General features: G+C 39.6%; 5 protein-coding genes across 16 annotated transcripts; 2 read left to right on the top strand and 3 right to left on the bottom strand.

Annotated features, from left to right (window-relative positions):
• Positions 1-28,986: 28,986 nt before the first annotated feature.
• METTL18 (methyltransferase like 18) lies at positions 28,987-31,331 on the bottom strand. 3 transcript variants are annotated; one of them, XM_033092344.1, is made up of 2 exons: positions 31,206-31,331; positions 28,987-30,348 (listed from the first exon to the last, which is right to left on the bottom strand). In XM_033092344.1, exon 2 carries the CDS (start codon positions 30,137-30,139, stop codon positions 29,021-29,023), a length of 1,119 nt encoding a protein of 372 aa, XP_032948235.1. In that variant the 5' UTR covers positions 30,140-30,348; positions 31,206-31,331; the 3' UTR covers positions 28,987-29,020. The 3 variants fall into 3 exon arrangements, with proteins under 3 accessions (XP_032948235.1, XP_032948236.1, XP_032948234.1); XM_033092345.1 differs by having other exon boundaries at positions 31,169-31,296; XM_033092343.1 differs by having other exon boundaries at positions 31,127-31,265.
• Positions 31,330-67,665, top strand: FIRRM (FIGNL1 interacting regulator of recombination and mitosis). Of its 6 annotated transcripts, none has more exons than XR_004421525.1 (25): positions 31,330-31,569; positions 34,786-34,825; positions 35,941-36,029; positions 37,521-37,625; positions 38,117-38,257; positions 39,126-39,291; positions 40,994-41,078; positions 42,651-42,789; positions 47,413-47,493; positions 49,686-49,750; positions 50,846-50,994; positions 51,268-51,397; positions 52,434-52,620; positions 53,456-53,538; positions 53,870-53,921; positions 55,244-55,333; positions 57,810-57,995; positions 60,111-60,233; positions 60,887-60,982; positions 62,572-62,685; positions 64,135-64,239; positions 64,852-64,932; positions 65,573-65,692; positions 66,592-66,683; positions 66,869-67,004. XR_004421525.1 is itself a non-coding variant. In XM_033092334.1 (25 exons), exons 1-24 carry the CDS (start codon positions 31,354-31,356, stop codon positions 67,055-67,057), a joined length of 2,832 nt encoding a protein of 943 aa, XP_032948225.1. In that variant the 5' UTR covers positions 31,330-31,353; the 3' UTR covers positions 67,058-67,095; positions 67,529-67,665. The 6 variants fall into 6 exon arrangements, 4 of the variants coding, with proteins under 4 accessions (XP_032948225.1, XP_032948227.1, XP_032948226.1 ...); XR_004421526.1 differs by having other exon boundaries at positions 66,341-66,683; positions 66,869-66,926; XM_033092334.1 differs by lacking the exon at positions 66,592-66,683 and adding an exon at positions 67,529-67,665 and having other exon boundaries at positions 66,869-67,095.
• SCYL3 (SCY1 like pseudokinase 3) lies at positions 67,203-93,522 on the bottom strand. 4 transcript variants are annotated; one of them, XM_033092340.1, is made up of 13 exons: positions 93,364-93,522; positions 87,879-88,090; positions 86,957-87,142; positions 84,931-85,044; positions 83,163-83,219; positions 82,180-82,282; positions 80,951-81,062; positions 78,750-78,827; positions 76,717-76,856; positions 75,813-75,997; positions 71,352-71,523; positions 68,332-68,999; positions 67,203-67,860 (listed from the first exon to the last, which is right to left on the bottom strand). In XM_033092340.1, exons 2-13 carry the CDS (start codon positions 88,041-88,043, stop codon positions 67,801-67,803), a joined length of 2,040 nt encoding a protein of 679 aa, XP_032948231.1. In that variant the 5' UTR covers positions 88,044-88,090; positions 93,364-93,522; the 3' UTR covers positions 67,203-67,800. The 4 variants fall into 4 exon arrangements, with proteins under 4 accessions (XP_032948231.1, XP_032948232.1, XP_032948233.1 ...); XM_033092341.1 differs by having other exon boundaries at positions 93,379-93,516; XM_033092342.1 differs by lacking the exon at positions 93,364-93,522 and adding an exon at positions 93,075-93,349 and having other exon boundaries at positions 87,011-87,142.
• A 3,361-nt stretch (positions 93,523-96,883) lies between these two features.
• On the bottom strand, positions 96,884-214,916 carry KIFAP3 (kinesin associated protein 3). 2 transcript variants are annotated; one of them, XM_033092771.1, is made up of 21 exons: positions 214,661-214,916; positions 207,386-207,517; positions 202,974-203,128; positions 200,375-200,430; positions 199,658-199,799; positions 194,056-194,155; positions 192,859-192,983; positions 191,623-191,721; positions 189,144-189,322; positions 181,959-182,121; positions 163,513-163,613; positions 156,718-156,826; positions 155,655-155,767; positions 155,104-155,269; positions 154,409-154,534; positions 150,391-150,489; positions 147,569-147,654; positions 134,710-134,899; positions 126,569-126,668; positions 101,514-101,581; positions 96,884-97,335 (listed from the first exon to the last, which is right to left on the bottom strand). In XM_033092771.1, exons 1-20 carry the CDS (start codon positions 214,690-214,692, stop codon positions 101,536-101,538), a joined length of 2,319 nt encoding a protein of 772 aa, XP_032948662.1. In that variant the 5' UTR covers positions 214,693-214,916; the 3' UTR covers positions 96,884-97,335; positions 101,514-101,535. The 2 variants fall into 2 exon arrangements, with proteins under 2 accessions (XP_032948662.1, XP_032948661.1); XM_033092770.1 differs by lacking the exon at positions 101,514-101,581.
• A 28,162-nt stretch (positions 214,917-243,078) lies between these two features.
• On the top strand, positions 243,079-259,847 carry NTMT2 (N-terminal Xaa-Pro-Lys N-methyltransferase 2). The gene is made up of 4 exons (XM_033093226.1): positions 243,079-243,302; positions 254,335-254,510; positions 257,863-258,112; positions 258,852-259,847. The coding sequence occupies exons 1-4, from the start codon at positions 243,149-243,151 to the stop codon at positions 259,121-259,123; spliced, it is 852 nt and encodes a 283-aa protein (XP_032949117.1). The 5' UTR covers positions 243,079-243,148; the 3' UTR covers positions 259,124-259,847.
• The last annotated feature ends 28,511 nt before the right edge of the window (positions 259,848-288,358 follow it).

Genomic DNA, 288,358 nt, shown 5'->3' on the forward strand with positions numbered 1-288,358 from the left:
GGGAAACACTGGAGTACCCTCAGCCAGGGGTGAGAGAGCTGGGGGATGTGTCCAGCAACTGCCGTCAATCATTGGTGGAGGGATGAGCTCGAGGGCGTGGTTAATTCCCAAGTGGATTCCTGAGCCCAGAGAAGGCCCTCCACAGAGGGTCTGGAGCTTGCAGTTGGAAATGATGTGATCCGACTTAGGTTTTAAAATGAGGATCTGTATACTGTGTTGGGACAAGACATGTGTGTTAGTGTTCTGTTGTTACCACAACAAATTCCTACAAATTTGATGCCTGAAAACAACCCAAGTTGATTATTTCATAGTTTCTGCCGGTCAGAATTACAGATGGGCTCAGTTGGTTTCCCTGCTCTGGGTTTCACACGGCCAGGTTCAAGGTTTCAGCCTGTTGGGCTCTTCTTAGGAAATTCTGAAACAAATCCATTTCCAAGGTCATTCATATTGTTGGCAGAATCCAGTTCCCTGTGGTTGCAGGATGGTGGTCCCTGTTTGCTTGCTGGCTGTCGTCCAGGAGTCATTCTCATCTTCGAAGGAGACCTGTATTCCCTGCCTTGTCGCCCCCCTCCTCTTCCAAACCAGCAATGGCAGGTCGAGTCCCTCTCTCCAGCTTCCCCTTCTGCCTCCTCCCTCTTCTGCCTCCCGTTTCTGCCATATCTCTCCTCCTGACTCTGCTGTCTGCTTTTCTATCAAGGGCTCATGTAATTCCCTTGGGCTCACCCAGATAATCCAGGATAATCTCCCTATCTTAAAGTCACTTCATTAGTAACCTTAATTCCATCTGCAAAATCCCTTCCCAGCAGTACCTAGATTAGTGCTTGATGGGATAACCAAAAGACAGCAATTGGGGTGGGAGTGGTGGGGGAAGACATGGCTAGCGTCCTACCGACTGCAGTAGGGACGTAGTCGCAGAGATGCCATCCAGTATCTGGGTGGATGGAGGGCTAGCCTAAATCAGCACTGGTGTGCGAAGGCCAATTTTGTGCTGATGTGCTTTCTGATGTGGTGCTTAGTATATCACCGCTGCTTAGAAGTGCGACTAATTCCCTGAGTCCAGGGATGGTCCAGACCTTTAGGTGGGAATTAAATACACAAAGTAAAGCAGGACTGTAGTCCCACCCCTACCCTTGGCACTCATCTTTCCCAAATAACCCAACTCCATCCGTGTTTGTGTCACACTTAGTCCTTCACTCTGTGAACGGAGATCACACACGGACACTTCATTTTGTCAGTCCTACTATTTGAGTAATAATTATGATTATTAATCTAGCAGCTACCGTTAATTGGTCACTTCACACCAGAGTCAATGCAAAGAACGTGAAATATACCAAGTCGTTCGAGCATCGTAACCTCATTAGGAATTAAGCATCACTATGCCCATTTGAGAGATGAGGACTCCGAGGCGTAGAGAGTTTAAATAACTTGCCTGTTCACACCCTAGGTAAAGTGAGAAGTAGAGCAGAAAGTACTCTGAAGTCTGGTTTGGTCATCTGAGATCATGAAAAATAGCTGACCCCTACCAATGTGTACAAAAATATAAAATGTAAATAAAAGTCACACATTTTCCTTTTTAAAGTACTTTTAAGAAAAAAGAGCAGGGCCTTGGAAATTTTGGTTCTTTTTTCCTCCGCCTGTTTCAAATTCTCACTGTGGTTTTGCCTGGGTGATGGAGAATGCATGTTATCTCCAGGTGGCACTGCCAAGGTGGGTTTGCTGGCGGGATTCTACTCCAAAGTGACCATGTTTACATTCTGAGACAGGAAATGTCTGGTGAATAGGTCATGGTGGCCTTTATTTTGTTTATTTTATTTATATTGTTTATTTTATTTTATTTTTCCTTTTTTCTGTCTACAAAGTTGCTCTTGATGTTTTTGCCTGGGTGTTGTATGTGTGAAACAATGTTGTCCAACAGGAAATTAGAAATTTATTTTGCGGAGTTGTTCTAAAAACGAAAGCTCTGGAAGGGCTGATTCACCACCTGGAGCCATTTTCCTATACTGATCTTTGCTATAATCCAGGTTTACTTACTGTCCATTAGTGGCTGGTGTCCAAATTTTTACTGAACAATGGGTGTAATTTGGGAATTATTATGAAGCCTTCTCATAGAGTAAGTGTCATATTTGTAGTTGTTCGCCAGCCATTGTCCTCAGCCTGGATTTTAGTAAATGACCACAGATATTTGTTGAAGGAATAAATGAATGAAGCCACTTGAAACATGTAAAACTTTTGCTCCTGGGTCCTAATCAAGGATTTTGGACGAGTTGGGATCCTAAGAGGAAAGTGTGCCCTCTGTTCTCTCACTGATGTTTCACAATATAAAGACAGAAAAACATCTGGGGAAGGCCGCCAGCCTCGGTAGCTCCTAAAACCAAACTAAGTGCCAACTTTGCAAAGCTGAGGGGTGGATGATCCTCAATCACATTCCCCCCTCCCCGTGCGGAGGGCCCAGGGTGCAGTCAGATCACAGGAAAGCTGGGAGGACTCCTTCAGGGCCACTATTCCACACTGAACATAATGAGACTCAAATATTATACGCGTAGCTGAAAAGTTTTTATCTTTAAAGGCAGCACAAGGTTTTCCTCAATAAGGAATCACTCCAACTTAACAGCATTTGCAAAGCCTCCTTAAAATAATGTTCAAATTCTACCAGAATATATTGAACCTCCCCAACTAATTCTAGAACCTTCATACCAACACTAGACGACGCTAGCACAAATGTAGGAAATTAATCTCTTTTATGATGAGGACGTGTAGAAAGAGGAGTCGTGGCCTGGAACCCCAAACTGAGCTGGCCACCCTAGCACTGTGTCTCTTCATGTTTACGTGCACATGAACGAGGGCCCAGGACGAGGGCACGAGAACTCTGACATTGAACAAGGAGCATCCAGAAAGGGGGCTGGAAAGAAGACGTGAGGGTGACTTTCACAATGGAGGCTTCCTTGGCCTTTGGTCCTGATCGGTTCCTTTTATTGTTGAACAATGTTGATTTTTGGAGGGAAGACAAGTCCAAAAACCCACAGGTCTTTCTCTGGGGAACGTTACAGGAATACAGAGGGCAATTTCGTGAAGCCAGAGGGGCCTCAAGCTCTGCTTCTAGTAGATAGGAAGAGAGGAAGAGATGAACAATACCTTTTTCAGAAGCTCCGCCTTTATCGCTTGATCTCACACCGAGATGCCTCCGGTCAGTCTAGCTGAGGGTGATTGGGAATGTCTTTATCTACAGTTCTAACAAGTGGACCGCTTCCCTTAATCAACAGAGCTCGTCTGACTCAGGGAAGTGAAACACTTTCTCCAATTTGAGCCGCCTGTAGTCCCCAGTAATAAAACACTGGGGAGAAATAAGGCGTTTGTCTGGTGTGGACAGACGTGAGTCACTTTCCCTCTTGAGATATTCAGAAAACTGAAGCAAAAGTAAATTCTTTTGGGTGTTTTCTTTGTCTAACGGACAATTGACTGAGGTATTCACTTTGCTGAATTACTGGGAAACTGCATGGAATAGAAGAAAAACCTAAATTTGTAGTTATGCAAATCAGCAAAAGAAAAAAATTCTGGGTGCTGTCACAAACTGGTGGTGTGACCTTGAGCAAGGTATTAAATCTCTCCGAACGTCAGGTTCAACATCTGTAAAATAGTATGGTATCTGTAAAATGGGAATTCTTCCTACATCATAATGCTGTGCTTTTTTTCAAAGTAAAAATAGATGAGGTAATATGAGTAAAGCACTTGGCATATATAGTCACTCAATAAATAGTACCACATAAAATACTATTTGAAATGCTGATTTTAGACTTAGCTATTCAGAGACGATCACCCAAAAAGCTGGCTATGCTAAATGGCAACTGAGCATTTGCCTGGCCTTTAGAACAGGAATAAATAATTGTTTTTTATTGTTTATTGAGCGATGCCTCAATCCTGAGAATCGAAAAAAGAACCTGTCACCCTGACCAGGTGGGATGTGAAATGGTACCACCCTTACAGAAAGGAATTTGGAAATAATAACAAAGCCACATGTGTATTTATTCTTTGACCACATAATGCCACTTCTAGGAATTTGGGATAAAGATACACTTCAACAATATTAAAATATATATGCATGAGGTTATTTATTATGGTATAGTTTGAATAGCAAAATACTATGAACAATCTAAATGGACAAAACAGGAAACTTATTGAGTAAAGTATGGAACACCCATACAATGAAGTCCTGTTCCGTTATGTTGTTAATTTAAAAAAAAAATCAAGGTGCCAAGGCGTCTAGTACACGACCTTTAGCATAAGAAAAGGGAAACGAGATAAAAATATATGTGTCTTCTGCTTATTTTACAATAATAAGCATACGATGGATAAATCAGAAACTAATGAAATTGATTATCTCCTGGTGTTAGTGGGAAGAGGGTGGAAGAAAATGAATCTTCTTTGAGCATGTATCTACATATGGTTTTGACATTTGAACCATATTCATGTGTGCATATTCAAAGATACAAGTAAGCTAACATGAGTGGCAAAAAAGAACTCCTAAAATTGAATGCAAACATAAAATTATTGAACCTAACAGTATTGATAACATAAGCTCAAAGAAGGAAAAAAAGACCCAATCCAAATACCAGTGGAACAAAGTATCCCCTGAACTGTACATGTTCAGGGGATATATTCTATGGACAAAAAGAATTGCAAAATGTCTTGAACTGTAGTTTGTAGGATTTTATTAGTAATCACCTTGATGCAAAAATCCTGAAACTATTTTTTGTATATTATAGGATTGAGTAAATGAACATATTGATATTACTGGGAACTAAGATTATCACTGTGGGAGAGAGAAATATAAATATGAATTCGACAAATGAGAGAAAGACCCTGTGGTAAGGGTATCCATACACACACACACCGGGGGTGTCAAAAATGTATACACATCTTAAGAGATGTTATTTATGTATAACTTTGAGAAGTTGAATTGAATTATGGTAGCAATGTGTAGTAAGACGTTCACTCAAAAGATGGCATTAATGAAATGAATGCTGGTGTCACCATGCGAGAGGCAGAACAAAGAAAACGGCGGCAGCATGGTTGTCGTTCCAGGAGCGCAAGACCATTTGGAAGTGGTGTTTGAAGTTCAAGAACATTGTGGAAGTACAACGACAATGGAGCATGAGTATGCAACAGAACCTCCAACACGCCTAACAATTTGCACACATTCGTGGTAAGTTTGAGACGCATGGTGCTGTGTGTGATGTGCACAAGGGAAGATCCGGGAGGCCTCGCACAGCAACAAGTCCTGCTGCTTCTGCTGTGGTGTTGGAACAGTCTACACACTCACCACAGAAGTCTACCAAACAGTGTTTGCCGTAATCAGAAGTATCTGGACGCTGATGGTAACCACTTTGAGTACCTCTTGTAAGTGCAGAAGTCAAACGTGACTTGTATTCATATTTTGTTATCGGTATATATTGAGTACTACAATTTTAATAGTTTTTTTTCTTTCTTACCATGTTTATACATTTTTTGGCACTTTCTGGTATATATGTATTAATATATCCCCTAGTTCTGTCCACCGACTGGGCCTAGATTCAGTGATATCCTAGCAGAACTTAGCACACCTATTGCCCAGAACTTGATTTCTAAATACCATTCTCCACGAAAAGGAACAAAGTCTTGTGGAGGAAACGACTGGCTCCAGGTCTGGGGCAGGTGAAGTAGAAGGTGAGCCTGGAATGTCTTGCTGTACCAGAAATAGGTAAGTGCTCAAAAACTTATGGGAACTTCTCAAAAGGACACACAAGACAGCTTGAAGTAATTCCCACTGGCCAAATTTGGGACAAATTTGAAAGAATATTGAGAATGATGGATTATAACACTTTGAATAAAAAAGAATCCATGAGCCCATGGAGGACGAAGGAAAGGGAAGCTCTTGTTTACAGAATATCAAATAATAAATAAAAAAGAAATGACAGAACGGGAGTAAAAATTGTTTCACAAATGGAGATTGTGAAATAAGCAATTCAGGTCAGCATTATTAGTGGATGTATTACCATGGGCTGAAGATGCTGGGGAACAGCACATTCATATAGTCTGAAGGTATCACCCGCCAGATGACAACTTATTAACTGCAAATGGGAAAAGGTGCCATTGTAATGGAGCGGTTGGACAGATGACACCTTCATCTAGTGATCAAACTTAACACCACCCAAAATGGGTTAAATGGAAACACGTCTCCTAATATGGTTCACCAGGAAGGACGTACCATCATCAGTGTAATATTCTTTTGTGTTGAGTAGACCACCCAAGGAAGAGGCCAGCTTTTTACTTACTTTCCAGGGTTCTTGGTTTTAATCCATTTTGAGGACCTTAGGTTTTATTTTCTTGTCAGCTCGGTAATTCATTTAAGAAGATGGTTTTTATATTCTACTTATTATCTTGGTTGTTTTAAATTGGAGGGTCTTTCAAGATTTCTAACTCGTTGTATTGCCAGAAATGGAAACCAGCCTGGTTTCTTTTGAAAATGTCTAACTCTACACTTACTGGTGTGTGTCAGTTAGATTCATACGCCCTTTCATCTGATACTGCGGTACCACGTGGCACAGGTTTAAAAAAATGTTTATACCCTTTTATTCAATAGTATGACTCTTGAGAATTTATTCTAAGGAAATAATTTAATAGTAACAAAGCACTCTTAGCAGAAAACATAACCATTTAATTTGGGCAACCAAAATACTGGAAACAACCTAAATGCCCATTAGGGAAATCATTTACTTAGAAACCACTGAATTGTTGATTGAGAGCATTGTGGCAACAAGGAAGATGGTTCTGATAGTAAATTTTAAAAGCTGAATATAAAATTTGTGTACACACCAATTGCAACTTCTAAAAAAATATGTGCGCATAAGGATAAGATGACACACAAAAGATTGTTGTGTTAGATTGGTGGTATTATGATTGATTTTGCTGTCTTTATTTTTTTTCTTTAGCGTACTGATGCATCATTTTAATTTTAAAAGGCACAAGAATTTTCCACATGTTTTTGCCGCTTTAAGGGGAACAGAGACGTGCTTGATTTTTCGGCTCTTACTGGAGTTTTGGCATTTCCTCATGTGTACAGTGGGGATACTAAATGTAGCTTCAACGAGATAATGTTAAAGAAGCTAGCCCCATAACTGCACATGGAAGAAAGTTAATAAGAAGGTATCGACTTGTTTTTCATACCCACATATGGTGGAGGAAGGGGTGGGGAGGGATCAATGTCCCCCTGCCCCAGAGGTCCGGTGTGGAGGTGGCAGCCACCAACCTCTGGGAGAGAAGATCTGGGAAGGATGGTGGTTCCAGAGCAGAAAGAGAGGTGAGAATTCAGGAGTAGCTACCTCCGGAAGAAACAGCTGTTTGCTAACTCCTTCCCATCTAAGGTTTCCCTTTTCACTGTGCTGTGCTCACCTCTACATGAATGACGGCCGAGGAAAGAGGGCCAAGTTTGCACTCAGCTCTTCACCATGCTGTTTAATCTGCCTTCCGTCTTTCTTGTCAATTCAAGCCAGAATGTAGATCTGAGTTCAAGTCCCTCTTCTGCCACTTATAGTGTGACCCTGGGCAAGACACTCTCTGAACCTCAGTTTCTTCATCTGTAAAATGGGAATATGAATCTATACCTCACTTGCTTCTCCATTGTTCTGTAAGGCCTCTAACCTAGAATAGGCAAGTTGCTGTTATCATTATGTTCATAAAATTATTCCAAGATATGATAGTAGAACTGTTTCACTCCACTGGCATGTTCCAGGTTCAGAGAGTAGGGAATTAAAAGGCTTTATCCTCAAAATGACTTCCATCCTATCTTTTCATCCCCATCTTCCACTGCCAAGCCCTCAGGAAGTGACAAACTTTACATGGTTAATGATAAATCTTGTTTAGTGTTCAACACCCACATGTTCAAACCATATAGTAGAAAACTGGTTATATTTGTGTGGTCTACCTATAAATTGGGGAGATATTGTTGAGAAGAAGAGGACTACACATTTTTCAGCAAATATCGCATGTTTTATAGAACGTCTCAGAGAGTAGACAGTTCCCAGGGGTTTATGACTTCTAACGGGCTGACATGTGAATGAATGGGGACGTCAAAATGGAGCTCCTGCAAGTTTGGGTGAGGACAGCGAGATGGTCCACACGAAGAGACAAGAGGTTGTGAAATATCAATGGTTATAACAGTAGTTACAATGTGTTCTGGAAGAAATTTTGTCAATAGCTATCAGAATTTTTACCCATTGACCCAACCATTCCATTTGTTTCTTCAGGAATATCCAAATAGACATACATACCGTGTTTCCCTGAAAATAAGACCTAGCTAGACAATCAGCTCTAAAGCGTCTTTTGGAGCAAAAATTAATGTAAGACCTGGAATTACATTATATTATATCATATTACATTACATTACATTATATTATACCTGGTATTATTATATTATATCATATTATTATTATATTGTATACATTATATTATATTATACCCAGTCTTATAGTAAAATAAGAATGGGTCTTATATTAATTTTTTTCTCCAACAGACACATTAGAGCTGATTGTCTGGCTAGATCTTATTTTCGGGGAAACACTGTACATGTAAAAAGTTGTTCGTTGCAGTACTGTTCATAAGAAGAAAAAGTACTGTTCATACAGAAAAACCTCAACTGTGGTATGTATAGGTCATCAAAATACTACACCACCCCTAAAAATGTTAATCTAGACCTACATTTTTGGTGAACTTGGCGTAGGTCTTGAGCAACTGACTTCTTAACATTACACCACAGGATTAGACTTTCCCACAGAGTCACTGACGTCACATGGCCAACACAAGCCTTGTCCTGCAGGGGCAGCTGCATTATACCACACATCACAGAGCAGGACACGAGTTCTCTGTGGGCAGGCAGGTACCAAGGAGAAAGGGGGGTGCTGAGGCACTATGGGGCCGATCCCTCTCCTGATCTCTCCCAGGTAAAGGGGTGGACGGTGGCTGAGGAGGTCGCGCCAGTGAACCTCGCATCATAATATCACTAACACAATAGCCTTCTGCCTCCATCTCTAGTGTAGCATTCCTTTCATGCTCTTTCAAGAAGACTATCAATTTCATCTGTTTTCTACAGCAATTCGCAGTGTCTGGGACAAGAAAAAGGCCCAATAAAAGCTCGGTCAATGAACTGTGCTTGTTCTGGACCTTTTTCGTTGACTCTGTTCTGTCATCTGCAACCTTCTGTTAAGACCATCCAGGTGAATTTTTAATTTTTAAATACTATATGTTTCAGTTCCAGGATTTCCACATGACTTTTATAGTTTCCATTTCTCTGCTGAGACTTCCTATTTGTTCATTAATTATGACCATATTTTCTTCTACGTTACCGAGCATAATTATGATAGCTGCTCTAAAATCTTTGTCTCAGATTCTAACACCTGAGTTATTTGGGGGTCAGTCTCTATTACATTGCCTTTCAAACGAAAGTATGGGTCACATTCTCTTGTATATTCATATGTATAATAATTTTTGGTCACTATCTAGACATTTTGAACTACTCGTTGTGAGACTCTGGGTTCTCTGAAGAATATGGAATTTTTTTCCATGGGGAGGTAACTTGATTGAACTCAAACTCCAACCTCTAGCTCCTCTGTAGCGGGCAGCAGCAGAAATCTTTGTGTAGTTCTTTGAGCCTTAGTCATATGCCTGACATCTGCCGTACACACATGTAGTTCATGGGTCAGCTGGAGAGTTGGGCACATTATATACAGAATTTGGGGCGCCCGTTGTCTGGATTCCTCCTTTTCTGGATTTCTTCTTCCAGCTTCTATGGTTGTCTTGAACTCTGCTCTCTGTTTCTTCAGGTCAGTAAGACCGGGTTTTCTATTTAAGTGTTAGCCTGCTCTGAAGCAAAAACCTGGGGGAAAAAATAGGATTTTTTTCCATCTTGGTGCTATTCGCTTCTTCCAAATGTAGGCACCCCTCCAATGGCTACCTGCTTTGGGCTGCTCTCCAGAGCACAGAGTTTATGATTGTTTTCTGTGGAAGAGTAGGTCTGATAGGGACTGCTTCTTCACATCTGAAAGCCGGAAGCCTCTAAATACAACTGGCCTTTGAACAGCATTCTTCTTTGGAAAGGCCCTTATCTACTTCCTGTGTACTTCCTTCTTTCCTGTTTTTCTCAGCCATATTCTTTTTCTCTTCTTACTTCCTAAGGCAAATATTTTCCCTACCTGAAGATTCAGTGGCTGTTATTGAGTGTCCTCCACATTGTTAAATACAATGTCCCCTATTGTACTTGCAAAAAAGAGTATAATTAAAAAAATATATATGCTGGTCTTTGCAGCCAGATAATGAAGATTAGAATAGCAGGTTCTCACTTATTAGCCGAATGACCCTGAGAAACTCATTGACTCTCCACAAAGAACAGATTTTTCATTTGTAGAACAATATTAATCACACCATTTTATTGGATTGCTGTGAGATAGCTAAAGAGATAGCTAAAATAGCCTGGCCCGAGTGCCTGGCATAAAACAGGTGCTCAAAAAATAGGAGCAATAGCATTTTTAAAAATAGTCTTTATGTTTAGAGCAGTTTGAGGTTCATAGCAACATTCAGTGGAAAGTATAGAAAATTCCCATATACCCCCGTGCCCCCAGGCACGGCCTCCCCGTTATTCATAATCCACCAGAGTGGTCATTTCTTACAACTGACGAACCGACACTGACATGTCATTATCACCCAGAGTCCACAGTTTACATTAAGGTTCACTCTTGGTGTTGTGCGTTCTATGGGTTTGGACAAATTTGTAATGATATCATCCACTGTTTTAGTATCATGCAGAACAGTGTCTTTGCCCTACAATTCCCCATGTTCCCCCTACTTGTTATTCCCTCCTCCCAGCCCTGGTAATCCCTGATCTTTTTACTGTCTCCATAGTTTTGGTTTTTCCAGGATGTCCTGTAGTTGGAATCATACAGTGTGTAGCATTTTCAGGTGGCTTCTTTCACTTAGTAGTATGCACTTAACTTTCCTTCATATCTTTTCATGGCTTGATAGTACATTTCTTTTTAGCACTGAATAATAATATTCCATTACCTGGAGGCACACCGTTTATTTATCCATCACTTAATGATGGACGTCTTGGTGGTTCTCAAGTTTTTGGCAATTATGAATAAAGAGATGAGACAAAGGAAAAAGGGGTAGAGATTCGAAGTGAGAAAGTTTCCCCACGAAACAGGGTTTCCCCACTATTTCTGGCTTTGAAGATGGAGGAAGGAGGCCACACACCAAGGCATGTGAGTGACCTTGAGAAACTGGGACAATCCCTCAGCTGAAGCAAGCATGAAACAGGGACCTTAGTCCTAAAACCACAAGGAACTGAATTCTACCCAAAAGTCAGATGGACAAGGAAATGACTCTTCCCAGAAAGCCTGCAGAAAGGAACTCAGCCCTGTGGCTCCTTGATTTCAGCCAGTAACACCTGTGTCAGACTTTGGACCTGCAGAAATATAAGAACCATGTGTGTTAATCTGCTAAAGTTGTGATAATCTATTACTGCAGCAATGGAAAGCTAAAACAGAAAGAATTGAAAGACAGAGGGAACTGTCTCCTGCAAGTTTTGCAGATATCTGGGCCAAGGCTGGACAAGCTTCTCAGGAGACTATTAGCTGGTTCCAGCCTCACTTTCTTAGTCTCACTGAGTGTCCAGTATATCCACAGGAAAGTCAAAGCTGGACCCGGAGTAGCTGGGAAGATGACATTGGAAATGAGTTGTGCTCCAAGAAAGCAGGTAAGAAGTAGGAGCCTGACCTCTTTCTCATGTCTCAGGCTGCAGGCTTGTGAGTTTCGCCCCGTTGAGGCTACATTTGACAGTCCCAGTAACCTGATGGAACCATAATGGAACCATTTGGAACCTGATGGAGCCATAATGACGGGTATAACAGTAAAAATGGCTCTGACTTCCAAGGACTCCAGTGTCCCATAGGACTGATTGAACAAAACTGGTTGGAAATGAGCTTAAATGCGGGATTTCCTGAACACATTCTCTATTGTTACAAAGCTGGGTTGGCTTCCTCACCTACAATTACGCCAAGCAGTTACACTCCACAATCTCTAGGGACTTGATATTAGTGGGTTTTTTTCAACATAATATTTTCTTAATAGACATTTATACCAAGAACAAGAGTCAATAACTTTTCCACCAGAAGTAGAATTGGCTACCCCCCAGGAAGGGACGACAGACAGAAAGAGGGTGGTCTCCAGGAAGTCACTGAGTGGATTAGAGCCTGGCTCTGTGTTGCGCATTTCATATTTTATTTCCCAGCACTGGAAGGCCCTTTCTGTTAGGATATCAATTTGATGAGTATTAAGTCGTGTCTCTGAATATTGGATCCAAGGGTATTATGTAGCTTGGATAAAGAAGGCCTGGTTTGGGGTCTGGAGTCACATGGTTGAGCTACCTGGGTAAGTATAGTTAGTGACAGTGACTCAAATTCTGTTGAATGCCCGACATGCTAAGGAGAAACAAGTATGCACTGACCCATCTCATAGACAACTTGAAAATTTCTTTCTGAAAACTTAAATGTAGGCACTTAGTAACTATGTCAGAAGGCACACTTATTATGAACCAGACTCCTAGGTGACTTTTAGGGACAATTTTACAAATTATTATAACTGACAGTGGATCCAAGCCAGCAGACTATGCCGTCTATGATTGATTGACAGTGTCCATCCGCACAGTTAAAATAAGTTGCTCCATAAATGTAGTAGAATCCCTTTGCAGTTTCTACCCAGATCTAAGTCTAGAGTTCTGCCAGGAATAGGTCTGTTTTCCAATCTGCTGCTACATAGAGGGATTTGAGTTCACTTGGCAGTTTAGACCTGCATATGTGTGACCAGCTAGTCCATTTCACTTCTCTGTGCCTTAAGCATCAGTGTACCTAGGAAAGAAACACCTGCTCTCCAGAATTTTAGAGTCTTGATTTCAAACTGATGGAGGACATTGAGACTCGGTGCCTATAAAGACTATAAAGAGAGGAGTCCACAAAGATGACCAGGAATTCAAGCATGTTTACTCTTTTCAGGACAGGACTTTTGGACCATCATCTCCCTAATGTAATGCATCACCCGTGGTGGCTGCTAACCTTCCCCTCTAGATACTCCTCTCCAAGCCGCGCGCCGAATCTCAGCCTTCTCTTCACAAGTGACTCCAAACTAGTTTCTTTACCTCTAATTTCTCCTCCTTCCAGCACATCTTGCATTCCATGACAAGATAAATTTTCCTTAAATGGAATATGCAGCACCTTCCTTGTACACCTAAAGATTGTTAATGTTTTCCCATTACCTACAGGAGAAAGGCTCTCACCTGAGCATCAGAGCTCAGCCTCATTTCATGGCACAAATTCCACTGCAGTAGTTGTCCCCTCACTGGCCCTGTGTCTGTGGCCTCGGTCTTGTCTGCCAGTGACTGTTTCTGGAATAACATCCTCTGTCCATCAAGGTTACTCAGCTGTAGCCAACATCAGGTCACGTGCTTGCCCCACCCCCTGCAAAGCCCGCTCTGACTGACTCCTTCAGCCCTCAGTGATTTTTTTACCTCTTCTGAACTTCAGAACATTCTTCTGACTCTGTAATTCACATTTACTCTCAGATGATCTCATGATAGTCCATGTTGACTTGTTTACTTTTAATTTTCATTCAATAACCCATGCAAGTCAGAATAATATTTATTGATATTTATTAATTGCCAAATCAGGATAAGATGAGTGCCTTTTAGTAGGTTACAATCAGTATGACTGTAGTGAGATATTATTTGTTAACTGACAAGTAGGAAAAGAATTCTAATGTAATGTAAGTTTTGTGGTAGGAGAAGTATTAGTGTACAAAGCAGGAGAAACTTAATCCAGTCTAGAAGTTCAGAAAAGATACTTGTAAGACCAGAGTGAACTTATATGTATGCGGATACGTGCTTGGTTTTTCCTCTTCAGTTGTCTGCCCTGTAGAAAGGAATGTCTTTTACAAATGACAAATTCCCATTCTCAGGTTCAAGGATACTGCCCAGTTTAAATTGATCAGACGTCTGACTTTCACTTAGAAATATACTCTCGAAATTTGGTGATTAGAGACCAACTCTCGAACACTATTCTTCCCAAGAAGCCATGCGGTGAAGAGATGAGGGGCCCATGGGCAGAGGGGTAAGGAACCAAGAGCTATCTGTTTACACAGGAAACATCTTACTTAACCTAACCTTTAACATTTTTATTACTACATTAGTCACAGTCAAAACCACCAAGATTTTTCTTGTTATAGATATTTATGGAAACATCCAATTCCAAGAAGACAAGAATACTACTGGACTTTGTAAATTAGAACTCCAGCCTTTCTGGGGTGAGCAGAAAGAAGTCTGGCCAGATTACCAACCAGCACCACAGAGGAAATGGAGTCCAAGCGAAGACTTAGAAGGTTAAGTCTAAATGAGCCAGGCTTAGATGGATACAGAAGAGGAAGGGTATCCAAGGAAAGAGAACTTCGTATGCAAAAGTCCGGAAGTGGTGAATCATGACAATACATGGTCAAAGCCAAGAAGAGTTCAGAGGGTATCTGGGTAGTGAAAGATAAGGCTAGTTAAGGGATCAAACTGATGGAGGACATTGAGACTCGGTGCCTATAAAGACTATAAAGAGAGGAGTCCACAAAGATGACCAGGAATTCAAGCATGTTTACTCTTTTCAGGACAGGACTTTTGGACCATCATCTCCCTAATGTAAGGCATCACCCATGGTGGCTGCTAGCCTTCCCCTCTAGATACTCCTCTCCAAGCTGCGCGCCGAATCTCAGCCTTCTCTTCACTCTTCATAAGCCCTGTGAGGTACCCTGGACATTATTCTAAATGCAGTAGGGAACAGCTAAAGGGTCTGCCACTCATTCACTCAACAAATATTCGCTGAGAGGCTTTTATGCGCAAGATGCGTTCTAAGCAGCAAGGAGGTAGCAGTGAATAGGACAGATAAAGTCCCAGATCTCTCAGAAATGACATTCCAGAGAGGGAGAGGGAGACAACAAATAAGTAAACATATCACTGAACAAGGTTACAGACAGTGTGACAAGGCGAGGGAAGGAAGCCTACTTCACTTTGGATGGTTAGAAAAGGTCTCTCTGAGAAGGTGACAATATTTGAGCTGAGACCTGAAGGAAACCAAGAAGCTAAGTGTGCAAAGATGTGGTGACAGAAGGTTAGAGTGAATAGCAAGTGCAAATGCCTTGAGGTGGGCGTGAACTTGGCCTCTATAAGGTACGATGAAAGGAGAGTGTACCTGTAGTGCAGTGAGAAATGGGAGAGAGAAATGGGATATGCTGAGAAATTATAAACAGGGCAGGATAACAGAGTCCCTTAGAGGTCACTAAGGAAACTAGATTTTATTCCAACAGCATTTGAAAACCATTACAGGAGATTTGATGTATGTTTTAAAAAAATAATTATGGAGAACTAGTTATGAACAGGCAGGAGTGAAATAAATTAGGGGAAATTTCAGGAGACTAGGATTAAATTAGGATGGTAGCAGTGGAAATAAATAAAATTGGTACCTATTTAAGGTCTATTTTGGAGGCAGAACTAATACAATGTGTTTGGGAATCAGATGTGGGACTAGTGAAAAGGGAGGACGTCATAATTGTCCCTAGGTTTGTGCCTGAGCAACTGAATGAATGGGAATTGTGAACCTCAGTAAGGAGGTTGGGAAGGAGAATAAGAATTTGGAGAGGCCTTTTAGACACATCAGTGGAGATTTCAAGCAGGTGGTTGCCTATGTGTGCAGCTCAGTAGAAAGGTAAAGGACAAAGGAAATAACCCAAGAGTCATTGGCATGTGCATGCTGTTTAAAGCCTTGGGAGTCAATGAGATACTCAGAGTAGGTGAAGATAAAGAAGCAGGGAAAGCCTAGAAATGGGGTGCATTTAGACGCTTATCAGGGGACTCAGAACTGGCAGAGGAGATGGAGACTCAGTAGCCGATGGGTTGGGGAGGAAAACCAGGGAGGTGTAGTGTCGTAAAGAGCAAGAGAAGAGAGGGTTAGTACAAGGCAGTCATAGCTGCTGGGCAGCTGAGTAATACAAGGACAGGAAAGTGACCGCTGAATTTGGAAATGTGGAGTGATGAGCACTTCTAGTAGAGTGAGGAGAGAAGCCCAATTAGATCAGGCTGAGGAAATACTTAAAACTAAGCAAATGTAACCTGCCAGTAAAAACTATACTTAGAGACATTTTTAAGCAAAAGGGAACAGAGACATGGAGTCTTAACATGTTTTCTCTTTCCGTGGGAACCGTAAACAGTCTGAGATGAGGAACAGTACTTTATCCTTTTTATACGTCTGTACTGCCTAGCATACAGCTACACCCTTAGTATATTCTCAGTTCTTACTCACTGAGTGACTGGATGGATTGGTGGATGGAAGGATGGATGGGTAGGTGGGTGGGTGGGTGGGTGGGTGGATGGATGGATGACTTGTGATTTGCCAAGAAGAGGACCCTGGTAACAGAAATAAAGTAACATTGGAGATAGGGGGCTTGAGATTTTTGTTCTTTTATGTCAGCAAAACATGAAAGTAAGAGACTAGAAGAGTCTCTGGGAAATTGGATGCACTTGTTTGCTTAGAGTTTTAAAATGTCATCCTTGATATTGGCATGTTTCTAGTGGAAAACTTTTGATGTTTCATTCGTTGAGGCTAATATCTTGCAAAATCACTTCCTGTTCAGGATAGAAAGCTCGAAAGCCCCATTTAGAAAGTTCCAACGTTCACCAGGTTCCTTAGGATTAACTGTTTCCAAAACTCTGTTGGTAATAAGAAAATCGCTAATGTACTCGACTGTTCTAGACAACGGAAAGACAATTCTCAGACAAGATTTATTTTAAGAAGACACTTTTCGTAGAGATCAGACAATAGTCCTCATGACTAATGTGGTAAGACAAAGGGTATTTGCTGTTTACCCCAACCTCTTGTCCTGCCATACCTTTCCTCTCCACCCTTTGTTCCTGAGATTGTCAAATTCATAAACTTACTAAGGGCTGACTATCCTCTGGAGAATAGCTGGACACTCAGCAAACTCACAATGGACAGATTTAGAAGCCATGCTAACTAATAGGAAATATACTTGATTGAAAATGAGAGTTTTTCATTTGCAAATGGGTTCACTTTCTTAGAGTAACTACTGGGGAAAATGTCATGCAAACAAAATTAATCTCTGGAGTGCCCTTTTCCCGTGTGTGTGTGTGTGTGTGTGTGTGTGTGTGTGTGTGTGTGTGTGTGTGATCTTCTCCTTCCAGAGAAGTACCAGAGGTATCATGGTCCCTGGGTCTCACCTTATAGAAAAAAAAAAAGTGATTTGATAAAATAATTTACATGAAAGTACCAGTGTCCTAATGTGATTGTATTTTCAAAGGGACCTCAAGAGAATAACACTGTTTGACCCTGCAGCAGGCTTTCTACTTCATTTCAAAGGCTTTGGGCAAAAGATTGGGAAGTATGTATGAATAGAGAATTCCTGGGTCCCCTCCAGCCATACCAACTATGCTGCCATCGCTGTCACAGTAAGCCCCCCTACTCTTACTCCTGGATTTATTCACTCCTTGCACCAGATTATACATCAAAAGTTGCTTTGTAACCCTTCATCTAATATTGAATTTTCTTCTCTTAAAAAATGCAAGGGAAAACCGCTGATGGGTGACTTTTAGGGGGTATGGATCTCTGTTGGTATTATTCTTCAATAAATATTGAGCATCTATTATGTGTCCCATGCTAGGGCTTGGAACTTAGCAAACTATGTTTAGCATTTTATTTCCTTGAATCCTCACAACAAAATTAAGGCTAGTTTTATCCCTATTTTACGCTCTTCCGGTTTCGGGCTCCTTTTCAGGTTTGGAGGTGTAGTACATTTTGCAACCTAGTGAATAATGACAGGCAATGACCACTGAAGACATTAAGTGGTCAGTTGTTTTATTAGAATAAAGGCGATTTCCTTCCAAACATGGGCATATTTTTATTCCCAATGTGATTCTTCTATGCCATCCTTTGTATTCTTTGCTGCTTCTTTTACATTGGGTGATCTACTATGAAGGAAACTGGACAGATATTTGCGTTGATATCAGTAAATGTAATTGGGCTTTCGACTTGAGTCTTAGCTGGATTCATCAAAAGACAGTTTCTGTTGTGGCGCCCCTGGGAGCGGGCTTCTTAGAATTAGCAAATACAAACACAGGACATACAGGTAACTTTGAATGTCATATAAACAACAAATACTTTTCTAGTGTAAGTATGTCCAATGAAATATTTGTATTTTATCTAACAATTCCACCTGGTACAGGACTAATCCATCTTCAAGAAAGAGCCTTAGCTGATGAAAAGGAGATTGTTTCCTAATTATGGTGTTTATATCCCAGGTCTGTATCCTGCCCAGATCTGTAATGAAGTCATGACAGAGTCCAGAGAGCATGAAGGTGGGAGCCTTGCTGGGGGGAAGAAAAAAGCTTTTGCACTCACAGAATGTAATCCAAAAAAGGGGGCAGAAGTTTCTGCCTGCAGCTCACATCAGAACAGCTTTGGCATCTTGGGCTGCACCCTGTGTAGGTGGTGGTGCTTGGTAAGAGATCCAAGAATCACGGTTGCCCATTGGAAGTACCCACCAAGGAGACTTCCAAGGAAAGTCTGGGGCCTTAAGGAAAGCAGTGGTATCCTGTAAGAGATTGCAGTGTCTGAAAAGCTCATGCTTCTTGATTTGATTCAGCATAAAGTAACAGTAAAGGAACATCATGAAAAATAGGCCAGGATTCTTTTGTTTAGAGTTCGGAGATATCTCCTGAGAAATGGCAGCGAAAAGAGTGCTTGGATGGTCTAAAGCAGGCACAGCTGACAAATGCAGGGGTCGAGGACCCAGAGGGTAACAGAGCACAGGATCACTGCCGTGTGTGTTTGTGTCTGTTGGCTTGAGATGAAGGCTCGCTGGGATCATAGTGTGACACTTCCCTGGAAATACAACCAGGTCAAGAGAGCCCCACATGACACATAAAATAAACAAAAAAATGACTCAAGTTTCCACTTATCAGCTTTTCATATCTTGTAGCTTTTTGCTCACTTTGGAGCAAGATTTGAGAGTAGGATGGCTGTTGGAGGACTTTTTCTGTGCATGATTCAGTGTTTTGTTCTTTCTTGTATTAGAGGACTATCCTTTTTTCAAACTCGATTTCTTACATTTAAATGTTGATGATAGAAATAATAAAGTCATTGTAAATAAATCTAATCTGGTGATTATGAACATTTCCACAAATCAGTGAAACCATCCACCGATATTTACCAAACTTTTATTATAAAGTATCAGCTAATACAAGAATCGAAAACATGTGGTTCTGACTCTGAAGACATTAAAATTTCCCTGGGAGTATAATAAACATTATAAGCAGGCACCACCTATCCTGGCCTGCACAGAACAGGCCTGGTTTGCACTTGATATCCTGAAAAAATTATTAATACTGCTTTATTTCACTCTCAAGTATCCTAGTATGAATGATATTTTGTCATGCTGACTATAAAGCTTTTTTATTTAAGTGGTAAGAGTTACCCAGGCATATTTTGGAGAAGTTCAGAGAAAATAGCTAACTTGTGGATCAAAAGGTTCGGATAGGCTTCTTGGAGGTAGGGCTTAAGGCAGACCTTGATGGAGCAGGCATGTGAAAATCTAAGAGAAAAAAAAGGGAACAAGTATGGAAATTTTTCAAAAAAATTAAAGAAAGAATGGCCGTGTGATGCAGCAATTCCACTTCTGTGTGTCTGTCCAAAGGAGAGTCTAGAGGGGGTAGTGTTTACCTTATGTCGAAGAGATGTCTGCACTTCCATGCTCACTGCAGCATGACTTTCAAGAGCCAAGGCCTGGAAACAACCTACATGTCTATCCACAGATGAATGGATAAAGAAAGTGTGGTATATATGTATATATACATACATACATACATACATACATACAATGGAATACTATGTGGCTATAAAAAGAACGAAATTGTGCCATTTGTGACAAGATGGATGGATCTTGAGGGCATTACATTAAGTGAAATAAGTCAGACAGAGAAAGACAAATACTGTATGATCTCACTTATATGTGGAATTTAAAACAAAAACAAAACAAACACCTCATAGGAAGGGAGATCAGACTTGTGTTACCAGAGGCAGGGGTCGGGGGTGGGAGAATTGGATGAAGATGGTCAAAGGTACAGACTTCACATTATAAAATAAATAAGTCCTGGGGATGTAATGTGCAGCCTGATGACTAGTTAATAGTGCTGTATGGTATATTTGAAAGTTGTTAAGAGAATAGATCTTAAAAATTCTCATCACAAGGGGAAAAAACATTTTTTCTTCTTCTTCTCCTCCTCCTCCTCCTCTTTCTCCTTCCTCTTCCCTTTCTTCTTCTTCTTCTTCTTTTCTTTTTCTTTCTCTTCTCTCTCTCTCTCTCTCTCTCTCTCTCTCTCTCTCTCTCTCTCTCTCCCCCCCGCTCTCTCTCTCTCTCTGGTATCCATATGATAAAATGGATATTAACTAAACTTGTAATCATTTCTCAATGTATGTAAGTCAAGTCATTATGTTGTAGACCCTAAATTGATACAGTGCTGTATGTCAATTATATCTCAATGAAACTTAAAAGAAAAAATAAAATTAAAAAAAGAGAGAGGAAAAGGAAGCTCGGGTAGTGATAACAGGGTGAGAACCTTTGATAATGAAAGACTGCTTTAAGAGAAATAGTCAGAGCAGTCTCTAGAGACAGGATGGAAACCATAGTTTTGGCTACATGAAGGTGAGTTGGGAACGCACATTAAGAGATTTGAACTTTATCCTTGAGATAATAGAAAACTACTGAAAATGTTTTGGGCAACGAGGTGATGTACTAAAACACTGACCCTTTCTTTTCTCAGGCACTTAGGCCTAACAGACTTAGGAGAAGTGTTAGGGGCAGGCTGCCCTCGGAATTACCAGGAGTACGAGTGCAAGTCCTTTCAAGATTCTCCTGGAAAGTCTTCCATGATGACCGCATTTTCACCACTTCTTTATGAAGACTTCCCGCGTCCTCTTTCCTGTAGACATGATCCTTGTGGTCCCGAGGCAATGTAAATAAAGACAGAGATAGTTACGTTGGCAGAGTATATACTGACCTCCTGCTGTGGCTTGCAGTGTGGAAGATAAATTAAGAATTAATTTCTTATGTTTTGGATAAAAACCTGATACAAATATGCGATCTAATTTTTTTTCCTACATTACAATGAGGTGTCTTATGTTCATTTAGGAGACCGCAGTCTTTGAAAATGGGAAGCTATTAAAGATTTCAATCAGGGAAGAGATGAGATGGAATCAGTGAGCTATGGAAAGTATTATCTGGTAGTATCGGTTGCCTGGTTTAGAAACAGTCAACTTAGCATTGGGTGAATTGGGGGCATTGATTTGAGAGAGAGACAGAGAGAGAGAGAGAGAAACAAAGAAAGCAATTAACTAAATACTGGCAGTGGTGGGCTAGAAAAGTCTGTTTCAGTCCAATACCGGAACAAATAGGGAACGTGAAGCAAGAACAGCGGTTTTAAGTAAGACAGATGTCACAGGTTTATATGAAACTTTAATGCACAATGTTACATTTGAAGCTCGTAACTCAGTGGGGAGAAACAGAACACATTCCGCTGAAGAAGAAACTGTGGGAGAGATCGTAGTGATTTGGTGAAGGACACGGTCAGAGTTACTAAGGGCGAGTCGGGTCTGGGACTCAGGTCTGTCCTGACTCTACTCCAGTGGCCTTTCCACCACACTGAACTCCCTGCCTCTTTCTTGGATGCTTATCTTTGCTCCCTGCCTCTTTCTTGGATGCTTATCTTTGTTCCCTGCTGCTGGTTCTGATGTGCTTAGTGATTAAGCAACAACAGGAAGTCACAACAGGCTGGTATGAAGACGCTCCCAAAAGCTGTTCAGGCTGTCAGGTTTCTATTGTTTTTTCCCTGAGAGTTTTATAGATGCACCAACCCTTTGGTCAGCCAGGCTAAAATAAGAATGCAGCCTGAGCTTAAGTTTCATTTCACTTCAGATACATCACAGTCACTTCCTAACAAGAAATGATCCCATTTCACCAGTTGATCATTATCTGTGGCAAGTGAAATCCAAGGCTTTATGCTCAGAGGTCCGTTACTGGCTTAAATAGGAAGGTGGCATGTTCCTTGAATCTTGGCTGTAGGTTTTTAAAAGACTAAACTCAGTCTTTAAAAAAATCCTTTCTCAATAAGACAATTGAAAACTAAAGTCCTAAACTGTGCTAGTTTACTTTAAAAGAATGCCAGTTCTTAGAAGTGCCCATAGAACATGTAAGTTCGATTGGTAAAATGAAGTTTCAGAGAAATTTAATTGACGGCAAACTTTAGCCAGAAAGATATTGACTTTGGAAGCTTTTCCTCAGCTTCACATCTCACTGAGCTCAGGTAGCTCCATAATTTGGAGCTTTGTTTCTGATGGTGCCAGCCACAGCCCAGCACCACCAGCACCACCCGAGGCTTGTTAGAAATGCAGACTCTCCTCCACTGAGGGGTAGTAGGTGCTCAGTAGTTATTCAGTGAATTAACATGTTCTTGGGGGTCAGTGCTTTTCCACAGACTGGTCTTTCTGCTTCTTAACTCGCAGCTCTTCCAACCCCACTCCTCTATCAATCTGATGAAAATCCACTTACATTTAGTCTGCGGTCAGGTGTTGTCGCTTGAGAAGTCCTCCCTCCCTGGTCCACAGGGATTTGTGCTCTGTATTAGCACTGTTTCAGCATCTATTGCCATCATTGATATTTATTCTCTTGTGGTACGTGAACTGCTTGCTTGCATATTTATGTAAGGGAACTAGGAATTTACCCGTAATGAAATAAAATCCCTGGTCTTTAGGATTGGCAGGGGGGTGGGAGGAGGACTCTAACTAAGGGGGTAGGATTCCCCTAACATTTTCATTATGAGATGCGGGCGACCCATCTTCAGCCTATGGTCTCCCATAGTCTGCCTCCACCTGAAGTCATGTGTCCCCTCAGTACTCTCTCAATTCTTGAAGTTCAGAGTCAAAAGAAGAGGCAAGATTTCCTAGCTATGTGATCGATCTTCCAACTCATGTTTCTGTCTTAAAATCTACCAAGTCGTCACCAGATGATTGATACTGGGAACGATCCATCTGTTCTCTTCCCCTCGCACCTTCTGCCGTGTTCACCGCATCACAGGCATATATGGTCTTACGCTATAGCTCAAAGGACAACCCTATCAGAAACCTGCATAGGATGTGTAACATCCACACAAGAGGTTCACGAGCTGTATTACTATTTCCACCCTAGAGTGCAAGCTCCCTAAAAGCACAGGATATATCTTTTTATCTTTATATCCCATTTTCCAGCTCCGTGCCTGACATATGACAAGGAGGGTGGCATTTTCCTTGAATCTTGGGTGTAGGTTTTTAAAAGACTAAACTTGGAAGTTAATATTTATTTACTGAGTGATTTTTTTTTTCCAGTTGTGATAAAAAACGTCATAAAGGTAAGGACAGTGCTACAGGATTGGTGTAATAGGCTGATTACATAATTATCATCCAAATTCGGTCCAAATTTCAGAGTGCTAGAATGATAAACCCGACGGTACAGACCTCACCTGGGACCGTCTCAGGCACACTGGGATGTACGATCATTCTAGGTATAAAGCTCAGCGGTGTTGTCCTACAAACCAAACCTCAAACTGGGATGAAATGCTATGGGCACAGCAAGGTCACTTGAGCTGTCATCAAATGCTTCTCCTTGGCCTCTTTCCTTAGTCACAGAACTCTGTCCCTTGATTGTCTCCTCTGCCTTGAGTCACCAGAAATCCCACCTCCAGTTATTTGTTTAAAAGTTCAACTATTGTGTGAATTCCAGGCAGCCTCTTGACTCCCCGATTATCTAGATTTTTCCCTCAAGCTCCACCATTTTACCTTTCCTGGAACTCCTTCTGCTGCTCTAAATTTTAATTAATATAATTCCACACTTGTCTCTATCATTCTTCATTTCTCTCCTCCCCTTCTCAGCCTCCTGGCTTTGTTTGTTTTTTGCTTTTACACATTTCTCTTCTTCTGAGACTTAAGTCTAAACCTATCAGTTATCTATTGTTCTGTTTCCTGTTTGTTAATCTCTGACCCTTCATGACTTAGATTTGACAAAGTCCCCTGATTAACAAGGGAAATGCACAAGTCACAGTAAAAGGGATACACAGAAGTCAGATACACGTGGGGATTTGTCTGTTTGTCACACCAGTTCTGTCCAGCTCCAGGAGAAAATGGGTGTTACTGAAAGTGTGTTCGGTTACACAATACAAGAGAAAACTTTTCTTACAAGTATTACATTTCTTTAACAGAAATTAAAGAAATTATCTTCTCTACACACAAAAAGTCCTTGGTGAATTCTTGTTAGAAGGAGAACACATTTGGGTTTTAGAGCAGGGCAGAATTCTCTTTGATTTGCAGGTACTGGAGAAAAGTAAACATGAAGGAGGTGGCATCTCTCTGGAAGGGGTTCAATTCTTCCTATTACTAAAATACTCCTGAAACATAGAAAACTGCATGTATATTTACATATGACCAAATAGTGGGCCCATCCAGGATGTCTCTTTAGACCAATTATGGGTAAAATAATTTACTTTCGGGCTCTGACATTCGGCTATGCCATTTATTTTTAAGCAATGGGTAAAATGCCTATGTGATAATAATAGTTGATAGCAAACTAAAATCACTAGACATAAAAATCTCAAATGATTTTGACTCTAACTAAGCTTATTTTTCTTTATGCTGAACTACAGGAGTATAGGAGAGAGGGAAGAAGAGTTTCTGAAGTATTTTGGTGGGAGGTTACAGAATAAGACCTGGGAAAGTGAAAAACAGCCACAAAGTTAAGAGAGCAGTGGTATCATGTTTATAATACAGGCTTGAATATATTTCCTGTAAAGGAAATAATAAAAGTCAGAGCATTAGAAACGTGCACCACTCTCCCTAGAAAATGTTTCTCGGAGGTATTTTTCTTAGAAGAGAGAATCTTTTTTTGGTTCTGATGAAAATCCTGGAGAAGCCACGGAAACAGGAAACAGAGTTCAATCCGAGGAAAACTCAGGAAAGAAAAGCCAATTTCTGAAAATGTGGCTCCCTTTAAAGATTCTAAAACAGAATGGAAAAGCAACAATCATAAAAAAGCTGGCAGAGAGGTCGGTTAACGAGAATGTGGTGTGTCAGTGCCTGACTGGGCCCCCTTTGAGCTTTTGGGCTTTTTCTACCTTGTCACACAAATTCTCCCCTAAAAATATGCCCTCTACCCAAACATTCTTTTTTATGCTATTTAAAAGAAGTTCAGAATCAAGTTTATAGAAATTCACCGGAAGTTACTTAGCCTGGAATAGCAGAGATCTGGACAAATTTTGAGTTCTAGGACATTTTAGACACACATAAAGAATTTGGAAAAGCCTTGACCTTTTCCTACCGTGGCTTTCCGTGAACAGAAAGAGGGTAATAATTTCTCCTATTTCTCTCTTTGGCTAAACACATTTGTCAGAGTGGGTGAATTTGTTGTCAGCACATTCTTAGGCATACTGACTTCTCTGTAGCATCAGATCTGAGAGACGATCGGGCTGGTTGAATGATCGTTACCCATTATATCGGGCCCAGGAGTCGAACCTCCCTGGTGGGGAGCCTTTGGAGACTTCAGAGTAGGCTGAGGAATTGCTGGAGCTACACCCATACTGATACGTTAGGAGGATTTTGGAATTGTGCTGCTGCCAGCTTGGGTAGGGCGATAGGGACACGTCTCAGCGGCCACCTGACTTCAGTGCTCACCTTGATAACCTTCACTGCAGTGCCCAGTGGGCAGGGTGAGGTCACGTGGAATACTTGCCTCTGGAGCTCTAACCCCCAGTTCCAACATTTCCTTTGCGTTCACCTGCCGCACAATAAGATAATGAAGACCGTATTCCATCTCACCTGGATGGTTGCCCCTCCTAGAGAGGCTGTAAATCACCTTGAGAAAAGAAAGAAGGAAAGGACAGTCTCTTACAGCCCCTACTTCCTGTACTGGTGGTGGGTGTCAGTCACATGGTTCTCTGGATGTTCATCTCTTTCTTGTCCATTTTCCTGTATCTTATCAGTTAGAAAGCTTGTAGGATGAAGCCTCCGGCCACTACAAAGAGCTGAGGGGACAAATGGAGCTGAAAACAGCCTGGTTCCACTTGCCCCATAATGTTTGCAAACATGGGGCTGATTCACCTGGAGGACAGTGTCGTTTTCTTTGCACAACGGTACCACAGAGTCCCACAGCGTCATGGCAGAGGCATTTGGGGTTCCATGAGACTGAGCACCGCTGATTCTACGGCGGAGGCTTAAGATACCTCCCGCTGAAGGCAAGCCTTCCCGCCTCCTTTTTCTGGCCCATCAGTGTAGTCGTACACCATAGGAAAGGCCAGCTGGGCATCCCGTTACAGTTTGAAGATGGTAACTTTATTGGCCACGTGTCCTGTTCTGTGAGGTTGGTAGCATGCCCTTTGTTCTTTAGTAATGCTTAGGTCGCCTATGCTGTTTGTTCTTGTTGTGATTGTTATGTAGTTTCCTTCCACTAGAGCATTAATCCTCCTCCTTCGACCACTTTCTCTAGAGATGATGAATCGACTTTGAAGGGTTCTCTGAGCTCAGTTTGAATTCCTGAAGAAGACAGAAATCAGAATTGTGAGATGATATCTAGTGGTGATAAGTGTACTTGACTTTCCACAACCATCCTGGTTGAACAGAAACTGTGTCCCTGGGCTGAAATAAAAGACCCTTTTATGGCCCCCAGCAACTTCTAGCTGGGCCACCTAAGTCATGATGGTGATTTGTGAATGTACACTTTTACCCAAAGAAAAGCCTTAATACCAGCAAGCACGTGGTCACCATAAACACACTATGACACTTTCAGGAGATTCTGACTGAAGTGGAGACAAAGAATCAAAATCTTGATGTCACAGAGTTGCCCTGCTATTCCTCTTTTTTAAATAGCTATTTATGAAGCACCTGAATAAAACATGGGGGAGGGGACTGAAAAGTGAACACACATTTTTCTCCTCTTGAAAAGTTACTTCTCTAGCTGAGTGGTTGGCGCCATCGCCCCCGGGGACACTAAACCCCCGTGTTGTTGGTGACTGCACTTGACACGAAAGGGTGTTGGCTCCTGGTTTCCCCTCAGTTTCTGCATCATGGGCAGAAAGCTGTGTGGGGACAGTGGAAATGGAACTATGGCTATAGGCACATCTGCTAAATGGGAAGTTTAAAGGCATGTACTCCTATGCGACTGGGTTTTTACTGTGACTTTAAAGACGCACTCTTTTTCATCCTTATTGATCTGAAACGCTGAAACATCCAAAAATGACAACTTAGAAACTGCAAGGTGGAGTGTGTGTGTGTGTGTGTGTGTGTGTGTGTGTGTGTGTGTCTGTGTGGTGGGGGGGGATGGAGATGGAGGGAGAGCCTGGGGATGGCGCTGGGCGGTGAAAGTTCCGGAATTTACTTGTTTCTTCGTGTTCTGAATGAGGATTTGTAAACTGTAAAGGCACACACCCAATTTTTAATAAAGTGGACAAGGCTTCCTATTTGATCAAGGAAAGAGGGTGATTAAATATTATGAGGATTCTTGGAAAGAATTTCATTTATACATGGGAACCATGTGGAAGGAACCATGATAAGTGCTCAATGTTAACTATTGTTCTTTAGAAGAACCGTTGTGGAGATACCATTATAAACTGTTTTACAGAAGGGGAAACGAAATTTTTAACCCAAGGTCATGCATGGACTCACTCCAGAGCTCATTGTCTTAACACATATATGCCTCTTTAAATGATTAAGTTAATCTATTTACGTGGGAAAGGGTACTATGCATCTTTCTCCCAGATTTGGGGCCATAATTTGTCTCTCGTCTCTTCTTTGCCAGCTTTGTGGGTAGGTGTGTCCTGCTGGGCTGTTAGCCCCAGAATTATCTAGTTCCCAGGACTGGGCTTCTGCTTTGACTCCTGTTTTCAGTGGGCCTAACGGCTGAGCCCCTGTTCAGGGCCTGTGTCTCTTCTACTCCTGAACAGGCCTGATGACACCTCATTGGGAATCTAATTCATCTTGATGAACTGAAAGATAGCGATTTATCCCCAAATCATTGATACTGGCTATTGTCATGAGACTCTATTCAATGCTTTGGACCTCAACTAGCCAACCCAGCTAGTTGTACCTTATCTGGTAGGTGGGTCTGGAATTGTAGCTGTGGCATCTAGTTATGGGGCCTGAGTGTAAGCATCTGACCACTACACGCCTTCTCTGTAGCTAAACCTGTGCGTTAACCTGATGAGATAAAAATCATTTGATTATAAATGACTTTTTTCATGTTGAAATCATATATGATATATAGGATTATATATACATTAGGGATTTATGTAATTTTTAATGATGTCTGTAACTTAACTATGACTTTCATTTCAGAATAATAAAAGGGTGCTAAGAAACATTTGCAATGAAAAACAGGCATTGGTAAGGTTAAGACCAGCAAGATGGTGAGAAGAGTAAATAAAGCTTTTAATTAGACTTCAGTTCAGATTCTGGTTCGAGGTGAGAAATGATTGGAATCAAGTTACTTGAGTCTCAATTTCTTTATAAAATGGAGATAGTAACTATAAGCTAATTCTGGGCTATTATGAATATTAAATGTTAGTATAGGTAAAGCTCTTGGCCCTACATACAATAAATGCTGAAAACGGTTAGCTCTTATGATCATTATTAAAATAGGGATGATATATACCTCATAAGGTTATAAATATTAAGCAAGATACTATACAAAGTGCCTAGTTAACAGATGTCCAGAAAATATCATATTTCATTTAATACTAAATTCAGAATAAAATAGCAAGGCAGAAATTAAACATTCATAATAAGTCTTTAGTTATTCTGTTTATTTCACGTAGGACACTCAGTAGACATCAACCAGGGCACTTGAAAGTCAATTCAATTAGGAATCGTTTTAGTCCTTCATCAATTATTTCAATTGTTCTAGTCTCAAATACATTCTTCTCTTCTATAAACTTCTGAAAGAGATGAATACCTCCACCTACACCAAAATAATGTGCTTTGCTGGCCAAAAGCACCCGCCCATTTTTATCTAACAATCTAAGGAATGTTTGGTGCAAAGTACCATAATAATCTGTGTTGTAAATAGTTTCTGAGGTAAGAATGAGATCATATTTTTCGAACCGTTTTTCATTGCTTAGTATAACCTTACAAAACTCAGACCACTCTCCAGAAAAGAACCGGCATTTATAGATTTCTTGTGCTACTTTTGATCTCCTGTATCTTTTCACATCTGGTTCGCTTCCATCATTTTCTTCATCTTCCAACGTGGAGTTGGCTACTACATTAGGTAAGGTTACTTCATCAATCACCATACTGTTATAATCTTGAAAATGAATTTCTTTGGCCCCTCCCTTGAGTGCAAGTATACCGAGCAACCCTGATCCACAGCCAAGATCCAAAACTTTTTTCCCAGCAAATTTCAGTTTGGCCTTTGTGAAATACGCCAGGAGATCAAAGGTACATTCCCAGATTTTTAAGCCTCCTTCATAAACACCGGGAATCAGATCAGAGTGAGAAGAAAAGCTTCTTGCAACTATGTTTTCTCCAGGGAAGTTCTCTTTCAACAATATGGTTTTCACTACTGATATGTTATGCTGGAGACCTGGTAATGTTTCTATGACTTTATTTTCTAACACTTTCTTTAAATCTTTAGGCATCGCATGCTCTTTGGCAACTCTCAGGCAAGGCTGTTTTTCGTGAGGCTCCGAGTTACTTGAACTGTTAGCTGTATCGAGTGAGTTATCTGTGTGTTGAGAGGGAGCTGCATTTCCCGCTGACTTGTGTTCCCACAAGGGATCCTGAGGCAAGTCAGAATGTTCTGGAGTACAGTTTTTGTCCCCGTGTTTACCTTTTTGATGTTCTGAGACTGAAGACTCTTTTGAGGAATTCAGGGTCAAAACTCCACCTCCAAGGGGTGTTAATTCATTTTCCAGACCGTCTTCTATCGTAAAATTAAATTGAAAGGTCATCCTCTCATTCAATGTATACAATCCTTAAATTCAAAGGAAGATTCCTCAGCTTCTAGATAGAATCGATGACACACACATACAGCTGTGTCAATTATTCAAGTAGTTTCATTCTGGTCAATTTTTCTTTAGGTTTTTATACACAGTTACAAATATTTACAGATGTTTTCAAATGACTTTTTAGAGGCCTTTGCTTTTCCTTCAATTTAGCTCTGGAGAAAAAAAAGAAAATTGTTATTAAAATGCAAAATGACACATGTCCTTAAAATGTAGTATTAAACAGGACAATCCCTCCCCCCCTTACAGCCGCTTTTTCTATAAAAGCTGTTAGGGAGCGGGAGATAAAGAGTTTTGGAAAAAACACACACACGCTTCAGAGTTCAAAAGTCGGAGAAGTGAATAAAGCTTAAAACCAAATAAAAGCACAGCAGCAGCAACAACTAGAAAAAACATCAAGTCCAAAATTTTCGGGCAGGAAATGACAAGCCTAGCTAGTGTGTGTCTGTCACCTGTCACTTCAAGTAACAGGAGTTCAAGATTTTATTTTGGTAAATGAATAGCCCTATAAAAATGTGCATGGATAAGCTTTGGTGTAAGCGCATCCAAATGACCTCACTACACTTGGAGACCAGCAGCCCTACGCGTATGGGAGTGGGGTAAATTTTGGAGTAATTAGTGAAGTTTGGTTTGGTGGCAGAGCAAACACAAACTAAGGGCACGGAGCCGATTGGAGAGGCCGTAGAAAGCGGAAGCAACTTTTTTTGAGACTCTTCTTTTTATCTAACGTGCTAGGCAAATCTGGCCGCTGGGGTCTTTATTCCCATTACACAAGATGTACAAAGTAGGGTCACACAGTTAGGTGGATAGGAACCTGTCCCACCGCGATGCGGACCCTGGAGTCATTTCCGGCAGCAGCTCAAACCCGACCCCAGATGTGCAAACTCAAAGCCCCCTGGGACGGAGGTAGCAAATCGGGGGACTGGCCCTCACCTCCCCAAAGCGCCTCACTGTAACGTTTACAGCGGTCCAAACCTAGGGATGCTCGCAGCCCTGCAAGTTCCGAGCTCACCGCGCTGGGAAACCCGAGGTCACACGCCCGATCCTCCGGACAGAGAGCGCGCACCAGCGAGTCGAGTCCTCCAGGGGCCAGACATGCCTGGCTTTCCCCAGGCGCGTGGGGCCCGCGCTCACCGAGGAACGCAGCCCGCTTTCTCTCTATGGTTTGGACGCCGGCGGGGAGCTCGCAAAGCCTGCCGGGACAGTGGCGTTTCCGGTTGTGGCTGTGGCGGGACTGTTTTGAAGCTGAACTCCGGGGCGAAAGCATGTCTCAGGAACGCGCCGTCCCGGCGAGCGCGGTTCCCCTGGAGGAGTTAAGTAGCTGGTCGGAGGAGCTGTGCCGCCGGGAGCTGCCGTCCGTCCTGCCGCGGCTCCTCATATCCTTCACGGACTGTCACTTACTTGCTTCTAGCGAGGGGGTGTGTGGCGGGTCTCTCACTTTTCTTCCTCGGCCTCGCCACCCCCACCGCCGGGCCGTGTCGTAGTCCTGCGGCCTGAACCCTCTCCTTTCTTTATTGGTGAGCCAGGTAGACGAGCGAAGGGATGGAGGGCGAGCGGGAACCGTGGGTGCCGAGGTCCAAGCCCTGCCTGGCTCGGGCACCGCAAGGGTCCCAGAGGCGTTCTGCCCCATGATTGGCACTGGATGCGGCGTTTTCTTGCATTCCTCTGTGCCTTTCAGTTTTTCTGTACTCGTTACCGGCAATTAAGTGTCAGTACTTTTGCACGGGCAGAGCGGGGGAGGCGAGGGCTCAGACCTGAGCCGTAAGAGCTGGGTGAGGTAGAGAGAGGGAGACCCTCCGAGCTATCAGCCTCTCTAATGTGGGTGGTGGATATGAGTCATACCGTCCCCAGTATTGTGCAGATAAATTAAAGGACGCATTTCCACCATGTGCCAAGTCTGAAAGATGTTAAAAATGTTCTCCTACCCTTTCTTTTCCCTTTATTGCTGCTTAGGAGTTACTAACTTTTGCTCTTGGTTCCGTCTCTGGGCTTGAGCTAATGCCTCTGTTGTCCCGCTGCAGACCATTCTCTAGTGGTCTGGTGCCCTTGTGGCTGTAAATGTGCCTGGAGTCCCAGCCTTTCACGTTAAAAGGTGTTTTGTGGTTTTGTTTTTTTTTTTTTTTTTTTTACGTCTTTGAGCTCACCTTCTACATAAAACTACACTTAAAGGAAAAAAAATGACCTTCCCTTGAGAAAGTCTCAACACTGCACAAATAATTTTTACAGTTAAAGCCTAAAACAAATGTTATCATCACATAAATCATTTACATAGGCATTAGCAAAAACCCACTAGGTACCAAAGCTGTTTTTTCAGTCCTTGTGCAGATATGGAATTGCCGTCCTCAAAGGTTTTGACTTGGGACACAAAATAGCGATCTTCAAAAACATTTACTGGGTCCCTATTATGTATCAGGCAGGGTGGTAGGTTTTGGGGGAACAAAGGTAAAGAACATGGTTCCTCTTCTTCCCCTCAGACTTATAGGGGGACCTCAGTAATTGGAAGTCAACTTTCCCATCTCGTTTTGCATCTCAAGTTAACTTTCGAAACAATCCAAACCTATTCTTTCCCCAATTTCTTCATCTAAATAAATGGTTTCACAAGCCACACTTGATAGAATCCTCTCTCTCTCTCTCTCTCTCTCTCTCTCTCTCTCTCTCTCTCTCTCTCTCTCTCTCTCTCTCTCTCTCTCTCTCTCATACAATCAGCCAAATCTGTTGTATCTGACTGCAAGCTTTATCTTGAATCCATCCACTTACCTTCATCCCCACTTGTTACTATATTCCAAACCCCTGTCACCTCTCATCTGGTCTGTTAATAGTTTCCTTGTTTCTATTCATGTTCTCTTAAAATCCATTCTCCAAATAAAGTTCAGAGTGAAAAACAGACCATGTCGCTTCCTTTTTGAACCACCCCCCAGTGGCTCCTTATCAAATGAGGAGTAAAATTTAAACGTACCTTCAAGCTTCCTGTGGTCCAAGCCTTGGTCTCTTCTCCCACCTAGCTCACAACACTCCATCCACAAAGACAAGCTCACCGGCCTCCACGTCTTCATGCTTGCTGATCCCTCAGCCTACTTTGTTCTCCTCCCAGCCTTTTGTACAGCTCATTATGCAGGTCTTGGCTCATGTCACCGCAGCTGGCCCTTTTCAGAGCCCTCAGTTTTAGGTAGTTCCCCCCAAACCCAGTCTGTAACACTTCTGTCACGTTGCCCTGCTCATGTTCCTAAAGAGTACTTTATCATTAATAGAACTTGTTTGCTTTGGTCATTTTTCACTGCCTCACAACACTGTAAAGTTCAGTCTAGTTACCCCAGCACCTAGAACAGTGCCTGGCACATACTAAGCATTGAATAAAGGGCTGAGAAAAGTGTGTTTTTAAAATGCCTGGAAGTCTCATCAAGCGAGTTTTCTTTTTAGCATTTAGTAGTATTTTATCTTCAACATTTTTCAACAAATTAAAGTTTGCAATAAACCCACAGTCCCTTCACTGAAATGTAATTCTTTTCATGTGTTGCATTTTACCTATTATTTTCCAGTCCTTACATGTCTTCATAATCATAATTTATGTTATAATTTTGGAAGAGGCTAGAATTTTTTGGCCTTTGCTGAAATTTTTCCATAAGGCAAATTCTGCCAGACTCAAATAAGTTAATGACTATATCGCGTTTTGAATGCTGCTGCAAAAAGTATATATGCAACACTAAGATTTCAGAAGAAAAATCAGTTCTTATTAGTGTGAATGGGGTTATGGGTTATTCGTTTTTCTTGTTGACACATTCTTTAATGATTCTTACACTGTTTTTACAGTATACCATTTCTAACAATTCCTGATGGCATACAGACATATACCGTGTTTCCGTGAAAATAAGCCCCAGTTAAGATTGTCAGCTAGATGGACACATTTAATACGTTATGATAATGTTCCAGAAGAAGATGACATGACTGTATTTGAATAAATGTAGATTGTTGTACATGAAAAAATAAGACATCCCCTGAAAATATGCCCTAATGCGTCTTTTGGAGCAAAAATTAATATAAGACCCGGTCTTATTTTCGGGGAAATACGGTAGTGTATAATGTGATTACTGTTAGGAAATTTATTGTCAACATATTTTGTAAGCTCCTGCTATGTGCAGAAGAGTTTTAGTCTGATAGGGTTGGTTAGAACGGTATGCAGGTAATGTGAAAAGATAGAAAGTGGTGAGTGGCTTAGGATGGGTACAGGTAAAGTACCATAGAAATGTGGAGGAGGGAGACATTGCTTTCCTGGATTTCCTACAGCCCAGAAATCCAAGGCTGATTATAGCAGATTTCTCATCTGTTTACAATGTTTCATGATTACACATTAGCTTCAAAAGGCATGTTTGTCCCTGAGCAATTTTGAAAATATTTCCTTAAAGTCTTTTCATAATATTGTTTGTTTACCTAATAAACATTAACTTTTTAAAAGCAAAATAAAGCCAGTAATTTGAGTCTAATTACAATCTCTTATGGATCATTGTTTAAACTTCAAGAAGGATCCTTTTTTAAAGTTATTCTCACCAGTGAATATCCTATTACTGGGATACCAGTATCTTCCTTAATCGTTTTACTCCATGTATCAACATTCCGACAATTGGATCGAGCATATCCGTAAGTAAAATGTTAATTGTCTGATTTACTTTGCTGCCATTAAGGCCTCAGTCAGGCTTCTTTCAATAGTTTCCTGGTCACTTCAAATCGAATCTTTTCCGATCATAGTGTTACAGCCTCTGCAACCTTCAGTTACTTAAAATGCCCTAGTTCCTTCTAATTACTTGAAGTTTTAAATTCCATTTTCGATAGATAACAAACGTGTTCTGTTTAATAATGTATGTGTGAGCACAATACTAGTTGTTAAACGGTGGTTGCACCTGTATAAGATGTCATTTGTAGCTACTTAAGCTTCAGCCTCTAGCATGTTTAGTATCATTTAGAAAATACTTCCTAGGTTGCAAAAAGCTGATTGTTTAGGTGGTGACAAGTCTGTCATTTGGAAAAAGTTGACTTTCTGACTTTGTCTTTTTTGCTCTTACTTGATGTGAATTACGTAGTAGAGGAGGTGGAGTTTAGACTGTAGAGTTCACGCACCGTTTGCGTTAGCTCATTCTATTTATGTTCCACTTGGTTGTGGTATGTTTGTTTATAATTTTGAATCTGTGTTGCTTGTTGGGGGTCTAATTATTTTTAAGTAATAGAATTTTTTTATCCTGAGTATGAATTACACATATTCATTATAAAAAATGTAAAACATGCAGAAAAACCCGAAAATAAAACATCCATTGATCTGAAATGGTTAAGGTTTTATAATGAACATTCTCACCTCATTTCTCTGTATTCCTGCCAGACTGTTATTTTTTGTATGTTCATGTTTATATTTATTAAAATTGGGATACTATTTGGGGACCTTTTTTGTTTAACCGTAAAGTTCTGTGAACCTTTTTTCATGGTTTTAAATAATCTTTAATAATCATTTCAATGAGCACAGATCCTATTCAGTAAATGTACCTGCACCCCTTAACTGGTCATCAATCGCTGGACATATTTCCCATTTTGCTGCTGTTATTTCAGTTACTTAATAGTTTCTCTACATAGAATATAGCGTTTGACATTGCGCAATGCTTTGTGTTGGTGGTGCTTACACGTTCTCACATTTGGAAAGAGCAGTGACCTTGTTGGCTGGCATGACTTAATATTCCTACAAAATGTGTTATCATTTTCCTTTATAGAAATTCTGAAAATTATCGTAGAAATGTTTTTACCTCATATGAACCACCTGACATTGGAACAGACTTTCTTTTCCCAAGTGCTGCCAAAGGTATAGTGCTATTATTATCTTAATGTACAGGTTCTAAAGGCTGTTAAAATCTAACTTTAATTTTAGATCATTCTTAATTATGGTGTTTTTTTTTTAATGTGTCAAACATATTTGAAATACAAATAAAGTAGTAAAAAATAGATCTCATGCTAAGAATATGGTGGTGTAAGAGTAATCATTAGGTGATTAAAAACTTACATTTTCAGATAGTATATGCATCCTTTACTAATTGAATTTAAATTATTTCTGGTTAATTTTAGGTACTCTTGTATTTTAAACATATTAAATGAAAATTTGGGATGGGTGATAAAGTTAGCAAGTCCCTTTGTTGTGTCTTCTCTATATAGTTTATTAATAATTGTTAAGTTACATTGTCTGGAAATATGGACCCAAGATGTACTAAAGAAGTCTTAGAATAAAACAGGCTGGAATATTGATAAAACTCAAATAATAATGCAAAATATTACATTTACAGACTACATTTTTACTTTTTAGATATATAGAATACTTTTTCTCTGAAAAGCAGTCTTTTTTTTTTTTTTTTGATTGAGAGAAGTAATGGTACTTCAGTGCCAAAATGAAACAATTTATGATAACTTATTCTCTTATTGGCATGGATTTCTTCTAAGTTTAGCTTTGGAGCAGATAATCATCAGAATTCATTTTATATTTACTTGATTATGCTCTATCTGAAAAGTTTCTTAGAATTTGTTCTTGACCCCAGAAAAAGGTCCAGGTGCTGTATAGATAAAAACAGCAGGCCTGTGGGAAACAATATCGTCCATAATTGCCTTGTGTTGTTGACTCTGCTTATTCTACCAATATTTCAAGTGTTTAGAAAGATCCTGGTATTAAGATCTTAAGGTGGCTAACTTTTCACAAAAGAAACTTAGTTCTGAGGTCACATACTATGCCTCTAACCCAGGAACTGTATTTTGAGTTGGTTGAAAAGGGGAACCGGTTAGGATAGAAGTGAATAGGCGATTCAGCACAAATTCATTTCCACTACCAGAAATTACCCTTGTAATTGTCCATCTGGATGTTGATTGGTGAAAACCATCATTTTTTATTATGACGGTCATCTTTTATTAAGCACTTAGGTTTGTTACGTCACCAAAAAATGAACTTTGAATGATTTTTTTTTTGAATGATTTTTTTTGATTGATGGTATTAAATAGATTTCAACCACAAAATGGAAAATACTTCCATTTCTGTCTGAGGCCTTATTTTTTTAAGAGATTGTATTGTAGAATTACTATATATATAATATATGAACATATATTATATATATATATATATACATTTAAAACTTTGTAGGTGAAATTGTTAAGCTAGACAATGATATCCCAAGGGTGTCACTATGCAAAGTAAAAATCATCTGATTTTTTTAGAAGATATCTTTCCTTTTCTAGTAATTTCTATTTATATTATATTTTGATTCTAGTGATTTCTGTTCATATTATTCCTATTTATAAGCTGCTTTGTTTTTAGACTGTGAAACTATTTGATGACATGATGTATGAGTTAACCAGTCAAGCCAGAGAACTATCAAGCCAAAACTTAGAAATCCAGACCACTCTAAGGAATATTTTACAAGTAAGTCGAATGTATTAGTACAGGAGAGAGAGAGGGAGCTTAACGAGTGTAAGAATTTTAGTACTGATGTTAATTAGCCTTGTGTTCTTTATGTAGTGGCCCAATGCTAGAATTAAGTTTATAGAATTACAGAGAAGGATGCAGAAACATAAATTCTGAATTTGTTACACCGTTTCATGTAGAATAAACATGAAAACTCTTAAAGGAAGACAAGTAATTGAGATAGTATGCCTTACCTGTAACTTCACAGCATATGTCAATGCCTTCCATATATATTCCTTGATATGTGTGTTAGGATTCCAACTTTTTTTTTAACCAATGGCTAACCAGTTGCTCCAATATTCGTACTTCTGATAGACTGAAGTTCTGTGAAAGTAGGAACAGGGCGTCCATTTCGTCCACTGCTGTATCCCTAGCCCCCAAATACTATCTGACACTTTTTAGGTGTACCAAACATGTATTCTGAATGGAACTTCTTTCCTTTTTTACAGACAATAGTGCAGGTTGTGGGAGCTCTTACAGGATGTGTTCAGCATGTCTGTGCCACACAGGAATCCATCATTCTAGAAAATATTCATAGTCTCCCCTCCTCAGTCCTGCATGTCATCAAAAGTACCTTTGAACATTGTAAGGTGAGTAATGGGTCTAAGCACCCTTTAAATGGCCTGGAATCCATGGGCAAAGGAGCTGAGTAAAACTGTATCTAAGATTTTACATTTTAGGGACGGCTGGGTAGCTCATTTGGTTAGACTGCGGTGCTGATAACACCACGGTTTATGGCTCAATCCCCACATGGGCCACTGTGAGCTGCGCCCTCCTTAAAAAACAAAATCAAAAGATTGTACATTTAGCCTGTGTTACTGGAATAGACTTTGCCATAGAACTAAGAGCATGTATGTAAATATTTTTAAATAAGTGGTTATAAGGAAGTGGTAAACATTGGGCTTTTGTTTGTTTGATCTTGTCTCCTGACTATAAAGAAAGAAGTGATATGGATTTGTGTCGAGTCACAGGGATCCCGAAATAGTTCTGTCACGGCATTGGTGAATCAGATGAATTCCTTAATAATTAGGTGCCTATAAAGGGACTTGAACCCTTATTTAGTTCATCTCTGCATTCCTGAGGCAGCTTATGGCACAAAAGCTGGCCTAGGATTTGCGGGTAACAGACAGCTTTGATCCTGCTATTTATTGGGTGAATGAAAATTGCTTCTCTTGGTGAAAGGGCGCTAAAATGTCATTCACCTGACTTGATGTTATATATCGCCCTCTTAGTTCCATATTTGCAAGGTCTTGAGAGTCAGAAATCATTTGCATGCTTGCATTTCTTGAAGTACATTGTATATAATAGATGTTCACTAAACATTTGTTTAATGAATGAATATGTGATTTAGTGCACTACATTCAATATATAATCTCTAATAGTATGAATTAAAGTAAACTTGGCTTTTGAGCTTTTTATGATTTGCTTTTTCTCTCATTTTTATTTATTTGTGAGCAGAATAGTGAATCTGTGTATTCTGGGCACTTACACATCGTTTCAGACCTTCTCCAGGCTCTTTTCAAGGAGGCCTATTCTCTTCAAAAACAGCTAATGGAACTGCTGGGTATGGTCTGCATGGACCCTTTAGTAGATGAGAATGATGACATTTTGAATATGGTAATGGGTGAGTGAAGAAAACTTGCTACTTAGTCTATGACATGTGTTGACTACATTGTATATCAGTTAAAAGTATTGAACTCAACATTGTTTTTAATGATTCATGATATTATACTCATTATGCATAAAAAGTAAATCCTACCAGATAAATTTTTCATCTTTTAAATTTTAGAATTTAAAATTTGATGCCTTACCGTTCGATCTGTATATTCAGTTAATGTTCATAGTAGATAATTTACCTACAATGATTAACAAGGAAAGATATGCAACTTTACACCCTCTAAAGTAGTTCAGATTCAGAGGCAGTAGCTTTAAGAGTTTTTAAACTATAATTCATAGTAAGAAATGCAGTTTTCATTCCTTCTCATAACACATATAATTACATATGCATGTGTATGATTGTGAACGTGTGTGTATATTCCGGGGGTGCCAAAAAAATGTACACACATTTTAAGAGATGTTATCTATGCTCAAGCAGTAATTCTCCATAATCAGAAGTGTCTGGATGCTAATGGATAACCGCCTTGAGCACCTCTTGTAATTGTAGAAGTCAAACGTGACTTCATCTTTTGTTATTGGTATATATTGAGTATTATAGTTTTTATACAGTTTTTTCCTTTCTTAAAATGTGTATACTTTTTTTGGCATCCTTTGTATACACACACGTCTATTTAGTATATGTGAAATAATATCCGTTTTACGTGTGGTAAACTGTTATATTCTATGTAATTCTTGAAGAATTGACATCACTAGCTAAGGGTTATGACTCACAGTTTGAAAAGCAATACTCTAATGTATGAGGGCAAAGATTGCATTCATAACTTCAGTACAAAGCGAGTAAATTGATTTTGTGCAGTGTATGAGGTACCCTTTGCTCTGTAACCACCCCCAAACCTATGCGATTAGAGTAACTACTGTCTTCTTTCTTTATGATTCTGTGAGTCAGCAGTTCAGGCTGGGCCCCGCTGGGAAAGCTTTCTCTGGGCCACGTGGCGCAGGTGGCTCACGCGTGGATATGTGGTCACTGACCACACTCCCCTCTGTTTTGGAAGCAGCAGAAGCACGGAACCAGCCTTATGGAGCGTGTCACCCAGCAGGCTGGCCCTGGCTCAGTCAGCTGATGGTGGCCGCAGAGTTTCTAAGCAGCAGGAGAGGATAAGCCCCTAAAGACAAGCACTTTTCAAAGTCTGCGCTTGCATGACGTTTCTTATTGTCCTGTTGGTCAAAGCAAGTCATATGGCCAAGGCCAGGGTCCATGTGGAAGGGGCTGCCCAAGAGTGACACAGAAAGGGGAGTTGTGGCCATTTTTACAAGTAATCTACCACAGACAGAGTAGAAGGCTTATGTGAGAACTGTGCAAATTAGTCTTAATTCTTCCTTGTTAGGTTTTCTTTCCCTAGGTTCGTTTTGTCATTTTAGGTTAGAATTATATCTGTAGAATATTTCAGTTATACTAGAGCACAACTTTATTCCGCTAAACATTTTAGTTTTATTCAGGTCATAGGGTAGATATAAACTCCAGAAGTTGATTTCCATAATTTATAAAAACCTTAAAAGTATTACACTTTATTTATTAATTATTTTGACACATTTTTTCAAATTGCATTACCTGTTTTAACAAATGTCAAATTGTTCAGTAGATACTTTTAAATACAGGAGAAATTTGTGACATTTGAATGTTTTAAGAGTTCTGTTATCTTTCTTTGTAGTTATTCATTCATTGTTGGATATCTGCTCTGTTATTTCCAGTATGGACCATGCATTTCATGCCAATACTTGGAAATTTATAATTAAGTAAGTTTTTTTTGTTTTTGTTTTTTCTTTTTGTGATATATTTTCCACATCCAAAATCTTAATTAGTCATAAGTTTTCTTAGACTGCATTGAAAACGTTTTGTGTAGGTGTATATGGTGTTCACTGGCCCTGCTGTCTGATAATCCAGAGAGCCTACGAGTAGCTCCCAAAGCAGACTGGACCTCTGCCTCCAGAATTAAAATAATAATAATAAAGTTCCAAATAGCTATTACTTCTGAAATAATGGACTGTGGCCAGACTAAACCTTAACCACTTGCCTGCTGCTACTGTTTGTTTAACCGACTATCAAGGATCCTATTTCCAGGCTTAGATAAATTAGTAATTACAGTTACAGCTGAATATAATCCCTTCATATATGCTTTTGAGTTGTTCAAGTTCATTCCATTTGTAAAGTACCTTTACCTGGCGCATTCTGAGGGGTTACTCAGGAGAGTGCCCGTAGTGCCATCACCTCCTTAGGTGCGGGAGGACTACAGGTGAGGTATAGACATGGTAAGACCTCTGCCTGACACACACGCATAAAGCATTAAAGGTCACTGTGATGCTGTCAGGTCTTCGGTGCCTTTCTTGCACCACAAGGTCACTAGGTTGCCCACTAGCGAAAGAGCAGTGGTTACAAGTGTCATTTCAGAGCTGTGCTGCACATGCTAGTGTCCATTCTGAAGTAACTTACCCCTTGGGCAATTTGGTGAACTTCTGTGAACCTTAGTTTGCTCATCGGAAAATAGGAGAGGGAAGTTCCAGTGGCACCTTTTGGTGGGGTTGTGGTGAGTGGAGTTTATCGATGTGACGTGCTTAGAACTGTGTGGCACGTAGTGGGTTCCCAGCCACTTAGCAGTGTCACCATTGTCAGCAAACCCCTTGCACTCAGCCCTCCCCGTCCATGTTCTACGCAGCACTCAGACTGGTACCTTAAAAATGCAAATCAGATCATGTCCCTTGACAGCTTAAAATCCATCCCATTTTACTAAGAGTAGCAGCCTGGTCTCTGGGCTGTGCTCTCTTCACCAGCCCGTCTCCACTGCCCTCTCCCTGCTTAGTTCCTCAAACATACCAAACTCCTGTCCCCGCCCCTTTCCATGGCTGTTCCGTCTGCTGGGACGCACCTCCCCTGTCCGTCCTCTGCACCTTGTTCTCAGATGAAGTGCCACATCTTTCTGGTAGCATTCTTTGATATCCTTACCCTATAAGTTAGATTAGATCTTTCTGTGGCAACACCCTGGACTTTTATCACAGCCAATATTAATTACTAATTGACGTTCTGTCTCGTGCTGGACCACAGTTCCCATGCAGACAGCACAGAGAGTGTCTTTTTATTCCCCTCTCTATCCCCAGAGCCTAGCAGAGTGACTGGCCCATAGTAAGAGTTCAATTAATATTTTATACGGAGGAATTAAAAATTAGTAAAGTTGGTACATCTTAATTATGTCATGTCTAGTATGTATGCATTGTGATTTTTTTTACATGTTGCTTCAAGTCATATTTTTATTGTCCTAAGTTACTTGATGTGTTACTTGTGGTGATTGTATCCTTTTCTTTTTATTCCTGTAGGCAGAGTCTGAAGCACCAATCAGTTATAAAGAGTCAGCTGAAACACAAAGATATAATCACTAACTTGTGTGAAAACATTCTTGTTTCCTTCCAATCTTGTTTACAGTTCGCTGAGCAGGTGACCCAGTCAGATACCCAGGTAAATATGGTCTAACAGCACTTGGAACAATGGCTCTTATTTCCTTTGAGATTTCTACTGAATTCCATTTGACTCTATGGATCAGTTTACCTGGAAGGGTTTTAATTGGTTTCATTTGTTTTCTTTTGTTTTTCAATCCGTGAGATGATTCACACCCCTAATCACTTCACCTAGAACATTGCAGTAGACTCCTGTCTGCTCTCATTCTCTCTAGAGTCTTCTTGCCCCTCCTCTTTACATACTAACTGGTTGGCCAAGGCATTCTCCTCAGAATCCTTTTTCATTCTTTTCTACCCTAAAATACAAATCAAATTCCTTTGTCCTATACTTATTTAAGATTGTCTTGATGTAGCCACAAGCAACCTTTCTTCACCAGTACAATCCGCAGAAATGGCAATATACAACTCTGTATATCAGTCTTCTAAAATTGATATATATTTACATTTATTTTGATTTTAAAAAGTTATGGTGTTGAATTGGCATCCCACTTATGAAACATTGTATTTGTTTGTAATATGCTTATTGGGAACTGTAGTTCATTTTCCTATGACAGTGTTATACATGAGTGCCTTTTGTTCTCAGACTAGCCCTTAACAGTTATAAAGCCGTAAATTATAGGATTACTAATCCTGGGACCTAACAGTTATATATAATAATTGCAGCGGGAAAATAAATGAACGATTTCTTCTGAATAGCAGTAACACAGCTTGTCCTGCTGTAGACCTGCAGGCTGACACGAATCCCTCTGCACCAGTGTTCTCCCCACCAGGCTTCTGTGGGGAAGGAGGGAGGGATAAGAACTCAGCCAGTTCCGAAACCCTGGTGGCAACTCCTGGGCAGGGGTGATCTAGAAAGACAGACGCTAGCGGAGGGTGGAAGTCTGAAAAGGAGTTCTGACGTCGCTAAGGCCGTGAGCAGTAGCTTTCGGAAGGCACTTACCTTTTTCTTCTTGCTTCTCTTCTTTTCCTCTTACCTGTCCTCCCCTTACATCCCTTCCTTCTCTTCCCCTTGTTTTCTGTGCCTCTTCCTTCAGGTTCCCTGATTTGCCCTGGCCTTGCTGAAAGGACGGGCATTTGGTTGGCTCCTCCGTGGCAGTGCCTGGAAGGCTGTTCGCTTTCCCACCGTCATCCCACACATCTGTCTTCTCGGCCCCAGCCTCTGCACCCGGGTTCCTTTTCGCTTGTCCTGACCCCATAGACTCCCCAGCTGGTACCTGGCGAGTTCCTGCGCAGGACTAGATGTGGCAAGCCCTCAGTGCCAAGCAGATTTTCATGTTTTTCTTTCTTTGTGAAAATCGGGCGTGATACACGTGAGCAGCACTACTCACTGTCCATGGCCTGCAGTGGAGCTTCCAGGTGGTCTGTGTAGTTTCTCCATCCTTTCCTCTCAATTCTGATCAGCATCGCCCTCTGTTGTTCACTATTGATATTTATTGTGGAGTCAAACTTAACGTTTTCCAAGTAGCGTTTTCAAAACTGTCTAAAACTACTAGATTTAATGAGTTGTATGCTATTGATGGAAGGCTTATGGATATACCAGTTCCTGTATTCATTTCCTGGGCTGCCATAGCAAATTACCACAAACTAGGTGGCTGAAAACCACAGAAATTGATTTGCCCATAGTTCTGGAGGCTAGAAGTGTAAATGTGTCAGCAGGACCTTGTTCTCTTGAAGGCTCTGGGGAGAGTCTGCTCTGTGCCTTTTGCTCAGCTCTGGTGTCACTGGCATTGGCTGGCAGCTGTGTGATGCCACTGTGTGCCTTCGTCATCACTTGGGGTCCTCTCTCTGTGTCTTCACATCACCTTATAAGACACCAGCTGATTGGATTAAGGCACATCCTACTCCAGTATGACCTCATTTTAACTAACTATATCTGCGATGACCATATTTCCAAATAAAGTCATATGCTGAGGTATTAGGGGTTAAGACTTTAACATGTCTTTCTGGGGGGACATGTTCAATCATAGTCATAACAGCCGCTAAATTGACAAGATATTTGTTATCTCTGTTAAGTCTTGAACATGCTTTCAAAATGAGAATATTGTATTAGACTTGACCATGCAGTTTTTCACCCATCAATGATTTAGTTTTTGTATAAAAAATAGGGAAATTTATATGTAAGGCTCTTTGATATAAATTTAATTTCCACTGTAATTCCTACTTTTGTTTATATGTTGCTTATAGAAGTTTGTATTATGAAAATAAACATACTTTTATATCGGTTGCTTACACTTAGATTTGTTGCCTGCTGCATTTAGTTTTTAATCAGTATTTCTCTTTTATTGAAAGAAAGGAAGAATGGATACTCAATATTTTGAAACATTGAAAAATGGTCTTGCTCATGCCCCCGCCCCTCCTTTGTTGACACTGGGATGCAAACTTTCTGTTTTAAACAGTTGAGTAAATCAAGATGGGACCGTATTTGTGTGGTACACTTGCTTTTTGAAAATGTCAAAATAAAAACTCTTGATTTAATTGGTATGCCATTTAGTAATGAAGTAAAACTAGAGTCTTCAACCAAATCTTGTATAATTTCTTTCCCCTGGATTAAGAAAGAAAAATTTAAAGTAGGCGGACATGATAAGTTGTGTGTCGCCATTGATCCATTTACTGAGTATTTCCAGAGTGCTTGTTCTGTACCAGAAAATGTACTAGGTGCTAAGTTATTCCCATTTTCTGTCCCAAGAACTTATAGTCTAGCTTGGGAAACAAATAAGCAGGAAATTATAGAATCATGTGATCTGTGGAGAACTGGTGGTTGGCTCATGGGGGTAAAGGTAGAAACCCAGTCGTGCAGTCAGGGAAGGTTCCTTGTGATGTGACATCTAAGCTGAAAAAAATTTCTTATTGAGTATCTTACGGGATCAATGCAGATTCATCTTCAATCTCTGTTCTTATAAATTTCCACAGCACTGGAAGAGTTCATGTACATAATTATCAAAGGAAGGTGAGTTTTCATCTCACCTGTTTCTGCTGAGGAAAATTGACTGTTTGCAAACATTTTTAACAGATCAAAATGAAGGGTCGTGTTTAATTAGTGGGTTACCCAGTTCCATTTTGATTGGTTTAATTAAGGTTTTGCTCTACTGTTGGGAAGAAATCCAGCAACTAACATTAACTTCAACTAACATTAAAGTTAAGCTGTTTATTTCATATGAAATTATCCTCAAAATTAAAGACCATAATTATTTGACATAATTTTATGGTACTAAATTTAAAGCTCTGGATTATGTGTATTACACACTTGGGTGACATAACCAGTGTTTACTGAGCTAAGTTGCCTAAGTGTCAGACACAGTTTAAACTTCAGAGTCTCCTTAGTTATACTCCTAAGCCACGTTGCAGCCCCCTAGAGATGTTAAGTACCTTTCCCAGGGTCACCTACTGGTTGTGCTGGGGCCGGGATTTCCGTCCAGGCGGCGACTCCGTAGTCTCTGCCTCCCTGGGTGCACGTAGCTCTCTTGGCACTACCCACGGTTCCATCAGTTTACACATGTGATGCACACGTTCCACACATGTCCGACATGGAGACTGAAATCCTACGTTCCTCTGATAGAGCCATATCCCTAGGTTTTGATTTGTTCTTGAGAGATTAAGGAGCAAATGGTAACACACAACACATTTTAAAATAGTAGGGTTATATTATACATATTGTTTTGCAAGTTGATTTTTCACTTTATCTCCATGCTTACTATGTCATGAAGACATTCTCTACCTGATTCTTTTTAATAGCTCTATGCTATTGCAGTTTATTCATATACCTTGAATATATTTAACCATTCTGCAGTAGATGGATACTTGATTCATCTCTTTTCACTATGTAAAAAATGTTGCATTGCCTACCTATGCTAAAATTTTTATGGGATATATTTCCAGAAGTGGAACTGCTACTGGGTGCAGGAATTTGAACTCTTTATCTTTTGATAATGGAAAGTGTGTAATGTTTGATGCTGCCACGAATGGAGAAAGAAAGTGCTTGTCACCCCACCTCCTTCCTCATCGACTCTGGGTTCTTACCAGTCGTTTAAATCTTCGCTAATCAAGTCGCCCTCTCCTCCCTCTCAAAACACAGAACTAGGATTTTTTTCAATAATAGTTTTCTCGTAATTTGTGTTTTCTGTGAACTCTCTCTCCTGTCTTTTGCCTGTTTTATATATCATTCTTTTATTGGTTAGTAAGACCTTTTTCTTTTGCCCGTCTGTTGATCTGCACATAAGCAAAGAAGAGTATGGTTTTTAAATTTCTTTCAGATCAACCGAGAACGATCCCCTTTTACTGTTACATACTAAGATTTATTTTCAGTAATGTGGAGTTTACTTTTTTAAATATCGTCTTTTGGTGTTTGTTGGTATTGCTCCTAACAATTCAAAGTAGAATTATATTTTCTCGGAAAATGTTTATACTCTGTTTATTAAGAGACCTTTTTAGGGTGGCCAGTTAGCTCAGTTGGTTAGAGTGTGGTGCTAATAACACCAAGGTTGCCAGTTCGATCCCCATATGGGCCCCTGTGAGCTGCGCTCTCCTTTAAAAAAAAAAAAAAAAAGATCTTTTTAGACAATATTGTCTAATTTACAAGTTCACCTTATTTCATATTTTGTAATGCTAATTTCCTTTTTTGAAACAGGATAATGCTGACTACAGATTATTTCAGAAAACACTCAAATTGTGTCGTTTCTTTGCCAACTCTCTTTTGCACTATAGTAAGGTAAGGCTTATTTTTTATAATACATAAATGTGAAATCTATAGAAAAATTATAAATTATCTTGTTTTATCATTCTTGTCAAAAACAATTTTTGGTGTTATTTTGTTGAGTATATTTGTAGCGTTTTTTTTTTTTTGGTTTAGCATCATTAATTGTTAAATTTGAGCATCTGTTGTATCATTTAACTTACTGCCATCGTTGTTATTTATTCAATTATCTGGAAAAAATTACGTAATATCAATGTAAATAAAATTTCTGTAAGCACAAGTCAGTTTTCAGAAGATAATTAATTCGCTTGCCTCCATCTACTGTTTATAAGTTATTTCTACCATTTTTCTAAATTAGGTTTTTAAAGTTGAACTTTCCAAACCTTTAAAATTGTAGAATAATTTTAAGAAGACCTACATAGTTAGGAGTCATCAGAACAGTGATAGTTGAAGACATATGGACAGAATGGATAAGTTGTCAAGCCAGATTATTTGTTGAGATGAGCAGAGAATGCTTCTAGCAGCCAGTGAAAGAAACATCATTAGTAATAGATACAAAAAAAAAAAAAACAACCCAAACTGTTGTCCACTTTAATTAGCTTCTGATCTTGTCCTTTTTGAAGAAAAGGGTCTCCAATAACTGTTTATTACAGTCAGAACCTCCTGACTGCTCACTCATTGCCACCTGATTTGGTGGCTGCCTTTGTCCTTTGGGCAACTGCCATTCACTGTGCTTGGTGGCTCCAACGGTGGGTTCCCTGCAGCTTGCAAAGTGTGTATTTCAGTGGCACGGGTACCTGGTGGGAATGTCCCTGCACCAATGACACTTGATGCATATTTACCCATCTGACATTTGCTTGGTGTGTAGGAGGCAAAATTGTCCCTAATTATGTCATTAAAAAAAATTTTGTTTTAATTTTTTAAAATTACATTTGATATACAATATAATAATAGTTGCAGTGTATAACATAGTGATTAGACACTTTTATAACTTATGAAGTGATCACCCGAATAAGTCTAGTACCCACCTGACACTATAGTTATTACAGTATTATTGACTGTATTCCCTATGCTATACTTTATATCCCCTTGACTGTTTCTATAACTGCCAATTTGTGCTTCTTAATCCCTGCACCTCTTTCACCCAGCTCCCCAACCCCCTTCCATTTGGCAATCATCAAATGTTCTCTGTCTCTGTGAGTTTGTTTCTATTTTGATTGTTCATTTTGTTTTTTAGATTCTACATATAAGTGAAATTGTATGGTATTTGTGTTTCTGTGTCAGACTTATTTCACTTAGCATAATACCTTCTAGGTCCATCCATGTTATTGTAAATGGTCAGGTTTCACTCTTTTTTATGGCTGAGTAATGTTCCATTGTTTATGTGTACCACGTCTTTACCTACCTCAGGGGGAACCTCTGCAGCTACGATTTCCCTTCCGATTCTTAACTGCCACACCATGGGTGTGGGACGTAGTTCTGCATCTCTGCCCCTCCTACTAGTCTCCATGCAGCTTCTTTATTTTCTTAGTTACAGGACTTCTGTTCAGATGGTCTTCAGGTGGTTCTCAATGATGGTTGTTCTATAATTTAGTTGTAATTTTGATATGGTCGTGGGAGGACATGAGCACAGCACTTGCCTACACTTCCATTTTGACTGGAAGTTCTAGTTACGGCTTTTTAAATCAGTTCTTTTCTATCAGTGAAATTTTTAATTTTTAAAGGTTAAGCATCAGTTTTTTTCTATATCCTATAAGACAATAAAAATTATTTATTTTACTTTCTAAGAGATAGCTTAACCATAATGGGTGGAGCAGTCACAGCTGTACTTGAAGCCCAGGCTTGCTGGGTTTCAGCTGTGTTACTTGATCAAGTTATTTGATACCTTAGCTTCAGCTTTCTATTCTGTGAAATGGGGATAATAATACATCATAGGATTTTTGAGAGGACTAAAAGTATGTAAAGTCATTTGCTACATGTCTGCTGAGCACTTAGTAGGTGCTCAGTACACAGTAGTAGCTGCTAACTGTCATGTTGGTGATAGTTTTAACAAAGTTTTAGATGCTTAGCCTCTTTCATGCAAGAGCTCTTTTTTGTAATGTGGCATATCCAGGATTTTATTTTAATTTTTTGCATGCCTTTGTGAGGGGATGTCTATTAGAAATGTACATTGTATACAAAGAATGAATAGAGTTGTTTTATTTTAGGAATTTCTTCCTTTCCTCTCTGATTCTTGCTGTACATTGCACCAGCTTTATCTTCAGATACACAGGTAAGAAGAATAGCATGTGATTATTAAAATACCACAGTGCCATTTGAACCAGGCATCCATTAAGTATATATCACTTTAAAATAAAACATTAGAGTCATTTTTCTTAATTTTTTAGTAAACTTTTATTTGCTTGCTTAAAATAATTGGAGATGATAGCTTTTAAAATATAGCTTCCATGTGAGTTTTGCTTACCTTTGTATTCTTCACTAGGACCTTATCCTGAGTGATGAATAGTTAGTATGGTGATAAATATGAAAGGCAAAAAAAAAAAGGTTATATATACATGTATATATTTTCTATTGGCATATTGTTTTTTTATCTTTGTTAAGTTTTATTATACTTCTATGAGATTTAAGTCAAGTAGTAGTTAACTCCACCTTAGAGAAGTGTCATAATTTAGATAGGGGCTAAGTGACATTGGAAATTGACAGTTACCTCAGAAGAGTACTCAATTTGACACTAAAATAATCTGTCAATTCATTTATCTAGCCATCTTTTATGTCTCCCTAATCCATTAAGTCTCCTAGACAACTTTTTCATACCGCTCCCTCTTCAAACTTCCTGTATTTCTAACAACTTTAACAGATTCCTCATGTCAGTGTCCTTACTTTGTATGTCACTGAGAAAAATGGAAGCAACTGGAAGAGAGCTTCCATGTACTCTCTCCAACACATCAACTATTCTACCTGGATTTAGGCCCCCCTCCCCCCCCCCCCCCCCCTGTTCCCATGAAGGAAGTATGTAAGGCCAGCCTCTCCATTTGTGCATTGAATTCCATCCTCTCTTGTATGCTCAGGGCCCTTTCTCGAGCAATTATTCCTTTTCTTCCTTGGATCGTTAGTCTTCCTCCTCTATTGGGGAGGTATTTGGAGGAGGATGCAGAGCTGGGAGATTTTGTTTGTACTGTTTTGTTCTGAAGACAGGAAAAGTAGCAGCATGTTATTTAGTTCTGAGCTTCTTTATACAATTATGGTATCAGTTAAGCACTTTGAGTTTTGTTTTCTAAAACAGATGCGTGTTTTTTATATATTTTTACTGCTAGAAGAACATCAGTTAGAAGATAGCTATTAGTGAATTTCCCTTCTCCCTTTCCAGCAAGTTTCCCCCAAGCCTGTATGCTGCCGGGATTCCTAAAGCCCAGCAGGAGGAAATAGCGGGTACTTTCCTGGTTACACTGGATCCACTTGTCAGTCAGCTTCTCTCCTTCCAACCTTTTGTGCACGTGGTTTTGGACAGTAAATTAGGTAAGCTTCAAAGCAGAGTTAATGTTAGAACATCTCTTATCAATTATGACACGTTAGAGGCCGGGGTATCTTCCCGTGGGTAGTTTTTTTCTTTTTTTTAAGTTTTAAAAATTTTATTTAAAATGTTTTCTACTTCTTTTTGGAACATACTTCTCATTTTAAAAAATAATGTTTCTAATTTCTTTATATATCACAGATTTCTGCTGAAAATATGTAGAGTATGTTTTTACCAGTTTGTTGTATCATAATTAATGTGCTTTTTTTGCTGATAAGAGCTGCCATGTGAACTACAGTTTCCACAGTGTCTGCTGCTGGTTGTCATCATGGATAAGCTGCCCTCTCAGCCCCAGGACGTGCAGACCCTATGGTGCACAGAAAGCCAGGGCTCAGGAGCTCCAGCCAGGTGACAAATGTGTGGTTTCTATCCAACCACATATGGGTGGTTTACAATTGCTTATTGTTGGGAAGGTCTTGAGATGAAATTTTTTTGTTGTGTCAGGTATTCTAGTTAATGATTACTGTGTAGACCTTGTATATATATATGTTGCTACTTTAAAAAGAGATAAATATAAATCTATAGACGGTAAAAATATTTTAATTATGTTCAATGTTTAGAAGGTATTGCCTAATGGTGAATGAACATTGAGTGTGATCGAGTGGATGTAATTCGTTACTTTTGAAAATGAGCTCTGACAAATAGAATGCTGGAGAAGGTATCTCTTGGGGATTTCACTTGTACTCACCCTCCTTCCCGTCACAAAGCTCCAGTTTCTTACTCCCTGGATTACTGCTGTGCTCTAATTTTCCACCCTTTCCTTTAGCCCCCTCTTTGTACCACTGCCAGATTAGTCTCCCTAAAGCCCGCTCTCAGCTTCTCGGTCTTCTGCTCAGAATCTAAAGCATCATGTCAGGACTCCTATTCTCCTTATCCTTTCGCTCCTTGTCTACACAGATACCTGGCTTTTGTCAGACCGGTTATTCAGCTTGTCTTTTCCTCATGATTTTGTCACCTTTACCTATTTATATCTTGTCTGTTTTTAATTTTTTATTTAAATCCTCTATGAAGATTTCTTAAACCATTTCAATCATAAAATGACCTCTCCCTGTTACAACTATAATATTTTGTATTTTATAGTTGCTGTGTAAGCCACTTAAATATCAAGTTCCTTGATGAAGTTTGTCTCTGACTTTGTATAGATTAGTACTTCGATAAATACTTGGTAAATGATAAAAAATGTACAGGAAAATTCTTGTCCTTTAAGGAATTTCTCTAACAGTAACTGTATTTTATTTTTATGTTTACATATTCACATATTGAAAATATATACCTCTTGAGCCATTTTGCTTCGCTAAAATAACCCTTAATATGTTTTATTATTCTACCTGCTAATTATTAAACGTTAATAATGTTGGGTTCAATGTTCTCAATTCCCCTGCAGGGTGTCTCTTCTCAAAGCCGTTTTCGATAGCTTTGAGCAGTGTTCCGGTGAACTCTCTCTGCCTGTTCATTTACAGGCAGTGACGAGTGAGGGGCAGGCCCGGGTTGCAGTCACCTTGTATCAGCACGTCTGTGTTCACCTGTGTACCTTTATTGCTTCCTTTCATCCCTCACTCTTTCCTGAACTGGTACGTTTGTTACTTGCTGGGCTAAGCTGAGGTTATGCTTTCACTTTTTTTTTTCCCATGGAAATTGTGATTTGCATACAGAAGAAAAGTGTGGGAATAGTTAATGCATGTTCTTTTTGAATGTCATTCTCTCAGCTTTCACATTTTACCCTCCAACTCAGTTGTGTCGTAGGAAATGGTAATCCCAGAGTCTTATAGGATTCAGGTGCAGTATTTAGCTAACACCTTTGAGAAAACATTTTGGGTGGAAAAGTGTGGAAAGACAGTGTGAAGAGAGGAAAAATGTGTGGCCTTTACCTAATTCAGTTTCATAAAGAAAAGAAGCAAATAGTATGTAGTACGAAGTCTCCTGTAAATCTTTGGTATAATGTAGATTTTGTTTTTTTATTGAATTGGATTAGAAAAGATGTTGAGGAAATTCTACGGAAAGAAATTCTTAGAATTTACGTAAGGATCAGTATCATTTAAGCTATTATACAATGGGTAGTAGCCAGCCATATTAAGTATTGTATTTGAATAGTTAAAGGCAGAAACAGAAGTCTAGGCTCGTATGTTATGTGCATTGGTTTAAAGGTTTCCATACTTAGAGAATTTTTGTGCATTCTAATGATCTAGTTTCCATGTTTCAAAGCACTGGAATCCCCAAGGCCCCGCTCAGTGCTCGGTGCAGTGGGGCTGGGGGAGTGCTGAGGGCATGGCAGCATGGGGTCTTTCAGATACTAGGAAGTTGAGCCTTCCCATTGAGGATCGCTTGTTGTTGGATCCTGATGGTCTCCTGTTCTATTTTGAGAAATGCAGTATTAGTGATAATTGGTCATGAACTTCTTTTCCTTAGGACTCTGCTCTGTTGGCTGCTGTGCTGAGAGCGAACATGATCACCTCCTTGTTAGCTATGGACGCGTGGTGCTTCCTTGCTCGGTACTATGTACTTTTTTTGGGGGGGGGGATTGATTTATAGGAATAAATGATTTTATAGTTGTAAGTTCAGAGGAAAATCCTGTCTCAATAATTTTTCATAGCTCCCTAAAATGGAATGATTTCGTCCCCAGCACTACATTAGGAATGGGGTTCCTTCTTTCTTTGGTTTAAGTCTGTAAATTACGTTGCCTGGGTAGTTTTATATATTGTGATATTCCCGGTCCATGGTAATAACTGCAGTTTAGAATATTTAGTGCTTTATGGAAGTTCCTCTCCTTGCTTTTCTGAGTGTGTAAAGAATTGTCTAAATATTGCCTTCTCTCTCCCGCAGATATGGGACTGCCGAGCTCTGTGCACACCACGTCACCGTAGTTGCTCATCTGGTGAGTAGCCACAGGCCTGAGACAACCACTTTCCATGAACTTCCTCTGTAGAGATGATGATCTTAAAGAAAGTGAATGTCAAATGTACATGATAACTACATTGTTTTGACAGTTTCTTTGCTTTGCATTGATGCTGATGCTATTGAGAAAGATGTACTAGAAGCAGTTGTAAACCTGGAGAAATTGCCTCAGATTTTCAAAATTTTATAGAGTTCCGTTAATTTGGGAAAGGAAGCGTAATTGAGGATAAATTTAAAGTTGAATGCAAAGTAGAAAATAAGAAAAAAGTTAGTTATAATGTTGATGACCAGTTCTCATTCTCTCTCTTTTCCCTCTCTCCCTCTCTCACCCCTTCTCTCTCTCTCTCTCTCTCTCTCTCTCTCTCTCTTTCTCCCCCCTCCCTTTTTTTTCCCTTTCTCCCCCCACCCCAATATGATTTAGATAAGCTGACTCTTGATTTTGTTGTATCTCCTTCAGTCAGGATGATTTGAGAAGGACTAATAAATGTGATAGTGATAGATGGCTTTTGGGAAAAGAAATAATGCTTTGGATTGGGTACAAAGAGAAAATTATTTAATAATGATTTTAATCTTTTCAATGTTGACCTTTTTTTACTTTTAAATTCTGAGATGTTCCATTTAAGATCTTCATGACTTATCTGTTGTTTTGTTTTTTGTCCTTGGCCTTTGATAAAGATCTTATGTGAGTCCATGTTCTTTTGTTTCTTAGTAGTTACTGTGTCATGTATTTCTTGGATTACCTTTTAAGCGTGCTGTAGGCTAAATCTGGTCTGACATCTGTGTCTCCATGGCTGATGGTCTTGAGCGCTTACGCACTGACTAAATCCTTAACACATCTTGCACAAAACAGATAAAGAGTGATTTTTTTATGTTATGTGTATTATGTCTCCTTTAAATGTCCTAGTACATTATGATAGGAATTGATTTCCAGAAAACTGAGTCTGTAAATTTTTCTAATGATTCTTCCATCTAATAGAGTTCTATCCACCTCTGCACCACTACACTTAGATCTTAAATTCCATGAATTGTCTTTGAGTAAGAGGATTAACATATCAAGGTATCAAAATGGTACTTAGAGATAGATTCCAAAGTATTGGCAAAATTATTTTCTCATTATAAAAGTAATCTAGGTTCATGGAAGAAAAACATTTAAAGAAAAGCTCTGAATTAAAAATGAAAATTACCTATAATCTTATCTCCCAGAAAGGGCTACTGTTACTATTACATTTTGCCATACAAAAGCTTGTAGAAGCTATGGTTTTAAGTCAGTCAATCTCTGCTTTCTCTCCTGTCATTTCCCAGATAAAGTCTTGTCCTGGAGAATGTTACCAGCTCACCAACCTGTCCGTGCTGTTGAGGCGTCTCTTCTTCTTCATGGCTCCACCCCAACAGGTAAGAGTGTCCTTGTCACTGTCTTGGAGAGCCTGCGCGGAGTTGAGTTCAGACTCTTTTGAAGGCCCCCATCCCATTTATCCTACATTTAAATGTTGACATGGTCTGAGCTGAAATTTTTCATGTATTGATTGCTTAGCTTATTGCATTTCGATGGGTTTAGATTTTGATGTTAAAGACCAGAGCTACACACTAAAGTGGTAAAAGCCCATTTTATTCCCGAACTGTTGTGACGGGAAAAGTGACCTGTGTGTAGCTGGCTCAGTTCTGAACACAGCATGGACGGGTGAGGGTTTACACTCAAGGAGATAGACGCCAGTGGATGAAATTCACTGGGAGGAAGCATCAGAGCTAAGGGGGTGATGTTTGCTCAACTGACCTGACAGATTCTCTGAACACAGACCAGGTGATCAGACACCAAGGGTGAGGGATTCCTTCTCAACTGACTGAGCAGGACTAACTGGCTGATACAGGTCCAGCAAGGATGGACTCAAGGCCAAGGTGGAAGGCTCCTTGGGAAGAGGCCCTAGAAGAGTCTGCCTGAAGTTTGATCAAAGAGAGTCTTTGTCAGTGTCTTTGCTGCAAGTTGCAGATAAACATTTTAACTCTGTCTTCTGAAACATCTTTCCATCGTTTCTCATACGTTTAAGATACTTGAGATTGTTCCATAACCCCAGCCCTTTTTAACTAATTTGAAGAGCTAGAATATTACTTATGCCCTTAATGATGTCTTTTATTTTTTTTTATAGTAAATAAGTTTAATATTTAGGGGAAACGTGAATGTATGATGAGCCTCAGTTATAAAATAGGAATAAAATTATTCTTTCCCAAGATTGTTGTGAAAATTTAACTTCAAATACAACTGAGAACAAAGTAGCTCTGAGTGAGGTCTAGAAGCTTTGTTATCAATAAAGTGAACTCGGTTTTTAGACATCTTCCATACTTCTCAGTTTTCTAAATTCCCCCCCAGTTGAGGCCATCAGGTATGTATGTAAGTTACGGGTAAGAGGAGTTACTGTTAAGTTTTTCCTTCACTTGTCAAATACTGATTTCCTGCTGCGGCCGAGTTACTGTCCGAAAAGGTAAGATTAAGGGATCGACCGGAATTTGCATCCCTTCCTCAGGGGCCCTGGGAGAGTCCCTCAGGCCTGAGCTTGACACTAGTGCTCAGCCGCCAGCTGGAGCCCCGAGGCCGTGGGCCGCGATGTGAGCACGTAGAAGGCTCCGCGCTGCCCCGCTCGGCGCCTTTTCCCTCAGGACACTACTTCCTGTGGTGAGGAAGGAGGTGGGGGTGGGTGTTTTCTGAGACTGTTCTATGGACTCGGCTGTGTACGAGGCGCTTGGATTCTTTTTGTTCTTACGTCCCTTGTGGGAGAGATGGTCTTATTTCCATTTTACAGATGAAGAAACAGGAACTCGGAAATTAAAGAACTTCCCCAAACTCTCCGTAGCAGACGGCGGAGCTGGGGTCAGAGCTGGGGGTCAGAGCGGGTCTGGTTTGCCCCAGTTTATTATTTGTGGTTTTCTGTTTGGGGAAGGGAACCGGTTCATCATTGAACTTCATTGTAGAGCAAGATTGCGTTTGAACCGGTGCTCATCCGTTGGCGCCGTGCTCTGGGCTTTCCTGGTGCAGTTTGGTTTCATGACTAAAGCTGCTTGTGGCAACAGCCGCAGAGCTGGTCAGGGGACCCGGTTCTTTGGCTTCAGCAGCTGCCCCGGAACATAGCCACGTGATTTCTCCCTTGTCTGCACAGCTCAGTCTTTTCTGCAAACGAAAGAAGATTCAAATATAAATATAGGAAATATAGGAAAGTTTCTCTGCCCAATTTAATATAGTGGGTTTTCTTTTCGATTTGATGTAGGAAAATTTTTCATTGAACAAGCTGATTTTGGATATTGTGAAGTAAATTATTCTACGTCTTAAAAAATGACATTAATATACTTCCTCATTGGATTATACTTAAATTAGTAATTAAATGCACCATTGTTTTTGCTGTTTTTCCAGCAGAAGCAAACTTTAACTCTTTAGAACTTTTGTTTTCCATTTTTATCTGGTCTATTGGTGCTTCATTTTAGTGAAGCAGAACTGTTGTCCTGATAACCTGGCAAGCAGGCTCTTTGAATGGTGAGTTCAGCAGTGGAATGGGTCTGCCAGGCGCACGGTTCCAGACTGGTGCCTCCCGTTCAGAGCCGAGGTCCCTGTGCGTGTCGGAAGGAGAGCAGAGCCAGCGGGCTGTTAGCAAACTCCCCTGGCCTGTTTCTTAGTGCATCTCCGTTGTGTTCCATGTAAACTATGTTTTTCATTTGGAAACAGATGCAACAACAAATAATGCTACCTGGGTCTTGTTCCTTGTGATAGGGCTATTCAGTTAAAAACTTTTAAGAAATACTCAGTATGGAAGCTAATACCTCGCTTTTGTGCATCCACCCAACAGACTGTCTTATATTACTCTTGTTTCTTTAACAATTTATTCAGATGGAGTTTATCCAGAAATTTCCCCCCAAAGAAGCAGAAAATCTGCCTGTGTGGCAGTACATTTCCTTCCAGGCGTTACCTGCTGGGCTGAGGAGAGAAACTGCCCAGGAGGTCTGCAGAGTGGGTGCCGCCCAGTGCAGGAGGTGGCTAAGCAGCGGCCACACGGTGGCAGAACTGGAATCTCTGGTAAGGAGCAAGTTTGACAAGTGGTGATGCTTCAGTAACTATGGACTGAACACCGGTTTAGGAACTGGGGACTCGTTGTGATAAGGTGGACACAGCCTCTGCCCTCAGGTTAGAACCGCACAAGATTGTCAGATTTCTCTGTTGTAAAAGGGTCTGAAAGAAACTTCCTGTGATCTCCATTGATGTGAATTACATTGGCGCGGGGTGTCTGAAGCAACGAGACACATCATGAAATACTTCATTTGCAGTATTTTTGCTGACACATCTCTGTGTTAGGCAGACATGATTCTTCTGTTTGACAAAATACAACCCCCTTTTTATGCAAACCCACTCTGAGCCTTTACGTGCCTTTCCATTTAGACTGTTCCCTCTTAAAATAATGGAATAAAAAAGAAATTCATCTGCAAGAAAAAAATACATGATTTTGAAAAATTGACTGTCTTCAGTACATGTAGTTGAATTTTCCAGTTTAGTGTTCATTTGCTCATTAATTTATTCACTCATTCAAACATATTTTGAGTGCTCTTATGTGCCAAGCTCTGCTCTAGGTATTGGAGATATATCATGGAAAAAACAAACAAAATTCCTCTTCTCATGGACTTATGTTCTAGCTTAGCTTGACAGTAAAATAATTAATAAATATGTATATCCGTCTGTAAGTGGAGAAAAAAATCAAGGATGGGGACGGCACTCGGGGTTGGGGGCCTATATGCAGTTTTAAATTACAAGCTCAAGGTTTTCTCAGGCTTGTATTTCCACACTGAGTGTGAATGTTCTGATACTGTTATGTTGTAGCACTTGACCGTAATTATCAAGATAATTTAAAACATTTACATATAGCCAAAGGAAATAGAAGAATTTATATGCCTTTATTTTGGGTAAACTTTTAAATGTCTAGTTAGGAGTAGGTTAAGTTCAAATTTTGCATTTATTGTGTACTAGTTTCTGTAGTAAAGATAGAAAAACCTTCATATTAGGTAAAATAAAAGCTCCTGTTTTCTAAAATTGAATATATCTTTGCTCTACGACCAAAATGTAGTTCGGCAGATCATATAACATGTTTATTTGTAAGAGGAGACAGGTAAATCTTAAACAGAAGGCTGTACAGTGATTCCGTAAACTAAAGTGGTGTTGACCACAGTGGATCAGAGGCCTTGTTATGGTCCTTCCTCCCTTAGGGGCCTTCCCTTCACTCCCTCCACACCCCCGCCACGCCCCCTCCTGGCCGGAAGGAGAGAGTTGATGTGTAGATAAGAGTGAATCCGGGAAAGACCCTTTTATAATAGTTTCAAGTTCTAGACAATGTACTTCTTAAGTACCTTATTTCCTCATTGAATGCACTGTTGCTGAGCAATTTTAAACATTAATTATAAAATAACAGAAAATAAAAACGTAATAACTTAAAAAGATGGCTAGGTGCATAATAGGAAAAAACAATTTTTAGTTGATGAATATTATAAATTAGCTTGACAATACTGACCATTTGTATCAAACCTATTTATAAAAATACAGTGGTATTTTCATTGTTATTAAATTTTCCTATTAAAAGGAAAAAAGGTTTGTTTAGACAAATGAAGCAAATGTTTCTGTGTTAAGGAAAATTAGTTTTTTTGTGTGTGTATTTTTTTTTTTAAAGATTTTATTGGGGAAGGGGAACAGGACTTTATTGGGGAACCGTGTGTACTTCCAGGCCTTTTTTTCCAAGTCAAGTTGTTGGCCTTTCAATCTTAGTTGTGGAGGGCGCAGCTCAGCTCCAGGTCCAGTTGCCATTTTTCTAGTTGCAGGGGGAGCAGCCCACCATTCCTTGCAGGAGTCGAGGAATCGAACTGGCACCCTTGTGGTTGAAAGCCCACTGGCCCATGTGGGAATCGAACCGGCAGCCTTCGGAGTTAGGAGCATGGAGCTCTAACCGCCTGAGCCACTGGGCCGGCCCCAAGGAAAATTAGTTTTAATAAAATATACTCATTAAAGAAAGAGGTGAAAAGATGGCTTTGGGTCTTGGAATATAATTCTTCACGGTTTCTCCGTAGTTACCGGTCGTTCTTGACCTCACATAAGGCCTCCAGCTCCTGGAGGCTGGTTCCCAAGCTCTGGCCCTTCTTTGTTTCCCCTTAGAACACGGTGCTGTCTGCTCTGCTTGCTGTGTGTCATTCTGCTAGAGACGCTCTGGATATTGGACAAGAAGCTGCAGTCGTGGAAGCCGGGAGTCAGCTTTGGGCTTTTCTGAACACTAACCTGGTGAGGGAAACACTGGCCATTTCCCCCAAGAGCAAATCAGTACTGAAAGAAGAAGGTAGTACCGACCTCCCTGTGGGTGAATCTGTCTGCGTCTCAGGTGCTTTGACTAAGTGGAAATAAAAATGTGACCTCTGGTTGTCCCAGCCAGTGGGAGCTGAAGGCAACAGTCACGCTGTGGGAAATAGTAGAAATGGTTTTGCGGGTGTTTTATCCCTGAAGTTCATGTGTGGTCAGATTCCCTCCCACAGTATTTCACCTTCAACAGGTGCTTTCCCTGATCCTCACACGTGGTTTGATAAAGATTCATTGAGGAGCTCTCTTTGCTAGTGACATAGATTATCATATTACGAGAAACAATTACGGAGAGAAGAAAAGGAGTTGAAGAAGGCTCAGGAATGTACAAGCTTTTCAGTAATTAGACCTCCATCCGGGTTAAATCGGATTTGAATCATGGCTCTGCTTTTTCCTAGCCACATGATCTAACCTCTCTGCCCCTTTTCTTATTAGTAAAGGGAGGAAAATCAGAAGTACCTCAGATTTACTAGGTATAAGTGAGGTGATAAATGCAAAGCACCTAATAAGTGCTCATGGAAAGGCTGCTATTCACATGTAATTGGAAATTTTCACCAACCTCATTTTGTTTCTTATTTAAGGTAACAAGTCAAACTTGTGTTCAGCAGACTCTCAGCCTTCTATTTCCACTGTTGGGATTTTTTATTCAAACTCTAGATCCTGAGGTGATAAGTCAGGTAAGAAGAGTGAGCTTCTTCTTACAAACTGGGGCTTCGTTGATTGAGGAAGTTGTTAATCTGGCAGAACTTAAAGTAACTTTCTAGAAACAGGCCTTTCCAATGATTTGTTCAGTTGGCTTGTTGCCCCTTTCTTCTTAAACTGCAGTAAAATGTCACAGATTTGCTTGTCCAGGGATGTTTCTTTTCTTTCTTGCTTCTCGTAGAGTTGTTGGTACACTGGGCTGTTAATTCAGCCTTTATCTGTCCTCCCGTCTCCCTGGTACTGAAGAGTCCAAACTTCCTTGGTTGCTGTGAGCTGCCCCAGAATCCCCGAGCTTAGGAGTCAGTTCGAGTGTGACCCTGCCTGCATTCATAGCATTTTCCAGGCATTCCAGCAGCCCCGGGAGTGTGGAGTGCACCCCCACAGACTTAAATCCTCATGGTTTCTTTGAAGAAATAAAATGATCTTGATACTGACTCTTCCCTCTGGCCTCAGCTTGCACGGCTGGGACAGACAGAACTGGCTCCTGGAGGAGCCTGTGGTGCTGCCTCCATTATGCCCCAGCTTTGGAGGTTCTAAGCCGGAGGAGGGAGAAAAGGGAAAAGGCCATCATCTTACCGGAAGTGATTCAGAACGAGTCCATACTGGACAGAATGAGCCCCAAATCAAGGGTTGGCTTGTGTTTAAGGTCACTAAGAAACAAAGAAAACTGGTTAGGAAGTGAAACTAACCCTTGCTATTTAGGAGGAGATGGAAGAAATAACACCCTGTTACAGTGTGTGGTGCACAGTGGGGCTAGTAGTGCTTCGTTTTTAACAGCTCGCATTAGCACTGTGTACATGAAAGTCTTAAGGACTCGCTAATAAGGTCTTTTTTTAGTTGCTGTATGTGTGATGTGGATTACTGAATTATAGAGAATGAGATTACAGTAAAATAATTGACTCAAATTATATTGAATGCAATAATTTGAATTTGTTGATTCTGAAGGTTCTGATATTCTTTTCTGAAAAATTAAATACCAGTAATTTTGACTTAATTGTGCCCACCTTTAAAAAACCCAAATAACTAAAGTTCTGATATTTGAACATAAGTCAGTTGTTCATTTAGGCAGCGCTTCCTTTATAGAAAGCAAGCTATGGCCTCCTGCCTGGATTCTGCCTACTGAGCTAAGGCTGATCTTTACATTTTTAAAGGCTTGTAAAATAAAATAAAAAAGATAAAGAATATGCAACAGGGAGCACGTTCCTGCAGAGCCTAACATAATTACCATCTTACAGCAAGTTTGCCAATCCCTGCTGGTAACAGACTCTGGTTCTCTCGCTAGAATGTAAAATACAGAAGAATCGGTAAGGATGCGAAACTGGAGCACTGGAGATGGTTTTCCAGGAACACTTTAAAATGTTTTCACAGTGGTTGGAAGGACGCTGTAATAACTGACTCTGTCCTCGGATTCTCCTCCTGTGACCTTCAGGCGTCGTGGAGTGTTGGGTTGTTCTAGGGTTGGCTGGTTCCCCTCCCACGTGCCCATCAAAATCTTAGGTCATCGTTATGTCTCTGCAAAGTCAGTGTTTTGTGTATGACTCTGGTTTGGTCTTTGCCTCTCCAGGTGGTAACTTTGCAGGCCTCACTCCTTAAGTTCGAGCCTCCTGACCACGTTCGCTTGGCAGTGCTGGATTTTGTGTCTTCTCTAGGAAAACTTGTTATATCTCCGGATATCCAGGTAATACTCCTAATTGTTGTTTCTGTTAACGAAACTGTTAGAATTACTGAGGGATTTTTAGGCTTCCAGTTTCTGGAATTCTGCGGATTGTTGACAGTGAAAGTTGGGGGAGGATATATTTTGTGAAGAGAGGAGGGTGACTTTGTCAAAATAGAACTCATTTTAAGGTGTTTCCTTTTAGAAAAATGTATGACATATAGAGAGTCAGCTGTAGTCTGAGCTTCCCATTGCAGTTGTGCCCTAGCACACAAAGTTCCCGAGGAAGGAAAACATAGGTACGTCCTCCAGGGAACAGTGTGTCCTGAGGAGACTGGGTCATTTCTTAAAGTGGTTCTCTTAGTTTTATGTCCATGAACAGGCGCCTGTTTGCTTTTACAGATGGTGTGTTTGAAGTGTAGCGAGGTGTGTAGTTGACAAGCGGTCTTTATTTACGGAAGCGCACTGAAAGGGCCTGGCCGTGTCTGCTGCGGTGGAACGGGGCTCGGCCTTCCATGACGCTGCTCCACATCCAGCAATTCCAGAGCTTCCTTCACCTCCGTGGGGGGGAACGTGAAGCCCAGTCACGAGAGCGTTTTATGTAGCTGAGCAAAACCATAACGGACGCTATCTTATCTTAGCACATTGCCTGTGAAACCGGACGTTTACGTTAGTGTCCAAAGGGCTGTCCTGTTTGCTCACAGGGAAACGATACCGTTTGTTTGTCTCATGCAAGGTTGTTGCATGACGTAAGTGAGGATGCTGACAGCTTCTTTTCAACTCTCTGGACAAAGTAGCCAAACATCCTTGCATTTAAGCTGTTTTCTTTTTAACATAAAATGTTTTCCAAAATGCTGCTGCTTTTAAACCTTAATGGGCCCAGAACCTAGAGAACAGGTATTTTTATTAGGAGAAATTACCTTTTATACTCCCGGGAAGAAGACATTTTTGGGATTCATTAGCAAACAAGAGGCATTTAAAACCATGAGATTGACGTGCACTCATTTAAGAAAAAAATGAGAGTCCTTGCTGCGTGTCAGGTGCCGTTTTAATCCTGGGGATTCAAGAATGGACCGAACGCCTAAGTGCTCACCGTCAGCCTGCTGTGTGGCAGCAGACTAAGCGGTGGGAGTGCTGCAGAGAAGTGAAGCAGGGGAGGCAGGGGTACCGGGGTACGGCTTTAAAGGGGAGCCCTCAGCAAGGTGACGTGTAGCCACACCTGAGACTGAGGGAGCGAGCCCTGCAGGTATGTGGGGGAGGCCTGAGATGGGGGTACGTCCCGTGTGTTACCAGGGTAGTGGACAGGTAGTGAGAGGCTGGCAGGCCATTGCAAGGAGCACAGGAGTGACATGACCGATGTATCTTAATACGGTTCACTGGGATGGAATTATGGAAACGCGACATCCTGACCTTAGGCACATTGAATGTACTAAGGTTTTCCTCTCTTTGATAAGGGTTGGTTCTCTTTTTTAGGACAAAATTCTGCCCAACCTGTCGTCTGTTTTTGCCTCGCTGCTGGCTGACAGGAACTGGCTACTGGAACAACACGCCTTGGAGGCATTTACTCAGTTTGCCGAGGTTAGACTGACCTGTCACAGTGACCCCCAAAACATTTTAACATTTCCGATATTCCAGAACATTCAGTGAGCTGCTTCTGTTTCGTCGATGTAAACTTTTCTGTAGGATATTACTCATCATCTATTTTTCAATATCTAAAAATGAAGCAGAGAAACGAAGTGACTTTCCTAAGGCCCTGGGGGTAGTGCCAGCCGGTCTGCTACCTCAGGCAGCCCTGCAGACGCTCTTGTTGGGCTGGGTGGTCACACATCACCTCAAACTCCTGGGCTCCGGCGAGTGAACACAGACCTTTTGTTCGGTTCTGTGGAGACGGTGACCCTGCCGTGGGCTGTTCCTTTTCGTCACCCTTTGCTGTGCAGTCATGCCTTTGGTCACAGGGGCCCAGTGACAGGATGACGGGCAGCAGTAGAGCTCCCAGCACTACACTTAGCAGAGTCCATAGCTCCTAAGGCACCTGGGAAGAACTATGAGCTGAGGTCTTCCGAGTAGCATCTGGCACCGAGCATGTCTTTTAAAGTACAGTTTTGATTAAGGGAGCCCTTATAAGTCACCTGTGTGTCTGCGCAAATTGTTGAAATATATTAAAATCGGTCTTACCAAATTTTTTAATAGGGAACGAATCATGAAGAGATAGTCCCCCAGTGTCTCAGTTCTGAAGAGGCTAAGAACAAAGTCGTGTCCTTTCTGGAGAAGGTATTTATTTTACAATAGAACACTGTCACTTATTTTGTTCTTTATCATGTTCCTTTTTTTGGAATCCTGTAGTTATAACCAGGTTGAGTATCTTCTTAGCTTCAATTTTTCAGTGCTCAGCACGGTGACCCCTGTGCAGCTGGAACCACGTTAGAAGTCACAGAAGTGACACACTTGGGAGTCACCTGCCTGTTTGGATACTGTAGCAGTGGGAGACCAGTGACGACACTAAGAATATACAGTTAGTGCCGAGGGGAAGAAGAGGACACAGTGTACTGTCACTCAGGCCTGGCTCTTCTGCACTGACGGAGACCAAGGCCTGCTTTTCCAAACCGTGACATTTTTAAAGCTGTTTTTACAGTTAGAACCACACGGCTCCCACATTTGTGCATACTTTGAAACTTACACGGGGACAGTGTTAGGACGTAAATTAAGGGTTAAGTAACAACACTAATAGAACAGTTAAACCAAAATTTAGAACACCAGCAGGCAGTGAATTCCAGCAGCCAGAATCTGTCTGGGTCACTGGCAAAGCCAGCCCAGTCTAAGGCTCTGCCCCGAGACTCACACCGTTTCTCTGCTCTCCTGGGAGAGTGGCCACATGTGATGTTTGCTTGGGTTTTTCATTTCTGTCTGGCAGACGGGGTTTGTAGATGAGACTGCAGCTGCCAGAGTGGAACGTGTGAAACAGGAAAAGGGGATTTTCTGGGAATCCTTGGCTAAAGTGACGTTAGAAGAAGCAAAGTGGTCATGTTTACAGGTATGGACTGCCTTCCAATATGGTTTGCGAGATTCTGCCCTTAGTGATAAAATCAGAACAAACTAGTACAGTTCTTGGCCTCATGTTGAATATCAAAATAATCTAATAGATGTAGACGTGTACAGTTCTCCTGTTCTATGGCAGCTGCTCTTTTCTTTCTGAAAGGTTATGAACACATAAAACAGGTGGGACTACAAAATCCTGTAGTTTTAAACATCGCACTAAATATACTATTAGGACACCTTTCCATTATCTGTAGTAACCTTGGGGAAAGTTGTGTGTGTGTGTAGCACTGGCACTACAAATGCAGTTGTTTCTGACACGGAAGGCAACAGTTAACTTACCTCCAAAAATATTTAGTTTGATCCCTTGCCTCATTCATCAAACCAGCCTAATAATTTTGGGCAGTGTCTGGAAATCACATCTACCTATGTCAAGGGCAGAAATCAGACAGCACCAAACGATACTCAGAATGCTGTCTGAGCTCTGACCGTGTATGAGGAATTGTAACCCGTAAGACGAACAGTGTTCTGGTAAGTGTCACTTGCAACTCATAAAAAGAAAACCAGTTTAAGTCTGTGTTAATAACTTGTTTTCAATACCTGTCACTTTTATGCCTGAAATGTGTCAAGTTCAGTGTTCTATCAGTAGTGTGAATGAGCCCGCCAGAATTGATTACGGCCCCCTTGGGAAGACCGTGAGTACAGAAGGGATGTGTTGGCCCTCACCCCTCCCACTGCTGTGATGCTAGAAAGTGGGGATTTGCTGACCTGGCTCCAGAAGCATCTGCAAGAGCACAGCTCTCAGCAGTTACAAACGGAGCACGATTCATACTTGGGCTTCTCGTAAGGACGTATTACAGGCTATGTCTAAAGAGTACTCCCTGCAAATCACTGCAGGGACAGCACTGCTTCTGACCTTGGCCACTACTGGTGTTTGCTCGCTGAATCACTGACAAACAAACCAAAAATGCCTTCACGTATTTTTCCAGGTGATTATAGGGGCGGAGGGTGCCCTCTTGCCTTGGGAACCAATGACTAGAATAAAATTTGCGCATACTTTTTTACAGTTTTAGAATTTGTTGTGATAAGCTGAGCTCTAGTACAAAAGGAACGTTCTCTGTCATTTTGGGAGTCTGTCATGGCGTTCCTCAGCCACGCTCTTCTCGTTTGGCAGCCGTACGCAAAGAGAGCCCGTGTGGAGTGCCCCGTGGAGGAGGAGTACAGGGCAGCAGTGCAGGCAGCCACACGGGCCCTGGACACGGTCGGCGTCCTGCTGCAGCGGGCTCCTGCCCCCGACTGGCTTCCCCAGCACATGGAGCTGCTCCAGGAAAGGATCGATCTGCTGAAGCGTCGTGTGCTCTAGGGTGGAACGTGAACGGACCACACTGCCGCTAGGTAGAAGTGGGTATGATGTTTGTCATGCTCCACTTTATTTTGTAAATGAAAATGTTCATCTAATTATGTCTCCACATTTTCTAACACATAAACAGCTTTACTGTAAAGTTGAATCTAGTGAAAATAGTCTTTATTGGGGGTTTAGAGGACAGGATCACGGGGATATTTCTCATTAAGAACTTTGGTACAACGTCATACATGGGGAACAGTCAGTAAGTGCCCAGGTCCTCCAGGGCCATTCACTCAGTACAACTGTAAACAAATAAATAAGCTGCCTAAGGAAACCTTAGTGTTTAAAATCACTTATGTACTTTGTAGCTAAAATGTTTTCAGTAAGTTGTATTTATTTCATAACAGAGGTTACTCTTCTCACTGTTAAAGAAATGGCACAAAATTAAGCTAATCAGCTTGAATTTTTTTGTATTTATTTTACTTCCAGAATTGTCCTGGAAAAAGCAGTAAACTCAGGCTTTCCACAGCCACTTGTTCCTGCCAGAGGCTGGCCCTGGTCAAAGGCACGCGGGCGCTTCCCCCGACAGCCCCACCGCGAGCATCCTGGGCGCCTGGGCTGAGCCCGCCCCAGGCGCACGCTTCGTTGGCTGACTGGGAACGAGCTCCTGGTGCGAGAAAACCGGGTGCTGTGGGTCTTCTCGTCCGCAGAGCCTGCCTTTGAGGTATTAGACTTTCCTGACGTGTAAGTCGCAGCCGCTGTCACCAGCTGTTCTCTTGCCAGTCCAGCTCCCCTTCGTCTCCCCAGCCTTCAGACTCTGCCTGCAACGAGAGAAAGTGAACAAGGGCCACACTGTCTGGGGACAGCATCCATCTCCTGGCGCTAAGTGAGGCAACCACTAGGCCGGGAAGCCGAGCAGGAAAGGCTCCTTTGGTTCCCGTGTTACAAAACCATAGCAGCGGGAAGGAACTTTCCAGGGACCACGCCGTCCGATAACAGCAATCTGACGACATCTCTCTCCTGGTTTAACCCCTTTTCCAAGTAAAAGGGGGATTCCTGTGACAAGTGGCCCACTGGACCCTTAGCCCAAATCCTGCTGCCTTTTCTGGGGCAGGACGGGTAATAATAGGAACGGATTTTACTCGCTTTATGTAGGTCTTGTTTTAACCAACTGTGTACGTTAGTCTTTCCCCACGGTGGGACAAAGCGCAGTGTTTGTTAGAAAGGGGACAGTGCAACTGGTGCCCTCGAGGGAACGCCGTAAGCCGGTCGCACAATCTAGGGGTTCTTACCTCAGTGATTTCTGCTGCAGCAAATTTTGAGGAAAACAGCATCGCTGGTGAGACACCATCCTTGCTGGGGACCAGCGTGTCTGTCCTCAGTTCAGGTAAAACCAGAACAGCAGCTGAAGGCTTAATTTCGGGGACCATATCAGCAAACCAGTCCAACTCAGGGTCCGGTACCGGCTTCCTTTTTACCTGAATGGTGAACTCCTCTCCCAAACCAAGTTCTGTTGGAATCTTAAGGCGCCTTTCTTGTGACACTTTTGGTGTGTGGGTTTGGTCTGGGGCACCCACACTTGGTGCAGGACTGGTCTGGGGTTGGCTTGATGCCAGAGGCCTGGGCGTCTCTGTGAGCAGATGTGAAGTGGGGGTGGCCTTCTCCTCCCCTGAGGTGACAGGTGTTGAGGCAGCGATCCCAGCTCCTGGGTGTGTTTCAGAGTCACCCCAAACATCCCCCACACTCAAATCAGTGAGTGGGGACCCGGCAGCTTCGTGGGGTTTTGGAGGCCAGCCCTGCGTGGGGACAGTTCTGTTTTCAGGCTCCTCAGTCTCGCTCCAGTCAGGCCACTCCTCAGACGTTTTAGAGCTTGACGGCACGTTTTCCCGGTGTCCTGAGGTACTGCTCACGTCTGAAATTCCATTCATGGGAAACCTCACAAGCTGAGAAAACTGATCACCTGTGGGGACATGTACAAGAATTACTTTCCTAAACGTGGGTTAAAAGCAAGAATATATTTAAGGAAACAAATGCATAGATCTAAATATCGGAAGAAGCCTTGCACACCAAACTACAAAAGCAACAATTCCAGCATCCTTTACTGCATATTCAAAATACAAACGTCTATTAACAATGCCAGACAGTGTGACCCTCTGATAGTAATTACGTGCGCCCGAGTGTCATGTGCTCAAATAAGTTGTCCTAACTCAACACGTCTTCCAGAACTATTATTCTTTGATTGATATACTTTGGAAAATGCTGCCCTAAGGCATCTAAAGTCCCCAAGTAAATTATCTGCGGCAAAAAAGAAGTCAAGTAATGTCAACCTGCTCTCTCCCCAGTTAGGAAGAAAACATGCTATGTCATAAATGATAACTCTCAATGTTCCCAAAGTGCCCTGATGTTTTAGAATCTAAACCTAGCATCAGGACAACATTCACCTAAGCAACGGAAAGGTTACATACATAGTTCCACCTGTCTGGGAAGAGGGGTGGCAATCTCACTGTGTGTTCTTGCTGGTGGTGGGCACGGGGCCAGACAAGCAGCGTTTAGGGGCCTTGCTAGAGCCAGGGCTCTGCCCGACGGGCGAGCTCTGCCTGTGTTGGCTGCAGACGACGTGTGGGGGGCTCTGCGAGAAAGAAAACACCCCCCAGTGACGAGGAGAGCAAGCTGCTCTTGGTCCCGCACGTTGGGTGGGAGGTGGTCTAGTTCTTACACCTAACGATGGACTGGACTCCCCGTCCTCGCATCTCAGGACAGGCTGTGTCCACACGGGGCTGATGGGGAAGGAACCCAGCAGCAGGTGAGGAGCCGGGCTGGACAGACAGAACCGTTCGGATTAACCTTAGGATACCGAGCTAGGGGAAGTTACTGCCCGCACAAACATTGCGGTGGCGACTGCAAACCACAACGCTCAGATGAACGGGCAGCGCTCCCAAGAATTCCAGCAGAATTCTGGCGGAATACTTCCTCTGCCTTAAAACAGGGAGGGGAAGGCTCTGGGGTGAGTCGTCACAATCGGGCCACATCTAACCCTCCATCCTCTTAATTGTGCCATTGTCCTCCCTGCTCAAATCCTGCTAACTTCTCTTCCCCTGAGGAGGCCCCTTCTCTAAACTCTGTTCCCCAGCTCTCAGGGCTTCAACTTCATACCTTCCTCCCCCCAACTTGCTCTGGGATGACAACACACAAAGTTCTTATTTGCTGTTTGCTAATCAACTACGGGGGCACAGACCTCACCCACTTGGGAGGCACGTTTCATGGCTGAAAGGAGGAACCAGCTTCCTACACCCCCTCGTCACGCTCCTTGGAGCCGCGTGACGCTGGTCTCACCAGCCCCAGCGAAGAGGAACTCTCTTCAGAACTTCCGGAAGCCAGTGTTGCTTTAAATTCTTTTGGCATCAAAATTAGAGAAGTCTATCTGACAGTTCTTTTCCTACTGTTTCCACGCTCTCTACCCACTGTCAGAACTAATTAGAGATGCAGAGCTTCGTAAGAACGTCCTGTCCTATTCAGGGTTATACAAAGAGCAAACAAGCAAGGACACTGGATACAAAACTCTTATCCTTTTACAGCCTGTAAAGACCAGTAATCCTTGCTATCTCCCAGGTACCATCTGATGGCAGTGTACTGCAATAGGAAGCCCCTAAAACTCAACAGCTTTTCACCTAATAGGCCAACAGAATCAAAAGAACTTAAATGGCCAGTGGAAATCCTGCGACATACAGCCTTTTTGAAAACTGACGACGTCTATTACAATTTAGAATACATTCTTGGACCCAGTGAGTCTACGTGTGTGAATGTATCGTACAGCAATAAAACCCGAAATACATAAGGATGTGTGTGCAAGGTTATCTATCTAGTAGTGTTTGTACTGGTTAAAAACCCAGAAATGGGTGGAATATCCACCCACAGGAAAATGGCTGAATGGACTACAGTCAGTGAAACCCGAGGCTGTGTCCAACGGGTGAGATTTCCGTGTAACGTGGAGACTGGTCCCTAAGAAGCTGCTGCGTGGGGGGAAAAGCTGCCCAATTGTGCAGAGCCTCTTTCTCGTAACTTTTTAACCCCGTGTGTCAACATACATCTCTCTCTGGGCTTAAAGGAAGTGATTCCCGCCAATCTGTTACCACCGGCTCCCTGCCGCCAGGAGCTGGGGGCGGGGAGTGACCCAGGTTTCCCGTGGACACATAGTTGTGTCATTTGACTGAATACAACCCCCCCGCACTCCCTGAATAATGTTAAAAAGCTAATAAATTAAAGCAGCAACAGCACTTACAGTCAAGAGTCAGACCCTTTCAATCGTCCTTACCTTCTGGGGAAAGGTCACTAGTTTTAGCAAAACTGGGGGCAGTGCGTTTGAAGATCTTGGTTCTTTGTCCTCCCACAACCACCTCTGGGCCAAGTAGAGACACCAGTACGGCCAAGCTGTGAAGAGTGATTGCCACGATGGAGTTGCTGGTGTCACGCAGGCCCAGTAACACCTAGGAGCGGACAGGGGGTCAGTGGGGACGGCCCGACTGCCTGTCTCCCCCGTGAACAGGAGGGCTGTGATCAGACTGCTCCCTCAGACGAACGCTGTTTCTTAGACACGGGCTCCAGGGCAGTAGCTCTCAAACTCTGGTCCAGGACCAGTATTCCCCCTCCCCACCCATCCCAGACTAATGCTTTTTAAAAAATACCGTAACGTGACTCCCGGTCAGGTAGGAGGAGGAAGCAAACACTGCTCGCCTCCTCCCATGACCACATTAATTACAACTAAATTACAGAACCCTCTGAAGGCGAGCTAAACCCAAGTCCTGTAACTAAAGACACAGAGCAGCCGCCTGGGCACTGGGACGGGCGGAGGTGCACACCCACGTCCCACACCCACGGTGGGGCAGTTAACAATCGGAAGGGACATCTCAGCTGCAGAGGGTCCCCCTGAGGAGTGAGGGGTCCCTGCCCCACACCAGCCTCCCCAGCCCAGGGCTCCAGGGCCAGGAAAAGGAGTCCTCAACATGTGGCTGTTAAAAGCAGAGGGGATTCTGTCCCAGTGAGATGGACGGATGCTGGAGTCCAGACCTCCTCTTAGGGCCCGCGTACAGATTCACTTGTCGCTCACTCAGCTCCAGCACTGAGGCAGCAGCTTGCAAAGTGCCAGGGACATGCAGGGAGGAGCTGAACTGACTTAGCTTCAGGGTGAGGGGTGACGGGGTCGGGGCCAGGGCTGCTCTCTGGGGGGGGAGGTGCTGACAGGTGCCATTCCTCCTCTGTTGAGCCCTCCCCCAACCCAGATGGCAGCCACGGGCAGGTGCCAAACCTGAGCTCTCCATTACCTGGCTAACACCAATCATCTGCTGTGGTGATTCCCCGAGACCGTGTCCCACCCAACTTCTCCACACAAGTGGCCGGCCTTAGCTCTCTCACTGTGGACTTTCCCCAAATTTCGCAAAGGTCCACAACCCCCAACAAGCAGCAGCTGGTCTTGGCGTGCCCTATACCTCTTGCTAGGCAGCTCCAAGCCTGGCACAAGCAGCGACCAATCTCAGTTTGCATCGTAACTCCCTAAGCCTGGCATAAGCTGCAGCCAGAGCTGGCTTGGAACATACTTTCAATTAAGTGGCCATGAACCCAAAACAAGTGGTGGCTGGGCTCAAGCTGGCCTCAGCTCAAATCCTGGTGCCACCAAGATCAGTACCAGCGGCAGCTGGCCTCAGTTTGCAGCATAGCCTCCCACGCAGCACCTCCAAGCCCAGCACAAGCGGCAACCAACTGCAGATGACTTTGTAGCTCCTAGCAGGTGGCCCTGGGCCAGACACACAGCAGCTGACCTTGACCTTCCTGCACCCAAGAGGCTCAAGAACGAACACACCTGAGCAAGGGAAACCAAAGAAAAAACAAATGGGGCTACATCAAACTAGAAAGTTTTTACACAGAGAAGGGAACCATCAACAAAAGGAAAAGACACCCCACTGAATGGGAGAAGGTATATATCAATGATACAGCTTGTAAGTGGTTAACATCCAAAATGTATACGTAACTCACACAACACCAAAAAACCCCCCAAACAATCCACTTAGAAAATGGGCAGAGGACCAGAATAGTCATTTCTCCAAAGAGGACATACAGACGGCCAACAGACATATGAAAAGAGGCTCAATGTCACTAATCATGAGAAATGCAAACTGAAACCACAGTGAGATACCACCTCACTCCTGTCTCACTGGCTACCGTCACTAAAGGGAACCCTTGTGGTGGGTTGTGGGGCTGGGTGAGAAGACGAAGGGATTCAGGAGTACAAACGGGCAGTTATAAAAATAGTCACAGGGAGGTAAGCAGAGCATCAGGAACACAGTCAATAATACTGTAAGTACTACGTACTGGTCTGAGATGGGCACTAGACTTTACAGGGTGACCACTTTGTAAGGCACATGAACGTCTAATCACTATGTTGTCCACCTGGAAGTAATATAATATTGTACGTCAGCCATAACTGAGAAGAAAATCTTTGGCAAAAAAAAGTGGTGAGTACAGACAGACTTGAAGTAAGGAAGCAGTTTGCAGATCGAAGGCGGAATTCACATGGTGTGCTGAACATCAACGTAAGCCTGTGACCGTGAGGGACGTTAAGGACAGGATGGATGGAAGGTATGAGAGAACAACCAAGGGCGCTACTGACAGACACATGCATGAAAAGACAGTCCGTGACGTATGATTATGCCACCGCTGGGCTAACAGCTGTGTCGTCAGCCAGCCAGCTACCCCATATGGGTCCACTACGCCCCAGTGTAGCCTCTGCCCAAGAAACACAAAGTCCATAACAGCCAAGAAAAAACAAAGACGTTGGTCAAGTGACTCTCCCGGGTGCAGCTCCGGGCGCAGCGCTGATTGCCTCGTCATTCTGTGACCTCAGCGTCAATTCTGAGAGCTATGGCGACACCTCCATTTCAGAGTTAGGCTGCTTCATTCGTCTTCTAAGCTTCCAGGCACAAACAAGCATATACAGGCGACAACTGCTGTGAACACAAAGCGCCATGTGGCACCGAGGCGCTAAGCCAGCCCAGGGACCACACGCCATCCGCCCGGAACCTGGGCTGACGCCTGTGACTTGGTGACAAGTGCGCGTGTCGGTTCCCAGCCTCTGCCTTAAGGCTGTGCTGTAAGTCCTCCGCTTATCCTGCTACATAAGTCACGGGGAAGTGTCCCGCGGGGGGCGGTGTGCAGGCCCTGGGACGTCACGGGGAAAGAGGCCTGGCTGTCCCAGCGTCCCGGCGAAGCCCAGCCTTTCCGCCCTGCCCGCCGAGGTGCCAAGGAGCTTTGGCAGGTGTCAGCCCGATGGTGGGGGAGCGGCCCACATGACGGCTGCCTCAGCGGCCATCGTGGAGCGACAGCTCCCCCAGCCTGGGTCCAGTCGATCCAAACAATCACGAGAATCAATAATGATTGTTGTTTTAGGGCCCTAAGTTCTGGGGGTTGTTACACCACAGACAACAAGCACCTCTTTGCCAGTACTGAGCGCAGGGCAGGCTGCCCCCGACACCCCACGATGCCACCATGCTGAGTGTCTGAACCAAAGCGCCAGAGAAGCAGTGAGAGCGGGCGGAGCTGAGTCCCCGTGACAGGTGCTCCACTCCTGAAGGACTGGCCGCTCAGCACAGAGGCAGGACTCCGCGAAGGGCGCGTGCAAACCTCGTGACTGGCGCCCTCACTGCCCACGCCCAGTGCTGATTCCCCGACGAGCGAGTGAGCGCCCGGCCTGCTCAGACGCCTTCTACTGAGCACGAGCTTCTCGTCCTGTCACTTGTCCACGGTTGTCTGTGTAGAAACTACAAAAAGGTGCCTCGTGCTGTCACTTCCTGAGCCTCACGTGACGATCGAGCCTCCTGTTGTGACTGTCCTGAGTGCACCTACTAAACTGTTCTTTGTCCTCCTGTGAATCCAGTCTTGTGTCCATTTTATTACTGTATAACTAGTCCAGCCAGAAAAATTAGAGGGTAGAATGGGGGGTCCTCTCCTGCACCCCAACACCATCCATTAGCTCCCTGAAAGCAGGGAGCCCCAGCCTCTCAGCACAAAACCAGGCCTTACAACTTTTAAATTAATCTCAGGAAAACAAATTATTTGCAAGGTATCACGTGACACAAAATCTTTTAAAACCTCACACTGAGTTGATTAGTGTCCCCCAAAAATTCATGTCCAAATTCATGTGACCTTAAAATGAGGTCACACTGGGTTAGAGGAGGCCCTACACCCACTGACTGGCGACAACAGGCAGAGGCCAGGAAGGGAGCCCGATGGAGCCTGGTCCAGCCGACACCTTGATTTCAGGGTCCTGGACCCAGAGCCCCTCCAGAACCTCGAGGGAACCGATTCCTACTGGTGTCAGCCACACAGCTTGCGGTCACTGGTTACGTCAGTCACAGGAAACCACACGAGCCTAGAGCCCCTGGGAGCCACTCCTCCAGGGCCCCCGGGCGCTGGAGGCTGAACCCGCTGCCAGCAATGTCACGGCCCTCGCGGTTATGGTCCCATTATTTTATGACAATCTTGGACACTTCCTCTGTGTGCACAGCATTCCCCAAGGATGCTTGTTTCTCTCCCCAGAGAATTAGCAACCTGGCCGCTTTGCTCAGAGACCGCACGCCTGTGACTGACTGGATGGAGTGTGAATCCAGGCCTCTGTGTTCCGTAGGCCTTCACACCTAACGGCCGCCGCGGGGCCTTCGAAGCTCAGCACCCCCGCTTTGCAGCCGGCTGATGCCAGCCCCCACCTGCCGCCCCCACGGCTCACCTGTGGCAAGATGACCGTCCTCAGCTGCTCCTGCGTGAAGTGCCCCACGTAGGCCTCCAGGTGGGACAGCAGCACCATCCGCACGTGCTCCTCGTGGACCTGGAACAGCTGGAGCAGCACGGGGATCACCCGCGACTGGAACAGGCCTGGGGACAGCAGGCAGGGGCTGGCTCCCCGCGAGCCATCTGCCGGGGGCAGGGGTGCAGGTGGAGACACGAAGTGCCGCTTAGTGGAAGGAGCACCGAGCATAACGGGTGCCTCAGCCCAGAGCGTTCGCAGTGCGCTCCCACCTTCTCCTGCGCCAAACCACGGGAAGCGCTCTGGTGACCCAGAATGCCCCGAGGCTGAGTGCTTAGCCCACTGACCTTAGGAAGCGTCTCTGAAACGCCCATCCCACTTACGGTACTACAACGAAGGCTTCTATTTTAACAGAATCCTGACTCAACAACTTTTTAACAATTATGTTTGATCAGTGAGGGATTTTCTGTACTAACGAGGTAGACACTGTTGCATTTTAGCTGTAAGCAGGAGGCGTGTGACGCCCCAGTGTCTTTCCCCAGAGTTAGGGCCGCTCGCCGCCCCGGAGCAGGGCACGAGGCATCGCAGGGTGTGAAAACTCCCAGGTGACTCAGAAGTCCACCCATCTAAGCTCCAGAGTAACAGGATGGGCGTTCTAACGAAAAGTTCAGGGCCGAAGGGAGTGACCACAGTGCATCTGACTCCAGGAAGATGCCCCATGTTTAGCCTGGGGGTCCCGGGACGCAGGTCTGAGTGACAGTTACATCAGGGCTTGTCCACTATTAGAACCCACGTAAGTACACCACGCACCAACCTCACTGCTCAAATAAGGACTTAACCGCCGCAAACTCCTTCATAACCAAACTACTTTGAAAAAGAAACTCACCTGTTTTGGGGCCAAGCAGATGAGGAAGAAAACTCTTAACAGCCACTGGCTCTGCAAACACCAACTGATTCAGCAGAAGAGGCACCAACCGTGAAGCTATTAATTCCTCCGACAGGCAGCTGACTCTGTCCAGCAGAAACCTGAGGGCAAGGAGGAAAGCCTGGGAAACGGGTCGGGACACTGGCGACTCGCTTGCACACTGCAGGCCCACACACGGCCTGTCTCCCACTTCCCCCTGTGGGACGCGCTCTGCAATGAAGCCAGGGAAGGTGACCAGGTCGGACCCAGGAGGGAAGAAAAGGCGGGCGTGAGACCAGCTCGTCAGCACCCGTACAACCTCCAATCCCACGAGGACATGTTCTCAACAAAGCGCCCCTTAGTAAGAGCACACGTGTGCTTTCCCCCACAGCAGAGGCTTACTAGTCAACCACAGGCACGTCACAGCCCCAAGTCTCCTAGTAAACAAAATACAGGCCTTGCGACTAAACGCATCAAACAGATGTGAGAGCACTCAGCCCAGGACAGACGTGAGGACTGATGGGCACAGGGCTCCCTGTCTCAGCCGCAGACGGCAGTCTGGCTGCCGCCCTGTTAGGAAACGCGCACATCAGCCATCATCCCCGCAAGGCCCTGGGCCACTAGACACACAGGCCCCGCCCCCTCGTCCCTACCTCCCACCCAGGTACCAGGGATGCGAGCGCCTCCTCTGACGAAGGCGCCACCCCCCCCAGCCACGGCCCCCCACGCGCCCTCCCTTCCAGGACCGCCCACCGCCCCCCAGCGGCTTCAGCTGCTCCGCCCACTCCCTGTCCCCTCAGTCCCCTCAGCCCACAAACACGCTCACACCGCCGCCCGCCTTCAGAACGTCCGGCCCCGACTCCATTTCCTCCGCCAGCAATTCCATGTTCTGTCTGCTCTGAACTTTCAGGACGTTGTACCCGGTGCCCCCTTTCTCGCCCCCACTCACTTCTGAGTTCGCTGCGTCGGACTCACTCTGCTGAGTGAAGCAGCTCTTCCTACGACAAGGTCACTGCTGCTTTGCTGATCGAGTCCCCGCTTCCTGCAATTCTCCGGTCCTCTGGGGACACTGGCCGTCCTGGCTCTCTGATTCTTCTAGAACCACTGCTGCTGTCACGTTCCTCAGCCACTCCTGCCCCACCAGCCCCTTACAAGGCTGGGGGCCCCAGGGTAGACTTTGGGCCCACTGTCCTTTTCACGCTACCCGCTTTCTCTGGGAGAATGTCGCCCACTACAGGCTCATGAGCCCTAATTAATACTCGCCATTGGCTCCTCAGCTTCCGACTTCTCCCGAGCTCCAGGCCACCTGGCCCAATGCCCAGCACGTCTCTACGTAAAGTCCCACAGACACGAAACGGTCCCTGAGCTCCACGCCATGCTTGCCCCCACTCATCAGGCCCTGCCCTCCAGGGTCCCAAAGGCTTGCAGGTTTCTCGTCCCGGGCCCTCTTTGTACCATCAATGACCCTGCACGTGACCTCACCTTTCCTGCCGTGACTACCTTGCATCAGTTTACTGTGCAACCCAAGTCTGACAGGAGCTAAGCCTGTGGCCCCACACACACGAGTGGCCCACCTCTGGGGACATGGGGCCCTTTCGCGGCTTGCTGTCACCCCTGGACGGGGACAATGCCTGAGATCCATCTGCCAGTGTCAGCACCACTCGCTGCCACACACAAAGGTGCCCACCATGCACCGTCTGCTCTCGAAATTTGCCCTCCAGCAGGACCAACTGAGACTGCTCCAGACACAAGACACTGCCGTTCTGCATTCATCCCGCCTGGGTGCCCCCTTCCCTCCTGTGTCTGCAGGACGCCCCCCACCCCCGCGAGCTCTGCATCTGTTTCCCTCATCAGACCTGCCCAGCCCCGAGGCCGGGCTGAAAGCCTGGAACGGAAGCATGTTCCACACACTCTGCTAGGAAACCCGTGTCTGACACGCCCTCTCCCGACCACCTGACCACTGCATGGACTTAACCCAAACTGCTGAATTTCAGGTGTTCACTTTCTGAACTTACTTAAAGAACTCAGTCTTTTCCTCTTCACTCTTCAATGTTAAACTTTTCAAGAAATTCACAACTTCTAGGAAATCATTCCTAAATGCCAAAAAGAAAAAAAACACGCAGGACAACAGATTAGAGGAGGCACGTTACATACTGAAGGCCATAACCACAGACTACACTGTGATAATATGCAACAAGAAACTCCTCTGTGCTATCCAGAAGGTTCTATTATAACTAAGTAGCTTCTGAAACAAATATTTGGAACAATCCCACAGGGGCCTGATATTTTAAGAATATCAGAGATCTGTGAAGAAGATACAGGCTTAACCACACATACACACACACTCACGTGCACACACACACGGGAACACAAATGCTAACACTGTGTGGCATTAATAATTCTCATCATCGTCATCCAAATTTTTGTTGTAACGGGATACGGTTAAATGACATGTTGCGGAGAAATGGTTTCCATTACAAATAGTTGTTGATTCTCAAGTCTCCTCTGGTGACGCAGAATCCATTACAGAGGGTTGGGGCAAGAGGGGTTTCTCGGACATGCCACAGGAATCTTCTCATTTCTCCTGTTGTGAGTTGTGTGGTCCTTTTCCAGCCAGGCAGGGAAGAGAGTGAGGAGAGGTCAGCGTCCTGTGGGGCCGCTGAGGGTCCCGGAGGCCAGGGACTGCTCAGCTAACACCCTCCTGCCGTACCCTCTGGGAACGCTGCTGCCCGGCGTCGAAGCTTCACCTGCAGCCGGCACCACCTGACACGGGGCCCCGGAAGCATGGCTGCCCGCCCCCGCACCCCCCGCTCCCGCTGGCTGAGCAGCAGAGAAAAGGCACAAACACTCTAACTGAAGCCTAACCTGCCATCCGCTGGGTTTTCTCCTCCCACGTATCTCACACTGTGGGAAGGGGAGCGGGTATGTCTGACTTCCCTCTCCCGTTAAAATACAAGTCTTACTGAAGAACTCTTAGCACACAGTCCTGAGAGAATCTATTTACTGTAAAGGATTATTCTTTCTAGAGACTTCGTCAAGGAAAATAAAACATCACTGTGAATTAGCCAATAGCACATGGCAGTGCCCTGGTTAAGATTCCTGTGAGGGAAAGGTTTTGAATAGTTTCTCTGAAACATAACTGAACAATAAATCCTTATAACGACAACGAAAGCATCCCCTCTCCTGTCTGGTGACACCCCCAGCCCTGGCCAGGAGGGAACTGTGCCCCGAACGGGATCACGTTAACGTTCCCTTTGCTCCGGTTTTTCTCAGGCTCTCTGACTGCAAACACAGGAGTTTTCATTTCCAAGCTGACAGGGGACTGCTTTTGCTAATAAGTCATGAGTGTGGCATTACCCTGTGCAGAAGTGCTGCAGTCACGGGAATAAAATGAAGGACACGATTACAACTGACCTTGCAGAGTGGTTCAAAACCACCTCTGAATCCAGCCACAGTACGAACAGTCCCTTGTACTCTCATTAAATGGACTTTTGTTCTTCCGTCACTAAACAAAGAAAATCTTCTGCCTGAAGAAAAATAAGCTCACTTCTGAAACCCAACAAGAGACAATTTCAGCAGTGACAACTCCTGCCAACAGTGCGGTGGCAGCAGGAAGGAGAGGCCACGTTTACGGACTACCTCAGTGAGCTCAGAACTGAGCCGCAGGCAGCAGCTCCGTCACCATCAGAAGCCCTAAGAATCAGGCTGTAACTTCTGGAGCCAGCGTCAGGGAAATTAAATGTTTCTGAAACTTCTATCTGTGACAGGAACCTGTGAGACAACCCCACTTCTCCCCGTTCCCCACGTGGACACGACCCAACCTCTCCTCATCATGAACGACAGAGATGGCGGCATTCGGTCCAGGACCCACGGCTGGAGAGCAGGGTACTGGGGGGCGGGGTGCGTGGGGGTATGGGGGTACTGAAGCACAGGGTACCAGAGAGTAGGGTGCTGGAGAGCAGGATACCGGAGTGCGGGGTGCCAGAGCACGTGAGACAGGACCACAGGATACCAGAGCATGGGGGACCAGAATGTGGGGTGCCAGAGGGCGGGATGCTGGAGCATGGGGTGCCAGAGGGAAGGATGCCAGAGCATGGGGTGCTGGAGCGTGGGGTGCCGGAGCACGGGAAGCCAGAGGGCGGGGTGCCAGAGTGTGGGGGCTGGGGGGCAGGCGGTGGCAGTGGGCAGCACCAGTGGGTCTCCCCGGATGCCTCACCTGAAGAAGTCGTGGGACAGCAAGGTGCTGAGCGCCGGCCGGCACTTTGGAATGGGATTCAGCAAAGTTGAGTGCAAGGTCTGCTGGAAGCTGGAGAGAACGTCCGCTGAAACTGAAATCCAGAGCGACAGTTAGTTCCCAGGCCTTCGCCCTCATCTCAGGGACTCTACAGCTGGAGACTGACGAAAGCAAAACCAACCTGTAAAAGCCCAAACAAACAAAGCGAAACAGCTTCCAGCTTACTTAAGCCACACTCTCCCGCTGGTGTCAAAACTGTCCTGCCAGCCCCCACACAAGAACCCCACCCCCACGTGCCTCCTCCGGACCCTCTGCAGCTCAGGCCTGGAGGAGGTTTAACACGGGGCTGGTGAGAGGGCCATGTCACCCAAGGCTCTCAGCCACAGAGCACAGAAAGTTCTTTGAATGACAGCATTTGCAGTTCTCCCAGGAGCAGCACAGAACGGCCACCATTCGAGACAACTGGAGGGTAGGGAGTCCATCACCCCCAAGGACGCCTTAGGGCCTCAGGGTGTGATTGTCAAGTACTGAGGTTGGGACAGTTCAGAGCTGACAGCTGACGGTGCTTGTAACTCCAGACCCCGGCAGAAGCCTGGAGAAGAAACGGCCTTAGGACCGCGGGAAGCTTGGGGAGTGACAGGCCAGTGAGGGGCCTGACGGGCCTGAACCCCAGGACACCTATGGGGGACAACTGAAGGCCTGCTGTGGGGGGTGGGGGCGTGAATCGGCTGCCCAGCGAGCCCCTAGACAACTCAGAGAAGGAAACGCTTGTTCAGTTGACTGGGTTTCAAGAGGCAACAAAAAGAAAAGGTAATGAGAAAGTTACATCACAGAAAAAAAATTCAAAAGGACTTTCAAAGGAAAAAGATAAAGAAATGTTAAGCTTGATTTAGAAATTAATAACAAATTTTGAATCTTCCTCTATTCTGATTAGACGTACACAAATCACAGCCTTCACTTACTTACTGGCTGGTGTAAACTGCGCCTTCAGACCATAAATACCAACACACACCAATACCAATTCATAAGACAGTAACACACGGTACTGACGGCCAGAGTTCCAAGTGCTTTACCGATGCAAACTAGAGAGCCCACAGCTGCTAAGACCCCGCACACAGGCTCCCCGGGGAGCAGCAGACCCCTCACTCTGATCCGAGAGGAGGCCGTGGGACCCACGTACTGTTGGACGCAGTGGCGTGGTGCCAACTCACCCTGTGCACTTAGGACGGTGAGCACGCTTTCCACCAGCGTCCCGAAAGCATAGGCGTCTCGCGCGTGTCCATGTGGCTCCGGCAGAGTTGTGAATTCTGGAGACTAGAAGCAGGAAAGGCCGTTAAACTAGAGGAAGGAGCTGTCTCAGAAACCCTTTCTGATGTTCCCTGAAGCACGCTCCCGTTTTTGCATTTATTATACTCAAAGCTAACTCTGATTTATAGGCTCCTGACACCTGCAGCTTTCAAAACTGTGTTTGACAGCAACCCAGAGTAAAAAGGTCGTACTGCCATTAGTATTCATGGTGCTCAGGATACGCACAATGGAAACAGAGGTTTCACACAGCAGTACTTAGCCGTCCCACCTAAACGCCCAGCGGTATCTTCTATTCCTTTTTGTCTCTAGTCAGAAGCCCTAAGTTGATCTAAACCCCACATATCATCAGTTCCAAAACCACTAGTACATACACTCGGTACGGACTTGGATAAACCTGACTGATTTCAAAGCTCAGGCCACAGTTCAGTTTATTTTTCTAGTTGGGTTTGCAGTTCCTGGAAAGCCCCAGATGGCTCACTGACTGTTCACAGTGGTTACAAGGACTCACTTTCTATTTTACTGGTAACACAGCCTTTCTTGACCAGCACCCATCTGAAGAAGCACCCTCCCCGCATCTGGGACTCTAAGGGCCACACAGCCGCGACGGGCGTGAGGCTTCCGGCGACCTACAAAGACCACGGCCCGGGCAGGAAGCACCTGCTCACACCGCGGTCCCTCCAGACAGCACAGGTGTCCAGGCACCAAAATGTCAGCTGAGTGTCACAGAGGGCCTGCTGTGGTGACAGGGTGTCCTCAGAACCTTCAAGGCCAGAGGAATTACGAGGCTCTATAATGCAGTGAAGAAGTGTGGGCAGAGGAAAGGTTTCTTCAGTCTCATACTCAGTCACACAAAGACGCCTCCATTACGTGGGACGCGTCACCTTACCTTCTCTTCAGGAGGGATGCCGGCCGGGTCTCTGACTGACTGGATACTCCTCAGAAACTAGACAGAGAAATTAAGGAACAGAATTCGTATGTATGTTTGGAGAACAATCTCACACCCAGTTACCAAAGCAACGAGCGACGTTCAGAAACAGCAGCCAGGAAACCCTCCAATGATGAGACGCATTCAACATACAAACGTAAAATCTTCCTAATTAAACATGTAAATGCACTACCTGGCCTAGCCCAAGGCTTAGCAGGAAATAAATGTCATTCCTTTGCTCACCCATCACGGGTGTAACAGGCGCCCTCTGCCGCTCAGAGGCGCATCTGCGTGACTCCCTGATGAGGAACTTAGGGACTTGCTCATCCTGCACACACGTCACTAGTAACAAGTAAACGGCCGTCCCACCACAGAACGAATCTAGCACTGGGCTTCTCACTGGACAAGTCAATCTCAAGACTTGCTGCCACATGAGACAGAAGTTGAGGACCATATAAGCTACCGAGACAAAACCAATGTCCACAGAACGAGTACATTCTTTCATGATTCCAAGATTGTTTTTCAAGAGCTGGTCAGGGCGCTAGGAACACAAAATGACCACAGTTGAGCCCCTGCCCCTGCAGGCGCTCACAACCTACAGCGTCAACGACGACATCCAATGGCAGATGCCAAAAGCCATGGACGCACGGGAGGGCCTGGCTGTGCTGGGTGGGGGATGCCTGCAGAGGGCTGCGCAAAGCGGAGATGGGGCTCGGCTCAGACTTCAGCTCCACCTCACATGTCCCAAAGGGCCCACAGGAAGGAAGGCAACCAGCAAGAGAACCGCACACAGGAAGAGGGTGAAGGGGCACTGCGTTCTGAGACCGCGGCCCTGAGACTGCGGCCCTGAGACCATGGCCCTCTGAGACTGCGGCCCTGAGACTGCGGCCCTGAGACCGCGGCCCTGAGACTGCGGCCCTGAGACCATGGCCCTCTGAGACTGCGGCCCTGAGACTGCGGCCCTGAGACCATGGCCCTCTGAGACCGCGGCCCTGAGACCGCGGCCCTGAGACTGCGGCCCTGAGACCATGGCCCTCTGAGACTGCGGCCCTGAGACTGCGGCCCTGAGACCGCAGCCCTGAGACCACAGCCAAGCCACGTGGAACAGGACACGGGCAAAAGTTGCCTCAGGAACTGTGAGCGGCCAGTGGAGCTGAAGGTCGGCTGGGGAAGAGACTGCGAGGGCCTCGAAGAGAATTTGGCATGTGTCCCACAGAAGGAATTCCACAGCCACACTAATAAGATGTGAGGTGAATTCTGAGCAGAAGCTGATGACTAGAGGACCGTCTTGTGTGGAAGCAGCATCTGCACTGAGCACGAGCCCCTGAGGCTGCGCATGCAACCAGGCCCACGCGTGGGGCCACACACGTGAGACTGGGCGATGAGGATGAGCCCACCGGCCGGTGAGCCGCCACGCCAGTGAGGACATTATGGCAGCTTTACGTGGTATCATCAGGTACAGGACACCACGAAGCAGAGAGCAGGGCGCAGAGTTAAAAACGTGACCATGCCGTTTTATCTCCCTCAGCTACAAAGCGAGGAGGAGGAGACGTGTGACCTCCAGTGCTCTCGGAAGAAACACAGCCCACAATTCTATGAACGTGAGCACTGACAAAAAGTGGAGTCTCCAAACCTAAGGTCACCCTAACACTGAAAGAAAGTCCTTTGGTGAGAAGCATGTTCCAAAACGCTACCCAACTCTGAACAGCCGGGCCTGCGCCGGGCTTACCTCGGGGGTGGCCTCAGGGACTCTGCAGACGGTCTCCATGCCTCCGAGCTTCCAGTGCCCATCTTCACTCACAAACACAGATGACACGCAGACATTGTTGTGTGTCAGGTGGCCCTGAGAATAAAAAAGGAAGAAGATGTCACTCCAATCTTTGAAATACAAGTTTTAAAAAACTAAATACTAATCACCAAAAAGAAAAAGACGTGACGAGTCTTCCCAGTTGTAGCACAGTAAATGGGAGGATGGCTTTAAGGAATGACAAACGGAACGGGCCGCTTAACATCATGAGGTTAGAAACGGGAATACGCACCGGAAAGGCTTCCGTTACCTCCGCCTGCCCGGCGGGACAGGATAATAATGACGTGAAAGCCACTGCACAGACATGGCACATCCCCACTTCCACGGGAGTCAGGAGACGTGTGTCCTTAAACCTAAACTTACAGATCTTTATAACCTGCATGTTTGCTTCCAGTGCCTTTAAAGATCAAGTTTATCTTTGTTCCCATAAGTTACTGTATTAAATTTTTCCTCTAAATTCTTTCCTACCTACTTTCTATCATGATTCCAGATCTACTTCACTTGAAATCCTGTCAGTAGGTATTAAAAAATTCTGCCCGAAGAAGAGGAAAATGGAATGGTAAGGACCACCAGAAATACCCCACAGACCACAGAAGAGCCAAATTGAAAACTATAAAAACAGTACAGTCAAATAAAAAAGAAGAAAATGAGAACAGCGTTGAAGTATGTTTTTTCCAAACCAGAAATCATTCCAGTAGACAAGCATACTTTAAATATTCTATCCAGTAGAACAAACATGCACATATTTTACATGAAACACTCCGAGATGCATGTATTTTAAAGGAAGGTTTAGAACAGTGTGGACGGTATGTTTCCATTTGAGAAGAAGTGAAGGTGACGAAGCACACACACATCGCTGTGTCGGCAGAGACCTCTCCTCCGGGGACGTGGGCACTGACACCGGGACGGTGAGGGCCGACTGTCCCTGCATGTGCGGCCCACTTTCTACCACGTGCATGCACTTTCTCCTACAGAGAGAATATTCCTGCACAGGGAAGCACCAATCATTCCTCCTAGGCGAACCTCAGATTGCTTAGAAGAGGAGGGAAGTCCAGAGCGATATTGGGAGAGGGTGTCTCCCATTGACAGAATGTTTTAAAAACATACGTGAGTCAAATGCAAGTGCGCCTAACCTGCGAGTGGCATTTTTCAATCTTGGGGGCCTGCCAAAGGCCTTAATACTTCGGAAGGTAAGTTCCACTAAGTGACAGTAGCTCTATGACACTGTGAAGAAAAGACCAGCAGTAACACAGGAACGCGCCCTTTCTCTCCTGCATAGCAAGGGGCCTCACTGCTCAGGTCTGCCTCTCACTGGCACCACCTGGCGGCTGGGAAGAAATGTGGAAAACGCTGCGTTTTCCTGAGAAATAATTTCTTTCTCCAAAATGGAAAAAACCTCCTGAAAATAAATACAGTGTTTCCCCGAAAATAAGATCTAGCCGGACAATCAGCTCTAATGCGTCTTTTGGAGCAAAAATTAATATAAGACCTGGTCTTATAATAAAATTATATTACCCGGTCTTGTAGTAAAATACAGTAAAATAAGACCGGGTAATATAAATATAACATAACACCGGGTCTTATATTAATTTTTGCTCCAAAAGGCGCATGACAGCTGATGGTCCAGCTAGGTCTTATTTTCAGGGAAACACGGTAGGAAACTTGGTCCGCAGCAGCACTGATGTTAAACCTGAATCTGTCTTAATAACAAATACCAGCTGTAGCTGTTTTGGGGCGAAGACTTACCCAAAACTGGAGGAGAATGGTAACTGAAATAAAGTAACTAACTGCCCAGGACGGAGAACTGTAGCAGCTCTGTGCCATTTTCCCCTGGAAAACCTTCTAGAAAGAATGGTAACTGGACTTCCACAGGCGCCAGGATTTACGAGCACGACCACACATGCAGCCCCCAGAGACGTCCAGCCTGGGGCCTGCACCGCTCACTCACTCTGTCATGCAGGAAGATAAGAGCCAGCAGGATGTCGTAGACGCCCGCACAGACCTCTGCAGAGGACAGCGTTTCCAGGGCCACTTCCAGAGGCTGCACTCGCTCGGTGACCAGGTGAATGCCATCTGCTTCCACAGTGCAAGATAGAAATCTCAGCAAGCAAGGGTGACGGAGTGTCTTCAAGTGCTTTCAAAAGACAAACAGAAAAGCTTGGAGGTTAATGACTCGAAACCACATTAGCTGTAGTTACATGTATGTCAGAAAATTAACTGTAGTTACATGTATGTCAGAAAATGTATAATCGCATTCAAGGTCCTTCCCAGCTGCCCCTAAATTTCCAACAAGGCAAAGAAAGGAGAATCTCTGACGGTGTGACGTTACCAACATACCCACTCCCATTACGCCAGTGCCGCGCGGGGCCACGTCTCCCAATGCCTGCTGCCCTCACCCCAAACCGGGAGCCCAACACAGCTGCTGAGAATGCTGGGGAGTAAACACAAGCACAGCAGACTGTGCAGGGAGCCCCGATTTGGGAGGAGACACCCACGGGTGAGTCTCCTGGCTACGGAGTGTCCCTTCTTGCAGTGCGGCAAGAGGGTGTCGCCAAGGTGTCTAAACCTGACCGAAACTGCCATCTTTCTGGCCAGAAGTCACAGAGAGGAACCAAGGCAGCCCGTAGGGGCAGCTGGAGGAGACGCACTGCAGTCTGCACAGCACCTTGGTCTCAGGGGACCCCTGGCCAAGCACGCACAGGACAGACGACGTCCGGAGACAGGACTGAGGTTTGAGCTACTGCTCCGGGAAGGGTGGGAGGGGAGTAAAGGACATGGATAGAAACACCATGCCTTGGGACCTGCCCCTGGACCTTCACTATTTTCGTAGTTTTCACAGTAAAAGCGCTGAGTTGTCACCGACCACGTACCTTGGCGGCTTTGTTGACCTTGTCTTCGTTTTCTCTCTTATACACGAAAACCGAAGCCAATTTCCCATCTTGCAGGACAGCGGGGTACACGGCCAGCCCAGAGGGTAAGGTGAACGGGGGTTCCTTCAGCACACAGCTCCTCAAAGCGCTGTTCTCTGCTCCCATCCCTCAGGCAGTGAGGCCGTGCTGCAGCACCCCCAAGCCACGCAGACCTGAGAGGAGAGAGAACGCGCTCAGACTTCCAGCCTCCATCTGCGACTCCAGCCAGGATCAGACACAGCCACTCAAACGCACCGGTTCCTACCACCCTCGTGGACGAGGCCGCTCGACGAACGGGGAAGCGCTCAGCAAGTCAGCCGCAGCGCTGATCAGTTAACACCCAGCGCCCTAGAGAAGACGCACGCAACCAGCCGGCCATGCAGCTACCACCCTCCTGCCCCAGCACACACACCGGAATGTTCCGCGTGGACAGGCGATCACACAGGACAGGGTCACTCCTGCTCCCCAAGTGACTGGTCACACCTGCCTCACTAAGGAAAAGTGTTGCAAGACTCGATTATTTAAAAGTGGTAAAACTTCCCTATGTCTAAAACAGCTTAAAATTATAAACAAAAACAATACAAGCTGGAGACTATTTCTAACAAACATGAAAAACATGTTAACAAAACATGTTAGAAAAAAAAAAAAGCATGTTAACAAACCAAGCAAAACACTAAAACCCCAGGAGAGGAATGGGACAGAAAACAGACAACTCACTGAATACAAAAGGCAACAAACAAGAAAATGTGCAGCCTCACTGCTCTTCAAAATTATGCTCTGTGTAATAAGGGGAAAGTGCAAAAAAGTATCATCTCAAATGCTAAAAAAAACCAAGAAAACAAAAAACCCCACATGCACAAGATTCTAGAAAAGCCAAAGTACTCTCAATGACAGCAAATAGATCAGTGGTTGCCTGGGGTGGGGGCCCGTTAGAGGGACCAGGGGAGTGGAAAGGACTGTGAAGGCACACAAGGAAGCTCTGGGGGACACGGGGGGCCACGTTCATTATCTTGTTACTATAATGATTACTAGCGTTAAACTTAAAGAACTATCACTTTAAATACGTTGTTTACTATATATCAATTATACTTAAAGTTGTTTTAAAAAGAAGTCTATGTTATATGCCAATATCTACACACACACACACACACACACACACACAGAGCCCTGAAGCAGTGACGGAGGTCTGCTGTGGGCTGCCAGGTGGTGTAACACACAGACGTGCACACACGTGCCTGCAGATTCCAGACCTTTCTTTACAACTGGGATACACGCTGACAAGGTCGCCCCAGGCCAGCAGCAGGGGCAGGGCAGCAGAGGGCCTGCTGTGTGGGCACAGGGCCCCCAGGGAGGGGCATGTCCTCTGAAGGGAGCAGCCCTCACCGAGCGCGACCAGGACCAGGATGGCCGACCCAGAGCTGCCCGGCGACAACACCACTGAGCAGAAGGGGCCAAGAGCCTGAATATTTACATGGAAATTTCCCTATTTTTCAATATCGACTCAAATTTTTGAAAACCTGTTTAGGCCAAACTACGTATGTCTGAAAAATGGGTGGCAGTTGGATTTCCGTTCTGGCTTTACTGTAATTTAAAAAACAAAAAGAGGGCCGGCCCGGTGGCTCAGGCAGTTGGAGCTCCGTGCTCCTAACTCCGAAGGCTGCCGGTTCGATTCCCACATGGGCCAGTGGGCTCTCAACCACAAGGTTGTCAGTTCGATTCCTCGAGTCCCGCAAGGGATGGTGGGCTCCGCCCCCTGCAACTAAGATTGAACACGGCACCTTGAGCTGAGCTGCCGCTGAGCTCCCGGATGGCTCAGTTGGTTGGAGCGCATCCTCTCAACCACAAGGTTGCCGGTTCAACTCCCGCAAGGGATGGTGGGCTGCGCCCTCTGCAACTAACAACGGCAACTGGACCTGGAGCTGAGCTGCGCCCTCCACAACTAAGACTGAAAGGACAACAACTTGAAGCTGAACTAAGATTGAAAGGACAACAACTTGACTTGGGAAAAAAAAAAAAAGAGTCCTGGAAGTGCACACTGTTCCCCAATAAAGTCCTGTTCTCCTTCCCCAAGAAAATCTTTAAAAAACAAAACAAAAGAGTTCTTACTAACTTCGTCCGCCTATATGGCAAGTGCCTAGTTCTAAATCACACGGCCAAACATTCCACGCAGACCTTTGAAAATTCCCGGTTACGGTCTGCATCTTCTGGATAAATATAAACCTGATAATCGTTATCCACAGGCCCTCTGCTTGGGCTTGTGTTTCCACTTTGGTGAAGTGCCACACAACACTGCGCTATCAGGGGATGTCATGCTACTCAAGACACGTGCACGAAACAGAAGCTCAAGCCTGCAGACCCACATGCATCCTCGTACAAAGAACGCGACATGTACAAGGGCTAAAGCTGGCTAACACTGAAGTGTTTCAAAATCCAAGAACGATTCTGAGGGTAAATAGAAGTCTGTTTTCTAACAGGTCCCGAGTTCCTACCTACCTAGCAATGTACCTTTCTTAAGAATGATAGAAAAGTAAAACAATAGTATTAAAAATGCCAACATTCAACTTTCTACTGGGACGACAAATAAAATTACTCTCGACATAGGATGACAGAGCAAAGCAACTGTTGATTCCCCCATTCTGGAGATGTGGTACCTGCCCAGCCTGTGACAACACCCCACCTCCCGCGGAGTGGAGGAGGTGTGGTTAGTACTTGGACCTTGCTCCCCTCTTCTTGGGTACCAGGGGTCAGGTGCCATCTCTAGGACCCACGGCCTGGGCACTGTCTCCCCCAGGAATCTGAATGCACAGGGACATTTTTGTCCCTCAGCAGCCCCACTGAAGGTAAAAGGGTGCCATGACGTAGTGAGGGCAATGGCAACCCAAAGCCTTCGGAGGCAGACACTTGGCAAGCAAAGGAAGTGAGCTGGCAGCAGAAGGAAAGGAAACCCTGGGCGAGTCACAGGGCACATTACTACCATCGACTCCAGGGAGCCCAGCGTCAGATCCATTTCCTCCCTGCCTCACTTACACCCTTACAAAAGGGGGGGTGGGCGCTGGGGTACACCTGAGGCAGCCTGAGTGGGTCTACGTTCTTTGAAACCAACTGCCATTTCATAAGCAGAAAACTGCTTCTAACTCCTCCTGTCTGATAAACCAGTCAGACTAGAGGGGTGAGTTCGAGAAGTGGTGCTTTGAGAAGTGTCTAGCTGAAGCTAGCCTACAAAATACACCTTTTCAAAAAAATCAACACGTAAGGAACTGCAAGAAAATGAAAATTCTCCTGGCAGAAAATCACGCTGTTTGTTTAGTTTTAATATTAATTAGTCCCCAGAGCAGACAGGTTGGTCACCAGGATTGAGGGGCAGTGCTCTGGCTGAATAAATGGCAGGCGGCCGAGGCACAGCGGTGGACACCTAACTTACTTAGTCATTTCTAAACAGCAAAATGCTTCCTTGTGGGAATACTGGGCCTTACAACATTTAAGAAACTTCGATTTAGTATTGTGAATTCCACTACAAGATAATGAACAGTTTTGGGGCATGAAAGCTTTCGCAAGAGGTTAAAACTGGTCATTTTTCTTAGCAGTGTATACTTTGGGTGTACACCGAGGCCCTAAGAAATATCATTTAAAAAGGATCGGTCCCTTTCTTGAGAAAACTCAAGGGAAAGGCTGCCCTTGTATTATTGAAAGTTGACAGATGTGTGCGGACACCAGCTGCGCAATGCTTCCAGAACAGGTCGGTTGTATCCTGTGTCCAGGGCACTTTATTAGGAGGAAGTAAAACGATGTGCTGTTGACTGCAAATCGAGAACGTTTTAAAAGCAGGAATTCTTCATTCTTTACTTCACACAACTGTATCCTAAGAGGCACAAAAACTGTGGATATAAAGAGTATTTCAAAAATGATTAACAGCCACAACGGACTTAGGGAAATGTAAGACCAACTAACACTTGGACTTCCAAAATGCTCTTTCTCATTTTGAGAAGTGAAGGGGCAAACACAACATCTTTTGACTTGAAAATAAAGTCTCAAGAAGGTACAAAAGGGCCTTCTAACACGGTGGTATTGGCCTGGGTACTTTGCAGGATTTGCCATCTCCACGCTCTAGAATAAAACGTTTGGTAGGCAGTTTCTGACTTGTAAAGACCAGCAGGGTCTGGTCTTTAAAAAGGTGGTCGCCTACCTTCCTGCATTTCTGTGCTTTCTCGGGCAGCACCTCAAGTTTCTGGGCCACCTGTGGGTCAGGAAAGCCCTCGACTAGGCAGGTCCCTGGGCAACTCAAGACACTCAGCTAAGAAATCCGTGTCCTCTGGGGAACGATCTCGCCCTCCGCTCTGTTCACAATTCACCGCGGTGATCTTGGACCCAGGCCGCTCGGCTTGGAAGCGCTCAAGATAATCGCCTGCACTGTGAGTTCTAAGGTCACTCAGTCTGGACTCCTAGTTGTCATCTGCTGATTACAATACAACAGGTACATATTCCGTGTTGAACTCAGTCCAGCATTGCCGGCTGACCGGCAACGCATAACGAAGCCTTTTTGGACCCAAGAACGAAGCCTCATTTCGGCGAAGAGATGGGATGCTACGCGGGTGTGCACACGGGTCCTGAGAACGGCGGTGACAGGGATCCCGAAATCCCTGAGTGTCCACGTGCTTTCCTAAACATGATCATCCGAGGAATGTTTCACCTTTATTCTAAATAAAAAGTACTACGCAAAGCCGGGCGCCAGCGGGGCCTCTGGGGGCCTGGCCCTGGTCTAGGATCGAGAACGATGGCGGCCTCGCGGAGCTCGGGCGACGCCGTCGCCCACCTGCCCCGCCCCGCCCTGCCCTGCCCGGGAGCGAGGGCCGGGGGCCGGCGGGGTCCGGCCACGGCCGCGGCCGCTCGGGGGCGCTGAGCGGCGGCCGGCGCTCCCGCTTCGCTGCCCCTCACCTTCCCCATCTTCGAGTTCGGCTGCCAGCGCCGCCGCGGGCCGGGGTCGCCCGGCAGTCAGCAGGGGGGGCTGCGCGGAGGCGGAGGGCAGAGCCACACCGTCGGCGGCGCTGCGCCGAGCTCGCTCCCGCGCGGGCCGGGCGCGCTCCCACCGGCCCGCTCCCGGCCCCCTCCCCGCGGCCCAGGCCCGCACGGACGGGGCTGCAGCTCCGGGCTCCCTGTTACCTGCCGAGAGCGGCGGGGAGGCCGAGGGTCTTGGTTCCGGTCCCCCTCTTCGCCCCTTGTTGACACCAACCACCCTCGCCTCCCCCGTGAGGCTCTGGCCACTACACCCACAATCTTCGGGGGTCTGGTCCCTCCGCCACCATAGAGACGGGTCCGGAAACCGGACAGAATGCCAGCCTGTGGCCCTCCGACGCCGCCACTGAGGCGAACGAACCCGGAACCGAGCTAGAGCGGCCGCACAGGTGACTCTCAGGCCGGGGCCATCTTGAGTGTGGGCGCCGGTGCCCACCTCGCGTTCACTCACTGCTGCCAGCCGCCTGTTGGGCTGTGAAGATGTCCCCTTTCTTAGCTGTTGAGTTCAACGCGCTAGTTTGTCTTGATTTTAATGAGGCTGTTAACCGCGCAGTTTTCATTTGAGTTCCGCCCGAATCTAAAATGGCCCCCAGTCGCTTCTAACAAATAGCAAGGGGGCGGGGCGGAGAAAAGGAGTCTGGCAATCGGCGATGACTTTCGGGTGACGTCGCTCATCCCGCAGTCCTGATTGGCTGCGCCGCGTGGGCCGAAATCATGCTGAAGCGGCTTGAGGTCGTGGTGATTCCAGCTGAAGCCCTTGAGGCTGGTGTTACCCTTAATTCAGCGAAGAGTCAAGTTGGAACTATTAATATTAACAGGACCTATAATTAGTGTTTCTACTTAATAGGGTGTTGTGAGAATAAAGTAAATATATGTAATAGTTTTAAAACTACACGATTCAAAGTAAACAATGTATGTTATTTCCCTGTTATCATGTGCATGGTCGTAGTAGGGGTTAATGCTTCTACAACCTCACAGTTGACAGGTGACCTAAATCACTTGATCACCGGAAACTTTTAGGTTCTTTCTCGTCAATAGCAGTAGGTGAAAGTTTAAGATGAGTAAGGAGCCCACAATTTGTTCACCAGGTTAAATGAAAGCAACCAGCCGACCAAATTTTGCCCCTTATTCAGAAATGTAATAAATATTTAGTTTGAGGCAGGCACAAATAGTTTTAAGCCTGATGAAGGCCGAACTCTGTACTGTCAGTATTGTTCTATATAAGTAGAATTAGAGCCACGTGTCATTTAAATTTCTCTCGTAGCCATAGTAAAAACAGTAAAGAGAATGAAGTTAATTTTAATATTCTATTTTAACCCAGTATATCCAGAAGATTGTCATTTAAACATGCACTCAGTATAATAAATTATTGAAATATTTTACATTTTGTACTGTCTTCAAAATCGAATACCTCTTTTTTGCAATTTGGACTAGCCGTATTTTCATGCTCCATGGCCACATGTGGATAGCCACTACGGTATTGGAGAGCACAGTTCCAGCAGGTCCGACCACCACCTTGCACTAGGAAGTTGAGAAGCAGAAGTACATGTGGTAGAGGCAGGGTTGTTACCATCTTGGTCAGTACCAGCATGGGCCACCAGAAATCTCCCAGACCGGTGGTATGGCCAGGACCATTAGGATAAAGCCTCAGATGGCATCTCCAAAGGTTGAGGACTCCTTGAATGTTTAGACCCGTTTATTCAGGAGTAGAGAGTATTTTCTAAAATATTTTAGCCAATTCACCTACCTTGAATTCTTTTGAGACCTCATTACTAGTATTCATCGAGATAATTAATAAGCTGTTATCTTTGCCAACAAAAACCCATTCCTGACACGCACTATGGTTAAGTAGCAAAACATGTTATCATCAGAGATCAAGGTGGTTGAAGTATTTGTGGCTCCATCTCTGGAATGTGGCCTCTCTGGTATGATGCTAGCTAGCCACCCCAGGAGGGTGGATTCCTGATTTCTAGAATGCTGGCTGCTTCTAGGGCATACGTTCAACCAATAAAACCACACAGAATACCACACTGTCTATGCTGAAGAAATTTAAAGTCAACCACAGACATCATGACATCCATGTTGGAAGAAATATTGTCCTGCTTTGTAAACTGTAACTATAGAAATATTCTAGAACTTACAATCTCATGTTACAGACTGTGTTGATTCCACAGGTATTCAACACACCTTTTTTGTGCCATGCACTGTGCTGACACTAAGAAGGAAAAAGATACAATCATTGCAGAAAAGTGGGTTTTTTGAGGGGCCCAAATAAATTTTTTTTATTAAGTGATTAAGGATGTGCTAGTATCTTAATGTTTAGTTTTTCAAAGTGCCCTGCCCCACCACCAACATTCAAGTTTCCAGTTACTATGTGTGTAGCTACATCTGAGTTAGATCACTCTACACTTCCCTGATTCCTCTAAGGTTTTCCTGACATTCGCTCCTTGTTCATTCAGTAAATACTTTATAAGTACTGTGTACCATGCTCTGCTCTAGAGACTAGGGAAATACCGGCAAACAAAACAAGACAAATTGCCTGCTCTCACAGAGCTCACATCTTATGGAGGTATGGTCAGGAGGACAGACAGACGAGAAGCATATAAATGAACAAAGGAAAGTGCAGGTAATAGAAAATCCTATGGAAAAACAAAACAAGGTAATGTAATAATAACAGCAGCTAACCCATACTGAATACTATGTATTAGCTACTTCGTAGAATGTTCTTCCTAAATCGCTTTGTACTGAAGGAAGTTAAGGTATAGAATGTTTGCTTTATCTTTCTATTAATGTCACTATGTGTATTTACACTTTGTACATATGACAAATAATAAGGCAAGACATTTAGTATTAATGTTACTGGATTGGAAGCATGAAGACAGCTTATGTCACTGACCAAATAAATGAGCTTGGCAAATCATTTAATCTCTCCTGGCCAGTTTTTTCAACCAAAAAGAAAGAAAAAGGTTGCTTCTAGGGCCCTTCCCAGCTTCAATGTTCTATGATTAAAATAGAAACTAAGACAAGTATATGTTTTCAGAAAGATCAATTAGGTGGTAAGTACAAAGACACAAAACATAGTTTAGATTCATGTATTCCCCAAGAAGCATCATATACTCCCTTATACATAGGAGATAATTTAAAAAAAAAAATCTGTTGAGTATATTTAAAAATTTTATGTGATTGGTTTCGCAAATAAGTAGATGGATTGAATTATTTCAAAGTCCCTTTCCAGCTCTACTATTCTATGCTTAAACTACAAATAGAGCCAATAGTGTAGCAGATCAATGAGATTTTCAATTCGAGGACAGAATTGATCTATGCAAATACATATTTGATCTATGTATTCCCTTAAACGCCTTATGCAATTCCTTTCATAGCAAGGACTCAAGGAAATATCTCTATATTATAGTTACTTTACTTGCTTTAAGTAAATTTTCAACATTATAACACTGAGTTACTTTCAAAATTCATTACTAATTATAATGCCTTTCCACGTCTTACTACCTGAATCTATCTTATAAAAACATGAACAAATAGGAAATGAGTATCTTAGTGAGCAAAAAATTCTGTTCCTTAGTTCCATACTTTAGATTCCACAAATAATAACACGTAAAAGCCCAATACTAATCTAGTTTCATGTCTACTAATCGATGTCCCAAGTTTTCTATATTAAAGTCAGAAATACGTGAATTCAAATGGCTGAAGAGACTACTCATGTGACATAACTTATGGTGTATGGTCCATTGTTGATTGAAAAACTCATAGTTTATAACTTCGGCAAGCAACCTTTCAGGCACATGACATGGAATAAAAAGGTAACCTCTTTTTATAAATTTTAAAGGTGGCACATATCACAAGGGGGAAAAAAGACAAGGAAAAAATTTACATGCACCCAAATAAGCACGTAACTCCTAATGAAACACATTAAATGGAAACACATGACTTTTCGCTAATTCGTTTATGCTTCTTTTTAATAGAAATTAAATTAGTCACTTAATGTACATAATGTAGTGTTTGTTTTCCAGTCTAGTTGCTTTACAGCATTAACTTTTGAGTCTCATGGGAAATATTACCGAGGGTCAAGATGGGTTTTGAGGAATGAACAGCGTGAAGCATCCACTGTGCCGCACACAGGGCAAAAGGGGTGGCATTAATCTGCAGCTACAACATGAAAAAAAAAAAAAAAGAAACATAGACACACACTAGTGTCAACATGCATTATTAACCCAAGATTCAAAGGGAACCCAACCACACAGATTCCGTTTAGGCTGAGTGCGCAGATGGGAAGGGATGGCTTCATGGCGACGCATAGCCATAGTAGTAAGGTTCGTCAGGGCGGAACCCGTAAGCGGTGGCAGGGCGTCCAAGAATGCCGACTGACTGGCCAAAGCCATCCATTCCGAGGCTAAAAAGAGAAGCAGAAATAGTAAGTTATAGTCTTCATCACACATCTACAATGTAGGTCAGGTAAGAGGCCTGGAATTTTACATCTCCAAGATTCTCTTCCTAGCAGCAAAAGTGACTTATGTGGGTGGCTATCATGAATTCTTTTTCTTTTTAAAATTTACAATACAGTATAATGAATATTTACTTCTAACAATGGGTGTTAGAAATGTTGGAAACCTCTGTCATCAGGTACCATTCAAGACAAAGAGGACAGACCAGAAAATTTTTAATAAATTATATTCATATATGGCTTTCATGCCAGAATGTGAAAAAATTTTACATGCTAGCAATTATCAGAAGTACATTGCTAAGGAATAAAATTAAAACTGTAGAAAAGTGAGTTTTGCTGTTTATAATGAAATCTCTTTCGTATGAAGATATAGGAGTAATCCACTATTAGTATGGACATGCAGCTTACTTTTTAGCAGTAAACTTTCACGCAGGGCCAAGTCATACTATAAGCATATGACTAAGGACAGGAAATTTTACAAAATTTCTAAGTTAGCCAGATTTGATCTGCAATCCTTTTTCTGACTCCTCAATGCAAAAAAAAAAAATACTAAATAGTATATGTTTCTTTTGAGTGACAACAAGATAACTATAAACTTTGGTTCAGTTTATCCTACGGAAATAAAAGCAGCTCAAAGATAACCTTCAGTTAGTTATTAAGGTATCTTGACAATGGATAAACTCTGATTACTACTTTAAAAAAATTATTCTTTCACCTATCAATTATTTAGAAGAGAATCTGTTCTCCAAAGTGCTTTTGAAGGATCCGAGAATTAGCCAACACGTAGCAAAATGACAAGCTGTTTACTTTGCCAGGCAAACATGGCAGCTGTAACGTGCTCATGCATACATAGCTCATGCAGGGGGCGCTGGTGAGCTTATGTCCCGTCAAAGGAAATGGTTTATCATGTAAGCTCTGAAAAAATAAATACATTGAAATGATTTAAGATGTGACATCATATTAGATGGAAGGATATTTTTTGCTTTATCAGCAAAAACTCAATATGATTAAAAAATATGTCCATACAGGCACTAACTTCCTCTCACAACTCCAAATGAGATTAAAACACTTTAGAAATAACTATTAAAACAGTAAGGTTTTAAATAATGTGTGTGTGTGTGTGTGTGTGCATGTATGCATGTGTGTGCGTGTGTATGTGTGCGTGTGTGTGTGTGTGTGTATGTGCATGTGTGTACATACTGGGGTAGGAACCAACACTAAATGTAAAGGGTCATAATACATGTAAAGGCATATTAGTTATGTGAATCTGCCTCTCAGGGGAAGGGAATTTCTGAAATACAAGTTGTAGGTTGGCATTTGTAGTGAGTGATCCTGGACAAATCTAACTTTTTAAGCTCCTTCTATATCAAAAACTGTGTCTATAATTTCTGAAAGTTGGCTGAAATTGTTAAGTCTGATTTTTATCTTAAAATGGCAAAATATAATACAAGCCGGCCCCTCCTACCTTGGTCCCATGGGAAGATTAAATTTTATGATGGAGAGAATTACTCTAGAGGTAGCTTTAAAGATGTTTCAGAAACTAATGGACTCCATGAGCTAAGATACACACCTGCATCAGTTTAAAATCAGAGGAAAGGTTGGCTGGTGAAAATTTTTCTCCGGAAGTACTAAGGCTAACAAATATGCATGTATCTAACAATTCTTGACTATATAAAGATGGATTCTATAGCTTGTGGATTTCAACTCCTTTTTTTCATCTTTCTACTTATTACCTGCCTTTAGCCACTCCTTACGTTGTTTAGCATCATCTCTTCTGAGACCAAATAGTGGCAGACTTAAGTTAAACTCATTCATTTTGTCTATACTTGTATCTCAATCCTAGGGCTATGATAAGAGCTCTTTCAAGAAGGTGGAAACAAGAAGCACAGAGCAGATCAGAGAAAAATGGCCTACGATTACTATTACTAATACTTACTGTCAGATGTTCAAGACAGAACATCTCACAGAGGAAATTGTGGCAACATGACTGTAATTCTATCTAAAAGAAGATGATCGACAGAAGGGAGTCTGTCAGCCATGCTGGCACAAACGAAGCTCCTCGGAGGCCGTGTTGGCAGAACCAACCCAAGCAGTCCCTTGGGGTGACCTGTAACACCCCCAGGAGCATCTGACCATTCTGGCAGGCTTGTCCTCATCGAGGAAGGGGCCTTAACAAAGGTTCTGAGAGCTTGAGGTCGTTATACTTTAAAATGGCAAAATGTTCCATATTTCATTTCTATGACCACCGAGCAAACTTCTGATGGCTGTTTTCCCATGTGGCTTGCCAACAGGGTAAAGAATAAACTTAGACATTATCTGATTTGTGTGATAGGTTTACATTTCATTGGAAATTGACAGATGGATATCGTGTGGTTTTTTTTTTTTTTCATTTTGTAAACATCAGTCACAGGGTTGGTAAGAGTGTGCAGCTCAAGCCTTGTGTCTTGTGACAGCAAGACCTCACCTAGAACACTGATGAGTTTCAGTTTCTGAGCCTGCAAGTTTACTGTGATCCAGTTCTACTTATGCAGAGACATGTGTGTGCCCTACAATGTCCAGGACAAAATGTCTTGTACTTGCATAGGAGGAAGAAAATTCGAAACCAACTCTTAAAATGACTTTGTCAGGAATTAGCCATCATCTATTACAGAGGAACTTGCCGTTTAAAGAAAAGACTGAAACATTACTACCAGTTCGGATGGTACTTTCACGTAAGTCCTTGGTCCTTTTGAATTATGAAAGATCAACTGTATCCATACAATTAATCTTTTAATTAAAATTCACTCTGAAACCGAATAGTTTCATTCTATACTTTCATTAATCTCTCATTTGGTTCTCACAGAGTGAGGAAATGGGACTTTTCAGGATGTGAACACCTGGAGATGGATATTCTTTTGGGATGTGTGGACATTTACTCTACTTTCTCCCCTGGGATAAGGATGTAGGAAAGTTACTGCTGAATCTGGTTCAAAACCAGGAGAGGCTAGTAGTAAGTTTTCCTTTAAACAGAATAAGATGGATTCATTAGGTAAGTTCCTCTGGAAAAGGATAAAAACCATGAATATAAAAGAGAAGTGTCGCAGCAAAGACTGTGCTTTCCTGATCCATTAAGTCTTAAACAGCATCAAAGGCAGTTGGGCACCCTTGATGTCTAGATACCGTATTTTGGACCTTTAAATTAGAAAAAAAGTATCACAATGAAAGATCTCAGCTTGAAAATAAATAATTGTAGTTTAATACAAATGGATACTACTGTTTGTTGTGAAAAGGCAACTAAGAAAGGCAAGGCCCCAAAACTCTATCTGTTATTACGTTTTATGTCCCCAAAACAATGATTTTTGGGCACCTAGAAAGGAAAATGACTAATTCTCCATAAATTCCTGAGAAGGAAGGGAGACTAAGCTGTGATACGGGCACCTGCTCTTGCCCTGTGTGGTCATTCTGCTTCAGGTAAGAGTGTGTATGTTTGGCTATTTACAGGGGAACTGAACCCGAGACTGCATGCGTGTCTCTGTGTGTACATGTTCTCCTCCTGGGGGGTCCTAGTGTCATTTAAGCTTTATCCTCAATGTCTAGATTTTGGACCTTTAAATTAGAAAAAAATATCAAAATGAAAGATCTCTCCTTGAACATAAATAATTGTAGTTTAATGCAAATGGCTACTACTGTTTGTTGTGAAAAGACAACTAAGAAAAGTAAGGCCCCCAAACTCCATCTGTTATTAAGTTTTATGTCCCCAAAACAATGATTTTTGGGTACCTAGAAAGGAAAACGACTAATTCTCCATAAATAAAAATTTATATTTAAAAGTCAATACCAAATATAAAACTACACCTAGATTTTATTTAAAACAAAAAACATTTAGAAATCTAATTAGCATTCAGCAAGCAGAACACTGAAGTCTCTGTAATATTTACCATGATCCAAACAATTAATGGCATTCATTAGAATTCTAAACCTGAGATGATTGGAGGGGGGAGAAAAGAAATCCAGACACAAGTGACGCTTCCCATGCAGCACGTTACAAGGGGAGGGCAGCCAGTAAGAAGTCCCAGACACGCCGAGGCTCTTAGTGAACGTGTGTGCCAGAGCTGACATTCCTGCAGGAAGGGAAGAAATTCACCTACCTCTGCTGTGTGTGAGGCTTAATTAGTGCACATTTGTAAAGCACTTTGAAATCCTGGGATGAAAAATGCTGCATAAGTGAAAAGTATCATTATTTTATTAAAATTAGATAAAAGCAACGTCAGTCTTTTTCGTCTTTGAAATTCCCAAGTTAGCAAAATGGATGCAAGAGTAAATAATGACTATATAGGTGGATGCTATGAAAAAATGAAAAAAGAATGGATTCAAGCCAACTTCTCTTTTCATAGGCTCATGGAACCTTTGACTTAGCAACGTTTTCAGAAGTAATCTAGTCCACACTTCCAGCCTAACGGCCTTGTCAGGTCTATCCCATTCTTGTCAGAACATTCCAGAAATGGAGTGCTCTCTGTGTTGTCCAGGCAGTTCACTCCATTTATGGACACGTCAAACTGTTAGAAAGTTCTTGTTCCACTGATCTGAGACCTGGTCCTATTAGTCCTGGAATTACCCTCTGAAACCACACGGAAGTCAAATTCTTCTTTAATATGACTATTTTACAACTTTCGCCTAATCAATCCTCATGACTGGGTCTCTAAAATCTTTACCATCTCATTTGCTCTCTAAAATAACTCCATTTAAAAAAAAAATCATTTTCTCAAAATGAAGAAGCTGAAAATAATGTGTTATTTATGATGTGGTCTGAAACCAGTGTAGAATATAATGAGATTCTACTTCTGACTTTCTACCAATGTAGGCTAAAACTGTATTGATCTTAAACAAGTTTTTTAAGGAGTCATTACCACAACGTGGCTTACACTGAATGCATATGTGTGTGTATACACATATTGACACACATGAAATTTTCATTTATAACAATCACGCTGAATTTCTTATTTTTACTTTGGGTGTTTCTTTAGGGATGCTAGTCTACCTAGGACAAACTCCTTTATGCTAATAAATTTATAAATAGGGAATAGTGATTTTTATTAACTACCTATCTTTGTGATCCATCAGTTAATACTAAAAGCTGGAATGCTTGTAAGATTGTCAAGTGGAAGGACTTAACAGGGGTTTCTTTGGAGGAAACTTTCCAGGTCTAGTATAGTACTGTACGAAATGATAACATCTTTCTAGGATAGTTCATTCATTTTGTCAATATACTGATCACAGAATCGAAATCAGTAAGTTTGTCTTCCTTTCTAGGTAGGTTATAAATTGATTACCAGAGTAATTTCAGCTTAAGCATGATTTGTCGTGAAAAATTTAGGTCTGTAATAGTGGTCTTTAGTAATAGTGATCCTTCGTCCATCCATCCGTCCATCCATCCATCCATCCATCCATCCATCCATCCATCCATCCATATGTCCACCCACCCAAATAGTACATGATACCATTGTACTATCATTATGCTACCATGTGTTTAGGACAGTGTTGAGAGTCACTGTTTAAAAACAAACAAGATGTGGTACTAGGAAGCCATGATAAATAAGACGTGGTCCCTGTATGGGCTAGAGACAGCTAACATGGAACAAAATCCCGACAATAATGTGATGTATTATTACCCTAGTGTATTTATAAATTGCTACAGAAGATTGAGAGAGGATCATATATTTAATACAATATGAGAGTATATTAGAGGTATGTGCACATTATTACAGAAGTCTCTTGGGGGCTCGAGAGTCTTCACAGAAAACACTTTGATTTTAATACATCCCTTACTTCCTGACATTATATTCTGCACTTTTTGCTTTCATTTCCTATTAGAATGTAAGCACCATTAGGGACTGTGTTATTCATTGTTCTATCACAAGCGTCTAGCATCGTATCTGATAAGGTGTGACATTCAAAAAGTATGTAACGGCTTGGATGGATGCATCTCAAAGGACAGGTAGGACTCTGCAGGTGGAGAGAGACTTCCTCATGGCAGGGCAGCCTGCGAAAGGGCCGCAGGAGGGGCTAAGGCAGGAAACGATTTGTTATGGCTAAAGTGTTAGGTTTATGATGGAAGCAAGAGGCCGGAGATAAGGCTAGAAAGGGAGGTTAGGGCTAGATTTGGAAAGTTCTTTCTATGTCATGCTATGACCTATCTGCTTCCGGAGAGTTGTCAATGGTTTGTAAGAAGGGGAATGGTTAACTTCTGTGCTGTGGAAGGATGATTGTGGTAATAAAGGGCATTGAGAGGCAAAAGCCTGGGGAACATTTAGGAGTACATGACGCCTGTCTATCTGTGAAGCAATGAGAGCCTGTGGAGGCACTGGCAGACAACACAATGATCAAATACGCTGCATTTCACCGCACACACCAAAAGATCGTATTATTTTTCTTTTAAAAAGGGTTTTTTAGTTGTATGTTTACAATTTGGAAACTGAGAATAAAAGGAAACAATTTCAAAAGTGGCTGAAAATTTTAGAAGTTATAGTCAATTGGGAATGAAACCATTTTTGCCCTTCTACCACGGGGCTATGCTTCCTCAAATAACTAAGAGGCCGTGGTATTCCGTACAGGTGAGCTCTGAGTGGAGGCGCAGTTTGCCTCTGACTTCGGTAGGAGGGGCTGGACTGTTGTGGCGGAAACGAGCAGGTTTTCTTGATATCCTCTTGTGTAGTCACAAGAGAAGTGTCGATCGGATGAGATAAGGCCTAGAAAATTACACCGAACATTTGAACAGTGACACACTATATAATCGAGATTTAAATGTTGGCCCTCTACCGACCAACCGCTAGATGGAGAGCTTGTCTTAGCCGTGAGTACCATGCGCTCGACAAAGCTGGAAAGCCAGCTTTCTCAAATTGAAGCTCAGCATATTTCACAGGGCTAGAATGTGGCTTCCATGGCTTTCTCGTATAATCGATGCCTTCATTTCCTAAATGTGAAATAATTTTACTGGGAGCTAAACAGGAATACCTAGCATTCACATGCAACAAAGTTCTGTGTCGCGGCTGTGAAAATGCTATTAATAGACGTTGTTGCGTCGGAGGCTAAAGAACTTCACGTCTGCGCATGTGCAAGTGCCACTGCTGTACAAGAGACACTCGTGTTCATTGAACCTGCCAACAGCCTCTCGTTCCTATGGAATTATATGTAACAAGTCCATATTTTAGGTTGCTCTAAGGTGTTCATTATTGCTTTGGACTTGAGCCTTTGTATTATGAAGAAAAAAAGCAGGTAAAGAGTAGTTTAGTAAGTTTCCCAACATATATCAAGTCTAGCTGTCATTTTCCATTGAGTTTTTAACTCTTAATCTTTTATATGCATCATTATCAATTTTCCTTTTATTATGATAAAACTAAATCGCTAAAGAATACTAAAGAATCATATTTTTAGTGAAATCAAAATAAGTAATATTTTTTCCCCAAATCAAGGACAAATGATATGAGTAGGGGGAGATTGTATTTCAAGTACTTCTATGGAAATTATTTTTTAAAAAAACCACTTTTCAAAAAAGACAACCTGTCAGTTCTAAAGGGGAAAAAACACCACCCTGGGGACAGATCCTTTCAATTTAGTTATTATACTGAGATGCTTCAGATAAAAACTAATTTGTACTAATGACGAGGGAAGCATATGTAAAATAGTCATGGATTTATTCCAAATGGTAAAGAAAATCCATTTCACTGACACTCCTCTATTGTCACTCAATTTACACTTCTCTCATTATAAGTGTTAATCAGTTGTTTAACCCATGTCCAGAGTCTATTTTAATGTGGAAACATTGTAGTTGGTATTTTTTCATGTTATTTCATCATTGCATTAAGTTTTTCTATTCCTTTTTATTGTTTTATGTTTTATAGCCTCATTGAGATTTTTCTATTACCTCTAGTTCTTGGGCATCCTAACTCTTACTGTTACATCAGACAATTCTCCTTCACGATAGTTTTTTTTTTTATGATCTTTGTAAATTTTTGTGTTCAGGTTTCTTTGTTTGTTTTTTGTTTTTGCTTGTCTACTGCCCCTTGGGCTTGGAAATATTTCTACAGAGAGCTTCTGTAGTTGTTTATAATATATCAAGGGTCCTGGAGATTTCACTGTCCTGAAACAATCTGAATAATTTCTGGATTTGGGGTCCCCTCGATTAGGTGTATAGTATAAATTCTGAACCCACTCATGTGTATGGAACAAGACTGTGATTTCTCTTTCTCATGGCTGACCACTCTCCCAACCTAGGTCCTTGGGGCAGAAGACAAGTTTTGGCCACTTCGCTGGGCTGGTGAATTAAAATCATCTAGTTCCCTTTTCAACTGATGGGAACAAGGCAGCCCTTTGAGGCTTCAGACTTTATTTGGGAATTCAGCTCCGTCTTCCTGTACCACATAACCAATATCTAGTTCAACATTCTTGTGGGTGATTCTTTTCTGTGCACGTGTGTCACTGGGGGTGTTTCCTAGCTTTGTGGCTATTGGCTATAAACAATAAATATTTTGTCCACCATTTCTATATATCTATATGAAAGGGGGCCCTTCCAAGTCAGCTCAGTTTACCATCTTGCTGGAAGTCCCTTCCATTTTACTCTTATTATCTTCTCTGCACATTCAAGGAAAGATTTTATAAGCCTTATATTCCTGTGACTCAAAATCAGCTTTTTTGAAGAGAACAATGACTTGAAAGAAACAACTGGAACCATTAGAGGATCTTTCCCTTTTCCTTATTTGCAGCAATTAACAGAAAAAATACTCTAATAGGTGCCTAGTGAAAGCTGTCAGATGTGGTTATCAAGCTGGAGTGAGTATTTACTCAAATCTAAAATGGTCTCAAACCTTTGAACGCAATCTTTTAATGAAAGTATACCATCTAGTCATCTTTAACTTACATTTCTTCAATTAAGTACAAGGACTTCTTGAAATTGGCAGTTCTATAATATCAAGCAATGCCTCATTTCACACCACCAAATGTGAGGGGAACTTAGTGAACGGCTGAAGTAACCCCTGGGTCAATAAACTGGGTCATTAGCACCTCCTTTAAATAATTGTTTGTCTGTTACTGGTTCAACATTTATATAATCTGTCATAATACCTCGGTTTCTGAAGGTACCACAATTGCTGCTGCAGGCTTAGAGAGTATAATGTAAGTAGCAGTGTTTTCACAGCGATACTTTAACCATCCTGCCTGGTACTGAGCGGGTTAAAGCCTGAACACCACAGCTAATTGCTATGTAATGCTAACCTTAGTTGCTGGTTCATTTTGAGACTCTTTAAAATATGAACTGTGTATTTTACCCCTATGCACTCTCTTAATGATTTGTTTTTTTAGACTGAAATCACTTCCAGCCATCAGTTATACTCTTGGTCTCTACATATGCACTTCGCGAAGCACAAATATTTCTTTTTCCTATTGGTCTGCCAGCCCTGTCAGAGCAAATTTCACTTTAAACTAAATGCTATGATACTTAAAACCTCTTGGATTACTCAGGCTGCTAGTGTGATCTATGACCTTCCCAGAATGACAGCTGAACTCTCCAATTTGCTTATGCTGCTCAGGGAACTAGAAAGCACATGCCAAAGAGGCAAATGTCTCTGATGCTGAACAGAGATGAGAGTCCTTGTTGGAGGTGGGAGCAGGAGACTATTAAGTACTGAAAAATACTAATAAGAAATGAAAAGAAACTAAACATGCTGTAAAGCCTAAGACCTCAAGCGTAATTCAAAAGTTAATGCTAGTACTGGAGAATTTTTAGCCCCGTTAAAATATGAATAACGACCTTCAGTTACTGTAACCAGAATCTTAAAGTGATAGTGCACTATCGAAAGGAACAAGCTCCAGAGATGCAACAGAATCTAAAATTATCACGAGTACTACACAAAATGGGCTATATCAACTCCCCATCTTTCTTTATAAAACACACAGAAATCTGACACAGATGTAATCAACGAGGTGATATGGCTACCTAACATGCATGCTACCCCTACTGACACATCCGTCTCTCGTAAATGGAAAATTCATGTTAAGTTTCTGGTAAAACCTTGTCTCCAAAGTCCTTAAATAAATAAGACAGTTTGGGAATATTTTGACATAGTTTTGAAACTTTTCACTTTTACTACTTTACATAAGAGGTGGATAAATGTTTGCTGTAAAAAAATGAAATCTCAAGTCTTATCAAATATATGAAGCTTAATACAAAGCTTCCAATTCATGTCATATCTACTTATTCATTTACTTGTCTCAATAATTTTGAGGCTAAATAACCTACAAATTACCTTTGGCTGATAAAAGTCAAGTGGTGGCTGATAAGACTATTTTTTCTAGCTAAATCAAACGAAGTAGTATTTTTCTAAAAATGCCGGTACAAGTATGGATCATAGAAACTGTATTTAAGCAAATTAAAAGTGCATGACTTTAAACAGCTGAGCATGAAAGTTTGAAAATTTGACTCTAAGTTTATAATACTATCAAATATACAATGAAAAGGCATTTCCTTTCGTTATTAAAATATTTTAAAACCTCTATGTTGGGCAGTGTTATACAAATACTTTCAGCCATTAAATCAGTATTGCAGCAATCAATACAGATCAGGTAAATATTTCATAGCTATCTAGTGTCCTTTGAAGTATTTAGGATCTCAGTATAGTGTATAATATACCAACAGTGCATTTAGCACTGGAAGAATTGGTATGAAAGTAAATATCTACTTTTAAATTTTATAAACTCTCTCGGTCCTTGAGAATACATTTGTTATATTATGGATCTGTAAAAACAAACAAACTAAAATGAAGGTAAATTCGTTTTCAACTTAGGTCTAGGGCTAACTTTACACTGTCAAGATATGGACCGACTCAAGTCATTCTGATCAACCAGACTGCGGTCACCTGATGATAAAACGAGTTATTTCTGTATCATCCTTCCCAGAGTGTGGCTAAGCACCCTTTGGGCCCACACTGAGTGGACACCAAACAGATGCAGTGTAGACTGACATGTAGAAGTATATGGTCCTAGCAAACATATTTCTAACTTGTACCTTATTACCATATTTTAAAGTTATTATTTTCAAAGCAACATAAGGAAACATCATACTTCTGTCTTTATCACTGATGTACATGAGCATTTTCCTCCCTTAATGAAAGGACTAGCAGTTATGTTTATTAAATTCAGCGAAACTGACTTAAGTATGAACGTATCAACAACTCCTGAGTTTTCTTAATGTTAGTGGGGTGCAATGAGCTCAAAACCAGAATATAATATGATTTCTGTCTCTACTGATATAACTTGTTTCAGTCGTTATCTGTAACTTTCTTTGTCATGATTTTTTTTTTTTTGTAAAATAAGAATAATGTCTATCCCTTCACATCTCTCTGCCTTGAGATTATATTTCCAAGTCTCTCACAACAACAGTACATAGACTCTATCTTTAGAGTATATATTTGGTGGTGTTATAGTCAGGACAGATAAAATGCTAAGAGCCTTCCCTAAAAATACTTAGGAAATTCTGGCTCTTGCCACCTAAACTAGACAGTGAAGAGATCCTCTCATACTTGGCATGCTTCTTACACATGCTTTCTGTTTGCCTGGACAGGGTTTTACATAATTCACAGAGAGTTATGCCTACACACGGACACCCAAGGATTGTTGCATTAAAATCATGCCATGGCCAATCATACCTTCCTTTTACCACAGTGGGACTGGACTGCTTGTATAAATGGGTTATTCAGTCAAAACCCTTCAGACTCTAAGCCACGGCTGATGCAAAAGACACGATACCTTTAGCGATGAGAACTACTGGGAAAGTGTCTTTACTACTTTTTTCATCTTATTTTATATTCAGTGAGTTTATTTTGAAAGTAGTAAATCAAGGGTAAGTTTTCTATTATTTCACACGAATCGTCACTGCCCACGTTGTACATGTCCCTGTACTCAGGCTTACTAGTATAGTGCTGCCCTCTCCCTCAAAGGGCACAGGTCATGGAGGTGTAATTAAGATGGAGTATTTTCACTCTGTCATGTTCCTTGGCTTGGGTTGTGCCAACCTGACAGTCCGGGACTTACAAGGAAAGCGGGGCAGCTCTGAGGACAATTCTCCAGGGAGCCGGGAATGCACCATCCGTGTCTGAGATTACAGGCAGGATTAGGGTTTTAGGCAGCATTTCCAACTAGCTCAAAGGCCCCTTGACCCTTGATCAACACCGATCCACGTACACGCTGTTTTTCAATAGCTGGTACAGTTCAAGCCGTGTTGCTCAAGTATCAGATCCTGGGTTGGGAATCTGGGAACACGGAGGCCAGCTCTAGTTATGGGCGGATTTTCCACTGCTCAGGAGATGGGCGCCCCTAACTTGCACGTTGTTCAAGGGTCAACTGTATATCTACCTTAGTTATTTCAAGGATGCAGGATAAGGAAAGGTTACAAACTGATCTATTTTAAATGACTAAGGTGCCCACTTACTGATAGCAAACAGTACCACCCTCCCCCAGACTTTGGGGGGAAAAGGCAAGTTGCAACTGTAAGAAATTTTAATAGTTTCTCTTTTGCCCTTAGTGTATGCAAAGAATGAGTTAAATTATGAGAGTCCAATATTTATAAAGTCCTTAAAACCCAGACACCTTTTTAAAAAAGTGTTTTTTGAGACTTTTAAAAAATTCCTGTGTATTTACCACACTTGAAAAGGTGTCTCAGCAAAGTTTGTACACCAGCTCAGCAAAGTAAATACAGCTTTATGGGGTTTCCTGTATCAACTTCAAAAGATGTCATTTTTAAGGTAACGTTGCAATTTTAAAAGCTTACATGCCTAACTATGGCCAGAGAAGTCCCCTCCCATCCTTTCACATTTGAGGGGCTCTACATTAGCCACTGATACTGTCCACAAAAATTAGGATTCCTTTTTAAGATTACGTTGCCTTTCAATTTCTGACAGGCCAATATGAACGTGCTTTGTTTTTGGCTGGAAAAATCTGAAATGGAAAGAATTTCCAAAAAAATGGGCTGTATCAACTTTAGATAAAGCTAAAGAAACAAAAACAGGCTTAAAGATATACGAGTGCGTATACTACGTATGTTACGTTAAATGAGATATAATGCTGTCTTATATCCACAAAAGAGGAGATATTCAGGAAATTGTTAATTATGCTCTTGTTTATAAGTCTATTCAAATAACTTTAACTTTTAATCTTTAACTTAATCACAGGGCACAAGAAAGTATTTGTTGATTGTGCCTCATGAGTCTGATATGAGACCACAGAAATATGTAGCTTTTTAAAAAAAACCAACATAGACATCCAAAGATTTCATATTCACCATGAAATAACTTCAATAGAAATAGATTTTAGAAAATTACTTAATACTCTCAAATATAAAAACAAATATCATTTGAAATTAGATTCTATTACAGAGAGCCATACTTATCTCTTTGAAATAGGTCTGAGTTCTAATTAATTGACAGGGCACTAAGAACTCATAAGATGACCACGTGATCTGGGCTGCTACTGAAAGGCTGCAAGTTGGCCTAACATTCCTACAGGTCAAATCTATACAAGATGGTCCAGAATTAATCCCCTTAACTCAGACATCTCCTCCATTTCCAAATAACTATCAATGGGGGTTTACTGCCTTTTTTAAATGAGAAAACCTGATCCGTTTTAACAAATCCTTTGTTAATATATGGTGATGGAAGAAGAACTGACTCTAGGTGGTGAACAATGTGATATATAGATGATGTATTATAGAAATGTACAGTGGAAACCTATGTAATTTTCCTAACTATTGTCACCCCAATACATTTAATTTAAAAAAAAGGAAAAAGAAGAAGTTTTGAGAATTCATCAATAGCTATGATGTCAGTGTTTTTAAGTTCAAAGACGAAAATATTTTGTCACTTGTTCCCTTGGGAATATCTATCTATCTGTCTATCTGTCTATCTGTCTCTCTATCTCTCTATCTCTCTATCTCTCTATCTCTCTGTCTTCCCTCCCTCAGTAAAATGAAAGGTTTCTACTTAGCAAACCTTTCACGAGATGGGAGGCATTGAAATCAACATTTACAATAAACTCATTCAAACAACAGCTTTCCTCAAATCTCACAATTGCTTACAGTATGTTTGGTAGGACACAGATGTGTTTGGAAGGAAACATTATCTCCATCACAAAGCCACAACAGGGTGCTACTAACCCTTCCAAAGAGCTTATTGTTATAATGAAGTAACTAAATTCTAGTGAACTACCAAACCATCAAAGTGCAATGTTTCATTAAACAGCCTCTACCCTCCGGAGGTTACATTTCAATAATAACGTGATTCTTTCTCAAATACTGCACTACTTGGCATAAAATGCAAAAAACAAACAAACAAACAAAAAACCAACAACAACAAAAAACTGAATCTATAAATCTATTTACCTTTTTAATCTAAGAAAATTCATCACAGTATCTTTAATTTTTTTAAATTTTATCTTTTTTCCATCTTTGAGACATAACTCACATGTAATATTGTCAGATTATCTGATTTCTTTTCTGTAAGAAAATACTAAAGGTATAATCTTTTGTAATGGAAGTCAGTTAATGAATGATAACATTCTACATAGCATACTCTTTTAAAAAAAGCTATTATTTAAGATCTTATTTTCCATGGATGATTAATTCTGTGTCCTCTTAAGCTTGAGGACAATTCAGAAATGTTTAAGATGTGTGTTTCATTGGAACTCTCTCTCTCTCTCTCTCTCTCTCGCTCTCGCTCTCGCTCTCGCTCTCTCTCTCTCATTTAACCACAGTGTGGGAGTCACATTAAAAGTAGGCAGGAACATGCAGACCACAGATGTCCCAAGACTGACACTGGATTTAGTATTAATTTCTTAATTCCTTTTCTAAGCATAATACTATTACCCTTAAATATTTTTTTTTAAAAAAAGAAAGTTGAAATAAAGACTAATAAGACACTAAGTCATCTCAAAAAATTATATTTTAACCCTGAACTGTAAACTTCTCAAGGGGAAAAGAATTGTTTCTTACTAAACTCTATGTCCCTACCATCCATCCATCTGTTTGTCAATTAAAAGGGTTACTGAATAAAGGAAATTTTAAGTGTTTCCTTTACAAGGAAACATTATATGCACATCCTTACCTTGATTATATCTTTATTTTATGCTCTATAATATCAAGATGTCATCACAGAAACTTTAGAAATTAAAAGTATCTTTTGGAAGTAAAAATATCCAACAGCATATATGCTATACTTCTGATTTACTGGTTACTAACAGGTCATTAGTTAAGACCCAGTAATAGGAAAGAAATAAGATTAAAAGAACCCTTCATTCATTTTCAGTATGGTGTAGAATAGGTTTCTACAGAATGGAGGCTACTTGATAATGAAAACTAATTAAAAACACTTGTTAATACTGGGGTATTAAAAGTTTCTTTTCCCAATAAATAAAAACATTTTAGGATAGAGAATGCTTAGATTCAGTATAGCTGAGTACATCTCAGTATTTCCAATTAGGTATGTGGTAGAATAATACATGTGTACTAAGAATTTCTTAACTTGATCTTAACTAAGTAGGCAAGCATCTTCATCTGTATAAATACTGCAATTTAAAAGACAGTTTTTTTTAATCTTATGTAGGTTATTAAAAATTTTCCCATATAGCACATGTTCCTACCGACAATTTTATAATACAAGCATCTACTACATATATAATATATATACTATACACACATATATCCTTTGTATGTAATAAATACTATATATTGTATACTTGAAAGGGTGATGCTGAAATAGTAAAGATTAAATATTACATTAAGACATTGTAAAAAAAAGTTGAAATAAAATACAGCGTGGGGAAATGAAGGAAGACATGTCTGTGCTTGAATACTGGCTCTGACCCTGACTACTCATTTATTCAGCACACATCAACTGAGACCCTCGTGTGTGTCGGGCACTGTGGATCCAACTTTGCATAGGACGGTCACAGTGCTGGCTCTTCTGGAGACTGTATTCTTTTGGAAAGAGGGAGATGAACAAGTGAACCAAAGAGTAAATGATTAGGGTACTAAAACAGACAGTGATTAAGAGGGTGGAGGAGAAGGAGCTTCTTTGATATGTCAGGAAAAGACCCTCTGAGGAAGTAATATTTGAGCTGAGACTTGAAAGGTAAGAACAAGCCAGTTACTCCAGAAGTCAGAAGAATATTCAACTTAAATGCAAAGGTGCTGATGCGAGGAAGACCGGGTTCGTGTGAGGAACGGAAAGGAGCCCAAAGTGGGTAGAATTAGTAAGCAATCGGGACATTTGCAGGAGATGAAGCTGGGGGTGTAGGTACGTGCCAGATGCTGAGCTCTTTACAAACCATGGTAAGGAATTCGTATTTTATCACAGCAGCATGGGAAGCCACTGGAGGCAGGTGGGAGCCGTGACCCGATTTACACTTTCCAAAGATCATGATGGTGAAAACAAATGGACTGCAAGGGAAGGTACGCGTTAGAAATAGGGAAACTAACTAGGAGGCTATTGAAATGTTCAGGTGACAGACAAGGGTGGCTTGGACGAGGGTACGGACAGTGGAAATGGAAAGAAATAGCCAAATTGGAGACATAGTCTAGAAATGAAAACAACAGGACTTACAGATGGTTTGCACTGGGGAGAGTGGTAATGGTGAGGAAAGGGGAGGAACCAAGTAGCCTCCAAAGGTGATGGTTTGAAGTGCTGGATGGTGAGGGAAGGTTTACAGAGATGGAAGCTGAGGGGAGAAACCTGTTTCCACGTGGGAAACCAAAAGTTAGGTGTGATGATTTTATTAACTATTCAATTGGATATGGTAAGTAGTGAGAGGAAGAGGCTCATGGGGAAGATGAGAGGTTGCAGATAAAACATGCGCTGGCAGACACTCTTAGAGCGCTGGGGTCTAACTAAAATCCTTTAGGTGGTGGGTATAGTCACAGAGGAGGGCCCCCACGGCCCCCCAAAAACAAAAAACAATATGGATACAGAACAGAGCCAAAGCCCTGAAGTAACGAGCATTTAAGGGTGAAAGGGAAGAAGAAGATCCAGCAGAGAACACTGGAAAGGAATGGAGAGGGGCTTAGGAGGAACATCAGAAAAATGGGGTATCTTGAGAGCTAAAAGAAGGAAGTTTCACAAAAGCAGGGCCTGGACATCGCATCAAAAACTGCTGAGAGTGAAGATGAGAAAGGTTCATTGGATTCAGCAATCTGGAGGTCACTGGTGACTTTGACAAGACTGGTGACGTTGACGAGTCAATGGGAATCCTGTGAGAACTATATGAAGGTACGTGAGTCACGGGCAGTGGCTGGCCTGTGCTGGGGGCCACAGAGAGTTTAACTTCATAGATTCCAGACTATGTTTCTGTGCGGACAGAAAGGATCCAGTAGAAGGGATGGGGGCTCAGGGCCAAATGGACTGACTGGACTTTGAAAAAAGGACACTTCCTTCATTGTAACAGAATGGAAGAAAGAAAGGTGGGTGAAAATAAGAGTAGAGGTTGGGGGGTGAAAAGATAACCTTGGGCAAGTAGCTTAACTCAATAAGCTTCAGTCTTAAGAATAATGGGGCCCTGGAAAAACATACTGTTTCCCAATATTCCCCAATAAAAAATGTAAAATAAATAAATAAATAAATATAATAATAAGAAGAATGGCTCCTTTTTGGAGCTGTGGTGAAGATTAAATTAGATAGGAATGTGATAAACAGCAATTAGCATACTGCCTAGCGCTCTGTAAATACATTTCAACGAATGCCATCCTTATTAGTCAACATATCTCAGATTATAGACCGATGGGAAACCATTTTAGAGAACAACGTTGCAAGTAATAGAATTAGAATAAAGTGTGCATGGCATCAAAGCCTGAATTATTTCTAATTCTCTCCAGCAATTTCATTTAAAACTGGACTGCTCCGGAAACAAACCTTTTTGAGCAATTTCACTTAAGATTTTTTTGTCTTATTTTTTTTAAAGAACAAAAACTTTTTAAAAATTATTGTTTACGATGTAGAGAAACTTTCTGTGAACTTTCAAATCCATAATTTTGGAGGGATGATGGACTAATGGTTTGATGCAGATTTAAAGTTGCAGAGAAACACAGAAGCAAACTGCAGGACAGCCCCCACCCCCAGATACAGAATCTAAAATTCTGTTCTCGCTAGCCAGCTAGGCTCCATCATTTTTTTTCCACATGCATACTACGATACTACAGTTTAAGTACACACACATATGCGTATGTGAAAACACAATAATTCTAAGAGTATAAGTTACAATTTTGAAGTTTAATATTTCTACGTCATATCTAATACCTTCTGAAAAGGCCTAGGGTAGTACCGCACCTCTCTCTTTTAAAATTTAAAATTTCTTATCCTCCTTTGTTATTTGGGTAGGAAGGTCCTCTGTTTTATCAGGAGATCTGACTTTACTGCCCCCAATTTAGAAATACTGTTTTGAGTTTCAATACATTTTCAGTTGTTTTCATTATGGTTATCTAAATCAATGAATGGGTATGACACACTACTGATTTACACCCAACAATTTGAGTTTTATGAGAATACAAATTATTTCTTCGGTGGAATCAGATGGCTATAACAGTAAATGCGACTTCAATGGTTGGAAACTAGAAGCTGATTTCTTTCTTTTATATATTTTGTTTTATAATACTTCATATTTATATGTCATTATGATCTACATAAATATAATATTAATAAAATATATTTATCAATGGCTATCGTCTAAAATAACCTTCTAAGAGTGCATTTCTTGACAGAGACAAGTGAGGTTCTAGTCACCAAACACAAAATAAGACAGTAAAAAAGATAAAAGGTATAAGTGAAAAATAAATTTAACAACATATGTTAACTGAATCAAAGAAAGCCTCAACCAAGGCTTCATTGTAGCAAAAATAAAAAATATGAGATCTTATGGTACTTCAGCATGAAGAAGCATATGTTTAATAATGTGTACAATACGGCTTGCTTAACTGTGATTTTAGATTGCCACTGATTTATTCAACAGATACTTATAACATTTCCAATTATGTATAAAGGCCCATTGATAAGAGGCCTTAGTGGATGCTTACAACAATGTTATTTTTACTTTAACAATAGCTCTCCTAATGTAGGAATCAAGGTTTTGAAATCCTTTACATTCCATTAAATACTATGGAATCTTCTCTTTAATCAAAAGTGTAAGATAACGTTCTGATTTATTAACTAAACACTAAGTGCAAATTTATGTTGAAACTGAACATGCAACGTAATCAAAGAAATAACAAACTGGCTGATTTTATTTGCGGAGAAAAAGACTCGGTTATTTCAAAAGCATTAAAGCAGACCCAATTTGAATCTTAATGGTTGTAACACCCAAGCACCCACCCCTCACCCCACTTCCCAACACACGCACACCTTCCTCCTCTCGGTTTGTTAACATTCTACAAGTTTCTCTCAGGTTTGGCCTCGCAAACGCTTACTTGATAAAGTAGGTCACTTGAAAAGAAAGAAAGCCCAATAAAATGAATTACAAAGACAACAAGATTAAACTGATTGTACTGTTTTCATACATTGTAGTTGCAATTCTACAAATATGCAGTTGGCTGTGGTTTGGCATTTAACAGCATGCGATCAGTAAGGAGGAGGAAATTTTATTCTCATTAACTGTTGCAGATTTACTGCAGTGAAAAAGAGCTATGTAACCCGAGATGTGACAGTACAGAAAGATCAAAGCCTTGCACTGGAAACTAAATAAACCCTCTGGCTACTTCCTGCAAGGAAAATTCACTTTGGCAATGTAAAACAGAGCCCAGTTAAAAACTACTCTGTTTTATGAGCTGTCATAGCAGCTCAAGTGGTTTGGACCGGCTGAGTTTAGAACATTATATTTCCTTGTTTTTGTCTTAGATACTTCTGTAAGCAGTTTTATAGACCTTTTTTTTTCATTGTTAACACAATAACAAAAAGAAAAAAACGAAACTCTTTTCTTTTGGTTGAAACTGAGAAGGTAAGTACTAAACTTATTAAAGCAGGCAGGTCTTCATTTGCACATTCCTTTCTCATTTACTACAGTTTAATATTTTGTTCTTGTATATTTGGCAATATACATTTACTTTAATAATTCATGTGCAATCTGTACAATTCCTATTGAAAATAAGTGCAAATCAGTTTACAGAGCCCATATGGCTCGTATCTGAGGGTGAGCTATTTGTAATACCACATCTGGAAGGACTATGGAGAATATGGGAATTAATTAATATTGCATTTAAAAACCTATAGGGCTCTAGGCTTCATCTGTTTTTTTCAAATAATATTTAAGAAAAAATATTTGGTTTAACATTTCTAATATAAGGAAGTTTAAACAATTACTCATAAATACTTAAATCACATTGTTAAACCAATCAAAACACAGATGGACTAGAATAAATCAACCTTAAATTAGAAAACGTCCTTGAGTTTAGGAGTAAGCTTAGTATCATTGGATCCAGACTTCAAGAAAAGATGACATGCTCTATTTTCTTCTCTCTTTTATTTTTTTGGATGAGGTGGTGGTTCTTATCAACCAAATTGCTTACAATTTTGTTATTCTCACCAGAACATGAATAAGCAAGGCTTTATAATGGTAATTTACATGCTGTTCCCTTAAAAAACAAACAAACAAAACCTCACAACTCTTTTGAAAATGAGCATTTCATAGATCAAATGTATGATACAACCAGTCGTCTTTGCTGAAGGACTTTCTATTTTCTTTCCATTTAAGTTTACAACTAATTTTTATATCTCTCTACAAGCCAACAAAAGTGCAATTAATACACATAAAAATGTATGAACTTTAACACTAGATAATTACTCTTAATGGTGGTGATATAATTAACTTCTCAGTCATGACTGGATTAACTTGCATGCCATTTCTTCTAGTACAAAGCTACACCGTAATTGATGTGTTAACATTTTTATAGGACCTAGTCATATTCAGATTACTTTTTTCTTATTTATAGACTCATTTATGCTGAATTTCTTCTCCTAAATGAAAATCCTAATAAAGTGACAATAAATTTGGTTTCTTTGGGAGCACCTTTGGACTTCATGTACAACTAACATGCATGCCTCCAAAAACTCTGCTCAGATCACCTGACTGAAAACTAACACGAACTTGATGAAGGCAGCTGTGTCTCCAACTTCTCTGACTTCTAAATTTCCAAAGGAAAGTAAATGACTTAAAATAATTTTCCAAGTCAGTAGTATAATTTCTCTAGGATAAAACATCTTCCCAAGTTTCCAGATGTCTAAGCCTTGATTTTTGGCTTGTATTTCTGTATTTCAGTAAAGTTTACAATTTGCTAATGCTGATGTGTGATAATCTAATAAAATTTGGCCTCAAAAGTTATAGGCCCAATTTACTAATAAAACCTAATTCAATTCTCCTTGGGAAATGCAAATCATTAATGTCTTAGCAGTGGAACCGAATTTCCTTGCCTTTTCAAGGTTAGAAAGAAGTTGTCTCTATAAAAAGTCTAACAAGTAAGACAAGACTAATGTATAAGGATTCATTAATAGGCAAAAAACAATAGTGTCAGGTATATAAACACTGACATTGGTTAATTAGCTAAATAAATTATTTGCATGAGACATTAACCCTTCTAGACTGAGATTATCTCACTCATTTCATCCTCATTTCTTACACTAGGTTAATCTGTAGAGATTTTAATGAACTAAGTACTTAAGAGAATTTAATGGCAGCCAACTAATTAGTTAATATGTTGGTTAATACATTAGTAGCAATTTGCCTACAAGAAACCTGAAGCACCATTTTGCAGTTAACCATGTCAAATATGTTACAGCAAAACAGGTAATCAGTATGTTGCATCCTACTACGAAACCTATGTATCTTACTCTGAATTGTAGTAACATTTACTCTAAAACACAGTTCAGTCTTAGGCTCATATAATGGGCTAGTTGGAGGCAGTAAAGGTGTAAGAGTAAGAGTGCTGGCTCTCACCAAGCTTAAAGACTTCCCCGTTTATTAGCTATGTGGTTTGGGGCTAGTCCCTTAAAAATATTTGAACCTTAATTTCTACCTTTGTTAAAATACAGACAATACTATTCTCTGCCTTATCTACCTCACACACTTGATGTTAAATCAGAACTTGACGATATACATGCTAGTTAATCCAAGACTGAGAAAATACTTTGAGAAAAAGAAAAAGCTTTAAACATTTTATTCTTTGAAACTTTTAGACGGTTCCTAAGACACTCCATCTTCTGGAAAAAAACAAACTGTAAAATTGCTATGGGAATATTTATAAAGAAAAATGCAACTTAATGTAAAGATTGTGTTACAGCAAGAGTCTTATAGTGTAAAAACCACTTATTTGCATTGGTTTAATTTTCCCATCAGAACTGTTACATAGCTATTGTCTTTCTTGTTCTCATGTTTTCACCATGAAAACATGAGTTTTCAAGTTTAAGAGTAGAATGACCACTTCTTACTTTAGATATAATTTTACCTGTCATATAGTATTATTTCTTATGAATGGTCTTACTCATTTCAAGAAAATTTACCCTGCATTTCTGATTGGCTTATACTGATGAAGGTGGAAAGAACTTAAAATTATTTCTATTGGCTATACCTAGGTAGAGCACTTCTCATTGAGCTTGAAATACAAGTTTTACATACATTAAACACAAGGCCATTTGGATAACCAAATATAATAAAAATTTGCACAGATCTGGATATTTTTAGATTAAATAATATACTCTGAAACAGAGCAACTTATAAAAGTAAACAGGATACCGCCTTGTTCCTCAACCCTATTGTTCCTATAAAGACGTTCTACTTTATATGTTTTAATCGTGATGTAACAAAATTCCATTTAAACTGAGAAGCAACTCTTGCAAATATCCTAAACTAGGTACAGCTAAGAACAAGTATTAGAGACCTATGCAAATGTGAATGTCAAGAACAATGAGTAAATAAAAGGTATAACAGTGCCTTGCATATACAAAGTATTCAGTAAGTTTTTTTGTTTTTTAATAGTATACATTGTTTAATAATCTTGTCTTAAAATAAAAATATATTTACATATTAATATTATATCAACAAATCTGTTGTCATAATGTTTTAATACATGCAAATGAATATACATGGAATAACTAAACATTCTAAACATACTGCCGACTTTCATTACTAGAATTACAAATGTGGGCACTGGTGTACTCAATGTTATCAAAAACATCACAGGTGAGTAACATTTTTATCAAAAAATAATTTTCAATAAGGAAGAAGCAAATTATAAAGTCTCTGTGGTTAATTCTTTAAAAACTGAAGAATTTTGTTAAGTGAATATCTCTTGCTACATGTATCTATTTTTACCTATTTTTACTTTCTTGACTTTCACATTCACTGAAATCAGAACACTACTGCAACATAATTCAGTATGCGGACAAAATCATGTGGCATAAAAGTAGGTGCTGAAAATAACATTTATTCCACAATTAGGTAAGTATACCTCATTATACTTAGTGTATCTATATTCTTTGACACACAATAATTTATTTCACTTAAATAATTCATTTATGCAGGCTTTATCTTTGATGACTTACTTCATAAGAATAAATTCTTAGAAATGATGACACAGACTAAAAAGGAGGTGAACAAGGTAAGGCCCCTCCTGTTCTCTATTACTGAATACATTCCACAAAGGTTTGATCGATTTAAATCCCTACAAGAGGTGTATCCGACTACCTCTCCGCTCCCATATGTGGGTATTAGCATTACAAAATCTTTGGCCATTGATGGGTAAAAAATGGAATCTGGCTGCTTTACTCTGTAACCACTGTGTCTGGCAAAATTACCAAAGTCAAGAGTGTTTTAAAAGGTTTCATGAAGCATGTTCTTCACTGAGAAAAAGGAACAGGAAAAGACATTAATAAATAAAAAAGGCTATGTTCACTTTTGATAAAAAATTAATAATACACTAAATAAAGCAGTGTTTTAGTGAGTGGTTACCTTCAAAAGATTTCATAAATATTTACCAATTCATTTATATTTCTTACAAATGGTCGGTCTCAATGTCTAGCAAAGGAAATGTTTCTTAGAGGTTCTTTTCACTTTTTGTTGATACTTCCATACAATGTCTGTAATGCTGCCCCAGTAATGAAGGTCACTAAATCCTCAACTATTAGAAAAATTGGGAGAGTTTGGATTATTAAATAAAAATTGATAAAGGACTTATCAATGAAGGGATTTTATAGACCTATTTTCTTTCCTCTCAATATAAAAACTTCTGGATTGGTCAAATCTGGATTGGTGGTAGACGATAATTTGATTTCTCCTTTGAATGACTGTTTTGAAATAATCTCAAAATACCTACCTCTAGAAATAATATGTAGTTCTGTAAACACTACACAATACCTTTTAAGACAGAAAATACGTAATTTTGAGGTGCTTTTCTCAAGTAAAAAAAACTGAGTAAATAGCTGAGTATAATTAAGGAAGCCTAATAGCTACAGAAATAAGCCTAATTTGAACATGTAGAGTCCTTGTCTTAGGAAAAATTATGCATGTAAAAATTTGGATAAAAGGTTATCTCTTATACATTAAGGAAATAGGTAATTTGTTAGGTCTATTCAGTATGATTTTAAAGTGTAATTGACATTTCAATTGTGATTTAATATTTGAAAAAAATAAAAGAGTGAACAGAATGAAAGGCGCAGGTTTGCAATATATAATAAATACATATGAATGCACAAAAAAGTTAATGCCCAAGTTCTAAGAAAGGAAAAAGAGGCAGGCTTGTAACACGCACAGAAAATCAAAGTGTAGGAATCTGACGGCTCAGATAATGCACACACCTAGTTCATCTTTGTGAAACGGTCAGTAAGTGACATCATGGTGCCAACCACAAAGAAGAACTCCAGGCCCTCTGAAAAACATTTTTCAAAGCCTCAAGGAAACCTAAGCAGCCTCTGCAATTTTTTTTCCAGTTTATGAAAATTGGATTCCTATAAAAGAAAAATGGACCATTTTTACTGCAACAAAAACTGATTTGTAAAAGCTGGAAGCAGTTTAAAAATACTCAACATGAGGTTCTTGTTAGGCTTGAAAAGTAAGAGTTATAATAAAAAAAAAAAGGTCCAAAAATATGGTACGAATACATGGTAAAAGGGGGGAGAAAAGCTAGTCTTACTCCTATTATTTTTAATTAGCTTCAATAGCAAGTTCCACTTTCCTTTCTAACACCAGTTCAGATTTTTGCAGGGGAAGATTTACATCTGGCCCTCTGGGATTGGCAACTCTAGAGCTAACGCCTTGGAGCCCTAATGTATTTTGCATTACCTCTAAATGTTGAGAAATTCTGGCGCCAAGAGGTTCAAACTGATAGTGACACATGTCTAAAACCCAGGATTCGCTGTCCAACTGCCAGTATCTATTTTATCAAACATCCAGTCTCCAGGGCAGAATAGAATAGATGAGTTTAACAGTTTTCAGTGTTTCCAATTAAACTGCCTTGCTATATTACAAAAGTGCAGGCATTCAGATTAAGAAGGACCCCCTGACTTGGATTTTAAGAAAAATACTAATTTGAACTGTTTAAACAATTCTCTAAATCTGGCTTAGTTTCCGCATTTTAACAGATTTGTCCTATTACTAAACTTTGCCATTTTAGGAAGAAAGTGAAGAACTTTTTCTTTGAACATTGAAAAAACAAAACAAACAAACGAAAAAGACACCTCTTATCATACAAATCAGAAATTTATTTTTTACCTTCTGGGAACTTGGGATCATCTACTTTACCTGAACCTACTGAAACTGATATATTAAAAAAAAACCACAAAGACTGAAAAGCCATGAGTACTGGCTAAAGCCACTCGGCAGTGCCATATTGTTTCATGTTCTCAAATCATTAAAAACAATGATAATGATAAAAATTCACATTTTATACTTTTTTTATTATTTTTTTCCCAGATAACTTGACAGTGCTTACTTATCAAAGACACACGATAAAGAACAGGGAAAGAATTTGTAAGTCATCTGGACAATTTCCCTGTTTAAAAAAAAAAAACAACAAAACCTCAAAATAGATAAATTTCCTCTTCTTAAAAAGTATTTAAAAATTAGTATTTTCAATATTGAAAATTCAATCAAAATAATATTTTTTTCATAGCTAACCCTCCATGTTGTCCATTAAGTTTGCTTACTCTTATCTCCACAGTGAAGAATAAGTGTTCAAACACCTTTTTTTCACATTACATCTCAAAAAATATTCCCATTTTGCTTAAAATCAGTTAAAACAAAAAAATTCAAAAGTAGTATTTGAAGTCAATGTTACTTGATCTAGTAAGCTTTAAATTTACCTATTGGATATCAGAAGCTGAAAGATAGCCATTAGTTTAAAATTTTCCATCTGGGACATTATGTAGCAAAATTTTCATGCCAAAATATGTGAATAATTATGTAGCAATTTAAAATACTTAAATCTTTGTGGAATTAAAAAGTAAGCCAGAGTTAAGATCTATGGTTTCTGACTATCAAAGAAGAGCATAGAAATCCTATTAAAAGAGAATCTTAACCAACCAAAAATGATTGAATGAAAGGAAGAGTAAATGATTCCAGAGTAGGAAATATAGAAAGAAGGACTGTGAGTCTGGGCTACACTGGAGACTTTCTCTATCTCTCTGCTGATCCACTGAGAGTTCCTTCTTATTTGATCTATTACCTACAGAAAAATTGGGGAAATTCATTGTAAATTATTTCTTTTGGAAATAAAAAAGAGAACGATAGTTATGTGATTTAAGGCCTGAAAGATTACAAAAGACAAGAGATGAAAGACTTAACTTTCTCAGGGGAAGTTCTTTTTAAAGGACAAATAATTCTCAAATCAAATGATTATAATAAATAAACATATCACTCTTTTGATTTGAAAATAGTCCATGGTAAGCTTTATTAACTAATCCTTTAAGCCAACATTACTGTGATATGTCTTTTATGATATGAAAGAACATACTTAAATATTTTTACCCTTGCAAAGAACTGAAGGTATAAAGGTAAGAGAATTTCCCCAGTCATTTCTAAGAAGTTATTAACAGAATTAAGGAATAAAATCCTGAAATCTTTGGACATAGTGCATAACTTAGTTATCAAGTATACCTGTGTCTCAAAACATTTTTATTGTTTTATAAAATTATTATTTTCGAAAAACAGAAATGAGAGATTTTGCTGAACTGAGTGCCTAAGTTCATTGTTTTGTATATTCAATTTCAATGAAAATGTTCAGGTTCTTAAAAATCACATAATCATATAAAAAAATGAAAGCAAGTCTTTCTCAAATAAGTAATGCATAATTAGTAACAGTCTGCTTTCTTTAGATTAATAGTATCTGAAGGAGATACAAAAATTATGTTTTTTGTTATAGTGAAACATAAATAGCAGAACAATTAATCTTGTAAAGCCATTAACAAAAATCTTCCACATAAATATCAGGATTATAAACCCAAATAATTTCTTCCTTTTTCAATTATGTTTTAGAAAACATTTGTACAGTGAATTGTCGCACGATGGAGTACAGTAGTTGTAATGATTAAACAGCCTCTACTTAAATAATTATAGCTAATTTAGACAGAAACATCAAAGGTAATTAAAAGCCATATGTTTCCTGGTATGTAACCATGTTTAACTTTTATTTCCTAAGGCTAGAGGTTCCTTCCCATGACAATCCAGTATACTAACAAAACTATTTCTAAAGTTCTATTATATATAAAGCCCACTACAGAATACTGAACTATATAGAAGGTTATCGCATTTCATGTAATACTATAATTTTCAACCATGTTTTTAAACTTTGGGTCATGACCATTAGTGAGTTGTAAAACCAATATAGTCAGTTGCAATCTGCATTTCAAAAATGAAACAATAGAATAAAATAGAATATACCATTGTGCATTATAGGTACCAAGACTACCATTTTAAGAAAGTTTTGTTTTACATATATACAGGTAAATACATACATATATATATATATATATATATATATATATATATATATATATAAACAAATACCTATGTGTGCACTGGGTTGCAATATGAAAGGCATTTCTTAATGTGATTGTGGTTAAAAAAAAGGCTTAAAAGTTATTAGAGTATGCTATGTTTCCTTCAAATTAGGCATCATGTTTGAAAGAATATAAGCTCTGGAAACATACATACCTAATTTTTTTCTGTACCATACTACTTGTGTGAGCTGTTTACTTAAATTGTTAAAGCCTTGATTTGTTCATTTGTGAAATGGTTATTACAATACTTGCTTTAAAACATTTGCTGTGCAGGTTAAATATGATGAATGTTTGTAAAATAGATTATACACAATAGATGACCAATAATGGTTGTACTATTTGTTGGATTAAATTGTGATATTTGTTGGCTTATTGTAAGTGATCATTAAGAGTTATAAAATAGTAGTCATAATTGTATTCTTCCATTTAAAAAATATATAAACACATCCTCCAAACAGAAAATAGTTTATGTTAATAAAAAGTAGAATTTTAGAAGAGGAAATTAAATAATTTAAAGAAAAAATAAATAATGTTAATGGCAAATAAGACTATAGCTATTCATCAGAGTAGTTTATGTGAAATTTCAACAGTCAGCCTAAATTAAAATATCACACCTCTAGGAATGATTTGAAGGAGAAAATATTGTTTACATATTCTGGTAAGATTTTAAAATCAATTATAGAACAATGCTGACATGTCAGATTTATTTTTTCCTTAAATATTTTATTTGAATGCCATCCAGGGAGGAAAAGACTTTAATCAAAGTATCAACTTTTTAAAACAGTGATGTCTGAATAATGGTTAAAATCCACGTATTGTGTTCTTATTTTATGTATTTTATTGGCTTTGGAAAACACTTAGGAAACAACCTGGCTTCGTTAATTTGGCAAAAGTACTGTCTCTTTCAATACACAGCCTATATTTTTCCAAAGTGATGAAGCATATATGTTTTTCAGACCTGTAATCTCCTTTTTTTTCACATAGAAAATGTGACTTCATAAATTAATTTAAAATCAAGCAAGCATGTTTTTGAAAATTTGAGTGTTTTTTCCCTCTTAATGAAAAAAGAGAAATGGGGAATAAAGGGAATTCTAGCTTTTCAAGGAAAATAACATATATTAAATTTTTCTTGGAAAGTTTACCTGCCAGGAAATGAATGCTGACCAACGATATCTCCATTTTGAAGGTGATAATCATTGAAGAAATCTGGACTTATTGCTCCTTCAGAGGAAATTAATCCATCTAGAAAGAAGGACAATGGTAACTAGTAAAACGTATTTGTAGGGAATAAAAAGGAAACTATTCAGCAAGCAACATAATGGAAATAGCCTGCACATTTAATCTGGAAAGAAAACTGGCAGCATGATACACTATTCTCTTGGGAGTCTGAAGAGAAGACCGTACACACTTAAGTGTTCTTTTACAACAATGCAGCGCAACAACTGAGCATTTATCGATCACCTACTATGTGGTAGTACTATACTAGCACAGAAATGAATACGACAATCTCTGCCTTCAAGAGGCTTACACCCTTGTGGAGAAGACAGAAAAAGACAGGGGTGAGGTAAGGGAGGCAGGGACAGTAAGGATGGTCTAGGCTAAGCAAACAGCATGAGTAAAGACCAGGAGGTATTAAAGAGCATGGTGTCAGTAGCAAGCAAAACTGTAGTACGTCCCTCATTTTATACCCAGACAGTGTCATTTGTGTCACATGACCAGGGAATTAGATATTTCAAGTAAGTGAATTTCTAAAGAAGCAATGCTGGACACACTTTAAAACACACACACAAACTTAGGTTAGAAATCTTTGTAAATATATTTTATATACTCTGTGATTTAAAAAAGTGTCCCCACCAATAATTGATGACTTGATTTTCATTATAAGCATCAATTACATAGTCAAGCCCTAGGTTAATAGACACATTTGAATACTCTATGTTAAATGGCTCTACGCCACTATGCTTTCTGACTTCTTTTAGTTGCTTATAAAGTGCTTCTTTTCATAAATCTAAATCTTCATTATTACTTCTTGCTGATTTTAGAGTAATACTATCTTCTCATTTGCTCCAAACTAAGAATCCAGATAACCTATTTTTGATACAATGATAAATAAGACTAAGAATCTGAGGAAAAAAAGATCTAAGTCATGGCTTCAGGGCCGTCCTGCACATAGAACAAATGTAGTCTATTATTATTATGTTTTTAACTTCTATTTTTTTATATTAGTTTCAGGTTTACAAAACAATGTAATGATTAGACATTTACACCTCTCACAAAGTGGTAACCACCCGCCCCCCCAGTCTACTACCCTATGCTGTATTTTACATCCAGTGACTATATATGTACACATACATACACATATTTAATTATAGTTGATATTCTGTATTATTCTACTTCAGCTTCAGGTGTACAGAGCAGTGGTCAGGCATCCACACAATCTATGAAGTGATCCCCTTGTTACGTCCAATATCCATCTGACACCCTACATAATCTTTACAACATTATTGATTATATTCCCCATACTGTATTTCACATCCCCGCGACTATTTTGTGACGACCAATTTATACTTTCTAATCCCTTCACCTTCTCCCTTATGCCCCAACCCCCCTCCCATCTAGCAACCAACAGTTTTTTCTCTGTATCTCTTAGTTTATTTCTGTGTTGTTTGCTTGCTTATTGTTCCTTAGATTCCACATATGAGTGAGATCATATGGTATTTGTCTTTCTCAGTCTGACTTATTTCACTTAGCATAATATTCCCTAGGGTCATCCATGGTAAGGTTTCATTCTTTTTTATTGCAGAGTAATACTCTATTGTCTAAATGTACCACAATTTCTTTATCCAGTTGTCTATTGATGGGCATTTCTGTTGTTTCCATATCTTGGCTATTGCGACCAGCACTGCAATGAACATAGGGGTGCATATATTTTTTCGAATTAGTGTTTTGGATTTCTTTGGATAAATACCCAGGAGTGGAATTGCTGGGTCATAAGTTAGTTCTAATTTTAATTTTTTGAGGCACCTCCATACTGTTTTACATAGTGGCTGCACCAATCTGCAATCCCACCAATAGTGCACGAGGGTTCCCTTTTCTCCATATTCTCGCTAACACTTGTTGATTTATTGATGATAGCCATTCTGACAGGTGTGAGGTGGTATCTCATTGTGCTTTTTATTTATATTTCTCTAATGATTAGGGACACTGAACATCTTTCATATGTCTATTAACTATCTGTATGTCCTCTTTAGAGAAATGTCTGTTCATGTCCTCTGCCCATTTTTTATTTGGGTTGTTTGTTTTTTGGTGTTGAGTTGTATGAGTTTTTTTTATAAATTTTGGATATTAACCCCTTATCAAATGTATCATTGGCAAATATCTTTTCCCGTTCAGTAGGATACCTTTTTATTTTGTTGATGGTTTCCATTGCTATGAAAAAACATTTTAGTTTGATGTAGTCACATATATTTATTTTTTTCTTTTGCTTCCCTTGCCTGAGGGGATATATCAGTAAAAATATTACTAAGGGTAATGTTTGTGAGTTTACTTCCTATATTTTCTTCTAGGAGTTTTATGGTTTGGGTCTTACATTTAAATCTTTAATCCATTTTGAATTTATTCTTGTATATGGTGTAAGAAGGTGGTCCAGTTTCATTTTTTTGTATGTATCTGTCCAGTTTTCCCAGCACCATTTATTAAATAGACTGTCTTTACCCCAATATAAACTCTTGCTTCCTTTGTCATGGATTAAATGACGACATAGACCTGGATTTATTTCTGGGCTCTCTATTCTGTTCCATTGATCTATGTGTCTGTTTTTATGCCAATACCATGCTATTTTGATTACTATAGCCTAGTAGTATGATTTGATGTCAGGTACCGTAATACCTCCTGTTTTGTTTTTGTTTCTCAGGATTGCTGTGGCTATTTGGGGTCTTTTATGATTCCATATTGGAAAGGAGGAAGTAAAATTGTCATTATTTGCAGATGACATAATACTATATATTGAGAACCCCACAAATTCCACCAAAAAAACTATTAGAACTGATAATGAATTTAGCAAAGTAGCAGGAGAGAAAATTAATATTCAGAAATCAGTTTCATTTGTATACACCAATAACGAACTATCAGAAAGAGAAATTAAGAAAACAATCCCATTCACAATTGCATCAAAAAAAAAAAAAAACCCCAAGAAACTTAGGAATAAATTTAACCAAGGAAGTCAAAGACCTGTATTCAGAAAATTATAAGACATTGAAGAGAGAAATTAAAGAAGATACAAATAAATGGAAACATATACCATGCTCATGGATAGGAAGAATTAATACAGTTAAAATGTCCATACTACCTAAAGCAATATATAGATTCAGTGCAATCCCTATCAAAATACCAATGACATTTTTCACAGAACTAGAACAAATAATCCTAAAACTTATATGGAACAAATGTATTTTAGTAAATGGCTTTTATAATAACTATTCGGAAAGCTCTGAGGCCTTTTAAAGTTTCCTATTTTGAAAGTATTCTGGGTTGTAAGTGAATTCTAGGTAAATATTGGCTAGGTCATAACCACAACATTGTTTATAAATTTGGCACATAGTAAACAAATTATTCAGTCATCAGATGACAATTTTACACCTACTATATACATAATAATACTTTCCTAAGTCCTGTGGGAAATACAAAAATTACAATACATAATTTCTGTTTTTAAGAATTTTAGGTTAAGTGAAATATAAGACAAACACTTAAGACAAACACTTAAACAATATTTTTCATTCATAAATGATATACAACAGGAACAGATACATATACCAAATGAGTGCTGGAGACAGAAAAGGCTATATATAGAGATTTCTATGTTCTATGGAGGTTAGAAAACCCTACTTGGGGAGGGAGGGAGGGAGCCAGATGTGTAATTGACTTGAGTCTTGAAAGATAGGTAAGCATTAATGACAAAATCTGTTTCAGGAGTAAGGGTATTAAAAATGGAGTGAATTAAAAAAGTAATAGAATTGGCAAATGAATAAGTGAGGTAATTTGTATTTCCTTAAGACTCCGGGTACTATTCATTTGGTACAAATACCTATTTGTTACATATCATATACAAAAAACATATTATTATTTAATTGCTGAATTGTTAATGAACAACTTTGGTATTTGTCTTATTGCTTCAGTAATTTAAAATACTTAAGAGGTAGCTGAAATGTGTCTAATATTTAGCCCAGTTTCTACTTCCTCTAAAAGTTAAAGACGAGCTAAACACAAAAAAGTTACAAAAAAATGAAATTGTGGGAAATGCCAAGATACCACAGAGAGTTGAGCATCTAAAAACAAAACAACAATAATTTTTTATGGATCTAACACTTTGTGAAAGTACAGCTAAAATTAGTAAGATTAAGACAAACAAAAATCAACAAGCTTTTTTGTTAATTAAAACCAAATAATTGAAGATCAGGGTTTGAGAAATCTGCCAATTTTAGAGGAACAAAGCTAAGTGAAAATGCCAAAATAAAATGTATACCACACTTTGAAAATGACTACAGATATATTCACCATGGCAGTACAATAAAATATTCTATATTCAGAAATACTTCAGATATAAATACAACTCAATAAAAAGATACCTGAGCTATATTTTAAGTTTTTATTACATGAAATATGACCTCAGGAAGAGAGCCAGACTAGGAAGAAATTAAATAAAAAGCTTGTCAAATTCTCAGCATCTTCATTTTGATTCAGAGCTCCCATCATCTTCAAAGAGAAAAAAGAGAAGCAAATGGATAAATGGAATACAGAGAGGGAACTACAAACTGGGAGCTCACCAAACAAAGATCAAACTATTTAGCCCAGTATTTCTGAGCTTAAAGATTCAGCCAGAAATTTTATGAACCCAGAATACAGCTAGTTTAACAATATTATTATAAGCCTGATATTATGTAAGAAAAAAAGAGAAAATTTATACTTCTGAACATTTTTGATAATCCTTGGACACTGTAATCCATTCTGTAAACTACAGCTTCTACAGTGCCCTTTAATGGCTTGACAAAATTTAGGCAACTCTTGATATATGAGCAATCTGTCTTCACTAGAATGACGTATAAAAGTTAAATTATACCTTAAATTAAATCTACAAAACAAGCACCCCGGTTCTTTGGAACTATCTGTTTCTCAGCATTCTATATCCAAAATTAATTCTTTATAGAAATACTAAAAAGGAATCATATAGTCGTGATTACAAACTCCAGATAAATCTAGGAGTGTCCCCTCTCAGGCTCTTACTCTAACCTTATTATTTCAAAGGTAGCAACAAGGAACCAAAGAATTTCATTTGAACAGCCAGAGAAGAAACAGAACACGGAGATGATTTACACCAGAGCTCTTTGTAAGATGTGGAACATTATACACATCTAGGTTATTAAGTTATATGAAGCCTTTAATTCTATGGTTATACACAACACACCTTTCTGAGGTGTTCCAAATAATGATGACAAATATGCTTATGAGTAAAATGGGGTATGTATTGGAACGAGGATGAAATCAAAGCAAACTTACTGTCAACATAGGTAATTTATCAGCCTTCTGATATCTGAAAATCAGTTTAAAAACTGGCTTATAAATAAAAATAAAAATTGCAAAAACAGTATCTTCTTATAGACTGTTACTGAAACAAACTTTATTTTTTAAAGTCAAATGAGATCATAATATTGGGCTCTTTGGTGAACTAGCTAATAGTGGAATTGTGATTGTATGGGAGAAAATATCAATAATGGAGAACATGAGAAAAAGAAATGACTAAAATAGATAAATCATAGCTTATTTGGCTTGGCTGTATCTGATAAGACACATCACAGAAACATATAGGTAAAGGAAAATTATAGTTTTACAATGAAAGAAATTGAATAAAAACAGAAACAAACCATTTTCAGCTTCATATTCCAGAAATACATTTACATGTTAAATGCCCAGAGTAAGATTCACCACAACTGATGTACAACAAAAAAGTAAATAGTCATTTAGAAATGCGTAGTAGCAATATAGCTTAATAAATTATAATGTGCTTTCTCTGTGGGCAGAAGTGCTAAGCAAACAGCATCATTTTCATGACAGAAAAGGAAACGGTTCAGTGATTACAGTTACAATAATTTTAGACTCTAAGGAAAAAATTCTACGACTAAAGGAGCTGCTAGGTTCCTGTTTCAACGACAACACTAAGATCCTTTTTAAAAATAAAAGAGACAAACAGTTCCATTTTGACATATTTAAGAGTTTGAAAATATAGAAGACAATATAATAACTAGGAAGTAGTAAATGCTGCTTCATTTTAAAGTGAAAGATAAGACCCGGGGAATGATGGGCCATTTAGCTTAACCTCTGTGGCTGAAAAGCTACTGAAGCTGCTTCTGTCGGAAGCAGCCCGAAGTTTCATGGAGACCCAAGGACTTAAATAGATGTCTCTTGCATTCAAACAAATCTGCAGTGTTACAAATTTCTCTGAAGTTTCTGAACATACAACTGCACACTAAAAGGCAGGAGGCTGGCATTATCTAGATTTCCACGGCACACATCTAGAGATACTACAGAGATCCATTTAGGAGAGGAACAATTCATGGAAAAAGAACTAGGTAAAACAATAAACTAAAAAAAACCAAATAGATGGCTTGATATGAGACAGTATCTTTAAACTCACAACAATGAAATCTCCACTGTGAAATGTCTACCATATCACCAGGCTACAGGTATTTAAAAAACACCCTGAGGATATCTAATGATAATATTTCACTCCTCAAATGACTAAATTTATTTTTCCATCAGTGGTGGCTGTTTCTAAATTTGGATATATAAAAATGTATGTAATTTAGACTTCTCCCAAAAGCATAAGATGTACATTTTAATTATAAAATATCTCACAAGAAATGTATGATTTTTATTTTAAGATGTTAAGTCAATTTTGGAAATGTGGTGTAACTTTTTAGAGATCTGCTCTAAAATTCTAATTGTATTAAAATCTGCTCTAAAATTCTAATTGTATTAAAACAACAAAGTTGAATACTGAGATGATTAAAAGTTTTATTCTGTTTTAGACACTGGTAATTGATTCACACTGAAAAGTAGCTATCAATCTTCAAAGCAAGAAACCCGATTCCAAGAAATTCTGATTTCTATTAACAAAAAAAAATCGTATCATATATATTTTACATCATTTTACTTCATGAATATCTAAATACGTAAGGAACAGCTGCTTGCTATTACTGAGCTAAGAAATTCTGGTTGGTTGAAATTAATGATCTCCACCATCTGGTTTGAAACACAAAATGGTATTTCATAACTACTGTAAAGTTCAGTTAGGAAGAAATCTATTTAATTTTCAAAGTAAAGTATCAATTTTCCAGGATTCAAGTATCTATATCAAATATAAAAATAATATAAAAAATGCAATTTGCACAACACACAATTATGACAACACATGAATCAAAATAGTAGGAAAAAAAGTTAGCCATTAATTCAGATATAGTTACTTAAATGCTTTTTATTTACAACCTGCTATATAGATCTTCATTAGCAATCCTTTCTTCTTCTCAACGAAGTGATATTAATATTGGCAACAGTGCAGCACATTAAAAGCCAAAATATGCACAAACTTACCAATCTTTGTGCCAAACACATCCCTGGAAAAAGGTGGTATGGCAAAATCAACAAGGTTATAACATATGTAAGATTTATGCAAAAATTAAATTTTACCTTGAAAACACTAGCAGAGTTTAGAAGGAAAAAAATCTATTGCTATAAATTATCTAAATCATCCCAATCAAATAGAGTCACCATATAGTTTACTACTCCAAAACTAAAGCAAAACCGTGGCAAAATTAGCCTGTTAAAATGAAATACATGGAAAACAAAACATAAATTAGTAAGTTACACATTTAAATAAATGCAGAATAGAGAAAAATGAGCATTACATTTTCCAACATAAGTCAGAACTCTTGAAGATGTCATTTGAAGCTATATATTCTAGAATGTAATAAACTAAGAGCAATTAATTTTCCTGGCTACAGCCTTTTTTATGGAGAACACATCAAAGACCAACCTAGAGAAAACTAACAGTGACTTAATAGGTTTGCTTGGTGTGTAGTGATGTTATGTCTGAAATCATTAGCAGAAGACCATTTATATCCCGAAAGAAGTGCTTACAAAGCTTAGGAGTGAGCAAGCTTGGCAGACCAAAATCTCTGTTTATGGCACGCAGACCAACTGTGTGTGTTTGCTTCGCTTATCATCGTACCTGAGTTGTAGAAAAGGTCAGGTCTCTCGAGAAGGTCTCCTTCATGGATGTATGGCTCAATCCGATCATCACCATACAAGCACTGCTCGCTTTCATCCATCTGTCGGCTCTCCACCATCTCCAGCCACTGCGAGTTATGCCAGCGGAACTTCTCACTCTGAATCTTCTTAGCCCACTCTTCATCATATTCCTGTGGAACACAAACAACAAACCCTTCTTCTGTAAGCTTCTGAAGGCACTGTCTCGGTCCTTAGGTAACATACTTCTGTCTCATGGGAAGAGAATTTGGGGGCCTTCACCTGGGTCAGAGGGAACATTAAAAGGAACTGCGCAGAATTACTTTATACGATTAACACAAGTCAATTAAATACATAATAGTAAAGAAATCTCTGTGTGGATGACAAATTGCTAACAGCAATGGCAAAAACTGGAAAAGTTTAAATTTCACAAATCCTGTATTACTAGAATTTAGGTGAGCAACCAGTCTTCAGCTCCCAAAGAGTTTTGTGGCTATAATGTTACTTGTGACACGAATAACAGGTGGTGAAGCATGAAAAGTACATCTTTTGCTGTATCTTTTTGTTTGGACAATACTTTGCAGTAGGGGAAAAAAAAAACACTAGTAAAGTATTTCACCTAACTACTGAAATGATTACTAAAGAAAACAAATACCAGAATTTAACTGAATTCTGTTTCAACCACAAAATGGTGATGTTATCTTATTCAGTCATAATTACTTCTTCAAATGACTATCTCTTGCTTCAACCATGAACTCCTAAGGAGCAAGATTATGGCTTATTCATCACTGCTATGTCTGTAATACCTGTGCAGAGAAAACCCTTGGTGAATGTTTCTGAAGGACAAATAGGCCCGTTACTGTAAACTACAGCTGAACCTATCTCGCTTCCTCCTTTTCCCACAGGTTATGGCTACTTCTGACTAGTGCAGTCATTTAATAATGAACAGCAAGTACCCCTGACGGCATAGATTGTAACAAAGGGCTTCAGGTATTTCTTAGCATCCTACTCTTAGGGTCCTTAGTTTTAAATTCCTCTGTCACATCTTTAACACTTTTGCCTCCAGTTATCTAAAAAGAAGTTGGAAAGGTACCAGCTACTAATAGCACTGTTCTTCAATAGTCAAGACGACCATGGCAACTAGGAGGTGGACCAAATACACATTGTAGTCCAATAGTTGAGAAATTTTCATTCAAGCTGAGGCTCAAGTCAAAAATAGACATCACAGAATGAAATTCTGGGATGTAAGAATAAGTCTAATATTTTATACTAAAGGTAATTATTATCTTGTTAAAATTTTACTTGTTAAATTTTACAAGTTTCAAATTATCAATAATTCTCTTAGCAGTATCAGCTGTCAGAAAGGGTGTTTTAACCATACGTCTTTGAAACTATATAGACGCTCCTTTTTTTAAAAAAAAATTCTATTGGGGAATGTTGGGGAACAGTGTGTTTCTCCAGGGCCCATCAGCTCCAACTCAAGTCATTGTCCTTCAATCTCGTTGTGGAGGGCACAGCTCAGCTACAAGCTCAGTTGCCGTTTTCAATCTTTAGTTGCAGGGGGCACAGGCCACCATCCCATGTAGGGATTGAACCAGGGAATTGAACAGCAAATTGAGAGCTCGCACTCTAACCAACTGAGCCATCTGGCCGCCCCCTAGATGCTCCTTTTCAACTGAGGTTCGTGGAGGGAGAAGATATTTTTTGTCTATGGTACTGCTGATGGCAATTTTGCCACTGAATTATTAAGCTTTCCCTCTTTCTAATAGTTACCCAGTAACATCTCAATTAGTTGTCAATCTATTTCCTTATCTAATTACTTAAAATTAAATGATATAAAAGGAGAGCTATCATAAATATTAATGAATTTTAATTAATTAAAATTAATTTATTTTAATTTAAAAAATAATTTTTATTTAACATTAAATTTAAAAATAATATTTTAATAATATTAAAAATAATGTTTTAATTTAAAAATAATAAACATTTATTAACTCAATTGTTGCAATTTTTAAATCACCAGATTTTCTTACTCCAAGTTACAACTACAAAACTAACCTACATTTGAAATTGACAATTTTGATATAAACAATAAATCCTATATCCAAATGCCATATCTTGTTGGCATGGTTATAGTGATTAAATATAATTTATATAAATTTATATAATCATCCAATCATTGATCACACATAAATTGTTCTGATAGAGTAAGAAAATACAGATAAAGCACTTAGAAAACTGATAAACCTATATTGAAAACCACATTGGCCATTACTGTTAATCAATTGAAGTAACAGCTCTCTAAATTAGGTATTATAAGTATTGCCACTTTACTAAAGAGAAAATGAGGCCCAGCACATTAAAGTAACCTGGGGTAGCAATGTGGAAAAGGCTATTAAACAGGATAAATGAACACTTGGCAGGGTCACTGCAGAATGGGTTCTTCAGTGAATGAGAACATAATAAATGGCCTCCAAGGTCAACTTTCAGCTCTGAGATTCTATGAAGGGGTTGAATTGTTGACCAATCAATGATATGGGAGGAAGTAGCTTCTGGTCTGCTAAGTATACTGTATCACACATTGTATTCTCAATCATGTTCTCTCTGCCATGACCACTCATGGCAGGGTGTTAGGGAAAGAGGGAGTTGAAAAACATAATAGCACAGAGATGTTGTTACAAGTAATTTCATTGGCTACAGATTTTAGCAGGTCACTTTGGGTTTCCAAAATTAAATAAAATACTAAGTGATGCTAATTATGCAATGTGGACACACTGATTAGCTTCAAAATAATTTAGCCCAAGTGCTAAATATAACTTTGAACCTCTTCAAAGTTCAGATGACTTCAAAAGTACAGTATATTTTTTGGTTTCATATTTAGCACAGTATATATGCTCAAAGTCAGCTGCAAAAATGATTATTGTCATATTAGAAGTGGCCAGATAATTTAAGAATGATCATATATACCTCCAGAAGAAGTAAAGGATGAACATATTATCTTTAAGGTAAAGAATTTAATGCATACACAAACAAAAAGCAAAATGGTATTTTGGGGAAGAAATTCTCTGTACTAATTGGCTTTTTTCCCTAAAAGATAAGTTACAGGTCACCAAAACTCCCAGAATATGCTTTATAATACCAGAAACCCCATTAAGTCTACATTAAATACTGGAACTAATTTAAGTGGTATTGTTTCTTTTATGAATACTAGCTTGTTTCACTTGGCAAGAGATATAAAACTAACTTTTCATTTTGGTAAAAAGATTTTAAATATGAAGGAAGATGACAGAAAAACATGTGATTTGATTGTTTCATTACAATTTAAGTTCAAGCATATGGATTCCTAATGTAAGAATAAGAGGTAAAACTCAGTCATGTACCCAAAGCATATAAAATATGGGGTTTGCTATTCCATTAAGAGTAAAACTTGCCTCTTACTAATAACTGTGAAATGTTACAGAGGTAGGTATAATTTAAAAAGTAAATCCTTAAACCATATATCCATAAAATGTATTCAGCCTAGGAAGTAATGCCCTGAACAAAGAAAAAAAATTCACACTTATTCTAGTTTTCATCTTACAGCCTTCTCATTAGATTTCAACCACTCTAATTTAATATTGAAAATACACTTAATAAGTGTAGAAATGTGTAACAAAGATGCTGTTTTCTTCACAAACAGCTCTTTGAACTTGAGCCTTCTTATTGCCCTTCAATCTTACAGCAATGTTCTTATTAATGAACTTACACACACATGCCTGAGTTTTTAAAAAGAGATTATCTACTCTCCATTTGACAGATTCAAACACACAAACCAAAACATCCACAAGCATCCATGGCTAACTTCTGACACTAAAACTGGGCTTGTTAGTGTCTTGGGAAAGCTGATTTTCCAAGTCAGTGAGTTAGCACCGACCTAGGACCAAATGTAACAAGACTACCCTTTGGTTAATCTGAATTCCTTTAAAGCCTTTGTCTTCTTTCTTTTATCAGTTTATGATTGAAGAAGCCCACAGAACCAGGGCACCTCTGGGTCTAACAGTCTAAGACCAAAAGCATAGCAGCCATGATAGAGACTGCATTATCATTCTCTTTATTAAAAATAATTTTATTCTGATTTTGAAGTGTTTTTGTACTATAAAACCATATGTTTAATTTTCTGTGACTAACATAATGGTTAACATGTGCATTACTGTTTTGGGATCACAATGAAAACACTATGGTTTTCCTCTCAGACCTTCAGAAACAAAACCAAACAAAAAACAAAATAACAGCTTCTCCCTCAGGAAACTTGACACAGAATACACTATGCTATATCATGCTGTGCAATCATATCGGATATAGAAAATTATGGCTTTGCAAAAAAGCCAATAATGATTATAGATTCCTATCACAATGAATCCACTACAATGACAAGTGGAGTTTTCACAAGAAGGGGTTCAAGGATTGAAAAAGTATGTGTGGCTTTTTGTTATAGATCATAGTGAAGAAAACAGCAAAAACCTTGACCAAGCAGTATCAAGGCCACAGTCTAAAGAAGCATGACTTCTTGAAAATATTTGGAGTTTTATGACTATACAACTGCTTCATTACTGGAAGTGGAAAAATTATAGAAAAAATACCCATATCCCTTTACCGAGATAGAACTACAATAAAAACTGATATATATCCAACTGGTTTTCAATGACTTTTTAAATTCTAATATTGATAGCTATGGAAAATTTTTTTAAATATATATTTTAAATTTAGAGGCTAAGTATGAAACATTAAGATATTGTATTAGTGCCATAAAAATTTGCTGTAGTTTGTGATCATACAGCCTCAGGTATTCGGATGTTTAGCAAAAACAACATCTTGGAATGAAATATGTTTGTCACGAGGAACATAATATTCACGTAAATAATCCACTTCTCCTTTTCCTTCATAGTAAACATTGGTTAGGATCAAATGAGATAGCATTATGTTGCTATATGATGCTGGATTTTGATCTTTGTTCCCGAAACACTGATTTTTACATTGCAATTTATTGAAAATCAAATATTTTAGCATATGGAGAGTCTAGTCAGCAAGTGTAGTAAATAGGCCAGGACAGTAGTTCCAAGAGTTCCAGACTTCAGGAAAGGTTCAAAAGCAAATTTGGCAGACTGACATTGAATGTAAAATAAACTGCCACGTACTATTATTGTTTTAGAAAAGAAAGGCCTTTTTAACACTAAAATTGTAACAAAGACAATCTCAAAATAGATACATACTTTCTCAAGATGAAACATGTTAACAATCTTGTATTTGCAACTCCTCCCCAGAGTAGTGTGTGCCTAAATCTCTTTCTCTCTCCCTCCCTCTCTCTCTCTCTCTCTCTCTCTCTCTCTCTCTCTCTCTCTCTCTCTCTCTCTCTCTCTCTCTTTCTCTCTCTCACACACACACACACACGTTTTTGTTTTGTTTCTCTTCCAACTTAGTGAAATGCAGTAGAAGCTTTATCCTACTCTCATGGACCACCATTCTGGAATCCCTAGCCTCTGCGATCTATATACATTTCAATGAGTAGAATTTACCAGCCACATACAAGTCATAGTTTCTTTGTGTCTCAGGGTCTGAATTTATAGATATTGATAACATGGATGGTATAATACAAAGAATATTGGACTAAGAGTTAGGAGACTTGGGTTCTGGTTCTGATATAACAGAAATATGCAACCTTCTAAAGGTATTTTAAAATCCTTTGTCTCATATTTTTCATTTCTAAAATGAAACAAATCTAAGATTTACTGAAATTCTAACATTCTAGAAATAAAAATCTATAATTAATACCATCACTTCATACAGCTGTTGAAATAACTATCCCCGAAACTGAAGAAAACTGGCAGTATTAGGAATTTATTTTCTAAAGTTACATAGCAACTCTAGATGAACATCCAGTGTCAAAACTTTAATAACTTCAACATATATCACTGAAATCTATTCCCTCTAACCTTTCTGCCCCCAATCCCTACTTCCCTCTTACACCACCACCCCTCATTAGCAGGGCATAACTATGGAAGTTCAGGGATGTCATAGGTCAGCCACGGTGAAGACATGTCACAGGAGTCTGTCCAGCCATTGTGGAACCAGTGCAGGGATGCAGTTTGTTCTCTGTGTTTGAAATGCGTCCTGATGTCCCAACATAGAGCACCCTGATATCTTTGCTTGGAGCCTTGACTTTCTTTTAGACTTAAAGGTGTGTGTGCTTTGCCTTCTCTTCTTAGCATCTACGTTATGCTCTTTAGCATTCGGTTTGCATAAATTCTAAAGCGTCATGAAAAACTTGAGGCTTGATTTTCGGTGGAAGGTGCCATCCTTTTTGAAGTCCTGCATCATTCTGTTTGCTGTGAAAGCACTGCAACGTCACGAAGCCTCAGCCGGCCTACAACCAGAGCCTGTTCACTATCAGGAAAACTCGTTGTCACTGGCTTCCGTCACACCTTGTACCTGATTAACACACTATAGGATAACATAGAGCTACACAGATCTGCTTTGTGTTCCACAATAACTGATGGAAAACAGATTTTCTTTTCTCCTTTAATGTGGCAGACCCCTAATTGAAATGTAATATGGTTTATTTAATACAATTCTTCATACTAAATTAAAGCCGATCTAGAGTAATTTAGTTGCTCATTAAGGGTAAGTTAGTAGCTGCTGAAAAGATGCCTTTTCTACCTTGGAAAATCCTTCTCCCCACGCAATGCGCACGATGTGTCCATGCAGGCACACGTCAGTAAGTGCACACACCGCAGGGACGCTGACGTGTGCACGTGCTGTCTGCTCTGCCACAGTCCTGTATCAGGGGCTGCCCTTCAGTCTGGACTATGGCATCTTCCAGCCAGACCTCAAAGCAGAGCTCTCTCTTCAATCTCCGTTGAAAGCACAGAGGGGGATCGCCTATGCAACACCATTTCAGGTATCATGTCCACTCAGGCCACAAAGTAAAAGATACAACGAAATAGAAGTTATTTAAGCAAGAAATCATGATTTTTATCTTTCATACTAGCTTGGCTTCTTTTAAATCCAACTGTTGCCAATAAAAAAAACAACAGCAAAGTAACTTGCATAGGACAGGCAGGGTTACACACACATTCATACATGTACACATACACATACGCATAGATATTACATACAGTAAGTCCTCTCTCAACGTCATGATAGGTTCTGCGACTCTAAGTGAAATGATTTCTAATGAAATCAGTTGTACTGTAGGCTAACTGATATACAGCAGTTAAGTTGCTAGGGCATCTCCTCCACATTATAAAGAAACCACGTTATTAAGGACCTGCTGTGCGTGTCTTGTATGTGTAAATTCTAACAAGCTGGAAAAATACTCTAAATTTCTGTTTTTCAGGTTTATGTAATATAAAAATGAACTCCAAATGAGGGCTAACCAAACTCATCTCACTAAACCCAATTCGACTGCATGGAATTGAGAAATAAAAATGAAACTTACAAATCTGAGAAACGAAAATTTACCGAAACTGGCAAATAAGCAATAACCAACTATACATGCTCTGGAGAACGTCTTAGAAGTTTCTGTCAACAACTCACTTGAAAATCTCTGCTCTGTACCCACACCCAACCCGCAAGCCAGTTAAAGGTGAGAACTGTCTACCCACTTCGGACGATCCCTCCCCACTCGCTGCTTCTGAAAGCCTGTCCTGAAATAACCTGAGTTTCAATGCTAACCCTAATCCTATGAACCCCCCTTTAAAGATGTATGAGACATTTTTAAAGTGCTCTCCTTTGCTGGCAAGATGATTTATAAACTCAGTTTTTCTAGCTGACACAGGGTTTCCCGGGACCTTTTGTGGGGACCATAACAATTGATGTCTTAAGAGGTTACATGTAAACCTACATTGGTTTATCTCATTTCAAGACACCAGTCTTAGTAAAGGTAATTTTGTCTATCCTGGAATGAAGTCAGCAGTTTCTTTTCCAAGTTTAAAATACTGGAGCTAGGTATTAATTCCAGATTGTTAAAACACACACAATCTGCCCATGATAATTAGAGTTGCTGAAAGAGACAGGGCCGCCAATCTCAGCTGCACACGCCTGTGTTAGTATCGAAGCACATGGGCCTGTGGCTGGCTAGACAGACCAAGTCTTTACCAGAGAACTGGGTACATTCCCTTCCTGTAAATATCCTGCAGATCCAACGTGCCGTTGCTACAGAGGTCTGTTGACAGGGTCATGGAGCAATAGGGCTCCTTGAAGGCCAGCTCACATCTAGATGACAGTATCCTGTGTTCTCTAGGGTCTAGACTGTACACTTGTATATTCTAGGAACTTTGTGCTGTGGAGTTTTGTATTCCCAGTGTCTATCTTAGGGTCTGCAATACAATATGTGCTTTATAAACATGTATTAAGTGTTGGAAAACCCAGTAAGGTCAGGGGAAGAATGCGTTTAGCAATTGGGGAAGAATTTATGAGGTTCTCAAATGCTTCCCACAAAGTGGAGGATGTACGGAGGGGTAAAAATCTCACTGAGTTTTGAGAAGCTCTCTGTGTATGGCAGGGTCTGTTCTTCCCTTTGTGATTCCCAAGGCTTGGAAGAGAAAAGGCAATGGTCAACTGCCATACAATCCCCTCTGAAAACCAAGAAGCCAGGCTCTTCTCTCCTCGCCTCCCTCCTCCACTCTGCACCCACCCCATCCCCTGCCGCCTGAAACTACACACAAGGCCTCGTCAGACAGGCGACAACTTGCTGATGAGGCCACAGAGACCACATCACCAAACATGCAATCCTCCGTGGTACAGAGCGTTGCCGCCACACATCTGTTTCAATTCACCAATTCAGGGCTCAGGCCCAAATACATTAAACAAATCATCACTAATGTAACATTTCCATAATTTGGGGGACAAGTACTTTATTGCAGAAGGCATATTTCCTTAAGGGTTGCAAGACACCGAATTTTCCTTAGTATTATTCCATGCTGTCTGAGTGAAAAAGAAGTTTGTTTTCTTAACGGTAAGTTGTCTTAAGCTACAAGTATTCCCGTTCTATTTATTTTTTATTTTGTATTATTATAGGACCCAGTCATGCTGAGATACTAGGAAATCAAAATCTAGAGGTAAAAGGAGTCTTAAGAGATCACCCACTCCCATTCTAGGCAGGTTTCTAAGTTATTTCAGCAAGTTGGTTATTTAGCTATTACAGATGCTACCTGGACAGAGATTTCACTTTCTCCCTTGACGGCCTATTTCTAGTGTTTAATCATCTTTACTATGTCTAATCAAAGTTTCCCGTTTCAAATTAAGTGAATTTCCTCTAATTTTACTCTTGAAAAAGATTCAGGACAAGCAAGCAACACCCTGAATCATGATCAGTAATAGAGTCTGAGCTCAGAGAACCACAGACTGGCAGCTACGTGGACCTGAGAAGCTGATGCATTAAAATGTCCACTCCTCACATTTCTCCCAAATAAGGAAGCCCAGCAAGTGAGGAGTGTAACTTTGGTCCGAGGTGAGCTGTTAAATCCCAGTAAGTCACCAGAGACTGAGAACAGGCTCCCTGAACCGCGGAGGCAAGTCCACCCAGAAAAGGCCGCTCCCTGTCACCCCAGTGTCCTCGTCAAGGCCTTTCGGTTACTGTTCTGTTCGGTTCGTTGTCCTGACATGAAGTTTTAAAATGCTAAATTCAGCCACTTTGCAGGATAATCTTAAAGTACACTGTAAATGGTAGTATGACTGGCTAAAATATATACTCCAAATAACTTCCCACAGTTAAAGAACAAACAGTGAACAGATGATCTTCCCATACATTTAAAAAATGTTAAATGAACAGAAAATAGCAACAGCATAATTAACTATACTGAAAAAGGGAAATGTTGGTCCAGATACATACGTATAAACGTTCCAAGTAAGTCTGAGTTTTGGTCTCATTGGAACAAAACCCTGAGTGACCGTCATGTGGTAGGTGCTTCACACAGACTTTCTCCGACCCTTACGACACGCTCAGGAGCGTCCCTGTAAACTGAATCCTCATAGCTAAACGAACGGCCTGATGTTATTCAGCAGGTGAGAGAACCTGAATCAGTTGCATTCTTGGTGCAATGCTCTATTAGATCAGCTGCCACTTCACAGAGGCCAGAAGTTGAATCAGAACGCTCAACCAGAAGAGGAGAAAATGTTTTGGGCAGAAGCTGCTCCCAGTGGCACACTTCTCTACTATGAAGCTAAAACCGACAGGGCCTTGACCCCCTTGTAGGTGCTTAACAGCACAAAGGTAAACGAACATTCTTCCAGTAGGACATGGGAGGTTTCCAGAGCTGGTATCCTTCTGTCAGCTGTACTAGACTACTTCTCTTGTGGGAAACTCAGCTACGAATACAACTAGGTTGAGTAACACAGTGGGATTCCAAATCACGTGAATAGCTCACACAGGAACATTCAGATTATGTGTTCAGATTTGTATACACTGACTCAAGTGATCAGACGGCATCTTAGGGAGCCTATAGAGTTGCTGATGTATCACCAATTTCATTTTGCTGATTCTTTTTCTTTGAATCCTCACATCAACAAGGCTTTTACTGAGGGTAATAATTTAAAATAATTTTCTTTGTGATTTTACATTTTAACTCTCACTAGGATTTGTAAGTTCCTTCACGGAGGGTAGGATCAACAAAGTAAAATGAAGACTAAAAGTGCTCGCTGGATTTAGAAAAATGAAGGTCAGGTGACTGTAGTGAATACCGTTTCAATGCAGCAATGGAGGCAGATGCCAGAATCGGCATAGTTTGAAAGAAGGATGGGCGGAAGTAAAAAAAATGAAGGAAGTATGGCTGACTCTTGAACAACACGGGTTTGAACTTATATGTGGATTTGTTTTCAATAAATATATAGTCGGCCCTCTGTATCCCCGGGTTTCATATCCGCGGATTCAACCAACCCTGATTCAAAAACAGTATTTTCGATCTGCGGCTGGGACTCCGCAGATGGAGAGGGCCGACTGCATGCATTGTTCTGCACCATTTTATATAAAGGACCTGTGCATCCGTGGATTTTGCTATCTGTCAGGAGGGTCCTGGAATCAACGCCCTGCGGATACTGAGGGATGACTGTAGTTAAGTTTTGGGGGAATCAAAAGTTATATGTGGATTTTTGACTGCGTGGGGGAGGGGTTCAGGCCCCCTAACCCCCACATTGTTCAAGGGTCAACTGTAATATGTAGACAATTTTTTTCAAAACATTGGTTCTAGAGAGAAGAAGGGAGCTAGGACAGTATCTAGAAAAGAAAGGTAGACATAGGGTGGGGATAACTCCTATTTAAGATGAGAGACTTGAGCCCAGAGTTTAGAAATAATTGGGAATAAAAACTTTTATACTAAATATATTCATATTTTTATACTAGACGTTGTTATAACAAGAATGACATGACCTTTTGGAACTGTCGCTAACTTACATTCTAAACCAAACATACCTAATATGTAAATCTAAACATATTATTACCTTCCATCTACTGTTTCTCAAAAGAAGGTAATTTCAAAAGTATGCTAAAAGTAACTCGTTACAGATTCACATCTCTCTTCTTCCCTCATTGCTTACGGTAAGATAATCACATGTGGAATTTTAAGAAGTTTGTTTCTTGTTCTTATACTATATACTTTATATACAATAACATTAGTGATCTACTAGAAAATAGCATATGAGTCATGAAATCAACCTCGAGGAGTAATCAATATTCTATATTCATAAACCCTGTGACCAGCGGTCTACAGGCACGAAACATCTTGGCGGAGCACAAATTTAATAGTAAAGTTTCCCTATTTTAATTTAGAGATCAAAACAAAAATGTCAACGTACTTATATAGTTTTAAACCAGTAATGATATATTCAGTCAAATCCATAGAGCTTATGATATCAAATAAGATGAATTTATGAAATAAAATGCAGGCATTTGACAGAAAAAGGAACCTGATGGTGATTGTCCAATTTTGTAATGACATGACTAGCAGAAATGTCAACTTAGAGGATTTCCAATGAAGTGGTTAACTGATTGTTTAAAATATTATTGTGATCCTTTTAAAACACTTAGGTTGAACTTTGAAACATACTGAATAGGCTATATTCAAGAAACATTTTACAAGGTGAGCTAAAATAAAAAACTGCAAATCCAGTTTTACAAAGGAAGCAAGCAGACTGTGTGTAGCAGTACCTGCCATATGTGAAACAAATATTTAAAGTGATAGAGAATCTGGCACATTCCATGTGCAAGTCCCACATCCCGGCGAAAGACTGGGGTGGGTGGGCAGCAGGATTCTGAAGAAGAGTCTGCACAGGGGGCAGGTTTCTGATCCAGGACTCAGATTATCACTCTGGTCATATTTCTCCAGTTATAGATCCTTTAAAAACTTCTAAAGTCATGAATAACATTAAAATTTTTGTGTGTTTCATAATTCCAAAGCAATTTACAAAACAATTCTATGTATATAACAAAAATTACCAAAGAATTGAAAAAATAGTTGATATAAGATTTATTAAAAAAAAAATTAATGACCCAACTGCAAAATTGACTGTTGAGTTTTGGCAGGAATTCTCATCAAACCCCCTGCTCCTATGCAATAATTTTTATGAAAAACAAGTGATGCTGAGAAGACATGTAGAACAGACCTAAAACTCTGAATATGCATAAAACCTCTTTAAGAAAGATTATACTTAAAAGTTGAAAGCCAAAGGTCTTAATGTTTAAAAAATGAATTTAGTATCATTGTGTTTTCTGAGTTTTACCAAAATATAAATTTGTATTTACAAGAATGAATTATTTGTTCCAAATAGAGGTACACTGTCTTTTTCTCCCAAAATGAAGAAAAATTACTTACCGCTATGATATCTAAGGTATTATCACAGACCTTTCGAATTTCATTATTTTTATCGTGCATCAGATCTATGAGATATGCTGGAGCCTCTGAATAAAAGTGGTTAAAGGTACAAACTGCATGAGATTGAGGCTATTCAACCATATAAGAAAATCCCACATTTCTCTACATTCACACACTAACTTAAAATTTAACTTCAAATTTTAAAATAAACTCATTAATATAAGATTATCAGAAATAGTTAATATTTCATTTGTTTAAGACACAGAAATTAGAAAGAAAAAAATCTAGATAAAAATGGGTAAGAAAAGCAGTCAGTAAATCTCAGAAAGAATGAGGCCATATTTTTGAAAACATGAAAATCATGAAAATAACAGAAGAGGGAGCTCTAGAGCTGTGTACCTGTAAAACTTTTTGTGACTCACCTGGCTCTCCCTAAAAGGTCAGCAAAGTTAACTTCACACAAAAGAGCAATAGAAAAGAATCACAGTCAAATCCCATATACGGTCATTATAAGAAAAAGAAAACATAAGACATTTTCACATAAAAGGTACAATCTGCAACCTAATATTTCAAAAAGAAATAAAAGAATTTAAGGAAACAATAGAATACATATGAAAGGACAATATAAGTCAGAATTAGGAACCTCAGAGAAATAAAATAATTCAGGAAAGAACTAAAAATAAAGTAAAAACCATTTCAGGTATATAAAAACTAAATTTATAACAGCAAAGGAGTAAATAAAAACAATAGCTAAAACTTCAAGAGAAATTGAAGGTAAAAAAGGGAGAAAATTTATAAAATTAAAGAATACATAAAAAGAGATTAAAAATTAGAACATATTAAAGATAGTCAAAGAAGATCCAACATAATATAAATCTCAAAAACAACCAAAGCAACTGAACAGAACAAATACTAAAAATTATAATTCAAGAAAACTTTCCTGAAAGAAAAAAAAAAAGACAAAACTACATACTGAAAAAGAGCACATTTGCATACTTGGAAAAATCAGGCAAGGATGATAAATATCAAGTCAATTTCTAATAAAACTACTTGGCTTTAAAGAAACAGAAACATTCCTTTGGTCTTCCTGGCAAAAAGACTGACTCACTTATAAGGAAAAAAGAGTAAATTGTCATCAGACTTTATGACACATATCAGTAATTAGTAGACTACAGACTTCTCATTGGCAGCAAGTCAGGCCAGAAGACAGTGAAAAAATACCTTTAATTGCTGAGGGAAATAACTGGCAATCTAGAATTCCATATTCTGTGAAATTATTATTGAAGAGGGCAAACCAGTGACTACTCCCTCTGGGAAGGAGGGAGGCACAGGACGAGAAAGACTTCACCGAGAAGATGGCTTGTAAATTTACCTTTGCTGAGTCACTGTTAGGTGGAAAAAGAGAGAAATGCATTTGAGGATGACAAGGCACCTGAAGAGACAATAAGTTATGACAAGGTAGGTCGTGGTTGATAAAGGATGAGAAATTTGCTGTGCTAAGAAAAAAATTGTGTTTTGTAAGGTTAAAGGGAAAACTTTCGAAAAATAGGTTAAGTTTAGGTTATGAAGAGCTATGAATACTAAGCCAAAGAATCTAGATTTTTCACATGAGTAATGAAGAATTTTACACAGTGGATTTCAAAAGCAGATATTTTTTTTTTTTTGTACAGGAACTAGCAGATCACCACACACACACACACACACACACACAACACCCCAAAGACACAAAGATTCAGCTCAGACACCACTTCCACAGCCACCCTTTCATTACCTCCCAGACTTGTTACATAGCCTCTCCTGTGCCCATTGCACATACCTATTTATCTGACGCTGAGCACCCTGGGTTATAATTTTGTCTCATTTACTTGTCTAACTCTCCAAGAATATAAACTCCTTGAGTACATGTAGCACTTAAAACAATGTTAGATGGTCAGCACGATCAATGTTAGCAAGTTAAACGAGTAAGTGTAGTAAGAGACAGCAGACACAAAGCTTTCAGCTATGGGAATGGGTGGATGACACTGCCATTATCCTCTATGAATACAGAAGGTAGACTCTCGGGGAGATGTTGGCAATACAGAGAATCCTTTTAGATGCAATAATGATAAACTACCACTTACTGAGTATCTCTGTGTTGGGAACTGTTACAGCACTTTAAATCCATTAGTACTTACAGCAATCCCATAAGGTAGGAGATCTTCTTTCTAGTTTCATAATATTAATATTATGGCCATTTTATAAATGCAAGACTGTATGTTCAAGGAGGTTAAGTAACTTATCCAGAGTCCTGTAGCCAGTAAGTGGTAAGAATTACCTTTTAAATTTAAGGGATTACGAGGCTCCTTAGGCTACACCATCGTATGCCCTTTTAGGTAAGTGGAGGACTCAGGTGGCAGTTAGCGACAAATGCCTGGAACTCAAGAGAGAGGTTCTGAAAATATTAAATGCTTAGCAAAGAGTTGGTAGCTGAAGTCATGAAAATAGATGCACCTTCCCATGCAGACTAAGTAAGATTAAAAGAGGACTAAAGCTAATCCCAGGAACCTCTGGTAATTAAGTTATGCTGGAGAAGGAAGTTCTGTATGTTTGTTTGGTTTCTTAGGAATTACAGCCTGGCAAGTTAATAAAATTGTTCCCGATATGTTCTTCCTGTATACTGATTTGGGGTCAACAGCTTCCAGGAAGAATAGCTTGCCCTTTAAATTTACTGCAAAGCTTGATATTTTCTACATTTGAACATTTGCAAGAAAAAAAATACTTAAAGATGCATATTTTCTGAATATGTTTAATGTCCTTATCTATTGTAAACATTGAAAGGATACGTGTTTCCTTGATTATGACATCTCTCGTGGCTTGGTGGAAAACCATCTGATAGAAGACATAAATTATCTGGCACACAAATTCATCATCCTCTTGTTGGGCTGAAAGGAAACAGAAAACTTCAAATAAAAGAATACTATGTTTATATACAAAACTGAAAAACATTGAGAGGAACAACAGAATGAAAAAAACTAAAAGTGACAAGGAGACAGGTAAAGGATAATTAGTTTAAATTATATGGGTGGCAGATATCATTTACGTCTTTGGTGTTTTTTTCTTAATTATATGATAATGACAATGAGGAAATTTCTTAATATATTTTCAGAAGTTTTAGTAAATTTGGTTGTAGTTATTAAACTAAATAGGTTAAATTACTTTGGAATACAAAGATAAAAAAATAAGATTCTGAAAAAGAGAAATTATATTCTATTTGGAGATTGGATACTTGAGATTGCTTATTCAAGAAGATCGAGTTGTACTTAGGAAGAAATGAGGGACGAGACTGGTTTAAGAGAACAGTAACAGTGCTTCTTTACAGTTTTCACTATATTTTGCCACCAGGTATAAAGAAATTGCCATTTCTATGTCCCATGTGAAATGGCAACACTTACCACAACTTTTTTTGTGTGTGTCCATCATAAGAATTCTTTAAACAATTCTAATTTGTGAAATAAATCTGGTTCTATTTTGTCTTTATAATGTGGACTTTACATTGAGAAAAATAATTCTTAAACAAGATCACACCTTCTAAATTCTAAGTTTTTGGGTAGAAATAAGCAAGTATTTTTCTTTGTTGAATAATGTTAACAGAAGTAAACTTTACCTATTGGCGTGAAATAAATGGTATTTTAGTTTCAATCTAATTAATTATAATAGTAAAAAACAATGCTATGTATTCACATAGGCTAATTAATAAATGTTTCATATCATAACAAGAGTACTGCAACAGAATAGGTGATGTCCACTGATTAATATGTAATGGCAAAAGCAAATACTTACAGAAATCTAATTTTTAGGTCCTGGTTATGAAATTTGATTTACTAATAGTTTGCTATCAACTCTTGGCAACAGTTCAATGATACCTGTCAGACACAGATTTACAGGTCAACAGAGCATCCAACCAGTTGTGTGGAATAAATAAATTGTGGGCTCTTCAAAGTCCAATCTGTTCCAAACGATTTCCTCACTAACTTGCCAAAGCACCGCTGGCCCAGATGACATGGGCTAAAATTCTCTTAAGCACTCTCTTGATATTCAGTGCTCCCTCACTTAACCCAAAGCGTTTTAATCTTGAAAATCCATACATTTCCTAAAAAGAATGGGAAACAGCCTCTGCCTGGGGAGAGAACATCAACACCCAGCACAGCACTGAGTTGCCCTGCCAGCCTACTCTTACACATCGGCGCTTTCTCAGTCACAATCAGGGTGGGACAGCGATTCGAGGACACAGGCCATTTTGTTTCAACTTACTCTAGCTCACCACAAAATCTTCAACGTCACTCTGCCAGCAACATTGTCTTCACTTTCACCTCCGCTAGTTTCTCTTAATTATTTCTGACCTGAAAACTCCTGGCTGTGAGAAGGAAGTATCAAGTTAAGTATATAGAGCTGACCCTTGAACTATGCGGGGAGGTGGAAAGGTTAGGGGTGCTGACGTCTGTGCAGTGAAAAATCCGCGTCTGACTTTTGACTCCCCTGAAACTTAAGTTGCCCCTTGGTGCCCATGGGGGTTGGTTCTAGAACTCCCTGTAGATGCCTCATCACTCATATCAAATGGCTTGGAGCAACACAGTCCGCAGACTCCCAACCGTGGATCAAAACTAGGACATGCATTTACTAGAACAAATCCACGCACACAGTTCAAACCCGCGTTGTTCAAGTGTCCACTGTGCTAGATATAGGAATACTTCAAATATGGAGGCATTATACCTAGATGACCTATTAAAATGCATTATCACACAGAATTTACAAATCAAACTTTAAAAAATTCTCCAAAGACAGTAATAGGCAAAGGACTGAAATAGGCACTTCACTTTATTGGCCATTCCTAAGTGGCCAATGCACACAAACAGGTACTCAGTTTCACTCAGCATGAGGGAAATGCACACTAAAGCCACAATGAGATACCACTGCAAAGGCTACCACTGCAAAGGCAAGAGGCCGGCAGTGCCCAGATCTGCTGGTGATGGAGTGCACTGCAGTTTAGAACAAGGCTAGGAGGCTGGGAACTGGTATGACTCCTTCGGCCAAAAGGTTGGTATTATTTACTAAAGCCAAATATATGCATACCCCGTCACCCAACAACTGTACTGCTTAGGTATGTGTTCAATAGAAATGAGGAAATACGTTCACAAAAGTTTAAGAATGTGCGTAAGGGCATTATTCGGACTACTGCTTCACCCTTAAAACACCACCACCACCCACCCTGTTATGCATCGGTAGTAGAAAGGATAAATAGTGGTGTATTTACACAGCAATGAGAAGAAACACACCCTGTACACAACACAGATGAATCTGGCATTTATAACGTAGGGCAAAAAGAAACCAGATTCTATCGATACAAAGTTCGAAACCAAGCAAAATCAATCTAGGGTGATAAAAGAAAGGACAGAAACCACTTGGGAAAGTTAATAATGACTGGAGGGGGCAGAAGGAGGGCTTTTACGTGCTGAAAATATTGTATTTCCATATGTGAGTGAGAATAAACATGGGTGTGCTCACTTTGGAAACTCACTGGGCTATATATACTTATAATTTGTGCAATTTTCTTTATGTTCCACTTCAAAAAAGTCTATGAAAAATAACAGAAAATGCGTATCTCTTATACCCTGCATGGGAAAGACTGAGACTAGGGTACCTTCTCAGGCCCTCGTATTAGTATATTTCACGTCCATCCTCTGAGCTCCTTTCAATGTGGAATATCTACTGTGGGCTGAATTGTATTCCTTCACAATCCGTATGTTGGCACCCCAACCCCGAATGTGACTGCACTTGGAGACAGACTATGAGGAAGAAGTCATTAAGGTTAAATGAGGTCATAAGGATGGATTTCTGGTCCTCCTGAGAAGAGATACCAGAGCACACGCAAGTGCTGTCTCCCTCCCTGGCCCGTCTCCTCCTGCCACGTGAGGGTATGAGGACACACTGAGAAGGTGGCCGTCTGCAAGCCAGGAAGAAAGACCTCACCAGGAACCAATCAGCGGGCACCCTGATCTTGGACTCCCAGCCTCCAGCACTGTGAGAAAACAACTGTTGTGTACGCTGTCCAGTCTATGGAATTTTGTTAATGGCAACCTGAGCAGACGAATACAAGGTCCTAGAAAGCTTGGTCCTAATAGAGTAACATTAGATGCAGATACATTCTGCATACAGTGTGGAGAACAGTGAACCCTGACCACTCCATACTGAGGCTTCTGCTGTCCAGTATGGAGCCATACGCCACTGCGGCTGATTCAAATGTGATTAAATGAACAACTCAGTCCCAACAGCCACGTTCCAGGGACTGAAGAGCCACATGTGACGGACAGCACAGAGAACACCCTCTTCATGGCAGAAGGTTTAGAGGACAATGTTATGTCTGGACCTAGGAGGGAATATGATGCTGAGAATTAGCTTCCAAAGGAACTTTCCTGATTAGAAATCAAGCCATTTTAAAAAGGGTTTGTACAAGATGGGAGTTTCAGTTCAACCAACAAAAAGCTCGACAGGAAGAAGAAATGACAGAATCTGAGTTGTTTGAGGCTGATGAGAGGAAGGCAGTACCTGTAGAACTGGTCCTGAATCGCTTTGCAGCGACATTCTTAGCTTTGCAAACTAAAGCTCTTTGATATCGCTCGATCTAATACCAGTGACAGCGATATGTGATTCATTTGTCTAACTGTATTACCTAAGTTGCTATGATTCATGTAACAACATAAATAACCTTCCATGATTCCAGACTCTACTTGACATTTAAAATTTTAAACTCAAAACCCGTTAATATAGTAGCATAAAAATAAGCTGAGGTAAGTGATGCTTTACCATTCAGCAGTTCAATGAGTGCAGGGATGATCCCCGACTTGGCCAGCAGTGCAGCACAAGAGTCATCCATGGACACAGTTCCAATCATGATGACCACCTCCAAAACAAGGTCATCTTCTGCAGCACCTGGGGAAGGCAAACCACACACCGTGTTCACGCACAAAAAAGATACTGAGAGCTATCAAGCTGTCCTTGTGAATCCTTAACATGGCTATATATTTGTCTTTTCCCAAATCTCCATGTTCACTGATGACAGTTCGTGGTGGTGGGGAAGGGCAGGAGAGAAGTAGATGTTAGTCTCTGGAAATACGACGCAAGGACAACTTAAACACAGAAAATAGAAGACTCACTTGAATGCCCCAAAGAACTTTGTGTGTGCAACTATATGCATGTGCAGAGGCGGATGGCATTTGGTAATTTTAAAAAGGCAGGAGTGAAAAAAAAGAAGAAGGCAGGATAGGGAAGGGAAACTAACGTTAAGAAAACATACTACGAAAAAAAGTCCATGCATATAAGAGGGGACGTCATGACCACCTTTGTGGGAGAAAGAAACTAGAGCTAGAGCTAGAACTAGAGGTGCGGGAGAAAATGTGTTACTAGTATAATAATGGTCACAAAATACTTCTCTAGCAGCCTGATTCATATCACAAAGAAACAACTGATGATTAGACAGAAGTGGAATTCTCAGCACAGACCTGGTTTTAGTTTGTCCTTGAGGTACGGAACCAACTTGTATTCCTTAAGGACCAATTCCCAGTCTAAGTCTGGAATGGTCAAATTTGCAAGAGTTCCCAAACATTCAATCACAAATTCCTCCTCTTCATCATTAGAGATCTGGGCTGCGAGATCCCCAACATAATCCTGAATAAAATAGAATTTTAATATAAATTTAAAATATGATTTCTGCAGAAGTCAACTTAACTCATAGGAAAAAAAGTAAGTATCAAACATATTTCTTGTGTTGTAATAATCTTGAGCCGAATTACTAAGGGAGCCTACGGTTAATGGGTTTAAGGCAAGAAAACTGGAATGAGGGCAGAAGGGTTGGGGTAGGGATCAGAAAACAAAAGCAATATTAAAATCCAGGCAGAATCTTCTAGGAGCTAAACTTACCTGGAAGTGGATAACGGAGAGTCCACTTGAGTCATGAGTTACTATTTGACGAGAGTTACATTCCAAATGTAGCACTTTAAAGCTTCAGTTCTCAGGCTATTTTAGTAGACAGCAGGCCCCAAACTATACTTACAATAAATAAATTTTTAGTTGGTCCGTCATGCTGGGAAATGTTCCTAATCATTTTCATCAGCAATGGGTCCTTGAACTTCAGAGCTCTCTTCATGAGCATTTTCAGCCCATTTCCTGATACAGAAAAACCAAAAATTCCCCCAATACAATTAAGGTTCACTTCAGTTCCATAACTTTTTTTGTGTACAGTTTGCAAAAAAAACCCAATTCCCATACAGTGAAATGCATAAATCTTAAGTGTACAATGGATTCATTCTGATAAGCGTATGCCCATGTGTAATTCACACCCACATCACGACACAGAGTATTTCCATTCGCTGTGGAGTTGCCTGTGGTCCCCCTTCTCGCCCCCAGTCAATCCAATTTCCAAAATATAATCCCTTTTCTTTTCTTCTTCTCCTCTTCCTCTTTTCTTTTTTCGGATTATTTTTCAACTACTGGCAATTATATTTTATGAAAGTATTTAATCACAAGGAATGATAGTCATTGTATTATTAACTTTAAAAAAGTGTCAACATATATATAGAGACCTACATTTTAATTAGAAAAATGTATTAGCATTGCACCAAAATTTTACCTATAATTATCTCTGGATAGTGAGAGTAAAGATTTAATTTTTTCCTATTTGCTCATTTGTACTTTTTGTAACAAACATGTATACTTTTTAAATAAGAAAAAAACTATTGGGCAGACTGAAATATAATGCATGACAAGCCATTTTATGAAGTGTTATAGAAACAAATAATACATTTGTATTTTGTCATTTTACATTGTAACAGATTGCTTTGCATTAATAAAAAGTTTTGTTTCATCTAGAAAATATTTTTAAAAATCAAATTTCAATTAAGGGTAACTGATCTTGGTTTATACAATATTATGGGTGTTTCTACCCGTGATATAAGAATGTTCTACCGGACCTTTAAGAATTATAGCTACAAATTTAAAAATTATTTAGAAATAAGATTTACGTAGCTACTATAATTCTTACTTCCTGATTCCCTAGTTTCCATCGTATGCCAATTGCCATATGATAGAGGTTATCTCAGAAGCTCAAAGGCACTAACCTTCACAGATAAGCTGTACATTCCTTTTGTTAGCAGCAAGATTAATGCAGAAAGAAATGAGTTCCAAGTCGATTCGTTCATCCGAACATTCAAAGAGCATCTTCATTAACTAGCAAGAAACATAAGGCACAGGGCATATTTTACTCCAAAAGACACACAAAAAAAACGAAGCAGTATTTTATCACCGTGTGTTATCTTCAATTGTATGTTGGTTAGAAATAATACAATACAATTACATTTTCAACACAAAGTGGTACGCTTTAGCTACTGAATAACTAAATGAATAAATGGTTAATGAACTACTAGGTGTTCAGCAGTAAATATAAACTAAGTAAAGTGGCGAATACAAGAAAAATAATAAATAAATTTATGCATTTAAGGAATTTAAAATATTGTGTGGAAGTAGGGCATTCTGAGCAAAGAAAATACCTTGGTCAAAGTTGACAAGGCCGAAAAGAACATAATTCTGCAGAAGCACTAAAAGAAGGCAAGCATGCTTGGAATGGGGGAAATAGTGTTGAGATAAGAAGGTAAAAACCAGATTATGCAGGGTCTTGAAGTACATGTTAAGGATTTTGGGCTTCATCTTAAGCACAATGGGAAGCCATTAAAAGCTTCTACGTAAGGAAAGTGTTAGGATAAGATCCGTGTTTCAAAAAGATCTGGCCAGTGTAGAAAATTGGCTGAAACAGATGAAGAAAAATGTGGGAAAACCATCTGGAAGGCTAGAGGAAACATCCAGGTAAAACGATGGTCTCCTGGAAGGGTAGAGGGGGCAGAGGTGAAAGGACAGACAGAGACGCACCTAGGAAAGAGAAACGTAATGGGATTTAGTAATAACTGACGAGACGCTGTGGTTAAGGGAGGAAAGGGTCAAAGATGACACCCAGCTTTCTGCACTAATGTGGATGGTGGTACCAACATTTACCAAAAAAAGAGAAACTAGAGAAGGAAAAAACTTTAAAGTGGAGATAGTGATTTTGGCTTTAGATATGTTGAGTTTAAGTTGCCTCTTTGATAGTCTAGTACAGATATTCAGTACAAGTTATAAATGTAAGCCTGAGTTTAGAAGAAATGTTTGGACTGGAGGTATACATAGTTTTCGGAATTGTCATGTAGGGTTGATAACTGAAGCTGTAGGCTGGACCCAATTATTTGGGCACGGGTATAAAATGAGAAAAGAATTCTATTTAAGGCTAAGAGAAAGGGATGGAAGATTAGAAAAGCAACAGACAGAAGAGGAAAAAGGAAAAGGTAGGCGACATATGCCATTTAGCCGTAACCTAGATTTTTCATGATAAGAATTGGTTGCTATAACAAAGGAGACATGAACAAACTTTATGCTCTAGTTTTGAGAAGCTAGTCTTATATTACTGGTAAATCAGCAAATTAACTTAGTGTATATTATATAAAGATACATTTCTCTAAGTCAAATTGCTAACAACATACAGAAGTCAATTTATAACCTAAAAATTTCTTATGTTTCATCTCAGGGCAATACCTTTTTAGATCAACATGACTTTGCAAATCCAGCACAGTGCCTTATATTAGTAAGTGAATAACAACTATTGGTTAGATGATGTTCTGTTAAATCTTGTTTTGGTTGGTCTCCATATTAGTTCTAGACAACTTTTAAGTCTCTAAAAGGATACAAGGTCAATACACAAAAATCAATCATATTTCTATGTGCTAGCAATGCACAACTGGAAACCAAAATTAAAAACATAAATCCACTTACAATTTCTCCAAAAAAAAAATACTTAGGTATAATTCTAATACAAATATATGTTTCACTATATGCCGAAACTACAAAACAGGTGAATGGTTGGCACACGTAATGCCTTTTCCCAGTGGGCAGCTCTTTGACCACAAATGATGCTGCCAATGAAATCTTTGGGTAAATAATCATTAACACTTTGATAATGTTGCAGAATTTAAAAATTCTATGGCAAAAAAATAATCTAAATTTATGGGGTATACATTTAACAGATTTTGCTACCTATCTATAAATTGACTGCCAATTAAAATTAAATTACAAATTAATAAAACTGTAGGCAACAATCCTTATTAATGTAATTAGTATGTTTTTCATATTCATTAAAAATGTACCATAAATTTCTTCCAAACTTTTACTGATACAAGAATCTTTTTTGAAATAACAAAAATATGTCACATTAAAAATTATAAAAATTGCCCTTAAAAATGGGGTTACAGGTGATTTGTCGAGAAGCGGAGGGTTTTGGCTTGTTGTTTTGTTTTTGTAATTTCCATCTTAAATCCTGTAGTGAAGTAATCAGGAGCGAAATTTAAAAAAAAAAAATAATGCATGGTTTGAAATCTTATCCAACCCCCACCCCCCGACCCCAAATCAAGAGAAATTAGGACTAAATGTGAATTAAATGTATCATGATATAGAATTAGTTTTTTCATAATAAGAAAGAGAAACACTTCAATTTTAATTAAAGTATTCACATTTAAAAATCATAGTTTAGTTCAAACTCTACGTGCAGCACGATGTCTTTAATTTGATTGCTGCCCATGCCACTTCAAAAGTAAGTGTAATTGCTGACAACTAGGAAATATTAAAACTAGATTTGTTCTGCTTTAACTGTGTCCATTGTCATCTTTTACTAATTTAACAGGAAGGCACTAAAAGGGCTTAGCTTGTGCACTGAAGAGGCAATACTGTTCAATCAGACAAGTCCCATATTGAGTATCAGATGCCAAAGACCCACGACTGAAATCACTGTGTCTAGACTCTCTGGCACCTGCCTTCACTTATTTACCAGTGACCAGAGGCCAACCCCCACCGCTCTCCGTATTCACACACACCTCTCCCACCCCCACCCCCCTGCCCAAACATCTTTGAATGATTATGGCAGAACTCTGCATGCCTCAGGAATCTCTTCTGACTGGCTACTCCCTAGCTCCGCTGTTTGAAGTGATGCTCTGGTTTCTGAACTTCAGCAGATAATGGCAGGCAGGAGCAAAGGGGGCTGTCAGAAAGGACGTTTACCAGCATTCAGCTAAAAAGAAGCACGGAGATCAAAGAGGGGCCAAATAGGACAACGGCGGTGGAAAACATGTGGATCACTATGAAGATTCTTGCACACTGTTCCAGGGTAAAATATTGAATAACACCATGACATCATTACCTAAACATGTACTTTGATTGGCCATTCCATTACCAATAAATACTTTTATAAGCATCTGGATGGCATTTGCACCTATTTAAACAAAACATGCATCTTAGAGGTCTAAATAACAATGAACTGTTAATGTGTACTTTTAACTATTATTAGAATACAACTATTAACTCCTGGTTATCCCCAAGTATGCTTACCTGAAACAATTCACCCACTGAGACCATTAAGATCATACATAAAGAAAGACTTGCCTGGCCCCCAAATTTTGCAGAATAGTGACATAATAGGGAAAAAATGAGAATATATTGGATAATTAGAGGCAATCAAGTACAAAAGAAGCAAAGCACCATAATATTGGGAGAGATTACAAGGCACGTTGAATATATAATCACCTACTCTGAATGTTAAAAATTTTCTAAAGTGAATGCTAATCCAATCTTAGGTTTAAGCTATAAAACACGTAAGGAAGGCAGTATTTAAATTGGATTATGAATGTGTCCAAAATAATGAGAAAAAGATTTGATATTTTACTAATAGTACTTTACTTTTGTATAGTGTTTTACAGTTTATAAACGTGCCTTTACGTACATACCTAATGTAATTAAAGAATATGACCATACTCCATATTCTTTTTGATCATTGACATGAATATAAATGACCACTGAACAATTGCTTTCCCACTTTCAATGTTATTTTAGGCTTCTCATTTGAAAAATTCATTTGCTATACCTGACAATCTTTACTAAACAAACACTAATGTGCATAATTTCAAAGTGAATATTACATCAACTGTAAAAATACTCTGTAACTCAGATACAGCTTTATTTAATAAGTAGGTTAATCAGTTGTCACAAAGGAACTTAAAATTTTACTAGTGTCATAAACAGTACTTCAAATAGCCAATACCTCAGAAAGAAGTATATCTTTTTAATTCCTGAAGGAAGCATGGAAATTTCAATTGAATTGCAGATTTGCTTTCCATGATTCTTTTATTTTACAATGAACTTGAAACTGGGTGGCAATCAAACCATGTCAACTTTTCCCTAAATATGTCAAAATGGACCCCATTTAAAGTACAAGCTATAGGCTGGATAGCACTTTAGGAACAAATATATTCTATAGTATCATTTGGTTTCTCAAAATTTGGCCTCATACTAAAAAGCTTCAGGATGTTTATGACATAATTTGATAATATAACCTCACCTATTCATACAAGGGTTGAACTTTTAAAAAGAAAATAAAAAAGTTGACCACCGAATAAGTTTTAGAAGATTCTGTTCATGAAACACAGATCACAAAGGTTCTGAAAACTCCATTGTAGAAATATTTGGTGTTAGAAAATTACCTGACAAGAAAGCATGCATGAATATTGTTCTAAACAAGGTATGGGAGAATTTTCTACACACACAGTTTTCAACTGCAATACATAATAATCATGTTTCAAAAGTAACCTAAACAAGCTCTTATTTCTGTTTCTTAATTTAAAATAAAGTTTTGTATTTTATGTTTGAGATTATATATTCTAAAAAAGAAGGGTAATTCCAAATTCAAGATTCAACAAAACAAATTTTCAATCCCTTTTTAGCTTACATTTATATCTTTTATTTAACATTATTCTTTTAAAAATCTAATCTGGATAAAAACGGTCAATCTAGGCAAGAATATTCTTTTTTGGCTGCTTTCCAATTCATATCCTGTAGTCAATGAAGTTCTGACACTAAATGGGATTGAAAAAAGGAACACCCTTTGAAACGGCAAAGCAGAAACCCTTGGAACATATGGAGTGAGACTGCAGTAAATCACCCGTAATCTCCTTTTGACATGGCTACTCTTTTATTGAAAACTTGTTTGACAAAGAGTTTGATTACACTTCGCATTGGCTACAGTCTGACGTGCGTTATCTCTATAAGAAGCCTTGCCTTGTTAGATAAAATATGCTGTATATTCCTTTGAATGATGTCTATTTCCTATAAACAAGCATAATTAGTTTATCCCCTGACATAAAAGGCTAAGAAATTATCCTTGAGAGTTTATCAGTTTTTTAATTATAAGTAGTGTTAAAACTCTGGAATAGGAAATTCAATTTGAGAACTGTCTTACAGATTTGGGATGACTAGAAGGATGGTCAATAAGAATTAATAAAAAGAGAAATCATGGTCTATTTTTTGCTACATATTAATTACTTTTCAAGTAATATAAATTTAATAACTTACATTAGGCTAACAAGGAATTGCCTTTTAGAAGTCTTAAGAAGAACTATTTTAAGAAGTATAACTTATTATTCATATTCTTCTAATGTATTTTTAACAGTGTGCTCTTTTTATTGTGTATTACACATCTGGGAATTTTGCTTTATCTATTTTAGAAAATCATTTTATAGAAAATAATATTAAAAATCAGCCCAACCAATGTTTCAATCATCAGATAATCAAATCACCGGAGTTCAGTTTAATAAAGATGAATGGCACAATAGTTATTCTATGAATGTAAATTCCCTAAAAGTAAAATCGTATATGTACAGAATTTCTACCCTTATAGTCCATGTAAAAAGAAATCACTAAACTCCTTCAAGACAAGTAGACATAACATATGAAATATATTAAGCAACTGAGTCATAGCAAACATCTTTGTTGGGAACAGCGCTATAAAAATAAAAGAATTTTGATGAACCACTTTCCCATCAGAGAACGTAAAGCACTTAAACCCATCAACCATAAACAGAATTAAAGAGCAAATGACAAAGTTGGGAAATGCTTGTAATATGACAGAGTTAAAATAGTTATTTTATATAGATTTTATTAATCATGAAAATATTAACATGCCAATGTAAAAAATTGGCAAGGGACATGAATGAATAATTTATAACATAATATGGATAATAAACATATAAAAAATGTTCAACTTCACCAATATTCATAGAAAGGCAAATAAAAAGAAACAGACACTCCAATTTTAGAGAAATAATAATATCCAGTGTTGTTAAAAATGAAATGCTAGTTGGAAAAATAAACTTATGTCTTCTTAGACAGTAATTTGGCCACAATGTGTCAAATACATAAGTGCTCATACTTTTGCCCTAGTAACTCTACTTTTAGGAATTTAAACTAAAGTAAAAATCAGAGATGTGGATAAGCATTTATGTACTATGATATTTATTCCACATTATTTCATTTGCTTACATACGTTTACTTACATTTGTTTTTATGTGATTCACTGGAAAATACTAAACATACAATTTAACAATATTTAAATTGTGGTACACTTATGAAACAGAATATTATACCACTATTAGAAATAATTTTTGAAGAATGTTCAATGACATGGGAAAATACTTAGGATCTATTAAGCAAATAAAATAATATATAAATACATATAGTATATAATGACAATATTTTATTCTTTAAATATGCAGAAAGAAGTATACCAAAATATTAAATGAATGTCTCTGGGTTTGGGATAACAAAGTTATTTTCATCTTATACTGTTCTGTACTTACAAAAAATTTATATTATAACAGATTTTCTATTAACAAATTTATGTTATTTTAAGAGGAAAAATTTTAAGGAAACAGTTATCTGGCTAATCAAGAGAAAAAATGAAAACTCTCTATTTTCTGAATGCTCTTTTTAAAAGCACGTAAACCACTTACCTGGGGTATACAGTCAGTGTATGCAAACATTGATTTAAAGCGGTCATCCATGCTTATGTGGTAAAGAACACACATGGCTATTTGTTTGTAGTTTTCATTGCCTGGGAGTAAGAAATCATGGATATGGTGATATTTAGGGGATTCATGTTTTGGGTACAACATACAAATTAATGCATTAAAACTTTTAAACTATGGAATTAAATAAACCCTAATCTGGAAAATATTTCAAACTTCTTATTTCAATTGCAAAGTTTGGATCACACTATCTGTGAAATATGACTAATTTCCAAGAGATAATGTGTATTTCACAAGGTATTTTTTTTGGAAAAAATAATGAACCACAAACCTAAGAATTAATCATTTACAGTAGCCTACTATACAACTGGCCTCCCCACCCTTACTGTTTTATCAAAATATGCGATTAACAGAGTTCACGTTCATTGAAAGCGATGGTGTATAAGACATAGTAAACAAAAAATGTGTTTAATTCCTATGAATCAGACACCGGAAAAATAAAACGATAAAAGAAGTAGAATAGTATTTATAAAACTAAAAAGTACATGACTATAAAATGGTAAAGGCTATAAACTTACATACACTTAGACTATAGACTAAGGATTGTCTCAGAATTTCTGAGGTAAAATAATTCTAGTTTTATATACCTTGGAACTGAAAAAAGAAAAGTGAATAATATAGATTCGAAAAATAAAATGGAACTATAATGTATCATGTAATCATTTTACCTTTCAGATAGACCATATTTTTAGGAACTATTTATGATTTCAAAGTCAGTGACAAAACTAGAGCTAGAAAAATTGTTTAGCTAAAAAGTTTTATCCAAAAAACCGTATCCTTTTCAAAAATTCTGGGCTATGAGAAATCCTTGGAGATATTCCGAGTTTTTGAAAAAGTCAAGCACGTAAGTAAATTTAGTTAATAAGTAATATATCAAGAAGATCTGAAACATATTTTATCAGGGAGGATAAATTCAGCACCTTTATTTTTGTGTCTACCTAGCACAAAATTACTAAAATACTTAAGAGTTGTTTTAAAATACGGTTTTATATTCTCACTGAATTTTTTCCACATGTTAGGCATATTTTAAGGTGGTTAGAAATTCTTAGAGGGCATTAACTGGTATTCTCACAAGGCATAGTATAGCACATGAAAGTTTCTCAATAAACATCTGATTCTATTTTTAATATTTAAACAGCATGGTGACAATAGTTAATGATACTGAACTGTATCTTAGAAAGTTACTAAGAAAGCAGATCCTAAAAGTTCTCACCGCACACACAGAAATTGTGACAATGTGAGGTGATGGATGTGTTATCTAAACCTACTGTGGTGACCACTTTGTGACACATACAGCCATCAAACCATCGTATTGTGTACTTCGAACTTACATAAGGTGATATCAGTTAGACCTCAATAAAGCTGGGAAAAAAGTAGTGCTACATTAAAAAAAAAATCCCTCTCACTAAATTGGACAAGAACTACTCTCCAGCAGTGTTTAATTTTATGAGAAAAACAAGGCGCTAGATGCTGAAAAAGGGAGCATCCTGGTGGCCCAGCGTCATGGTGACAGGTCCATCAAGGTGTGTCTCTGCCGCTTTCGGGTTCCAGGGCATTGTGAGCATGGCAGCAACTCTGTGCTTCATGAATTCCTCATCTGTGATACTGGGAAAACTGCTGCGCCTCACCCAGAAGGCTGCTACCTTTCGTATGTTACCTTTTGTTATCATTCGTATGTTGGCGATACCATGTTTCTGTTTTACCAATGGAACTGTACTGTCATGCGCCCCGAATACATATGCTGTCTGTGTTTTTCTATCCTCAAGATTAGACCATTGTTAGAGGCGAAGTAGGCTTGGGAGGCAGCCACGATTTCTCAGAGGTGAGCTAGTCAGGGGTTAGGGGTATAGATAGTCTGAGCCTGTGGCCTAGCCAGCGCCTTCCCTACAAAGCTCTGCTGTTTCCAGAGTATGGGTTTAGGAGAATCACCTACAAGGCTCCACTCTGATAAGAACCCTTCATCATTCTGCCATTCTCATAGGATTATAAATTCCTTAGTGCAAATAAATCTCGAGAAAAGAAAACAATGAGTATTGATTATCGTAATCAGTGTGCTTTCTACCACCACAAACACACTGTGACTCTCTTCTTCTTTCATGCTTCCTTGGGTGGAATAGAACTTACGTTCACTCCTAGTGTGGGGAATGGTAGTGGAGGTGATTGTCTGTCAAGACGAAAGGACATAGAGAGAAAAGTCTGAGAACACGGAGGACAAACCTCACAATTAGCCACATTACTTCATTTATCTTTAAGCAGCAAGCGCGAGGCAAAGAAAACCTAGAGCTGTGCCCCGTGTCCCCTGCCATTCTGAGCACAACCGAACAGAAGAAACTGGAATGTGACCAGCAGTACACCAGAGATTGTTTATTTTTCTTGAGGAACGAGTAAAAGGAGGTGGTGACATTGTATCGAAGGGACTACAATTTTGTGCTCACAGGTCTATATCACCCAAGTTGTTGATACCTCTTCTAGATTTTGTCTGGATAAAGGTTCCCTAGAATTCAATCAAATTGATTTATAAATACCTATAAAGTTAATTTAACTCCCTTCTTATGTAAATATTTTATAAATGGTCTTGTTACCCAGATGTCACCTTGATGATTCTAATTCATATCTTGTTACATATCACCTATTATTTCCATTCTCCTCTAAAGAACTGCAATATATGAATGATAGCATATAAACTATAGGTATCTTATTCACTGATTCACTGACTCACTGATTATATAAATGGTTAATTACTTGATAAGAATACAGCCTATCACTGTATGACATCTAGCAGATATCGGACAGCTACAATGAAAGACCAAGTATTTTAGGACAAAGTGAATACCTGGACTGAGAAGCTGTCTGGAAATAACCTGAATGCATCTCTTCAAACACAGCTGCACACAGAAAGTAGAGGCACTCTGGCAGCCAACTTTTATTATTACTTAAAGGCTAATTTGCAGATCATGTAGCAATAAACAGCCATTAAGAGAGATTAAATGCTCCAAGTAAAATGAGAGCTTATCCTTTATTATAAGCTAATAGTCTTCATTCATTGAAAGAAAGGATATCTTAGTTCTTGAAACAAACGTCAAAACAAAAACAGAAACAAAAAAACCCAAATCACCAAACCCACCATCTTGTATATCCTAAATGAATTTGGGGGGCTGGTGAGTATGATTTTCTCGTAAGAATTCATGACTAAGAACCATAAACTCCCACTAACCAGCTATGATTCCTCCACGTCCTACAAATGGCAGGCATTTCAAAAGGGCTCCTTTAAGACTTATAGACATCAATTATTCCCTAATGGCATCCCAAGTAAAAACAGGCCGGCAAGAGTCAGGTTGCTGGCACAGTACCAGTGGCCCTGTGAATTCTGAGGGCAGTGAAAAGACTGAGTATTTTGAGAACTAGGGCTTAATGACTAGAGGTGGATTAGTCAAATCTGTTGAAGTAATAAGGCCAGGGTGGAAAAAAATGGCCCAGTCATTATGATTCTTTTGGTATTTATGGTAATAAACATGAATCATGATGAACTCACTGGCTATTAAATGCAGAGGTCACAAGTACTTCGATAGGATTTCCACAGGAATTCACCGTTAATTAGCTGGATCATTATTTGAAAGTGTTACTGAATTATCTTAGCAGTTGTGCAGCCATTCTACCAAAATTGGTCATTCCCAGCTGAGGGCAGTTAATGCCTTAACAAACTGGTCATTAACTCTAGTAACTGATTTTGTGGGAATTATTGCCCTTATAAAATACATTCAAGGGTTTTTTTTTTCTTTTTAAAGAAATTTGCAGCTGTAGTTCAGCTGGAGCAGTTGAAGGAGGAAAAAAATCAGCTCTCTGGGCTGCTCTCACGATCGATTTTCTGCCAATTAAAGGGCAAACGCATGCTGATGGGTTTTGAATTTTAAAATGTCTTCAGTTTTTTCATCTCTGAAGTGATTAGTAAAAACACCATTTAGCCACTGATTTTGTAAGACACTTGGGATTTTCCATTCACAGTTCAGTCAAGCAGAAATATGAGTTCTGAACACCAGAACTCAAAGCCAAATTTCCGCTTCTGCAGTAGACTTAGCCCCACACTTTGTAAAAACAGAGTGAGAACACAAGTTATGGGCCACATCATTGGCTAGATTCTCATTCCCTTCTACACACCATGTCTTCGTTCAAAGCAGAAAACTCCCTTTGAAGTCCCAAAGGCCCCGTGAAAAGATAAGGAAAGTGGGACTAGAATTCTACCCTGTATTAGAACAGAGTAGAATTAAGGTGATATAGTGCCCCTGGAAAGCCTATGTGAATACACTATAGTCCAAAAATCAGTGTCTTTAAGTTTCCTACAGAGTCAGAGCCCTTAAAGCTCTATCAATACAGTGAAAACGCCACAGGCAAAAACATCACTGAAAAGACAGTTGCAACAATTACTGGACATACACATTGAGTATATTAAAATACACTAAAAATATATTGAAGGTATATTAGAACATCTTTGGTACATGTTTCTATATATTTTATGTTTAAGTTATCACAGCACATACTACAGATACATATACCCAGTTTGATTAGATAGCCTTAGTTAAAATTTCAATGTGGAGAGACCAGTTTTTAAGAATGCAAGTATATTGGATAGTCTTCCGTTTTATAATAGATTTGTTCACAATCAAATCTAGTAAAGATTTGAGATGAATAGATAAAAACCAAGCATTTTTAACCATGAACTGAGAGGGGGAAATACAATTTATATGTTACAATGATCAGTATGAATACAAGGGTGACAATAATTTTGTGATACAATGTTTCATGGATAAGTGATTTTTGTATCCAAGTATTTAATTTGAAAACTATAAGAACCTGAAATTGTAAAGCTACCATTAAAGCTTAATAGCTCTGTCACATTAACAGTACTAAGTAAGTTCTGTCAAGGCCAATACTTTTGATGCATTTTCATTCTTTTGTGGTATGGACAACTGTACATTCTGCCATGTAGCTTATTTTTCAAACATTTTCAACATGTTTTCAGTTATTACCTTGTCTGTAGTATTCTTTTATTACATCCAGCGCATACCACAACAACTTCTTTATAATACACCCTCCAAACTATGCATACTTGTGGTATAAATGATAAGGACCAAAATAAAGCCCTTCACAATGACTGCTTTCTAGCTCACAGGTCCACATCATTGACTCAGCGTGCTTTGGTCAGCCTTTACCATCTAGAAATGGAGACACCCCAGGCAATATTCACACACAGAGTATTGGAACCAGCTGGTGATAGAAGAGTCTTAAGAAAAAAGGCTTCTTGATTTAATTGGGAAAACAGGAGGAAGCATAAATTTTACTGCCATTAATAACTTCAAGCCATCTTGATATGACTCTACCTCACCCTGACGGCTAGACATGTGCTTTTTGTTAAAGTGTTTGCCACATCTAACCCCTATTGTTTGCTCACTTGATCAGGTAAGAAAATGTAGGTTTATTTATAGGATAATGAGGCCTATTAAAATTGAGAAACAGTGCAGTAGTCTGAGGAGTTGCGTTCTGAAACAGATGTGTGAAATTCCATAACAGTTTTGTAATAAACAGGCCAAATGAAGTTATTAAAAAAATCTACCTTAAGTTTCTTAAAGAAACCATCATAAAGGCAACCTAGTTTTTTTTAAAAAAATGGAAAACACCTCCTAATTGGAAAACATTATTCTGTTTCCAAACAGTTTTTAATAAACAAGTTCAGAAAAGGCCATTTACAAAATAGTGCTTTCTTCACAAAATAAAGACAAGCTTTATTTCTTCATTTTATGGTGCTTTTGATAAATTAAAAATCCAGTCATATTAACATATAATGGAAAAAGTAAACTTAGCATTATGGGGGAATTTCAAACGTGTTCAGAACTTAACTGTTTCAATTTTCTTTTAAGACCATATGACAGAATGGTCATAGAAAATAACCCTTAATTTTTACATGATCAAAGTTTAGAGTCCAACATTATCTGCTCGGGCGATCAACAACAATAAGGGAAAGCAGACTTGTCTCAACCGGAAGAAATCGAACATTTATCACTTAACTCTTGACCTGGTCTGACTCCCTACATGCTGATAAAATCTTTCTACGGCCTTGGAAAATGCCCTGACACCCAGATTACCTAATGTAATCTAGATCAAGACAAATCAGGTGCCATTCTTCCTCTGGGTCTCATCATGGAATACAGCAACACTTAATAGGAATTTAGAAAACCTTAGAAACTCTAATTGGTCTTCCAGTTAAGAGAACATGAACTAACGTTACTCTGACTAAAATATGGATCCTTTTTCAAATGATTCAGGTGAAAACTGTGAAACGGGCATGACAATGTGCCGCTGAATCAAGAAATCCTAATTTTCCTGCCACAAGAAATAAAATTAGTCTAAGCACAAACCAGCCATGCAAATTAGCATGAACTCACACTCCTCAAATTTAGAAGACTCAGAATTGATACAGATAGGGATTTGAATCAAGATTTGAACTATGGATCAAACGTTTCTACTAGTATCACTACCCAGTGCTCTGGTGCTTGAAGGGCAGCTTTAAGAAAGATGTCTGAGCTAGTTAACTTTTTTAGGTATCTTGCACACAGATTCATAAATTATACGTTGAAGTACCTAATGCAAGTTAAGCAATGGATGAATATTTATTGAGTATGAGTTTGACCTTTAGCTATTACATGCATTATAAATATTGGAAAGCTTAGCAACATCTCTAAGTAACACTACTAATTCCTCAATTTTTTAGAAACATTCTCATCTCTGCTCATAAATGAATTAAGAAAATATTGCGAGGCAGGGTCATTTGTGATGCTGGCTTCAACATTGTATGGACTTTTGAACACTTTAGAAGAACAGAATGCTAATCCAAATCTGTCATTTTATCTATTGCAATAGTGCTTCTCAAACTATCTGTAGTGTTGAGGGCCGCATTTTTATTTTTCTTCCCAATGTGTCAAAGACCAACACTTTTGTGAAGTATAATAAAAATAAAATTAAACGAAAGATACTGAAAACAGAAATTCAAAACTTCTATGATATTCAGTAGATATAATCATATTTGATTAACCTGCTGTGAGTGTCTACATGCTTATTCTCACTTTCTGGATTTCCTCACCAGAGACTAGTAACAGCTCGTGATGAATGTGCACTAGTCTGTGGGCCACACTTTGAGTAGATGATGGTGGTTGGGACCAGGGTGATAGCAGCTGTATTTTGAAGATAGAGCTGAATGGCCTGAAAGATTGATGTAGACAGGGCAGGAGGGACAGAGAAGAATCCAGGATAAAACCTCCCCAGCTTTGGTGCCTTAACTTGAAAGAGGAAGTTGCCATTTATGGAGATGGAAAAGGCTTTGCAAATAGAGGTGGGGTGACAAGGCAAGGGGTCAGGAGCTTAATTTTGAATGTGTTAAATCTCAGATATTTATAAGGCATCCAAGTGGTAATGTTTGGAGTAAGAAAATCAGAGAAGAGGCTAAAATGATCTCTATCTTTTTATTTATATCAGAAAAGGCAGAATACTTTAATGGAATGGATGAAGTCACCAAAGGAGTAAGTACAGGTAGAGAAGAAGTCTGAGGACTAAGGCTTGGGGGGTGCGTAGCCTAATTTAGACACAGGCGACATGAAGTGGAAGCGGAAAGGGAGACTAGGGAGGGCTGGGTACTTAGGAGGAAAACCAGAAGAGCACAATGTCCTAAAAAAACAACAAAAATAGTAAGAGGAAGAGAGAGCTATACCCAGTGCTGTTCATAGATTGCGTGAGATGAATGCTGGATTTAGCCCTGCAGACGGAGGTCACTGGACCTTGACCAGAGTAGTGTGATGGGGTGTGTGTGTGTGTGTGTGTGTGTGTGTGTGTGTACGTGAAGGGGTTAGAGGGTGAGGTGTGAAAGCCTGATTGGAAAGGATTAAAGGAAGTATAGAAGGAAGGGAATTGAGAGAGAGGGGACAGGAGACAGGGAGAGGGAGAGGGAGAGCAGACAGCAGACAGGAAGGGATATGAATGTATGTGAAAAGGAGGAGAGAAATGGAGACAGGAAATGAAGACAACTCTTTTGAAGAAAGGAAATGGGATAATAGCTGAAAGGTAAAAGAGTGAAGTGAGAGTGAAGAATTTTTACTACGTAAGATAGAAGAAATAATAGCATATTTGTATTTCGACGGGAATTTTCTACGGGAGAGGAAGAAAATCAACGACTGGGGCAGAGAGAACGGCTGGAGCAGGAAACTTGAGTGGGTGAGAGGGAACGGCATGAGGAGGGAGTCCTGGGCTCTGGTAAGGGCAAGAGCAAGTTCGTCCACAATAATAGGAGACGAGCTAAGTAAGTGTGGCCATACGAACTCATGACAATCCTCTCCTGACAGTTTCTATATTCTCCGTGCAATGGGAAGCAAAACAGGTAATGATTTGAGAATAAGGATGAGGACTAGGATGAGGCTGGATTTATGAGAAGGGAGAGAAATGAAACTCCCCCCTAGGAGAGTGGGGGAATGACCAAAGAAAATGCAGTATGATTGCTGGGCAGCATGAAAAGTCCAGGATTGGTCAGGTATCTAGAATGTATTGCATGCTGCTGTCCTTCTCTGCTCTGGGTCTTCCATTCTCTACAAACCTACACCATGTCATACATTCCCCACCCCCTTCACAAAGCACCAAAGAAACTGGTGAAAAATGATTCTACGATGTGAGTGGTTGAAGACTCAAATGTCCAAAAAGCAAGGCAAGAAATATAACTAAATGTCTAAGTGAAATTAAGATTATCCTAGGGGAATGGGAGTGTTTGGGTCATACCTAGAAATCCAAATATAAGATTAAGAAAATATATTTTGGTGGGATATAAAACTGAAAGCAACAAGCAAACAAACAAGACGACAAACGAACCAAAACACATAGACACAGACAACAGTATAGTGATTACCGGAGGGAAAGGGGGGGAGTGGGGTAGAAAAGGGTAAAGGGGGTCAAAGATATGGTGACAGAAGGAGATTTGACTCTGGTGCTGAGCACACAATGCAATAGACAGATGATATAGTATGGAATCGTATATTTGAAATCTATATAATTTTATTAACTAATGTCACCCCCAATAAATTGAATAAATTTTTTTTTAAAAAGTAGGTATTATAAAAAAATATAAATATATTTTGGCAAAATAGAATATGTCTTCTATCTGGAATTCAGCAGCTAATTTGAGACTCTTAGTGAATTATTACTACCAGGAGTGTTTTCATTTAATGGAAATTACAAGCTTTAAAGGACTGCTCTAATTCGCTGGTTTTCAAAGTGTGCTCTGAGGACCCCTAAAGGGGATCCACAAAGTCACACTATTTTTACCACAACTATTAAATGATTTTCCTTTTTTAAACTCTCATTCTTTCTGAAGAGGCTACATGACATGATATACATGACATACATGATATATGATATCACAAAGATTGTTGAGTGAGATATGAGAGCCAGCTGTTGTCTATTAGGCCTGACTTTAAAGAGATTTGTAAAATGTAAAACTATGCCATTCTTTTAAGTTTTATTTTGGAAAAAAAATTACTTTTCATAAAAATATTTATATCAACATGTAGCAGGTTTGTTATTTTAAAATGAATCAATATTTAAAAATTGTCTGTTTTAATTTTGAGTACAATAAATATTCATAGATATAACCCCCCATAAACAAAAGCTCTTTAGGGGTCCTCAATAATTTTTAAGAGTATGAAGGGTGTCCTGAGACCAAAAGTTTGAAAACTGATGCTCTAACCACTGAATTCCTACAACCTCCTAAAAAACAAGGAAGAGTTACAAAACGGCAGAGAAATTGTGGAAAATGGTGATAGCCTGTAATTTATGGTAGCTACCTCATCTGTCCAACTATTAGGTTGGCTGTGCCTATTCTATTTTTATTTTAACAAACGCAAAAATTCACAAATGTCACATGAGACCTGTATTAGTTTATAAGGCCAGCTCCTTCGAGTTTAAATTTGAAAATGAAGTTAAAAACTGAAAGCTGACACAAAAACTTAAAAATTACTCAATTTAAATATATATTAATATCATTCACAGAGGGAAAAAACAGTGTAAATAAGCTGAAAATTGTCTAAAACAGTTCACCTGTGAAATCTGATATTTTTTAATAAAATCAGTAAGTATGCACTCTGTGATACTGTCATGTGATATTTAAGCTTTATGCACAAACCAATGTCATGATGAACTAGGCTCTTTAAAGAATCTGTTTCCACTGTGTATTATTTATGCTCGTTTCTGTGCTAATCATCCCCCAGCACATCAAACAATACTCAGCTTAGGAAGCATCCAGCCAAAGCAACTGAGAGCTGCAAACACATTATTTGCCTGGTTCAGCAGACAGAAAGCTAAGAAAATTTAGTTTTTCATGTTACTTTTGAAACACTACCAGTGCATTCTCCAGGGAACTGAAGAATACACTATGACAAGGAATTTCCTTGCCATCTAGCAGCCCAGGATATTCTGACATAAGGAAGCACTCTTGAGACACAGTGAGGTCAAACGGCTTAAGGACTTACGACAAGGGTATATATATATTTTTAACGAGCTGATTCTTAGATGAGCCAAAAAAAAAAATCTTTAAACACTTTAAAAAAGTTAACTCGGTATCACAGAAACCTGAACAAACTGTCTAACAATTGGATAAGTAAAGCCAAGCTTTCTAGGTCCAATTCAATTTGCATGTAATCACGTTTGCTGAAAGCCCTGGCTATGATAGGAGTCCCAGATGATGACATAAAATTATCAGGCATAAGAAAAGTGTCAAGTACAGGGATGAAACAAACTAAAAACATTTATAATTGATACTGAACTAAGCAGAGATATGTTTAGGATCCTTATGAAATCTTAGGAAAGTGACATAAAAAAATGAAATAAGAAATGGGTAATTTTGGTGGTATTTAAGAAAAGAGAAACAAAGAGATATTTAGATACAAGCTTTTCCATGGACTCAAATAAAAATTTCAAAACATTTCTGAGAGATAATGCCATGCTCTATGGCATTAAAGATAAAAACTATTCAAACCCATCAATTTCAAGACGAGTGGAGAAAAACTTAAACAACAGTTTCTAAAATTTCTTATTCCTCTTTATGTGTCCCTGATGTCAAAGAAAAAGGTTAAATTCAAAATTCCTAAAATGAAATGCTTTATATGATAAAATAATATTAAAATAATTTTTGGTAATATTGAATTACAGTTCTCTCAGAGCCTCACATCGCAAAAGAACTGAACTAGAACGCATTTTCTCCTATACCTTTAACAATTATTCAAATCACAAAACCTTACTCAATTTTATTTATTCATATATATATATACACACACATATATGTATATAAAAATATATATACATATATGTGTATATATGTATACACATATATGTATATGTGTGTGTGTGTGTGTGTGTGTATATATATATATTATTTTCCCCCCAGTTATTCAGCAATTCTCACAACAGCAGGGGTCGCAATATGCTAGTTAAATGTCTCAGGATACAGGAGAAGGATACAGGATTAAATGTTCATATAGCACAGCTTTATTAGAACCTGAAAGATTCATGATTCATTGTACTCTAGTTAAAGTAATCTATTATTAAGTATAAAAAGATTTTTCAGTTATGCGGTCCCCAAATAATTATAAAGAAAACCTGCTTAAAATCTGATAGCATTTCCAGTTGAAACAGCATCTCTGAAAAGTTCAGCCACATGTACAACCTTGCAAAAGTGCTTCTGCATTTCTGGCATCTTTCAAAAACCAAGTAATTTCTATATATAAAACGGGTAATTCTTTAATTTAAACAGCGATCTGTCAATGTGATATCTATTAAACAATGAATTTTTTTCTAATGAGAAAAGCAAACTGAGCACTCATATTCTACTACATGCTCTTTAGTTCTTTCACCATGACGATAGTGAAGAAAATGCAGCCTAAATCCTTTAGATATTTGACAAGTTTTTTCTATTTCAAAAAAAAATTTAATTTCATATAATGACTCCAAGTATTTGGGAAAGAATAACCTACAGTAGTTCAGATTATCCACTATTCAACACAAAAAATGTCTAGCAGAGACAGTAATATTTCTGAAGATTTGAAGGGAAAGAAGTCTAATTACTTCCCCTAATTCAGTGGTTTTCAACTCACCATCAAAATCAATCGAACACAAAATCACCGAGCAAGTTGTAAGTAGAATTAAAAAAAAGAAAAAAAAATAGGAAATAAAGTGCATTACTCTTAGAAATGGTAATACTTCTTTAAACATTTTAAAAATTACATATATTAAACAAAAAGTATTATATATCATAAATAAAATATAATGTATATTAATACAAACATATAGATATACACACATTCACATATACATGTCACATATACGTTTGCAATGTAAAAGACATCTTACTATATAGATTGGGGTAAAAGATGTTTCAAAGTCTTTGCTCTAGATGAATGATTTTCTATCCCTTTAAAGTCTATGTTCTCTATAATGCTTCTTTACTACAACTTCTATATATAATTGTAATGGCCAAAGATCAGAGGTATTATATTAAATATATCACTGAATCACTCAATTGAGGAGTTTAATTTACTGTGCTAGGAGTTAATGATTTAATTTTCCACACAAGTAACATTTACATAAAAATGAACGTTCTAATAATCATTTATCAGGAAATCATTTATACACTAAATGCAATTTCTCTGAAAACAGCAGAGAGCACGACTAAGCAAAACAGGTTTCTCACAGTCAAAAGAAATGTTGCAAAGTCCAGGCAATAAACATTACTAGGAAGAGAATCCTTTGGGCATTCATTTGGAATCCATTTTTAACAAAATATACACTACAAATAAATTCAGTTGTCGGTTTCCAAGACCACAGGAGATTAGAAATATATCATGAGAGGAGAGGAAAATTGCTGCTATAGAATTGCTGCTGGTACAGAAGAAATGAGAAGTGACAGCCAAGAACAAGAGGGGAAAAGAAAAACTATATAAAAATTAAAAATACATAGCATTTGGGGGCCATTTCGCATGGGGAAATACTTGAGCGCAGTAATATTTGCAGCCTTGTATAATAAATTATCTTCAGAATTACAAACTTGAGTCAATGATAACAAACAATATAGCTAATACTTACACAGCACTGGAACCCAGGGACTCTGGATCCAAAGTCCGTGGTTTTAACTACTACACTATGCTGCTTCTCAATAAAAATGGAAATTATGTTCATGACATTTAGGTAATTTTTAAGAAAAAATAATATTTACGAAAAGAAAGATGTAATCAATTTTTAAAAGACCATCATACAAAATGATTAAACACTCTTAATGGTATAAGCCTGGAAAACTTATCAAAAAAGACCCACTTCTGGATATCTATTGTTTGTATTCTACACATTTTTATAATAATGCACACATGTATAACTTCCTAACATTTACTGTATCATCTCACGTAACCCTTCCCTTTTAACATGCACAATTATTACCTCCACACTGGAGATGAGCAAAACTGACCTTTGGGTTAAGTAATTTGCACAATATCACATAGCTAGCAACTGATGAAGTCAATATTCAAAGTCATAGAGTCTGGCTCCATAATTCTAGCTTTTAATCAACGTGCTCTGTGCTGCTAGAGTTTCTAGCTATACTACCATGTTTCCCCAAAAATAAGACTTAACCAGACAATCAGCTCTAATGCGTCTTTTAAAGCAAAAATTAATATAAGACCCGGTCTTATTTTACTATAATATAAGACCGGGTATAATATAATATAATTAATATAACATAATGTAATACAATATAATACTGGGTCTTATATTAATTTTTGCTCCAAAAGATGCATTAGAGCTGATTGTCTGGCTAGGTCTTATTTTCGAGGAAACAAGGTACATACAGTAGTATTTGCTCTAATGTCTCCAGATATACCTTTAAAGAGATTCTAGTTAATCCTGGAAACCCAGCTAAAATTCAGAAAAATTGAAAAATACCTTCCAGGGTCATTCAGCAGCTTGGTCACCACTGTTCCAGTTCTAATCCTTCCATGCATCGGCCTACCCTTTAAAGTTCAGCATGGCCATCTGGCTTGCTTTTATCCATGGAAATGTAAATAAAAGTAATATTTGTCACTCAGAGAGGAAGCCTTTAGGAAAAGTTTGCAGTTCTCCATTTTCTCGCTTTATCAGTCTGTGTCCCTGGCTGACGCCCTCAGCACTTTTTACTCACTCATAATGGATATAAACTGGGAGGTACGAAGATCTTAGGGTTGTTTACCCATAATCATAGCCTTGCCCTCCTCATAGATTTATTAGATAGGTTCTGCCAGGGAAGTAAGTGATGGATAAAAGGGGACATGATAAAACAAAGTTTACAAAATGGTTAGGTTCCAAAAGCTCATATTGAACCAGTTACTTGGAATTGGGAACATGTTTTTTTTTTCATAGGCTCACCTTATAAAGTGCCGACAGAAACTTATTAAAACCCATAATTTAAATGAAAAAGAATACAAAATAATAGCACTGGTAAAATAATTAAATTAAAAGAATGTGAAATAAATAATGAATGTAAACTTGTAGACATTTTGAAGCACTTTATAGAAGTCGAAGGCACCATTGTCTAGTAAATATTAATTTCTCTTCACTGTGTACATTTTCTCCCTTTCCTTGATCCTGGAAGATCAGTAGATATTCTCTTTTGTTTACTATGTATGATTGATTGCTATTGCTTCCATGGCTTGTAGGTGAAATGAAAAGGAAGAACTAAAGAAAGCTATTAAGCAACAGACATTTATGAACATTTGAAAAAAAGAAACTGCTTAAGTTAAAATTCAATGACTTGTGAGCAACAAGAGGGAAAAAAAGAGGATGACATACTGAATCTTTACTTAAACAGGAAGGATTTTAGAGCCTGCCTATCAGTCCTCAGATAGACAGAAAGTTACCAAAAGTTTATAAATGAATATTGGTTTCTAACATGGCAAAAACAACTGAGCTGTAACCACCTTCCTCTTTGCTTTTATCAATTATTCAAATCACAACACCTTTTTGTATTTTTTTCCAATTTATTCTCCAAGACAGTTTTTGTAGCTATTTTTATGAGGAATGTTATTTAACCATCATCCATTTTACCTACCCAAGAAAGATAAGTTAACTACGGCGAGCTAACCATAAACATCTCAGCGGAATCAGTTCGCTTTCAGTTGTGACAGATCAGCCAAGAACAGAGGTAGAAACTTTTAAGGTCATCCCTTTCTACCTTTGTAAAGTTAGAATAATACCAGCTTTCTACTCTCCCTAGTGTAGCAAAATTTGATGCCCTGAATTCATAATATTTCAAAGAAAATGAAGCAATACTTCGAAAGAATGATTCAAAAGGAGGTAAAAAGAGTTTTGAGCAGCCCTTCCTACTCAAAGCTTCCTCGTGTCTCTACTGCATGAAGATTCCAATATCATCACTGCTTCTCAACAACAGCCTAATGCTGTCTTTTTCACATATTTGTTGAAAACCATATTTCTGTTTTATCTCCTTTAGTAGTTCCTTCTGTCCATTTGTCTTCATCTATTAAACAAGATTCTCTTCTGTAACCCTTAACTCTCCCGAGCTCTGGATCTTGCTCACTGAACATCTTCGTCTAAGATGCTGTCTCCAACATGTCTCAATGAAATCTCCCACTGACTCCCTCTGACTACTTCCTTCACAATGCTCTCGGTCCGTTCCAGGCACTCGCAATCTCACAGCCACTGAGTTTTATGAATTCTTCCCCTATTGTTACCCACACACACACAGTAACATGAAGTCTACCTGGGGTATATCTCTTCTGCCCTTTCCTTCTGCCTCATACCTGACATACTACTTCTTTCCTAACTGAGGATTTCTTTACTTTTGTCTTGCTACTACAATGGGTTATTCCTCTCATCTTTAGACTTTAGTTCTAGTACATCCAATAGAATGACGTCAGATTAATTTCCATAGGGGAGTACTCTGATTATGACCCAACTAGCTTTAACCTTTAATGATTCCTACCATCATCTATATTAAAAAATCTTCTTAAATATATCTAAATATATAGCCTTAAATGGCATAATTCCACATAACAGCACAAACCCATTTTTTCAAAGTTATTTCCTACTATTTTCTTAGTTGTTGTTCCTCATACTGACCGAGAGCCTTCTACGCCTTAGGTAATGTCGATCACTTTATCTGAATACTTTCTACAGACTCTATTCTTCAACATTTTACTGAATTAAATTCAATTAAACAGCACACATATCACAGGGAAGTAAAAATATATAAGCTGCCTAGTTTGTCAACGAACATCTAATATATATATGAGAAGAGTATCTGTACTCAGAGAAAGATAAGTCAGCAACACTCACAGAATGTCCATTTTACATCAAATAATGATGATAATAATGTTGATAAGAAAAATAGCTAACATTTATTAAGAAAATACGATGTGTCATACACGGTTCTAAGCACTTTGCATGCAATATCTCGTTTAATCCTCAAAAGAATCTTAAATTGGTCTTAATTATAATCTCCATTTTAGAGATGAGGAATCTGAATCAGTGTTTGGATAACAGTTTGCCCAATGTGACATGCTTAGAAGTAAACAGAGGCACAATTTTCTAATAAGACAGTCTGCCTTTAGAAATTGAGCTCTAGAAGAGATAAAATTGCTTATGTATTGAATATTACATCTTATATCCCCAAATTCTATTTGTTAACAAGATATGAGCTGGGTATCCTGTGAGCAATTTCCCCCAAATCTCTTTTAAATCATGTTTCATAAAAGTAGGTGAGTGGATACTGAACAGACCAAGTAGACTACGAATTCCTTCAGAACAAGGATTACAACTTATCCATCTTCAGACACTGAGAATCGGACCTGATGATTGATACCTAATTTTGCTAGATTTATAGGAGATGAAGGGTCACCTGAATTAAATTGAAGGACCATCACTTTTACTTTTAAAGTTTTTCTGTTTCCTCACTAAATTGGTTCCCCAAAAGCAATTTTTGAAACTATTCCTCAATAGAGTTTTTCTCAAATGTGTAATAAAAGTCCGGTGCAATATTGGTTGACTGGCCAATTAGTAAAATGTTCTTGGACTGACTAACAGACTAATGGTTTTCCTATTCTGAGAAAACAGTAATAAATAAGTTAACCTTACTTTTTAAGGGGACTTAGAGAATTGGATTTTTTAGTTCTAGCTCTGCCTAGTCTACTTAATTAACTCTACATAGTAGGTTTACTATGGTATAGTAGTTAATAAATCCAACTTTGGCAGCAGATACAGCTGAGTTTGAATTTGAGCTCTGCCTTTTATCAGCTATATAATCATGAGTCAATCTCTCAGATGGGGATTCCACGACATAATGTAATTAAAGCACATAGCAAAATGACTGGCATTCTGCTAAATGTTCAATAAATGTTACTACTAGCATTACGAAGAAAATCATGATGATGGCACTGAGAGGCTAGATTCATGGACGTTAGATAGCAAAGAATAAGCTGAACTTTAAATCGTTCCACTACTACTAGCGACTGTTACAAAATATTTCACTATATGGAGAAAGCTACAAAACAAGAATTAAATTGCTGTACTGTAAACAAAGGCACAGAGTCTTCAATGATGAGTTAAGGCAGGCACTCAGGCAGCAGAGCGCTCGTTTAGGGAACAGTACGGGGCTCAGTGTGGATATGGTATAAAGTGTATGCTGGGGAGGGGCAGGTCAATGTAAACACAGACGAGGAACACATCATACAGGGCAATTAATACTCTGCTAAGAGGTATTATGTGTGAGCACAGAAGAGTTAACACCTGAATCCATCCTTGCTATATAGATAACTTGCTATCAGCGAAAAAAAAATAATTATAAACTGAATCCTCCAATACAGTATTTTCTAACTCATGCTATATTTAAAAAACGCCCTTTTTCACTTAATGATGAAAAGCTTCCCAAATTCGTGTAGCTGTCAGCAGTATTTTAAAAGTATGGCAGCATATAAAAACATAACTGATATGTGCTTTTAAAAACGTGCTGACGAGAAAATAGTTTTTCCTTCTCGCTTCCCTGGTAGCACTTTTACAGATGCGCTTTTGTTTCACTTTCACTTGGGCAACGAAGTACGTCAGAGTTAACAGCTTCCACTCCTCTGCATGCTACAGCACCATGGCAATCCCAGCACATGTCATTTTTCATCCATTCTGCTTATTTTTAAGTTCCCAATCAAATCACATATACAGACTCATTTTCGTTCAGCTAACTTTTCAACACAGAGCTCAATTTTCCAGTGATGCTGGAAATCCCAAGCATCACTGGCATGAATTTCCAAAAAGCATACCTAGAAGCCCAGTGAGTTTGGGGAGCAGTCCCACCTGGACCATCTTGTTCCTTAGTCCTGTGTCAAAGGACAGGTTCAGTAAAAGTCGGAGAGTGATATTCAGCAGATCTTCATGCTCACAAGGTATCATTTTTACCAGTTTTTCAACAATATCCATCTCCACCTATGTAAAATAATAATACAAATGCAGTGAGGTACAAAAGATTGCAAATAATTATTTTTTCATTGTCTTTACCCTAAGGGATATCTATTTTGTAAGTAATTATGGGTTAATTTATATGCTGTCATTTTAATCTATACACTTCTCTGAAATCAAACTTTTGAGGAGAAAACATATATTCCCACATCACCCCTCCCTTCCCTAACTTAAAGCATCAACCGGAAAACAAATTTCCTTGGGTTCTAGAAACACATTATTGACACCACCTACTAAGTGCCAGGCCCTGTGCTAGAGCAAACAAGAGTCTTGGCCTTCAAGGGTTCCAGTCTAAAAAGTGGACAGACAAATGGAACAAATGACTAAAAATACAATGTGATAAAAATGGAATGCACAAAGTGCTCTGGAAGCAACACAGAAGGAAACACTAAGCTACATAGAAGAACAGACTTCCAATCAGAAACGAAGTTCTTATAAATGTGTAGTAACGTGCTCTCTGGTTGAGAAAGGCAGTGGCGATCAGTGGAAGGAAAAGCCAGTGGATGGGCACCTTGGCAAAAAAGGGCCTGTTTGGGGAACTGCAAGGGCTTTGGTATGTATGGCCACAGTATGAAGTATATGCTGGGGAGAAACAGGGGCCCATAAATACAGACAGCTTTTAACGCTCTGTTAAGAAATTTCACATTATGCTAAAGGCGGTAGAGTACCTGGAATGTTGTTAGGTTCAGGGGGAAAAAAATTAAATGAAGACTATTTCATGACGCATGAAAATTACTTGAAATTCAAATTTCAGTTTCCATAAATAAAGTTTCATTGGAACAGAGTCACGCTCATTTGTTTACAGACTGACTATGGCTGCTGTCATGCTATACAACAGCCAAGCTGAGCAGTTGAGACAGAGACCGTATGAACTGAACTGCAAGGGACAAAATACTGACTATCTGGCCATTTACAGAAAAAGTTTGTTGACTCTCCAGTTCTAGAAGATTATGAAATTGCTTCAAGAGAGCTTGTTTTAGAGAGAGAAATCAGAGAGGACAGAACTTACTTGGTAGTATAAGCCCTGTTCACGTTTCTTAAGGTAGCAATCAGAAACTTTTGGTTATAAAAATATCTCACATCTTTGTTACAAAGCAGTGGTTAAAAAGGAGAGAAATTCTATATTTCTAATTCTACACATTTTTAAAATTATTACCAAAGATTTATGAATAATCTTGGTCTATATTTTCTCTTACTACAGGTCTAAAGTATTTATTTATACCACCCTGTCCATATCTTTATTGCAATCTTTCCCTAACCTCATAAACATCACATTAATAACTGAGCCCTCGATATACCTTTTTCCTTTCATTCCATGCCATGGAGTAACATACATTGTTGTTTTTTTAAAAATGCTAAACTGACAAAACAACAATTTTGCCTTCAGACCTGCATCTACACTCCACGGCCTCACTGCAGTCATATCCGAGAGCTCTTCATTACAAAGAAGAAATCCATCTCCAAAGACTCCAGTTGGAGTTTCTGTTTCTCTTAGTTTAGTCTTCTAAGCAGGCTGGGTCAATCATTCATTTGTCAACTTCCTACAACAATTTTCACAGAGACCAGTGACAAAGGTTTGTCCCATTTATACAAAACGGTAGCTCTGTCACTAGCTTCACTGATTACAGTGAATAAATTACTTTCCAGATTTATTTATTTTCATTCAACAAATATTGCTTAACTGAGCCCTGGGTATATATTGATGAACAAGAAAGAAATGGTCTCTGACTTCGTAGCGCTTAAATTCTGGAGGGAGTGAAATACAGTAAAAACACAACTACACAATTATTTAACTGTGATTGTATAACTAGCATATGTGAGACAAAAACAGAGTACCAGAGAGACTATAAGGACTGGACCTGACATAATCTTAGTGTAAGGAGTTTTCAAGGAAGGCTTCTTTGAGGAAAATGAATCTCCCGATAAACAGAAGTTATACGAAATATATCAACCTAGAATTCTATATTCAGTGAAAATATCTTCCAAAAATCAAACATGAAACCAAAAGCTGGTTCTTCGAAAATACCAATAATATTGATAAACCACTAAACTATTAAAAAAGAGAGAGATAACAAATTACTAATTTCAATAATGAAACAGGAAAAATTGCTTCAGATCTTTGGATTTTAAAGACATAAGAAAAAAGTATGAAAAACTGTATGCCCATACATTTGATAACATAGATGAAATGGATAAATTCCTTGAAAGACGCAAACTACAAAGCTACCCCTCAAAAAGAAATAGCTTAACCTACATAGTCTTACAGGTATTTAAGAAATTCAAAGAAAGAAAACTCCAGGACCAGGTGACTTCTTCACTGGTAAGTTCTACTATACATTTAAGTAGAAATACCAATTCTACACCAACTCTTCCAGAAAAAATTGAAGAGAAAATGCTTTCCAACTCATTTTATGAGGCCACAATTACCTTAATACCAAAACCAGACCAAGACATAATAAGACTACTAAATTAGTAATCCCTCATAAACATAGGTACAAAAATACTCAACAATATATTACCTAATCAAATATAGCAATATATAAAAAGGTAATACATCATAATCAAGTGGTGTTTAGCCCCTAAATATGAGTGACTTAACATGTGAAAGTCAATCAATACAATCCCTATATCAAGTCTAAAGAAATATCATGTGATCATCTCAATCAGAGCTGAAAAGGCAGTTGACAAAATCCAATATCCAGTCATAGTAAAAACTCATAGCAAACTTGAAGCAGAACAGAACTTAAACTAATAGAGTTCTACAAAAAAAACCTAGATAACGTTATATTTAATAGTAAAAAACATTGGTTTCCTCCTAAGATCAGTAACAAGGCAGGAAAGCCTACTCATAGTATTCCTTTTTAACATTATACTAAAGAGCCCCTCTCCAGTACAGAGAAAAAAAACAACCATGCAAGTCAGAATGAAAGAAATAAAACTTTCTATTTACAGATGACATAATTGTCTACTTAGAAAATTCCCAAGAATCTACAAAGAGCCACTACAACTAAAAAGTTAATTTAGCAAGGTCACAGGACACAAGGTCAATATACAAAAATCAACTGTATTTCTATATACTATCAATCACAACTGATAGTAACTAGACTTACTGTAGTGATCATTTTGTAATGTATATAAATATCGAATTTCTATGATGATGTACGCCTGAAACTAAGTATATTAATTACATTTCAATAAAAAATTAACAATGGGAAACTGATAATTTCTTTTTTTTAAAGTACAATTTATAATGGTAAAATACTTTGGTATAAATCTAACAAACTTTGTGCAAAATATGTGTGCTAAAAACTACAAAATGATGGAAGAAATCAAGAAAGATTTAAATAAATGGAAAAGCTATACCATGTTCATGGATTGGAAAATCCGATATGGTTAATATACTGAATACTGCCAATAGATTCAATGCAATCCCAGTTAAGATTTCAGGATCTGTCTTTTAAAGAAATAGACTGGATGATCCTAAATGGGTATAGAAAGCTAAAGAATTTGAAATAACCATAATAATTCTGAAAAAGAATAACATTTGAGGTCTTACACTACCTGCTTTCAAAACTTACTATTAAAGCTACAGTAATCAAGACAAGGATGTATTGGTGAAAGCACACACACATGCATCAATGGCATAGAAAAGAGAGAGTCCAAAAATAGAACCACACGGATATAGCCAACTGATTTTCAACAAAGGTGCAAAGGCAATTTTAATATGGTGCAAAGGCAATTCAGTGGAGAAAGAATAGTCCTTTCAACAAACGGTGCTGGAACAACTGGAGATCCATATCAAAACATGAATCTTAATCCAGACATTGCACTGTATACAAAATTAACTGAAAAATGGGTGGATCACAGACTAAAACAAAAACAGCAACAACACAAACCCTATGAAAAACTTCTTGAAGAAAACAGAGGAAGAAATCTTTGTGACTTAAGTTAGGCAAAGATTTCTTAAATACAACACCAAAATATAATCCGTTAAAAAATTATTTGATATACTGGACTTCATAACAATTAAAACCTTCTACTCTTCATAAGAAAATGAAATGACAAGCCACAGAAAAGGAGAAAATATTTGCACAATATATAACTGATAAAAGACACATTCAAAATATAAAAAGAACTCTCAAAATTTAATAATGAGAAAATAAGCAATCCAAGGAAGATATATCCTCTGTGTTGTTACTCTTAAAATCATATTCTAATATGACTTATTTCCTTTTTGTTATATTGTATTAACATTAAGAAATATAAAAACAATTTAAATCATTAATTAAAAGATTTTTTAAGTAAAATAAATTTCCTTTAAAATATATAACTCTAAAAACCAAGGTCAGTATTAGTTCATATCAACAGTAAAATGAACACATTATTTAAATAAATAATACAACCTCACAAATATATCAACCATCCCTCCCCTCTACCCCTTATAAATAAAATTGCCACAGGCTTCATCTGTTACTAATTATATTAAGTAATATTTTTCTTTTGAAATAGCTATAGTACACACTGGTGATACAGAAAACTTAATAATATAGTAACCTGGAGAGTTTTTTTATGAATATGTATTTCCACTGCAGAGAATGGATTGTAAAACTGCCATGTAGTGCAATCAGATAGTTAAACACTAGACACAACCTTTTAATCATGTCTTTCAGGCTGATAAAAGCCCAATCCCAAAAGCTAAATTTAGTAATTGTCTCAACATGCAATGCCCTCTTAATTCTACACCTATAAAATGGAATTTATAGTTAATTAATACTTTTATTAAATACTCTATGTAAAGTTTATCAACACTCTATCAGTAAATTTATTTCAGCCTTTAAGTAATTATTTTTCAGTGTTTTTGGCAGCCATTTAAAAAATTGCTTATACTTAATCTTGGCAAAATTGTTTTTTAAAAAAACAACATAAAGACAAAAAAATTTTTGTCCTGTGGGCAGAGAGTGAGTAGGAAGCATAATACCTGGCGATTTTTCTTTGAGCAAACTATTTAACCTCTCTGATCCTCTGCAACTTCATTTGCAAAATTAGGAAGTAATTCACTAAATCTAAACATGGATGTCAGGTCCAGTCAAGCTGCAAAAATCCTGATTCTATACAATTCCCTTAAAAAAAATGCATTTCTTCCACAATAAAAGATGAAATGCATACCATCTACAGTAAAAATATGTCTAGTCAAATCATTCTTATGACCTTGGATGTATTACCTTTTCTGAATCTTGGGTTTTCGTCCTCAATAAAAAATGAGTAACAGGGTAGGGGAGATGGGAGAAGAGGGTAAAGGGGGTCAAATGACGGAAGGAGAGCTGAGTCTGTGTGGTGAACACATAATGCAATATATAGATGATGCACTTGAAACCTATGTAATTTTGTTGACTATTGTCACCCCAATAAATTTTAATTAAAAAAATAAATAATTTTTAAAATGAGGTTTGATGGGACAACTTACATTCCAATAATATTCTTGAGATCATTTTTGATAGAATAAACGCATAAGAAGTGTATTACCTGAATACAAATCTAATCAATATATAGTAGACATATGCCGATGACAAATCAATTTGAATTTTGTGAACCTACTAAAGGTGAACTTAATCTAAACACATAAATGAAGAATATACTTCAACTTATAGCAAGGGGAAGCAAGTATTTAGCGACACTCTGATTACTCAGGAGTATATATATCACCATGTCATCATATTCTTCTTAAATATAAGATCAATAAATTAAAATGTTTTTGATCAATCTCCCTTAAGTAAATTCAATCTTAAAATTAAGCATACAGTGATCATCAATAATTATATACTAATAATAATGATGACAGATACTAAATATCTGTGGGTAAAATAAAATTTCATGTATTTCAAGTATCAGAATCAAAGCACTTATGAAAGCTGATAAATCAGTCTTAGGTTTCAAAGAGCACGCTGTGTCATTTAATAAACATAAGCAACTTCTTAGCTCATTTGATTTTAAAAGAAAAGAGTAGGAAGAAATACTATATATTTAGACTCTGAAGGAGAATCCACTTACACCAATAATACATAGTCACATAATAACTTGTATTAGCATATAGCTCTAAATTGGTCTTCAGTGGAGTTAAAACCAACGACCCAATAATTCCACTTCTAGGAATCTATCCTAAGAAAATAATCAGAAATATAGGCAAAGACGCATGGAACAAATGTGTCCACTGCAGTGCTAATTGTAATAGCTAGAGTTATAAACAACTTCAATATTTGAAAACCAGGCAGGGTCAATGTATGATCTATTAAAAACATAACACTGTTTTAGCAAAGACTTTTTAATGACATAGAAAAGGCAGGTGATTTTTATTCTATCGCTATATATTTCTATATTATGTATCTTTCTCAGAAGGAGAAATAATATACGATCACCTTGTATGTCTCACAGACCACAGCACCAACACTACCTAAGACGCAAACAGGAGCCTGCTGTGGTAATTCAAACGAGAGGTGAAGAGGGTATAAATGACGGGGACATGAACTGATACAATGGCACGGGGAAGAGAAAGAGGGATACTTAAGCAGAATCAACAGGTTGTGGCTCCCAGCTGGAATGAATGGTAGGTGAGAAAGAAGAGATTGGGCTGAACTGTAATTCCACACACTAGTATCAGAAACGCAGATATAAAAATACTTTAGGGGAAAATATAAAGCCAGATGACGCTGAAGCACAATCTTAAGTTTAAATTACTTCCTGTATATCATGTTGACTCTGAAACGGTTCATCCTATACAATATTAGGAAAAAATGTGTATCCATAAAGCCTCCATTATGTGGAGTATTAACTAATATGGCATACTGTATTTCCTAATGAAACCATTGAAGGGAGTTAGAGCTATTGTAAAATTCCCATTCAGAATTATCTCAGTAGGGGAATAATGTGTTTACTTATTCTCAAAATAGTCTAACTTGAAAATGGCAAACACGGACTGTTTCGATGTAAGTTACCATATCATTTTTATTCTCCATAAAAATGCTGAGCTTCTTCAAGAATGACACAACAAGAATCAGCAACTCAAAGTTGTCCCGATCCAGGGCCTTCACCAGCATGTGCACAATGTTCTTGTTCCTCATCTTCAGCTCGGTGCGTGTATCCTCAGCAAGATTCAGAAGCAAGTAGAGGGCAACTGGAAGAGTCAAAGAGGTGAGAAGCAAATGACTGGCATGCTGAAGCAAGAATTTAATAAATCATTCCTAGTCCCAAAGTAACAGGTGTAGTTCTTAGAAATACATTACTGTGAAATTTTTAACTGGTTATTAATTCATTCATTAGAAAACATTTATTGTTATTGAGTGAAATGACATATAAAATAAAACACATAATATATATGAAATAATATTATGATACTAAGAAGGAACAATAACAAAATAAGACAATGATACCTACCCTTCTGGAGCTCAGAGCTTAAGAATAATCAAATGGCAATTAATTAAATGTCAGCAAATAATAAAACAGAGAGATGAGGAAAAATAATTTTATTCATATAGAAAACAAGGTAAAACTTCAACAACTAGGAGCTACTATGCTAAAAAGAGCTCTAATCCTAAATGTATAGTACAGCTAGAGCTGAATTTGAAGGCACTAAATTTTTCATTTTCAGACTTATTTCTGGTAGCCACTACAGGAAATAGCCACATGAAATTCGGTAATATGACTGTCACACTAGACAAAGGTGACAGGTCACTGTCTATTGGTTCTAAGTAAAACTTTTTTCAGATATCATAATAAAAATAATTAGGTTCTCATAACTCATACAATTGTTTCCTTTTTACAATGAGAATTATGTAAAAAGGTAACGTTTTACATTTTGCCTTGACTGACAGAAAGCTTCAGAGTTAAGACTTGAAAGATTTCTGTCAGAATTACACAGGCTATTACGGTCAACATAGTATCTTTGTTCTCATATGGCCTTGATTCTATCCATTATTTTAGTATTTTATTTCATGTATTCTTATAAACCATCTCTAAATCTGTATGAATAGAAATACACACACACACCACGTATATACATATATATATATATATATCACATATGTATATATATATATAGTTACATATATATGTATATACACACATAATTATTTAATTTATTTAACAAATATTTGAGGTGGAAAGACAATTCACATTAAGTACCTATTGTATGCCAGGCACTGTACTAGTTGATATATAACTAGTAACCCATTTTAATTCCAAGACAATTTTATGAGGAAAAAAGTATTATAAAAATTTTACAGTAATCCCACTTCTGGGTAGGTATCCAAAGAAAATGAAATAATGATCTCAAAGAGATATTTGCATTCCCATGCTCACTCCCATTATTCACAATAGCCAAGACACGGAAGCAACGTAAGTGTTCGTTGCTGGATAAGTGGATAAAAACAATGTGGTATATAAATATGTATGTATATATTTACACGATAGAATATTATTAATCCATAAATAGAGAAAGATATTCTGCCATTTGTGATAACATAGGTGGACCCTGAGGGCATTATGCTAAGGGAAATAAGTCAGAGAAGATATATCGTACATTCTGATTTACATGTGGAATCTAAAATAGTTGAACCCTCACAAATAGAGTAGATTGATGATTACCAGGGGCTGGATTGTGGGGGAAATAGGGAGAGACTGGTCAAAGGGCATAAACTTTAAGTTATAAGATGGCGACTTTAGTTAACAATGCTGCATTGCATACTTGAATGTTGCTATAAGAGTAGAACTTAAATGTTCTCACCATAACAACAGCAAAATGGTAATTAACTGAGGTGAAGGATGTGTTAACTAACCTTATTGTGACAAAATTTTGTAATATATACATGTAACAAATTATCCTACTGTATACCTTAAACATACACTATGTTATGTTAATTATATTTCAATAAAGCTGGAAAAAATTCAATAGCTACAAAGCAGGAATTGAATGTACACTTCAAAGCCCCACATCATTCTCACTGACCATAAGATTTTACATCTTATGAATGACTGAGAAACCATACTAGTGAACACGTAAATTTCTCAATAAACCCTTCAAAGAAGAAACTACTTTTTATTAAACAAGATAAATATTTTGAAAAATTTTACATCAATTTCCTAGGGAAGCAACAAAATCATTCACTATATAAGTATATTAGGGTTTGAGAGATACGATTCTTATTATTGAAAAGGTCACACATTGGATTAAAAATATTATCTCTGAGTAAATAAATAACAAATATATATACATGTAGGAGCCTTTTGGTGGAAAACAGTAGAGTGAAATTTAATACATTATTACCCATGTTAAAGACAGAAAAATTGGTAGCATATTAAAATTTACAAAACTTTCAACTATTCTGTTATTAGCTTCATTGATCAGACCAAAAAAAAGGAACAAACTAAATGTGCAATAAGCACTTTGCTGCTTTTCTCATTGATTATGAGTCATACCTCGTAAGAGCTGTTCCTGTTTTATCACAAGGCCCCTGGTATTTTTAAATGTTTTTTCATAATCTTTTCTCAAGGTTTGGTTTTCAGGGTCTTCATCAAGTAAACAAGTTAAGGATCATCCATACTCATTGAAACAAAGAAAACCTACTGAAAAATACTACGAAGAACAGCACTATTAAATTTTATGTGCACAGTTATTTAGTTATTTTCTCTAACCAACAGTTAACTAAACATTATTTTCTGCACAATTAATTGTGGTATAACAGGACTTCTTAACCAAGGGTTCAAGTACGTGCTTGGAGTCCTTGGGTAACACATGTTTGGGCTTCACAAAATTCTCGAATCCCCAGAAATCATACGCAAATATTTTACGTATGTGCACAAGTCTCTTAATTTTCAACAGATTATCAAGTGGGTCCACGTACCAAGAAAATCATTGCCTTAGCAAATGATTTAGTTAATAAGAATATTGGCTTCCACTTCAGACAGATGCCCAGAATATTCAAAGGACATGGATTAGGGTATAAAGCTTTTTAGTACCCATTTCAGACTAGATGCCAAAAGAGAAATAACCCAAAGTTAGAGGTAAACAAAATTTAAAAATTACATCCTATGGACCCAAACAGTCCCCTGGACAGAAATAAGCAGTTATAAATACCTCAAGATCCCCAAGCATTTAAAAACAACCCCTTATTGAATGCCACTTCCATCAAAACACAAGTAGACTTAAGACTTAATAAAATAGTAATATTTTAGGAGAAATGGTCAGAATTTGATAGGTCATTTTTATATTCCTACAATTATTGTAATCCATTGATTCTAAGACACATTTTCCCACATCGTAACATCACCAGAATTTAGATGTGTCTTATAATCCATGATGTGACATTGTTTAATTGGAAGCATTCTTTTTCTTCATTAGTGGTTCATAAATAATGGTGCATCTTACAACCAATGGTGTCTGATATTTACAGGAATACGATATGTCCTAAAATATCAGTTCCTGTCATCAATCACAATGTATAAAGTAATGGTTGCTAAAAGTCGCATTCATGGTCCTCTCCGCACCCCTCCAGTTTAAATGAATTTGGATACATTCAGGAGACTTGGGACTCCAGAAATAATCTAAAATGTCCAAGATTTCTGAGTTGTCCATCTAGTTTAGGGCAACACCAATCTAGATGTCAGAAGCTTATAGCACACACAGTGGGACGAAATGCCATTCTAAAAGGATATCAGCTTTCTTCTTCTTAGAAAGTTCTTCTTGCCAAAGCTCATGTCTTTTTAATTCATGATCAATGATATTCATACAGAGAGCTCCAATTTTATAGTGAGTGATAAGTCCATGAAACTGAGAGAAGCTTTAAAGAAGAGATTTTAGTATGCATTTAAGGAACACATTTTGTGGGTTCAGGAAATTTGTTTTGGGTAAACACTGGTACAAACAATGTAGAAAATTTGATGTATTTCAATAAATGAATACACCCACAGCAAACTAAGAAGACTTAAAATTATGAGATTACTTAAACTATATTTTAACACACTACTGTTACCTGAAATGAAATTATTTTTAAGTTCGAAATTAAATAAAACATATTATTTTAATTTAACCACCATTTTAACTTTTCAGATACTCTCAAAATAAATTTTCAGACTACCATCTAACAAAACTAATAATATAACAATACTATTATTGAATAAAACTGATACCAGAGAATAAACTAGTAAAGTATTAGCAATCAGGTTTTGCATGTTTCCTAGACAATTCATTTACCCAAGCATTTATTCAGTAAATTTTTATTTGCTAATGCTGATACATTTTTAGAATAGAGGCAAGCAAATCTCTAGGAACTGGTTAAAAACTTTTTACAATGTCTCAATAAACATCTCTCTGAAGAACATATGTGTAAAATAATATATATGGATGCATAACAGGTATGTATTTGCACACACACACACACAAACACACACATCTGTATGAAAACAATAACATTTACCAGCACTTACTCTGGGTCAGGCTTTACTCTAAAAACTATCTGAAGAGGGTGCTACGATTACTATGGAGTTTACAGATGAGAACACTAAGGCACAGCGAAGCTAAGTAATGGAATCCAGATCACATAGCTAATAAATAGCAGGACTTGGATTCAAATCCAGTCTCCTTCCAGAGCCCATACTCTAACCTGCCCCTTATACTATCCCATTGTGTGTGTGTGCACACCCACATACATACATACGTGGGTGAGGACAGACTGAGTGAAGACAGAACAACAGAGAGGACAGAGAATGGGAAACAGAGTAAGAATTCAGCAGCAGAGCACCGGCAGTCACACAGAACCCTGAGCGCCCCAGTAATCTAGAACCTAAACCAAGTCAGACAGAAAGAGAAATACACATAGACTAGTACTCTTATTTCCTAATTTTTATACTTACCTGGAAAAACAAAAAAAGATGTAAATGATGTTTGTAGCTAACTCAACACTTTGCTTCCAGTCTTCTCTCAGGACTCTTGCTAATGCACCAAGGGCAGTCTCTAAAGGAAAAAGAGATGTACAAAAATAATCATTCTCCTGCCTCTGGTGATTGGTTTTAAATGTCTACTTATTAATAATAACAAGCTAAGATAGAACTGGGACAAAAAAGTAGGGTGCTTCTTTCCAACACAGAAAGCTATTTTTAAAACTGAAATCCAACTTTTACTAAAAAACTCATAAATGTAGTTTTAAGTCTATAACTGAAAACAGAAAAAATATAATATGATTTAAAGTAACATGAGTATTAATATAACAATAAAATAGTAAGACCATTTATTTCTTGAGCTGCATTTCCATTTGTAATCCTGCTATAGCAGTACCAATTTTTTTTCTTTTTTAACATCTGATTTAAGGTGCTTGTGAATAAGTAAAAAACCAGAAGAACTCTAAAAAAATAATGAGCAGTTTAGCAGGCTAACACTAGCTCCATTAAAGCAAATTAATAACCAAATAAAATTTATACACAGAAAAATAACTCTAATATTTTAATATCATGTTAAATTGATGCCAACAGACATAAATAAAACAAAAAATCTTTCACAAAATTAGCTTTAGGGTAGATTAATAACATCCCTGCTATATTTTTACTTGAGAAAGGTGAAATTAATACATTGATTAACGAGAGTTACCACATATAAAGTAAACATAAAGTAATGGGACTGGCTTCAATTAATGCTGCTACATGGCTTACCAATTCTTAAAATAATAAAAATTAAAATATCTGTGTTATATATAATTCATAATTCAACTTTCTTTGATTGGCACTCAGGCTCTATTGTACTTCATGGACCACTTTATCAGTATTTATTATTGTAATGAAAGTGTTCAGTTTATTTGAGCATTCTGGCTATTCAGATCATGAAACAACAAGAATTCACCATGTGATTAATCCATTTCATAAGAAATTTTTTCAACAAACTGAAAATTATCCTATAATGGTATTCATAATGTTACTCATTTTCACAATGCAGAGCACTAGTGTAATATATGCTTGACTCCAAAATCCTTCTGGAGTCAAGTAAATAGGTAGGCAAAGGCTCCAAAAGTCCTACTTAACAAAGAATCTGGTTTAACTTTGTTGATTCTAGTATTACCAAAGGCATTTCACCATTAAAATCAAGGGGAAATAGTATTTCTTAGAATATACTTTGGAAATGATGTACTATAATGTCATGAATTTTACACATAAGTTTAGTGACCTATTTTCCAAATTTTGTTTCATTTTGCTCCTTTTACATAGAATAGAGAAATATCTCAATAAAAATACAGCTACAGGAACTGTACATGAGTTTATCAAGAAAAAGCCAAAAGAAAATTACAAAGCTTACAGAAAGTCAAAATACAAAACCAATTTATAAGTTGAATGCAATCATAATTAAAATCTCATTGTGACTTTTTAGAGAATAGGATAAAGTGATCTCAAAATAATATACAAGAAAATGTACAAAATAATATCTAAGAAAAATCACAACTATGATATCCATGAAAAACAGCAGCCTAGCAGCAACTGAATTAGGCAGAACAGTGTGGTACTCCCCAAAATCCCTACTCCAGAAGATTCACTGTCTGACCTATCTGGATGCTAAAAAGCTCCATTCCCAGGGTTTGTCTTTACTTGACCTGACACAGAGCTTGCTCTGTACAGCCTTATACCCAGGGCATTTATTGAAAACTACTAGTGGCCACATTGCAGTAACATGCAGCAGCCTTGCCAGTTGGAGTTAACAAGAGCCTGATCAAAAAGGAAAAACTGGAAAATGAGATATTCACAGGGTTTTTGGAAAGCTCCAACATATTCCTGGGAATCTAGAAGGCCATGCACATGTGCAGGGATGTGCACATGCCAGAGAAAAAAGACCAATGAAGGACCTAATCTCTCATCTCTGGGTAACCTTGAGACAATGTACAAGCAGGAAGTGAAGGCCAAAGGTTGTAAATGACCTGCTTGAGCACTGAAGATGTTCCCCAACACACACACACACACACACACACACACACACACACACAGCCCTGAGCAAAAGTCGGGACCTTTAGTGCCAGACGTTTAAGGAAGTCTCTATTCCATCATTAACTACCACTAAACTCACAGAGCAGAGGCTTCAGTGGCTGTACAAAGAATACAGACTTTACAGAATTAATCCAGGAAACTCATTAAACAAACAAACAGCAAAAATAACAAGCCCTGGGGGAAAGAGGGAATCAGATTTTCAAAGTTTCCACAATATTATTTCAACAACAACAGTTAAAAAAAAAGAATGCTATATATGCAAAGACAGGACAGTATGTCCCATAATCAGGAAATACAGCAGTCAGTAGAAACCGTCCATGAGGAAGCTCAGACATTACTCTTGTGAGACAAAATTTTAAATCAGCTATTATAATTATACTCAAAGAACTAAAGGGAAACATATTGAAAGAATTAAAGAAAAGTATGAGAAGGTAGGAGAATGATGTCTCACCAAATAAAGAATACCATAAAGACATACAAATTATTTTAAAAATAAACCAAGTGGAAATTCTGCAATTGCAAAATACTTGTGAGATATTTGACATGAAAAATTCATTAGAAATCTTAACAGCAGATGTGAACTAGAAAAAAGAAAGAATCAACAAATGTAAAGACAGGTCAATTACAATTATTGAGTTTGAGTAATAAATAGAAAAAAGAATGAAAAATAAATAAGCAGAACCTCAAAGACTTAGGGGACACCAACAAGCATACTAATATAAACATAATGGGGACCCCGAGGGGAGAGACAAGAAAAGAGCAAAATGAATACTTAACAAAATAATACCCCAAATCTTACCAAGTTTGATGAAAAACATTAATCTGCCAAGAAGCTCCACAAACTCCAAGCAAGATAAACTCAAAGATAGCAACACCTAAACACATCATAGTCAAACTGGCAAAAACCAAAGGCAAAGAAAATATTGAAAGCAGCAAGAGAAAATCAACTCAACATGTACACAGGATCCTCAGTAAAATTAACAGCTGATTTCACACTAGAAACCATGGAAACATGAAGGTAGTGGGATGACATATTCAAAGTGCTAAGAGAAAAGGACTATCAACCAATAATTGTATATCCAGCAAAACTCCTTCAAACACCAAGGAAAAATTGAGTCATTCAGGGGTAAACAAAAACTAAGAGAATTTGTTGATAGTAGACCTTCCTTATAAAAAATACTAAAGGGAGTTCTTCAGGCTGAAATGAAAGGACATTAGAGAGTAACTTAAATCAACAAAGAGAAATAAAGAGCACTAATAAAGATAGCTATGTTGATAAATATAAAAGGCAGTATAAACGTATTTCTGATTATATTCTTTTCTTCTATGTGATTAAAAATGCATATATCAATAAGTATAGTACTGTGCTGATGGGTTGATAATGCATAAAGATGTAATTTGTATGACTATGATAGTGGGGAGGGAATAGAGTTATATTGGAGCAAAGTCTTTATACACTGTTAAAATTAAGTTGGTACTAATTTGAACTAGAGTATTTTAATTTAACACAGTAACTCTAATCCCAGAGCAAGCATTAAGAAAATTATTTGGGAAAACATAGCAAAAGAACACCAAGAGGATTAAAATGGTATACTAGAAAATATCTATTTAACATAAAAGAAGGCAGTAATGGAGGAAAAGAGGAACAAAAAAAAAAGATTAAAAATACACAGAAAACAAATACAAAATGTTAGATGATAATCCTAATTTATAAGTAATTGTATTAATGATAAATAGACTAAAACTCCAATCAAAAGGCAGAGATTGGCAGTATAAATGAAAAACAAACATTATCCAACTATATGCTTTTTACAACAGAAACACTTTAGATTCAAAGATACAAATAAGATGAAAATGAACAGAAAAGATATATCAAAAAAATGACAACTGAGAGAAACTATTTCTAAGTATATAAGAGAAAAAGGATATAATGATATATATAAATGTATGTACTAATTTATATACATATAAATGAAAAAGGATATATATTCATATATAAACATACACATACTCATATATATAAATACTTGAGATGTGAATACAAATTTCACAGGGTAGGAATTCTAAAAGTCTGGTAACATTTGAAAAGATCAAATTCATTAAAAATCAGGGAAATGCAACTTAAAACAAAGATATTGTTTATTACCAACTACATAATGGTAAAAATTTTTAGATTTGATAATGTTCATATTCTACTGGCATAACGATAGGGTGGCACAACCATTCAGCAGGCAATTCAGCAATATCCCGTAAGCTATGATGACCTGTATTTCTGCATGATATTTGTTTTTATGTATACATCCTAAAATAAGAAAATATGTACAAAGATGTTCACGGAAGCATTATTTCCTACTGAAAAATTTGGAAACAATCTAATGATCATCAGTAGGAGAATGACTAAAGAATATGTATGACTTTTAAAATACAATTATCAAAAGTAGTTTAAAATAAATTATAATATTTTACATATATGTGTAATTACACATATATGTAATTATATATGTATGTACATATATGAAATCTTAAAACATTACTTCATGGAGAAAAAATTACCAAGTAAGAAATATGATATAATATAAAAATTCATATAAGGCAATACTCTATATTTTAACACAGAAAAAACCTATACTCACATATATGTAAAAGTATGAAAAAGATCTGGATGAACGTACAAAAACTCATAACACATTACAGTATAATAATCAAAGGGGTCTTATCTATAATATTCTAATTCTTTTAAAGTAACATAATAATATATGAGTTGTATAATTTTAAAAATACTTAAAATGTAAAAATTTCCTAATTGGAATATTGGTAATATTCTAGGATTCTCTGGAAAGATCTCTATACATATTTTCCAAGCTACAAAATATGGGTGTGCCACCATAAAAGGAGTTTAACAACAGACATGTGATGGAAATCAGATAATAATGATACCTTCCATGTTTCAGTTTTGGCAAAAGTATAATGTCAGAAAACTATGCATTTAAAATACTTCTATAGAGATATTACTGAGAAAAAAAAGGTTTAAGAGGATTATATCTTCTTTTTCTTTAACTAGTACTTCTAATGAAGCAAATTCAATCAAAATTAAATTATAAAGATTAATATCGTTTGCTGTGCTACCGAAAGAGACCTAATATTGCAACTCTAATTTAATTAAAGCTTATACATATGTATACAAATGTCAGAAGTTTGATATTGTAAACTAATTGAATGTATAAGCAAGTCTTCCAGAGAAGAAAGATACATTACCATTAATGCTTGACTTCCCTTATTTAAACTATATGATTTGTGAATTCTCCAGAGAATATTAAAATATTGTGCTCTCACGTCAAAATCTGAATAAGAAGAAAGGTAATAAAGAGCTGGAAAATAAGTGCATTCCTATGTTTGGTATAAATAATTTTAGCTTACTCCTCTAATGTAATAAATTTAAAAATTATATTTCACAATAATTTTTCTATTTTTAATAGTTATAAATATAAGTTACCATTTAATAGTAGTTCTTCCAAGTTATCAGGATTTCGAGCAAGCTGCAGGATCAAAGCAGAACCCCGAACCTTGTCAGGAATATCTTCATATAATAACTCAATGTATTCATCCATGTCATTAATATTAGCAACTTCATCAATCTGAAACAAAAGGAGAGGATGAAAGTACTCCAGAAGAACAATAATGCTTAACAGAGCCACTATCAAAGGAATGATTATTTTGTGATCAGTATACTGCCCTTTATAATAATAGACAAGTTTTCAAATGACCCATAGCAGCCATTTTTTTGTAGAGGGGGAAATTAGACCTTTGAATGCTAGGATTCCAATACAAAAGTAGTTATGAACCATATGATAAAATGGGATGAATATAAACTCTAAGAATGGTCTATCAGTATAAAGTATCTTAAATGTAATGAAAAATAATTTGTATCTTCTACAATAGATTAAACAATATTTCAAAACGTATTATAATAAGAACATTTAAAACATTTTACAATTCATTTTTCTATCAAAATAAATTATATCTAAAAAACACACCAAATAATTTTTACCTTTACCAATTAAATATTGATTTTCTACCTTTTTCATGTACTTCTAAGATCAATATTTTAAAAAATTTCACATCTGTTTAATGTGATTGCATGAATTATTAATGGTAAAAGGCAAGACCTTACAATCAGTTTTCTATTAGATCAGGATCCCGTCTTACTTACCTCCATTCCTTCAAAAGGAGGCGGATCTTTAGGCTTGCTTGATTTTTCTTTTTTTTCTGTAAAAAGATAGTTTTTTGGTTTTTTTAATGAGAAGAACTAGGTTTTTAGGGTTTCTAGGTAATTTTTATTTTTAGAAGCTGAGCTTAATTCTAGCTAAGCTGGGGATCTTAAAACTGAATGGTTTATGAAACAATCTTTTTTCCAACATACAAAAATAACTGCTCATCTATAATCCTCTGTTCTACTGAAGATATCAAGGAAAATATAAATAAATAAAACCTACAAATAATCCCCAAGTTATGTTAGGCAGCAATTTTAACTTCCTCCTTGGTTAACTTTTTGGGTATGTAAATAGCCAGACTCGCCAACAAGAAGCAAAACAGTCTTCAGATTCTTCTTGTTCCCCTCCTAATTCATATTTAAGGTGGGAATAAAAAAATCAATAAGTCAAAGAAAAAAATGAATGAGTTGAGAAAATAAAAACTAAAATGAAAATTAACAAAGGAAAAGAAAAATAAATAACTTGGGTAAAGTTAAAAGCTAAAATAAAGAACAGTTACTTACTGAATTTTTTAACAAAATAAGGATCATAAATTAAAAGACAAATATTTCACATCTGCATTAATCCTCACTTGTTTCCAAATAAATGAAAGAGGTATCTAAAGGGGTTGAACACTACTTTGAGCCACTTGTTACACTCAATTATTTGATTCATAGCAGAATTTCATTTGCTAACAAAAAATTATCAAAAATACTTCACTGATCTGGGTTAAAAACCTAAGCAATTGCATGTACATTAAAATATGTTTGAGTAGTATCAAAATTTTGATTCTATAATTATCAAATATGTTTTACATATAATGGCAATTAGTCCTGATTGTTTTCAGAGGATGGTAACCGTTCTAAATAAGGTTGTATTTTCTCAACAGTTGTTGGTTAAATTTTGCCTCAAATAAATACTTTACTATGACAGTGGTTTTACTTAAGCAAAGAAAAAACATTGCTTAAGGTAAAGAATCATAAATCAAATACATATTATTGTTTTGTTTCAATCACTTTAGGGCAAAATTTCTGGCTTTAAAACAGTGAATATCAAGTAAAATAGTTAATAAAAATGGTTTCCACAAATAAGTGTATATTTAATATGGTACAGCATTTCATATATATCTTCAAATATTAGTATCTACGTAAAGAAACATTGATTTGGATGAACTGATCCATTTATAATGACACGAAAATTTCCTCTTATTCCGAAGGAGATGAGAAGACTGATTTACCCTGAAAATTCAGTGAAAGGGTTTTCATTAAAGATATTTTATTATAAATACCATCAGAATTATATTAATTTGGCATTAGGAAAGATCAATTTTAACTATATTGTACAACCCACAATAAGTATACACACGTCTTTAGAAAGCACAGGATTTACTTTGCTCACTTTGAACTTATTTAAGTTACTGAAGATGTTATCTTCTCATCATTTATAGACATCTTAGCAAAATTAATCTATCATGAAATATTTAATAAAAATTCTTCCTGGTAATATTTTCCTGATAGCACTTAGTTTCAATAATTAACAAGTATACACTGAATGCCAGCTATATAGCTGGGAGCAATCAAGTTTGAAACGCTTAATTTTGCTTTTAAATAAGTTCACAGTCTTCCAATTCATTCAACAAATACATACTGATCATATAATGTGAGTTAGTAACTGTATTTAGGGCTAACTAATAAAAGTGTATGTCAGGCACAAGGCATTTTATTTAGATAGAAAGAGAAGAGTGATTAACTTGAAAAACATTAAAAATTTTTTTGAATTGGTACAATCAAAATTTAAGCATTTATAAGTTATTTCAAAGGCACCACATTTTAGAACTTACAAAGATATGTAAACTTAATAAATACTATGAAATGGAATAACTAACCATTCATAATCTGAGATGACTTTCCATTTAAATGTCTGTTTCTATTTTGCTTCATTTTTGGTTTAGATTATTTTAAAATGTCTTCTATAAATAATCAATCATTTAGCTCTAACATTTTAATAGCTTAGTTCTTTAATGAGGGACTTAAAGATAGAAGAATGGCAACAATTGAGACGATGAGGAATGAAAAGGTAATATTTTCCTAAGGAAGATTCATAAAACATCTTTAGTATAGTCTAGAGCACATGACATATATTTAAACATTTAAATACTTAAGTAATCCACTCAAAAAATTAAATGTCAATAAAAAAGTTTGAAAATATAAATCTAGTTGGAGTAGAGAAAATATGTTTTCTGCCCAAAATTCTCTCCTTTTACTATTCTAGACTCAATACAACAGGCATTTGCTTTTGTGTTCCTTATTTCAGCGGATGTGTACATACACACACAGGCACACAGACACAGTATGAAATAGAAACATCATTTTGCGTGGGAACATCTAATATAAAGCCCGACATGGAGGCAACTACTATGTTTGTTTATCTTTCATTTACTTATTCATAGCACTGGCAAAAAAACAAAACAAAACAAAATATCTTTCAAATATGTAAAGTACAAACTCTAGTCAAACAACTCTGGTCCTGCATTAAGAAGTCAGAAATTCTTCTCCTTACCTTTTCCTGACAATGAATCACGGCGGTTCTGCAGATAGTATAACAGCTGTTCTACCTCATTCAGTTTTGAGGGATGAATGAGTTTACATTCTTCTACCACCTTCCGTGCCAAGGAAGTTATATCTGTGTTGGCATTGAGACTCTTAAGTCGAATGCTGTAAGCATATCAGAATTTTCCAACTCAGGTATTATCAAAGTAAGTGACAACTTAAACAACAGTTCTTTAAATAAGTAATTAACAAAGCACTTTAATGTACTTTACATAGACTATTTCAGTAAAATATAATAAGGTATTAGATATAATAATTAGCATTAGATAAATGCCAAGCGATGATTTTCTTTGAGCTGGACAAACGAGATAAAAAGAACCTAATAACACCTACATTTGATGCTTCTAGGCAGGACAGCGTATTCAGAGATCTTATTTTAAATGTCTTTCCGATGGAATACACATAGTCTTTAGTCATGGGATATGAGAATCCATATTGCCAAAGATGAATTATTTTCTTGACCATAGTCACAATCATTTATGTTTTTCAGTTAGGGACAAGACGCAATATTGATATTTTAGGATTCAGTTGTTCTAATGGAAATTATACAGAAAGCAGGAAGAAAACAAAGCAGGATGCATTTTAAGACCTATATGAGGAATTCTGAGGAACAAATGAATATGTTTCATATGTGTGACTACATCAAAAAAATAATAAACCAGCTTCTCCCTCCTTTTTATTTTAGTCCAGGAGATTCATTGGAAGCTCAATTTAAAAAAGGTCATTCGGAGTCTGGAAACAATTGCATTTGCATGGATTCATGGCACCAGGGAGAGCTATGAAAATTCAGGGTGAAGACTCAACCTTCAGGGCTAGAAAAGACTCTCTCAAGCAGATGTGCTCATGCAAGGCTTAGATTCCAAGAGAAACATAAAGTTGCCACTGTACAGAATTATTTCTTGGTGAAATGGCCAATATTTGGCGAGACGTCAGATATTAGAGGCAGCAAGGACAGAGGGGTCTCAGGAAAAGGTCCTGTACTGAGTGAGCATCTGTGAAATCATTATTCAGATGTAGATGACCTCTCCTGAAAGAAGTCCAGAAGAGTGAGTGGGACGTTATTCCTAGCTCTAGAGTCATTCCCAAATCTGGTCCTCTTGGGATTCTATGAGCTACCTTTTAAACTGTTGATTCAATTTTTGGATGATTTCACTGCACATCAGAAGGCAGAGATAGAAAGGAGAGACCATTCAGAGAAAAACTCTCAAAAGAATCTCTCTATGCTTAATTTTAGTAAGCAACTGGGAGATCTTGGCAGTTTCCATAAATCTGATTGAGAAGAGACACAATAGAAATGCTATAAACATATATTTAAAAAATTTCTTATTAGTCTTTTTTAGAGCAGTTATAGGTTTACAGAAAAATTGTGCATAAAGTACAGAGTTCCCCACTACGCCCCCACTATCCCCTCATACTGCTTTTATCTATTATTACCATTTTGCATTAGCATGGAACCTTTGTTTATGAACAAAGATGAACCAATACTGAACCTTATTATAAAGTTGACATTAGTTGACATTCACTCTGTGTTGTACAGTTCTGTGGGCTTTGACTAATGGATAATGTCAGGTCATACAGAATAGTCTTAGTGCCCTAAAAATGCTTTCTGCTCCACCTATTCCCTCCTCCCCTTATTCTCTCCGTCCCTGCCCCCTGAACCCCTGACAACCTCTAATCTTTTTACTGTAGTTTTACTTTTGTAGAATGTTATATAGTTGGACTCATATAAGATGTAGCTTTTCTAATAGAGCGTCTTTCACTTAGTAATACCCATTTAGGTTCCTCCACATCTTTTTATAGTTGATTTCTTTTTAGTGCTGAATAATACGTGATGGTAGGGAGGCACCACTGTTGGTTTACCCATTTGCCTACTGAAGGATGTGTTGGTTGCGTCCAGTTGTTAACAATTAGAAATACGGCTGCTATAAACATTCGTGCGCTGGTTTTTGTGTGGACATACGTTTCCAAACGCATCTGGGTTAATATTTAGGGGCACAATTGCTGGATCACATGGTAAGCCTATGTTTAGCTTTGTAAGAAACTGCCCAACTGTGTTTCAAAGTGGCTGTATTTTACGCTCCCACCAGCCTTGAGTGAGTTCCTATTGGTCTATATCCTCACCATTTGGTGCTGCCAGTGGTTTGGATTTTACCCATTCTACTAGGTGTGTAGTGGTATCTCGATTTAATAAAGCAGATTTTTCTATCTCTTTTTAGATCTGTTTTCTACCAACGTGTGTGTGTGTGTGTGTGTGTGTGTATTAGCAATCTGATTCATCTTCTTTCCATTAAAAATAATAGATTTTCTTCTTTTAGTGTGAAGATCTCTCTCCTGAATCCTTCCCTTATTATAAAAGACAAAGAAAAACTAGGTAGGGCTAGAATTTTTAGAAAATATTACCTGTATGTTTACTGATTATTCCTATAACCAAAAAATAGAGTCTTTATTAGGCAGCCTATATCTATTAAGAACACCAAAAACTCACAAGAGAAATACCCATATTATTTTTGGAGCATAACTATCAGTTTCTCATAAAGAATGAAATACAAGTCTTCTGACCTGGGCCATAGCACTAACAACCCCAATTTAATGACAGTTTCACTTCATACCTATCTCAATCTATGAGTGTCTCCTCAAAACCCTCACCCCCAGTTGCTGCCTTTGATAAGACCTCTTGAATTGTCAACAAACCACAGTGTCTTTTTGGTCCCACAGTATGATTTCTCTTCAGATTTTTTGCAGCCAGGGTTGAGTATCCCAAAATTGAAGTACTCAGGTCTTCCCCTCAACTGACATTTATAAATCCACTTACTCTAGTCATAGGAGGTAGTAACTCTTTCCAGCTGCCTAACTAGTGAATGTATCCCTTATCTAGGAAACCTGCAGATTTTCAAACTGTAACAACACTCTCATTTAATTCTAGTTGAATGAGGCTACTGACTGCATTCTTAAGAACCCAAACCTAATTTTTCTCATGAAATGTGATATATGAGACTGTTAAGGCACAGATTGATGACTTAGCTTTTCTTTGGACATCAGTAAGATCTCATGAGACTTCACATGTTGTCAAAATGTACAAAACTTAGGCAGCAACCACAAACACACAAATGGAAGAGAGGAAGTGTGTGAGAACACAAAAAAGTGTGAGCATGTGTTAGAATCTACAGTGTATATGTGTAGGCATGTGTATTTCTCTTCAGTCTAGTGGATTATCCAAGGACTCACTCATTTGTAATGAATTAGCTGTGTAATCTCGTCTCCTTCTGACCCAAATAAGAAGACAAATTAGGGATCGCAGTAAGACACTAGGTGGCTTCTCTCTTTAGGCTGCTACACACCGAAGTTTCTCAGTTGTGGCCCTATTAAAAGTTTGGGCAAATACTTCTTTGTTTGTAGGTGGCTCTCGTGCAGAGTAGGAATCTTAGCGGCACCTTGGCCTCTATCCATTAGATGCCATTAGCACCCTCCAGTTATGAAAACCCAAAATGTGTCCAGGTATTGCCAAATGTCCCCGGGGGAAAACCACAACCAGTTGAGAACCACTGCTATATATTTAAAATACAATGCTTTTCAGTGTGCTAAACACTATCTCGTGCTCTCTTAGCAGTCTGAATCTACTTAATACCACCAAAACACACAAAAATTCTTTTTCACTAGTTTAACTTTTCCTTAACGAGTGGCCAAATCAAAATTCTTATGGAGGGTGGAAGTTTGGAAGAGAACACTAGGTGATCTCAGACCTTCTCTACTTCCACAAAACTACAGAAGAAAGGTAAGGTCATCACCAGCACAACTACAGACCAATAAAAAGGCCAGTTTCCAAGGGGCTCCTGAAAGGATTACAAATGCAAGAAGGAAAGTGTGTAGAACCCTGGAAGATCTAAGGTCTCAATTCATTGAATCAGAAAATGCTTCTTACTAAGATCTTTCAGAGGGCTAGATATCAGAATTTTGGAAATCAATCACTTTCTGTAATTCCAGGGAAGAAGGAAGAACACAGGATTCTGTAAAATACTAATTTCCTAAATTAAACTAAAAAGTCCCACATAAACATCTCTTTTATAATCAACGTCCCAAGTTGTAGTAGCTTATACTCTATTTTATGCATTTACTAAATGGGATAAATCAGAATAGGTATTTTTCAATAGGTTCCCATTATGTTTACATAAACATGATTATCTCTGGAATAAATATATCTGTATTTATAGTTTAATATAGTCCCTGCTTCACTAAAATGAAGTAGGTCTAGAGAAATGCCATAACCACTTATCATCTTTGCAGATATTTAAATAACATCGTATTTCTATAAAGTTTGTATAAGGTTCACTACTTTCAAAATGTACACAAATGAAGAAAACTTACATTTTTTGGCATTCCTTTCGTTCTCCCAACATGGGATCTCCCATTTCTCCAAGAATGGTCGCTTCCACTTCATATTGAACAATAAGTGCTTTTTCTGATGGATGTACATCAATATTTCCTCCTTTAACTTTCCTATAATGTAAAATAAAAAGAGGCATACTAGATTAAAAACTCACAAAATGTCCATTGTTTTTACCTAGTTTCTAGTTCCAAAAACATCATGTGGGCTGGAGTAACATATGCATTTAAATCAGATCGATAGTTAACATGGCAACATTTTCCAAAGTGATCTACAGATTCAATATAATCCCTATCAAATTCCCAAAGCCTTTTTTCCAGAAATGGAAAAATGATCCTAAACGTCATATGGAAACACATGGGACTCTGAGTACCCAAAACAATCTTGAAAAAGAAGAACAAAGTTGGAAGACTTATACTTCCTGATTTCAAAATGTACTACAAGGCTACAGTAATCAAAACAGTGAATTACTAGCATAAAGATAAACATATAGATCAATGGAATAATAGAACTGAGTCCAGGAATAAAAAACTGCCTATAGTCAATTGATTTCAACAAGATTGTCAAAACCTTTCATTGAGGGAGAAAAGAATAATCTCTTAAACAAATGGTACTGAGACAACTGGACATCCACATGTAAAACAATGAAAGTGGACCCTTACCACATACCACATAATTAATTCAAAAAGGAACAAAGACATAAATTTAAGAGCTAAACCAAAAAAAACTCTGAGAAAAAAACACAGGGGCAAATCTTCATGACCTTGGATTTGGCAATGGTTTCTTAAATAATGACATCAAAAGCAAAAGCAACTAAAACCCTAAAGACTCCACCAAAAAACTACAAGAACTACTAAATGGAAGTCTCAGAATACAGAACCAATATTCAGAAATCTGTTGTTTCTATACGCTGATAACAAACGATCAGAAGGAGAAATTAAGAAAACAGTCCCATTCACATTTGCATCAAAAAGAATAAAATACATAGGAATAAATTTAACCAAAGAGGAGAAAGGTCTGTACTCTGAAAACTATAAGACATTGAAGAAAGAAACTGAACAAGATACAAATAAATGGAAGGATATACCTTCCTCATAGATTAGAAGGATTTATATTGTTAAAATGTCCTTACTACCTAAAGCAATATACAGATTCAATGCAATCCCTATTAAAATGCCAATGCATTCTTCTCAGAATTAGAACAACTAATCCTAAAATTTACATTGAACCACCAAAGATCCCGAACAGCCAAAGAAAGCGTGAGAAAGAACAAGGTGGGAGGTCTCACCCTCCATATCAAACCACACTAGAGAGAGCTCTTTTTGCCCTTCTCCTGCAAGGATGAAGACCATCCTCAGCTGTCCCAGTGTTCACATTCCAGAAAATGTACGAGACTTGATGTTTGCCTTTTGGACCATCTTTACTACATGCTCTACCTTATTCTGAGGCCTCACAAATGCGTTCTCTCTAAGTGGACATCACTCTGAAAGGAAGTCCCTGAAGAGTGACTTCAACCTTACCAAGGTAGCACTCAGTCTTTGCAAGGAGAAGGAAGAGCTCTGGGTTGACAGATGGTGGGGAATTAGCGAGACCTGGCTCCTGTCCGCACTCTTGGCAGTCAGATAACGGAACATGGTCAAGGGTCTCAGCCTGGGCGTCCGTTACAAAAGGAGGTCTCTGTGTGCTCACTTCCCCATCAACGCTGTTATTCAGGAGAATGGTTCCCTATATGAAATCCGAAAATTCTTCAGTGGAAAACACATCTGCAGGGTTGGGATGAGGTCAGGCGTCTTGTTCAATATCCCAAGCCCAGGAAGATGAGTTAATTCTTGAAGGAAATGACACTGAACTTGTATGAAATTCAGCTGCTTCGATTCAACAAGCCACAACAGTTAAAAATAAGGCTATCAGAAAATTTTTGGATGGTATCTATGTTTCTGAAAAAGGAACAGTTCAGCAGGCTGATGAATAAGATCTAAGTTGTCCAGCTATAGAAATACCAAGATGTTGCATGATTTCTCAGGGTTAGTTGTAATATTTTAAAGATGCAATAAAAGTCATGTATTGGGAAGAAACTATACTACAAAGTTACAATAGTGAAAACAGTATGGTTCTGGCTTAAAAAGAGACATGTAGATCAATGGAATAGAATAGAAAGCCCAGAAATAAATCCTCACTCATACAGTCAATTGATTTATGACAAAGGAGGCAAGGATATACAACGGGGTAAAGACACGCAAAAAAATGAAACTGGATCACTTTTCTTACACCATATACAAAAATACACTCAAAATGGATTAAAGACTTAAAAGTAAGACCTGAAACCATAAAACTCCTAGAAGAAAACACAGACAGAAAACTCTCTGACATCATTCTCAGCAATATCTTTTTTGGATGTCTCCTTGGGCAATGGGACTATATCAAACTAAAAAGTTTTTACACAGCAAAGGAAACCATCAACAAAACAAAAAGACTAAATGGGAGAAGATATTCGCAAATGATGTATCTGATAAGGGGTTAATATGCAAAATATGTAATAAACTCATACAACTTAACACCAAAAAACAAACAATTGAATTAAAAAATAGGCAGAACAGACATTTTTCTCCAAAGAGGACATACAGATGACCAACAGACACATGAAAAGATGCTCAATGTCACTACCATGTTTTCCCGAAAATAAGGCCTAGCCGGACCATCAGCTCTTATGCGTCTTTTGGAGCCGAAATTAATATAAGACCCGGTATTATTTTAATATAATATAAGATCAGATCTTTAAAATAATATAATATAATATAATATAATATAATATAATATAATATAATAAATATTGGGTCTTATATTAATTTTTGCTCCAAAAGATGCATTAGAGCTGATGCTCCAGCTAGGTCTAATTTTCAGAGAAACCCAGTAATCATCAGGGAAATGTAAATTAAAATCACAAGGAGACACCACCTCACGCCTGTCAAAATGGCTATCATTAATAAATCAACAAGCAAGTGTTGGCGAGGATGTGGAGAAAAAGGAACTCTCATACACTGTTGGTGGGGTTGTAAATTAGTGCAGCCACTGTGGAAAACTGTATGGAGGATCCTCAAAAAATTAAAAATACAACTACCATATGATTCAGCAATTCCTCTTCTAGGTAGTTATCCAAAAAAACCAAAAACACTAATTTGAAAAGATATATGCATCCCCACATTCATTGCAACATTACTAGTAATAACGAAGATATGGACGAAAACTACATGTCCATCAATAGATGAATGGATAAAGAAGACGTGGTAATATACACAATGGGATATTAACCATAAAAATCTAAAAAGACAAAACAAATGAATAAACAAAACAGAAACAGACCCATAGATATAGAAAATAAGTTAATGGGTACCAAAGGGGAGAGCACCTGGGGGATGGGAATAAAAAAAAGAGAAAAAAAATCAATGATTGAAAAGTTTAAAAAACTAAATACAAAAAAACAACTGAAGAAAAAATATACCTAAAGATATATTTTATGTAAAAAATTTTATCTATAAAATCTATAAAATTTTGTATTATATCTATAAAATATATAAAAATATATCTAAACATATCTTTAGATATAAAATATATCTATATATAAAAAGAGATCTATATATTTTTTATGCCAGTACCATACTGTTTTGTATATGAAAGATACAGTGAAGACGGTGAAAGTAGTATCTAGAACAGATAAAAACTATTTTCTCCAAAGAAGACAGACGAAAGCCAGGAAGCATATGAAAAGATGCCCAATGTCACTAGTAACTAGGGAAATGTAAATCAAGACCACAGTAAGATACCACTTCACATCCATTAGAATGGTCTTAATTTTAAAAAATAAACAATTATTGGGGACTATGTAGAAAAACTGAAACTCTCTTACATTGCTGGTGAGAACGTAAAATGGTGCAGCCATTGTGGAAAACAGTTTGGTGTGGTTCCTCAATAAGTTAAACATAATTAGCATATGACCCAGCAACAACTAGGAATATATACCAAAAGAGTGAAAATAGGTTTTCAAACAAAAACTCGTACAGGAATGCTCACAGTAGCTTTATTGACAATAGCCAATAGATGCAAATAGCCTAAATGTCCATCAACAGACGGACAAACAAATGCCTGCTATATCCATACAATGGATTATTATTCAGCTATTAAAAGGAATGAAGTACTGTACTGAAAAAAGCTAAAACATGGATAAATGTTGAAAATTATACTGTGTGAAAAAAGCTTTACATAAAAGCCAAATCCTTATTTCAGTTATAATATACTTAGGGCACTTCTCATAAATATAGTAAAACAGTAACATCTTATAATATACTGTTTAAAGTCTGTATTCCTTGCTACATTATAACTACCATAAAGGCAGGGAAAATAAATCTCATTCATCTAATACTTTTTATCACTAGGCTGAGTGACTTTTACATGGTAGAATTTTAAATAACTATTGAATGAATAAATGCCATTCACTCTTAAAATCCTTCAATGGTTCCCCTTTGATCTTCTAAGTCTCAATTCTTTACTACAGATCATAAGTCCTCTATGATTTGGCCCTTTTGTCTTTGTAGCCTTATTCTCACTTCATTTAGTAACTATGTATTGAGTACTTATGTTCCAGGCACTGTGCTGGCACTGGGGATAAAATGGGAAGTTAAGATACATAGTACCTCATCCTTTTAAAGCTTACAGATCAGCAGGAAAAACAAACAAAAACAGTAAAGTAGATGTCATGGGAACCTAGCAAGTATATCTGACCTAGAATGTGTGGTGTGAACGTTCGTCTCAGCAAAGACATTCTGGAAAAAAAAGATGTGTAAGCTAAAACAGGAAAGATGAGGGGTTAGCTGGGTGAACAAGGCAAATTCCAGACAATCGGAAGGGAATGTAGAACCTAACAATGAAACACATAGGCATCTAGAAGAAGCTATTTCTGTAAGGCTGAAGTATGGAATTACTGGGTGTGGGATGGGATTAGAGAGATGAAGCTCAAAAGATCGGTGCTCTAACTCTAAGAGCAATGGAAAGCCATCAGGGAGTTCTGAGCAGAGGCAAAACAACAAACAAACAAACAAACAAAATCACTGGCTGCTAGCTGTCTATTTAATTGTGTGGATATCTAATTGAGAATATGAACTGTGCCTATTGCATCATTTCTCCCATGACCAAAACAATGCTAGGCATACACTAGATATTTGGTGAGTATTTATTAAGTGCTATTGAGTCAAAACACAACTGGTTGAACAAAAAAACGAAACCCAAGTTTTGATTCTAAAATCTGTTACACATGTAAACTTAAAGAGACTAGAGACTAGAGATTCCTCCGTGATAGCTACAATGAAACCACTGAAAATAATCAAATTTTGAGTGAATCCATTAGATTGAAAACATACTGCTATCTTGTTAAAAACAAAATATAAAAGTAAATTACAAAAGAAATATATGTAATCATTATCAACAAACCAATAATTAAAACAGAAGGTTCTGTCAGACATCATAAATCATCGGGCCTGTACGGTTATATATCAGCTGCATATTTCTAATCTGAAAGCAGACCATGCAAACTTTTTATTATTTATTTGTCAAAATTAGACAAAACTGAGAAGTGTATATTTTAATCTGTCCAGATTGTGACCTTATTTTGCTTCAAACATTACAGTGACTCGTTCCGTTTTATATTTTCAACTCTAGGTAATATGGCTTTAAAAGTAAACAATAGGTTGAGAATTATAAATTGTAGTATGCCTAAGGGTCTATAAGGGTACAAGAATCCTAAGAAAAACTATCTTCTGGCACAACAATATTACATGAAAATAAGCTATAACAGTGGCTCCTTGCTCTAGAACAATCTTACATTTAAAGTTGAGAGAGAAAAAATTTATTTTCTCTGTCACAAAATTTTCAATCAAGATATTTGAAAAGATCAATGTAAGCAAAATTCAGTGAGGAAACAAAAACTGTTATATACTCGTTATGATTACATATTCCTCCTTAAAAAGTTTACTGATAAAGCCTGGTTGATAGCTTCAGATATATTTATATAAAATGAGAAGGACATGCAATATATGCCTCCATCTCACAAAGACAGTGCAATTGGTTGACTGGTTGATTTTACGATTGTTTCGATCCCTTTTAAGAGTCTATAAAAGATTAGAAGATCTTTCTGTGATAACCAGGGCCCTGCCAAACCAGGATAAATATATTCAGCAAAAGTATATTATGACTTACAATATTATAATAATACCGCCGCCTTACATGCATATTTTATCTTTTAAAAGTATTTTCATATTTGGTCCTCATATCTCTCCATAAGGTAATAATTGCCCTGTGTTTAGATAAGAAAACCGTCCCAAAGAATACATGTGACTTCCCCAGGGAATTTCCCAGTCAGTAACGGGGACTTATTGTAAAAATGGAGAGTCCTGATTATGACTTTTTTCTATTGGATTACTGCTAAGTCACGGTCCAGTAGGGGGTATCTTTATTTATTTATTTTTAATCAGCTGAGATGCTCTTATCTTTGACAGGAGTAAAATAAATAATCCCAACAGATTAACAATTTCCTTTAAAGTGTAACTGACAGTCCAAATGTTTTAAACTGAAAACATTAGGACCTGTTCTCCGTCGAGCTCCGGGAACAAACCTCTTGATAATTAGGAACCTCCTACGTACAAAAAAAAATGACACTGTCAACAGGGCAGTTACGTGGACGAAATTGACGAGGAAAGCAGACACCGATGGGAAAGCCACCGCTCAGGCCAGCCTCCCATCACGTAAAAGTCGCCCCTTCTTTCCCCGTCATCATTTCACAACCCGACGGCAGCGAACCCCCAGCCTAGAGGCCGAGAGCAGAGGGCCCCGCGTCTTCACTGCCAGGCTTCCACGCGAGTTCTCTATTAGGGAAACGTGGGGGGTCGGCATTGGGGGCGGGGGGGGGGTTTACTCCGCCCCTCTCCGCTGAACAATGTACCGCAGCCAGGAAACCACCGCAATGCTGTCAGGGCCCCGCCGAGTCAGGTAGGGGGCTGCAGAGCCTCGCACGCCCGCAGGGCCCGGTCCTCTCCCCCACGATGCACCTTGTCCCTGCCCGTCCTGTGACTTCTCCCCGGGTCTCCCACCCCGATTCTGAGCATCCAGCTTTGCTCAGTGACGCCTCGATGGCCAACCCCAAGAACCTCTAAGGATAGCGTCAGGGTCCCGAGCCAGGAAGGTAGGACCGAGCACTGGGGAGTCGTCACCTTTTGAGGTATCTGGCGTCCTCCCCTTGCATGGCGGCGGCGACGACGGCGTGGGGAGGCTGGGGGTATCTGCGAGAGCAATTTCCGGAAACGGTGGCCACGGTACCCCGACCTCCAAAGGCGATGACAGTCCTGAGGCCTGCAAGGCGGGGCGGCGGCGGCGCTGTGGTTACCACGGTGAGGCCGCCGGCTCCTCCCACAGCTCCCAAAGCCCAAAGCGCTGGAGCCGCCTGGACCCGCCCAGAGGCGCCTCAGCAGCCCCGCCTCAAGGCGCATGCGCCCGCTCCGCCGCGCAGGTAGGCGCAGGCTCAGTAGGAGGGGCGGGACCCTGGGACGAATCTGACGCACACGGAGCAAAACGACAAGGTATTTGCGGCGGATTTAGGCGTGGATGGTTAAGGAGCGGCACCGTGGTCACTGCCCTCTTGAGAAGGAGAATTGAAACAGTCATCCCGGTCAGCCGAATTGAATTTCACGTCCTCAGCTTGAAAAGCGGGCAAGGGAACCCGTTAGCCTTTTAATTAAGAGAATGCTATACAGCTGTCCAGCCCTTGGCTAATAACCTGTAAAGGGAGGTTTGTATTTGGGGGATTGTGGGAAAGGAACTGCACTGATTTTTCTGAGAAGCTCTAACTTGTGGAGCAAAATGAATACAGTTAATGTCGACTTTGATTCAGTGTCAGATCTTTACCTTCCACTTTGGTATCCTAAATGTAAAATGCACCTGCACGCCCCCCACCCCCCCGCCAGCACCACCACCACCACCACCACACGCACCCACACACACACCCCTCTTGAAACTCCAACTCCTCCAGTAATTGTTCCTAAATCAGGGAACGTTTGGAACTGTTTCCTTTGAAGCAGGTAACTGTTGGCAGTGCAGGCCATAGAGAAGAAGGGATGGTCTTGAATCTTAGCAAGTAAATGCCCTCTGCTTTCAGTTCTATTCCCGTGCGCTCAGCGATCGCATCTAGGCAAATGATTCATGTTCATTTACTCAATAAATATTCATTGAGCGCCAGCTTTGTGCCAAACAGGAATACAAAAAAGGCTCCTCCACTTTCTCTCCTCACCTGTAATCCTGTTACTTTCTCTTCTAGTTCTGTATTTTCAGTCATCTTGGACCATGCCTACATAGTGCCACTGCCTTTTTCGAGTGCGATAAATTAATGCACTGTACTACATGGCATATTAAATATAGAGACACGGTCCATACCCGCTAAGAGATGTTATTTTTTATCTGCCTACCCATGTATACTAGCTACACTATTTCTGTCAGTGTGTCAGTGTTGCAGTCATTCTTTTGGTCTTCCGAGGAAGAATATTTGGAGCTAACTTTGACATTTTCCTCTGTGTCATGCCCTCTTATTAAACTATTATAAAATTCTATCATTTCTTCCTTCAAGGTATTCCTACAATCCAGCTTTTCTTCAACATTCCCACTTCCAGCTACGAGTCTAACCACTTCTTACTTGAAATACTACAATTCTTTCCTAACTGGACCTCCCATTTTTTTGGTTTTTACCAAATATTCCTTCTAAAACCTGAAGTAAAGTTTTAAAAGTTATCATTCATGGTTAGATTACCTTAACCCCCGCCCCCCCACACACACACACTACCTAAAATCGCCAGATCACAATATCCATTAAAATGCACAGATAACAAGCCCTCTTACAATATAAACTCCTTCAGAAGAGATTTTGTTTTGTTCACTTCTGTATGCTTAGAACAGCACCTGTCCCACAGTTGGTATTGAATAAACATTTGGAGTTTTAAATACATACTTGAGCTTGAAACAACAATAACAACAAAAATCTAGAGGAAATGCCCAGAGCCAGAAAGAAAGAGCTGAAAACTAGAGCAAAAAGGACATAAACTGAAACTGGGACTGAACTAGAGAAGGTGTCAGTGTGCAGCAAGGGGGTAAAAGACATGGGTAAACTTACTTTTTAGTTTAAATAAATTGAATAAATGTTTTTAAAAACATCTATGAATCAAAAAGAAAAAGACAATATCCCAACCAGAAAATGGACAAAGAAGAAAACGAGAAAAGAGGAATAGCAAAGAAAAAAAAAAACAAAAAAAAAAAAACCCAAAACACGAAAAGATACTCTTCCTCCTTAATGGTAAGCAGGAAGATGCCCCTTAAGACCATAAAAAGATACTATTTTATGCGGACCAGGGTGTAAAAATTAAGAAGTCTGATGATAGCAAGTGCTGGTGAAAATGTGAACCCCCGGAAATAGTTTAGTAAACATTTCACGTTTGAGGGTACATGGGGTCTACCGCTTGAGAAGAAAATGTATTATTTTGTAAAGTTCAATAGGCATATACCCTAAATCTTTGCAATTCTAGTCCTAGTTATATGCCTCAGATCATTCTAGCATATGTGCACAGTGAGGTTTGAAAGTTACCCGAGCAGTATTGTACTTAATAGAAAAAGAAAAACTGAAAAACAACTCCAAAATATTTTTGTGGTCATGTCTCATTGGTTTCCACATGGCTTCCATTGACATCGTGGTGAGGGAGGTTGCAAAAGTATTAGTGGGGAAGAAGGGCACCTTTTTACAGCTGGGCAGGGGTGGAAATCTAGGCTGTGCACTTGGCTTTTGCTGATAGGGGCGAGAATGATACCATAGTTATTCCACAGTGTTTGGATGGAGTAGGGAACTTAATTATTTAAACACATTCTGTCTTCTTAGCTTTCCCCTTTCTTGTCCCTTCAGCTGGAGAAAACTTTTCTTGGGGCGTTTGTCTGCTTCTCTTGGCTTTTCTGAGTTGCTAGCTTCTCCAGCACCCAGCGTGGAAAATATCAGGCAAAATGGAAACTCAGGGAACTTCTTACTGGATCATTTGTTGGATCCTGAGACTCCTACTGTGTCTGCCATCTCTTCACCTTTCAGTGTTTTGTTGTTGTTTTTATGTTTGTTATATGCATAATATCCAGAAATTTTAGCAGTACTTTGTAGGAATAAGAAATGCTTCTCCTTCATCATGGTCTTAAATTTAAAGTTGGTTCAATTAATTTTTGATAAAGGTGGCAAATAAGTCCAATAGGATAAACACAGTTTTTTTTTTTTTTTAACAAAAGGTGCTGGAAAACTGAATATGCATGTAGAAAATAAATCGGTCTCAATTATTTCTTTACATCATACACAAAGATTAACTTATGAGGCTCATAGATACAAACATTAGATCTAAAACTATAAAACTTCTAGAAGAAAGCATAAGAAAAAATATTTGAGACCTATGGATTGGCAAATATTTCTTAGACGTGGTACACAAAGAACTAATCATAATATAAAAAAATTAATGCTACTTGATGTCGCCAAAATTTAAAACTTCTCTTTGAAAGACAAAATGACAGGGAAGTCATGTACTAAGAAGGTATTTGCCATAAATATAGCTGACAAAAAAATTGTATTTGTGGTATAAAAAGAACTATTGTAACTCAATAATGAAAACCTAAACAGCCTAATTAAAAAATGAGCCAAAGATCTGTACAAACACTTCACAAAAGGAGATACATGGCTGGCCAATAAGTATATATAACTCAACTTTATTAGTCATCAGGGAAATGGAACTTATTCCATAGTGAGATGTACTATACACTTGTATTAGTTTTCTATGTCTGCAGTACCAAATTACTGCAAACATAGTGATTTAAAACAATACAAATTTATTATCTTACAGTGCTGTTGGTCAGAAATCTGGGATGGGTCTCAGTAGGTTAAAATCAAAGTGGTCAGAAGGGTTTTATTCCTTCTGAGAGGCCCCAGAGGGGAATCTGTTTCCTTGCCCTTTCCAGCTTCTAGAGGCCATCCACATTCCTTCACTCATGGCCTCTTTCCTCCATGTTCAAAGCCAGCAACAGGGGGCCAAGTCCTTATCATACTGCCAACTGGCTAGTCCACCATCTGTCATCACATTGTTCTATGCCCACAGGCAGGAAAGGTTTTGCTCTTCTAAGGATTTATATAGGCCCAGCTGGATAATCCAGGATAACCTCCCCGGGTTACGTAAGGGAGGTCCTTAACTGTAGTTACATCTGTCAAGTCCCTTTTACTGTGCAAGGTAATATATTTACAGGTTCTAGGGATTAGGATGTGGGAATCTTTGGGGGGGGTCATTATTTTCACTATCACAACACCCACTCTCAGGGTTAATATTAAAACATCAGGCAATACCAAGTGCTGGCAAGAATGTGCAGCAACGGAAGTTCTACAATGCTTATGAGAATGCAAAATGGTGCAACCATTTTGGAAAATAGTCTGGCAGTTTCTTCAACACCTAAGCATACATTTACCATAGGACCTGGCCATTCCACTCCTAGATATTTACCCAAGAGAAATGAAAACATATGTCCACAAACATTGTTGTTTACAAATGTTCATGGCAGCTTTCTGCATAATAACACAAAACTGGAAACAACCCAAATGTTGATCAATATGTCAATCGATACAAATCGTGGGATATTCACATAATAGATACTACTCAGCATTAAAAAAACCAAACTACTGATGTAGGTAACAACATGATAATAGTTCCCATGTCTTAGAGTTATTGTAATGTTAAAGGAGAGTATATATAAACTTATGCCAGGGTGATCACCACATAAAAGGTAGTAATTGTTATCAACTGAGTGAGGTGTTTGAAAACCATATTAATCATGTGACTGTGGACAAGTCCCTGAAGATCCCTGTGTCTTCATTTAGAAAAATTGGGATAAATGCCCATTGTAAAAGATTGGGGTGAAGAGAAAGTGAGTTATAGTTTGTGAGAGTCTTGTAGGCTGTGAAATTACTCAGAAATGCCAGAAGTTACATTATTTCATGCTTACATTTGTCAACTGTATTTTGAATACTGAACTAGAAATAGTTCAAAAGTATTGAGTAAAAGTGATTGTTGCTTCACGGTTTTATCATTTAACAGGGGGAGAGAAAAAAATACAAAGTTACGTAAAACCACCTCTGACAGAACCATTTCAATACAGATAATCCCAGTGATACATCAACACTCCAAGGACAGTTAGAGCGATAGGAGTCAGGCTGCATTGCTTTGGGAAGCCTTCCTCTTAATACCACAGTTTGCTCTTTCTGCAAACCTGTTCCTCCTGGAAGCTTTCCCCAAGCTCCAGACTCAGTAAAGTGACTTCCCCGTTGGCCTACTGTATTTACTGTACTTTATGGACATGATTTGTTTATAGCTCTATCTTCTCCAAGAAGAGTTTTTCAAATGGTACACAATCTTGGACTTCCAATTACATGTCTAATCACAGTGCTTGGCACACAGTAAGAACTAGTAAATGATAACTGCCGGTGTATCAGATATAAGTAGAGCCATCAAGAAACATATAGTCTCCAAATATGTCCACAAATAAGTGTTGAACCTATCGATGCATGTCATAGGAGCAGCATAAAACAAGTAGAATGTTGGCACAAAGGTGGGGATAATCCGCTCATCGTGGTGGATAGAGGCTCAGAGCAGGGCTCACAAAGGTTCACTAATAATTCACTTAGCAGAGAGTCTACCAGGGACATCTAAGGAAAGGCAACAGTATGTACAAAGACACAAGCACGAATCATCATTGCATATTTAGGCAACTGCAAGTAGCTGAGATGGTTAGCGAATTAGGTTCAAGTGTGAGAGCAGTGAAAAATATGCCAGGAAGACCCAAATTGTGGAGAGCCTGGTATAAAAGAGTATGGTATCTGGCTGTTTTCTGCAGGAATCAGGAGCCATGAAAGCGTTGTAATATAAGAAAGTCATATGTTGAGATTTATTACTTTTAGCAGTATTGATTGTTCCTTATTTTTTCTACACAGAAGTATAGAGTTGTAAGAATTACTTTGTTTTTTTATCATCCACATACATTGCTTTGAAATTTTAATCCAGATTTGCTTCAAGAGTCCATAGAAAATCCTTTCTTACCTTGATAGTGCCTTTGGGATGTCATCAAATGGCCACTGTTCAAAGAGTCCACATCCACTGGCTATAAACGCGGTCATCCTGTCACTTTTCAAATTAACATTCGCTCACATCGCACATCCTAATGCAAAGGAGATTTCAGTTAAAAGGACCCTTTAAAACACAACCTCTTGTTGATGGTGGTAACCTCTGTTTTACACTCGTATGACATAAGGCAACAATTATGACATCACGGTTGCTGCGAGGGTCAGGAGGTGGGAGGTGGCCCACTAGGAAAATGAACAATGAATCTGTGTGCTTTTCTCCTTTCCTGGGTGCTTTTATAGCCTGAACCATACTTGAGAAAGTCATTCTGTGATAGGTCATCCTGATGATCTTTGAGGACACGCAGTCAAAATGAATGTATTATCCAGTATAAATTAGAAGATGTATCAGTCACACACGTACACACAGTTATGCACATACAAAAACACCTGCATTTGTGAATTTGTCTATGTAAATATATATACCTACACGTTGAGTTGGAAGTTCTTTGCACGAGAGCATGGCCATTGTTATGCTTCTGTGTAAGCACTTTCGGAGAGATGCACGTGGCATGGTGAGGGAGGAAGAGGATCTGAGTATTTCCAGCCAGATCGACTGTTTTTACGAATTCAAACAAAATGTAGAAGCAGGCATTGCTTTAGACTTCAGTATGCAAAAATCAATAGAGGTAGTTCCTGACTTGAAGAATTGTATCTAAATCCAGTAGAAATATACACAAAGTGAATAAAGAAATGAAATGCAAAGCAATACATTCTATGATAGAGCTACAATGTATCTCTGTAGAAATCCAGATGAATGTCGAATCATTAGACACTTAAGGCCTATTCCACACAAGGCACTCGTCTAAGAATTGAAGCTATAAGGAGAATAACAGACCTTATCCTGAAGGAGGTCAAGTCTACAAATCGGCACTCAGGGAACAAATAATTGGTGTCTCAGCCATATTTTCCACACATCTACATCCCAAGTCATGTTTATTTTTTTTCTGGATCCTGTTATTTTAAACTGCTTATCTACTGATTTTATTCTTATACAGATGATGCCACACCATCTCTTTTCAATGCATTGATTCAATTCCATAATCTCTCACAATGATAGACGTTTCATTTCTATTCATTTGAGGTAGAGATATTAAGTAAACCCAATCTGTCGTTTAATACATTCGTTGAGTGCATATTATGTGTTCCAAGCACCATTTAGAGATAAAGAAGTATAGTCCAGTTGGGATAAATTCAAGCAATGGCTATAGAAGCAAATATATATGTTATAGAGCAACTATAGATGTTTCCTCTGAAGCCTTAGTAGCAGAATTAGAAAATTTTTAGAGCTGGAAAGCATAGGACAACTACTGCCACCCACACTTCTGCTGGAAGGAGTTGAAAGCTATTTGGTCACCAAAGAGTGCTCTCTCCTCTTCCCCTACCTCTTCAAGAAAGATAGTGCCATAATATAAATGTTTGTGACATATCCTCGGGGTCATTAAGAACAGACTATCACTTCCAGTTCATTCCAGATCAGTTCCTAGCAACTGCCACTTAGCAATAATTACTTTGAAGTTGGGTGAGAAATGAATTTGTGTTTCCAGGGTTGAAATATATTGTGTTCTCATGGATGAACTAATCTCAGCCTTATAAGAAAGCAGATGAAATTAAATCCTACATTTTCTGACTTTAACCAAAACTTTTATTTTTCTTTGTTTTACTTTCCTTTCCCTTTTCTTCCCCACCCTTTTCTTCCTACTTCGTCCCTTCTTTCCTCCTCCTCCTCCTCCTCTTCGTCCTCCTCCTTCTTCTTCTTCTTTGTGTGTGTATGTGTGTAGACAGCACATATGTCATAAAAATAAGTGCATATGGGAAATAGAATTGTTTCTGATTTTGGAAATGTCCTGCCAAATCCACGTGTCCTCAGTGGAGCCATTACTGTATTGGGAGAGGAAGTTCATGTATTTAGCAAAGACCCCAAGAAATGGTTGAAACGAGGTCAGGATCTGTCCTGTATGTGTTAGTGACAAAAACAGACTTAAAATGCATTTTGCTTTGATTCACACTTCAATTCCTTGCCCACATTGATTTTTTTTTTTTTTCTAAGAGGGAGAGGTGAAAAATAAGATGCTGCTACCTCAAGCTTGACCAATTGTAAAACATTTCTCTCCCATCAATCCTCTTCCTGCCTTTCCCCTTCTCTGGCATATGAACTGTTATCCAAATGAGTCAGTTGAGAGGGCATCAACTGTTGCTCCGAATAAAAGATGCTAGTATGCCGGCATGAAAACAAAACAAAGTAAAAGCAGGGTAAACACCGTGCTGATTGTCCACTGACTTCGTTTGTTCACCTCCTCAGGACGTGGTGAAGTGTACTGCCCTTGCAATGTTCTCTCCACGGAACTCTGTCTAAATACCAAGAGGTATTTAGACATTGTAACCAAGAGGGCGTGCTGGTGAAAATTTCCTCCATTTGAGCTAAGGAAGCATTAATAGCTTAAACATTTTTAGCCAGATTGGTTTCATTTTACCTTATTAAATATCTGCATGGCTCCCAGAATACCTTTTGTTTTTAGACCTTGAGATGTCAGGCTAGGATTGATTCCAAGGTTACTCTTGTTGCCAGTACGTTTGAGTTTATAATATCATTAAAACTGAACACACGTGAAAAGCCTGAACTGGAAAGTGAAATATAAACTCAAGGAAGGAACACATGCTCTGTTCTTTCATTTTGCTGGTCAGTTTACTCAGAGCAAAGGAAGAAAGCAAAAGAGGCCACAGGAAGTTCTCAGGATCAGCTTATTTCTGACTTCTACTTTTGATTTGTGTTATCATTGCATGTTTTATATCATTCATGTAATTTGGGTTCTTTTGAAATCGTCAGTGAAAGTTTCAGGGCTTTCTGGCATGATTTCACTGTGATTGTTATGGGATTTGTTGGTGACTTCTATGAAGTTAGTTTTCCTGCATGTTTAGAAAGTATAGTAGCATTTCTAACTTCACAGACATTTCTTGTTTGCATACCGTGTTAAAAATACAGCATCTTGCTGTCTGAGATTTCCTAGCTCGGTTCACCTTCCCCACTTTTATCCACATCTTCTTTCCTTGACCTCTGTTGTCTCTCTCGCTAAATTATGCTTCCAGTCGCAGTAGGTTTTCCTCCGTATAGAGCCCGGGTCCCCGATGGGTCAGGTTTGAGAGTTCCTAGACAGCAGACTATTCACCTTCATGGAGTTTACAGCAGGTTCTTTACACTTGCATGCCCCTGGAAGGAACCTTTCCTTTCTTAGTTTCAGCCACTCGTCTGAAATGGACCTGTAGTGCTATCTGGGTAGCAATTGTTGGATGTTTTTGGTTCCTTTATCCCCAGGATCATCAGATGCCTGTTTGACCCCCTGACTTTTCCCACAAAGATGCCAATGACCCACGTCTTGTGGCCATTGGTAGTTTGTCTCCACCTGCTTGTATTTTGAGGTTTGTGTTGTACCTTTGGTTGGATTTTTGTTGTTGCTTTCTGGGTGCTGTCTTTGTAATGTGGTGATTTTGGAGAAGCCAAACGCTACGTTGCCACTACCGTTTCCCTAGAATCCCACGACAGTTGTCCTTTTTATAGAAAAGGAGCCTGAGGCCCAAGGAGGTAAATTTATTTGCCCAAGACCACACAGCTCACAGCAGAAGATAAATATACATGATGGCACCCTGGTAAGTGCCCGGCACAGAAACTGCTTCATGCATGCTCTTTCCGTCCTTCCCATCTTCAGTTCTTCCTCATTTCCTCCAGAGCCTAGATTTAAACCCACTTATTTCTGACTTCAAAGCTTCTGCAGGCTCATTGAAAGTGTTATGCTTCTACCCACGATGTGAAGTCATTGGCGCTTTTAATTCAGCAAAACCGTTTGAACAAAATCGGTTTCACTAAAACCTACACTCATGTTGCCCTAAGAACAGTTTCCTCTCTGTTTTAATGCTCATATGCTCTTCGAATGGGATTCAGTAAACTGAGGCCCTTATTTTCATGAACCTATTTATAGGCATTACATAATTCTTTAAAACCCTTCTGTTTCATCCTCCACTGCCACGCAGGGAACCACATTTGATAAGGAGTACAGGAGAGCCGAACCTGAAAAAGCCTGATTTCACTTTCAAATTTAAAATCCACGAATTTAAAGAGATTTTAAACTTGGACAAAGTCAAATGTCCTGCTTTTGAAAAATCTCACAAAAGCACTATTTTGATTAGAAAGCTGTACCGCTCGGAGACAAGTCCATAAAACTCCAGGCCCCAAGGGTTAGGGGGCTTGGATCATGATACCTGACTGAAACTGATTCATTCAAAAATTGAGTGGACCGTGAAGGCTCCCAAGGAATTTATACTGTTCCAGTCGTCATGTAAAAACTCCAATTTACTAATTCTCCATAATCCTGTACGTAAGGCCAATTAGTAATTAGATCTTGGGGAGCAGAGTTTTGCTGAAGGTATGAAATCACCATACAAGTCCTCGGGGATTTATAGCTCTATTTCAAGGCATCGCCTTTATAAAACCCGGTTCCAGTTTTTGGCTCCATAATGGATTTCCCAGGTTGGTGATACACCACACAGAAAATGCCATTTCCTTCTTTTTTTCTTCCTTGGACTTCCTGCTCTCACTGTGCAGGCTTAGTTCACACTGTTTGGATTTACTTATTGTGGTTTGCATAAAATTCTCCTTCACTCATCTACACGTAGTAGATAATGATTATTTGCCTATAAATCTAACAGGTACTGAGTTTTATTTACCCTCCTGCTCGGTGGGCACTTTCTGAACAAACGGGCCGTTGTTCTCGAAACCGTTTCCATTTTTTATGAGATTTGGAACTGTTCCTCCTCGTTGCTTTGTGTGCTTTTTAGCAGCTTGAGGCTCCTTCTTTCATGGTGTTTCCTCTGGAGCTGGTGTGAACAGAGGCTCTGGGTTGAGTGTTAATATCCCGCAGTGTGACTTGCTACATGGACAGTATTGGTTCTCTAGGCTTCTGGAAGCTGCAGCAGACAGGACTTTCACAGCACACGCAGATACACACACCCAGTCATGAATGGTCACACGCCTACGCTCCCCCTCTCACGCTCTCTGACTTAGCCTGTGCAGAAACAGGCCAAGAAATCTGACCCACGTGGACTGGAATGTTGCTTTGCATTCATTTCCAGAATATTTGGAGCCTCACATGTGTTTCTCATTAACGCCCATGTTTGATTGTTCTATGTCATTTTTTAAAAAATTAAATAAACCTGTATCAGAAATTGTCACCTTGCTTTAAAGAAGCACAATTAGCTCCCTTTGGGGGAGCAAACAGACAAAAATAAAGAATGGGAATAAAAATATTTCTGCTCCTTTACATATATTTCCATTAATGAGAGTGGCATTAAGACATAATAATACATTTGAGATTCAAGGGATTTTAAATAGCTTTTGACCAAATCAAGCATAAATGTAGCATTACTTATACAAAGAAACTCCTCTAAAACTTAGCCGATTAATGAAATGTGGTTTAAAATCATGTCTGTTTTAAATATATGTTCAGAATTAAAAGTTACTGGGCCAGAGACCAAAAGTTAAGTAAGCTGATACTTGGATATAATTATAAATTTGGAAGTACATTGTTTCAACCCACAAAGGGATGATTTGGTAAAGTATGATACCCAGCATAACATACTTAGGCCTAAATGACTTCACAAGTTTCAGAAAATGCAGTTATTTGAATCTATTTTTAATTTGTGTAAAAACCTACAGGCTGTCCCCAAACTCAGCCAGGTAATACTGTGGCCCCTTTAATACAAAATTAAAAAAAAATCTATCTATTAGCTATCTATCGATCATCTACCTATCTATCAATCATCTATCTATCTACCACCTATCTATCTATCTATCTGAATCCAAGTGGCTAAATCAAATGTTTCAAGACCCAGATATCAAGTTCAAAATTGTCTCCTTACTCCTTACCTATTCTTTCATCCTACACATTGGATAGTATTTTGTATATTAATCATATTGTTTATTTTCTATATTTGACATTTTAGGGGCTATGGGGACCCCTAAAGGGTTATCTAACTTCTAGAGATAGCAAACAACTTGCCTACGAACACACCTTTGATATGCAAACCAACCAAACACAGCCCATACCTCCAATTGTATTTATCAAATTCTTACGCACCAAGCCAATCGTCTCCCTGCCCTAAATCACCCCAGGGCCAGGTACCAGACAACTAGGGAGCACCCCCTGCAGCCCAGAGCCCACCGAAATTATTCAAACTCTCCAATCCTAAGCTTATACAATGCACGTAGCCTGCCTCACTCATTCCTTTCTTCCAAAACCTTTATAAAATCTCTGGCATATGATTTCCCCTTTTGTCCTTCTGCCTCCCGAATTACCCAAGTGCTTTCCCATGGGGCTCTGCACCCAGACCGTGCCCCTCCTCTTGGGAACTGTAGGTAATAAACTGTCTCTTAAATGGCACTCATCCTCCCCCCAGATCTGTTGGCCTCCCACACCTAATTAAAACAAATCCAGGGTACATTCTAATTCACTTTGGCACCCATTCCTACTATAGACTCCTGGCCTCTCTCTACCACTTTGTGCTTCCTAATTTCTAAAGAGTTTTCTCACTCTGGACCATGGTTGCCATTACGAGACACTCCTTTGTAGTGAGGTCTCCTCTGGTAAAACTCCTGTCCCAGACTAGTCCCTTGAATCAGCATAGACTCTGGCTTTTGAGGTAAACACGTTCCATCCTGCCAGGCGGAACTCAATCTCCACTGCTGCCTCAGGGATAGAGATATGTCAGCTGTGGTGGACTTCTCCGGCTGGGCCTACCGTAGGCTCCACCATCATCTGAAACCTGCAACTTGTCTTCCCTCGCCCATTATACTCAAATCCCAATTCTCCCATGAGATAAAAAACAGCTTTCTGTCCCGTCGTCCAGGCTCAGTTCTGCTCTTTTTTTATATATACTATATATTCTCTATCATTTCCACTCAACCATCTCCGTAGCATCTAGCCAAAGTTGTACCATTCCTTCAGTCCACTATGAAACCTCCAATAATATCCTCTTCCTTATACTTGATTATATTTCATTGAACATTGTGCCCTTTGTTGTCTTTTCCTCTCTATTTCATGTGCATTTTTCCTAGCTAGCCAAATTACTAGATTTTAAAATACTTGGCACTGTATAAAAAGCTTGGAATTTGGAGTCAGAGGACTTGTGCACATTCTGTTCGAATACTATTACGTACCAACTGTATTAGTCTGTGTGGATGTTTCTAACACAATAGCAGGGTGCGTGGCTTAACCAACAGAAATGTATTTTTCTCAGAGTTCTGAACACTAGAGGTCCTGGATCAAGGCCAGGCAGGGTTAGTTCCCAGTGGGGACTCTGACTAGCTTGTGAACAGCCACCTTCTCACTGCATTTTCATGTGGCCTTTCCAAGGAAGGCCACGTGGGAAGGGAGACAAAGAGAGAGCTCTCTGCTGTCTGCTCTTACAAGGACACTCATCTCACCCGAATACTAACTGGATTTCTGTACGTTAGCATGCTATCTGAGGACTTTTCCACCTGGCTCCTCTTTACTTTCTCAGTTTAGCGACCACATACGTATTCTCTTTTCAAATCATATAAGACTGCTTTTGAAACCCCACAGCACTATGTATTTTTACTGCTCTAGAACTAGTGATGTAGTTTGCTTTCTCTGGGTTTTTCTCCTCTTGCTTAGCTCCCTTTAAAATTTCAACTCATCTTTCAGCGCCACCTTTCCTGAAAACAGTTACTGATTCTCAAAATGGAATATAATTCCTCCTTTTTCTATGTTCCCTCAGCACTTTTGTTTATGCTGTAGAATTTACCCTTGTCTACATCACCCACTATAGTATGAATTCTTTGAGATAAAGGATTGTGTCTTCCTCACATTTGTTTCTTCCTTCTCAGCCCATTTCATTTCCTAGAAACCTAGAGCAGTTCGCCTTAAACTCAAGGGAGGGTTGTCATAATAAAGTCAGTAAATCAAATGAACTAGCATATACTGGACACTAACATAAAGTTATATAATAGAAGAAACATTTCTTTCTGAGCTAGAGGACTGCATTAACCTTGTTGTGTGTGTTTTTTTAAAAAAATGTATATTAATGGCTTAGCAAAATGGACACGATAAGATGAATTGACTCAGTAACAGAAGCCATAGGCATGAGTCTACAGAGGCCAAGCATGGCTGTTGAGGACGGGACATTGTGGACGTCACTCATTCATGGAGTCGCCTGGAGTTGGAGCCAACTCAACAGCATGACACACACAAAGTGAGCTGTATGTGTCACTGCAACCATAGGATGATGCTGATGATACAAACCAGAGTCTGAATGGCAGTAGAGAAAATTCAGGGACTAAAGGAATGGTTGATTGGTTGACCTAAGGATTCCGTAACCTCTGAAATCAAATGTTACCTGTGGTATTCATCGCTAGCCTTTGCAGAACTTTATAGGCAAAGTAGATGCTGGCCGTGGTGCTGAAGATTCAAATTGCATGTCGTGATGTCTTAGCCATATGGTCTTACACAACGTCATAAAAATCAAATCAGTGCCCATCTAGCACAACTTGAACTTATTTCATAGATTATAGTTTAACATGTAACATATTAACATGTTTCATATGTAATTCTATCAATGCCCTCAACACTTATCAGTTCTAACTAGTGTTTCTCAACATGGAGTAGGTTGAAGTACATCATTCCTGAATCATTGAATTATTTTTCAGGGACTTAAAATGTGAGTGCAGTTATCTAGCGTTCTCTTATCACAACTCCATGTGAAAGTACTGTGGAAGAATTCATAAAATTAAGGCATTGCCAACCAAATCAAAATGCAGGTACCATTAAGCATTCATGAGAGGCAGGGACCTTCATTGAAGAAAATCAGATTTACTGTGTAGACATTTATCCTCAAATTTATTTATTGGATAAATTTTTGCTTCCAGGCACAGTTTTAATGCTTATAGTAATAAGTGAGGGAAAATGCTTATATTAGGGAAGTTTTGAATTAAGCAGAATTGATATTCATCTTGAGATAGATTGGGTATACAATATTTTTTCCTATTATGTCAGCTTTACTTGTGTATGAATATTTTTATGTCTGTGTGTCACTTAGGCCTAAATGGAACCTCAGTGTGGAGGTAGTGAAATGTCACTATGCTTATTCCTTTCAAATTTTGTTTAAGTGAAGGTCATTGGATAACAGTCTCTAAATATAGAGGAGAGGAAACAGAACAAATCTTTCAAACACTTGCTAAAACATTTTTAAAGAGAATATCTTTCCATTCTGTAAGTTTTTCCCCCCTCTGTACTTCTGTCTTATCTCACACAATCATGGAAGGATAATGAATATACAGATGTTTCTTGACTTATGATGGGGTTACATCCCGATAAACCCATCGGGAAGCTGAAAATATCACAAGACAAAAATGCATTTAATACACCTAACCTACCAAACATCATCGCTTAGGCTAGCCTACTTTCAACGTGCTCAGAACACACTATCCAAAAACACTAGCAACATAGCACACTGCAAAGTATCAGCTGTTGAACCTGCACTGTTGGACGGAAGCTGCCTCTCACCCCGCGGCCCAGCATCACCAGAGAATATTGTGTTGCATATCATAAGCCCAGGAAAAGATCAAAATTCAAACTCTGAAGTGTGGTTTCTACGGAATGCATATTACCTTCGCACCACGGAAAAGTCAAAAAGTCATTCCGTCAAGCCACTGTGAGCCAGAACTGACTGTAAACACATTTTGTAAACTAAACCTTCCACTGCAAATGCAAGATTTTGTCACTACTACGTATTTCAAATCGGGTCTTGATTCTAAGCCTTTTCACTTTTTATCCTACTCATGTCTAGGCACGTGTAATAAGTCATCAGTTAGACCCAAAGTGCCTCAGAGCCTTCAATACTTGGCTGTACCTGGAAGGGGTGTTGTCTGCCTCTTATCCTGGCGCATTTCAAATTTGCCGATTTCCCGGAAGCTTTGTGGAAAGGGCATACAAGTCAGGCCATCAAGTGCCTGCCCATCCTGCTCTAGTAACCTCCTCCCCAATTCCAAGTGCCTATGTTGCGCTGAGGAGCCATCGAGCTACCCTGTATGTCCTTGAAAATGCTTGTACCATCTTAGACCCTGAGAGTCGGTGGACTCCAGTGGTAGAGATACCAGGGCTCATCAAAGGTCCGTCAGTTCCCTGCCCCAAACCAACTACCCACTTCTCATCCCTGCTCTCCAGACGCAGCTCTTTTAGCTCTTTGTTCTGCATTTACCAGCTTATTTCTAAATATCGTGCCTCTACTGCTATTTGATATTTTTCCATTTCAGGTATTAATATCTACTGACATCCTTTTAGTGGAAAGGGAAGATTTAAGTTTCTTACACCCCTGCCTCCTTCATACACCCCAGCCCCACTTCATTTCTCCCATTTTCTTCAAGGTGTTCCATCACAATTTTAAAATTAAATTTCTATTCAATATTTGTTATATTATGATTATATGAACAATATTCATAGTTGGTCCACGTAGTTATAATGATGTACATTTTTATTCTTCTATAACGTTCAGGTTTCTCTGGAATCAATAAATACCTCCTTTTTTAGTTCCTTAGAGTTCTAATACCGATCACAAATGCTTCCTCTGTTAATCTCTTCCTGTTACAGCCAACATCTCAGGTAATCCATTTGGTTCTTCCTGGAGACCTCCTTCTTCTTGCTCTAAGCTGGGCCAGTGATTTTCTAGAAAAACTGCACACCTGCCATTATGGAGGTTTCTTTTCAATAGTATCCTGGGAATTTTTTTTTTTTTCTTTTCTCATGGATTCCTCGTTTTCCTGGATCCTACAGATTCAAGATCCTACTTGCCACTTAGTCCCTTTTTAAATAATAACATTCTGCCCTTTAATTTTCAGAATGTAAGCTTTGAGCTTCAAGGGTCTGCTAATCTTTTTCTCAGTGCTAATAGAATTCCAATTCTTAACCTTAAAAACTTCAAGCCTTCCTGATAGCTGGTGAAAGAAATCTGAGAAAAACCCGAAGAGGAAAAGCTCCCCCATTCCTTACAGTGGCATAAAGCAGATATACACCCCTCTGCATCATAAAACTCATCTTGATAAAATGATGACTGGAAAAAGTTTATAAAAGTCTCAATTTTATGCTACTGTGCAGTCTTCAGAGTTGTGTAAAAATATATTTGCCTATTCTGTTATTTGTTTAAAACTGTTCTTGGAAGTATTTTGTACAAAGGCAACTTTTAGACACCCAGACATAAGGATTTGTTGCTATGTCCTAGGAAATAGATTGCTTCTAAAATCTACAAATATGACTGATTGCATTATTTAATAATTTGTTGCCCTGGCAATAATATTCAAATTGGACATTTATTTTTTGTGAAAAATTATAAATATTTTTGAGGTTTATTTGTTGAACAAGAAAAGGATTATAAATGAAAAAAAGCCATGACTATTGTGTTCTTTACTCAAAAAAAAAAAAAAATCTAAGAGTTTTGTCTCATTTAGAACAAACATTCCCATGTCTTTCTCTTGGTTTGCACTCATTTTGGTGCAGCACATTTTTAGTATCTTACTGTAAAATAGTGCACGGGGGCTAATTTCTGGTGCCTTCTTTCATGTCAAAAAATGTCATTCTATAATTCCCAATTGATAGCTTGTCTGAGTATTATTATTTTAGTACTAAAATCATTGCTTCTCAGATTTTTGAAAATCTTCCTCTATTCTTGTCTGCCAGCTGCCACTCGGAAGTCCAATGATGATGGTCTGGCCATCCTCATCACTCACCTGGTTTATTGCACAAACCCCCTACCTGGTCTCTTTGCTTTCCCTCTGGCCTCGCTATAATCCATTCTCAACACAGCAGCAGGGGGATCCTTTTAAAAAGGAAGTCATAGCATGACACTCCTCTACTCAAAACCTGACAATGACCCCCCCGCCCCCAGAGTACCACCCGTGACAAGGCCCTGCGTGTTTTGAGCCCTGTTACTTCTCTGTTCTCATCTCTACTGTCCTCCACTGTGCTCCAGGCAGCTGGCCTCCTGGCTGTCCCACACACATGCCACATGTGCTACCACCTTAGGACTCGGCTCTAGCTGCTCCTCGGCCAGGGACGCTCTTCTCCCAGACGTCTGCAAGGTGATGCTTCACTTCTTTCAAGTTGTGCTTAAAACACACCCTGTCAGAGAATGGTCCTGATTATCCTGTTTAAAATTACACGCCATTTCCCTCTCTTCTCACTCCAAATCCCCCCATCTTGTTTGTTGGTTTGTTGGCACCTGTCGGCGTCTAACAGGCTGTATTATTTGCTACTTTCACATTTTGTCTATTATGTAAACTCCAGGAGGGCAGAGAACTTTATTTTGCCACTGATGTAGCTCCAGTACCAAATTAGTACCTAGTTGGTGCACAATAAATCACATTTGAATAATTAAACTGAGAAGCAATGATTATATCCTTCTTCCATAGAAGGTGACAGAGGCCCTTCATTTTAGCACTATCTCTGAGGCAAAGGTTATATGTGCAATCAAACTTTTCATCATCTCACTCCTTCCATCTGTTTTCCATATTGTAGATAGAATAATCTTTCCAAAATGCGAACCTGCTGATGTCAGCCCGTCTCCACCCTTCTTCCCCTCTGCTTCAGATGCCCCAAATGGCTTTCTATGTTTTTAGAATTAAGACAGAATTCCTTGACATGATCCATAAGACTCAGTTTAGACTGCTTCTTGCCTAAGCCAGAGGGCCTTGCAAAGGTCTTCCCTCTTGTTGGAATCCTCTTCCATTCTTTCTTTGCTTACTAAGCTTTAGGATCAAAGCCACAGTCTAGCTAGGGAGATCCTGGAGATAGAAAGAACCCAGCAAGGGGCTTGAGCAGGCTCCTTTAAATTGAGGACTGAATATGTACCATTTCAAAGTTTCAGATATGCACGATCCATAAATTCTGGAGAGCTAACGTGTAGTAGGGTGACAATAGTTAATAATATTGCATTGTATACTGAAATTTGGGAATAGAGTAGATGGCAACCATTCTCACCAAAAACAAAGTAATTATATGAAGTGATGAGTGTTAAGTAGTAAACACCTCACAATATATACGGACACCAAAACATCACGTTGTATACCTTAAATCTATACAATTTTCATCGCTCAATTATCCCTCAGTATAGCTGGGGGGAAGAAAAAAGTTACCCCCATTCACACTCATTCTTCTAATAGTTTTTAATCCTAGTCTTAACATAACCAACTCTCATGTCAATGAGTTACGTTTTAAAAACAAGAAAGAAACACTGGCAAATTTTCACCTGAATGGGGTGCAGCCTTCTTTACCTCTAATTGTGCTTCTACTTAACTCTGGCTTATTCTTCAGAGCTCAGCTCAAGGGTGACTTTCTCAGAATCGTTTTCCCTAACTCGACCATACGGACTTTGTGGGGCTCTCAGGCCCCGTGTGCCTCTCCTTGGCCCCCATCAGAGAGACGCCTGCTGTCACAGGGAACAGTTATCTCCCTGAATTACGAAGCTGCATGAACACAAGGAACTCAGATGAGTTTCGTTTACTATTTGACCACTGGTGCCCAGGGCAGGGTCTAGATCATGGTAAGCGATCAAAAGATGATTTTTAAATGAACGCAGAGGTGCAAAATAGCCTGTTTAGGCATCGGCTTTCATTCTATTATCAGATCTTATCCAACCACCAACATTCCACGGTTCCTTCAAACTGTTTGTGTCCTAAATTTGTGGTTTGCCCTCCCCAAGATGATATGCACTAAATTTTATAAAGTCAGAGCAAATCTGCATACCTCCTCTTCTGCTGGTCCTCCTTTCATTCTTAATAACTGCCTCATGTGGCTCTTCAAATCTGAAATTTTATTTCAATCACCATATTTGAATGTTAATTTTATATTATTCTGGTATTGCTTAGGCGAATGCTGATTTTAAAATGTGGTTCTAGAGTTGCCTAACTATAAAAACCACCAACTTTCGCTGTTTTCTAAAAATATGTCTATGCTAAATTTCTGTAAAATTGGGGGGAAAGTACTCTGAGTGTGTGCAGAACTTTGCTACAACTCAAAACGGATGGCGCCATTCAAGTCTCAACACAAAACTTTCAGAATCCAGAGAAAAGAAATATAGGAGGACAGGAACTGGAAATGAGTGATGGAAAAAAGAAAAAGCAAGGTGAGGACTGAATAGCTAAGTGAATGAAAACCAAGAATTTTTCACACCAGGTTTCTAATCCTTATTCTATAGGATATGTTGGAGGTGTAAAGAAATGTATTGTTTTCTCATACTTGGCTTATGACCCTTGGACTTAAGATGCATTTTATTTTTGAGAGGAAAGAATTCTCTCTATGATGTTCATTCTACTGACCCCCTCAGTAAATCTCAGAGTTGTTTTCCTACAAGAGGTGATGGATTTGCTGTGATTCAGCCATGATCTGTTGTTACTCAGCCCCAGCACTGGCAGGTTTCACAGAGTTTTTAAAAGATGAGTCAATTAGGGATCCAGCTGCAGTTATAAAGTGGGACAAAAGTTGGCAGGCTTCATTTGGCTTCAAATGCAAGCCTGTCTTGCTTTTTCTCTGGATACCCCGGATATATACACACAAATGCAAATATACTATTTTAAATTATGTCTCTGAAACTCTTCATGTCCACAATGGCACATACATCCTGGCCAAAGTACTATTAAAATCAGCCTGGAAAAATGACCCAAGGGACTCAAGTAGTTTATGACTTTGGCTGTCACTAGATATTAATTCATCCAAAGTACCCTTTGTAACTGGAATGATAGGAGACTGGCAATCCCAGAGGTCTTGATGGACAGACCAAGAGGAAAGGATGGGCAACTTTTCATCCTCACTTCATTATTGTCTGGCTTTCATCAGAGAGATGGAGCAGTTGGAGAGTAGTCCATAGAGTGTGTGCAGTGAAAGATCCGTCAAGAAAGCTTCTGAGGTTACCCCGGCCCAAGGTTGGCATGTCACAGTCACGTTTCTGCATTCTGTGCACAGTTAACTGCTGATGTCACCTACCACTAGGACTTGTACAATCGTTATTTTGGATGTGGTGGAATTGAAAAAAATAAAAACACGCTAAAACAAAGTATGCCCCACCTTTAATACCAATCAAATGACAACTTTCGTTCAAAACAAAAGGAAAAGGGAAACACTCTAAGAGTAACTTTGTGTGAAAAAGGAAGATTATCCAAGACATATAAATCAAGACCACTTTTCTCTGCAGTAAGCACTGCTTTCCCCTCAGAATGATCATTTTGTAATTGGAAAAGCCCTAGAGTTTAAAGCATGCCTCATACAAATGTCACTTCCAAGCTTCAGTGCTAATCCAGAGGAAATATTATCCTAGTGGTCTCCAAGGCCCAATGTCTAGGTGTTGGATACATGATAAACTTACATGGAGCTTTCTTAGTGAGATATAGTCCTCCAGAGGGTTGAATTTTTCAAGGCTTAGTACAACCCAACCCTTTAAATAAGATTTAAGCTTCCCTTGTCAGGTTCTTTTAAGAGCTTTTTAAATTTTTTTTATTTGCTGCTTTGACCAGGTTCTAATCCCTAGTCCCCAGTGACAACCTTTGGCCATCTCAACAATTTCACGTCTGGTTTCCCAGGGCCTGGTGCAGCTTGCACAATTGAAGAAAGATATACATATGTGTCTATTTTTTTCTGCTTTCACAGAAGAACTTCATCGAGATAATTTGAGATGGAAAAATTGCAACAATAAGACTTCCTTGCAACTTTACTGATAATATGACAGATTTTGTTACCATATTTTTTTTTTTACCATTTTATAGGCAGTTCTCTTGCACAGATTAAATCATGACAGAATACCAGCTACTGGAAATAAAGAATGAGTCTACCAGTTTGCACCTTAATCATGGAGTTCCCAGCTTACAGAACAGCGAGAAATAAAGTCTGTGTGTAAGCTACCCCATCTATGGTATTTTGTGAGAGCAGTCTGGGCTACGAGCACAACTACAAATTTTAAATACTTCCTTGTGCTTAAAAACGATGTGGAAATTTCCAAGCAGCAGAAACAAAAGGGAACTGGAAGCCAGCATGGAAAGCTGGAGGTGATGCCATGGTTTCCAAGGAGAGACAGAGCCCAGGAACCGAGGGGCGGATGTTTAAACCACGGGCCGTGACTCCTCAGGCCTGTGTGCTGCGTCAAAAGGGAAGAGAATGGACACTCACGCAGGGCTGCCTGGGTGCAAATCTCCAGCTCTACAGCTTATGAACCGTGTGATGCGGGCACATCCTACAACCTCTCAATGCCTCAGTTTCCTTGTCTATGGAGTGGGGATTTTAAGAAATAACTTCTCAAAGAAGTGTCATAAATGGAATTATACACAAAGTACACAGAATGGTGAATGCCTGGAACAATTTAGGCACTGTAAAAACGTATACTTAGTATTATGCATGAAATGCCCATAAACAAAGAGCAGCAAAACTTGAAAAGTATCCCACGTTGTAGCAAGAGTATGGGGGAACCGAAACTCTCACACTGCTGGTGAATAAATGTGTGTGTCCATGTTGCAAAACAGCTTTGCAATGTGCAGCAAAATTAAAGGTGCACAGTGTGCAATACACCAGTTCCTTCTGGGTGTGCCCTGGAGAGCAACTGTCACACAGATGCGCCAGGAGGCTTTTAGAGGGATGTCGGCAACAGGAAAACGTTGGAAACAACCTAAATGTCTATTGACAGGGAAAGGTAAAAAGTGGTATAGTTATACAATGTAATACTGCATTAGTTAAAATTAATGTACTGTATGTGTGTGTGTGTGTGCGTGTGTGTGTGTGTGTGTGTGTGTGTGTTTGTTCTCACTGTCTCCCCATTGTGCACTGAACATGTGACAACGTGGAATATCAAGAGCAGACTATTGACTGAGTAAAGGGAATTGCAGGATACCAATTTACATGCATTTCAACAATTAACAAGACAATTCAAATCTTGTTTATGGATAAGCACATCTATACTAAAAACATAAAAATTTAAACAGGAAGGGAACGTACCTCAAATTGCTATGTATTTTCCAAAGTAGGCAGCAGCGCAGTGGGGGCGGGGGAGAGTTCCCAACTGGATTTGTATAAGTACTTAGTTCCCAGAAAGAAAAAAATAATCTGAAGCATAGACAGCATAATATTACATTTGTTAACATTAGATGTTTTGTAAATGTCTGTAAGTCTGAACTATTTCATCATTTTCAAAACCCCGTCAATTAGAAAATAAAAAATAGAGAAGTATGGCAGAGAAGAAAGCCTTTATTTTTCCAGCTTCTAGTTGGAACAAACAAGCATCCCAGACTCTCAGATACAGGGAACAAGCTGATGGTGGCCAGAGGGGAGGGCGTTGGGGAGCTGGGTGCAAAAGGTGAAGGGATTAGGAAGTATAAATGGGTAGTGACAAAATCGTCACGGGGATGTAGAATACAGCATGGGAAATATCATCAATAATATTGTAGTAACGATATATGGTGTCGGGGGGTACTAGATTTATCAGGGGGATCACTTCATACATTATGGAAATGTCTAACCACTATGCGGCACACCTGAAACTAGTATTGAGTGTCACCTGTAACTGAAAATAAACAAATACGTAAATAAATCAAAAGTCCTCAATGCCAGTTTGCCCAGTGACATCCTGAGCCCATGTGTCCAGCCCTAGTTGGGGGTGGGGGTGAGTGGGTGGCAGTATGTGGGAGGCGAATATCAAATAATAAAATGTCTTTATTTTGTACATTTTGTGGGTAGGGCAGAATGTTCTTTTCAGTACTTAGGGCTCCTTGAAATTCCTACCTGGTCCTGATATGTTCACTTCCAGCTGAACATCAGAGGCCAGTTTAAGCCAAATCTGGTTTGCTACATGCACAGTGGGGAAAGAGTGGGAATTCATATACTTAGGACAACACCGCTGAGTCAAAAACTAGGGCAGGTTGAGTAAGAGCCAGGAGACCAGGCAAAGGAGAAGCTTGATGAAAAGAGGGCATGGCGGCAGAACACTGTTTGCGAGTGGAAGTCTGTGCACAATTCTCACGTATAAAAACTGAAGTCTGCCCTTCTGGCCCACGTGAAGGGGGGAAGGCCAGAGCCCACCTGCTTGCCCAACTCACTGAGCACTGTCCCCAATCTGTAAAGACCCATTAGCTCTGACAAGCTGGGTTCTCTTTACATTAGAACACACATTTCCGCTTCTTTCCCCCACTTGCCTTTCTACCATAATATAATGGGAAATCAGGGTTGATTCACTGAAGGGAAAACGGAAATATGAGGATGTCAATCCGAGACTTATCTTGTTTCTGAATTCCTTAAGATGAAAACCAAGTATAATTTCCCTGTCTTTTATTAGTAACCATCTAACATCTTTTGGTTAGGGAAAACGTGCAAAGATGAATTGGCCTAGAGAGTGTTCCATGCACCGTTACCCACCCGGCGTCATTACTGAAATATGAAATTATGGGAAATCAAGCATTGCTGTATTTTAAAGGAGAGTGGTATGAACTTGAATGTTTTATAGTTCCTTCAATGAACGTAAATGAGGGAAATGAAGAAAGCGCACACACACCACACGCACCATGTTTTAGGCAGGGACATTAGTCCCTTTATTAAAGATGCGGAGGTATTTTTTTTTCTTTATCTGAAAGCTCGGGCCCCTAATAGAGCTAAGCAGCCCAGCTGGATTCTCCTCCTCAGTGAGAAAAGAGGGGGTCCTACAAGGGTCTTTCCAGCCTTTCCGACTGTTAAATTGAACGACTTAACCTGAAAATTATGGGTTTAAATATTTCTTCAGCTGCAAAGGGTCATTTATCTCAAGCCCCGTTTTCATTTCATAATGATTGTTAAGACCTGACTGCTGACCTGGAATCCGATTGGTTCAGACACCAATGGACAGCTTTTCAGTATCCACGAAGCACTACAAGTGGTTGAAAATAGTCATCTAAACTTCCTCTTGTCTCATCAATTCCAAGCACACATGGGGTAACAGGCTTGCTAGTGACTTCCAAGTTACAATCAGAGGTGGCTTTGATAAGGTGCCGGTACTTACACAGAACATGATAAAGAGGCAAACACTCCATGTCAGGTTGGACAAGTGCACAGTGGAGGAAGGCCTGGTGGTCTGTATTAAGGGTCACTCTGTGAACCTGTTTGCACAATGTTCCATACCGCTCCGTCATTCCGAGCTTCAAGTCCACTGAAATGCCCATTTTAGCACAAATACATATTAAGTATATCAGGCAAGAATTACTTATTCTGTATCTCACCATTAATTTTCACTAAAATCTACATATAAGAACACACATTGATAAATTTTATCCTAAAGTTAATTATGCTAATTTTGGCCTATTATTTCAACCTTTGAAATCCATCTGTCTCGCTGAGTGCGGAGCTGGGAAATCCTGATTCAGCTATCAAACATATTACTTTTATTTCAGCCACCAAATATGTATATGTATACACACACACACACACACACAAATATGCAAATTCAAGTTCAAATTTTGATTCTGCAATTTATTTGCCGTGTGATGTTGAGCCAAAACCTAACTAACCTTTCTAAGCCTCATTCTCTGCATGTGTAAAATGGGGATATCACCTACCTCCCAGACTTGTTATAAGGATTAAGTAGGCATTACAATTTAAAGCACTTGCTGTTATTATTATGGGAGCATCAGCAAGTTAGTATTAGTCTCAGGGAGAAAATAATGTTTAATTTTTCATCAAGAGTCTAACATGTTGCCGTGTATAAGAGCGTGTCTCAATTGCTTGCTGGATTGAAAAACAGGTACATCATGATCATTTAAAAAAAGTTCTCCAGGAGGAAAAAAATGTCTTGAATAATATAGGTTGTAGAGAAATAGGGGCTTATCTAGAAATCTTCTTGGCCTCAATTTAAAGTATATGGAATTTTAATTAGATACGTTATTTTATATTGAGTGGATTTCCCCAAATATTTAACTTACCGCACTACTGGTGAGCATGCTTTCTATAGAGCTTTGGCGCTTCTTTTAGAGTTCTTACTTCTGACTCTCTGTGCATGCTAATTTATTTTTTAACAGTAGTTTACTCCTCACCTAAGGATCTCTTCTGAGAAGACAAACCAACCAAGATAAATTCAGAGTTTCCACCTTCCCTTGCTATGATCCCACTTCTCTCCTCTACATTCATTGTTTTCCTTTCTCATCTTGAAACTGGATGCCTGTGGTAGACTTGAGATCTATATCAGAACCTCACTCAGTGAGTATGAATATGGTCAAGAGTGGTACGAGGTGGAGGCAAATAGAGCATTTCAGCTATGAGAGAAAAATGATTCACATAAGGAAACAAAAGCAATGAGCCAGAAATGGATGCAAGCTATACCGGTGTGAGAAATAGCCACAAACCCTAATGTGACTCACAGAGATAAACAAAAGCTGACAAAGTCATTTTGTATAAACCAATCCATCTTTCATTCCCACTCAGAAATTACTGTTGTGAAATCTAGAGATCTTAGAACCCTTAACAATCTGTCGCCAAACAAGGAATTAATGTCCATTTTACAGTGAAAGAAAATTCCTGCTGTAAAAACTGAGAAACTTGCCAATACCAATCGCCAAATAAGGAATACTGAGTAGCTGGAGTCAGTGATTGCCAGTCTCCCCTAGGACCCAACATCCTGACCTTTGCAGTATATGAGAGGTTATCAAAACATCTCAGAAATGTTGGGGTTAAGAGCCTGCCTCCTGTTAGATGTATTGATGAAAACAAGTAACAAAGAAGATCTCTTAACTTTCTTCTTTTGCTACTCAGTTTTTCCCAAAGCAACAGAAAATGCTGAAGGATAGACGCATGCACTCTAAAAGTACATTTCACTGGGGTGTCTTTTCTTTTCAACTCTTAAATACATCGAATGCAAATAATCGCCTCGATATGTGGTGAAATTCCATGATAAGAGACAGTGTTACAGTGAATGCAACCCAAGAACAGCCAGAGAGACATAAAGCATTCTCAAGACCTATAAGGTACCATTAACTTTTCCCCAAAGATTACGACGCTAATAGCTAGCGTTTATTGAATATGTACTGTGTGCCTGGCCCTGACGTATCTACATGGAAAACCTTCAGTCCCCACAACAGTCATAGGAGGTGCACAGGATTACAATCATCTATCTTCACCTTAGAGAGGGGGCGTGAGACACATGGTATGGGGCCGATGGAATACTGCGTTCCTATGGGTTTTCCTGTTAGGAACATTAAAGGGGTAAAATGGCAGCAATGGTCCTTCCAGGAAACAGATGGCATGCACGAATTGAGAATGTTAGCCAGTTTAGCAAAGGGACTATTTACAAAGGTGTGGGTAAGTCCAGGGCAATGACAAGGAATAATGGACTTCTCCAGGGTTTGCAACAGCCTGGCCCGTCTTACTCCAAGGCCTGAAGCAGCCAGAAAAGGGAGCAGTTATGAGAACTGGAAGAGGATACTCGTATGGGAAGACCCCAAGACAGGAGCCATGCATCTCCATCCTCAGAAGCTGTCTGTCTATGGCATCTCCACAGGGAAGCCAAAAGGGGAACAAGTAGGTGACTCACTCTGCCCCCGGCCCCTGCTGCCACTACCCACTGGCTGAACCCAGTTAGAAGCCAGAGGGCGTTGATACAGGTCAGCCTCCACACAGTAATGTGAGGAAAGTAGAGAGTGGACATGGAGTGACAATCAGAAGACACCCAGTCCAGAAAGCAAAGGAGCACTTGGGAGCAAAAATCACATCCACAACAGGCAGAGAGAAAGGACGAGGCTTACATGACTAGGTCTTGGTTAGAGCAAGCTAGATGGAATAGTTTGCTGACAGAAGGGTGTTTAACATCAAAACAGGCTTTCATAGAATTGTGTCTCTTGAAGACCCTTAAAAATGGGAAACACATATCCTTCTCTACGGAATGATGTGGGCGAACTTGTACTGATGAAAGGAGTGTGACTCTGCTAAGATGACTTTGAAGGGTCCTTGTAACTTGAGGATTCAGTGTTCCAGGAGGAGTAGATGGAAATCAGGGAACAGGATCTCCTGCAAAATATTCACAACTCTTTGAAATGGAAATTAGGCTATTCCAATTTAGGAATCAAATTAAAGCAAATATTCAGGGTGTTAGCAGGCTCTGCTCCGGCCCCTTTGAAGTGGCAGCTAAAGGAGGCATGCTTCTGCCCCGGATGAAGCAGGATGTCACTCAGCCTGTTTTCAACTTTACTTAGCACCTGCTGGCTTGGAGTGGCGTCGCCCAAGCAATCAGACATGGATGTGCCAAGAGCCTGACCTCCCCGAGTCTGCGGCCCCTCCCCCACACCCCATGACAGCCTCTCCTGATATAGATGGACAGGGGACGGGTTTAAAATGACAGTCTCAAGTTCGTGTAGGAAGAGAAGGCTAATTCAAAGAAACAGCCAGGCAGGCTTCTTTTCTCGGTAGGAATAATAATATCCCCCTTCTCCATGGCCCACCTGGGAGCCCACTTGGCCTTTAGATCCCGCTGGCAGAAGACCGACGACGAACTCTGCCGACATAGCATGTCGTTTATCCTTCACAAAGCCATTCGCAATGACTTCTTTCAGAGCTACCTCTACCTGCTGGAAAAAATCCCCCTGGGTAAGTGAGTCAGAGCTACTAGATCAGGGACAAGGAATGACGGACGGGACTGGGTGAGCTGTGGGACTTCTGGAAGAGCAGTGAGAACAAGGACATGTTTCAGATGCGAAGAACCCACGACCCACATAAGCGGGTTTCAGTGTGTCAGTGGTATTCTTTACAGAGGGTGCAAAGATTAAGGGGTGCCTGGCAGGTCAGGTCTCTATTTTGGGACTTCCATGCATCCTCAGCCAGTGATTTGCTTCTCTGGGGGTTGGTTCACTGAGTATCAGGCTTACACAAACTCCTTTCTTGAGGTTTGAAAAGACATGTTTAATACTTGCAAGAACAGAAAGCTGAGCAAATTAGGTAACTCCAAGATGCAAGTATTAAGGCAGTAATGTATCAACTAAGAGTTTTGAAAAAAAGACTAAATAGTCATAGTCTTTACTATTTACCTTTACAAGGTGTCATTGTAGTTGTTGCTGCTGTTGTTGTGGTGTGTGTGTGTGTGTGTGTGTGTGTGTGTGTGTGTGTGTGTACCTGCTCATACATTCCACACAATCCTTTCTGGCCTTCCTGAGTCAGAATAATAGAGAGTCCAAAAGGGGCAGATTTGGTCTTTGAATATTAAGGGAAAACAAAAAACAAAAAACGGGGCAGTAGCGTATCTCCATTTTAGTTATTTCCTCTAGTTTTCAGGGAATTAGACAATAGGGCAATAAAAAGCTTATCTGGTGTGTCTACACTACTTTTCTTAGCTTCTGTGAAAGTGGTCACTTCAGGGCACTCTTACCAGCACTGAAAGGGAAATAACTTATGATTAAAGAGTGAAGTATCCCCCTTTGATTTATAGTTCCCCCTGTGAAAGCAGGAACAGTACGTATTGGCCCCAGTTTGTTTTCTCAAGGTTGTCTGAAAGCCCCTTTGTGCCCTGATACAGCCAAGGTTTCCAGACGTGAAAGGGGCTCCCTAATTCTTTGCATTGCATTTAAGAAACTATATGCTAGCAGCCTGCCGAAGTCTCTTTTCATAAATCCATTTCTGAAGGGAACTTAATTCTAGACACACAAATACTTTCATCTCCTGAATATGGATATTTCTTACAAGCACTTCTCATTTATGACTTTATTTGATCCTCACAGCCACACACTATGGGATATATAGGATAAGTATCATTATTTTTTTTTTTCCCTCCTACCCCCTCATCTTATTTTTTCAAGTGAGGGCAAGAGAATTCAGAGATGACGAGATCTCATTGAGGTACCAAAGACCAGAACTCCTTCTGGTAGATCACACTGCCTGTAAATAATTATTTTAGGACATATTATACATCTCATCTTTATCCAAGTGGAAAGATTGGAACAGTCCATTTGGAAGGTGACGATGTTCTGGTTACTTCATACATTGGCAGAATATTGCTTTTCTGGAGACACTCGTTGGGCCACACCTCAATCACAGTAGCGTGGTGGCCTGAGTTGCATTAGCCTGGAAAAGCTATCCTTTACAATAACCGCTAAGAAACTCACTAAGGGGCAGGTGACTGCCAAATTTTAAAAATAATTATTAGAGAGAAAAGCACTTCGTCTCTGAAAGTAGTTAACGATGAATTTAAAAGAACAAAACAATCTTTTCTGAAAATCAGATGAGAATTATTTGGGACAAGTAGACTATAATTTACATTTGGCCTCAATTTTTTTTGTTTGTTGCCCAGAATAGTCATTTTGATTTTATCTATTTTTCTCCTTTGTGAATGTGCTAATGGTTTACCAATGGTTTCCAACCTTTAAAAAAATTACTATTAAAAGACAAACCTTTTGACAAACTCCTCCATGGAAGCCCAATGTAAAATACAGGAAAACGTGAAGTTCTTCTGCTTAGGATTGGGGGCAGGGTCCTTTCCTTGCTCCATCTTTTGTGCCTCACCAGTGACTCATAGCGCACTTCTGAAGCATCCGCAGGGTTCCATAAACAGTTGGAAAACCATTAGTCGATTCTAAACCAAAGATGACTCTCTTTTACATAGTTGGTTTTCCATAAATGGGTACTGTTTATTTTCTCTGACCCTATGATTCACCCCAGACATTAGTTTCCCCTGAGACTAACAGCTAGCCTCAGTGTCTCTTTGATTTTAGCAATTGAGGGCTATATTAGTCAGTATGGATAAGGCTAGCCTGCAATGACAAGTTAACTCTGAAATCTCAATGGCCAAACATATAAAAGTTTATGTTTTACTTTTGCTTCATCATCTCAACATGTATTATTAAGGGATGCGCTATGTTCCACAGAGGCACTCGGGGATCTAGGATGATAAAGGCTCCACTTTCTAACCCATAACTAGTTACATGACAAGGGAAGATAGGAGCTAAAGGTTTGTCTACATGCCCTTAAATATTTTGTCCCAGAAGGATACACAGGACATCTGTTCAGAGATTATTGCCCAGAACTAGTTACATAGCCTTGCCTAACTGCTGAGCAATGAGAGGGGACATAGTTAGTCACCAGTAAAATGTTTCTGTCACAGGAGAACAAAAAAATTGCTTTTTAGAGATAGAAACACCAGGCATTTCTTCTTTTTGAGCAATTCAATTCTATTCAGTGTAAGAGACATTTATGGAACTCTGATTATTATTTGAAGTACTGTTCTGTGCACTGGGCTAGACTCAAACGTTAATGAGACAGAGTCTCTGTTCTTCAGGATTTTATTATCTGGTAATGGAGGCGAGCTACAAATAACTTTAATCCTCAAAAGCTTTAAATCAGTATATCAGCTCTGTGACTACTCAGATTTTTTTGTACCTTTTTCTTCTTACGGGAGAAGCTGAAGTACTTCTAAAGTAGCCAACTCTATAGGCTCTTAATGGTGCAGAAAGGAATCTGCACGTGTGTCTCACCTGCCACTGTGACATTTATCCAACCGGAAGGCTTCCCCAGACCCTTGATTAACTTGCTTAACTCTTGGTTTATGCCCCCAGAGATTATAACGTATATTAGTGGAATGTTTTTACATATGTCAGCTCCCCTATTGGACTCTAGTTCCTGTGAGACTAGAGACTCATTTGTCCTCCTCTATATGCATATATTTACCATGGTTCCTGGCACATAGAAACAACTCAATAAATATGTGTTCATCAAATTAAATGGCCCCTTACTAATAATTAATTGCAGGTCACCAAAGTCCTGAGTTCAAATTCTGGCACTGCTGCTGATAGAAAAGTCACCTCTGCAAGTTACTAAAGTGTCTGAGCATCATTTTCCTCAAAACTGGGTGGCCGTTAGAAGGATTAAATGCAATTGTATATGTGAAAATAGTCAATGCTCAATAAGCATTAGCTTTTTCTTTTCCTTCCTCAGAGTCAGGCCTCTTTTAAAGACACCTTGTAGCCATCCTCAGAACAAGCATTCCCAACTATATGGGAGTTTTCAGGTTGCAGTGGATATTATGCTTTCCCATTTGGAAATGAAACCCAGGCCGTAGAAGTGCTCCTTTTCCAGCTCCACTGAAGCGTTTTAGAGTTGGCTTCCCCTTTTGCTGATTTGAAGACCTCATAGAAGTGAAAATAAAGCCCTTCTTTTAAAAGGTCGGGGAACCGCTACTGGAGGGTCTGCATAGAGAGTTTGTTGTTTGGGGTAATTATGGGAAGAACGGTGGCTAACCCAGACTCTTTGATTCCTTCTCTCCTTCCTTCCTCCTTCCAACTGCCTGAGTTAGACAGTCAGTCTCACTATGCAGTGACCTTCAGTCATGGGGACATTTGCTCAAATAGTCCCAGCTAGCTTCAGAGATTCATGGAGAAGTGACAGCACACGTTAAAAATCTCCAATGGAAGACTTAACTATGTCACTGAGTACAACAGATCTTCAGAAAAAGATGGGAACAAGCCTATTACTGTTCTCAGCATTTTGCATATATTATCTCAGTTGAGCCTCATAACACCCCTATAAGGTGGTACTGATATTTTCCCCATCTTCTATCTGAGGAACGGATATACAGAGGAGTTAAGTAACTTGCCAGAAATCGCATGGTGGTGCATGGTGCAGCAGGATTAGAACCCAGGTGGTCTAACTCCAGAGTCTGCCTTTTTGAACCTCAAAATCATGCTGCCTCCCAATGTAAATGGCAACTTGACTAATGTGGGCAGCAATATTAAGTTTTACCACATTTCTTTAATTTGACAGAATTATAGAATATAGTCTAGGAAGACCGGCCAGTGAATGGGTTCATATAACCTAGTTATACCAGCCCAGGTTCAGTTGGTGTCTTGGAGTGAATGAATTTTCCAAAGGTGGCTGTTTGTGAATAAATAGGAAGTAGAACAGGACAACAAACTTCATCAAACTTCATCTCCAGTTTGTATACCTATATGCGCCTATATGCATATAGGCGCAAGGGGCCTATATGCGCACGGCCCAATCAGAGATGCTCACCTAAGTTACCCCTCAATAACTCCTCTAGCGCTAGCCACAGCATATTTCTGAGTACCTAGAAGTCACTGATATTTATGAATTATATATTCCACAAGAGTCTATTACTCCTGGACATTGCTAAAGTCTGAATCCAACTTCACATTTAGAACAAGCGTCCCGTGCGATTTAGCAGAAGGAACAAAGGCTTCGCACTTAAATGGGTGTGGGTTAGGACCTGGCTATAGCACTTTATTTCTATGTGATCGTGAGTTACTAAATCTTTCTGACTCTCTATTACTCACCTGTAAAATAATGATTATAACCCCAGTTTTGTATCATTGTGGGGATTAACGAGATAATGTTATGAAACTGCCTAGCATAAAGCTTGGCACAAAAGAGGTACCCACCAATCATTGGGAACCCCTTTCATATTTACCCCTTTTTAGAAGAATCCGTCTCTGAGGAGGAAATTAACAATGGTCACCCCTTTGCCATGACAATGAAATGTGAGACTTAATAAAAACATTTCCTATAAGACGCTTAGAATTTCCCAGTGAAACTCAGCATTCAACTATTGGTATTTGTCAAAGTGACTTCCTCTCACACAAGTCATTGCACAGTGATACATTTTTCAAATGGTTACTGTTACCTTTGCAATGCAAATGCTGAAAGATTGTCTTTCCTTTTTATGGAAATGAAGAACCGAAGAATTTCCCTTCTTAGTTAGCAGACTTTCAGGTACACAGTGTGAGATGGAGGAGATGCATTTTGGATTTAAACACATAACATTTAAAGCCCACTAGCTCACTATTGTGAGCTAGCAACTATTTTGTTGCTCACTAGCTACTGGATCTCGGGCAATTAGTTAATCTCTGAATGCTTTGTTTTCTTCTATTGATAATAACATTTACATTACATACTCACTTAGATATAAATGCTAGCACATGTAGTGCATATATACATGTTTGATCAACTATAGTTACTATTTTTTAAGTTATCTTGAGTAAGCATAATTAGAAGGATAGATATTTCATAAACGGTACAAAAAGTGTACCTTATGTGTGCTTATGTCAGCTTTTTCTTATAGCCACTCACTACTCTGTTGATCCCGTATATTATTCAAAGTACAAACCACTAGACAATATTCGTTTACTCAGTGAACATTCAAAGGAGGCCTACTATGTGTTAAGTATAATAGTAAGTGCTGAGGAAAATGCTTACAAAGAAAGTACGATGGAGCCTTATCCTGAAGCGTCTGGCTCACACAGACCACTTTTGTGGGATGTGGAAATATGACGACAGATACCACTACAGGATTTTGCAGAGGTGAACAGGAGGCAGGGCAACTGCTGAATCAGCTTCCGACGTTTCTGATGCAAAATCTCCCCATGAAAAATCCAGTATCTCTGCCTGACTTCGGGCCTTTTTCAAGTTGACAGTAGGTCAGGTACAACACCCAAGGGGCCTGAGTGGGAAGACACTCAGCCCAGCGGGAAGGGCCTGAACGGTGTGGTGGGGACCTGAGCAGATCCGCGCTGAAGTGGGGAGACTGTATTGTCCCTCCCTCCCCACTTTTGGTTACCTCATTGCTGCTGAAGCCTCGAAAGAATTTAGGGAACACTGAACCAGCCCACAGTTGATGTGGAAAATGCCCTCTAAAACTTTCAGGGTAGGCAGTGCATTATTTTACAGACAAGAAACACCAGACACCTAAAGCATACAGGGAACAAATAAAACCTAGAAGTCCTCTCTGGCCAATTCCGAGGCTTGGTAATGATAACTTTCTAGCATGCTGGCACACCCAGACCTTTGGATTCCACCAGAAATACCAATAAAGTCCCACTTCCCACCCTCCCCTGTTGCTGAAAAAAATAGATATGAATTTGTGTGTTTTTTAGATTCCACATATAAGTGAGATCATACAGTATTTGTCTTTGTCTTATTTCTCTTAACATAATGACCTCAAGGTCCATCATGTTATCGAAAATGGTAGGATTTCCTTCTTTTTCATGGCTGAATAATATTCCATTGTACCTAGATACATTTTCCTTTCTTCCTCCTTCCCTCCCTCCTTTCTTTCTTTTTTCCTTCCTTCCTCCCTTCCTTCCTTTAATGGCTAAGTTGGGAAATGCTCACCTGCACATTTCTTTGATGTAAGATCTTACCCTTCATGAGGTCATCCCCTATTTGGGCTTCCCTCTCACCCCGATAAATGAAAGGTGACTCAATCCAATATTCTGTCTCCAATCAATTCAAACTTACTGTCTAAACCTTGCCTATATATCCTCTGGAGATTCTGACATCAATTTTCAGTTGACAAACAGGTCTAACACCAGGAATAAAGTCTGACATAGCGATATCCAACCATTAAAAAAAAAAAAGAAGAAGAAGATACTCAGCAAACATATACACTTAGCTATTAACAAACTTTTTCTTAGAGATTTCACAAGATCTTTATTCTTCTTCAGGGTGTATGAACTTTCACTCTGTTTTTCTTCCTGTAACCAGTAAATCATTGGAAGGACTCTGAAAGTTCAGCTCATAATGTAGGTCAAGAAATAAGTACCATATGATGCAAAGAACTGACAGAGCATCTAGTCTCTGTCATAGACTACCCCAAATTTCACAGAGACATTGCAATCCTGTAAGAATAAGCTACGAGATGTAATTCTATAATTAAAAAAAGCCTGGGCGGATGACTGCTTACCTATCTGCGTCCACTTGCACCACTGCAGGAACCATCAGGAGGGGAAACCTGGGGCTGGCCCTGACACCTCATATATCTTCCGAGTGAAATGCTCCTGTCAATTAGGTGAAAATGAGAACTCAAGCCCATGACCATAAAATCTTACCTATTGAGTCTGACCCCTGCTGAGCTTGGCATCCACTTGTGGTCTAAACATTGCTGGCATAATGGGCCATTCCCATTTCCAGATTAAGGGTTTTAATAGACTCCACCAACTAGTTGACTTAAGCAGGTGATGATGAGTGTGGCTGTTTTGCTGCTTTGCTTGGACCAAGGAGAGCACTGAGCAGTGGCTTGCCTACGATCCAAGGCAGTATTCCACTCTGGGAAGACTCTACAAACTGATTTCCTAGCCTGGGTTTCTGAGACATACAGAGGAATGGGGAACAGCCCTGTTACTGAGATGGTGCCGCTTGATTTTTGTCATCCCACTTGAAGTTTTAAGCATTTCTCAAGCCCTATGTTGTTTACACAACCCTTTGTCTTTGTCTTACGCGCTAGGGAAGGGGGGATTGGTTTGGTCAGTGGTTCCCAGTGTTTTTGAATGTGAGGACTCTCCTTTTTATGCTGTATTTTCTCAAAGAGTAGCTAATTTGTGTATAAAATGGCAAAAAAGCATCTACCTATTTATTGATGCTTTTAAAAGATTTGCACTTTTAAAATAACAATCTATGTATGATACTTAACATATATGGGAGATAGAGTATATACGAGTAATATTTTTAGTCTCTAGAAAACGAGGTACATGGAAGCTGATTCTTGCAGCCCCTGCAGCAAAGCCATGATCATTCAAAGGCCCAAACACTGGCTCCAATGTTTTCACGTTGGAAAACACTGATGTAACTCCACAGATGGAACATATTACAATGGAACATTGCAATATAAGTGGTGTTTATTGGATTTTTAACTTTTAGAATAAAAATTGGGGACTATGTAATTATTGTTCAATTCAGAGCCAAGTAGTACACTGGTCCAATGTCACAATTTTTGTATTACCTGAAGAAAGATGTTCTTAATTAAGGTTAAATAGATTCTCTTTCTTATATTCCTTCTACTCAAAATTATGTCATAGTTTGGTTTGCTTCATATCCTGATCATAACATTTTTGTACTATTGCATGTTTTGTTTGGAGCTTTCCACTGTCTTTTAATTTTTGGGGTTGAGATTTAAAATATGTCTCCCTTAGAATATCACTAATGTCCCGTTTCTTCTTACCTGCTCTATAGCCCAGAATTCAGTGCATCCTACTTCTTGAAGATCTTGCTTTTGAAGCCTATGTTTTCTGTTGTAATATAAATTGATTTCTCTTTAGATCTGATAAACATCTATGATTTGGGGATTTTTTTCCCCATTGGATTCCTGGGTTAATTTCATCATCTTTTGTCACATATCTTCTCTTGATTCTAACCCTCATTGGGCTAGAATACAGCTTCAAGGAACTTCTGAAGAATGAATCCATGGGAGATAAACATTCTCTCATATTTGACCAGGGATTAAATTTTAGCTTCAAAACAATTTTTCTTCAGACTATTAATGGCTCCACTCCATTGTTTTCCAGTGTTTCTGATGGGATCTGTTATAAGCCTGATTCTAGCCCTTTGAACATAGGGTTGTCAGATAAAACATCAGGTAAATTTGAGTTTAAGACAATCAACAAATAAGTGTTTAGTGCAAGTATGTCCCAAGCAATGTGCAATATTTTGAGCATATTCATACTAATATACTATTCATTTTTTTTATCTGAAATTCATGACAAATTTTGTGTCCTCTATTTTTATTTGCTAAATCTGACAACCCTACTATAAGGTCAACTACTTGTTTTCCTATAAATAACTTTAGAATCTTCTCATTACTCTTTGTGTTTTGAAATTTCCTAAGGATATGTATAAGTGTGGTTTTTATTTAATTATTATTATTTTTAATCTATGCTGCCTAGTACTTGTGGGACCTTACAATCTCTTTCAGCTCTGGGAAATTTTCTTCTACTATTTCTTTAATAATTTTCTTCCTCCATTTTCTCTGTTTTTTGAGAATCCTAATCAGCTGATGTTGGGCCTCCTGAAATAAATCTTTATAGCTCTAATCCTTTTACTTCTGTTTTCCATACCTTTCTTTTTGTTTATGTCCTGATAAGTTTACTCAATATTATTTTCCAAAGTTTTCAGTAATCAAAGCTTTAATTTCTAAGAATTCTTTGTTATTCATTGAATTGTCATTTTCTTGGCATCTTATGTTTGATTTATGGATGCACCAGTTCTCACATCTCTCCAAGGATATATGAGGTTTTTGTTTAGTTTGGTTTAAATTCTGATTTGTTTCTTGAATTATTTCTATTTCCTTTAGGTTCAGTTCTGGTTGTTCATCTCTGTCTTTCTCTTTCAGGCTGCCATTTTCCCTCCATGGGTTTGGAAATCATTGTTTATCCATAGTTAGGAATGACAGCGTTAGTGATTCTAGGTAATGATGATGGTTTCCTCTGTTACATACTTCTCCTCTAGATAGAAAGAATGGTAAGCTCTACATGGCCAGGTAGATCTTACCAGACTTCGATGAGTGTGGGCAGGTGAGGTCCCTGGAGTCCTTTATATGCCAAAATGAGTAGTGTTCTTGGATCTCAACATTAATTGGTCCAGTGTCCTTACGCAATTTATTTAATTTTTTTTTTATGGAAGAGACATCTCTCCACCACCACTCCCCCTCCACCCCATTACAGCTGTGCTACCTGTTGCTTTTGGGAGGGTGCATTTTTCCCTCTCAGTGGTTGGTCTGTAGACAGATTTTTGATTAATTCTTACTTCCTTTTGCAACTATCCTGGGCTGCAAATTCTTTAGCTTTTTTCTATCTGCTCTTTGTCTTCCAGAAATTTGTTGAAATCATGAGTCCATCACTGGTCCCCTCTTATTTTCTTTACTGAATGGGTTTATTAAAACAATTCTTGGGGAGTATTGGGTAGGAGGGAAGACAAATGCATGTATCCAGCCTACAGTCTTGAACCAGAAGTTCTTCTCTTTCATCCACATTCTATCATATCTTCCTGAATCGGCTCATGAAAATATTTTACAACTGCAAGAGTGCATTTTGGTTTACAAAACACCCTTAAATGCACACTCATTTACTCTTCAGAAGTTGGAACATGTTTTTCTAAAAAATAAATGTCTTAAAATAAAACCTCATATGGTTTCTGAAATAATGAAATGACATAGTACATCAATATATAATATGCCTAGCCTACTACCTGGGCCAAAAGAGTGGCTCAGTAAATATTACATCTTTTTCATTATTTTATTTTGTTTTCAGAAAATAGAGCTCAAGAACTTTTTCTGTAATGTTGGTACAAAGAGATATTTGGGTATGAGATGCTTGAAAAAGAGATGAAAGGATAGCTACCCCTGAACTACCTTGTGATTAGAAGGATTAATGATTAGATTCTCATAAAACATTTGGAGCTCAAAGATAAAACTCACTGTAAAACGTGACATTCTTTATTCTACTGTAGCAAACTGTACTATTAAACTTATAAAATAAATATTAGATTGGTGCAAAAGTAATCGCGGTTTTTGCAATTATTTGTAGCCTTTTAAACTGCAGTTACTTTTGCACCAACCTAATAATAAGTTATGGTTTTACTAAACCACAGGGTGTTAACTCATGAAAAATGCCACATGATTGTGATTTACACATGAGATACCTGAAGATCAGAGGGGTGAAGAAGTTTTCCCAAGTTTACATAGCAAGTAAGTCACTGAGCCAGAACTCAGACCCAGATGTCTGACTTCAAACCAGTGCCTTTTCCTCCATGGTACAAATTCGCAGGCTTCTAGGGGGAAATCAATGTGTGATAAGATGGACTGTGTTCTGTCACATGATATTAATAAATATTAACAATATTTCATTTGCAGTGAAATTGTATGCTTTAACGAGTCAAGTCATCAATGGGGAAATGCAATTCTATGCCAGAGCCAAACTTTTCTACCGAGAAGTACCAGCTACAGAAGAGGGTATGATGGGAAATTTCATTGAACTGTCCAACCCTGATATCCAGGCTTCTCAGGAATTTCTTAGGAAATTTGTTGGGGTGAGTTATCCAACTGCAGCTTGATGAGGAGGCAAAGTTCTTGCAAACATTGAGCTCACATGCTTCTGTGTTGTTTTAAGTCATATTAAAGCCATATGGCCCAGCCAAGAGTTTAGCCGGAAAGCCTGCTTTAAGATGTTCAGAAAGGATGGGTCACATCAAACCATTGGGTGATCCCACTTGGCATTCCACCCTTCTCGCACCATCTAATCGCTCATGCCTCAGGGGAAGGTGAACTAGTAGTGCTAATATCCAATTTGGGGGTTAAGAAGACATCTCTGTAAGAGTCTCAGAGATAAACAGTCAACAGCCAGCTGACTGACGGGAAATCATGCCACTTGGAACCTTGGGGTGATTTACTGACTCCCTCTAATAAAAATTTGATGTAGTAAGGAAATGCACGTTTATGTTAGGTTCAAAAATAATACCTACAGTAGAATATTTTTACATTATTCTATACATCGTTCAGACATTGCCTTGAAAGAATGTGACCCCCTTGTAGTCCCAGCGCTGGGTGAAACCCCACTTCCTCACCTCCAGGTCCTATGGGGACAGTATAGTGTATGGGCCCAAATCTTGGGCTCCAGAGTCATTATGGGTTTTTTACTTACTATATAAGCATCTTTGGGCTTGTTACTTAAATGCTCTATGTCTCAGTTTTCTTAAAACCTCTGACTAGGGAATAACCACAGAAACTGCCTCATTGGATAATATGAAGGTCAAATGAAATCATCTGTGTCAAGTTCTTGCTTTAGTGCACATAATTATTACTCAATACATTTAAACTACTGCTGGTACTAATAAGAACTGGCTTTCACAAAATGCATTTTTGATGTTTTCAGGAGCTTCATTCAGGTCTTAGAATAGACTTACCCCACCTAATAAGGCTGCTGTCGGTCCTACTGAAAACATAATGTGCTAACTGGCAAACAGGTTTGGTTCGAATGCATTAGGAAGTCATCCGTTTGGAATTTGGAGCCCATTTTATTCTGATACAGGAACATTATAAATATGATCAATATTGGGGGTTAGGCTGCCAGCCTATTTAGAAGCATAATATTAAGAATATTCGTAGTGTTGAGGTTCACTTCTCATCCACCCTCCCGGGAGCTCCGAGTGCCTGAGCAGAGACGATAGGATCAGGATGGAACACCACTGGGGCCGTAGTGTCTGGACATCAGCTGCAGGCAGGACTGTGGGACAGTGGCCATGGCTTTTCAGAGGTCAGGGTAACCGGGAGCATTTCCAAATCAGTGTTGTTGACTGATTTCACTGAGTGCTTTTCTGAGATGATCAGTCGCTCTGCTGAACCCTTTAGCAGCATGTCTTATTTACTCTTCACAACAATTCTAGGAGGTAAGCAATATTATTATCATCCTTGTTTCTACATTTGTGGAAACTGAGGCTTGGAGAGGTTAAACACATTATCCAGGTTACGCAGCTGGTAGGAGACAGAGCTGGAACTTAAGCTCAGTCAGGTCTGTCTGACACCAATCTCACTGCTCATAACCATGACATATTTTTTCCATTTGGTTCATGAAGCAGAAAAATTCTTCTTCTTTTATTTTTTTTTGTGGACCGCAGACCTCAATTCTCCTCCAGTCTGGCCGAGAGCAATGCCTCCTGCTTGCCTGGCGGGGAGGCTGCCTTTGATCCCAGCGCATTTCAGAAGCTTAGTGAGTAATCCAGCTGTCTTGTCACTCCATGTGGAGTATCAGGCTGACCACAGGGATGCTGGTCAGACAGAGTCCGTCCATACACCCACACGCCCACAGGCCTGGGGAAGGAAACAGCCTTGGGCTTGCATATTCATGTTGGGAAAGAGCAGCATGTGCTTCTCACAAAATATGAGGAGTCCTTCTTAGAAGACAAGACTCATTGTGAAGCTGTGACCTCTAAGTACAAACACGGTCTTTTTAAAGAAATAATATTTTGGTACTTTGACCTTAATAATCTTCTAAATGAGTATCCAGGTCAAGATACAAGGGGGGTGGGAGTATGAGGATCTGACATGATTTATCCTTGTGTCAACTGGGAAAAGGCAGATTGTTTAATTTAAAGCTTGGCTTTCCTTCCAACACTTAACAACATGGCATAGTGGGAAAGGGTGTTTAAATGTGTTTCCTTTAGCAAATAAGTGATACCAAGATGATGTCCAGGGCATAGCTAATAACTTTCCTCAATTTTAACTTTCGGGGCAGGGTGGGGCCGGGTGGGGGCTTTGGCAATTTATGAAAAAGTAATCAGTATTTGATAGTATATCCCTTTTGACATTTCTCAGAGATTGCACACTAAAAACTCTGGGTCTAACTTGTTATATCTTGTGGGTTTTATACAGTGTCCTTTAGCACTTTCGTTTTAGTTTTAAACTCCACTGGATGAACTTGAAATAATGTTCTTCAAAGCAAAATATACATAGGCAGAATCAAAACTAAAATGAATTTCCTAAGAGTATTTTACTATTTTATGTGAATCTCTATGTATAAGGATAACATAGTAAATGAAAATGAAAATATCGAAACATCTTGTGTTGAAATCACACATCGTCTGTAGTTGTGGTGACATTCCTGAAAGGGCACCGACTCAGTACAATCACAGTTTCTGGCATGCCAGGTGTCCAAGAGGCAGAGATTCTGTCCCCGAGAGGGGTCCTTCAATATCCCTTCTCAGAGGAGCTGCATGAGGATGAGAGACGGGGAAAGAAACTAGGTGCCAGGATGTGGGAGGCAGTGGCAACCACGTGTAGGGACACAGAGTAGAGAACTAGGCAACAGAGGTGAGAGGCTGGAGGCACCCAGGATTGCAGTGCAAGGCACCTTGTTGTACCAGCTTTGAAAAAAGTAAAATTTCAATCATACCAATATGAACGGAAATGTGTTCCCTGAGTGAATTTAAAAATTTTTAAAACTCATAAATGCTCTCATTGCTTTGCATATATATATATATGGCAATAAGCTACAGCGTGGTCCATTTAGCAGATTGACTCAAATTTACAATTAACTAAGTTCTATTTCCACAGGGCTTTCAATGGCCCATTTCTTAGAGAAAATTACCAAGTTTTTAAACTTAAGACATTATTTTCTAAAATCCCATTTTGAAGTTCTTTTAAAGACCTATATTTGGGAAAAATAAAGCAAAAAGAAGAAAGGTTTGGAAGTGTTTTGAAAAAGGAACTGAAGGCTCCTATAACCTGATTGTGGTAGCACATGCTTATATCCATTTGCTTAAAATTCCTTGAATGATACTCTTAAAATCGTGCGTCTTGTTATATGAAACTCACCTAAACACAGTTGATGTGAAGAGGTAGCTGGAGTGTCCAGGGCTCAGGGTGGCTGTCTGTGCCTTCGTGCAGGGACCCGGAAGAGCTGGGACGGACCGCGCCCTGGACTGCGGCTCTGGGATTGGGAGGGTCAGCAAGCACGTCTTGTTGCCGGTTTTCAACAGCGTGGAACTGGTGGACATGATGGAATCGTTCCTCCTGGAAGCCCAGAACTACCTGCAGGGCAAAGGGGACAAGGTAGAGAGTTACCACTGCTACAGCCTGCAGGAATTCACACCCCCTCTGGGGAGATACGATGTCATCTGGATTCAGTGGGTGTCCGGTTAGTCCTGCACGGCGTTGCGTCTGCCCTCCTCCCCTTCCCAGAAAGAGAAGACAACACCTGGGGCTCACTGGAGGATTTGCAGTGAGGGAGCAAGGATGTGAAGGGAGATCTAACTATGCTTGTGCCTCGAGCAGTTAGCTAGCTTTGGGGACCACGGGAACTCCTAAAAAGCTCTGGTCCTTTAGATTTTTCCCATAACCTCTTCTGTGTAAGCCTGACAATTCCCATCCTTGGGGACAGACTGCCTTTGGACCAACCTAAATCCTGGAGGAAACCTAAATACTTGAAAAACTTTAAGATGTAGGGCCAAAAAAAGTTTATCCCCATTTGTTGGCAAAACTAGACTTTTTTAGATTTAAATCCCCAGGAAATGAGGCAATAGTAAATTAGATTTGGGTGTGTGTGTGTGTGTGTAGGAGACACAGAGCAGTGATGGTAGACTTCGGTTGTCCGGGGGACATGGAGGGGACCCATGGATGGGCAATAGTTTGTCTCGTGTCCGTGAAGTAGATAGACCAGGTAGTACATAACATCTATTTTTACACAGGGCACTGTGCCCCCCCAAAGAGGACCACTTCCTCTTATCTAAGTTCTCAAAGCCTCCTGCACAAAAACAACCTGGCTGTTAAATAATTCATGACTGACTGAACAGATGGTCTCCTGATTCTTTCCCACTCACCTTCTTTCCCACCCACCGTTTCGTCCTGTTTCCCTATCTTCTCGGCCTCATCTGTAGGGTACCTAACTGATAAGGACCTTCTTGCATTTCTTTCCCGGTGTCGAGATGGCCTGAAAGAACACGGTGTCATCATACTGAAGGACAATGTGGCTCGGGAGGGCTGCACCCTAGATCTCTCTGACAGCTGTGTGACTCGGGACATGGATGTCCTGCAGAGCCTCATTCAGAAGAGCGGGCTGGCGATGCTGGGCCGGGAGAGGCAGCATGGCTTTCCCGAGCAGTGCATCCCGGTGTGGATGTTCGCGCTGCACAGTGACGGACGCTCCTGACCAGTGGTGGCGTGCACGGCGGGACAGCACGGCGGTGCTCGCAGACAGAGGTGCTCTCCTCTGAGACGCACCTGGTGATTCGTGGAGGATGGAGAGAAGGAATGCAGTGCATGTCTGGAAAGGACTGAGGACGTCGTGTGGACAAGTCTGCACTAATTCCATAAGTACACGCACACTGGACTTTTTGAAAGATAAATGGAGTGAAGCATCAGAAGAAATGGTGGTAGGCACCTAATGTGTCCGAGTGTAATCAGAAACAGAAAAGGGAGCAATGTCCACAAACTCTGAAGATTTGCATATAGAGTACAGAGTGCGGTCTGGACCCCTTTTCTCTGCCCTCATGCTAGATACATTACACTTCCTTCCTCATTGGGATTACTACTTCTCTTAGACAAAAATCTCCCCCTAATTAAGTAGGCACCAGTCATAATAACCTTATGAAAACAAGCCCATTTCTTAATTTTGTCATTAGCCTTTCTCTTGACAGAAAAAGTATATGGTTTCATGTTCTATTTTGGGTCAGTTTCACCACACAACGGTGATGTCATATGGATGTAATTTGATAACAGAAGGCTGCATTTCAGTGATGTACCCTTGAAATTTCAGCTGTGAAACATATAAGCAAATGTCACTGATAATCTAATTTCAGCCACTGGCTCCCAATGCTGCTTACTTCATTGCAACCACTCCTGTTTCCTTGATTGATATGAAGGTACATTTGAAAGAGAAGAGAAATTATAAACCTGAAAACTGAACTAACTGGATTAATATAAGGCATTGATTTAATTAAAAATCATCTAGAATCTTTCACGACCCAATGTAATTTAATTTTTATTAGCGTAACACAACAGAATGGGAGGTAGAATCCTTAGCGCATAAGCCAGAGAACAGAACTAAACCAACTGGTGAAGCATTCATTACCAAATGGACTGAGTGTGGGGCAAACAAGGGCATTTGAGGGTTAATGCTCTGTGTCTTGGAGCAAGTTAGCTGAATCTTCTTTTTAGGCCTATCCCAGGAATTTTCTTTTTCTTCTACAACAGCACTCTAATTCTCTTGCCTCTTGACTTTCTGCTTTGCCAACGTTCAGCTATTGATTGACACAATTATCAACTTTCTCTGCTCCCGGATTCCTGAGCATGTGGAGGGAATGACATAATTGTCCTATGGATCTGGGAAGGTGACTTTTCACTAGGCTGAGTCTTTGAGGTTGATCAGCAGTCCTTTTTCTCTTGCTAAGCCAAGTCACTTTCCATTCCCTGTAGAAATTTTCCAGATCTTTATTGCTCCACACAATTTCCCAACTCTAAATCTATCCTTAATTTGAGAACGTAGAAGTTGGGGAGTAAATTGTATCAACATTCCCCCTTTACACTGTTATTAACAAGTGCAAGATAAAGGGAAGAGTGACTGGAGAGGAGAGACCGTTGGAGCTGATCGCGCTGCCTAATAGGTCATGTTAAGGTTTGGGCATATTATTCAAAGAATGAGGGTGCAAGTAAGGGACAGGTTTTTCTAGTGTTGAGAGTAGAGCCCTAATACTGTAGAAGGAAGCCATGTAGAGTGAGACCTACCCCAGCCATCTTCGACCTAATTCAGTAACCCAAACACACAGCTGATGTTAGCAGCACATCTATGTTGTGGCGTAAATAACAGTCTACATTAGTTCCCATGTTCTGCTCAGAGGCCAACTGCCCAGAATCATTTGGGAAACTTTTACAGATGAGACACTCACAGGCTCTGTCCCCATGCCAGTCTACTTCTGTGTAGCGCGCTCAGATAATTGTTTTTTCATAAGGTCTCAAAGTGGCTCTGACCATCAATTTTGTTTGAGGACAGTTGAGCACCCTGATGGGGGAAGGGGCATGGAGCTGGGCTCTTCAGAGCCACAGGAAGATGAGGTGGGGTGGGCAAGAGTGCGGCCCCGGTTCCGAGAAACGGCCCGATGGTGAAACCCATTCTCCACACTGATGCCAGTCTTTCTAAAATATAAATCCAACGATGCCACATATAAACGTTCAGTGGCCCCCTATCACCCACCAGATAACTTCCCACTCCTTAGAGTAACAATAAAGCCTTTTGGGATTTAGGCCCAACATCCCTCTCTAGCCTCGGTTTTTCCACGCGCCCCGTAGCTATACTTAACTACTGGTGCTTTCCTGAAGAAGCCACAGTGTGTGGCTCATGGCATTTACTTATGTTACGTCCTTAGACTAGAACGGCTCTCGTTCTTTCTGGTCTGGCCCGTACTGCTTAGATGTTGCTGATCTAGGAACGCTTCCTTGCCCCACACCTGCAGGTGCTGGCTCAGGTACAGCCACTATGCACGATCCTCCTACCCTCTGCTAAACATGATCTCAGCACTTACATGGCACAGTAATTGCCCGCTTACTTGCATTTTCCTGTGTTACATTCTGAGCTCCTTAACGGAGCATTCACAGTTAGAGTGTTTAGTAGGCCCTCCTACACTGCAGGAACTCAAACCTTGGTCAAAAGTATAAAAGGCAACGCTATGAGTAGTAGAAAGACTGACGAGGCAGTCTAAGTTTCTGAAGGCATCAGACAGGAATCAGAGCATAGCAGCAGAAAAAACCAAGGGCTTCTGAAGTTCCATGAGCACTGGGATGTGAGAGACGGGTCAAAACAGGGATCAAACGATGCAAGCTGGCCAGAACCAGGAAATGGTGCAGCAATAAGAAGGTGGCGAGCCCAGGGATTAGACAGGCATCCAGGAGGAGATGGAGGCAAGAAAACTAGGTCCTGCGTAGGAAGGACGTTTCTCTCTCTCTCTCTCTCTCACTAACCCAAGGATATGGCCAACCCAAAGCCCCTATTTTCATTATGTGAGCAGGTGGACCTCATAAGAGAGAGATGTTGAAATTGTGCGTAGGTCGTAACAAAGCAGCTCCTAGTTCTCACCTGTTCCCTGCTAAGCAACAAGTCCAAAGAGCCGACCAGCTTGTAGATAAAGTTAGCCCTCCTGCGAATGTTGACTAGAAGTAGAAGGCACTCACCTGTACTTCAGAGATAAATTAATTGCAAACATGCCTGCAATTCTAGATGAACTTTGGAGGACCCCTTGGCTTCCACAGTGATTCATGAATGGGTACAATCTTTACCTCCCTCCTCTTCTGAGAACCTGAACCACTCGTTCTAAGCACCAGCAGAGAAGCATGCCAAGTCTTAAGGGGTCAGTCATTTCATAGATTCAGGACCATCATAAAAATAGAAAATCAAATGAATAAGGTCGTCCATGGGAAAGATGATCTGCTTTGTGTTATGGACACATTTTGCCTTATCCTTTTCCCGCCCCCTCTGCACCATTTCCTGTAACTGGTCTGTTTTGAGTGATGTATTGGGGAGAAGACCTGTGTCAGATATATTCAGCTGCCTGTCAGGAGTAATTAAAACCAGTTGTGTTATTGCTTTGCTTAGTTCCAGCTGACTCTTTGATGCTTTGGTGTCCATGCCAGAAAACTACCTCTTATAATCATCAGAGGCCAGTGTTTTTGCAGAGGTCACTGCAAGCTAATTAAGCAAATATGTGAAAAATAGTTTTAAATTATCTCAATTAGTAGAGTGTGTGTATACATGTATCTAGAGCGGAGTTTGAGGAGAGACTTTTTAAATGATAACTGACTTGCACAATTAGTGAGTTGGGGCCAGAGGATTGTATGTATACGGCAGCTTTGTACATTAAGTTGGCAGAACTTGACCTTTTGCTACATGACAGGCTATATTAGTTTCTGATTATAAACATGTAAAAAACATCCAAGAAGATCATGGCTCAGTCATAGGAAAGAGAGATACATAAATAATAATAAATTAGAATTAAAAGGACTAAAAGAGTAGCACGTACAAAGAGTTCAAGTAATGCAGACAGTAGAGTGACTCACTATACCTCTTGGAGGCTACATAGATTCATTCAGCAGATATTTGCTGAATACCTACTATGTTGCATTGCCGCTCTAGGTTCTCAGGATACACCAGGGAATGAAGCCCAAGGATCCCTGGCCTTGTGTACCTTGTATTTTAGGGGAGCTATAGATTAGTAAATTATTTTTTATGCTAGACAGTGGTAAGTTTTTGGAAGAGTAGTCAGGGGCTTTGGAATCATGGAGGGAGACTGTAATTTCAAAGAGCGGTTAGTATTGGCTTCGGTGAAGAGGTGACATTTGAGCAAAGAGGTGAAGAGGGTGAGGGCGTTGGTCATATGGACATCTGGGGGAAGAGGGCAGAGCAGTGCAAGTGCCCTGAGTCTTGAGTGTGCCTGGCCTGCTTGAGAAATAGCGGGGAGGTAAGGGGGGACCAGTGCAGCTTCTGCAGAGTGAATGAGGGAGGGCGTAGGAAGATGTGAGGTTTACGGACACGAGTGGGGACAGATTATGCAAGGGCTTGTAACGTATGGAAAGGACTTTTATTCTGATGGAGAAGAGAGCCACTGTAGAGGTTGGGGCAGAGAAATGACATCATCTCACTTGTTTCAAAGGATTCCTCTGGTGGCTGTGTTGAGAAAAGAGAACGGTGGGGCTTGATGGAAGCAAGGAGACCAATTAGAACAGGAACTAGGAAACTGTGGCTCATGGTCCAAATCCAGCTGGCTGCTCTTTAGTAAATACACTTTACTGGAACACAGCTACGCCCATTTGCACTACAACAGCGCAGGTGAGTCACTGCCCCAACGACTGTGTGACCTGCAAAGCAGAACATGTTTCCTTTATGACCCTTGACAAAAAACGCTGCAGATCCCTAGGTTAGAACATTGTAGTGACTCAGGAGAGAGAAGTGACAGTGTCTCTCACCAGAGTGGCAGCACTGAAGATAGTGAGAGGTGTGTGGATTCCGGACCGATTCGAAATGAAAGCTGACTGGATTTGCTGAATGCTTGTCTGAGTCTAAAGCTTTGGGTCAGAATAACATGGTTTCTAGCATCTGAGATGAAGAAAGTTGGTGGTGAAACAGTTTTTTTGGTGAGAAGTCAGGACTTAGGACAGATTAAACTCAACATCGGTGAGTTTTCAGAAGACACAAGTGAAGCCCTTGAGTCAACTGAATATGCAAGTCTGCAGTTCAGGAGAGATATCTGGGAAATGAGCATAGAGTTGTGATTCTGGATGAGATGACCGAAAAATGAATGAAAACAGTGAAGAGGACAAACGATGAGCTCTGGAGCACTTGAACATTAAGAGTTTGGAAAGAAAAGGAAAAATAAAAATAAAAATAAAGCAAAAGTGACCAATAAAGCAAACCAAAAGTGGGGTGTTCTGGCAGCTGAGTGAAGAGAGTATATTAAGAAGGACAGAAGGATTGACTATAGCAGAGCTTTCTAATAAGTCAAGTAAGAGAAGAGCTGAGACTGACCAACACCGTTTTGATAGAAGAGCTAGGAACAAAAGCTGATGAGTGACTATGGGAGGAGAAGAAATGTAAAGAATGAATATAGACAACTCTTTCAAGGAATTTTGAAAGAAAGGGAAACACATTTGCAAACAAAGAAGGCAGTGTCAGGCAAGGAGTAGGGTTAAGAGAAGAGTTTTTGGTTATAAGATGGGAGAAATAATTTGATGCTGTGTTTGTATACTGGTGGGAAGGATTTGACAGAGATGGAGAGTCATGATTCAGGGAGGAAAATGGGAGAATCAGCAGAGTGATGTCATTGAGTAAGTAAGAAAAGATGGGATCTAGTATGCAAGTCGGGATTGACTTGAGGAGCATGTTGAAACCCTTTCTGGTAGCAGGTGGGAAGTCAGGATTTTTGTATATAGATTCCAGTGGGTAAGTGGTGATGGTGATGGGAGTCTATGGAAGTCCTTTCTTGTTTGTTTAAATTTTCCCAGTGAAGTCCTAAAAGAAATCATCATCTGAGAGTGAAGCTTGGGGTGGTATATTGTGGGTTTGAAGAAAAGAGGAGAAAAAAACAAAATAGCCATCATATATATGGTAGAGCGAATGGACTGGAAAAGTCTAATATGACCATCAAGCAACATATGGGTTCACTTGAGGTTCATAATCAAGATCATTTGTCTTCAGTTCATTCTTTTGCATGAATGATGGCACAAATTAGGTGAAAAGATGGATTTAACCAGGGTTGTGGTTCCGCTGAATACAACAGAGAATTGAGGGTATATATGAAGAAGTGAGTATATTCATTAATCATGGAATTTAAGATGGAGTAAGGGAGAAAGAGAGGATATTCAGAAGGTTAGAGACAATGAAAAGATAGGAAGATCAATGGATTGGAGGTCCTGTGAAGTTAGAGTCCGGGCACTAGAGGGGATGAATGAAGGGACAGATGGAGGTTGTGGTGAGAGAATGGAATGAATTAAATTGAGATTATGAAGAGATTATTGGTAATGACAAGGTCTAGGGTTATGAACATATAAATGAGTGGCTGAGGTAGTGAGGTAGAGTCAGGTCACTGGAAGAGGGGAGTTCAAGAAACTGAGAGGCCAGAGCTGAAGATTAAATCCTCTACTGTGTATATTGCAATCTTCCAAGAATTAAGACACTGGCAGTGTTAGAGAGGTTAAAAGTGAACCAGGAACTAAAATCAGGGGGTGGGTTAGTGGCACTAGCAATGAGGGATAATAGGTAACATGATTTGACAACATGAGATTCAACCCGCACAGTGACTAGGGCGGAGACAGAGAATGAGAATGGTTTGGAAACAGCAGTAAGGAGCCTGGAATGTATCTACCTCACATATAATTTCAACTTTCAGCTGAGACTCCAAGGATAAATGCTTGCTCGTGAGGCAGAGAGGTTGGGGGAAGACTATTTCAGGCATAATGATGAGACACAGAATACAAGAAAGGGTGAGTCTATGAATCTGGCTGGGGTATCCGGGGGGGGGCATGGTGGCCATAGATGGAGAGATGCTGGGACATGATAAAGAATGATGGAAGTAGATGAAGTCGTTGGTATCTGTAGGTTGGGGTAGACTGTGGTAAGTGTTATAGATTCAGATTTTTCTATAAGCGCAAGGGACTACCTAAGGTTTTTAGTCAGGGCACCGACCTCATCAGGTTTACTTCACACAGGTAAATCTCGCTATGGTAGAAAGTAAGAAGAGACAAAAAAGAGAACTGGAAGCTATGGCTGTAATTAAAACTTCAGATAAAAGGGTCTGAACTTGGGCAGTGCCCAGAGGAAACAGAGGAAACACTGGGAAGTTGAAATCAAAGTTGCTGGTGATTGTTTGAATGTGGTTAGTGATGGAAAGAAAGGAATCAAGGAAGACTGGAAGATTTTCAACTGCAGTCACTGGGTAGAATATGTTACCTTCCACCAGTTTAAAAAATAAAGGAGAACAACTTGTAGATCCCACATCTTTTAACACCCAGCAGAGTCGGCATGAGTACACCTTATTCTGTAGTAAGATATTTATTTCTTTGATGGAGCTCAACATCCCTCAAAGTATCTTCAAGATTGGTGAGGATTCTTTGGGACCAATCATATTCTTTAAATGGTTCAGCCAATTTAGAAATAGACTCAGGAATCAAGGATCAAATACTAGTCGAGTGCATATGAAGCAAGGCTAGAGGATGTATCTTGGATCTGCAACCTAAATAAGACTTCCTCACATGTCCTGTCTCCCCCCACCCAAGTCTAGATTTTGGGACTTGGTTGTCCACACCTGCCCAATGCACCCCACCCCCACCCCAACCAGGACAGAGTCAGGTCCGAAGGGCTGATATCTGCCAAAACAGATACAAGGAGATCGGCGGGCTCCCTTGACCCAGGGAGGGTGGAGGACTGACAGGAAAGGATTATCAGGTCTCTACACTTACTTTCTGCAGTGAAACGAGTAAGAAGATAACGCCTGCTCTGTGAGTCCAATCACTTCTCCCAATCTCAACGACAGATGTCGCTGCTCTTTCTGTGGTAGGGAGGGAGTCAGAGATGGAAAAGGGACAGCAATCCCTCCTTCCCCTACTGATCTCACCTAGAAATGGAGTGGAGACTTGTTCTTCTCTCCTGGGATTAAGGAATGGAATAATAAGCACTCCTTAGCAATGGCAGGGCCCGTGTAAGATACAGGCCAACTAGAAAGCCGAAGGCAGGGAAGGTAGCCCAGTCACATGTGGGCCCTATGTAGCAGAACGTGCCTTCCTGTGTACAAAATGCAGGGCCAGCGCCCAAAGGCAGATGGAGATAGAGGACTCGGGAAATACACTGGATCGCTGGTCTAACAGTATGAAAAGGGGAAGTTCAGCATATGGAGGCAAAGGTACCTTACAAAAACTCGAGGGCAGCTGACAGAGAGACTGGCTCTTGGGAATCCTCAATCTTGCTCTCAATTCTCATTTCACTGGGGAAGAGTCACCCACGAGGCTGGCATAGATCAGAGTCTCGCTTCTTGTCCAATCAATTGTACACTATGTCTGTGTATATTCCACCCTCTGTGCCCCAGCTGTGGGCTAAAGTAAGGGACACGCTTAAAGAAGGAAGAGAGCTGGGAAGATAAGCCAGAACTGTCTTTAGTGTCTGAGATCAGGAAATAATAAGAAAATTCGAAATCATGTCACATATCATGCTACGCACGAGAGAAGCAGTTAAACGGTTTCTTGATAGGAACTCTTAACAGGAGTGTCGTGGGAGGGAAGGCAACACCTGCCCTTGGGACCTGAGCAGGAAGAAGCAGGCTGCAGTTTTCCTACACCACTGGAGTAAACATGGGACAGAAAGGACTTGGCTTGTTGCAAGAACAAAAGGATGCCATGGAAGAATGTCTGCTTCTCAGCCGCTCGAGGAATATTTGTCAAGAAGGAAAAGGAAACGTGGCACACAGGCCCTCTGTGTCTGCCACATGTTCTCTGGCAGTATGTATTGTTAAAGCGGAAATTTAAATTACGAGAACCAGGCCCACCAAACAATTTTGAGTCCATTCATTAGGCCTGTCTGGGCGTTGCTCTGGGCCAAGCTACTGTTTATTAATGTGAGATGCTAAGCGACCTCGGAAATATTAGCCCTTGTCTCTTTCTGTGGCTCGGAAGGACTCCTTTGCCCACCTTTTGGAGTGATGGGTGACTCTTGGTAGTGAGCATGGGAATGGCTTCTGTGAGTCACTGCACTGCTCCCGGGAGGGCAGAGAACTCAGGGACAACTGGTCCCAGAGAGGTAGCCGGTCATCGGCTAAGCTTGGTGGGAGCCAGGCCCTGCTCTCCTCATCACAGGGATTATATATACTTCAGGTGTTGCTCATCTGAGGACGGGGTCCAGACAGAGAGGAATGAAAAACCCGAACCTCTGGGATGTGGGCGGATTGTGGGGGCAGAAGGCGTGGCTCCAGAAGAAGTGGGTTAAGGATCCAGAGGCTCAAACTGTGTCAAGTACAATATTAGACCCTTGGCTAAGGAACCATGAGCACTCAACGCAGGCCCTCAAGCCACTCCTTCCCTTACAGGGTCAGCCCACGATGATCAGAAGAGGCAGGAGAGAGGACACTGAACAACATACCTGTTCCCTTTTCCACCCTTAACACAAACTTCCTGGAATACAGGACGTGTGACTATGATAACCCTATTCATAGGACTGAGTTTCATTCTAAACTCAACCGAATACCGGCGCAGGCTCGGAGTGACCACTGCCTGGGTGGGGCCTCACAACACCTGCCTGGTCTGCAGTGGAAAAGTGGTGGCCTCCCTTAGCTTTGCGGACAAAGTTCTCCCTGTCTTCGCGCTCCCTGGGGAGTCCCGACGAACCGGACACCACCCTCTGCGCTCACTTGCTGGGGGACGTGGGCGGTAGGTTCACTGCTGTCTCTCTAGCTCAATTTCTACTTTCCGTGAACTAACAGGAACCCCACGGCCACCCTGAATCTTTAACTTAGGGAGGCTTGCGTGGAGCTGGCCTCTTTGCGTTCTCTTGGCTGTCCCTGGAATGACCACACGCATTGCCTCTGGGCCTCTGCTTCGCTGTGTGCTCTGCCAGGTGTGCCCCTGTACTTCCTGCAAGTCTCTGCTATACGGTCACCGGATTAGAGGCCTTCCCCAATTCTCCCCCTCTCCTCCTCACTTTCTTTGTTTTTCTCCAAAGCATTCTCAGCCTCTGACACGATGCCAGCCCCGTACCATGAACATACCTGTTTATCTCTAGAATACAGGCTCTGGATGGCGTTGCCTTTGCTTATATATTATCATGTCCCCAGCATTTAGGAGAACGCTGTCCCATAATAGAAGCTCAATTAATATTTACTAAATGAGCAAATGAAATGCAATGATCTGGGCAGTCAACAAACAAACAAAACCCAAAATGAAAGAAAAAAACAAAACCTTCCCTGTGAGAGAAAAAAAGATACTAGCACTAAGACTGAGCAAACCTTTCCTATGTTTTGTATTTGATTTTCCAGTTCTCTGGCTTCCTCATGGATCTCTACATTCTCACATTTCTGAAGCCCCACCAATCTCCCTAAGTTTGTATACTCCCCACCCCTGAAAGCCTTCTCTGGTTTTTCCATGGCAGGAAGGACTGACTAACAATACATCTGGCGGCCTACTTAACAATGGGCCACACTTAAAGCCACTCTGTGTTGAGGGGACGGTTAAAAGTGGACCACCCTGAGTGTCACAGTAGATGTGCTCGTCTGCCAATAAGCTCAGAAGTGTTTTATAAATAAAAAGATGACGATGAAGAAAAGACTTCTCCCTGTCTCTCTCTGTCTCTTTTTTTTTCCTTTTAATTCTCATGGAGAATTTTATTGTACAAATCTCCTGCTCAGCTGTACAATGACAAAGCAATTCAGCCAGGGAGATGCTTCTTTTGGGTCCTAATCTGCCTATTAGGATTTGTTGATGCTACAGAGCAAGTTTCAATTTTGGGGTAAACTGGGGAAGAGTGGATTTCATGGAAATAATCCTTCTAGGTAAGAGACCAGACCCTCCAAACTTCACTTCCTGGTTCCTAAAGGGTTTCTGCTGGGTCCCTGAAATGAACCTCAAGTTCAAGAGAGAAAAGGAAGGGCAGGCTAATTCATAGCTGTTCCAAAAATGCAGTTGCCATGTATCTCCTGACAGGGGGTTCTGTTGTGCTTTGAAGAGTAACACGAAAATTCTAGCTCAGAATGAGCTTCTGTAATATGGAAATAAAAACTCCACCCCAAATCTTCCCCTGCAACTGAAGCCAAGTCCTTTCAGATCTGCAGGAAGGATTTAGTGGCTTTGCATGGAAAAATCGTTTTCTTTTTTTTAGCAAGCCCCAGGGGTTCCTGACGACCTGAAGGATAGTTGTCGGGCCTTCTTGGCACACATGGAGGCCAGGAAGACTGGAAATCTTATTTTACAACAATTTTCTGCCTGGCTTTTAAAGCCAAAGAAGACAAATGGTTCTGATAAGTTCTGCAGCATCTTTGGATCTGAACTGCCTTCTTGTCCTGAGGTGACCTGCAGAGGTTAAAAAGCAAACCAACCAAAAGAAAACATAAAAACAAAAAAGGGAAACGAATGTATCACGAAAACTTTTCCCTGTCTCAGAAAGCACATTTGACTCAGGAGAAGGTAGGTAGCTGTCCTGTTCCGTTACCAACACACCAAACACAGACTTCCTCATCACCTCGTGGGTGGGGGTGGCACGGGGTTCAGTAGTCTTTAGACACAGTCTCAGTTCCATCTTTTTCTTGCTGTCACCATACCCACCTTTGCTTCCTTGCTCTTGGTCAGTTGTTCACCTCTAACACACAAGCCATCCTAATTTCTTCTCATCTCACCCAGTTCTACCCAGGTTGCTCCTTAAAAATTCCAGTAATCATCTCCTCATCTCTCAACTATAGCAAAGATTGTCCAGGGCCCCCAGGACTCTAACGCTGGAATGACATAGTTTTTCCATCCCTCTACCTCTACAGTGAAGTAAAGTCTTCTCAGCAACCTTCTGACTTTCCTGAGCTGGAAGGTCGCCCCTGGATTCCCTACCTGGGAGCCCAGACCCTTGAATGGCAGGAACCCTTAGGCTTCTTGGTTCAACCACACCCCACCAGTGGCTCCTCTCCTCTCTCCCTTCACCTTTCAGATGCCTTTTAACCCACACCCCCTTTTTCTCTTTGTTATCATCCCTCTACTCTGTTCACGTTTCCTAGCCTCCGGCCCTCCTTGTGTCAATGTGGTCCGCTTGTTGAGTGATCTTGTCAGGCAGCTCTGGCTCATTACAAAATGAGTATGCCCTAACCCCACACTTCCATCTGGCCTCACGACATTATTCTAATTGCATTCCTTGTCTACAGTAGGCAACATGAAACACATGCTGTGGAAGTGGGTATGTTTTAAGCTGGTTCCCAAGGCAGACCTGAACAAAAAATGAATGCACTCTCCTCTAGGACCTTTCCCACCAGTTGGCCCCTTCCTGGAAGAGGATTTCCCGAGAGTTAGTATGTCTCAGCCAGATAATATAAAAGGTCTGCTTCTGGATCTTGGTTTTGGGTCTTCAGACCATACAGGTGATGATTTTAAGTGGGGACTGTAATAAAATCTCAGCAGTGTACTTAATAATCCCAAGGGAAAAGGTAGGGGACTAAGTGGAAACGGTTTTATGTAATAATTACAGCCATCATTTACTGAAGGGCTACTTTGGGCCAGGCACTAACTGGTGATTTTATATCTCTTCTCTTAATTAAATGTAGCCAGAGATGTTCAATTCAGAGTTATCCCTGGAGCCTACTTCCCAGAGTTTACTTCTTAGGTTGTGATTTTTCTGTATGTGGTATTTAGAGAATGGACCTAAGAAAGTGAGAAACCTGGGTGTGAGTCCTTCCTCTTTTACGTGGCTAAGAATCTTAGTGTCTGAAAATAGAAGCGGGAATGGTAATACCTACTCAATGGGATTGATGTGCCAGGAAAATTAGATATTATAACCAAGGGGTGAACTACAGTGACTCTTCTATCGTAGACGCTCAATAAAGGAAAGCAGTACCTATCGTTTTCACCTCGATATATGTTTCTGGCGAGGGAGGAGGCACCCAGGTCAAGCTTGTCAGTATTCACGTTCTTTCTTTAAGGTTTTGCAAAGGAAAAAGTTATACCACGATTTATAATGGGTTTGAGTACCTTAAAATAACGAACCTATGGATGCTCAAAGAGCTAGTGAGGAAAAGCGGAAGAGAAGTCAGTAAATACACACACACACACACACACACACACACACACACACACACACACACACAGAGTCCTTCAGATGGGTCTTTAACAGTAAACCAAGGTTCCCTGTCAGAGCTCCTGTAACCAATGAGCATATGGTGAGCATTTGAGAGACAGAAATACACATCCTTCGAGGAAGCACTTAACTTCTTGGGAATTCGGGAAGAATAGAAAAAGAATGTCTTAAAAATGGAGAAGAAATGAGCAAATTAGGGAAACTCTCAGTGGTGCATTCTTTGTTAAAATTTCCAACAAGGACTGTACGTCTGCGTTCAGACGTCTGGGCTAAGACGCATTCCCACACCACGACCTGGAGAAAAGGGGTCTGCGTGCCCTTTAATCCATGACCACTGTAGATCAAGTTACCCCTCTGAAAGAACTTTTCTTTCTCCAGCCAACTAAATGAATTGAAATTGATGTACTTAATTGTTTTCCAAATTGCAATTTTTCTCCCCCAGATGTTTTTTATCAGTGTTGAGCCCAATGGGCTCTGTCAGTCACACGGGGAGATGAAGTCATGTGGTAATAAAAGGGGTTGGGGGAGGAAGGGAAATGCCACACAGTGTATTGTCTAATTGAAAAATGTGCCACGTAAATGCTGACCTTGAAATCTCCCCCTGCCACGGGCTGCTCGCAACAAACAATGCACACCTCTTCTGTCCTGGAAAGATTAGACTTCTCCCGTTTTTCCGTTATTAAGTCAGGTCAACACGAGTTTCCTTCCTTTGCCTTTCTTGGGTGAAGTCAGCCTACTGGAATTGAGATGCAAGGGAACAGGATTCCAAAGTGAAAGCGTAGATGCTGAAGGTAAGGGCACTGGGTCAGAGCGTGGGGGTGAGGGTGACGGAGGGAGTATGAGCCTAAGTTCTAACCTCCTAAAGGAGAGAAAGAAGACGCCATAATCTCCGTGGGCGTGTCAGAGAGACGGTTGCTAACGGTAATCCAGTCTGAAATGGAGGGGGATCTAGTGGGGATATGGCACTTGGGAAAGTCAGAAAATCTCAGGGTCACAGGCATACCAAGGAACGCTGGAAACAGAAGTGGTGTGGAGCGGGAAGGACGGACCAAAGGAGAAGGATGCACGCTTTTCTCAGGAAGGAGAGGGCTACAGATAGAGAATCCATGTGGGCATCTGAGAGACACAGGAAGACAGGAAGAGAGCTGATGCTCACAAACAAACCTAAAGAAACGAAAGGAAGACCCCTCTCCCTACTCTCATCATGGAAGCCAGATAAAAACTAGCTGCAGTACCAAAGAGGGGGTCCAGAAGGCCCCCTGTGAGATCTTTCTAGTCCTCTACATATCTTCATCTGTGCTACACTTCACCGCGACTGCGTAAAATCAGTCCAGTATTTTTCGTAAGCTCTCTGTAGGAAATGACTTCTAACCAATGGGATGGTATCTGAGGGGCTTTTATCAGCCCGCACTGTCACGAAGTCCTCCCTCTTGTATCATGAAAAAAGACTCTTTCCTCTCATCCTGTCATCACTGAAGAAGAAGGACACCTGGTCATTACAGAAGAAACCCAATGAATCACTCATTTAATTTTTTACTCGATTAATTTAGCTGGACCTCACATTTGACTGAAACAAACTCCAGGGACGTCTCCAAGTTCTTTGATTGCACTGGAATCTTAATGAATCAACCACTTCTTTGAAATATGAGGACTATTGCTCAAGGTTATAATCCTTTGTAATTTTCTTTGTAGTGATATTTGGAATAACCAGATTTAAACTGCGTGAGAGTCAACTGTATACAAAACCAAAGCTTTGGGGCGTGGGGGGCAGGAGGCGGAAATCACATTGTATTGAGATATGGATGACCCGGGTCTAAAATTTACCTTAACTACTCTTTCTCAGTTCTTCTCTGGATTAAAAATCTCATCATCATCATCGTCATCATCATCACTTTTCTCTTCTTCCTCTCATCTTCTGTTCCTCCTCTTCTTTTCCTGCTCTCCTGCCTTTCTGTCTTCTCTATCTCCTTCTCCATTATCTTTTTCTTGCCTCTTCTTCCGCTTTTGCTTTCCTTTCTCCTTTTGCCTCCCTTCCTTTTCTTTTTCTTCTCTTGATAGATGTTTTCCTTTTCCTGTTCTTCTTCCTCCTTCACTTTCTTCTTCCCCATCCCTGCTTCGACCTTTTCTTTTTTTCTTGACAATTTCTTTTTTTTTTTTGAGTTTTAATTTTGTGACAAGATTTAGAGAAGCATGTTACTATGTCATCTTGGCAATAGCCCCAGACATTATTTTAAGTGAGGAAATCAGGTATCAGAGAAAAGAAGTAATTTGCCCATTCACATGGCTAGCAAAATGTGGCTCTGGGTCTCTCTGATTCCAAACCCATAGTTTTAGCAAAAGCCTCCCTGGGAAGGGGTAATAAATACCTGGATCAGAAAGAATCAAATAAAAAACTACAATTAAAGCTTAAATTTGTAATTTGAGGGGATAAAACACAATTTTGTAGTTGCGAAAATTTGAAGTTAATTGAAGTAAGACAATTACAGTGTTATATAATAAGTAAATAGTTTTAAACAGAAAAATCTATAAAGCAAAACTCATAGCAGTATGACAATTCTTTGAAATATAAAAAAGTCTTTAAGTATAAATAATTATTTATTTGATCTCAAAGGGATTTTCAAGGATGAATGAATGTGTTATTACATAGTACTCAACATTCTTTCTGAAATGCATATGTGTATTATCAAGTAACAGAAGACCAAATTATAGTTGCTTTACCTTTTGCTAAAAGAAGTCTGGAGATAGACTTCCAGGGAAGTGGTAGTGGCTCAATTCTACCATCAAAGTCCCGCTTCTTTTTCTCTTTTGACTCTACCATTGTCAGTACGGTGGCTTTTGGTTCTTAGACTTTTATACCTCATTATGCTAAAATGGCTGCCACAGCTCCCAGCATCACATTGTCACTTCATTACATTTAGGGATAGAGGGGGAACAAAATTTTTTTCCTTTTGAGATTTTTGTCTTTCTGTTTTTAAAGAACGAAAATACTTTCTAGAAGCTTCTGTTCCTCCCCTCCCTCCCCACCTGCAGACTTTCTCTTATGTTTCATTATCCAGATCTTGGTCGTATGCCCACCTCTGATCACTGCCAAAGGAATCAGAATGGCAAATGGGGCCAGAGAAGAGACTAAACTCCTTCAAAAGTATGGAATCTCTGCTTGCTACCTAAATAAATTCAGGGTTTAATTAGTAAATATGAGGGGAAGATGGATGTCGGGGAGACAATGAACAGCGCCTGCTATGTACCACCTTATCCATTTCACAAGGAAAAATGTCTTCCTTAATCTCCCTCAACTGAGAGCCGACCCATATGGAATATTTTGACTTAAGGAAACAAAAATGGCAAGGAAGCCAGAATCCTGTGAAAGATTATAGTTAGTTTGACTTTTTCTTTCAAACGTTCAGATATTCTGTCAGTATTCTAATCTAAATACCAGGAGAACTTTGAGCTGGGAAGCGGAAGAGAGTGATTCAAAATTAAAGAGCAAGACAAGCTTTATTTTTTTGAGAGAGGATATGGCCAAGTGAGGGATAGGTATGTAAGTAAGTAAACACGTGTCACTAAAGATGGATGAAGCTTTACATGTGGCACAACGCGTGAAGAAACAGCTAACTACAGTTATGACAAAGGGGTGCAATAGTCATGGGCTCTGGAAAGGACCAAAAGATTCAGAAGTAGCATCCTTACTTTTTTGTGTGAGCCCAGTGCAGTTAGTCAAGAATATTCAGGATAATCTAATATCCCAGATAGGTAATAATAATAATAATAATAATAATAATAAATAATAAATAATAATAAAGTGCTTATTTCAAGTTAGGCACGGTTCTTAGCACTTTACCTATGTTAAGTTATTTAACTGCTGTGACTGCATAATGAAGTGAGTAAGGTCTATTATTATCCCATTTTTCAGATGAGGAAACTGTGGTACATACAGGTTAAGAACTTTCCCAAGCTTACATAGATTGTAAAAGGCAGACTGATGATTTTTTCGTTGTTGTTGGTTTCTTACATTTTTCCAATATATTACTTATGCACATCTGTTTTATGCATAATGATTGGTTCTTTCACATAATCACATCAAGAAGTCTAATAACATCTCTTTCCTTAAAAAATGGATTCAGAAAAATTTGGATATTTACGCACTTCACTCTTAAACATACGCACTCTTTGGAAATCATCGAAGACTTCAATGAGGAACTGTCTTAGTCACAATCACATAATTCAAAATGAACATCAATTGGGTTAAGGCAATGCAAACAGCCTGAAATAAACCAAAGGGTTTTCTGAATGACTAATCTATGTATTTGACTCGTCTTAGAGCAATGATTTATATGAAAAATACTGTGCATATCCCATAGCTCCTTAATGACAGTATAACGGGGCTTTTCACATTTAGGGTGACTACACTGAGACTGAGGAAACAACTGACTTGACCCAGTGGAGGTCCATCCACTGGTTCCTTTCTTCTCTATCTCTCCTTTTACCCGGGCGACCGTGATCGCGTCTTCAGTTAGCATGGAGCAGTGCAGCTTCTTGGGAGGAAGCATATTTCCTTGGCAATGTCTGTGCTCCTGATAATCATGGCTTCTTCAACCATTTTCCTTTAAGTTATTCAATGGCCAAGAAGTTTGGATTGATTTCAGAACCACAGCCCAAGATTTGAAACCTGGCAGGCATACCTTTTTCTCTTTTCATACAATTGAATTTACAATTTCATTACATTACTAGCAGCTTGAGCATTCATTCACCAGTCTAGTTCAAACATTTCTGGATGTCTTTTTAAGGAGCTGTTCATTGTTAAATTCTGTAAATGACGAACAACCTTGTGAGAGAGGAAGGCCGGGTCCACCAGTTCCTGCTCCTCTTTGAGCAGCTGGTCCAAAGCTACTGGCAATGGAGGGTCCATCTAACTGCTACCACCTTATCCAGGTCAGAGCTAGAATTTGAACCGTGTATTCTAACTCCAGAGTTTAGGTTCTTCACCACTACCCTTTGTTACCTCTCAAGCATCTGTGTTTTTAACCACTCATTAGAGTACGGAGTTGTAGGAGGGTTGTACATTCAAAAGCACAGCTAATGGAAAAAAATCCATCAAGACTATGCTATAGGGTCGAGGGGACCAGGACATACATGGCAATGATAAATGGAATATTTGGAGAAAGAAATGAGGATCAGTTATATTTTGAATGGAAACATGTTGGATGGGGAGAAATTTGCGGAGAACTAATCGGACATGTTTCAGATTGACTGCTAACCAGGTGAGTTCTTCCATTTCCCACCTGAGAGTAGAAGAGAGTGGGTGGATGGGGGCTGCTGTCCTGGCAGTCCTTTCATTCTTTTTGTCTCCCCATCTCTCTGGCCTCTCTGGCTCACGTGAAGCATGGCAGCTCTACAAGAGTAGCTTGTCCTGACATGGAGAAAGGACTTTCTGACATCCCAGACACCTACTGTAGGATAGAGAATGGGTAGAGGGGCCTTCATTTTGGTGGTATTTCTTATCCAACCTGGGAGTTAGCCCTCCGGTGACAACTTCTGCCTATCTGCTGTTGGGTGTGGTAGTGGGCCAGCCACCCATGGTCTTAGATCTTGAGGCTTAGTTCACAATGTAGTGGTTCCCCTCTGTGTGTCCTACGTCAGAGCAGAATGTACTTCAAAACCTTGTTTCTATGGTCTGGTGCTGAACAGCACCTTCGGGGCCGCTATTCGATTATCCTTAATTAACAAAAAAGCAAGTCAGAAAGTACTCTCATATACACATCTGCCTGAAGGTCAGGTGGAACCATGGAAATCCATGACAATGTGTCCCAGGCTCCATCTATCTGCATGTAGTTAAAGCATGTAAAGGGAATGCATCCCATTCAAAACTTTCTATCTACAGATGAGATAACTGAGGCCCCAAGAAATTAAATGATTTACCAAATTACCCAGAAACAGCTAGTACTGTGACATGTCTGACTGAGGATCCCATATATCTGCCTGGCTTGGATCAATGACATTCTCCGGAAATGTGCAGATAATTATTACTGGGAGAAGTAGTACAGAAAAGGGACTTCAGGGACCTAGGGCAGACAGGATCACAGGCCAGTTTGACTCAACACGTTGCTTGAGACTGAGGCTAGTTGGAACAGGAGCCTCCATCCCTTAGACGGAAGTCCTTTCAGGGGAGTAATCTCCTCACCCACATGAAAGTCAGGAATTCTTCCATAAGCACTTAAATACTACTATCAAGGGAACTCAAAGAGGTCTTTTACCAAACAGCCCCTTTACTGTTCCCACCAAGAAGTCATTGCTTTAAATTAGAGGAGTGGTGTTTTTGGAGAATTGGTCGGCCCAGAATTAAATTGCATTCGACACTGAATCATTGGCTTTTCTTCTTACTTCTCTTATCGCTTGACCATTCTCTGGGATTTCACTTTATTTTTTAAATGAAAAATTGTTCTAGAATAATTAGTAATATGAGGTAACCCTCACTTTCCTAGTCTTCTGTTCTAAAAACAAACCCTGCTACAAACTTTTGTTTTCCTATACAATGTCTACCTAGGTATATATTAATATGTAACTGCCTCTTTTTATACACATGGCAGCATATTAATCTTGCTGCATTGTATGCTTGCTCTTTTCACTTAATGTGTCTAAAAGATCATTACCTATCTGTGTATAGATATGTACCTTACTCCTTTCAACAAGCCTCAAGCTTTGAAAGATTGATGAAATATAGTCTTATTTTTCTCCGTTACTGTTCCTGTATTTCGAGTGCCTGTCATGCGGCCAAACCCCAGGAGATGAGTTTAACACAGAAGGATCACATGAGTTAGTCCAAGAAGGCCTGTTGCTTCTAGGCCCAAGAACCCAGGAGCCCCTCCAGGGCACATAAGCTCCTCTCCGTCACACACACAGGGGTGACTGTTCATAACGTAATTACCCATCCCACCATGGTTCTCAGGTAACCTTCTCAGTCGGCCTTAGAGGAAAGGGTTGCTGGAGTCCCGAGAAGCCAACACGCCTTGCGTGTGTCTTCCTTGCTGCTCTGTTGGTGGAGCCTTGCTCTCCTCGCCCGAGATTTCTCTGAGGAGACATTGGGTTTTACTGGCAGGCAGAGCTTCAGGCTATTCAGCGGAATGCCTTTGGTTGTGTAGCCTCAGGAGGAGCCAGGAGGCTGCACTTCCAGGCCAAGGGAAACACGGCTTCAGACTCAAGACCACGACTTGGCAGAGACCGCGGGGCCTGCTGGATTTGGGAGAGGGCTCTCTCCCACCCCTCACGCAGACCATTCTTTCCCACTAAACGCTAGAGGAGGATGGAGTGACTTGAGAAATCTGGTTTAGTCACTAACACACAACAATTGCCTGGGTGAAATGGATTCCAGTCTCACTTGGACGGGATGGGAAAGGCGAGTGCCTCCTTCCTGAGTTGGGAAAGAAGGAGAAGGAAGCCAGAGTCAGAATCAGACAGCTCAGGTCTCAGCAGCGGTCTTGGTCTGTGCTTAGACAAATAATCTCGAGGAGACCCAAATCCCCTGTTCATTGTGAAAACAGACAGTGCCAGAGTGAAACAGAATTAAATTGTTTCTCTTTCATGGCAGCTGAAGTGTAAAAACCATTCTATTCCGACCTTGTGGTCGGAATATCCTGACACCTCATAAATTATGCTCAGGGCCCAGGGCCTGGGCGGCGTGGGCAGGCGGCTAGTCCACTCGCAGGCAGCCCGGCACAGCTCCCCACGCCCGGCCTTTCTGAGACGCAGGCCCCCACCTCGGGAGGTGGAGGGCTGCAGTTTCCTCAAAGTCAGTGTTCCTGACTTAGCACAAGCATCTCCCGGGCGCTTTTCATGTTCTTAGAGTTTGCGCGGCCACATGAGTAGTTTATTAAGGAGAAAGGAAAAGCACAGTGACAACTCCCAAGTCTGACGAACCTCTGAGGTGGTTTTGTCTTTGTAGAAAAAAGAGAAAGGGGATGGAGGGAGAGGAGGGGCATAGGAGAGATACAAAAGATGAAGTGATAGAGAGAGAAAAACGAACGAAGGGGAAGGGAAAAGAAAGAGGGAAGAAGAAACGTGGGTGAGAGAAAGAAATGGTCTCTCCATTCAGATATGGCCTTCTTCTCCCTGCTCTCCCCACACCCATCTGGTCACAAGGAAACAAAGATGCCTCTTCAGCAGAACGGAAGTCTCGCACTTCCTGCCTCCTGGCGAGCTTCCTTTAACTCCTACATCCATCTGTGCCCTACACACAGTAGGTGCTCTGTAAATGTTTGCTGAGTGGAAAGACCCACTGATAGGTCCCCAGAGAGGAAAGCAGATTTATTTGGGGAAACTCCAAGTATGCAGAGCAGTCATTTGGAGCAAACACTGTTCCTGTAGCCCGAACCACCACCAGAAGGTTTAAAGAATCTGGGTATTTGTGGGTGTGTCTGGACATATTGTGTGTGGGACCGTGGGTGGGTGGTCTGGACGGGTGGGTAATAAGTGACAGGAGGGCCCTTGAAAATATAAAGGGCTCCATAACTACTGTAAAAATAAAACTGGGAACAGCATGCCCAGACCTCCAGCCATGCAGTGACCAAAAATGACCTTGGCAGAGATGGATAATATTGTGGAGATGGATTCAAGAATTATTAGTCAGTGTTTTCAGTCCCTATGGTTTTTTTTTTTTTTTTTTTTTTTTTTAAAGAGCTGCTGGGTGGGTTTTTGGCAAAGCAACTGACTGCAACAGCCTGTAGGCTTCCAGAGTCCTTCCAAACTCTTTCTAGTCTCTGCTATATTGACTTTTTTTTTTTTAATTTCTGGTTCCCTTTTTGGATAACGAATATGATTTCTTATTTGCCTCTGCCTTTAATTCCTTCCTTTCTTGGAAATTATGTCTTAAGCCTTTCTCACAGACAGACAGACCATCCTCTTCCTGATTTCTCTGGCCTGGAGATGGAGAACAGAAGATCTCAGGGAGCAGAGAGTTAAAAACCTATTTATATCAGCCTTCAGAACAAGTCAAAGGAGATGATTTCCCCTACTTCCTTTAGACATCGTTCTCAGGTTTATCTAATCATTACCCAACTGATCAGCCTAATTCCCGATTCCATCTGACCATCTCACGCTGGTAACTGCCATGCACATCTGTTTGTATTTACGTTGATTTTATGTAGTTTATTTCCCTCCCATTAGACCTTAATCTCCTTGAGGAGGGGAGTCAGCATCCTCTTTAGTTTGGATCCCCGAGTGCCTGGGGTTGTTTTGTGAATCCTACATGGTCAATAAATGAAGAGTGTATTATTTAGTCCCTTCTCCAAGGAGCATTTCAATGCTTGGCTTGTTTTACTAACATCTTCTTCCATCTCTTCACTCATCAGCGCATGCTCGAGAAGTGCTGACGTCAGCCATGGGATGATACACTTAGGAAAAAAACTATAATTCAAAAAGTCTATTAATACACTTCAAAGTCAAGAATAAATCCCCTATGGCTTTTCCATGGCTTTGCAGGTAGCAAGATGGCATTTTAAATATAAGTTTCTGGCCATAAGCAACTATCCATCTTTGAATAAAACACAAACCTTCTATCCAGTTTCTAAATATCTTTATGTATGTTTCTCTTTCGTTCTCCTGGGGGCATTCTATTGGGCCCTTTATCATTAGATCTCCTGAGTTTTGAGTCCGGTCCCATAGTCATGGGAACCACATATGGACAATCAACTAAATAAATTTGCCCCATTTCGGAACAAGGCTCAATGTCCTCTAGCATCATTTTACCCAAACTACTGACTCTTGAAATTCCAGTCCTCAGATAATGCAAAATCATTGCTCTAGCTCGTTACTTCAATCTCCTCCACAAAACATTTTACTGGATTGCAGACTGATTCATCCTTCAGCAACTTTTCTCCCATTGGAACGTTTGGCTATGTTGGTCCCAGACACATTTGTGAAATGCATTTCCATAGCTTTGCTTCTTTCTGCCACGTGGCCATAGGTCGAGCCCCGGAAAACCCAGCATGCCTCCTTGACATACCAATGGCTGGCTCTCCTTGCTCTTCTGTGTTCATACCGACCCCTCCCAAGCTGAGTTCTCTCAAGAACCTCCCCTTGGTCCGCTGTCTTCATGGAGGAAACTACTGAACACATTTGGAAATTAACTGCAATAATATAATACTTTGGAAATATGCACTCCTTGTTTTCTCTCTTAGATTACACAATCTTCATCCTAGCACTCCAAATGTATTCATCCAGCCATTCACCTGGGGGAAGATGATAATTTGTTGCATGTGGAATTCAACAAAAAAGATAGGAAAGAGCCTCTAACAAACTGCATAGGTTTGGAACAAAACGATACACGGGAGAGCCAAGCAGGCGATATCAGGAAACTTTCCTCCAAATCCCTTCATTGTTCCCTTTACTATATGAACAGCTTAGCCTGGAAAGCTGTGCTCTGAGACTCCTGCAGCATAGAAAAGATAGCTCTTCTTCTATGATATTTAGGCAGCTCCATGGCCGCAGAGACAAGAGAAGGCATGGATGAGCAGTAAAAGAAACGGCAACTCGTCCTTTGGCTGCGGAGAGTGTGACAAGAGGGGGACGGAGAGGAAAGCCACGAAGCAGTCAGACAGCCCTGTCTGTGTTTACTATTACGTAAGTTGAAGGGAACTCCAAGAACCAGGTTGGGATGGGGAAGGGACCACCTTAGTCGCTGCCTTAAACCGAGAGTTGGGTCACAGTCCCACTGACCTGAGATTGCAGCAGAAAAAGGCTCCGAAGCGACCTTTTCCTGAGCCATGCTTGCTCCCAGTACACAGACAGATTTCAGAAAGAACCCAGAATATGGTTAGGGAACTTGGCAGAGGGGGTGTCACTGTACTGGAGGGCCGGGGTGAAATGGTTCTACAGCAAGAGTTGCAAGGCAGGCCTCTCAGACTGGGGCCTAATGATCATTACAGCCAGACCTCAGAGGGGTCTCCAACACCAACAGCAGTGGAGGTGAGGCAGAGTCAGCCACAGGTCATTACTGAGCCCTGCCAAGCCCAGCTAAGACCCACTAGATGGCAAGTTACCCTGGCCGCAGACCTCAGCTGCTGCATGCCTGCAGGGCACGCAGCACCCACACTGAGAAGGATGGTATCCCAGAGACAGAAGGAGGGGGCCGGTGCTCGTGAGGACCCTGCTCTTGCCTCATGGACCTTGGGGTCCCACAAATCCCTCCACTCCTCCTCCTCCTCAGTCATTCATTTTTTCATGCTTGCATCACTGTCACTAAGCCGAGGGAAAGAAGGCTTTCAAAGAGATTGGGAAGTGTTAACAAAAAGATGTTAAATACTTCTTAAATAGATCGTTTAAATTGTTGGGTCAAACTGAATTGTAAGCTGAACTGGATTTTCAGTATATTTTCCTCACCTACCCTTTGAAGTAGACCAGATCGTTTACCAATGAAATAGGAAACCTCGTACTTCTCTGTTTTTCTCATTTGCAGTATGTGAGTTAAATTTTGTGATTGATTCCCACCACATGATGGCTGACAGTAGCTGAATAATTTGCCTTTTCTGGGATATGAATATTTTAACAGGTGAGTTTCAGAGGGCAAACTCTGTAAATGGAAGGACTTAATTTTAAAATTTAGAAGAGGAGTTGGCAAACTACCAAAGACCAGATCCGGCCCACTGTTTGTTTTATTAAATAAAGTTTTATTGGAACACAGCCATGCTCCTTTGTTTACACATTATTTGTGGCTGCTTTCATGTAATGACAGCAGAATCGAGTATTTGCAACAGAGCCCATACGGCCTGCAAAGCCAAAAGTGTTTATTACCTGGCTTTTTATAGAGAAGGTTTGCTGTCCTCTGGTGTAGAATGATACAGTTTTACTGAGCACCTTGACCAGCCCCCTGTTTAGACAGACGAAGCCACTGAGATTCTGAGAAGTTAAGGGACATGTCCAAGATCACATAAAGATTAAGGGGAGGGGCCAAGATAACAAAGCACGGAATTTTAAACATGGTGAAAAATGAGTAGGGAAATCTTTATAGAGCTGGGTTCCTTTGAATAATAGCTTCGTCTTAAATACTATCCCTGAGATTGAATGACTATGATGAACTAATGTTACCAATAAACCCTAGAGGAAAATAAAAATAATCAATGAAAATTCCTCTCAGCCTGTGAAATCACCTGAGTCTATAAAAATGGAAAGACTCAGTTCATTCAGTGTGCCCTGATACCCCTGAGACCTGCATTTTGGGTCATTCATATGTTCTTATTATATATTAAGACGTGAGTCCCAAAGGAGGGTCCAATGTGTCACGCTGCATAGTCTTGGGATTTGGAAAACCACCTGAAAACTAGGTTGCCGGAATCCCAAATGAAACTCCTCTTATCTGTTCTGAGGGGTCAGCAGGAAAACAGGCTGCATACAGCAGTGTCCTTCCCGGTCGCTTGCAGAAACTGGGTCACCGAGGAACAGAACGTAGAATAGTCTCCCACTTGCTGCCTCTGTCTCTCCTTCCTCAGCAGAGTCCTGTGCAGATAATCTTTCCCCGAAACCTGACACCTCCTCTGCTCTCACATTTCAGTTCCTAACCTCACGTTCACGGTTCACCTCCTGCAGTGAGGAGCTGGCGCTGCCACTCCATCAACTCAGGAAGGCCTTTCCAGCCCTCACCTCCTGTCACCCTCTGAGACATCTGACATTTGGGCCGACACCCTCTGTGCTCCTTCCTCCGGTGCCTTATGCCTTGCTCACGTAACTTTCCTGACTCCCTGGAGACTCATCCGTCATCTGTCCACCACCCTCGAATGTGGACTTCGGGTCCTACTATCTAACCCCTTTTGGTCTCCCTGTATATATTCACCTGGGAAATCTTATTTGTGGTCATGGCTTCCATCGCTAGCTAACTGGTCATGGCTTTAATTCTTAGCCGAATCTGTGTCCGGCCCACATCTCTCTTCGAAACTATTGAGTTCGTGTTCATTTGTCCACAGAACACCTCCACTGGATTTTCCTCAGTATGACTTTCCCAAACTCAGAAAGTCCAAAGCTGAAACCATAATCTTTCCCCAAAACCTGATATCTTCTCTGATATTCGAAACTTACCACCACCTTCTCAAAACCCTTCAGGGGTATCCTGGAGCCACGCGGAATAAAGTCCCTGCACTCCAGCCAGCCTCCAATCTGACTTGGCCTCTCCTCTCCCCACTGTTGCTGTTCTTTGCTTCCTCCTTCCTCTGTTCTTTTTCTCTTCCTTTGCTCTACGTTGCAATCACCTTCCCTTTGTCAAGGCAATGAACATCTATTCAACTTCCAAGATTCAGTTCACGTCCTGCCTATTCTGCAATCACCCAACAAGTTCCTGGATGTGAGAAAATGGAGGCTAGGATCCTGACTTCCTCAGCTCTGCACATTGGTGGGCCCTGGAATTCATCACCCCGATGGAGCAACTTTGTGGGGGCCACCTGCCCTTTGCTGGGCAAGACTTTAGCTGGCTGCAGTTTGTTGTGGAATTTTCCAGTTCCCCCACCCAGCTGGGATTATCTTACAGCTTCTCTTTAATAGCTATGGGGCCAAGTGAGTCATTTCTTGGAGTAATTTAGTCAGAGTGCTGTCAGTGAAACTTCTTCTAGAGAAAACAATGCAATGATTAGAATTAGGATAGTTTCGTTAGGGGCAGAGTACAGAGCTTTATTCAGCATTTAGTACGTGACTAAGTGGCAACATGATGGGGCTAAAGAACACAGACTCTGGAGTCAGGGTGTCTGCGTTTGAATTCCACCTCAGCTATTTACTAGCTCTGTGACTCTGGGCAAGTTCCTTAGCTTCTCAGGGCCTCGGTTTCCTCACCTGTAAAATGGAGAAGGTAATAATAGTACCCTGTAGATAGGACTGTGGTGAGGGGTATATTTATATTGATATATGTATGTACACACATATGTTACTTAGAATAGTGCTTGCTATTTCATAAGTGTTAACCTGTTACTATTTTTGGCTTGTGAGATGACTGAAAGAGAAGCCAGAGTTCAGTAGCCATGAGAAAGATCATTTCCAATGAGAGCACTGAGCAGCCTTCCTCTCTGACACCAGTAAAAACCACCCCTGAACTCTCAACGCTCCAATTAAACCATACACTGAATAACGAGTTTATATATCTTATGTTTGTTTAGCCCATTATACTAGGCAAATAACTTTAACGAATATAAACTTACTTTTATATTAGGTAGCAGTAAAAACAAGAAAAGAATGAGCGGGCTTTTGAACATGCAGCTCTTTACTTTATGTGCAAAGGCTTTGATGAATGTCTCCTTACATAGTTAGAGCAAGCAATTACAGAAACTTCAAACACCAGCACGCCCTGTGAATGCGAACCACTGTGCAGTTCAGTCTGTGTGATCTCCATGGCAGGCATCTGATTCTCACAACAACCAAACCCCAAGAAGTAGGATGCATAGCTATTATTGTCCTAATTTTATGTAGAAGAAAACAATCAATCAATCAATCAATAACACGAGTCCTATGTTTTCTGACTTCCTGTATGCTGATCCAGGAGCCTAGTCGTGCAAAAAGACCAAGGGAGAGCCAGGGGGACAACATGAAGTGAAAAGTAGTTTAACAAAGAAACTAGACTTGTTATATATTTGCCTGTCATCAACGCTTTGTTGCTTGGTATTATTGTTTCCGTCTACCTCTCGCCATTTGAGCACCACCAACTAGCCTGTTGCATGTTATCATGAGTTTGCCTGGATTGCCGTAGAAATCCCCTTAACTGACCTCCCTACAACTATTCTGATACCTTCTAATCTGTTCTCCAAATTGTTGCCGGAGTCATCGTTTCAAAATACGAATGTGATCATGTCAGTCCTTTCAGCTTAAATGCCTTCAGTGGATTTCCACTGGTCTTGAGATAAAATTAAAATTCTTTAACAAAGCTCATGAGCCCCTGCACCTTCTGGCTCTACCTGCTTATGGTAGAGATTGCAAGCCGTTAACACCCATTCCTCTTCCTCCTATGACATAGATGTTTTGCATTTCCCAGACTCCCTTGCTGTTAGGGGTGACCGAGCAACATGTGACCGAGTTTAGCTAATGGAATGTGAACAAAAGTGGTATCGTGCTACTCTTAGGCCTGACCCATGAAAACCTCTGAGCGCATTACTCATGATCTTACCAGGTGATCGGGATGGTGATACTCATGATGGCTCTGAAAGCAACATGACGAAGAGGACAGAGGAGCAGTATCAGCATGCGTCTCTGACGGTGGATTCCCCGGACCTCCCCATCACCACCCCTCACCTGGAATTTCCTTGGCAAGTTACATGAGAGGGAAATACACATTTATTCTTTTGAGTCCTGATATGTTTGGGTTTATTGTGGCTGCAGACTGGTCTACCGTAATTACATTAAGTCTGCCTCGCCGACCCCCCAATATTGCCCGTGCTTCATCTTCCACATCAGCTGAACAGGTCTTTCAGTTCCTCATTCTTGCCATGCTCCCTTCTGCCAGTGGCTCTTTGCACATACTATTAATTTTTCCATTAACACTTTCTGGCTAAATCCTGTTCATCATTCAGATCTCATTAGCTCAGGTATTACTATTTCATGGAAGCCCTTTCGGAACTCAAGTCCCCTCTTATCAGCTCTTCTCTCTATGTACTTTTCCTTCAGAGATCTTAGTGATTGTAACTTTATAGTTTTCCGTGCTTATTTAATTATTTTATGTCCCTTTGCTAGAGTATAAACTCCTTGAGGACAGATAAGTGTCCGTTTTTGCTCATTCACTATCTACATAGTACCTTGACATAAAGACAACAATTTTTGTTAAGTGAATATATCAGACTATTAATTCATGCCATTAAAAAATTAAACATTTAAAAATACAATTTATAGCTGCAAGTTATGGTGCAAAAATACTTTATCTCAGTATAAAATGTTATTTTGCTCCTTTTTCATTGATCTTAAAGGTAAAGCTTTCAGCTTTCAGCACTGAGTATCATGCTAGCTATAGCTTTGTCATATATGGCCTTTATTATGTTTAGGTACATTCCCTCTACACCTACTTTGTTGAGAGCTTCTTCTTCTTCTCCTTCTTCTTCCTCTTTACTCCTTCCTCCTTCCTCCTTCTCCTTCTCCTTCTTCTTC

Source organism: Rhinolophus ferrumequinum, chromosome 22, assembly GCF_004115265.2.
Source record: "Rhinolophus ferrumequinum isolate MPI-CBG mRhiFer1 chromosome 22, mRhiFer1_v1.p, whole genome shotgun sequence".
Lineage (NCBI taxonomy): Eukaryota > Metazoa > Chordata > Mammalia > Chiroptera > Rhinolophidae > Rhinolophus > Rhinolophus ferrumequinum.

Excerpts from the sequence above, each read along its gene's own strand:
- METTL18 (XM_033092344.1), bottom strand. The coding sequence starts at position 30,139 with ATGACCTTTCAATTTAATTTTACGATAGAAGACGGTCTGGAAAATGAA.
- FIRRM (XM_033092334.1), top strand. The coding sequence starts at position 31,354 with ATGGTTTGGACGCCGGCGGGGAGCTCGCAAAGCCTGCCGGGACAGTGG. Across the intron at positions 47,494-49,685 it reads CTCTTTTGCACTATAGTAAG|GAATTTCTTCCTTTCCTCTC; the intron begins GTAAGGCTTATT and ends GTTTTATTTTAG. Across the intron at positions 62,686-64,134 it reads TTATATCTCCGGATATCCAG|GACAAAATTCTGCCCAACCT; the intron begins GTAATACTCCTA and ends TCTCTTTTTTAG.
- SCYL3 (XM_033092340.1), bottom strand. The coding sequence starts at position 88,043 with ATGGGAGCAGAGAACAGCGCTTTGAGGAGCTGTGTGCTGAAGGAACCC. Across the intron at positions 87,143-87,878 it reads AGGTCAACAAAGCCGCCAAG|CACTTGAAGACACTCCGTCA; the intron begins GTACGTGGTCGG and ends GTCTTTTGAAAG. Across the intron at positions 83,220-84,930 it reads TCCCTGAGGCCACCCCCGAG|TTTCTGAGGAGTATCCAGTC; the intron begins GTAAGCCCGGCG and ends TTCTCTGTCTAG.
- KIFAP3 (XM_033092770.1), bottom strand. The coding sequence starts at position 214,692 with ATGCAAGGGGAGGACGCCAGATACCTCAAAAG. Across the intron at positions 203,129-207,385 it reads CGAAAGGAATGCCAAAAAAT|CATTCGACTTAAGAGTCTCA; the intron begins GTAAGTTTTCTT and ends ATATGCTTACAG. Across the intron at positions 156,827-163,512 it reads ACACTGACTGTATACCCCAG|TTAATGAAGATGCTCTTTGA; the intron begins GTAAGTGGTTTA and ends GTTTCTTGCTAG.
- NTMT2 (XM_033093226.1), top strand. The coding sequence starts at position 243,149 with ATGGCCCACCTGGGAGCCCACTTGGCCTTTAGATCCCGCTGGCAGAAG. Across the intron at positions 254,511-257,862 it reads TTCTTAGGAAATTTGTTGGG|GGACCCGGAAGAGCTGGGAC; the intron begins GTGAGTTATCCA and ends GCCTTCGTGCAG. Across the intron at positions 258,113-258,851 it reads CTGGATTCAGTGGGTGTCCG|GGTACCTAACTGATAAGGAC; the intron begins GTTAGTCCTGCA and ends CCTCATCTGTAG.